The sequence below is a fragment of the Neovison vison genome, chromosome 6 (assembly GCF_020171115.1).
Source record: "Neovison vison isolate M4711 chromosome 6, ASM_NN_V1, whole genome shotgun sequence".
Taxonomy (NCBI): Eukaryota; Metazoa; Chordata; class Mammalia; order Carnivora; family Mustelidae; genus Neogale; species Neogale vison.
In genome coordinates, this window is record NC_058096.1 from 181729125 (window position 1) to 182017482 (window position 288358).

Below are 288358 nucleotides of genomic sequence, written 5' to 3' on the forward strand. Positions count from 1 at the left end.
ACTCTACCACAGCATCTCCTGCAAAGGTTATGCTTTTAGGTATTTAGTTCTGGACCTGCTTGAATGGGATGACTTTTGGGAGTTAAGAGGATAAGGGATTGCTGTGAATTCTTAATGTCTCTGCTGACTACTTACTTCTTCAATGTGTGATGAACCTGAATAACTGTTCTTTCTTTTTAGCATCCGTCGTAGCAGTAGTAAGAGTACTACATGACTTTATTGAATGTTCGACTATACACCAGCACCACTTGACATGCATTTCATAGTTGTAAGCATAAAGACAAGAGAAGGAGAGAGGGAGTTTCCTCAATTACAGGTTGATGAAAATGAGTGCTATAGGCTTTGAGAGATTAAAGAACTCTCTCAAGACCATTTAGTTATCTAGCTTGCAAGTGATGGGGCCAGGAATTAATCCAGGAATCTCTGACTCTTAAAACCTATGGTTAGTTACCACAAATCCAGGAAAGGCAAATGTCCCGTTTTCGTCCTGCCACTGTCCATTCCTCTGTCCATGGCAGACGTTGTTAATTGATCGTGGCACTCTCTGTTGGCCTACGTCAATGTACCTCCCCTTCTGGACAGCCATGACTGTGGGATTGGAGTTGGCATGGGAAATGAGTTCCATTCTTTCCTTAACTGTACTGACTTCACAAATCACACTCTAAAGTGTTAGCACATACTTTGAGGGGGAAAAAAAAGCTTATATTTTATCATTGATTATTATCACCCTGTCACTGTTAATATCATATAATGCTATTTATATACATATTTTAGTTGTTGACAAGTAGGAAATAAAGTGAATGATTATTAATTTGGTACTGCAATCATGCAGCATGAGAGCGATGATCACATACTTTGTTTGATATGGAGTATGCATTTTAATTATTTAAGCAAGTGGAGTCATTGTGAGTAGTTCCAAAGTATAAATAACATTTTAGGTACCATGTGTCTAACCATCTGCAGTATTCCAGTATAATGTGTGTCCCAATGAACTTAATTATACAGTAGGGAATTGTACAGGCAATTAGTTGTATTCTTTGTGTCCTCTGATTGCAGCAGGGCTGGCAGAGAAAGAAATAATTTTATAAGAAAAAGAATAAAGAAAAATATATACTTTTAATGGATAGGATCATAAATGCTATGATGTTATGCCCATAGTCCCAAAGAAAGTACAGGGGCCCTGAAATCCTTACAGAAGATTAAGATCTCCAGTGTTTCATTAGTTTCTGAAAATTGCCACTTAAACTATGAAGATAGAGAACTACCCACTCAAGGGAAGCCCAGAAGTGGGCTACCATTAGGAGTTCGTCCTCTACCACTTGTTTCAGTTATAATGATTCTCAGACAATTTTCTGAGAAAGGCTACAGGCAGTGATCACTTTTGACATCATGATTTCAACTGGAGTACAGCAGTCCCCCTGGGTCTTGCTTTTCCAGGTTTCAGTTATGGGCAGTCAACTGAGGTCCAGAAGATGATGATCTTCCTTTTGAGGTTACCATCGAAAGGTCAATAGGAGCCTAACGTTACATCACAATGCCTACGTTCAAACACCTCACTTCCTCTCATCAGGTAGGTGTTTTGTCACCTCACATCATCACAGGAAGAAGAAAAGTGAGTACAGTATAATAAAGTATTGTCAGAAAGAGGGAGAGGCCATATTTACCTAACTTTTATTACAGTATACTGTTATAATTCTTTTTTATTATTAGTTATTATTGTCAACCTCTTACTGTTATAATTTACAAATTAAACTTTCTCCTAAGTATGTAGAGGAAAAGACATAGTATATACAGGGTTCAGTACTATTTGCAGTTTTAGGCACCCCCTTGGCAGTGCTGGGAACATATCCCCTGTGGATGGTTGGGAGGGTGCTGTACTGGGGAAGTGGCAGGGGCTATTGGAGAAGCTTTCCTTCTAGCGGTGGAGTAGAAAGATGTGTGACTTCTGGGGGGATAAAGACTCAATAGTTCCTACTAAAAAAATGTTTTCCTGTAATTTGTGGTACAGATGGTGGTTAAGATGTTAAGATATTTTATAAATATCCATAACATAAATTATGAGGGATTTATATTTTTTCTAACCAGTTATGGAAGGCTCCATTTTAACTCTCGTAATCATTATCTTACTTGCTTTCACACATGACAATCATTATACCTTACAAGTATTTATCTCTGTTTTACAGTGTCCATCCACCATTTGGTAAGAGACTATTTTGTACATTGTTATTTTAGTTATAATTTTCTCATTCCTTCCTTCCCACAAACCTGAAATTTAGTTATTATTACAGAGGAGAAAATGCAATTTTAAGAGGCTTGCTAGTTCAGACAACTAAAAAGTTGGGGAGCCAGGCTTTGAAATCTGGAATATTGGAAGCAAGTCTACATAAAAAATCAGAGGATCCCTGCCTTTTGGCTCTCATCACTACAGATGAGCAATGCGACTTTGGCCATGTCTCTTCTACTCCTTCTATAAAATAATGTTATTAAACTAGATACCCTTTTTCTTTCTGAAAAAAGGATTTTAATTTGAACATTGACAAATATAAAAGCACAAACATCAAAATGTGTTATGGAAATTTTATATATATATTTTAATGTAGAGAGATATATAGATATATGGATACAAATAGAAGATAGGAACTTTGCTGTTCCATACACTTTACCATACATTATAACTAGAGCAGTGCCTTTGAGAAACTAATTTTCTTACAGTCCAGTTTCCTCTTGTATTAGATGTGGGATATACTAGATAACCAAGCTAAGAATGGTGAATAAACTGGGCTTCAAAGAATTTCCCACACCTCCTTTCAAATGCCAAACTGCATATGAGCAGCTTTGAGAATCAGATTAAAAAGTTATTATGCATTTTCCCCAGAAAAATATGTATGTGCACATAGATGTGCACATATATAGATAGATATCTATCTATCTATATATATATATGCCAGAGTATTGACTCCCTGATTATGAACTCCAGCGGTTTTTGTTCAGACATCGTCACTATAAAATGCTATCTTCATAACAGGTGTTATTTCAAAAGTATCATTTTTAAAATTTGCACTACATTGATATTTTTCCCATTACAGTTTAATATAAATTGTAGGAAATGCAGTATTCTTAATTATATTCCAATACCTAATTTTATTTCTAGACTATTTTGAGGTCTTCCTCTATGTTTTGATAGATATTACCAAATAGCTTTTTAATTTTTTTTTTTTTTTAACCAATCTGTGCTACCAGTAGGAGTTATAAACAGTTTACTCCTTTTCTTTGCCAACTGTAAGGTTTAGGCTCGTTTTTTATTTTTGCCAATTCTACGAGGACTAATCGTGTTTTGTTTCTTTAAATTTTAATTCTTCTATTATATTCTTGCCCTGGGCTTACGTGTGTCACATTTGAACTTGCCACAGCTACAACCTAGGTTGTACATTTTTCTAACGTCACAGAAAAACCAGAGAATGAAGAATATTACCTCTCCGGTAAGTTAGTTTCAGAAAGTGTTACGGAACCTGGACTGGATCCTCACAGAAGAACCAAGTGGCACTCGGAGACCTTGGAGGACTGAAGGTTTATTTAACGCCCGTGGGCTCAGAGGAGTGTAGTCTCCTAAAGTCTGAAACCCGAGCACAAAGCGGGTATTTTAGACACTTTTACTTCCGTATCTGGACCACTCTAGCGCCCCCAGCAGGCAGGGCAGGAGGGAAAACCCGGAATGGCTCTGAGGCCGGGACTGGGGTTCCCTGGCTGAATTGGTGGTGGGCCACCCTGGAATACAGATTTTCCTTGTCAGAAGAAGTACTAATATCGGTGCTTTCTCTCTAGAGAGCAAAGTTCTAAGTGGTCCATTTTGCACAATAGTTTGCACATTTTGTTTATCTTACCATGGGCAATAGTACCCCCACGAACACAAAAACATCCTAAATATTTGTGAAACAGAGAAGTTTGGAGAATCCAGTCCATGGGAAGTAGACTGATTTAGAAGAGGTTTAGGTTGTAGGCATGCACTTCCACAGCTGTTGGGGGTATAAAGAAATAGCAGATGGAGGGTGTAGGAACTGATTAAGGGTATTATTGAAGGATTTAAGGAAGTTCTGTGTTGCTTATCCCAGAACAGAGGGACTTTTCTGCTCATATTGGGAGAGAACCAGGACCAAATGTGAGATTGCTCTGCCACAAAACCAAAATAGATGCTGAAGCAATTTTCCAACCATTTTGTAACTTCTCAGAGTCCATCAAGATGAGCTGTTTCATTTGCTTAACTTAAAAAAAAAAAAAAAATCTAATACAACAGGGAGTTGAACAATTTTTCCTGGACCAGCATTTCTTGGGGTAAAAAATTAAACATCTGTCAGATATTGCAAAACATTGAAAATAGATACTACTGTGTTGTTGATTTTAATCCATAAATCATGAAGGGGATATGCTATTACTTTTTATTCTGAAAGTCAGTGTCCTACTTCTATGAAAAGAATACCCAGAAAGCTGACTGAACATTTCATTCTTTTTGAATTTTTCTCAGGTTCAACTGATTGTTTTTCAGATTTATGCATTGTTGTAGGTCAGTGGTTCTCCAGGTGTCATCTCCAATGCAGCAGGGGAAACAACAGATCTGGGAACTACTTAAAAATGCAAAGTCTTTGGGTCCTATCCCAAATCTACAGAACCACAGACTCTGGGGATGGAATCTAGCACTTATGCTTTAACAAGCCCTGCAGGGGATGCTGATGCTTGCTGAAGTTTGGGACTATTAATTTGAGAGCTGCCAATTATGTAAAGGTATTTAATTTTTATGTACTATAGTTCAAGTTGACTTTGATATTAATGCATCATATGGTTATATGTCAACTCAGATTTCACTAATGACCTTTCTGGACAAAACAGTTTGTTTTAAATGATACCTTATTCTTTATTGCAGAATTATCAACATGAATATAACTGTACCTTCTCCGTTAACAGGTAGTTTTGTAGAAGTATTTAATCAGTACATCATAATGTGTAATTAGCACTTTTCACAGAGCTGAGTTATTTAAATATTTTTATCTTTACAGTGGTCCTATGATATGGGTACTATTATTATCTGTATATATATTCATCAGAAATTATTTTATCACTCACCATACCTGGGTTACTCACATATTAAAGAATTGTGAGGTATCTGTTTAGAAATAGACAATAATATAAATCATTTAGAGATCATTTTTATCTGTTTCTACCAGAAAGAAAAAGGTTAAACTAAGAAACTATTTTTTTCATGTCCTAAGTATTATAATGTATCACACTTTGTTACGGTTTGAAAAATACCAATCCCTTCAAAATTAGGAAAGACCTGTATAATGCACAAAACTTGAATAATGAAGGCCAGTAATAATTATAATGAAAACACAATTTAGAAGTGAAGGATTAAGTGTAAAATCCCTAAGCAATACACACATAAGGCACATTTAAATCTTGAAAACTGCCAAGATAAAAAAAAAAAAACAAAAAAAAAAACGCTTTGGCAATAGGGTGCGTCTGTACACACAATTTATATTACTTTGAAACACTTCCATCTAGTGGTTGAGTCTTTTAATTACAGATTTGATTAGAGCAGTACAATTATTATAAGACGCTTCCAGGGTTTAATTTCATGGAAAATCATGTTGTTATTTTGTAAGTTCATTTTAAAACATAGTTAACTTTCATACTCTACATAGCAATTTACTGTTTCATAATATAAACATTTTCCCCATAGACTTACAAACATACATTATAAACATTTTAATCATCATAATTACTCTAATATATATTGTACTGGAGTTAGCTTCTTGGTATGTCACTTATTGAGGTTTATCCAAAAGGAAATTTGTAGTGATTCTTATAACTGGAATTATTAAGTTAATTACTGAGTTACATAAATGTTTTACAAAACATTAAGGACTTCCTTTCCTAAAAGCAGAAGATAGGAGGGCTTAGTATCAGCTTTGAAAAAAAAAAATTTTTTTTCTCCTATTGTCAGATCTTCTGTATACAGTTTTGTGTTTTTGCTGACATAATTGTGTGTGTGTGTATGTTTTTAAGGTTTTATTTATTTACCTGACAGAGATCACAAGTAGGCAGAGAGGCAGGCAGAGAGGGGAAGGGAAGGAGGCTTCCTGCTGAGCAGAGAGCCCATGCAGGGCTTGATCCTAGGACCCTGGGATCATGACCTAAGCTGAAGGCAGAGGCTTTAACCCATTGATCTACCCAGGCACCCCAGTTGTAGCTTGTTCGTTTTTTAGGTATAACTGACATATACCATTCTATTAATTTCAGGTGTACAGTGTAATGATTTGATATTTCTATATATTTCAAAATGATCAGTATAGTAAGTCTAGTATATTCTAAATATTTGACTATTTTTAAAATGTAAAACTCAGCTCACTATGTTTTGATAAGCAGATTAGTTTTCTTGTATTTTAATTGTTGCATTGTTCCCCATTTGGTGCTTTTGCTTATTTATCCAACACACATTTATTTGGAAGGTATTACAAGCTGGGGCCGATTCTATAGTAATGACTGATATAAAGGAATAATATAAACAGCATCTGACTGCTTTATAGCTGACAATCACAAATATCTTCCCTGAAAAAATGACATTTAATCAAAACAGAACCAGTTTATATGAGATTCCAGAGAACATTCCAGAAAGAACAGCAATTGCAAATGTTTTTAGGTAGGAGTCAGTTTTAGTGAGCTCTAGGAACAGAGATAGAATGGCCAAAGCGTACCTTTGGGAGGAACACTACATGGGATACAGTCAGTAAGGTAGCAGGGTCTCACTCAGAGATGGTCATGTGGTTAGGAATTAGGGATTTTAACTAAATTTATTGAGAAACTATTGGTATAATCTGATTGGTATATGTTATCCAATTCCCTGTTGTTTTACTTTTCTTTAAAGATTTTATTTGTCAGAGAGAAAGTCTGCTAGTGCACAAGCAGGGGGACCGTCAGGCAGATGGAGAAGTAGGCTCCCACTGAGCAGGGAGCCAGATGTGGGACTCCATCCCAGGATTCTGGGATCATGACCTGAGCTGAAGGCAGATGCTTAACTGAATGAACCACCCAGGTGTCATGTCCCCCACCCCCATAGTTACTTGATAGATTGGAGAGGAGAGCAAAAAAAGGAGAAATATAAATAAATTTAAATATTTATTTTGGAGTTTGGACTGACAAGTGATGTAGAACAAAGAGGGAAGGGACCCCTGGATGCCTCAGTCAGTTGGGTGTCCTTGGGCTCAGGCCATGATCCCAGGGTTCTGGGATTAAGTTCTACATCGGGGTCCCTGCTCAGCAGGGAGGGAGTCTGTTTTCCCCTCTGCCTGCTGCTCCCCATTTGTGTTCTCTCTCTGACCAAAAAAAAAAAGAAAGAAAGAAAGAAAGAAAGTAAGAAAAAGAACAATGGGGGAAAGCGTATCCAAGAATGATTCTAAGTGCTTTGGCTTGAGTAATCGAGTGGATAGTGGGTCCTTTGTTAAGATGGATAACACAGGATAAAGTTTGTTTAGGGGTGGGACGCCTGGGTGGCTCAGTTGGTTAAGCAGCTGCCTTCGGCTTGGGTCATGATCCCAGCGTCCTGAGATCGAGTCCCACATCGGGCTCCTTGCTTGGCAGGGAGCCTGCTTCTCCCTCTCCCTTTGCCTGCCATTCTGTCTGCCTGCGCTTGCTCTCTCCCCCTCCCCTTCTCTAATAAATAAATAAATAAAATCTTTAAAAAAAAAAAAGTTTGTTTAGGGGTACAAATGGAGACTTCTTTCAGTATCTGGACTGCATTTTTCTTAAATGCATTCATTATTTGGAATATCTTTTTGTAACTCTCATTCTTTTATTCAACAAATATTTAATAAATGTTCATCAGATGCCAGACACTATGCTAGATGGCTGGTATTTCCAGTAAAAATGAAAATGCAAAAAAAAAAAAAAAATGAAGATGCATCCCCTGTCCCTATAGAACTTCTAGACTGATGGGAGAAATAAAGACAGTAATCAAATAGCCATACAAAAAAAAAAAATACAACAGTGTTTGGCACAAAAAATAATTGGTATGTAATATTATGATACTAAAATGGAGTGAGTTCACCTAGTTATGGAAGTCTTAGGAGATTTCCCTAAAGAAACATGAAACTTGACAGCAAATCAGGGGTTCTGTGAAGAAGAAACTGATCGGGCTTATAACAGTAAGGAATGTCCCAAATATTTGGACCTGATAAAAGATAAGAGTCAGCCTGGAGTCCTTATCAGCTGTGTCTATAGCAATCAGTATATGGGCTACTAATTTATTAGGGAGTGCTGTCCTAATAAGTTGGGATTAGGCATGAGGAAAGAAGAGAGTGAGGCAGACAAAGAGGAAGAACCAGCAGAAGGTGCAGTATTGGGTTGGCCACTGATAAATGCAAATGTTTGTTCTAATCTATGGGACCATCCAGGATACGGGAGTGGAGAGGGGCCATAAGAGCAGGTTGGAATTTATCCACCAGCTCCCTTCTCTCATTGGATAAATATTTGCTCCAGAGGGTGTTAACTCCATCATATTTCCATATTGAGCATGAATAGGCACAAGGCAGGGTCTCCGGGCACCTCATGACACAGTGCTCAGGAAATAGACCTCCAGCAAGAGGTGGATCATGAGCACTACTGTTATATCCCATCTGAGTTCATCTGTTGTAGTCTACAGAGTGGAGCTGCTCCACCACCAGTGGCTGGAACCAGATGGACTAGGTCTAGAGAACCTTAAGTCTTTGATATGACCATTATGACAGCACTGGAGAGAGGGAGGGAGAATTGTAAATGATGGGACTGGGAGCTTAGTAGAGGTCTAACCATGCAGAACATTGAAGACTAATTGAAGATTTCTGACATTACCTTAAGAGCAAAGGAAAGTCATTGGCAAGACACTGGGGGGTGGTTTTCATAGGGAAACAGTATGAACAGATATGCACTTCAGATATCACCCTGCCTGTATACTGGTCAGAAGTTTGGAGAGGGAGCCAATGGACACAGAAAGACCAGTTAGCATTAAAGTGGTCCAGCCAAATGATGACAGTACAGAGCAGTGGATACATTCAGGGGATACACAGGCAATAGTATTAACAGAATTTAACTACGGATTGAGCATGGGGAAAGGGAGAAAGTTTGATAAGGAAGATACATTTATAGCTTGAGTACTTGGATAGATACTATTGCTGAAAATCACTTAACTGTAGGTACATTTGAGGGACAGGGTGGGGTGTTGAATGGATTTGGAAAGGGGAAGTTATTCATTCACTTCTGAAACACTGAGTTTGAAATATCCTTCAAACATCAGGAAAGGAGATGTCAAGTAGGAAGTCATAAATAAAAAGCATCAGATATTTGGAGAATTCTGGGCTAAAAATACCTTGAGGTCATATGTCTGCACATGACAATCAAGCCTGATGTATAAGACACATTTGAGGAACAGTAGAGTAGGACAGGAACCTAAGACTTAGTCTGCAGAGAACTCCAGAGCCCAACAAGTTCAGATGCCATATCTTCCTCTTGACTGAACCATAAGGTGGCAAATTTTCAATTTATTTCAATTACTACTTTTTAGTTTATACATATTCAGTTGTTTTATACATATATTGTTTTCCCCTTGTGTATGTTTTGATCATGTATCTTAAAACCAAGAAGTTTCTAAACATAATTAGTAAGTCAACATTAAACTCAGACTTATCTTTCTTTAGCATTTCTAAGGTAATGTGGAGGAGTGAGAGAACTAAAAAATATATACTAATATATATTCTATATATATTAGTATGTATATACATACTAATATAGATTCTGAGTCTTAAAGCCAGACAGCACTGGGCTTAATTCCCAACTCTAGCCCATGCTGGTTACACTTACCACATTATTTAACCATGTTGTGCCTTAATTCTACAAACAGAAGACTGTTTCAGAGGTTAAATGTGATAATGTATGTAAAGTGCTTAACACACATAAAACACTTTTCAAAAATCACAATGTTCAATAGATCGTCTGGGTGTCCCAATTACTTGCTAGCCTTATTTGAAACTATATTGGACATTTTCTTAAAAATTGACATTTCTGCATTGTTCTAAAAACAATCAAATGAATACACATTCATCTTAATTTTACATTTAACATTAAGCACTGAATTTATTGGTAAATTACATGTTGTAGATTTTGCTATTAAATGATCTATTTGTAAGTATAGTCATTCAAATCAAAATACTTTTATTTATGTCATTTATACTTTAATTTATGCTTCATTTATAGATATTCCAGGATCAGAGGCAACTGGAGGTAAGGCTGATTTATAAATTCTGATTCTTCTTGTCTGGATAGCAAAGAATACAAACATTTTTGGAGTACACGAAGTTGAACTTTTATTTGGAAAGTTGAATTTCTTGTATAATGAAAATATTTTTAAACCATACATATTCATAAGCATAATACAAACACCACCTACAATACAAACACATTTTAATAAAGTTCTACCAAGAGTATTAATCTAAGCCAAAAAAAAAAAAAAAGTAATCAGGTAAACCAGTTCTACATACCTTTTATCTCTTTTGATGATGTAATCAAACAGTTTAAGACACAAAACAAAGTAAGCTTTGGCTCAACCCTACTTATTTCACTATGGGAACACTAGGATATATACTACCACAGATTACAAACCCAGTCCCTTTATAATCAATTCAAAATTGCTACAAGAATCTTATCTTAATGGCATGTAAACATATTTAGCGCTTCAATTGGCAATTATGTTTTAAGTGCTTAGAAAAACACACCAACATTTCTCATTATTGTTCTCTCTTTATCTCATCTCTTCCATGAATATAAAATAGGAAAAAAATATTATTTGAGACTTCCAGCATAATTTCATTGTGCTTTACACTTTTATAAACATGGGTACATCTAAAATATCAGATGCCTTTATACCAATAGAATAATTCACCAAATTCACATCTTCTTACAAATACACATGCAAAATCAGTGAAAAACACTTTTGTATAGCAAAGACCCTGCTTAATTGTTTTCTGATTAGTAATTTTGATGGCATGTGCAAATCATACTGCTCGCTGAACAGTAGATTTTATTTCCTGTAGATTTGTTTTTCTATAAAAATATATTTATGTGCTCACAGGAAAAAAGTTGAGTTGGTGTATGTGGGGTGACTTTTTTGATACATTGTTAGATTAAAGGTTTGTTATGAAGTTAAAAGGCATCTTAGCTTTTATCGTTTTCAAATTTTTTTCTTCATAAAAAAGAACACCCTGTGACAAAGATAAGGTAACTGAGATAATCATTAGCACTTTGTCGTTGAGACAGTATGAAGCAAAGGGGTCAAGCAACGTGCCTAAGGTTTATGTACAAAATCAGTGCTGGAACCAGGAAGAGAACTTGGATTTTCCCAACCCATGGACAATTCTCTAGGAACTACCCCCTCCCCACCAACAATCCTTGAGATTATATACAATCTATTACATTAAAATAATATTGACAGTTAACAGAGAAAGTTAGTTACAAACAAATTCCTTCTGCACTGAGGATTCCCAGGAGAAGCCGAGTGGTATTTAGAAAAGGTAGGAAGAATAATACCAAAAGGCAGTCACAATGCAATGTCATTGATCATATCTGTAAGTTTCGGTCATTGAGAAAATATGAGCAGAAACATCCCTGTTGCTCAGACTGCTAAAGGGGAACACTGAAGTCTAGGAAAATGAAACAATTCAGTATTTGTGTTAACTTCTAACTTAAAGATTGTGAAATTTATAATAAATCTATACCCTAATGCTCTTCGGAGATTATTTCCAACATGCATTATTCTCATAAAACCTTTTTGGCTGAGGACAAAGAAGAGGAACTAGAGAAACAGCAGAACTAAACTCAAAAGTCCCAACCTTGGTCTCGTCAGTAGCCGAGTACCAGAAATTCCTCCCAGACAAGTCAAAACATGATGATTCTTCCTTCAGAAGAGTGCTTTAGAAATCAGATGGGGATGAGGTACAGGGTACACTGCTGGATGTGTGGGTCCTCACACACAGGGTAAGGACCAAGATACCTTCCCCTTCGGAAACTCTGACTTCTGGGAGTTTGGTCAAGTCCTGAACCCAGGACACATTGTTTTAAATCAGACATTCTTTTGCTGCCTATGTATTTTGGAGGACACACAGGTTTAAAATGACAATTAGATACTCCACGTAGATTAATACATTGACCATCATAAAACCATCCCTAATTTTGGTCCACAAGAAACACAGTGGGCTGCATAAATCAAAGTCAGGATTTAACAATATATGGCCACAGCTATAGTTCAAAAAATAAAGTAAAATCTCTGAGTCACTTTCAATTAAGAATTTCATGGTAGGGTTAAAAATGTTTCCATTAAGTGAGAAGTTGAACACTGAATTTTATTGGCATGCATGCACAGTCCTTCATACTATTTTTTAAACCATTTTCATGTACAATTTTAGAAGGACTAGTAGCTCACACACCAGGAAATGAATTCCCTGAATTTATACTGACTTGGACAGAAGAACAGAGTGATCCCACCCTGAAGATGTTTAAAATGTGAAAGGCAAACATACGTATGGAAATTTCTATTGTAAACATTTTTTGGAGGGGGGAGGGGTAAGAATATACTGAACAATAAAAACTTATTTTGAAAAATAGGAGAACATTTCCCTCAATATTTATATGATATTTTTATTTTGAGACTGTCAGAGAAAGCAATATAAGAACAAAATCCAAATGCTTTATACAAAGTCTTCAGTTTTGGAACCTCATGTTATTGGTTGTAGCTCTGGAATCAGGAAAAACGTTTTCTCACTATATACTCTAGCTGTACAGACATGCCTGTTAATGTTCTTTCTCTCACTTCAAAATAAAACACATCTATATTTTAAATTGTGTAAATATTAACATAATATGTACAATGCATTCATGAAATATATGTGAGCTTGCCATTATATAAACATAGAAAAAAAGGTAAAAGCAGTCAATTTAGAAATGGAAATATTAAATAGAAATAGCCGTTAGACTCCAGCATCACGGATACCTTGGCCTGTTCTTTTCATAAGATAACCTTCTGACCACCACCTCCTTTGCAGCTGAATTTAGTCCAAGGAAACAAACAAACAAACAAACAAACAAAAGATCGTTCTAGATGTCAGAACTGATAGACACAAAAAAAAAACCTCATGTTGAAACTGACAAAGTTAGAACCCTATTTAAACATGACCATCTCTGGGCAAACAGTTAGGCCTTCAATAAATATGAGTTGATTGTTCACCTAAGACTCCTGCTACTACAAATTTAAATAATAGATTTAGACTGTATATATTCAATGAACTGCTTTAATAAGACATTCATATCCCTCTTTACATTTTAAATAACCAGTCTGCTTACCATCTTTTTACCTGCGGTGAAGCAAAGTCACTAGACAGTTCTCAGAGACTGAATACAAATGGGTACACAGAGAAAAACCCACAAGGTAGCAACAACTAGGCAAACACTGTGAACAGTAAAACCAGGCAAAAATGGGAGTACACTGTGTGGATACTTTGGGTTCAGTTGAGGTGAATCTAAATACAGGATTTGTTTTGTGTTCTGCATTTTCAGCACCTGAAAAACAAAACAAAACAAACAATATAGGCCTGTAGTGCTTGGTATTTTATTTTTTCAAGGCAGTGCTATTTTTCTCAACATAATTGCAGGATGTTCGGATTCTGGATGAAATCTTTTGCCGATGTGTTTCTATTCCTACGTGAAAGTTCTTGCTCCCTTGAACAGATAAATATGGAAGGTTGGTGTGAACCACGGATGTTTACATGGGATACATTTACGCTCGGAGTGGAAATGTTGCTGTAGAACTTCCATTGCTTTCAACAGATCCTTTCTCCTTAGACCCCGCATAAGCGCCAATAAATGATCCATCTTCATTGAACAGACCGTGGTCGCCTTCTCCATACTGGACTAAACTGTCAGCGCTTTCTGTGGCCTGCATATCCCTGGTAAGGGATCGAAGGCTTCCTTTGAGAGGTTTTTCATCACTGTCACTACAAAACAAAGAATCGTTCAACAAAATCTGAGACAGTCACATAAAGCAAGATGCATGCATAAGTGCTAATAGGTCTTAAAATTTTCAAGACATTCACATCAGCATTGCAGACACATAAACCCTAAATGACACAAATAAGTGTTTAAAAAGTCATAACCATCAGTTTGTTTTGTGAAATGAGTCTCTTATGGTTTGTCTCCCTCCTGATCCCATCTTGTTTCATTTTTTCCTTCCCTACCCCCAAATCCCCCACGTTGCCTCTCAAATTCCTTACATCAGGGAGATCATATGATAATTGTCTTTTTCTGAGGGTTGCTGGGGGAAGAGGGTTAGGGAGAGGGTGATTGGGTTATGGATACTGGGGAGGGTATATGCTATGGTGAGTGCTGTGAAGTGTGTAAACCTGGTGATTCACAGGCCTGTACCCTTGGAGCTAATAATGCATTATATGTTAATAAAGAATAAAAAATTTTAAAAAAAAAGAAACAAATTCGTTTTCATCTCAGAGATTCACTACATTTTCAGTGAATCTAAGAAACAATTCTTAGAATATGTTTGTGTCATTAAAAATTAGACAATTTTCCTATTCTTACTGTTGATATTGTACAATGTTACAAATGATACTAAAATAGTCATTATCTTTTATATTTTAATTACCCAAGACAGGAAACAGAATTTTTTTTTTAATGGAATTTTTTTTTTTTAAGATTTTATTTTATTTATTTGAGAGAGAGAATTTTTTTTTAATAGAAATATCATTTGAAATCATTCTGAAAGGTGTCAAAACAAATACAGGAGTCTTCTAATAAACTCTGAAAAAGTAAAAAAAAAAAAAGTCATAACCAATTGGCATTATACTGAGTAAATGAGAAACTGCTTTCTATTATTCACAATACTTCTGGTTCCCTCTAAAATTGGGGGTTTTGAGACATGCAGAGATACTCAGTCTGCTGACATACAAAAGGGATAATGTTATTCCCTTTGAGTTCATTAATTTTTGGAATTCCCAGTCATCAAGGCATGATCTTTTGTCTTTACCTTTGATCCCACACATACCCCTTAATCTTTCCCTAAATTTCTCTCTCTCTCTCTCTCTTTTAAAAGATTTTATTTATTTATTTGACAGACAGAGATCACAAGTAGGCAGAGAGGCAGGCAGAGAGAGAGGAGGAAGCAGGCTCCCTGCTGAGCAGAGAGCCCGATGTGGGGCTCGATCCCAGGACCCTGAGATCATGACCTGAGCTGAAGGCAGAGGCTTAACCCACTGAGCCACCCAGGTGCCCCCAAATTTCTCTTTGATTAGGTTAATCATTCAAATTTTGTTTCTGGTAACTGAAGAACTTTCTTTAATACAGTTTATAAACTCAAGTTTGTTGAATTTTTTAAAAGATGGCTGGCATTTTTAGAACCTAAATACTACAAGGATCCTAAATTTATGGTTTGAGTTTTATTCTTCAACAAAAATAGCTCCTGAGTTAGTAAAATGTCTATCAAATGGTATGGTCTTCTAGATTTCTGGATCAAGATTTGTTTTTTGTTTTACCCCAATGTGTATTTTTATTGAAGCACAATTAGCACACAGTGTTATATTAGTTTCAGGTATACAATATGATGATTCAACAATTCTGTATACTACTCAGTGCTCAGTAAGTCTGCTCTGGATCCCTTTTATCTATTTCACCCACCCACCCCCACCCCTCCAGCAACCCCCCTGTTTGTTCTCTGTATTTAAGGGTCTGGTTTCTTGTTTTCTTTTTCTTTTTTTTTTTTTTAAAGATTTTTATTTATTTATTTGACAGACAGAGATCACAAGTAGGCAGAGAGGCAGGCAGAGAGAGGAGGAAACAGGCTCCCTGCTGAGCAGAGAGCCCAATGCGGGCCTCCATCCCAGGACCCTGAGATCATGACCTGAGCCGAAGGCAGAGGCTTTAACCCACTGAGCCACCCAGGTGCCCTGGTTTCTTGTTTTCAAGATTTGTTTTTAGGTACTAACTACTAACTACTATTACGATGTAAACTGCGTACACACTATAAATCTGTACACCAAATTAAATGATTTCATAAAATTTTAAAAAGGCTGATTTTGGCTATGTATATAATTAGAATGTGATTAGCACTGTACTATTTTTGGTAATCGGTGTTGTTTATCAAATAGGTCCATCTCTCAGCTTCCTGGGGGCAGGGCAGGGTGGCAGTTCTCTGCCTTTCTTGACTTATACATTGTCATGTGACTTGCTTTGGCCCAAGTAAAATGAGCAAAGATGGCAAGTGTCACTTGTAGAGCCCGTGCTCAATTTGCTGTTATAGTTCCCCCGCTGTGTCGCTCCTGGATGCTCATCCCCCATCCAGGACTCCAAAGTGATCAAAATGAACAGCGTCATCTGTGTTCGAAACATAACTTTAGAAAGAAAAAGATTTGGGGGGCGCCTGGGTGGCTCAGTGGGTTAAAACCTCTGCCTTTGGCTCAGGTCATGATTCCAGGTTCCTGGGATCAAGCCCTGCATCGGGCTCTCTGCTCAGTGCAGAGACTGCTTCCCCCTCTCTCTCTGCCTGCTTGTGATCTCTATCTGTCAAATAAATAAATTAAAAAAAAAAAAAGATTTGGGAGTCATTTTTGGCAGCGGCATAACCTGGCTATATTGGCTCCTGGGGCGGGGGTGGGGGATGCTTACAGTTACAGAAACACAAAACAAAAACAAAAATATGGCATTAGGTTAGGGACCAGGCAACAAATAGTGAAGAAACGATTACCAGAAGCTGGAAGGATGACAATTCACATCACGAACGAGAACAGCATCCAGTGACACTGTCTCTTGGGACAACTTGAAGATTAGAAAATTTTCTGGATGAGCATGTAGTTTTGGGAAGAGATGGTGGAAAACATGAAGAGATTAAAGGAATTTAATTAAATTATTAATAAATAATTATATTAATGGGATGCCAGGCAAAATAACGCAGGGGATGATTTTGTCTTTTTTGAAGAGGTAGGAGGGTATGGGGGAATGGGTTTTTGAACAAGGCATTATTAGAGTTTTCGTGCCTATAAAACTGAACTCTTAATATCTGTCTTTCAAATATATTTTGAAGTTTCCATAGGCCCCTAATGATTCTTGCCTCATGAAATTTGAGCCACAATTTGCAAATTTGTAAAGTCCCAAGTTTCTCTGTCTCTGTCTCCTTCCCTTCCCTTTTCCTTCTCTCCCTCCTCCTCTCCCCTTTTTCCTTCCTCCTTCTCCCTCTAATGATCCTTATTCTGGAAAGAACTTCAAGTGATTAATCAAGAAATATAAAAATATAAAGAGAACTTTGATTAAGTGGAAAAAAGAACAATTAGTATAGAGCAAAGTAGAGCCTATAATGAGGCTCAGATGTACATCAGTTAACCCAGAACAGCTCATCATAATGCGCCATGTCACTGATTATAGTAATGGATCCAGGGATGGACCAGTTGGAATCAATCAGGTCTCTATTACCAAATGAATTCTGGCCTCCTGTGTGCTAAAGGCTGTATAAGCCCAGGAGTTGCAAGCTCTCTTGGCGGCAATATACAGAGAACCTGATGGAAAACAAGGACATCTGAAACAGGAAGGGCTAAGAAACAGAGATGGTAGTGGAAGGGGGAAGATGGTGAGCAACGGGAGACTGAGAAGTTGAATCCATCTTCAAGAGCTACCTCCTTCCTCCAGATACCCTGTGGTTCTTACCAGGTACGACACGCCTCTGTACCCTGAAGTTTGGTCATGCTCTACCCATTAGCTAACAGTAACACAATCCATTTCGTTCTTTTCAGCCTATCTTATCTCTTTGGATGATCCTTTATCAGCATCCCTTCAAGGCACACAGGAGTCGCTCCCTTTTTTCTCTCTCATTCTCTTTACCTAACTACAGTCATTTGCAGAGGTAAGTTTTTTTTTTTCCTCCGAAGACTAAGTCCCTCTTGAGGACAGTTTTTTTTTCCCCTCTGAAGACTAAGTCCCTCTTGAGGACAAAGGTAATTTGTAACTTAGCTTTGCCAAGTCTACACAGAAGGTGCACAGAATATATGTTCACGGATGTAAACTGCATGAAACTTGGGCCCATAATGGCCATGCTGAAGTCTCCAAGGTGTTTTAATACTCCAAATAAATAATTCACTTTTAATAAAAATACTGAAATCATGTCCTTTCGCATAGAACACAGAGCTTTAAGAAGTCTCGCAGCATACACATCTACCTACAGTAAGGTCACACACACCCCTGCACCTGGACGTGGGTTGCTCTCTCTGAAACAGGCCCTATTTTTGCAAACTATTCTTTAAAAAGAATAGTAGTGTAACCTTTACTTTAAGAATAAATACTTGTTTGTTTTGTATTTTTAGGCTTATAACCTGATGAGTATGTGTTTTGATGCATTTTTAAATGGAACACTGTTTACCTGTATTCACCAAAGGTCTCATCTTTCACCGACTGAACTTCTGGATCTGGATGCAGATCTTCCTTTTCTTTCACTAAAAAACAAATAGTGGGGAAAGTAACACAAATCATTTTTAAAGGCATAGTAACAGTGTTTTTAAAGATGGGTAATCAGTGAGAACAGCATTGCTCCAACTTTTTGATACTATGAGTCCAGGTTTTTTGTTTTGTGTTGTATTGTTTTTGTGGTTGTATCTACAACCCATTAGTTACCTCTTTGTTTAAGAAAAAAAAAGGAAAATGATCTCCTGGATTCTCCTGATTCGTCATCAGAATTACAGCATGTTCCAGGTCTCCATGAGACTGCTCAGTATTAGGTGGGCAACAAGTCTTACTGGAAGAGTCAAACTTAGTTATGGTTTCTTAATGGAGACCAAATTACTAGATACACAGTTTATTATCCAAAACTTTTTGAAGACGGTATAGGTGAATACCAGATCTATGTCACGAAACTAAAGTGATTAAGAGTCAACCCTCTGGCTGTTCTGCTCTCTCTCTCACTCATAATTGCCCCCAAAATCAGAATATTCAGGTTAAAGTGACATTTTAAATTTGATTTATTCCAAACAGTGGGACAAGGAACCAGGGGGCTCTTATTTCACTTTACTAGACTCAAGCAAAAATCCTGATGTGGGGGATGCCTGGGTGGTTCAGACAGGTAAGCATCTGTCTACAGCTTGGGTCATGGCCCCGTGATGGGCTCCCTTCTTCAACAGGGAGTCGGCTTGTCCCTCTCTCTCTCCCTCTCCCCCTGCTTGTGCTCTCTCACTCATTCACTCTCTCTCAAATAAAATCTTTAAAAAAAAAAAAAAAGGAAGAAAAAGTTTCCTACTTGATATGGGAAACAAAGGCAAAAGAAATGTAGCTTACATTAAAATCTCTCTGGCGCTTACAGCCCACTGAGAGATAATCTGAAACATGGAGATCAGGACCTTCCTCAAGGAATTCGTGGCTGCTTTAGTCCCTTAATGTTTAAAAGTAACCTCAGCTTGGCAGCAGCTGGCCCCTTAAGGTCCTGAAAGCCTTGTTTCCAGATTCTTCGGAGACTTGTGCTGTCCCTCACCCCCATGAATTAAAAAGAATACCATCAGTCACTCCTCACAATCCCAGTACAGCTCTTTCTGCCCACAGGTCCTGTCCCATGAGCAGGGAAAGGATTAAAGTATAGACAGGGAGAGACAGGAGGCCCCTGACTCCCCTGACTCCCCTGACAAGGCTCAGAAACTATGCCTGGCTGGTGGATGCTGAGACAGAGAGGAACAAGAGATAAGTGAACAAAGCAAGATGGCAGAAGTCTCTCAAGGCCACGAGCTTCCTAGGCAGTTCTCAATAAAAGACTGCCACTGGAAGTCCTCAGTGCCAACCCATTCAGGACCCTCTCACCCTAGAGAGCTTTTTTCTTTCTTTTCTGCTCTCAGCTTCATTTAATAAGCTTTCACTTCACTTCACCCATTGTGTCTGAAAGATTCATTCTTTGACTCCGCGAGAGGAACCCAGCAACCCTGTAACAATCCTTCTTCGTGACATCTTTTACTACTACTATCAGAGACCCGAGGGATTCTTATAGTTGTCCTATAATGTAAAACGCTGACTTTTTTTTCTTTTCCATCATTAGAATTTGGAGAGGGTCACACTTCACAAGTGACTACTGGTTGGGGATCCTCAAAAAGGGATGCTATATGTCTTTAAATTTTCCAATTAACTAGGACATTCATTAATCATTGAAAATCTAATTCATAATAATTCAGTCCTCATAGGAAAAAAAATAAGATCTACAATTGCATAAATCTCCATGCACCAAATGCTTAGATGTTATAAAAATTTAAAAAATGTGCTCTTCTTTGATTGTTCAATACACATATAGGTTCCCAATAAATATTTGCTAAATTGGGCGCCTGGGTGGCTCAGTGGGTTAAAGCCTCTGCCTTCGGCTCAAGTCATGATCCCAGGGTCCTGGGATCGAGTCCTGCATCAGGCTCTCTGCTCAGCAGGGAGCCTGCTTCTCATCCCTCTCTGCCTACTTGTGATCTCTGTCTCTGTCAAATAAATAAATACATAAAATCTTTTAAAAAAAAATAAATATTTGCTAAATGAAGAATAAGCCAATAAAAGAACTTTTCACTAATCTGAACATCATCAAACTAATATTAGTGGGATCTAAATCTTTCCCCTTATATTAAAGCATCTTGAACATTAAGCAATTAAAAATAATAATAATAACAACAACAATATAATATGCATATCTAAAAGATAAATTTGGAAGTTGAGTTAAATTAAAGTCAACCATTATATTAACTCTGATGGTTTTTATTTATATTATATGTACATTAATTCAGGATGCAGCATATCTAATACGTCATGATTAAAAAAAAAAAATGCATTCCCAGCAATGGTTAACTCTAGACTAGTGCAGACAGTACCATTAAAAGTTACTAGCGCAAATTAATCACTGTAGCTTTTGCAGGAGTAGGCTTTATACACCAATGGGGAAAGGGAGAGAATCTGTCATTGTAACCATAGAGAGAGGTGGGGTGAAATAATAGAAAAACGGAAAAAGATGGCAAGATAAGTTAATGCAAAAGTTGAACTTTAAACACAAGTATTCAATTTTAGATTATCATGATGTGAATCTTGAGTCTTTATATTAAACATTTTTCCTCTGGAAAAAAAAAAAGTTACTAGCGCAAACATTCTCTGGGTCACAAATACATGACAAGGCATGTTTAAATAGGTCCTTTCTTAAGATGTTAAAATATGTGTGTGTGGTTTAGTGATCAGTGTTCTTAACTATGATATGTTACAGACTGAAAATAGAAGGTGAGAAGTATTATATGCCTTGTTAGAGACTAGTAACCACGTGAAAATAATATTCTAGACGTTACATCTTTTGGTTAGTTAATATAAGAGGTTCCCCCTCTCTCAGTACATTGACTTTAAGTGCGTAATTAAAAAAAATAAAAGATGTTTCTGGAGAATGCCTCCTAAAAAACACTATTTAATGAACTGAAAGTATATTACTATATTAAGAAACAGCTTTACCTGAGTACTTGCCACCTCTGTTCCTCTTCACAAAGCAAACAGTTAACAGGATTAGCGTGAGAAGAGCAATGGCACACATTAATCCAATAAACCAGCCTTGAGTGGAGATGTCATCATATAAACCAGCGTATTCTGTTGTACAAAGAGAAGTCACACGTTGCATGCTAGAAACCGTTTTTAAGATTATGCCCCCTTTGGGAAAATGAAACATCATTTTTAAACATACAAAACAGCATCCATTTTATTTTTCCTTTCAGAAACCCTAGAGGGAATGTGACTGAAAGGACATTTCATGGAAGGAATACTGGTAAATGGCTCATTCTGTTTTTAAAAGGGCTCTCTCGAGTTGCATCTGACTCTGAGGATGAAAACCAAAAAGGGACAGTGGAGGCAGAGCAAGGGAAACACAGAAGCAGCACAAGCAAGCGAAAGCACCAGCTGCCTTGGTTATGTGCAGATTGCCGCGGAGTTTCTGCAGGTTCTATTCTGTTTCGGTTTTCTGCTTAGTTTTTGTTGTTAACGTGTGTTAATTGGGAGGGGATATTTTTTTAGTCAGCTGCTCTGGCGAAAACGATAAGGATATGTTGGATCTTTGCGGAACATTTTTCATTTCAATAATTTTAGAATGCTATGATGAGCATGGGGTGCTATATGCAACTAATGAATCGTTGAACACTACATCAAAAACTAATGATGTACTCTAGGCTGGCTAACTGAACATAATCATAATAAAAAAATGCTATGCCAAAACACACGCAGACTGTTATCTTTGTAACTAACATACTCCATATTTTTATCTTTACTACAGGAAGTGTGTAAAATTAAACAATCTATAAAGCAGATTTATTGTCTACGAAGGCCCCAAATACAATCTCATGTCTCACCTCTCCCTCTTGTCTCAATTACATCTTCAAAAATGCTATTGTTATCAACCCAATTCTTAGTCAATAGGCGAACTATATGTTCAGCTCCCGGCTCAAATACCTCTACTGGGTGAGTCTTTTGAGTAAGATTGACTCCTTCTGATATCTTCCCGATACTTTTACCTAAGAAATGTACACAGTTAAATCATATAAATTGTAATCATTGAAAAGCAGGACATGAAAAGTAAAAACAAATGAACAAACAAACAAAAAAACACTGTGATTGGGGAGGAGTGCCATTTGCAGGATTTTTTTCTCATAGTTTTTGAATTATCAGGAGATCAAGAATATCGGCATTTCAAGATTTTCTTTCTTAATATCCTGAAATGGAGGAAATGAAGTGAATTTAATTCATGTCCTTTAAAAATGATGTACTTGTTGATGAAATTGTAATATAAATCTGCCCAGTCACATGAATGTTTCAAAACAAAACAAAGACTTCAAAAAATTACAGTGTCATTTTGTACAATTTGAATTTTCACAGACCTAATAGGAAACTGGCCATTTTGGCTTATTTTTGAAGGCAAATGACATTATAATTTTAAATATATATTACTTTTTTTGTCTTGGTCTTCTCTATAAATATTGATGGAATAGTATCATAACATGGTCATAAATACTTGAAATTTATAGAAATATAAGTAAGCTTATAGGTACATAAAGTACAGTTTATAACTACCTTTAAATGAAATGCACTGAGATGTTAATACTTTAAAAAAAAGAAACATGAATGTATCAATATATTAACTGATTTCATAGTAACAGAATCTTAAATAGCAGAATCTCAAATGAGTCAGTGTAATTAAATATACATCTAATTTCTGATGTTGCAACAAAATATATAAAATATTTTTGTATTTGATCTGTAGTTTTGCTGGGAATCAACTCAACATAATAAATGTAAATAATGTACACTAAAAATATGCAATGTTGAAAATATTAAAAGTTATTGAACCCTGTGTCAATGGGTATATGTCACACATTAAAATGTGGTTTTAACTTTTAACCACAGAATAGAAATTGATGATACAGTTACTGATAACAGAAGGGCTTCATTAAAAAAAATGTCACCATGGGAGAAATAAGGCTAATTATATTAGTTGAGCAAAGCCTTTAAGATTGAGCACCACTGAAATAGAACACAATTAATTTTGACTTTGAAAAACAGAAATATTAGTATAACATTAAATAGTGCAAGCTTTTGAAAAATAGAGCAAAGCAAGTGTTTTGTTCAAACCAGGAATGACACAAATATTTCTTATTAGCTCCATCATCTCCCCCCTCTTAGACTATGGAACATGAGCCACCTGAAAATCAGAGTGACAACCAGGAAATAATCGCGGGGCGGGGTGGGGAAGCTTGTGTATCAAATCCTATTTTCTGAATAAATGCCAGATGACCTTAAAATGTGCTATCTAGGCAGACCCAGAAAAAGAAAGATACACAGAAATAGATTCCAATTTGCACAAAAGTTATTTTTAGAGTTTTTTGTGATATCAAGATTTATCTCCTCAGTGAAAATATATATGTGTTTTTCCTTTTCCAAAGATCATGCTGAAATCCAGAGGCAAAAAGAGATTGTAGTTTCTTTCCTGTAAATACGGCAAGATAAGCCTACAGAAGGGAATACAGTGTCAACAGGGGAAGGGGCAGTAGCTGAAAATGCAGAATCCTGAAAGAAAGCACAAACATACTAGTAAGGAACATTTTCAAATTCCTGAGACATAGGGTAGGGAAGAAATAGGCTGTAAGATACTTAAGCATATTAGCGGCATCTTTAATTTGCAAACACCTGCTAAAAACAGTTTTTCCAACATGAAGGCGACCAAACCCAAATTTTCTAAATACTTCCATATATGCATATGGTAACTATAACTATTGTAAGAGAATTTTATGCATTTTTTCTTACCTGCTACAAATTAGCAATAATGGGATTAGCATATCTCATGCATATTATGGTCTTGGTTTTAACAAAATAGCAACCCTCTCCATGCCTCAAACCCTGTTTTGAAAAATAGGAAGGTTGCATATTTAGATTACTACTATTCTCACTTCTTTGTATTGAACACTTGATGCCACTTTGAACTCTTGAGAAATAAGATCCTTTTAATTACTAAAAAGTTCTCAATTATCATCTTTAAATCTCTCTTTTTCACTTAGTGTCTCATTTTGTCCTTGGGAATAATGTGTGGGTTTCTCAGAAGAAACTCTTTGAGTATACCTACTTTTTCCATAAGGGGGAGTTCTGAGGACTTAGGGTATCTGAGGAAAACATAAACCCTTCATTAGATAGACGCAGTAGGGAAAGTAAGAAGGAGAAACAGACAGTAAAGGTCAGAGCATAACCATTCACACACACACACTGACTTGCCAGTGATTCACATATACTTGAATGTATTTTATAATAATATGTATATTTTGTAAGTGGGAACTTAGTTTTTCTCATTACTATTTTCTTTTTCCATCGACTTAATCTTTTTTCAAATCTAAAATTTGGAAACCCATCCAGGGGAGTTTCTGACACATAGTACTGATAAGCAAATGATTTGCCTTCCTACCATCTCCTTTTCCTTGTTCCTTTCCTCAAATATCCTTCTAGGTTTAATCAACTTGAATCTTTTCAAGTTCAAGTTAAAAAACTTTTTTTTTTTAACTTACTTGTTTAAACCTTTTTAACTTCCTAACGTGTGCAACAGTTCCTCAGATTCATTTCATTTTTTATGGTCTGCCTTCTGAATTTCTCTCCTTTTAAGTTTAGCAAGAACACTGCTAAAATCATAACTGTGAAAATAATTTGGGAAGAGAAATAGGTCTAGGTTGAAAAAAAAAAAAAGAACAAAAAAAACCCCAAAAAACAAAACCGAAAAGTACAATTGAATTTGGAGAATTACAGAAATTAAATTAGAGGTTGATGGGCCATTTCCAGGCCAGAGGTTGATTGACATCAACCAGTAGATACCAAAATAAAATTGATACATAAATCTCTCTCTCTCTCTCTCTCTCTCTCTCTATATATATATATATATATGAACCAAGACATGGAAGTGAAATGTATTAGATCATTTTTACAAAACATCAACCAGGGAGAGCCTAATATTTTTCTGTATGAAAACACTTAAAAGAGAAAAATATCCCTCTCTAGTAACCTTATGAATAACTTCATTACCTTACATACTCCTATCTTAATTAAGTAAAATTATAGTTCCTGACCTTATATACACTGAGGCTATAGTTCCATTGCTGTTGTGTAGAAATCCATAAATTGAGTCAATGTGAATTTTACAAACAAGAGAAATAAATTCTCTATCTATATCAGTGAAACAAAAAAGGTCAGATAGATTGAGATCACAGTCATTTCTTATTTACAATGACTAGCTTGGTACAGTCCCTTCAGAGCAATTTAAAAAACAGCATGCAGAAGCCTCCTGCACTTACTCCCTTCTCCTAACGTGGAGCTTTCCTCCGTGATTGGTTTTCCGCAGCCCTTTGAAGTGCAAGCCCTCAAGTAGAATTTGTACTTGGTGGTGGCATTGAGGTTTGAGAGACGCCAGCTGGGCTTCCATGGAGTTGTAATGTTGATATCATTTAGTGCTCCAAGCTCATAGGTGTCATTTACTAAAGAAACACAAACAACAATGCCTCAGAATTCATGCCTTAACAATTCAACTTATGTTGTCCCTTATTGTTGACTCTGTGTATGCTTGTGGTATGCAAGGCACCATCTTAATTATTCACAGCCATTAACTAACTTCAAATCTGTGACAGAGACATAATTTTATTACAGTATCATCCATGGGAATGTTGAGGTCTAGATTTAGATCCAGTAACTGGCCAAACAAAATTTGAATCCAACCACAGTTTTTCCACTCCAGAGCCCATGTTCCTCTTTTTTTTTTTTTTAAGATTTATTTGTTTATTTTTTTGACAGAGAGAGAGAGAACAAGTAGGCAGACATGCAGGTAGAGAGAGAGGGAGAAAGCAGGCTCCCTGCTGAGCCGAGAGCCCGATGCGGGGCTCAATCCCAGGACCCTGAGATCATGACCTGAGCCAAAGGCAGAGGCTTAACCCACTGACCCACCCAGGTGCCCCCAGAGCCCATGTTCTTAATCACTATGCCATACTGGAGCTCCACCTTCATCATATCTATTGAAAGTGATGGATTTCCCCTTCTATTATATTTTCATTGGATCCTTCACTTTTAACCTTTTGGTTAATAATTTGGACAATAATTTGCTTCTTTTGTGATTTCTGGTTCAAGCTGAGGCACCAAATAAGTACTTATTATATGTAAAACCAATAAACTGATTAATAAATTACATATCTTAAAATGTCTACCATATACTAAGTACTATGGCAAGAGCTATTCAGAAAGAAGATGAATTAGACAGTGTCTTTCAAAGAATTTGCAACCAGCAAGACTGTGGGATTTGTGCAAGAGCACAATGTATTATAAGATTACAGTAAGAACAGTCTAAGAAATGAAACACATTCCAAAACTGGGCAGCCATTAGTAGCAAGGGAAGGGCTAGAATAAATCCTCTTGACTCTCAGTCCAAGATATCATACAGGTAAACAAACAAACAAACAAACTCTTACTCTTGACATAAAAATGCCTTCCTTGGTCTATTTAATGCAATTAGATAAAAAATGAAAAATGAACAAACTAAAGATCCAAATGTTGAAAATTAGAAAGAAATACCACTCTTCACATATTTGAGAGCATTCCTATAAAAATACCACAAAATCAGTTGAAAAACAACAATAATCAATCTATAAATTGGGAGAAGTATACAGAGAGCTCTCAGACACATAATCAACAACTGTTTAAGAACATACAAAGCAATAAAAAGAGATAAATTATCGGGGCACTTCCGTGACCCAGTCGGTTAAACATCTGCCTTTGTCGTCTCAGGTCATGGATCTCAGGATCCTGGGATCAAGCCCATCCTCAGGGCTCCCTGGTCAGCCTTCTCACCCCTACCACCCATGCTCTCTCTCTCTCAAATAAATATTTAGAAGTTTTTTTTAAAAAAGAGATAAATTATCCAAAAATATTTCCCTCATTTAATAGAAAGCAAAGTAAGTGTACAATTATGTCATTTTATTAAAAAATCCATATACTAAGCAAAACAATAATCATTGCCCTTGTTAACATTCCAGACTTTTCTCTCTATATTCTAGGAATTTGTTTTTAAAATAATCTAAATCTTGGGGCGCCTGGGTGGCTCAGTGGGTTAAGCCGCTGCCTTCGGCTCAGGTCATGATCTCAGGGTCCTGGGATCGAGTCCCGCATCGGGCTCTCTGCTCAGCGGGGAGCCTGCTTCCTCCTCTCTCTGTCTGCCTCTCTGCCTACTTGTGATCTCTCTCTGTCAAATAAATAAATAAAATCTTTAAAAAAAATAAAATAAAATAATCTAAATCTTACATACGGATCAACACAAAGGTTGGAATGCAATTAACGTTGTTTCTTTATTGTTAAGATAAAGAAAAATCATAGCTTTACCAAACAAATTAACATTTAAAAAGTCCTCAAATATTTCTTCAGAGCTTTCTACATATTTGAAAACCAGTTCATAAAATACTGAGGCTTAAGAGCCCAGCATGAGAAATAAGACTGATTAAGGTGTGAATCTCGCTTAATACTTATTTTACTGCATGGCTCTACACAAGTGAATTCTATATGCCTCAATTCTCACATCCACAAAATAGTGAAAATACATCCTTCATAGATTTTCTGTTTTGGGTTTTTTTGTTTTTGTTTTTGTTTTTTTAAGATTTTATTTATTTGACACAGACACAAGTAGGCAGAGAGGCAGGCAGAGAGAGAGGGGGAAGCAGGCTCCCTGCCAAGCGGAGAGCCTGATGCAGGACTCAATCCCAGGACCCTGAGATCATGACCTGAGCTGAAGGCAGAGGCTTAACACATTGAGCCATCCAGGCGCCCCTAGATTTTCTGTTTTAATGAAAAAATACAGCAAGAGTACTTAGTACTGACCCTTCTACATAGCAAACACTCAAAAAATGCTCAAGTGCTACCTCTATTACAATGATGCCTGTATCTGTTTAATATGACCCAACCCAGACAGGCTAACAGGAGCCAAAACTCGTGCATGACCTGGATTGTGACAAGCTTTGAACTACATGGAGGCAGAGCAGCTCATCAGCTCTATCATCAAGGTGGCTTTTGCAAGCAGCATAGTCCTAGTGTTTCCGCTGTTTGGGATGCATGTCCTCACAGTCTAAACATTTCTGTGATTTCAGTTTCCTAATTTCCATTTTGAGATGATGCTTGGATGTGAAGACTGTTAGACACTGAAGGCACTGTGATTAAAAATGACTTCGTTTCCTCTAAACATGTTGTTTTCAACCCAATGGCACAGCAAAACAAGAGCAGAGTCCATTCTGAGAAAGGGGCCAGAGAAAACTCTTTAATGCTCTCAAAACAACAGGCCTACGCCAGTGGGATGCCCACAGAGGATTCTACAAACAGAAGTACATTTAGGGTTGAGACCAGAAGCACGTGTCAGAGACAAAAGAGGCAGTGTGGAAGTTATGTGAGTTTCGAATCTCCCTGACATCATTCACTTACTCTTTTCTTTGGCATGTTCTTAATTCTCAAGGACACTCATATGTAAGTATTACATGTATGTCTTCTGGTACCTACTGACTTTTCCTCTAAAACAGGGCCTGCCAAATCTTTCTGAAAAGAGCTAGATTGTAAATATTTCAGCCTTTATGAGCCACACAATCTCTGTCACAGCTACTCAACTTGAGCCACTGTAGTGAGAAGGCAGCTATAGACAAATGTGAATGACATGTATGGCCTGTTCATGAAAACAGGCAGCAGCCTGGATTTGGTCTGCAAGCCGTTTTGCAGATCCTTTGTTGTAAGGAAGCAAGCCAACTTACAAAACGTGATCATCAGAATCTTAGCAGAGCAAACCAAATACTCAACCAAAAATGAAGGATTAACAGCTAGATCCGGGAGCACCTGGGTGGCTCAGTCAGTAGCATCCGACCCTTGGTTTTAGCTCATGTCATGATCTCACGGGTCATGAAATTCAGCCCTGCATCAGGTTCTGTGCTTGGCATAGAGTCTGCTTGGGATTCTCTCCCTTTCTCCCTTTCCCTCTGCCCCTCCTGCTCCTGCTCTCTCTCAAAAAAATAAATCTTTAAAAAAGTAGGTGGATCCAGGGGTGCCTGGGTGCCTCAGTCGTCGAGCATCTGCCTTCGGCTCAGGTCATGATCACAAAATCCTGGGATGAAGCCCTGCATCAGGATCCATGCTCAGCGGGGAACCTGCTTCTCACTCTCTTGCTCCCTCTGTGCTGACTCTCTCAAATGAATAAATAAAATCTTAAAAAAAAAAAAAAAAAAAACGAAATGAAACAGGTGGATCCAATTCAGATTTCTACTCACTTATCTGATACTGTAGTAGATAACCAGTTAAGTTTCCATTCAGTTTCTTAGGTAGTCCCCAGGTTAATGTGGCAGTGTCCTTATCAACTTTGATGACCTTGAGAAAAGCTGGTTGTTCAGGTACTAGAAAACACAAGACCAAGAAGTTATACTCATAAATTGGTAAATTTCTTTAAAAGCAAAAAAAAAAAAGCTCCATTAGATCCCAGTTCTCCGTGGCAACTGAGAAGCTAACTCATATGAAGTGTATATTGATTAACTACTACTAATTTGGTCACTGGTTAATTCCCATTGTTGGCATTATTCTTCACTGTTATTCTTACCTCCTTCTGGTGTTTGAAATATATAAGGCTCACTCTCTGGACCGGCTCCTTTGGAATTATAGGCTAAAACTGTTAAGTGAAATTCACTAAATGCATCTAGAGAAGGAACCATTCCATAGTTTCTTTGTCCTGAAAATCTCAGAATGTTTACTTCTTTGGGATGTGCTCTTCCATCCAGCAGACTTTTTGTTTTCCACCAATTTATCTGCAATGGAAATAGGATCCCTTTAACATATCAACGATGGTGGCAGATTCTCCTCTGGCTTCTTCTAAGATCAGTTCTTATTTGCATTTAAGATATTAACTCAGCAACAAGAAAATCTATGATAAAAACCTGATATCCTTTCAGATGTCCATGTACTCTGTCCTTCGGAATGGTTGACCAGGTCACTTTAACTAATGTGCTGTTTATAACGTCCACCCCATGGATCACTGGTGCCGTATCAGGATCTGTTAAGCACATAAGAATGATGAGTTTTTAAAACCCTCAAATGTGATTATTAGGATCCTTTTCAAAAGCTGATTTTTCATATTGCTTAATCTGAGCAAAGCACTCTTATGAAATCGATTCCAAATAGAACTTAAGAGAGTTTCTCATTACAGACGAGTTTCAGAGCCCAAACAGGTTTCTAGAAGAGGACAGTCTACCCCTGGATCCAGTGTCCAGTGAAATATTCTGTGGGTATCTTGCCTTTAGAAACAAATGAACTAAACAATTTAACAAATTACTTGAGAGCTTGATCGGCCTATTAATAACAACAGCTACTATTAACTGAGCATACGCTATATATGCGCACTATTCTAAGGGACTGGTTCAGTGAACTGGCTCACATAATCCTTAGAACAACCCTATAAGAAGTGGTATTATCATCCCCATTCTACAGGGGAACTAACTACAGAAGAATAAACCAAATGCAGAGCAGCCAAGACCAATAATATCTTAGCTCACAGTGATAAGCCCAGTGTAATTTTATTTGGGTAGAAGAATTTAGGTAGTAGGTGAATAAGGAATTAGTAATTTCAGATTCTCAATCTTTTTCCATTTTCAGATCAAAATATTACTTTGGATACTTGAAGAACCATAAAAATAACTCCTGTGTAGTGACATGGAATACAACATCTTTCCTTTTTTTAAATAATCTATTTGTAGCAGTTATTATGGGTCTAAGAATTTAATAGGGAGCAGATCACTAATACCTCAAAACAGTCTGTATGTGTCCGTAATTCTATAGATAAATCTCAGTCTGCATCTCATCTGCATTAGGGAGGTTCCAAAAATACAAGTGAGGCCAGAGATGGCACAGGTGGCTGTTAGAAAGTCTTTGACAAGTAAGGACAAATGTAACAGGAACCATTACGACAGTTATGCTGCTTAACTAATTGTAGTGATGAGAACTGGTCTTTGATCTTTCATATAGAAATAGCTTTACTGGGAAATTGAATAAAATTAAAACTTTTCACAGAATTCCTTACCACTCTCTAGTGATCGGCTATCCAACCTGAAAGGAGGAACCATGTGCTATATTTCTTTCTATCTCGCACAGCTAGCACATCCTCTTTGCGTGCAGTGGCTGCTCAAAAACAGTCATTAACTGAAATGCAATATACTTGAAAGAAATTGCTCTTGAAGGGCTTAGCAGTTTCAGGTGCGTCACTTACAGTCTTCCCCAGAATAGAGAATCACTGACTGGGGCTCAGGGCCGGAGCCAAGGTGATTGATGGCTTGGACTTGGACATCGTAAGGAGCATAGACAGTCGGCGTCATCACCCGCAAAGTATGGTTTGTGACTGTTTCTTCTTCCCACTCCACGGGGGCTCCCTGTGGCTTCCAGGTCACTCTGTACTCCAGCCCTGGTCCATTCTGCTCCATGGATTTCAAAGGCTAAGACAGAAGGCAAGATTCATCGAGTGTGATCGTGGATCCACTGAGTAAGACACGGTGGCAAGCCACATAGTGAAGCCATTATATCCACTCCGGTTTTTCTTTTTTAATCAAGCAATACTTTAATAATTTAAAAAAATTATCATAATTTAAATCACCTGTTACATTTCAAAAATGGGAATATGCACTTAAATGAATCAATTACATAAACTATATTAAAAAAATGTGACTTAACTCCTAGATTATAAGGCTCACTTATATAAATGGTAATTTTGTCTGTATGTATGAGTATTCAATAATGCCATATATATCAGGGTGCCTGGGTGACTTAGTCTGTCATTAGACTTTTGATTTCCACTCAGGTCATGTTCCCAGGGTCATGAGATCAAGCCCTGCACTGGGCTCCACACTGGGGGCATGGAGCCTACTTAAGATTCTCTCTCCCTCTGCCCCTCCTCCTACTGCTTGCTGTCTCTCCCCCCAAAAATAAAGTAAAATAAAATAATGTCATATACAATGTCTTCTTACAGAATTTTCAGTGTTTTTTTTTAACTCAGTCTAACTTACTAAAATTTTTTAGATGGGTTGGTTGGAACTAAGTTGAAAGTAATGCTGGTATCAGCAAAACAATTTCAAGTCTACACTAACTCCCAGTTGAATAGCTATGAGAAAAAACATCAAAACAAAACAAAACCTTCTGGGATTTCACAATCATTGTTTATACTTTGCATTCTAAGTTTTGCACCAAGGTAATTTTTACTACCATATGGATATTAATCCACCAAGGGCTTGAGCGGTAGTCAGATATATCAGGCCACGAGCTTTTATTGTCAGATTGTAATCCGTTATTACAATTTCCTTCAGTCTCTACCAAAAACAAGTGAGCACAAGTAAAATTATTCAGTTTAGGGGTGCCTGGGTGGCTCAGTGGGTTAAGCCTCTGACTTCGGCTTAGGTCATAATCTCAGGGTCCTGGGATCAAGCCCCGAATCAGGCTCTCTGCTCAGCAGGGAGCCTGCTTTCCCTCTCTCTCTCTACTGGCTCTTTGCCTACTTGTGATCTCTGTCAAATTAATAAATAAAATCTTTTTTTTAAAAATTATTCAGTTTACACATGTTTTATTCCAAGGAAAACAGCTACATTTAATAAAGATCTCCTGCAAATTTTAAAATAAACTGCCACCACATTTAGTACTTTCAAGAAAAATCTTACCTAAATTAGTAGGCTCTCTGGTGCCTAGACTCTAGAGGAGACAGCAGGATTATTTTGTATTTGGCTTTCAGACAACTGGCAACAAAACCATAGCAAATTCTTAATAGGCCCCCTACAAAGATAGCAGATCAGAGGAGGTGGGGACGGGGGTCTTCTTTTCATCACTGGCTGAGTGCATGACATCTGGGGAAGGTCATTAAAATGACAGTCCCAGCTTCTCGATGTGAAATGTAGGGCTGATACCATCTAGCTACATTCTCCCTTCTGAAGAAGTGGTGAGGATTAATGAGCTGATGTTGGTGGAACATGGTGTGCTTCTCTGAGGAACTGACCTGATAATTACATACTATTATCTTCATCTAACCAGTTATATCATCGGTCTTATGGAAATTGCTAGGGAACTTAAGAGAGAAAAAGACAGATACTCTACAAGAATAAGATATTAACATAATTTCAGATTAAAAATTAAGTAATTATGAAGACAATGTGGTAGGAAATATGTATGGCCACAAATTCAAGGAAAGAAATAATATTCTTGACTATACTTAGGTTCTGTGTATTACCACCTTTTTTAAAATTTAAAATTTGCAAGACTTAGTTTCACTGTAGTGGAATAATGGGTTAGTGTTGACATAACAATATTGAGTAAAAAAAAAAAAAAAAATCAGACTAAATTTTACACATCCTAAAATTCTTCCCAAAATCATTATCTGGAAAGAGGTTTAGAAATAAATTAGTATATTCCCACATTCAACTGTTCTACATTTATGCAGGATTCATGAATTTAATGCTGGAAGTCTATTATTCATCAGAATGTCTGAATGGGTATTCTACTTTCAAGTAGGATAAATTATCTGTTCATGAATAGGTCCACACAGAGAGGGGAGAAAGTTACCCACTACTACAGAAGGAATTAGAAATGACACTCAAACCAATTATTAAACTCCTCTGAGCAGGTGCAAAATTTTACACTAAATTCAAAGACAAAGCTCTATTTCATAAAGGGGTGAAAAGTGCAATTTGAAGTCCAAAATGTCTAGTAGGTTTGTTGATTTCTGGTGGTATTCTAGTGGGACGGTGGCGGGTAAGACTGCCTACCAGCCTGACCGCAGTTCCTATATCCAGAAAAAGACATTAATGACAACTGTTCTCAGAAAAGAGCACACAAAATGCTTAATAGGCTTAATAAGTAGTGGCTATTATTTGGCAGACATCCTTTCGATATGCATAATATTTATTAGACCATGTATAAAAATTTAGGGAAGTTTTTTAGTATTTTTTTTGAACAAGTGACGATTTAAGATATTAGTTATAAAAATACTAGGAATCTGAAACTTTTAATAATAGACCACAATTAAGTCAACCTATATATACCCTTCCTGACATTACTTACCACTGTTTAACCATATCTCATAACATTCTAATCACAATGATCTGCAAAATATACAAATGAGATATATTTATAAAACATATAAATCTTGTATCTTCATTCTTAAAAAATATTTTTCTACCATTACACTTGGCATACAGACCTAAAAGAACGCAAAAAAGAAAACAAAGTAGTGTTTTGTGTAACACATTAGAGAATACCCACCTCCCATTTTATAATCATTTCCTTGGGTTGAGAGGCTTGAACCCTTATGTTTTGTGGATTCTTGTCTGGAGCTGAAAAATTATAAGTATTAAAATTACTTTTTCCAATTTATAGTCCATAGCTTAATCAGCATATCACCCTACTCCCCCTAAATCAGATTTTTAAACAACTTTGATTATATTCATTTATTTCTATCTGGCCCAGCTTGTAAAGACTTAAGGCAGTTATCTTTTTACCAACTTTACTGAGATATAATTGACATATAACACTGTGTAAGTTTAAGGTGTACAATGTAATAATTTCGTGTGTATGTGTGTGTGTGTGTGTGTGTATATACATACATATTGATGTATGTATATATGTATCCAAACTATAGATACACATTTTATATATATGTGTATATATATATTGTAAAATGATTACCACAAGGCTAGTTAACCCATCCATGACCTAAAAGGCAGCTTTTAAATATATATATATACATACATACATATTTTAAAGGAGTAAAATCACATGCTTGAAGTGATACAATTACTACTCAGAGGAAAACAGAAGACTCACTTTAGATATCTCCATTTTAAACCTGCTCTTTAAATTTTTCAACCTTTTTTTAAAAAATCCTAAGCCTACTTTTTAAATAAACATCTTAATTTTAAATCTGCCTCCCTTTTTCTATTAGAATTATTGTTAGAAATGTGTGTTGTGACTATCTGCCTCTAAGCTAATAAAATTAAACATCATCTATAATTTCAACAGCCAACTGTTTAGGGACTACAAAGAGGTAAGAGCAGGTTATGTCTCTGAAATATACTCAAATGGAACCATTTAATAAGAAAGGGCTAATGTAGTTTTTGTACCAAATGCAACTTATGCTTCAATCACACAAGTATCTGACTCAGTTACTATCTCTTCTCACTTTTTCCTCAATTCAAAAAAAAAAAAAAAATTATACCCTAGTTTATGAAGTTTGCGCCGGGGGGGGAAAAATAATACCATGCTATGATCATACTGTTGACCAATGACAGTAAAGTAACACAAATTTTAGTATTAATCATTCTTAAGATTAAAAAAAATATCCTGGAAATTCAGATAGATATCAGATATCTGTTTAGATATTGAGAGAAAATAAATACACTATATGTATAAAATTAATGATATTAAATATTTTAAAGTGTTAACAAGGCCTATAATGAATAAAATTTCTTATCTCAAAAAGTTGAAAAGAAAAATAAAGGGAGAAAGCCACCTTTCTGTATATTGAACCTCAGTTTATAACATACTAGATATCTGATTTTAACATGATACTTAGCTATCACAAGTAACTCAGAGAAATGTTTGCCCATATACATCCCTGTAATCTCTTGCTCTCTATCAAACATTTATATACTACTTATCAATCTGATGTACTTTGAATATTTGTGTGCTATCAGTTCACAGAACTTTTCAAGCTCTCCAGTAGGAGAAATCTAAAACTCTAAACCCATACTATCAATTTTTTTTTTTTTTAAAGATGTTGAAAGATGGAGCAAAACTAAAATACGTTCTCAGAAACCTGACGTGAGAAGCCACACACCTGCTGGAGGGGTTTCATGATGGTCTGATGGCAGGCTAGGCTGGCTTCTCCCTACTTCATTCACAGCTATGACCCTGAACTGGTATCTGACATACGGGGCCAAAGATAGCATGACTGTTGTTTCTTTGCCTTGGACTCTAGCCAGTTCCTCCCATCGTCCAGGTTCTTCTTTGTTTCCTTCAAATTCAACAATATACTCTGGCAATAGAAGCACAAGGGGGAAAAAAAAAACCACGTTAGAATGGATTTAGTGTGTTTAAGTCATACTAACATTTACACACAGTATAAAAAGTTTTAAAGAATGTTTTAAGAAGGATAATCTAGCAACTGTGGTAAAAAAAAAAAAGGGAAAAAATGGCTTTAACATTAATTTTGACTCAGGAGTGTAAGTAGTTAATGCACGTCCTCCCTACCAATAATATGGCTATTGTGGTCATCCCCAGCTTCCCACGTCAGCCGAACACTCCTGTTCTGTCTTTCAGACAACTGCAGGTTTTCTGGTGGATCCGGAACATCTAATTAATAATAAAAATAAAAGTAAGGAGAATGCAGACAATGCCTTTGTCTACCCAATTTCCTCACTGAGGCACACTGCCGCCCCACTTTCTGGGCCCGGGTCTCCACACCCAATCACATCTCAGCAGCCCTTCTGGATACTTTCTTTTTTTTTCCTTCTTTTAAGATTTTATTTATTTACTAAAGAGAGTGGGAGAGAGAGCACAAGCTGGGGGAGAGGCAGAGAGAGAGAAAGAGAGAAGCAGGCTCCCCACTGAGCAAGGAGCCTGACACGAGGATTGATCCCAGGATTATGGGATCATGACCCGAGCCAATGACAGACACCCAACCCAGGCGCCCCAACCCTTCTGGTTCTATTTCAAATGCAGCTTCCTGCACATCTGTAACCTACTCTAAGTACTCTCTCCCTCTACGCTGATTCCCATTCTCAAAGGGCATCTTTGACCATGAGTGTCAAAATTCTTTTAGGAGTAGTTACTAACAATGAAGATTTGGAGCACCTGGCTGGCACAGTTGGTTGCACAAGCGACTCTTGGTTTCAGCTCAGGTAGCCATCTCAGGGTCGTGAGACTGAGCTTGGGCTCCGTGCTCAGCATAGAGTCCACTTAAGTTTCTCTCTCCCTCTTCTTCTGCCCCCCATGCCCTACTTGTTCGCTCGCTCTCGCTCTCTCTCTCTCTCTCTCTCAAAAATAAATAAATAAATCTTTAAAAATAAATGAGGATGTATTTTCTGGGCCCTATCTCTCTGGTATACGGAAGGAGCTGGGCCCAGGAACCTGCATTTCTAAACAACTGCCCTGGGTTATAATTATGTATAATTTTGAGAAACATGGTCTATCTTAAGTGGATCAGTGTCTTTCAGCTCATATGCTTATTTATATGCCTGGTTCATTTCCTCTATATGACATATCTTCAAGAGTAGGAACTCCATTTTATTAATATTTGCATCACCAACAGTGCTTGGGATATAAGTGTTTTGTGACTAAATGAATAAGTGAAAAGTACATTATCACTTCAATCATGCATGTAATTACCATATTAGAGCAATAAAATTAGGTCCTATGACTATAGGAAAATAAGATAAAGAACATGAACTCAGGCCTTCTTTTCTGCATGCTCTGGATTTTTATTGTAATTTCCAACAATGAATTCTCAGTACATTATAGCAATTTTTATACTCTCTTGGCTAGAGTTTTGAAAGAGTAGGAAGGCAGTTTACATTGGAAGGGGAAAATCTGGCACAGATAAATGTGTCGGAAACTAGAAAATTGAGTAGGTGATGACTTTTTAAAGTTTTTATTTAAATTGCAGTTAAAGAGAGTGTAATATTCATTTCAAGTGTACAAAATAGTGATTCAGCATTTGTATACATCACAACAAATACATTCCTTAATCCCCTTCCCCTAATTGACCCATCACCCCCACCCACCTCCCTTCTGGTAACCATCAGTTTGTTCTCTATAGTTAAAAGTCTGTTTCTTGGTCTCTTGGTTTGCCTTCTCTCTCTTTTTTCTCCTTTCCTCATTTGTTTTGTTTCTTAAATTCCACATATGAATGAAACCATATGGTATGTCTTTCTCTGACTTAATTTGCTCAGCATAATACTCTCTAGCCCACCCATGTTGTTGCAAATGGCAAGATTTTCATTCCTTTTTATGGCTGAGTAATATTCCATTATACACAAACACACACACACACACACACACACACACACACACACACACACACACACTATTTCCTCTTTATCCATTAATCAGTTGACGGACACTTGGGCTGTTTCCATGACTTGGCTATTGTAGATAATGCTGCTATAAACACACGTTGGGGTGCATGTATCACTTTACTTTAATTTAGTATTTTTGTATTCTGTGGGTAAATACCTACTAGTGTGATTGCCAGATTGTAGGATAGCTCTATTTTTAGCTTTTTGAGGACTCTCCATATTGTTTTCCACAGTGGCTATAGCAGTTTGGATTCCCACTAATAGATCAAGAGAGTTCCCCTTTCTCCACATCCTAGTCAACACCTGCTGGGTCTTGTGTTGTTGGTTTTAGCCATCTTGACAGGTATGAGATGATATCTCATTGTAGTTTTGATTTGTATTTCCCTGGTGATGAGCATCCTTTCATATGTTGATTGGCCATCTCTATGTCTTCTTCGGAAAAATGTATAGGTGTGTCTTCTGCCCATTTTTTAATTGGATTATTCAGTTTTGGGGTGTTGAGTTTTATAAGTTCTTTATATATTTTGGATACTATGTAGGTAATGACTTTAAGAGTGTTAAAGTCCATGGAAATTTTTATTAAAAGAAAAACAACTGGGCGCCTGGGTGGCTCAGTCGGTTAAGCATCTGCCTTCCGCTTGGGTCATGATCCCAGAGTCCTGGGATGGAGTCCCATTGTGGTCTCCTGGCTCAGCAGGGGAGCCTCTTTCTCCCCCTGTCTCTGCCCCTCCTCCCTGCTCCTGCTCTCTCTCTCTCTCCTTCTATTTCTCTGTCAAATAAATAAATCAAATCTAAAACGTTAAATAAAATAAAAGCAACTATAAACGAAACAAACAAACAAAGAAAACTTACCCCTAATGGTCTTTACTTCCCAAATTTGGTTTCAGTGCTCTTTTGTATTCAGGGACATTTATCTTTTCTCAGAGGAGACAATTAAGTAACATCTCACAGGGCCTTCCCATGGGCTCTTTATTGTCTGAAGGGGAAGCAACATCTATTGCCCATGCTGAGTACCTGCTCACTGCTGGAAATTTACAGTGGTAAAAGACACACTGTTTCCAATTCAAAAGACTCTATTTTATTTTTAAAATGTGGACACTGAGTGCACATAAACTTTAGGGCCTTAAATAAGAAATTATTTCCTCAACAGTTCTCAGATCTGTGCACTCAGAGAATTTACATTTGTCTTCAGCACTGATTAAGAGCTCACTCATCTTTAAAGTTAACTTAAGGAACCAATACAACCTTATGTAGCATCTGACATTAGAATGTGCTCCTTCCAAGAATCATATGGAACTACAGGCTGCACTTGATACTTTTCTTTTTAAGCATTTTTTTAAAAAGATTTTATTTATTTATTTGACAGACAGAGATCACAAGTAGGCAGAGAGGCAGGCAGAGGCAGAGGGAGAAGCAGACTCCCTGCTGAGCAGAGAGCCCGATGCTAGACTCGATCCCAGGACCCCGGGATCATGACCTGAGCCAAAGGCAGAGGCTTAACCCACTGAGCCACCCAGGCGCCCCTGCACTTCATATTCTCAAAGCAAGTGAAATGGGTCAAACATGTATGTGCAAAAATTGTTTTCTCAGGAAAAGAGGTTTATAAAGAAATTACATAGGGATCTATTTGTTATTGTCTGTTAATGAGCTATGCTTCCTAAGACCAGGAATTGGCCTAAAAAATTAGGAGTTAAACTCCAAGAAGTAGTTATGAAAATGAAATCTGTGTCATGGACTATTTTTTAAATTAGTTTACTTTTATTCTTAAAACATTGGTTACAAAAAACTTCATTAGTAAATATTACATATAATCATAGCAACCATTTCTTTAAAATCATCAAAATTTAATGGTTCTAGGATATGGTAGCCTAATCACAAGAATGAAATATTAAATTTTACAAGGCCATTTGACAGAATGAACCAAGCAGTAGGGCGCCCAGTCCCTTTGCTGGCTGCAGGGCTCAAAATACTGAGGGAAAAAGTCTATAGATCCTGAGACTGGCCCCTACACTGTGGGGCCTGGAATAAACTCCAGTTTACCTGGAGCTCCACTCTTTTATCTGATGACTTATTAGTGAAATAATTCCTAGAGGGTCAAACCTTTCTACTTGTAATCCCCTGAAACAGCTGAATTCCTATGGCCCAATACCTCACCTAAAGGTACAATTTACTGAACCAAGTTCATACCCTCTACTACGTGTGTGTGTGTGTGTGTGTGTGTGTGTGTGTAGAACCCAGTCTGGTGACTATCTGCTTCACTTGAAGAGCTCCAGCCCATTTACTCATTTTTCACATCCTATTGCCAAAGAAACTGAATTATTTCCTCTCAGCGTGTACCTCTGTTAGCAACCTACCTGTGGATCCCAGCAATCAGAGAGCTACAGAAACAAATGCCTGTTGATAATAACGATTAATCGACACATCTAATAAAGGAGTTTAGGCAAAATCAAACACTTCTAAGGAGTATCAGAAAACTAAAAGGAAGACTAAGTAAGGAGTGCCCATGGAAACAAAATGATTAAGATAAAACTATTAAAAAAAATGTCAAATGTCTATATTAGTCAGGGTCCCAGCAGACATTTAAAAGTTCACACAATTTGGATAGTATCAAAAGTTCTTTGTGTTGTTGTTGTTGTTGTTTTAATTCTTTCAAAAGATCACTGGCAGAATATCTGGGGTTCAGGGGGAGGGAGCAGTTCATAGAATCTTATCATAGAGGATTTTGTGAAGGGAGCCTCCCTGGGAGAAGTCAGACACAGCTTGCAGGGAGGGAATATGGAAACACACACACCCCCCCTCCCCTCTTGCCAGGCTCCCCAAACAGGCAGACCCAAATGGAAATTTGAAGGTGAGTGGTTTGCTGGTGGTGTCCGCATCGGTCAGATTTCCGTATCAGATAGCTTGTGGAGAGCGAATCTGTCAAGGAAACTAGAGCAGAGATGGTCTAGAAGATGGTTCCAAGAGCTCATGGTGGTCTAAGAGATGCTCCAGGCTGGCCTAAGAACTTTAAACGTGGGTGATTGCAGGGCTAATTGTGTCGACTACACTAGTGGAGTATGCACATTATTTTCTAATTTACATTATCATTAAAAAAAAAAAAATCAAAGTCATTCCTTTGCAGAGCTCTTGAAATTCCTCAGCTCCCTTCCTGGGATGCTGAGAACTTAGTCCATCTCTCTGGTTTAGAGCATGACCACTGAGCCACCACCACCACCACGGGACGCCCAGCCTGGTCCCCCACCAAGCCTACTTACTGCATCTCCATTCCTCAGCTCTCTTTCTTTGTAAGCTAGGAAAGGGCAGCTCAGGCACCCTGACAACTCAAGCAGGCTTCAGTTTTCTCTCTGCTGATAACATTGCCTGCCTCCCACAGCTTTTGGCAACATTACCCATGCAGCGAAAAGAAATTAAGCATTAATTAATTTCTTTAAAGCCAGAAGAGGAGAAAGCATTTGAAAGTGGAATGACTATTTAAATGAAAAATTCAAAAGAATGGTATATATGCAGGGACTCAAATAATTGTGGCTTGAATGGCCTAAGAACAACAGAATTGAATCAGTGGTGGGGAAGAAATGAAGAGATTCCTCATTAGTGCACTTACCGAGGACAGTTACTTGAGTTACATCAGTGACACTATCCAAAGCAGTGTGAGCTGAACAGGAGTAAATACCTTGGTCCTCTGAGGTGACATTAGATATCGTCAGATTAGCTCCATCGATAATTATCCTGCCAGTAAAAAAAAAAAAAAAAAAAAGAGTACATAATGAGGGTGAAAACAACAGAAACATATATTCAAAAATATATATTCCCCATGGGGAAAAATCAAGGAAGAGTTGAAAAAACAAAACAAAATACAGCTTCAAATAATGCAAATTTTATTAGAGAGTGTTAGATTGAAACTGAAGATGAAATGTTACTTGAACATACACAACTGTCTACACAGCCATGGCAGCCATCAGTTGGTTTTGTTTTGTTTTAATTACCAGCCCAACCATCTGTGATGCATGGGTTAGTGACAGAACTGTGTTGCCTGGTGTTTCTCAAGACTGAACTATGTTATAATAGATAAGATACATTTGCATCATTCTTAAGATTTGTTAAGTAAGGGAATCACCTACATAGGACCAACCGGAGTCCTTCTTACAAAGGCACATTCCTGAATCACACCCCAGATCTACAGAGCCAGACCTGGAGACTGGTAATCTGTATTTTTTGACAAGGGTCCTTTTTCTTCATCCCTCTACTTCACAGGCGGAACGCCCATCTGGGAAATCTTGTAACAACTGCACTGTGATGTATTTGAACAGTAGAGGGCAGACTAGTACCTCTTTTTTGCAAATCATCGGCCACTAGCTTTTTATCTTTTGCTCTATTTTGCCAATTTCTGATCCAGTTTAGCACAGGAAAATTTCATTACTATAAATTATATCCTTTTACCCTATACCAGTATATTGTCAACTATTTAAACACTTTTAGGAAAATTAAGTTCCACTAACTCGAAATACATTAACAAGAGTTTGCTATGTAGTTGAAATAATGTTCTTGCAGAAAGGGAAAGACGCTCTTATATAATTGACATTTCTTTCTTTCTTTCTTTTTATAATTGACATTTATGATGTAAAACTCACTTTATCTCTTCCCAGGTAAAAGCCTCTGCCCCCCCAGCCTACCTACCAATAAGAGGGTGTCTTAGCAGAAGGTGAGAGACAGGAGCTTACTAATCGTTCCCTAGAAATTCAGCAGATACCTGTGATCTCAGCTCCCTGTTATAATTCCACGCCTGCTCGGGCCCCCAGTCAACCCCAGCAGCAAGAGTTACTCCCAGCCTTCCCTATTCCAGAGACCTCTTCTAAGACATTCTAGCTAAGGTTACTGTTCCTCACCCTACCCTAGGGAAAACCGGCGGAATATCTGTGTCACTTGCTTTGTTTCCGGAGATAGCCAGAGGTTCATTTGAGTGTCAGCCCTAGTATCCTACAGAAACTATTCAACTGGGCCACACACAGGATGTTTGGAGTTTCTGGGATCAGGGCCTAAATATGCAGGTCATATCACTTACTAGGCACCAGTCTCTGACTCTCTTTTTGGCTGTAGGCCAGAGATCATATGCAAGACCCCAGGCAACTAGGCAGTTGTGACAAAAGAGGGAGAGCATGGAGAGATCCCAGCAGTTGATAGATCGACTAAGACCTAACCTAAGGGTGAAGATCACTGTTGCAATGTGTAGTCTTTTAGGTCAGTAATTAATCTCCTCTTGTCTCATTGACAACTAGTTCTTAATACCTACGCTCCTTTCCACAAACTCTTAAGTATACAGGAAGGATGAGATGGAATCAATTAAGTAGCCAGCCGAGACCAAAGCCACTGCACAGAGGTGGTGCAAGCCCATGCGCGCGCGCACGCGCACACACACACACACACACACACACACACACGATAGGGGCCAAGCAGGTACAAGACATGAGATAAGCCGTCACATGTCTGCATACATTAGTACAAATCATGAGAGCTGAACTGGACTGAGCACTTAGTGTTTTCTAAGTGCTTGGTATGTTAATACTCATAATAACCTTATGAGTATTAACCTTATGAAGGTATCTGAAGACTGTAACATTAAGGCATAAAGAAGCTATGCGGCTGGTCTAAAGTCAGAGACACAAGAAGTAACTGAGCTGAGATTTAAATCCAGGCAACTGGACTGAAGGCCATGCTCTTATTTACCATCCTGTCACAGTCTCGCCAAAGGAATGCATCTCCGATCTTCAGATTTACTTTTTCAGAATGATGAGTAACAACATAAAACCGCAGGTGAGATCTGGCTAAGGACGGTCTATTTCTTTTCTTTCTTTCTTTCTTTCTTTCTTTCTTTCTTTTTTTTTTTAAGATTTTATTTATTTGACAGACAGAGATCACAAGTAGGCACAGAGGCAGGCAGAGAGAGAGGAGGAGGAAGCGGGCTCCCCGAGGAGCAGAGAGGCCGATGCGGGGCTCCCAGGACCCTGGGATTATGACCTGAGCGGAAAGCAGAGGCTTTAACCCACTGAGCCATCCAGACGCCCCAGGATGGTCTATTTCTAACCCCTACTCAGTCATGACACAAAACACGGGAGAGCTACCCTCTGTATGCTTTCAAAAGACAACACAGGCAATCAGTAAATAGTCTTTTCTCTTTCTCTGATGTACTTAATATTGTCTAATGCTAGTCAGCATCTTTTCACACTTCCTCCTCTCTCTATATTTTTCTGTATTCTCTATATGGAGATTAGGAGGCTTAAAAGTGTGTTTGTCAGTACTTCCTAACTGGAAGGAATGGAGATATGACTCGGGTTCTGCCTATTCATGAGGTAGACTGAGTTTGGGATGGAAACAGGTGATGGGAAGGGTCCCCTCCAGATACCCCTCACACTCCCGGAGTGGGCTCTGTTTCCTGCGTTAACAGGAGGGTACACATTCCATAAAAAGTCAGCAGCAAAAGAAGCAGTTAACCATGTGGGAGAAAAGTGAAACTGTGCACTGCATTACCTTTTAAATCCTGCTGTGAAGACTGAAATGTATTCATCACTTTTGGTATTTTAATTCCGTGTGAACACTTTCACAACGATTTTTTTCAAGCGCTCAGTATTAATCCCAAGCCCAGATGACGACAGAGCATGACCCCTTCCCTACCTGCCATCCTCTGTGGCATTAATTTCAAAGGCTTCTCCATTCTTACTCCAGGACAGCTTCAAACTCTGCTTCAAATGTGGGTCACACGAGCTCTCACAATATAATTCAAGTGCATGCAATCTGGGGACACGAGGGTTCTTAGGAGCAACTTGAAGTTTTGTAGCATCTGTTTTTACCAAACAAAGAGACTAGTGAGATGCATACATCCCCGCTTCCTTTGCAGTCAAGTGCCTGCAATTTAATCAACCCCAATCATCGACAGAATAGTCATGTCTTCGAAGACACAGTGTTTGCCACGCTGTGATTTCCTGACATCATATTTCTGTTTTCTTTCCGTCAGGCCTAAACCTCTGAGAAATTAGGGTGAAAGTACTAATTAATATCTTCGCAATTCCCCTCACTTACTTCTTGGGCAAAAGGAGTAAGAAGAGTGGGAGCAAACAAATATCTCTAGAGGTTGAAAAATAATAATTTCTCTCTCTGTTCTTTCTGGTCATGGGATCACACCACCATAAGGGAAAAAAAGGAAATTAATTGATCTTCTATTAATGTGTTTCTTAATAATTCAGATACTGGAGTTTAAATAGTAAAGCCCATGCGTAGGTGATCTATCAACATGAAGGTGGGAAATTAGAACATAAGCCCGGTGAAGAAGAGGCGGTGTCTGTTTTGTTACATGAAGTATCCACACAGCCCAGAAGGGACCCTGTATGTAGCAAGTACTCAACACATATTTGTTGAAATTCTTATTGAATGAGGTATAGAGAGGGATATTTTAAAAGTAAATTGGTGGTAGCTCAAAAATCTAACTTCACATTCAAATATATTAAATAAACTAAATTCAATTTCAAATCAAATAAATTAAAAAGAATCACATTTGGCTGTCTTAAAAAACATTTCCTCATTATGACTGTTTCAAAATATAGGATCCCTACTCCTAGAGGCTGTATTAAGGGGAGATATACTTTACCCTGCTGTACCACTTGGTAACCCTCTCAGAGATCAAGTCTCTCATGAGCTGACCTCCAATTTCACAATATGTTTAATATTCTCTATCTACATGTTACTACATGCATCGACTGAAAATTGAAACTGAGAAAAAAAAAATTGATTATTCGGTATCCCAAGCATGAAGCTTGAAGAAATTATTTAACTGAATTAATTTTAAGTGACTTATTAAACATCTACTCCTATTTCTAAATTTAAAGTCAGAAATTCACTTATTAATAATAACTGATACCATTTAATAAACCACCTATCCAATTGACCAGGACCTCTACAAACACTACTATTTTCACCTTCCAGAGAACATAAGGCTAAACTGAAATTAAGCAACACTGAAGTTTCCCAACTGGTAAGGGGTTGAAGCTAGAATCTGAAACTAAGTTTGATGGTGACCAAAGTTCTTGATTTCAAACACTGTAAGATGTAGCCTCTCATTCAACTCTATTCCAGAAATTTCTTCTTTATATGCAAAAATTGTGTTTTAATCATTCACGGATAAGATTCCTATATATGCCTTACATATAAAGTGGGTGTTTAGAGCAGATGAAACATTCATGACCCTGTCCATCTCTCTGTCAATTACAGTTCTGAGGTCCACTCTGGGCCAAGCGCTGCATAGGGCGATGAGAATGTGAAGGTTCATTTGGATTCCGGGCTTCTCTCTCTTTGACTCCGAATCTGACTGAGTTGCTAAACTTTTATATAGGTTGGTTTTATAAAGTCTAAAAAAGAATCATCTTCACGGACTTCACAAGGGCATTTTGAAAACTGTCGTTGATATATAAACATGTGGGCAGACGTGAGAGTTAGGCAGACGTCTGAAGAGAGTATCTTTGTGCTTTAAAAATATAGTTCATGGGGCTAGCATGTTGGATAACTTAGGGTATAAAAAGAAACAAATACTGTAGAAGAATATAAGAAGAAAAACAAGGAATGGAGGGCATGTGTGTGGAGAGAGAGAAGAATATCAGGATACCCATGAAAACGAAAACTCAACAAATACACTTGTCATCTAGCAGCAGCAGGAGCCGGCTATGATAATGACATGTCACAGAGAATATAGATCCTCCCTACAATCACTGCGGGATCTCTCTACTATGTCTTCCTGGAAAGGATTTTTGGAGCAATTTTAAAAGCAAAAGACTAGTGAAACCCAGGACTTTGTTCTGAAGACAGAAACAAATGCAAAGCTGTTTATGATGCACGAAGAAAACAAAAAAAATCTTCCGCCGTATCATGCCCCGGTCTTTATTAAGTTGAACTTTCATGGGTTTGTGAGATTTTTAGCTCCAAGAGTTGATTGCTGATGACATTACGTTGAGTGGGTTACTGAAATAAAATATAGTCAGAGAAACATCCTCAAATAGTGCATTTTAAATTGTTGCCAGTCATCCCCCAAATACCTAAGTCCCTCTTAAAATTGTAAGAAGCCATGAACACATCATCAGCATATCCTATCATTTTTGTGACGGTCTTATCGACGAAACACTAAAAACTTTAACAGGCACTCAATAAATCATATAGTTTCATCTGGGAAAAGGAAGACAAGCTGAACCCATGTGAGAATTCATGCAAAGTAAAACCAAAATAAAAATACTTCTAATATCCAAGTTGGCCGTGACTGCAGTTTTTCCTTTAGCATTTTCAACCCAACAAGAGTATGAGCCAGCATCATCTTCTGTGGTGTTGTTGATCTGCAATGTGCCATTTTCATGGACATGGTACCGTCTACCTTCAAGAGGTTTTGCCTCCTCCACCTTCTGCCTATGAACACAGAAAGGGGCATAAATCAGTTTGAGACGTGACAGAACTGTAGACTCTTTCTGAAACGGGTTGCTGATGTCATTCAAGCTTACCCTTTCTTCAGGAGCTCTGGAGACCTTACAAAATGTTCCACTGGGGTTTATCTTTTTCCCAGAATGGGTCCTAGCCAAGGTGTGTATCTGATCTGCCCAGACAGACTGTGGCTAGAGGAAATTCAGTCCATACTCTATGCTTCTGCTGTATTTCTTGTAGCTTTAAGGACCGTTTTTGCATCTGTCCTCACAGCTTAATAAATATTTTCTGGTATATTGACGGTGAACTCTATAGTTAATGATCGCTTCAGGGTACTAAATGGGAAAGCTAGTAATTGAAAGAGATAATGAACCTTCTGAACCTCCTGCCGTCCTGGGGGGACATTGGTCATTCAGAAATATTACAGGCCAGGAAGTAGTTCCTGTCCTGTGGACATGGATTACATTTGCCCTTATCAACCCAGAGTCATTTTCTCCTACATTCATCCATTTTCTGAGCATTTGCTGCCAAATCTTGATTTACCCAGTACACTGCACAATAAGAGGCTCTGCTGGAACCAAAAAAAAAAATCAGAGGGTAAACTCTGGCTGCCATTCATGTAGGACTTTCCAGAGCTTGGGACTAGGGCCGGTGAGGCACTTGCCTCAGAGGCAAAATGTAAGGATTGCCAAAAAAATCTCAGAACTCAAGATAAATAATGTTTTATTTTATTTTACTTATTTATTTTTTGAATATTTTATTTATTTGTCATAGAGAGAGTGCACAAGCAGGGGAAGTGGCAGGCAGAGCAAGAAGCAGGCTCTCTGCTGATGTAGACTCAATCCCAGGACCCTGGGACCATGACCTGAGCCAAAGGCAACCACTTAACCAACTGAGCCACCCATGTGTCCCAAGATAAATAATATTTTGATGGAATATTTTTAAAAAATAAAAGCATTTTAAAAATCCACGATGAGCAAAATATCCAATCTTTAAACAGAGACGGGATCCGACCTGTACTTGCCTCTCCTTCCTCGCTCTAACTTCAGCCCTGCGGAGCCATGGCAGGCTTATTTAGGAACAGTGCTTTCAAGCTTCTCTGGTGAAGTAAGAAATATGGCAGATCCACAAGAGGTGTCTGGACTTACTACACCAATCGATATATTGAAATAAAATTCAAAAAACATGTTGGAAAAGTTTTAAGCATATGTGTTTGGAGTCGAATACATGCTTAGATAATTATTTGGAAAAGACCCAAAACGGCAACAAAAAAGTATGGTTAAGTCTGAACAGCACAGGTGTGAACTGTGTGGGTCCACCTGTATATGAATTATTTTCAATTAAATATATTGGAGAAATTTTTGGAAATACACAACCACCTGAAAGAACTCACAAACTGTGTAGGCCTAGAAATATAGAAAAACATTTAAGAAAAAGAGCTATTATTATAACAATATAGTATGTGATACATATAACATATGAAATGTGTGTTGATCAATTATATTCTGGGTGAGGCTTCTGGTCAAGTGTAGGCTATTAGTAGTTAAGTTTTGGGGGAGATAAAAGTTTTCAGTTGCGGGGCGCCTGGGTGGCTCAGTGGGTTAAGCTGCTGCCTTCGGCTCGGGTCATGATCTCGGGGTCCTGGGATCGAGCCCCGCATCGGGCTCCTTGCTCAGCGGGGAGCCTGCTTCTCTCTCTGCCTCTGCCTGCTTGTGATCTCTTTCTCTCTCTCTCTCTCTGTCAAATAAATAAATAAAACCTTTAAAAAAAAAAAAAAGTTTTCAGTTGCAAGGGGGATCAGCCCCAACCTCCACAATGTCCAAGGGTCAGCTGTGATAGATGACATTCGATAAACCCATAATGAAAAACCAAATCTATCTGTAAAATCGTCTTGGTAATCACTTCAATTCTTTGCTTTCCTTTGTAAGCAGAAATGGCTCTTCCTAATCTCCCCAGGAGAGAAAAATCCTACACATCTAGTCAAGAGTTTCAGGAGAAATAGGTAATTAAGTTTGCTCCCTTATTTCTCAGAGGCACTGGCCAAATGTAACAGCAGCCTGTCAAATGATGGATGAAGACACAAGGTGAAATCCACCACTGACATTCTCTCAAGAAAACCTTGTACCAGCTTACCAGGACACCGTTGCCTCAGGTGAAGCAAAGAACTCGCAGTGTAAGAAAGCGCTGTACCCAACCACCGTTGCATAGTTCTCTTCATCTTCGGTTTGTATCAGTGGACGGACATCTATTTGAAAATGACATAAATACGGTTGTCAACGTTCATGTAAAAAATAATGTGCACACCTTGGGTTTTTCTGTATCCTAGTCATATTAACAGAAAGGGAAGACAGCTGAATACTGCAGGATATATTCCTGAATTAGAAAAATATCCAAATTCAGTCCATTTTTGAAAGTATAATTTTAGAGGCGCCTGGGTGGCTCAGTCAGTTAAGAGTCTGACTCTTGATTTTGGCTCAAGTCATGATCTCAGGGTCATGAGATCGAGTCCTGCATCAGGCTCTATGCCGAGTGGGTAGTCTGCTTAAGATTCTCTCTGTCCCTCTGACCCCTCACCCCACTCGTGTGTTCACACGCGCTCACACAAACACCTACTCTCTCTCTCAAAAATATAAAGAAAAAAGAAAGTATAATTTTAGTATGGAGGCCAATGCCCAAATGTAAGGTGAAAGGTACTTTGATGATATTCCTCCCAAGTTTTATGTGTCCAGAATTCAGCCTACTGGTGTGCATGACCTTGAACATCTTCCCTTAGGAAACAGCAGGTAAACAGTCCGCTTACCTACAACGTCGATATTGGCATTGGCAAGGATAGTGCCGTGGACATTTGAGGCTTCACACTGGTACACAGCAGTGTGATTCGGTTGCAGGTTGGTAAAACTGATTTCCCTGGGGGAGACAACATCACCAGCAAATGGATTTTCTGCAAGAGATTAAAGAATGTCAGTTTGATAAAAAAATAGGACATAAAATATTTATATGCCATTTATTAAATGTGTCACACAGTATTTATATTTTAAGACCAGTTTAGGGTGAATAATAGTTCACTGAAGCCAATTTGTAGAATTTCTTTGCATCAACCATGGGCTTTTCTCTCTAGACCCTTCTCTAATTTCAATCTTCCTTCAGATTAATATTTATTGCTAAAATATTTGTTGATCTCTAGCTCATTGCCTCTCCCTACCCAAACCCATAAATAAAATTTCAGATTTTCTGTTCAGCACTCAAGTCCCACTATAACTAAACCTCACTTACTCTTATATATTTAGGTCCTGATACTGCCAACACAAATCACATGATCAGCATGGAGTGAGCCCCCCAGTCCACCAACACTGGCTCCTTTGTTCCCCATTTGACACTTCTGTTCCTCTATATGATTGTTCTTCCCCCATGTCATTTTCTGATCTATATCATGCATTTCACTTGTCTTGCTTTGCCATTTAACCACTTGGATACACAGCTCATATATTTTGTTTTCTCACAGTAAGGTTAAATACTTCTTGAGATCAGGGGCTCGATTTTCTATGTTTTGGCAATAAATCCAACCAATAAATCCTAACCCAGGTATAATTCTGGAAATATCTTTGGGAAATTAGAAAATCTAATATTTCGAGTACATTTATTAAGGGTCAAAGAACTCTGTTGGAAACAGCATATGCGCTCTCACGAACATGGCTCAGAACCTGCTAGATTAGTACTAACATGGCCATTGTAGAAGGAGGGACTGGATTTTGGAGAAATGAATGACACGTGCCAAATCCTGTGGCCTTATGTGCTCGCTTCAGCAGCACATATACCAAATCCTGTGGCCTTGTTATGACACTACAAACAAGCAGTGTAAAGGAAATATTAGCTAGGAATGATGACTGAGGGGCACGGATGTTAAAATTTTTAATTTAAGTAACATTACAAGGGGCACCTCGTTGGCCCAGTTAGTTGAGCATCCAACTCTTGATTTTGGTTAGGGTCATGATCTCAGAGTCGTGAGATCAATCACGACGCTGGGCTGAGCGTGGAGCCTGCTTAAGATTCTCTCTCCCTCCCTCTGCCCCTTCCTGCTCTCACTTTCTCTCTTTCTAAATATAAATAAAAATTTTTTAGAAACCTGAAAGAAATAAATGACAAGATTATCAAGAAACCTAATTTTTTTCCTTATTGTGTGTCTATTTTGTGTGTGTGTGTGTGTGTGTATTTTTTTTTAAAGATTTTATTTATTTATTTGAAAGAGAGAGCATGAGCAAGGGGAAAGCGCAGAGGGAGAAGGAGACTCCCCGCTGAGCAGGAAGCCCGATGTGGGGCTCTGTCCCAGCACTCCGGGACCATGACCTGAGTCGAAGGCAGAGACTTAACTGACTGAGCCACCCAGTGTCTCTATTGTGTCTCTATTATACAAAATAGTGACTATACTAAGTTTTGGTTTATAGAAAACACAGAGTATTGCTTATTAAAATAGAAGATTTTTTGTATACATTTGGTAGTCAAAAATCAACAAAATTTTACACTTGACTGTGAACTCCACATAGACAGGACCTTGTCTGTGCATTGCATACAGTTTCCCCAGTGCCTGCTTTCAAGGCACAGAGGAGACAGCCAGAAAATATTTCCTGAAATGATGGAAAACCATTTATGTTGGGTAGCATTTTATTCCTAGAAGATCTTTGTGGTAGGCAGAGTAAGAGCCCCCAACAGATACCCATGTTCTAACTTCTACCACTACAAAATATTATACCTTCCGTGGCAAAAGGGACTTTGCAGAGATGATTAAGGACCTTGTATTGGAGGTATTACCCTGGATTATCTAAGTGGGCCCAATGTAATTATATGGCTCCTTACAAGCAGAGAAGCTTCCTTGGCTGTGGCCAGATAAAGGGACACGGGGCTAGGATAGGATGGTCAGATACGCAATGATGCTGACTTTGGAGATGGAGAGTCATTTGCCAAGGATTGTGTTCTATCTCTAGGAACAAGAAGAGGCAAGGAAAGGGGTTCTCTCCTAGTCCCTTGAGAAGGGAACACAGCATGGCTGACACCCTGAGTTCAGCCCAAGGAGGTTTGGCTAAACTCCTAATCTATAGCTTGTAAAATAATACATGTCTATTGTCTCAAGCCACTAAATTAGTGATCATTTGTATAGCAAGAGTAGAAAATTGGTACAAACCTGCAGGGCAGGGTTTATTTCTTGAGAATGGCCAGGATGAGTTGTTCTTTGATGTTCTTTAAGGCTGCAAAGGACTGAACCTCTGACCTGATTCTGCATGCCCACGTGGACACCCAGATCTACAACTTTCAGAGCTCACCCCATCGTTATTTTTAAACTCCTTATGTCATCTGCCCATGGTAAACCCTCATTCAACAGCATTACAAAAAGAAGAAATGAAACTATAGCCTCAGATTTGAGATGACCCAGAGCTAATAAGCATGGCTCCACGCTGCCTTTCAGGAGAGGTATGGCAACTAGAGAGCATTGCTGCATACGGGCCAAGGATAACAAGAGCTCCTGGTATTCAAGAAAGCCAGTTCTGCATCAACATCAAGCAAAACACGCTAGTGCTGTCTGTCATCAGTTGTCTTTGGTCAGCTCAGTGGGTGAGAGTGCAATAAATATGGTGGGAGAAACTTCAGCTCTGACACTTAATCATTTCTGGGCCCCATGTCTAGCTCTAAATATACTGGGGTTGTGTCCTCAATCAAGTAGCATGACCTCCCTGAAACCTTAGTTGCCACACGTGCAAACTGGAGAATAAAAAAAAAATAATAAAAATAAAAAATCTCTTCTGCAGGGCTTCTAAGAAAGCTCACAGATACTGCATGCAAAGTATTTTAAAAAGATTAGGACGGTTACCAATACTAGTAACCTGTCTCATTGAATTTTGAAATACTACATATAAAGGATACAGAATTGCTAGACCTATAAGCTCAGAGAGATTTCAGATCCTTTAGTTAGCCCACCATCACCAAGCATCCCAACCTATAGATGGTTACAACCATTTGCAGGGGAGCAAGGAGAGCTGTGGTCAAGAGCTGTGGAAGGAACACTGACCTCAGACTGTGAAGATGTGGCTTTGGTTCTATAGCTGCTATTATTCAGCTATGCTGTCTTGTGTAAGTTTATTTTCAGCCCTGACCTCCCCATCCAGGAACAAACCTACTGGCTCTACTTTGAGAAGACATCCAGAACCTCATCATTACTACCACCAACCTAGCCCTCAGCTCTAGGGTCTTTCAGGCCACTTCTGGCTGGAGTAGTCCCGCAGTCGCTTCTCCATTCAGTGGTCGGAACAATCTTTTGTTAATAGATTAGATCACATCATTCTTGTGCTCAAGACCCTCCATGTGCTGCCCATCTTATTTACGACAAAACCACCAGTCTCCAGTCAGGCTTTCACCTTGATATGCATGATAGGGCCCCTGTACCTGCTGACTGATCTCACATCCTAGCAATGCCCACTCACTCAGCTTCAACCATCCCGGACTCCTTGCTTGAAATCAACACTCTGAACACACCCCAGGGTCTTTGCACTCACTGACCTCTTTACCCTGAAAGCTCTTCCACACATATTTCTGTGGCCGCCTCTCTCGCCTCCTTCAGGCCTTCTCCTTAAAGGTAAATCACCACAGGGGGCTTACTAGTATTATCTTAAAAGAAAGTAGCAACTCTAGGTCCTGAACTATTACACTCAGCCCTTACTCAGCTATTTTTTATTTACCACACTAAGCACACGTTTATGTTCTTATTCATCTATTGATTGACTCTCCCAGCTAGGTTCATTTTATTCACAGCTACCTCCCAAGCAATAAGGCCAGTCAGCACCTGGCACAAAGAACGCGTTCAATAAATATTACTGAATGAAAGAATCAAGTGGTTAAATATGAATAATTGTCCCTCCATTAAGAATGTTCATTTGGGGATTCAAAGCAATATGTGAATGTCCTTCATAAACAGTCAAGTGCCATTCAGATATACAATTTTATGATTTTATGGTCCAGAGAATCTGCATTCCTTATTTCAGCATCCTCAACATTCTTTATAAACAACAATTGTTTTCATTTCCCTCGGATCTACCTCAAGTCTCTTCTCTCATTTCTTAGTCTGCTCTCTTGAGGAGATGACAAAAAAAAAATCTCAAATTTGAGGATATTAATAATGAGGGCGAAGGTTTCCTGAATGCTTGCTATATGACAACAATAACAGTAAACAATAGTTTAGGAGTGTCCCTTTCCTGAACATTCTCTGCATGGTATTTTCTTTAATCCATATAACAACCCAAGAGTTGCTGCAATTTTTACGCCCATTTTACTGATAAGGAAGCAGGTTTTAAGAGAGTCAGTAATAGGCCCCATCACACAACTAGTAAATGGTGGAGCCTAGAAGCAAACAGAAGCATTCTGGACCCAGAGTTTATAAACTACCACAGTGTTCTACAGATAAGCCACTATCTGAGGTAAACCCTGATTTGCCTATGGTATACCCTGATTCCACAGCATTACAAAAAAGAAGAAAAGAAGGTGGTTGACCTCATTTAACTCATTCAATCACAACCAACTACCATTAGCTCTGTTGTGCGGTTAAAAAACTAAAGCTTTGGGAGAGTCAGTGAACAGCTGGAGATCACACACCTGGGAAGGTACACAGCCTAGATGGGACCTTAGGTCTATGGACCACCTGGATGTCTACCCTTGACCTGAGTGGGTCCAGGACAAAAGGGACTTGTGAAAGCAACAGATAACAAAGTAAACACTGAAAATTAAGATAATCAACTGACAAATTTGTTCTATCCTACTTTCACAAAGACATTCAAATTGACCAGACCTCGGGCGCCTGGGTGGCTCAGTGGGTTAAGCCGCTGCCTTCGGCTCAGGTCATGATCTCAGGGTCCTGGGATCGAGTCCTGCATCGGGCTCTCTGCTCAGCAGGGAGCCTGCTTCCTCCTCTCTCTCTGTCTGCCTCTCTGCTTACTTGTAATCTCTCTCTGTCAAATAAATAAATAAAATCTTTAAAAAAAAAAAATTGACCAGACCTCTAGGTTAAATTGAAGATTTTTGGACTTCTCAGAATTCCTTGCTGGAAATGGTATAGCAACAATCGGTCTTCAGCCTTTATGCATCCCCTGTAGGAGGGCTCAGAGTTGACTGGACAGGGCATTTTCTGGTCTTGGGCACTACTGGAGCTCCACTGAGAACATGTAGGAAGCCAGGGGTAGGGGACATGCGTCCAAGCTCTGCAGGTCTCACTGGCCCTGTGAATTCCTCAAATAATAGAGGAGGCCAGCATGACCAAAGGATGGTCAGAGTAGGTGCTTGTGAAGAGCACAACCCAGGGCAAGGTTGCTGTTGCCTTTGTCTACAGTAAGTCCTGACTTCCAACCTATGCTCTCAACCACTGGGTCACTGCACCTATTTCTCCTCAAGGAGAAAGAAAGTGATGGGCTTTCCTCCTTGGATTCTCTTTCTCATTCACCTGCTTTATTTTTTTAACCATATTTTTATACACAATTAATGTAATGACCCAATGAATACGAATATTATTTATGGCTTCTCCATAAATCGGAGCATAAATCAAAATGCTTAGAAAGACACGATTTTGGATTCCCTGGCTGGTTTTGTCCGGATAGCCCAGCCACTTCCCACCTGCATTTTTATACAAACGCAGGATGTTCGACTACCAAGTACCCCAGCGCACCATTGCCTTCAGCACTAAATCAGAAGTGTTTTCACTCACTGTCGATTGGGGAGCCATTGACTCTCCACTTGATCGTGGGCTCAGGTTCTCCTTCTGCCTCACATAACAAGATACCGCTGCTCCCAGTGCTATACACACCACTCTGAGGTTTCTTTGTCCAGCGAGGAGGCTCTGGAAGTAAAGTGCAGAGATCATGAGTGATTTTATCTGTGTCAGAAGGTCCAAACACGTTAAGGCCTGTATTTCTATAATGCACCAGCAGATGGCAGACACAATAAAGTGGTGCACGCTAGCTCTTTTGGGTACTTGGCTCTGTAAGGCAAGGTGGGCACTGTTTTTGTGTTATAGGGTGTGTGTGTATGTGTGCATGTGTGATCTAATTTGGACTTTTTGCATGTATAATAAAATCAGCATATATACAATCACTTTATTCGGCAACACATGTATCTATCCCATTAACAGAAAATGAAGGAGGGATAAGCAGATGGTTAAGTTTATTTAGTGCTGGCTACAGCTTATTTTCAAGCTGCAGCAAGGCATCTGAAAAGGCTGATATTCGATAAACGTATTTTCAGAATTTTTAAATGAAATTAAAATGTTCAGCATTTATCTTAAATATTTCTTAATGATTTTGTAGCATTTATATATCCATATTTACTTAATCTATCTTAAAAATTTGGGAAACATGATTTTCCTAGAGATTATTTTTTTGTAAGGCAGGGAGAAGGAAGCCTAAAAGCAATATTTAGCTTATTGTCCTCAAAACAATGGGGGAAAAGGTATATTTAAATTACTTGCATCTTCACATGCCCTAATGCTCCAATAGTATAATTCTAAGTGGTGTTTCAGGACAGAAGGATACATTTGTCTTTAGTGCAAATATTACCGTCCTACTTTGTCACCTTACGTTTATTTCTATGTCAGAAGTAAATAAAAGATTTAGATTAAAGTGTGGATGGTTTGGATAATTTGATTCCAGAAAAAAATTGCACAATACCTGCGGGTAGTAATTCCCATTAAGTGTTGCTTGGTTATTTCCCCCAAGACATTTTCGGATTTCCATTTTTGTCAAAAAGAAAACTCTTTTAGAGATACATATATGTGTAAAATAAAAAAAATGTCATTTAAATGGCTTTTTTTTTAAAGTAAAGAGGAAACAAAAAGATTATGTGAAATGAAAATGCCTATGAATGCACCAAGAAAAACAAAAATATACAAATAACCCTAGCAAATTCAAGTCCAAGCAAGAGACATGCCCTAGTAATTATTCCATGGGGTGTGGGCTTAGTTACAAAATCTTAAATTAAAACTGTGTATTCATAATCTACAATCTGTAAATATTTAGTCAGGTAGGTTAAAATGTAAACATTCAAATTATAAACTGCATATGACTCTCTGAGATGTGTGTGTATGCTCATTTTTGATGTTATTGTTACTTTTATATTTTCAAACAACCACAATAAAATTAAGCATTTGCGCTAGAGAGAAAAGATTCATGAACGTGAAAATTTCCTTGTGTACAACAGCAAACTAAGACTATTGTTCTAAGAGCAAAAATTAAACGTAAGAGCATAAATCGCAGGGATATAATGTACAGCATGTTGGCTATAGTCAACATACTGTATTGTGTATTTGTATTGCTACGAGAGTAGATCTTTAAAGACCTCATCACAAGAGAAAAAAACACATTTGTCACTACATGGCCATGGATGTTAACTAGACTTAATCTGGTGATCATTTTTTAATATATACAAATATTGAATCATTAGGTTGTACACCTGAAATTAATGTTATCAATGATATTTAAAATAATTAAATAAAGAAGATCATGTGGTGATGACATTTCTTTAAATATACACGCATAAGAAAATCAGGATTTTATTTGTATTGTTATCCTACAAATATCATCAATACCTAGGTGTCCATGTTAAGCTTAAGTTATCACTCTATCCAACTCTCCTTGCAGACCAAGGACTGAGCCTTGAAGATGCCATCTAACTTGCTCAGCGTCACCAAGAAAAGAAGCCCCATTCTTTTTTTTTTTTTTAAGATTTTATTTATTTATTTGACAGAGAAATACAGACAGAGAACACAAGGAGACAAAGCAGCAAGCAGAGGGAGAAAGAGAAGCAGGCTCTCCACTGAGCTGGGAGCCCAATACGGGACTCGATCGCAGGACCCCAGGATCATCACCTGAGCCAAAGGCAGCCGGTCAACCAACTGAGCCACCCAGGCGCCCCAAGAAGCCCCATTCTGTGTTCTTGCCACTCCATAGATCTGCAGACCTACAAACTGAGCAGCATTGAGATCCAGTGTAAATGTGATGTTATTCCTAGTTAATTACTATTTTATTAATTTGGACCACTGATAGAAACCAAGGCCATATCGCTTTACCGACTTCCACTTTGTGCTTCCAAATCCAAGCTGCCCCGACATCTATCCCCTGGAGGCTGATACCAAGATTTCGTATATTCACTAGAAATCATCACTAAACTTCACCTTCCCCCTTTCGGAGAAGCTTTTATATATATATATATATATATATATATATATATACACACACACACACACACACACACACACACATATATATATATATATATATGCTTGGACATTTGTTTTTATACTTCTCAGATAAATGAAGTGCCAGGGTGGCCTCTTAGTCTTCCTTGTGTCACCTCTGCTTGGCACAGTGAGAACAGACACATGTGGAGTAATTATGAGTTGAACAGAAAGGATAGGTCCCTCAAGGCTCCAGTGAGAAAGGCACAGGGAGGAAAGGAGGAGTCTTGGATAGGAGGGAACCACTCACTTCTAGTAATTCACAGTCTCATAATCTCATGTCTTGGTTGCACACATTTAGCTAGCTGCTATTTTGTTCACCAAAGAACACACAGTGAGCCTGAGGGCACTGGCTATGGGTCAGGATATTTTTGGTGAGTGAACTAATGCTAGGGACGTGCACGAATAGAGAACAAACAAATGTTTTCCCAGGCTTAGAACACGTAACTCTATTCCTGAAGGGTAAGATCTAGTTGAAACGATGAAAAAAATGCTCAAGGAAGGGTTGGGGGGAGGCTAAATTGGAAAATTCTGAGAGACAACATCATCACTGAATCCCATTCTTCTGTCTATTATCTTATGATACGTGGTAACTGACAAAAACTACTTATGTTGAAACTTAACTCATTTTGTCATAATTGTAAATAAAAAAATGATAATTTCTCTATGCTGTTAAAAACTGAGGTGCAAATGACTGAACATTCAGAATATAATAAGCAAGTTAATTAGAGACGTTTATCACTATAAGGAAAATGAAGTAACATAAAATAGGAAATTTGGTATCTATGAAACAACACGGAGGCTATTTGCTTAGTAACAGATTCCTACTAAATACCTATATTCTATTAAATCAAAATTGTTAGGTTCATCAAACTTGGACTTAATTGTAACTTTTTAGAAATAACAGCTTATTTGAAAAGGAGGTTTTCTTAAGTATATCAATGAATTGCATTTGAGTTCATGATATCTTCTTAAGATCATTATGGGTATATAACTATATACAAATATTTTCCTATTACACTAAAATTTAAAAGTCTTAAATGATTCCAAAGTCTACTACATGAATGCTGTTGGTGAGAGTCTTTTCAAATAATTAGCTAAAATGTGATCATGGTTGGGGCACCTGGGTGGCTCAGTGGTTTAAAGCCTCTGCCTTCAGCTCAGGTCATGATCCCAAGGTCCTGGGAGCCCTGAATCAGGCTCTCTGCTCAGCAGGGAGCCTGCTTCCCCCTTTCTCTCTGCCTGCCTCTCTGTCTACCTGTGATGTGTCTGTCAAATAAATAAAATATTTTTTAAAAATGTGATTATGGTCATATTCTGATTTCTGGATTTAGAATATTTTAGATGCTATTTTAATATATCTCCTTATTGGATGTGTAGTATTTTTATCATAGATACCTAGAAAGGAAAGCTGTGCCTAGTCAAGACATCCTGGCTGTTTTTATTATAAGTATTACAGAATTTGAAAATGCTCATGGTTTTCATATTTAGGATGTTGTTAACTTAAATTGCAGAATTTGGTTGTGCTTAGTAATAAAGAAAAAATATCACATGAAAGAATACAACATAATATATGCTTAAGCACAAATGGGTGTTTTCAGAATGGAATTGATTTTCAAGGTTCACAGTAGCATCATTCTGTGATCCTACAATAACCCTTGTTATTTCATTTGAGTTTCTAAACAAGAGACCAAAAAAAAAAGGGGGGGGGAAAGAAGGTGCAGGAAATCAGAAGACAACTGAATAAAATTAAGTTCATCCATGCTTATGATTAATGAGGCTTACATTTACTGCTTTCACACTTAAAAAGAAAGAAAAACTGACTTCTTGAGCCCAATTTGCTTTTCACTTGCATATGTGAAGAGAAACGCCTAAAACATACAACTGAGGGCACATTTAGTAGCTTCTCATTAAGGAGAAAAGATTAAATGTTCCTGATAAAAACATAATTTACATCTCAATAGTGCTAATAGCTGTTTTATGAATAGTGAGGACAATTCATTCAGGAGACCGAGATTCCTTTGGAGTCCTATAGCCAACATTTTAAATTGCATAATTAAGTTTACATCCTTGATTTTTTTTTTTTTTTTTTTTTTTGCAACCCTTGCAATTCTTTTGAAAGCTTCAGTCCTACAGTCAAGAAAACCGTGGCCAGATTGTTAAAATATTCAGCTACCATAGCAATGTTCCAGCCATCTGGAAGGATTTCTAATAGTCAGCAACTTGGAGTAAGTAAGAGCAGTTAACAATTAGATATGTCTGGTTTGTGGTTATGTGTTTGCGCTGGGGCAGGGGTAAAAGGTTACAGAAAAATATCCCTGTTGCATGGTGTAGCTGAATTATATAGAAGCATCAAATGATGACTAAAAATATATACACAAACTTCTCAAATCTTCCTCTCTGAATTTCTTTGTGAATAATTTAAAGTCAGAGGAATATATCAATTAGCAGCTGTTGATATTTACACGCAATACTGATAATAATGAGTAATATTTCTCCTACATAGGTTTTGCTTTTTTTCAATCAAAGAAAATGATATTCTTATGTCTGGTTTTCCGTTCTTCCTAACTTAACTAATCATATACATCGTGGGCTAGATCATGGAAATGCAGTGTTATTCCAACAGCAGCATGACGAAAAAAATTGTCTTAACATTTACTTGTAAGTGGGATTTGTGTCTGAGTCTCTATTTTTTCCCCCATTAATTAAAACAGTCAGTCCTTTACTTAGGTGTTCCCTGCACAAACTGAAGGCTTAAGAGGTAAACTTTACTAGAATATAAATGGGAACCCTAAAGCATCAGTCCACTAAATAGCATCCTGAAAGAGACGATTCCTTTTACTAGTTAAGCCTACACAGTACTAAGGAAGTACAAATGCAGTAATCAATCCATTAATTTGATCAATACAATCAACCAAACCGTAGAGAAGAGACCTTGATGTAATCAGACCCACAGAAAGCAGTCTGCGTCAATCAAGTTCATGAGATGTCTGGAGAACTTTTAGGTTCAGGGCAGGAAAAGCTCCTGCTGTTATCTACACAGTATGATATGTAGATTGTTTTTAAAGGATGACATCATGGCCTACTTGTTTCTGTGAATACAAGAGATGACAGCTATTAATCTATTGATTAAAAGGCTTGGATTTATGGAGAGGACTTGAATTTAATGTGTATTTTCCATCTTTTGATAGAAAGTTAGTATCTTTAGCACCCAATCTACTTTTTTCTAGTAAGTAATATATTGAATGTCATGTGCACCCAAGATAAGGACAAATAATAATAATAATAATGCACCTAGAAAAGAACTAAGATAATTTGTCTGACACTCTCTTTGAGGAAGAGCCTGAGGTATAGAAAGGTAAAACAGGGGCACCTGGGTGGCTCAGTGGGTTAAAGCCTCTGCCTTCGGCTCAGGTCATGATCCCAGGGTCCTGGGATCGAGCCCCTAATTGGGGGCTCTCTCTCTGCCTGCTTGTCTGCCTACTTGTGATCTCTGTCAAATAAATAAATAAAATCTTTTAAAAAATTAAAAAAGAAAAAGAAAGGTGAAACAAATTGATCAAGGACATAGCAAGTTAACCATAAGCCTGGGAAACAAGCTCAACATAATACTCATCATAATAATTCCTTCCTTTGTAATGCTACTTCTATGATTTAATAGTATGCATGTTATTTGTTTATTATAATAAAAAATATATGGAAGTCATCTGTGTTTAATCTCGAACATGACATCTTTTCTTGCCATTTGTCCCTTTTATAAAGTTCTGTGGGACAGATGACAAATCTGGTTCATTGGAGTGTAATATAATCTAGCCCCTATACCAAAATCAGAAGTTTAAATGGCTTACCTGTTCTAACATATAGGCTTTCGAAGTGTAGGTCCACTACCCATAGCAATTCACCTTTTTTTTTTTTTTAATAGAAAAATAAATGGGGAATATACCTTCTACTGTAACATGAAAATCATGAGTGGTTGATCCTAAGAAATTGTTGGCTGTGCACCGATAATTTCCTCTGTCCCGGTGGGAGACATTCTCTATCTTCAAAGTCTTGCCATAATTTTCTTTTGTTTCTCTTCCTTTTGGTAAATCACCGCCTATTTTGTTCCAATCAACCTGTGGAGTTGGTCTGCAAAACAATGAATGAGTGATAAACATTTTTTAAAGTGCAAAATTAAATTCAAAGAGCCTCGCAGGACACACCTCTTAACACATTGTTTTTATGTGTGCACTCAGAGCTCCAGTAAATAAAAATCTGCCTTCTCAGTGCACAGACCTGCACCCCACCACCAATGGTGAACATTAGATTGACTAGGTCTCCTCTACTTAAAGTCCCTTGATTAGTCTGATTCTATAGAAACCAAGCTGCTTCTATTAAGAGGGCTGACTACTTATAATAGCTGAATAGGTGTGGCTAGATTAAAGGGTGGGTAATTGGACTTAGAGAAATATCATAAGGTTTTCTTCAAATTTTCAGTATTTACAAGATATACTTCAAGTGTGAAATCTCCTTGTGAGGGATCTGAAGTGGATAATAATCACTGCCCTCTTCCCTGTATGAATTTGAAAAACAAGATAAGGTAGGACCCAACAGTAAGCAGAGGAAAGCCATGATATCCTCTTAATCCTAATGAAGCTGATGTCTCTGATGAGACAGCCAAATGTGTTCACTGGACCTCAAACAGCCTGTTTTAGGTCCAGGTGGGCTCTGCACAGACACGGCCACCCAGGTGGCCTTCTCCCTCTGCTGAGGGAGCAAAGAAGGAATGGACCACATAGCCTTTGCTTAGAAAGATGAGATCACCCAATCAAAACAAACCAAAAAAAGCAAAAACAAAACAAAACTAAAACCAAACTGAACTTGTCACACATCAAGGGTATAACTTTCTCCACTTTAGGGAGGAAAACAGAAGTGGGGAATCAAGCCAGCTGGGTTTAAGAAAAATCCCAGTTCACAAAAACTAGACAAGTGGAGAATGGGTGCTGTAAGGGCCTATTTAGCCAGAGCAGCCCCACCCTGGTTGAACTGCCATTTTGTTGTTTATGCAGTAAAACTTAAATTGACTCTGCCCCCCCACCCCCGACAGGGGAACTTACTTAAAAACAAGTCCGGAACACCAGTCCCAGGTAACAAAGTCCAAATACAAGGGTGGGTCAGGCCAGGTAGAGGTATTCAATCAGTAGGGGTACATACTGTCTCCTAGCTACCAAGGAGTATGGGCCCCGCCCTTAGGGCACCTTTTGGGCGCCAATTCTGACCAAGGTGATAGGCTGGTTTAAATGTCTACTAGGGTAAATTGTAATTCAGTTGGTCACCTAGCATCACTGTGCAGCTTTCTCTGTGTGTTACAACTTCATTGGCCACCTGAGCGTGGCCAGGCCCAACCACATGGCCTTTGCTCTATAAAAGCTAGTCTGTGAAACAGAGAAGGGTCACCCTCTCTGTAAGAGGCACAGCCCTGAACATTCGGTTTGATTCTTGATGCTTGGTGTGAAATAAAGCTTTGTTTGATCTTCGCTTTGTATCAGTCTCGCTCCTTTAATCATGGACCCATTATCGGGGGACCCAACATTGGGGACCCAACATTGGAGGCTCATCTGGGATTAAACGACGAGAACTGAGCCAGCATCGTAAATTCTAGGAAAAGCCTCCGGAGGTAAGATCTCAGGATCCTGTCTGTTTGGTTGCGGAGCTCCAGGTATGGCCCACCAGGGAGAAGCTGGACGCAGCCATGCTCCCCAGGGCTGGAGTGGATGCGGGGACACCCCATCCCTCTTCTGGTAGATCGCCTAGGGGTCTAAGTCCTCCTAGGCAGTCAGGGGGCTGAGAAAACCCCCACCAGCAGCAGGCTCTAGGTGAGGGCCGCTGGGTTTGTGGTTGTCTTTGTCTTGTCTTTCTGTAGTCTGTTGTGTTGTTGGTTGTGTTTGAAGGAATGGGGCAAGCAGAGAGTAAGGGGACTCTGACTTTCATCTCTCTGTTCCTCCTAATAGATGTGGGGCTTCTCCCTCACTCATTTCATGTGTTTAGGGCTATAACTGGAGCCAACTGGGGTTACTCTAACTCGAGACAGAGACTTTAAAAAATATTCCCAGGCAGCTGCCGAAACTATCTTTGTATCAGGGACATTCCTTGCCCTCTCTGGCCCAATGGAGACTGCCTAGCCTCTCCCCCTTGCTGGCAGGAAAGCGAGGCTTCTGCTCCTCTCTTGGAGCTGATGAGCCCTAGAACTGGGAACCCTTTCTCTGCCTTCTGGTGGCACTTTGTTCTGTTCTTCGCTGTCGGGAAACAAGAGCGCCTCCTGGACCTAACACCCCCGACTCTGGATCTTTCCACCCGGGTCTCAGGTAAACATTCGAAGTGGAGTGAGCCCAGGTGGAACGTAAATCAGTATTTGAACTAAGTTAAGTTTGTTGGGTTTATTAGGATAAACATGTCGTTTGAGTTAACAGTAGTAAATGTGAAACTTCAGAGTTTTTACTTAAGATCAAATAAGCTCGTTTTATTTGTTAAAATCTGTTGAAATCTATTAGCGAAGAGATGACTAAACTGATGGTTCATGGGCTGTCTCAAAGTTTTAATGGGTAATTGTTAAAGTAGCTTTCAAAGTCTTTGGTAACCTGAAATTTTAAACCAAATGGGCTAAAATGCTAGAGCGCTGGTCGCTGGAAGTAGGTTTGTCTTTTGAAATCTGTTGGCAAACATGTTTTGTGCTTAACTGATTCATAAATTTGCCTTCAAAGAATTCTGTTGTAACAGTTCACAACTGGTTTATATTTAGTCTTTCGTAGAGGATAAGGTATTTCTAAGAGTACAAAATTTTGCTAAGTGTAACTAAGACTGATGGAATAAGGGAAGCAACTCTATATGTAGAAAAGTAGGAGATATGTAGAAAGAGAGAAAAAGATCAGATGCCTGATCCTGTTTGAGTAAGAAAGAAAGAAAAACAGCCCCGTGGCCGTCGGAGCTAGTTTCATTTGTAAAGAAAGGAAAGGGAGACTGCTCACCTCCCATTAGCCAGGGATACCCAGAGGGGGGTGTCCAACCTGTTTGAATCTGAAGAGTGCCCGACTGTGTGAAGTGTCTGTATGGCTCCACCGCTTCGGCCATGGAGTCTGAGTGGGCTGCACCCTGAGTCTCGCGGGGCCTCATATGGCATAACGGTCATCTATTCCAAAGAGTAGCCTGGTCCAGGGCTTATACGGACAGACCTTAGCTAAGACACTCCTAAGTTCCTGCGAGGGACACGAGCAGGACAGCATCTGAAAGATCCCCCTCCCTTTGTCTGCAACAACATTCATGATGGGAGGGAAACCCTGCAAACTCACTATCTTAAAACTGCATGCTTAAGAATAAAAAAAGGAAAGACACTGGTATAAAAAAGCTGGTTTTCTCTCTGTTTAAAAGGGCAAAGTTTTCTTGGTTAATTGATCTGTTTAAAAAAAAAAAAAAAAAGTGTAATTCTCTTTGCCTGCCCAGAGTTGTAAATGAGATCTCTTTGACTCATAAGGCTTTTCCTTGATATGCCTAGTTACTCAGGAAGTACTGCTAAACCGATGATAAACCCTGGGTTACATTTGGGTAAATACTGTAACTACTCTAGAGGTTCTATACGTTTCCTAAAGTTTTAATGTTTTGATAAGGGTCATCACTTGATATTTAACCATATCTATTCTGAGTTGTTTTCATTTGTAACTGTTTCAATTCTCTTGTAAGATGGATTCTGCCCAAAAGGAAATTCATATGGGAGACTTTCAGGACAAATATAGGTCTTTGATATGTTAAAATTGATATGTTAAAATCCTGGAACTGAAATGGATGAGAATTTCCAGAAGTAAAAGCTGCATTCGGACTAAACCAGAATTGGTAACATGGGACTAGATGAACTGAAAGGTTGTAATGTTGTGTCTCTTAATGTTTTAAACATGACTGGTTCTGTAATGTTTGCCCCTCCAGACTAGGGAAACCTTTCCTTAAGTTATCTGTAACTTACAGAGATGTAAAAGTACTCATTTATAAACGTATCAAGGCATTCAACTTTTCTCTCTATCTGAACCCTCTGAAACCAAAAGGTCTTATTAAGTATTCTTTCTTCCGTGGCAATCAGTCATTTGCACAAGTTCAATAAGAATCTGTTCTCCTTGTAACAGGACACCATGGGAAACATGGGTTATTTTACCAAGGCTTTGACTGGAATGCCATATTTGAAAAGACTCAGATATGACCAGACAGCTTAAAGGAACGAAGGTTGACTTTATAAAACCTGGAGCCGTAAAGCCCTTTGGAACTGTTGGCCTGATACCTTGTTACAGAGTTCCCAGCAGCCTCACCAGGTGAGTAAAGAATGTCACTTCCTGGCAGGGTCAGGACCTCAGGAAGAGGAATTCGCCCAATCTGACAGGTACTGCAGGCATGTCTGATGGCAAGTACATGGCTTGGCTTCTGGCCCAGAGAGGCTACTAAAAGTTCAACCTAGAGATTCCTTATAAAAAGTTCCAGCAAAGCAGATTCTAAAAGATCTATATGATTACTTACTGTTCTTGCTGAGCTTATGTAAATAATTAGGCCAAGTTTGTTAAAACTGGACTTGTTTTTCAAATGAATTAGTCCTGATTGGACTATCTCTGGAAATGAGGGTTATTTTAGAGAGAAAAACTAGTTTTAATAACACACCTTTACGGATGTTAAATTCTAGATTTGGTTGTCTTTAAATGTTTGTTTACCTAAGCTAGGTAACTTGAGGTAAACTTCAGAGAAGTTGTATGATAGCTCGTTTAGATGATCTTGCCTTTGCCAATCAGTCAGCCCCAGATATAAGGAGAAAACTTCAGAAAATTGAAGGATTTGAAAGGAAGAATCTGAGTTAGTGGGAATAGTGGAAACAGCCGCTGAGGACTATGGGTCATGCTTGCGGGGGACGAGGGCTCTCTTACGGACTCTGCAGGAAAAGGGTATCAAGTATCAGCACCGAAAGCACGGCTTTGTCAGAGCCACGCCACTTATTTAGGCTTAGATCTTCAAGAGGGAGTTTCTTAGGATAGTGGGCTACTGTAGGCTGTGGATACCGCGGTTCGCGGAGATGGCCCAACCTCTCTACGAACTGGCAAAGGGAGGACTCTTACAAACAGCCTTACTGAGTGCCCCAGCACTGGCCATGCCAGATGTTACCAAGCCCTTCCACTTGTATGTGGATGAAAAGGCAGGGGTAGCCAAGCGAGTTTTGACTCAGACTCTGGGGCCCTGGCAAAGGCTATTAGCCTATCTTAGCAAAAAAACTAGATCCAGTAGCGGCTGGGTTCCCCCTTGCCTCTGCGTAATTGCTGCCACGGCCTTCCTGGTCAAGAATGCAAGCAAACTGACTTTGGTTCAAAATCTTATCTTGACCACCACCCACACTATCCAGGGCCTTCTCCGGACTCCACCAGACCGACGGATGACAAACACCCAAGTGACAGCATATCAGGCCCTCCTCCTCAACGACCAAAAGTGACCTTCCAGCCTCTGGCAGTGCTAAATCCAGCCACGTTGCTACCAGAGGTGCTGGCTGAGCACCCACATGACTGCGGGGAGGTCCTAACCCAGGTCATAGGAATAAGGCTGGATCTCAGAGACACTCCCCTCCCGGATGCAGAGATGACTCTGTTCACAGATGGGAGTAGCTACATGGTCGATGGAAAGAGGTATGTGAGGGCTGCAGTGGTTTCTCCTGAGCAGGAACTCTGGACGACAGCCCTGCCACATGGAACCTCAGCGGAGAAAGCGGAGCTGATTGCACTCACCAAGGCACTGCAGATGGCAAGGTCACTGCAGGCATTACAGTCTGTCTTAAAAGAGCCCACGCAGGGATCCGGACTGCCCACCCTGTTGGTAAGGTAAGCCACATCCTTACCAACCCGGGGACTTGGTGTTTGGATACGCCACCACCACGTGGGAAACGTGGAGCCTAACTGGAAGAGACCGTTTACTGTCATCCTTACCACCCCCACGGCAATAAAAGCAGAAGGCATCGGGGCCTAGATTCGCACAGGTTACGTCAAACGAGCCAAGGATGAGGACGCCCCCCAGGGATGGATGCCGCTGCCTATGGATCCCCCCCCCCCATCATGGACTAAAGCTAAGACTCAGAAACAATGAGTTCATTGAGTTCATTGTTGCTCCTATTGTTAAAATATAGGTGGGAAATACAGACTATTAGGGCCTGACATACTATTTCTAGAATAAGGGGGGGCTCTGCATAGCCCTAAGAGAGAAATGCTGTTTCTGGGTAAATCACACTGGAGTCATTAAAACAGTCCGGCAGCCATTAAAAAGGGACACAGAACTGGCTGAAAAGGCAAAGATTTGACTAATCTCCAAAGAAAAGGGGGGAATGTAAGGGTCTATTTAGCCAAAGCGGTCCCACCCCGGTTGAACTGCCATTTTGTTGTAAAACTTAAATTGACTCTGCCCACCCCACCCCCCCAGGGGAACTTACTTAAAAACAAGTCCTGGAAACCAGTCCCAGGAAACAAAGTCCAAATACAAGGGTGGGTCAGGCCAGGTGGAGGTATTCAATCAGTGGGGGTGCATACTGTCTCCCTAGCTACCAAGGAGTATGGGCTCTGCCCTTTGGGCACCTTTTGGGTGCCAAGTCTGACCGTAGGCTGGTTCAAATGTCTACTAGGGTAAACTGTAATTCAATTAGCCACCTAGCAACACTGTGCAGCTTTCTCTGTGTGTTACAACTGCATTGGCCACCTGAGCGTGGCCAGGCCCAACCACATGGCCTTTGCTCTATAAAAGCTAGTCTGTGAAACAGAGAAGGGTCACCTCTCTGTAAGAGGCACGGCCCTGAACGTTTGGTGTGATTCTTGATGCTTGGCGTGAAATAAAGCTTTGCTTGACCTTCGCTTTGTATCAGTCTCACTCCTTTAATCACGGACCCATTATTGGGGGACCCAACAGGTGCCATCTATGACTACTGTGATTTAAAAACTATGAGGAGGGCTGTCTGGGTGGCTCAGTGGGTTAAGCGGCCAACTCTTGGTTTCACCTCAGATCATGATCTCAGGGTTGTGGGATAGAGCCCCCTGACATGGTCCACGCTTAGCAGGGAATCTGCTTGAGATTCTTTCTCTCCCTCTATAACCCTCCTACCACTTGCTCTCTCTTTCTCTCTCAAAGAAATAAAATCTTCAAAAAAAAAATTATGTGGAAAGCACTGATGGCTGATTTTAACTGATAGTTTTTTATTTCTCCTCTCTAGTTGGGCTACATGAATAGAATAAACTTTATTTTGCTATTTTTAATGACACTGCTTTTCCTTCCTCACTGTTTTTTATTATTAATAGCCACAAGACATTGATATGTTCCAAAGATGGGCATTATTATCATCACTTTTTACCAGGGAGGATTCTGAAGCTCCAAGAGGTTAATTAATTTGCTTAAAGTCACTGGGGTAATGAATAACATGTTAGAACTTAAGTCTGTCCAATACTAAACTTGTCCTTTCTACCACTGTGTTTTATTATATTTGTGCTTTTTCCATCCCCTTTTCCTTTGTAATTGTATATTCTTGGAATATGTGCTGGTAGCCAAATTAATTAGCTATTAGTTGATAACTGAACAATTACCTCATATTGTCTGTCATTTATCTCAGAATGTATTGATCAGGCAACAGTTAAAATAATCCCCTTATCATGCAAAAACATACACTGGAGGTAAAGATGTAGGTCCTTTAGTTTACATACATTTACCCTCTTCCCCTCCTCCACGCAAGGCTCAAGTGCTTACCTGCCATTCAGATGCTGAACCACTACTTTGTATCTGCCCAGGCTGAGAGCACAGGGCACACTTCTGAGGGGAACAGCAATGATGCTCAGACGGGCAGCTGGGAGAGGATATTAGCTGCCGGCTTCCTGAGCACACCACCTAACAGGATGCAGAGCTCAAGTCTCTTAAGTGCCTGCTTTCCAGGCCATCTGTCAAAATGGCAGTTTGCCAAGTTAAAGGCTGCTCTGGACCTTGGTTCTTCCAAACCAATTTTTCCATGAGTCCTGGCTTCAGTAGTGCAAGCATCTCACTTTCTGCAGGAATTTTTTTTTGGGGGGGGGGGCAGTCCTCAAAAACTAGTCTAGTTCTCTCTATCTATCTCTTGAAAGAACAGAATAAAATGATTTTAAGTATCAGGTGAACATGAGACTTCATTTATCTAGGGACACATCTATCCCATTCCAAGGATGTCCAGTAATATTCTTGTCAAAATTTTTTTCTTTCCCCTTTTTAAAAATCTAAGGTACATTTACTAACAGTATTTAAGCCATGAATTTTGTTTTGTTTTGTTTTGTTTTTTTAAAGATTTCAGTTATTTATTTGACAGAGAGAGAGAGAGAGACCACAAGTAGGCAGAGAGATGGGGGAAGCAGGCTCCCTGCAAAATAGAGAGCCTGATCCCAGGACCCTGAGATCATGACCTGAGTCGAAGGCAGAGGCTTAACCCACTGAGCCACCCAGGCACCCCAAGCCATGAGATTTTGCGGGAAAATATAGTGCTTAATCCCTTTTAACATACAAACTTACACTATCTCATAATCTCAAATTTTTGTTTCTCAAGGTCCTTGTCCAGCCAATGTTTCCTTGTATACTTCCTTACAGTTCCTACATTTTTATAACGCAGCATCTTGCAATAGAATCACACCTAGCTTATGACCACTTTACAAAACAGAGGTGAGAGAGAGAAGAAACAGTGTGAGCCCAATGATCGCCGGAGGAAAGTGACCCTATCTCCCTCTATCCCTAAAGCAGCTTTTCCAGGGTGAGAGGGAGTGTGAACTGGCACATGAACATGTAGTTTCCACTCACTGCCTCTTCTTCCAAAGGAGATTCACAGTGTCACTTTAACTGTTCAATATTTCTGCCTTCTTCACAGATTCTGTAGAATCGAAACCCTGTTTAGTTTTTCCCGTTTTAATTAATAGCGTCAACATTTTCATTGTGCCTAACCATTTACTGAAATGTAGAGGCTACGACAGGCCTTTTCCGATTCAGAAAACAACACAACGCTTCACACCCTACCCCTTTCCCTTAACTGAATGGAACAGTTCATTTGGTTGAAATAATAGGGACACACATTACATTTCGAGGTAGTTTAAGGTCTGGGTGTTGGTTCCATGAATGGTACCAAAGAGATTAAAACGTTAGGCCAAGGGAAACTGCCTTAAGAACAGAAATTGATAAGGTCATTTATCTTTATATGGATTGATCTTTTCCGTAAATGGGAAAATTCCCTGGAATATGCCAGGTCCCAAAGATTCCATATAAAAAGTTTATTTTCCATATTCATTTTCAGCCTTTGTCACATACAGATAAGTTTTTATATAGTTGTAATCAAAGTGCATCTACCATTTGTATCCTGCTTTTACTTTTCACTGAATTTTGTAGTTTAAGCACATTCAATGTTATTATGTAAGTGTAGAACTCTGTTTCTGAAATTAAACATTTTTCTAATGTAAAAGTAATAGAAGCATGTTGTCGAAAAAATGAAAAATATAGATATATGAAAAGAAAACGTACTTATAATTTTGCCATTCAGAGATAACCACTGTTAACATTTTGGGGTACTGTTTCTCCTATAATCTTTTATTATATGTATGTGTGTTTCTCTGTGTGTATGGTTGTTTTATGTATATCCAGATTAAATTCATATATATGTGTGCATATAAACATAGAATACTTAAAAAAAAAACCTCCAAATACTCCAAAGCTGGAGTCCCAGCTCCACTTTACGCTGAGCTTGAAGACGTGAATTCCAGCCTCTGGGCTTCATTTACCTAAACTGCAAATGGGAATAATGGTAGCCCTGAAATGTGATGAGGATAAAATGAGCTAATGCAGGTAAAGCACAAAACAGACCACCTGATACATAATAAAGAGTATAATGTCCTCGTTATAACGACTTGCTACCACAGAACACTAATGGTTTAAAAACTTCCTAGAAAACAATTTTGAAGAACTGTAACAATTTTACAATGTAAAATCCGAAGGAGAACCAGGTAAAACAGATTATCCAACCCAAACCCAATGTGAGTAAGACGAAGCCAGTTCCGATGAAAACTCTTTGACAATCCCTCGGGAATCATCCTGTCCTGAGGACACAGATATCTATGTCCCTATTCTTTTTATATATTACTTCATGACACTGCATTTTCCAAAAAGCACATGAGAGCATTTCTGTTATTTTGAAAATTCGTGCAGTTCCCAGCCAACTCAAGAGGTAAATTATGGCATTTATGGGAAATAAGAAAAAAAGAAAGAATTCTGAAATGTTCACCCTGCCCAAAGCATCAACCAAGAATAGCGATGGATCCTGAAAGAACTAAGTTGCTACAGCTGTGAACATCCATGAATAACAACAACAGAGCAGGTGGTTCCCATCATGATTCACACCGAACCTGAGGCTTTCATCTTCTCCCTTAATGGAGAGACCAAATTTCTAGAACAGAGGTTGTGGTTCACAAGGCCTATCTAACTAGTTGACATCAAATATATTTCGGCAATCCCAAACACATAAGCTCACATACCACTCTCTTTTTTAAAAAATATTTATTTATTTATTACATGAGACAGAACGCACAGGTAGTGGGGAAGGGGCAGGGGGAGAGAGAGAGAAAGAGAACCCCAAGCTGACTTCTCCCTGAGCATAGAGCCCTACATGGGATTCAATCTCATGACCCTGAGATCATGACCTGAGCCAGAATCATAAGTCGGTTGCTGAACCAACTGAGCCACCCAGGTACCCTGCAACCTACAGTGCCTTTGCTGGATGGAAGAGACATTTGCAAAGCTTAGGGGTTGCAAAACCATTGACTCTTTTCCTTCAAAAACCAATTTAAAATCACCCATTCAGAATATATGGTGAGTTATGAATGACTACAATTTTTAAAAATTTCAAGTTCTACTTCACTAACCAGGTGCCCAGCCTAAAGAAGGCCTGAGCTTACAAGCTAATTATGTAAACTCAGGTGCTGGGATGGTGGGAGGTATTTTCCCGGTATTCCCAATGGTAGCCGTGGACGTGTGGTGGTAAGCATAGAAGGAAGGTGACAGGAAAAAGGCAACCTTTCGTGACTTGGAATTAAATAAGATGGCCCTTATTTGCATAGGCTTAGGATACTTATTCAACAAAGGTAACAATTTTAGGAGATGACCTAGCAAAATAGCCTTAGGTATTTTTTGGAGGTCTTGGAAGCATGCCCTGATTTTTCACATACAAAAAGTTAACTATATTATTGGGTGAAGCTCTCTAAACTACATGGTCCAGACCTCCTTGTACGCAAAGGGCAACAGGATGAAATAAAAGATAAGCCTCTGAGGAAACTGAAAAGGAATCAGAGCTCATTGCATAACAAGGAGAGGGACAAATGTGATAGCAGAGAGACGGAAACCCATCCACAATAGGAAGAGGCTGACAACTAAAAACCTCGAGCTCTAAGGATGGCATCTCCCCACCAACTTAGGTAAGGAGAATGTTGTCATTGTCACCTCCATTCACACTATCACAAACTGACAGAACAACCTAATTATAAATCAATCCCAGTCACAGCCTGAAATCTGTAGAGTGAAGTGCAAATTGCTTCCTCCAGAAGTGTAGTAACAGAATTTTTTTTTTTTTAAAGAAATCATTTAAAAATGTGTGTCTAGGATTAACAGCTTAACTGAGGCATTATTCTTCACAGAAATGGATGGACAAAGTCACGAACAGGGGTCCGGTTACTCACAGGCCTTCGGCAAAACACTCCAGCAGCAGGGTATCCCCTTTGAGGATGGTAACTGATGATTCGCTGCCAAGTTCAGGAGGAGGCAACAGCAGTCTGGGGTTCCTCTGCTTGATCGAATTGGCTATAACACAGAAAAGAAATATCACATACTTCTTCCAGACTAAAAGCGTTAAAATCCCATGGCACTAAATCTTCCTCAAAACATACTGACATACATATACCTAGCTGTACCTATGTATACATACATAGACACACTTTTAATGTATCACCATTTAAACAGACTCATTCCTACCATGAAGCATGGGTTGTCCCTCAGATGCATTAACTTAGTGGAGTCCCAAGTTTTAAGAAGGTTGTGACTGAAACCACATCTTTAAATTCCAGAAGTTCAAGATAATTAGTTCCTTGAAGAAGGCCCTTAAACATTAACTGATAGTCTATGATTTTATATTGCATACTTTAATCATACCTGGCCATGTCTGATGGCTGTGTATATATTTTTATTTAGTTTAATGTACCTAAGTCTTTGGTAAGATTCTTGTTGTAAGACTGCTCCCTAGGCCTTACTCCTAGAAATTCTGATTCCAAAAGTCTGTGGTGAAACCCACGCATCCACGAAGTCACCCAGCTCTTTAAGGTGACTCTGTTTACAGTCTTAGCCCCTCAAAGAGGACACTGTTGTAGGGAATGATTAGCAAGCACTCTAACTACATATGGAATCATTCCATTTGTCACTTCTCAAGAGTACTTTACAAACACAATGACAAATGAGGACTGCCATTTTCAAAGTAAATTTTAAAAGCATTTCCAAATGTTCACAGAAATTCCCCCCCACCCCATCCAGTGTCAGTGTGATCTGACATGATGTGGAAAGTATAAACAGCTGACATTCAGAGTAAGAGAAATGAAGGGCACTGGTAGCAGTGTTTACATGTGACAGCTTCCTTACACGTGTTTATCGAAAAATAGCTTTTGAACATTCTATGTAATTATTTTTCACTGAGTGATACAATATACACTGAGTGATACAATAAACATGACTGGGTTATCAACCTCTATGATAATAAAGACGGGGACATATACTTAATCAATCCACCGTCAAACTGAGGGTGCCCCAAAAAGAGCCCTCATTCAGACCTTCTGGTGTTGCCAGTGTACCTAGACGAAGCCCATGGTTCCGATGGTATAAAGAACATGTGTCGCATTCAAGTAAACGATTCTTCTCATTGTGGAGAACTAGTTTACTACAGAACTCAGGTTTACTCAAGCATCTTCCATAAAACACTAGTTCTAGTAGATGTTCTGTGGGGGCAGGGAGGATGGAATATTTCACAGGAGTTTGGAAAATGTTGCAGACTGTATCCTTTCTCAGAGTTACAATGGACAGTCCCATGTTAAGTATTCTGAGAAGTCTTATTCGAAAAATAACCATTTGACTTTCTTAAATCTAGTGTTTCTCTACTTCTATTGATTCTCAACCATTTCTTTTTCCTTTCCACACGTAACAGCTATCAATCAAAATGTCACTAACCATGGCAGACATTTTGGGAGAGGCAAAATAATTACCCCATTAAAAATTATGCACATACATATATGCGAGTGTATGTATATTTGTCTATATGAATTATATATATATTTGAAAAGTGATGAACTTATAAATATCACTATTTTGCACATTTTTAAGGAAGAAGGGGTTATTAGAAAGCTCTATGCTCAGGGGTTCCCTTTATAAAAATATTAGTATTTTAATATACTCATGAAGATACTAAAGGAAAAATTTATATTCTGAGATGACAGTGAGCTACAAAAGGCAAAAATGCATGCCAACACTCTTCATGTGATTGACTTACCCTTGGAACCAATTTCTGTGGATGAACTTGAGTCATTAGCATGCCTTACTGAAATAAAAAAAAAATGAAAGAAAAAACAAACATAATGGTAGATGCTGATATCAATAATGAATGAAAAGTCATAGTTTTCTCTTAGAAAGATTACAAAATGAGATATAACCATACTTCACTAGAACATCATTTTTGGGGATATATTCAGTAAAAAAATTATGATGAGCTCAAACTTGAACTACCACAGATGAATCCAGGTTGCGTGGACACAAATTACAGCTCTGTTATAGAGAATGGAGGCTGCCAACAGGGATGTTATAGTGAAGTCCTGGCATAGTGTATCTACATGTAACAATGGAAAAAAACATGAATCAAATTAGACAATGGAATGGTAATGCCAAGTTGCGACTCTACGAGAGCCAATTATTCAGTCAGTGAACTGTCAGGGATTATCTCTGCCCTTTGAATCTTACGGTTCTTTCTCCCACTAATGACTTTTTCCCAATTGGGAACCCAGACTGGCATCGGCAGGATTAAGGAGGGAAGAGAAGCAATTCATATAACTTTGCCAGTTTGGGAAGGACAACAAAGCTGGATGTGATAAAAATTATAATATTCACTCTTTTTATTTTTGACTCTTGTTTTCTTCCACCTTTGTGGCCTGCTGATTATTCAAGATCAGAATGCATCAAAGCCTGAGACTTGCTTCAGAAACCTTGGAATATTGCTGTGTATTTCACCCACTGCCAAGACCAGATCCTGCGGACGTCAAATGAAATATACTTGTACTGTGAATTGAGATTTGATTTTCTGGCTCCGAAAGACAGCTACTGTAGATGTGCAGCTGCAGATGTCTCTTTCATCTGGATGAAGTCTCTAGAGTTGAACTAAACAATGGCGGAAAATATCAACCCAGCTTTAACCGGCTTCAGCCAGAATGAAATTACAGGCATATTTGTATTCAGCATTCACGATGGAACGATAAATTATTTGGACTTACAACTGTTAACTGTTAGTTTCATTGGCATTTTCTGCACAATAGTCCTCAATCTTGGAAACGCAGCAAAGCAACAGTAATCATTCCGACTGTCTTTTTCTTCCACATTCGCAAAGTACAGATCTCCCTTTTGACTCATGTATACTCTTTCATCTTGTTCGATGTGTTCTAATTCTGGAAAGAAACATCTTGTCATTAATAGAGGCAACTATCTTTTATTGTGCCTTATCCCCCTCCTTCATTTTCCTTTCTTTCCTATTATTTAATTTTGTTTCCTTTTTCATGCTTGCTCTTTCTATTCCTCACAAGTCTAGTCTTACAATAAGAACAGTGAGAGAGAAGTAAAAACAAACAAGCAAACAAACAAACAAAAACCTGGGAGCATGTTTTCCACCATTAACCAAAGAGGCCCACTGGTGGACAACCAGTCTGTACATTCTACCTCTCTTTACCATCTAAGCCTCTACTTTTGCACTGGCTTATCTGAAACTGGCTTATCTGAAAACTGGTCCAATTGGTCCAAGCAGATCTCCCCAAAAGTTGTGTCTGAGAGCGATATTAATCTGTCTTTCCTGAATACAGTCTGGAATGTTCTAGGGTGACTGGACTCTGGAATGTTTGCCTGTGGCTAAGAATAGTTTCTTTCACTTTCTTCCAAGTACTGCAGAAATATTATCGTTTTTCTCTAGGGACCACAATGAGAAAACACTTAGGGCAAGTAGTGAAGGTATATGCCAGAAGGACTTTACAAGAAGCTGGAATTTCAACTCAAGTGTTAACACAATTTTTTTTGGCAAATTAAACACTAAGGTTGATACTAATTGTTCTGTGGTCATATGTAGTGAGTAGAACATTATTAAAATAGAAATATAAAGCTAGCAACACAAACCCAAGCCAACCCCAACTTTGACATGGATATTCCAAAAATAATTAAGTTGTTTGGAATATAAAAAGTATTTTCTTCATAGACATATGTTACCATCTCAGTAGCTTCTCCTCTTTCAGATATGATAAAATCAAGGAAATATTTAGGGGCTTTCTAGGGTTTTCACATACATCCTTAATAGAATAGTTAAAACTTAGAATACACTATATAGATGGATATAAATTTTTTTTTTAAAGATTTTATTTATTTGACAGAGAGAAATCACAAGTAGATGGAGAGGCAGGCAGAGAGAGAGAGAGGGAAGCAGGCTCCCTGCTGAGCAGAGAGCCCGATGCGGGACTCGATCCCAGGACCCTGAGATCATGACCTGAGCCGAAGGCAGCGGCTTAACCCACTGAGCCACCCAGGCGCCCCGGATATAAATTTTTTAAATCTATTTCATTCCATAATGATAATTTTCCCACTTTTTTCCCCCATTGATAATCTTAGATTATTTTGAATCTGTGTTTCCCTATGTTATTGGACATGATGCATGAGATTAAAATCCTATGGATGGAACAGAATGTTACTTACCAATATTCATCCAGTAAATGTGTAAAGGCGGGAGGCCTTTGGGGGGGCTGCACGGGAGGACAACTGGATCTCCCTCCTCTACTTCAAGAGGGTCAATTTTTTCTTTTGGGAATTTTGGAACATCTAGTATAAAAAATCATTTAAGACATTATTTTAACATTAACTTTTTTTTCCAATTTATTTATTTTCAGAAAAACAGTATTCATTATTTTTTCACCACACCCAGTGCTCCATGCAAGCCGTGCCCTCTATAATACCCACCACCTGGTACCCCAACCTCCCACCCCCCTGCCACTTCAAACCCCTCAGACTGTTTTTCAGAGTCCATAGTCTCTCATGGTTCACCTCCCCTTCCAATTTACCCAAAAGCACATACCCTCCCCAATGTCCATAACCCTACCCCCCTTCTCCCAACCCCCCTCCCCCCAGCAGCCCACAGTTTGTTTCATGAGATTAAGAGTCACTTATGGTTTGTCTCCCTCCCTATCCCATCTTGTTTCATGGATTCTTCTCCTACCCACTTAAGCCCCCATGTTGCATCACCACTTCTTCATATCAGGGAGATCATATAATAGTTGTCTTTCTCCACTTGACTTATTTCGCTAAGCATGATACGCTCTAGTTCCATCCATGTTGTTGCAAATGGCAAGATTTCGTTTCTTTTGATGGCTGCATAGTATTCCATTGTGTATATATACCACATCTTCTTTATCCATTCATCTGTTGATGGACATCTAGGTTCTTTCCATAGTTTGGCTATTGTGGACATTGCTGCTATAAACATTCCGGTGCACGTGCCCCTTTAGATCACTACTTAACATTAACTTTTAATGTTATAAGAAATATATTAAAATCTTCTTTTTAAGAAATAGAGTATTTTTTAAAAGATTTTATTTATTTATTTGACAGAGAGAGAGAGAGATCACAAGTAGGCAGAGAGGCAGGCAGAGAGAGAGAGAGAGAGAGGAGGAAGCAGGCTCCCTGCTGAGCAGAGAGCCCGAAGCGGAACTCGATCCCAGGACCCTGAGATCATGACCTGAGCCGAAGGCAGCGGCTTAATCCACTGAGCCACCCAGGTGCCCCAAAAATAGAGTATTTTTAACAAATTCAATACTCCAAATCTTGGCTCTTATCTCCCCTTCAGAACAAAATACTGTTAAGAATCTGGGGTGCAATTATATAACTTTAAAAATTCTCCTACATTTTACAAGTGTGGACAACAAGTATTTTTGCTATGTGACATGGACTGGCAACAATAGACCTGTGCATGTTTCTCTGCGCAGAGATATAAGTTCTGAGCTACAGGATTCACTGACTTTAAATTATGATAGATATCATACTTTTTTTTCTTCAAACACTATGATTTATTTTCTAGGCAGAGACATATCCTCTGTCTCTGGCTTTATTGTGAAGCCCTTGAATGTGATGGGCAAACATTCTATTCAAAGTGTAACCAAACTAAATTAAAAATTCAAAGACCACATTGGAAAAATGTTACAAATAACAATGAATAGAGAAACATGACCACTTTAAGTTGCTAGGAGAAATTTCCACACTGGAATCACTCCCAGAAAATGAAATTTCAAATGAAATGGAATTGATGTAGGAAAGTAGACTTTGCAATATTAACATATTCCTTCTTTCCCATGCTGGAGACACTTTCCTAAAAGAGCAACACAGTTACAATGGGAATAAAAGTCACAACTACGTAGAATTGGCAATCCAACACGAATGTGTGATTATTTTTACGAAATTATTTACAAGATAGTTTTAAGAATGTTCAAAATGTATTCTCCTTGAACACTATACTGATACATTTAGATTTTAATAGGGGACTTTGAATGATAAAATTACTCAGGCTCTTACGAAAGACAAGGACCTTAAGAAGGTATTTATAATATTGCTGGCTTGATGGAACATATTAGAGAGTGTTCCATCTCTGTATTGCATTCTTAAATGGTGATTCACAAAAGATTATCATTATTCTTGGAAGCCTAAATATTTACTCATTGATTATAAAGTTCTTCTTGAGAAGCTTTGTGCATTTCCTAGGTATTTGTTCTCTTGCCCGTCAACCCTGACCCCGACTCCTGAGTGGTTGAAGGAATTTGCTGACATTTCTCTTACTGATGCACCAGCTAGTCACAATGAATTGCTTTTTGTCTAAATTCAAGGACCTTTCAAGGCTTAGCACCGCAGGGGCAGTGGGTTATAAGCAGCGCCTTTGCCAATTTGGCTAGAGCCATGTGACAATCCTCGATTCCCTGTTGCTCAACTCATTGTAGCAGATTTCTCTTGGCAAGGCTGGAGACATATTTGAAATGGCAACTATCTTGGAATCAAGCTTTTGCTCTAGGTAGCATGAAATTTCAACCAAAAGACAGGAAAGCATGTTTAGGACATTTGTTATGGTAAGATCTTGTAGGTAAAATATCAATGCCACCTCTTTGGTAATGCCTTAACTTTGAGAGCAAATGCTATACAAGTCATTTTGTAGAAAGTATACCTAACGCAAGTAATGTGTAGAACCTTACAAAATAATTATATGCCCAAAGCTCCAAATTCAAATCACTTGTTTGGTGTAACTTGCTACAGTTGAAGCCCTGTGTTCTTTGGTGTTGAAGTTAACGGTGCTACTGGATAGCTATTGAATTTCTTCATACTTAGATAAAAGGGGCAACAGAGGAAGAGAAACAGAGACAATGGAAAGAGCCTGTAATCCTGTTTCATAACAAGTGAACTTGATAAGGTCTTAAAGGAATACACAGTTCCCTGGGTGATATCTATTGTAAAGTAGCTAATTAATAAGATATATAAAGCCTTAATTGGAGAGCTGCCCCCTCAGAGTATTCAGAAAAATCTAACAATTCAAACAGATAGTTCTGCCCATGAAGCACTAGCATTCATACATTAATTAAATCTAGATTATAAAATTCGAATTCCAAAGATGTAAAAATGTAATTCGACTGGCTTCTAAGGCATCAATAATAAAAATAAATAAAATAAAATTTATAAGTCTATCAAACCCTTTATGACATACCATAAATTTTCAGAATAGTTAGAGACCAAAGAAATGAAATGAAATGAAATTCAGGAAACAAGGAAATAATATTTATATATTTAATAATTTTAGGTCTGAGAATAGGTATTATAAAAGCATTAATTTATCAGTATTTTTTCTTCTTCTTTATCTTTGAAACTATTTAGCAAGTCTGATTCCATGTAGAAAGAGAACAATTTTAATGGCCACAGATAAATGTGGAATTTAATTACTGTAACTTAACAGCAGGCATGAATTTTATCTTGATTCAAATAAAGAAATGACTCCATTTAAAAATAACTCCAACCAATGACTTCAGTTAATTGTGTTTCTCTGGTGATAAACATTAACATTGTTGAGTTTGGACAGATAAAATACTTTTAAAAATAAGTTGTAGGGGCACCTGTGTGGCTCAGTGGGTTAAAGCCTCTGTCTTCGGCTCAGGTCATGATCCTAGGGTCCTGGGATCGAGCCCCGCATGGGACTCTCTGCTCAGTAGGGAACCTGCTTCCCCCCTCTCTCTGCCTGCCTCTCTGCCTGCTTGTGATCTCTGTCTGTCAAATAAATAAATAAAATATTGAAAAAAAAAGTGAATTTTAAACAATCATTTTTCTTCTGTGTAAGGCAACTAACATTGCTTTAACTTGCCAACATATTTTAAATGAGTTCTCCATCAACAGCAAAACAATGATCATTTAATTATGTTTCACTAACAATGGACTTGACCATGAATGGCCTTTTCACCAAGGAATCAGAATCTACTTGTTCATCAGCATCTACCTAAGCAGAAGTTTAAGAATCTTTGGAAATCCCATAATAACCACGTCTAGATGAAGTCAATTTCCTTTATATATAATGTCCCTCCCAGTCTATCTATCAGGAAATCAAGCAATTGATAGCGCCCATCTTTGTTTACTATTCTCCAACAGGCTTGCACAGTTCTTATTCAGTGTTGCAGACAAATTTCTAGTTACAACTCCAGTGGCATAGGTTCCTAAAACCCAGCCAGAATCTAGTATTAAAAAAAAACTCTTCTAGAAACTAGACAGATGGACAACAGTCTTCTTAGTGGAATTATCAATATAAAGCAAACCAGCAAATGCAAACTTTCTAGGACCTCTACAAGTTCAAATGGTGACAATGAATTTTAAAACTCATCCTTTCAATTCCTTCAACCTAATATACTGAAAAAGTAACATCTTGGTCCTTGAAATACGGATGACTTAAAAAAATAGATTTTTATTTATAGGATAGTATAAACTGGGTTTGGGCACTAAAACTAACTGGCCATGTAGCTTCAGACCAGTTAGACCAGTATTTTCACCCTTCTGTGCCCCCATTTACTTTTCTCTGGGATCCCAGAGTCCTTTGAAATCATTTCTCTAGGCTCCTCAGAAGTCTCACTAGATTAGGAGTTTCTTAAGGGCAATGATATTATAAAACTTAAGTTGTATGGTCTTACCACACCAACATGCTTAATAATAAAAGTAATAATGAAATAGCACCAGGATTAATTAAACTTAATACAAACTGTGCTAACTAAACCACTTAAATGACAAAGGAACAGGTGACTTCACTACTACGAAGTGATGTAACTCTACAATTTTTTTCCCTTAAACTCAAGAAATCACATCAAGGGCGCCTGGGTGGCTCAGTGGGTTAAGCCGCTGCCTTCGGCTCAGGTCATGATCTCAGGGTCCTGGGATCGAGTCCCGCATCGGGCTCTCTGCTCTGCAGGGAGCCTGCTTCCTCCTCTCTCTCTGCCTGCCTCTCTGCCTACTTGTAATCTCTGTCAAATAAATAAATAAAATCTTTAAAAAAAAAAAAAAAGAAATCACATCAAGTATTCTTACACTCCTGTCTTCCCATGAGTCTGATACTTGATGGCCAAGGTATTTCCAACAAAAAAGTACAATGTATTTCAGCTCATCTAGAGGACGTGTTACATGAATGATAAATGATGTACTGCCGGCATCCAGGTTATACACATAAACCCTGTAGTCAGCTGCTTGGGGCTGGATCCTGGCTTCCTCATTTATAGTGTGATCTGAATCTGTTACTTAATGTGCTTCTGTTTCCTCACTCGAACTGTAATTGACACCTCATTTACTGATTTGTGTCAAAGTTTAAGTAAATCGTTTTATATAAGTCAATTAAATAGCGTGGGGCACTTAAAAAAAAATCACTCAATATATGTTGGCTATTAGTCAAGTTTTTTCACTCCACATGGTACACCCAGGCACACTATATGAGAGAAGATGGGCAAACAGGCATAGAGCTTTCTTCTGCTGTGCCCTCTGATTTTCCCTGTAGCCTACATTGTAACAACTTCGTAATTTTATGCAAATATTTGCAATTAGCTTTTACAGAGGAGGTAGGGAAGGGACCAGAGGGTAGAAACGGTATGCATTTCATGTAGAACCTATGGTTTAATGATACTCCCCCACATTACTGGGCAAAACTTCCTATGCCATAGAACTTTATCTACCTTGACTTATCTCTCTATTCACAGGACTGAACTGATGAGCTTTTTGAGCTTCTTACATTTCTATTGAATGTGTTTGGCAAATTGCATACAGTCTGACATGATGATCATGAATGCATTCCACTGAGCTCACATGCTGTATCATCCCCAAGTCTAGTTTCCATCTATAAAGAAATGTAATTGATTCCCATTTCCTATAGAGTAACCCATTAATCCATCTAGGACTACTGAGAAATAACACTGCCTTTCAGTCTATGAGCCTGTAATGAGTTCATGCTAAGAAAGGACACCCAATCTAGCCCATTTCATTCTAGTCGTTCACACAATCTGATGGATGAGAGGAAAATCCTCGGTCTTAATTAAACCTGTAAAACTCAAAGTTGCACTCTCAACTTAACAAATTGATCTTCTTTAGTTGGTTTGCATAGATCAGTAAATGAAATTAGCATACACTACCAGACCCTGCTTTCGCTACCCTACCCCTCCCAAATCTGAGCAGTAAATAGTCAAAGTGTGTCTTAAGGGAATTGTCCTCAGGAATCTGAGGAAGCTATACAAATGTAGAACCCAGCAGACCAGAAATTCTAATTGGTTTCCATTAAAACAGTATATAGAGGATTGCATCTTCAAGCCTGCCATTTCCTAGATTATTTTAATAGGGTGTGGAAATTGCTTTAGTACTCTTATCCATTCTTTTATTCTTTAGTCTATGAAACAATAAATCAGTCACTGGTAATATGCATTCAAGCAGCATCTAGAAGCATGCAAAGAAGGAAGAATAGCATAGCATGACATCTTTTACCATTTCCAAGCATCCCAATTAGTACACATGACAACCAAAAGACTCCCCAAATAGTATATAAATAAATGCTTCAAAAACTCCAGAAAATTTGCATGTGGATTTCCTAACAGCACTATTTGTAACAGCCAAAAGTTGGAAACAATCCAAATGGACACCAACTGGTGAAAGGATAAACAAATAGTGATACATCCATACAATATAATGTTATTCAGCCATAAGAAGGAGCAAACTTCTAATATATGCTAAAACGAGAATAAATCATGAAAACACACTAGGTGGAAGGAGCTAGATGGAAAAAATCATGTATGGTATGACTGCATTTATATAAAATGTCTAGAAAAAAAAAATTTCCTAAGGCAGAAAGCAGACTAATGACTAACTAGGGCTAGGGGTGGGAAGAGAGACAGGCATAAGGCGTCCTTGGGGGAATGATGAAAATGTTCTAGTATTAGATGATGATGTACTAAAAATTTATTTTAAAAATCCACTCATTTTGCACTCAAAACTGATAAAATTTATGATATATATGATATATAAATGATGTCCCAAAAGTTGTTTTAAAAAATCAGAAAGGGGGGTTGATGCCTGGGTGGCTCAGTTGGGTAAGCATCTGCTTTGGGCTTGGGTCATGATCCCAACGTCTTGGGACCAGGCCCCACATTAGGCTCCTTGCTCAGCGGGAAGTTAGCTTCTCCCTCTTCCTCTGCTGCTCCCCCTGCTTGTGCTCTCTTGCTCACACACACGCTCTCTCAAATAAATACCAAAAATCTTTGAAAAAAAAAAAAAATCATTAAGAGGCCACCTGGGTGGCTCAGTTGGTTAAGCATCTACCTTTGGCTCCGGTCATGATCTCAGGGTTTGGGGATCAAGCCCATATTGGGCTCCCTGCTCAGCAGAGGGTCTGCTTCTCCCTCTCCCTCTGTCCTTCCCCTCTACTTGTGCTCTCTCTTTTTCTCAAATAAATAAATAAAATCTTTAACAAAATAAAAATAAATTTTTAAAAAATCAGAAAGAAAAATCACTAGAGGCTGAGACAGAGGAGGGATGCTAATTGGAAAAGGCTGATCTGAATGGCAGGCAGTACTGAAAAAGCCCACACAGAATCATGTATATCATCATTTTAACTCTGCTGGTTGTCAAAATCAAGGCCAGAAAGAATCTTACCTTCTCTCCTAACTCACTAACCACATTCATAGGATAGAAATTTCTTGAGGACAGTTTTTATTTTGTTCACTACTGGCTCTCAAACTACTAGAAAAGTTGCTGGCACATGAGGGGAGCTTAATAAAGATGTGTTGAATAATTCACTGACTAACTCTCCAAGCCATATTGTGGAAAATCCATTTAGTTAAATGATTTTTTCCGTGTTTGAAAACAGTGCATTGTGTTTGTTTGGTTGGTTTTCCTTTTACTCTTTCGTTCCCTAGCAAACTCAACTGCATGTTATTGAAAGCAGAAAACTGAACATGGGGTATAAAGGTTTCTGTTTGTAGAGAGTAATAATGGGATTTTCAGTTACTGCCCACATGTGAAAACTTAGGTGGCTAAAGCCTTTAAGCTTAGTCTAATGAAAACTTCAAGAAACTAGATGAAACTCTAAAATTCAAATCACAAAGTTTCCTTCGATATAGTAGAAGAATTGATTCTCTACACTCTACAGCTTAAGAAAAGAATGAATTGATATAGATTGTAGAAAACTTTAAATGGTCCCTGATTTATAAACCCCTAAGAATTGGGGTAGCGATCCTATTCAACATAGAAATGATTGCAGAAAGCTGTTAGACGATGGAGTAATTTCAGGAGAGACTGGAAATGATGCATAAGAAACCTAATTTATTTTGCTCTTTTCTATAGCAGTGGAAAAACAGGGTAATTACCCACTACATAGCTCTCATGTGACTCTCATCTCTTCATGGCAATACTAGCAGATTCAGGCCAGAATTATCCTCACATTGTTCACCCCATCACTTGGTCTGCTTAGATAATGAGAAAAAATATTTTTTAAAATCCTTTAATTGCAGAATCTTATACTAATATGTGCCATTGGCTTCTCTGCAACAGATCTAGCTACTGCCTTTGCCTTTGTGTATCCATAGCAACCATCAGAGTTCAGGTGAGGGATCACGCTGATGCCTTGCCTTCTACAACAGATTTTTAATACCTCTCTCTTGCACACGTATCTTTTTTCAGTTATTTCAGTTAATTAAATAGGCAGATTATACAATTATAGTTAGACTATAATATATAGTTTTATAATATAAACTAAAATCTGACTATAGTTATATACTTAGAGATAATATATCTGCCTAGTTTTATGATCACAACTGCAAATATCATGGTAATACTTTATGATCCAGAACTCATGAACATCTATCTTTTTTTTTAAGATTTTATTTATTTATTTGAGGGAGAATGAGTGAGAGAGAGCATGAGAGAGGAGAAGGTCAGAGGGAGAAGCAGACTCCCCAAGGAGCTGGGAGCCCGATACGGAACTCGATCCTGGGAGTCCAGGATCATGACCTGAGCCGAAGGCAGTTGCTTAACCAACTGAGCCACCCAGGCGCCCTATTTTTAAAATATTTTATTTATTTATTTGACAGAGTGATAGAGAACACAAGTAGGTAGAGTGGCAGGCAGAGGGAGCCCTACCTGGGGTTTGATCCCAGGACCCTGGAATCATGACCTGAGCTGAAGGCAGCTGCTTATTCAACTGAGCTACGCAGGCACCCCATGAACATCTCCTATTGAATGTCACTTCAAACCTAAACTCCTGAGGCCAGTTTCCAAGTTTACTGACAGTACTTTGTACATTATTATGCTATAACACTTTACTTAATAACCCAGTATATCTAATTCAGACAAATAAACATGCTACTTATTATTTATGCTCCTATAGAAAAAAAAAAAAAAGAAATACAACTAACACTCTTTTATCCACCACCCATCATACAAAAAAGACCTTTACCTTTCTATCTGCTCACCCATTCCCTTTGAGGTAACTATGATCTTGAGTTTTGTTTTCAACATTCTCTTGTTTCTCATTATAATTTTACCACATACAGCCATATCCCTAAATAATATTTTATCCTTACATGTCTTGAACTTAAACATATATATTTTTTAAAGATTTTATTTATTTGAAAGACAGAGATCACAAGTAGAGACACAGGCAGAAAGAGGAAGGGAAATGGGACCTTGCTGAATGAGAGCCATATGGGGCTCAATCCCAGGACTCTGGGATCATGACCTGAGCTGAAGGCAGAGGCTCAACCCACCGAGCCACCCAGGCACCCCTATGTTGAACTTATTTAATAAAATCATACTGTATGTATTCCAAGATTTGCTTTCATTGTTCAACATATTCCTAAGATGCATCAATTGTCACTGCTGAACAGTATTTTTGTATGACTATACCACAATAAATTTATCCAGTCTTATCATCGGTAGACTCGTGTTTTTTTCCAGTTTATTCCTAATTGAAGCAATGGTACCACAAATAGTCCCAATGGACACAGAGGAGTGGTACCCACATCTAATGAAGGAAATGGAATAGCAGGGTTATGGGTGAGAGCATCTTCAATTAAGGAGGCAGTGAGAAGTATTTTCCACAGACCAGGTGGGGATGTACACCTGCATCAGTGGTAGATACGTATTACAGTAGCTGTATGTTCCCACATAAAATTTTTACTCTCAAACTTCATAGTATTTCCCAATTTTGTGGAACAAATGCTTTCATTATTTAGGTTACAGTTAATCTATTTCTGATTACTAATGATGTTGAGCCCATTCTCATTGATTGGCCATTCCGGTCTGAGGTACAAGTTTATGTCTCTTAAATTATTTTTAAAATTTTCTTTTAAAATTATTATTTAATAATTATTAAATAGTTATTTAAAATTATTTACAAATATTTAACATTATTTTTAGTTATAGTCATTGGCAATGATTTTTCCCCCTGGGTTATGTCTTATCATTTCACTTTCTTTTTAGGTCTTTTGATAAAAGGGGGTTCTAAAAATCAAATCCTTAGTGATTTCCTCACAGAACTACAATAGGTCCTACTTAAGAAAATATCCCTATCCTAAAATCATAACTACATGGCCCCAATCATTTTCTAATTTTTTAAAATATATTTTCCCTTTCAAAGTGTAGGTTTTAATATACCTGGAATGGATTTTTATATAATGTGAGATAAGACTCCAAATAAACATGTCCCTACATGGACAATTAGTTGTTCCACCCCATTAAATTAGGAAGGAAGGGAGGGAGGGAGGGAATCCACGCTAGTTTTCATGGTGCTTTCACATGTACAAGGGTTTGTTTGTGGGTTCTCTATGCTGTTCCATCTATCTAATCCTATTCAAAGCCATACTGGCTTAATCACTAAAGTTTTACATTGAGCCTTGTTATGTGATAAAGTCAAGCTCTCTTGACTTGTTCTTATTCTTCAAGCGTTTCTACCAAATTCTGCCCTTTACCCCTCAAATATATTGTGAATCACTTGGTCACATTCCATAAACATAACAAAAACAAACCAGAGATTTGGATTTCAATTATTCTACATATCAAGTCATGAAGAGTTGACATTTTAGTTTTACTGACTCTTCAAATCCATGAAAAAGGTCTATTTTTTCTATTTATCTAGATCTTTGGAAAAACTGTTTTTAATAATTGTGCATATTTTTCAACTATAAAGGTTTCACACCTCCTTGCTGGATTTATGTTCTGCTTCTGTGTTATTTTATCCCTTCAATTATTTTTGAGTTTATTCTGTTAACTTAAATCAGCTCATGCATTTTCATCTTAAAACTACACTACCTAAAAAGCTTACATTATTCATTTTCATTATTTTCTTATTTTCTAAGATTCATTTCTAGAATGAAAAACATCACATGTTCATTAGATGGACCTTATACTTGGGTTCTTTAAAATCTTCCACAAGCTTACTGATGTCTTCTCTGCTTAAGCTACCAAAAAATGAAACACATATGTTAATATCGCACATTATTATGAGCTATTACAAGATATCCCATTCCACTTATAATCTATTTCTGTTTCATATATTTTAAATTATATATGCCTGGTGAAATAATCTTCAGGAAGCCTTTAAAAAATTAGTTCTGTTTTGACTGATAATTCAGCCATTCCTACTTTGTTCTGAATAGCATTTGTCTGGAACATCTTTTCCATCTTTCAGTTTCAACAATTCTGTATTCTTATGACTTAGATGTATTATGCAATAAAACAATTTATACCTTTCTTAAAAACAGCAACAACAAGAAAAAACTTGAAGCATTTAATCTATTTGCTTTCATCTTCAATTACAGGGATTTATTTATGTAGTTTTTTCTTTCATTTTCACACAATTCTTACCTTTTTATTTTTCTTCCTCAAAAATAGTCTGTTAATCATTCATATTTTACTCTATACTTTTAATGTAATTGCTTTATAAATCTTTTTTTTTAAGAATTTATTTATTTATTTGACAGAGAGAGATCACAAGTAGGCAGAGAGAGAGGAGGAAGCAGGCTCCCTGCTGAGCAGAGAGCCCGATGCGGGACTCGATCCCAGGACTCTGGTATCATGACCTGAGCCGAAGGCAGTGGCTTAACCCACTGAGCCACCCAGGCGCTTTATAAATCTTAAGATGCATAATTTACTTGTAAGATTCTAAATTTGATCTTCTCTCCTCTAGAATTATACAAGGACTTTAGAGTAATTTAAATCCAGTCATCTGTCTCAATTTTTAGGATAAGGTACACATATTTTTCAGTATTTGTGTTTCTGAGGTTTGTATACATTCTGACCTACCCCTACTGACCCCAGGATAAAGGGTCCATATCCTGGAAGGTCTATGACTCTGAGACCCTTCAATATCTACAAGTCTTCAATAAGATATTGCCAAAAAGAAGCTGTCCACAGTTTTCTACATAAGAATTTACTCTACAAAGATTTTGGTTAGAATCATGTGATGTTGGATACCTTAAGATTAGGGAAAACAAGATACCAAACGTGGAAGCTGGTCGCCAGTGATCTCATGCTGCACAGGCAAAATACGGTAATGAGGAAGTCATTTAACCTTCATCACAGTTATGGATAAATAACACCCTTAACAGTGAAGTAGTTTATGGTTTTCCATGATTACTATTTATGGAAAACATCATTAATATGTATCAATTGCTCATTCTCTAATGGGCATTCATTACTGAAGCTAAGCAGGATGGTAGGATCTACCTCTAAGTACAAACTATGAGTAGAAAGTGCCTGTACAGGGACGCCTGGGTGGCTCAGTTGGTTAAGCAGCTGCCTTAGGCTCAGGTCATGATCCCAGTGTCCTGGGATCGAGTCCCACATTGGGCTCCTTGCTCCACAGGGAGCCTGCTTCTCCCTCTGACTCTGTCTGCCACTCTACCTGTGCTCGCTCTCGCTCTCTGTGACAAATAAATAAATAAAATCTTTAAAAAAAAAAAAAAAAAAGAAAGTGCCTGTACAATTTCTTGTAGGAAGTAATTCTTCATGCTCTCTGCCCCAGACTTTTTGACCAAGGTGGCGTAAGTTTCACATGGTATAGCCACAGGATAATGCCATCTCCATTAGCGTGTACCTCCAGGAGATTTCATTGAGAAGGAATGCCCTGAAGAGCTCTGAGGCCCACAGCCAACTGCATAATCAGGAAATAAACACAGGGGCCTGGAGAATACCTGTTACTGCAGTATAATTAAGCCACATCCAACCAATGTATTTAACTTAATTCTCATCCCATGAGGCAAAGCAGACACTATTTTTCCCCCCAGGTTAGATATAAGAATACTGAATCACGAATTTATATTGCTTTCAAAGATCATCCACTTCTGGGACACCCAGGTGGTTCAACTGAGCATCCAACTCCTGGTTTCGGCTCCGGTCACAACCTCAGCATCCTGAGGCTGAGCCCCAAGTCAGGCTCCACACTCAGTGCGGAGTCGGCTTGAGATTTTTCTCCCTCTGCCCCCCTCTCTCTCTAAAACAAATAAATATTTTTTAAAAATCACCCACTTTTAAGTATCAAGACCTAGAGGATAGTTTCACTTATAAATAAAATATAGGTTTATTTGGGGAATGTGAGTATGGGATAACTGGGTGATGGACATTAAGGAAGGCTCAGGATGTAATGAGTACTGGGTATTATATAAGACTGATGAATCACTGAACTCTACTTCTGAAATTAATAACACACTAATAATATGTTAGTCGATTATATTTAAATTTTAAAAAGGATAAAAGAAATATAGGACATATATAAGTTGGTAATTAAATTAAGAATGTGTCATTATTTTACTCAAAAAATTTGTAAAATGAAATCTCCATTGTAACACTTACTTGGAACTATAAATTCTATTTCTTCTGACATAGCAACTCCCAGTTTATTAGAAGCAAAGCAACGGTATTTCCCTTGGAAGTGAGATACGTGCCCCTCATTTGGGATCTTAAAGGTTCCTGAGTTGTTAGATACAATTATCCGAGAGTCAGAGAGATCAAAAGGCTTGTCATCCTTAGTCCACGTAAATCTGTAAGATAAAACTAAAGTAAACAATCCTGAAAAATCAAAACATATTTCTTAAAGTAGTGAGAAACAAATACACAGCAATGATAAAACCAAAACATTTTATGGTAAAAAAAATTTTTTTTGATTGACTGTATAACAGAATACCAAAAAATTCTCAGAAGAGTCTGAGAAATTTTACAAGTTGCTATATACTGAATGTTTATGTCTCCCCCAAATTCGTATGTTGAAGCCCAATCCCTGATGTAACAGTGTCTAGAGGTAGAGGATTGGGCAAGTGATGGTCATGAAGGTGCTAATCCCATCCATGAGATGGGATTAGCACCCTCAAGAAGGAGAACCCAGAGAGCATTTTTGCTTTCTTCTGCCACGTGAGCTTAAAACATGAAAACAGCTGTCTATAACCAACAAAGTGGGTCCTCATCAGACACCAAATTGGTAAAGGCCTTGATCTTGGTCGACCCAGTCCCCAGAACCATGTGACAAATGTACATTTGTTGTTTAAACCACCCAGTCTGTGCCATTTTTATTATAGCATGCTGAACTAAGACCAACCCATAAAAAACTATAACAACTAAGAAAACAAAAACTGCAGACAGGTTTTGTTCTGTTCTTTTTAAAGTTACTATTTTTTAAATTTTTTCATTTGGAAAGGTATTTCACTAACACTTTGAAGACAACTTAATCCAAAAACATATAATACGTCATCATATGTGTTATGTGAAGAGTTCACTCAAACTTTAAAAAAAAAAAAAGTACCATTAAATGTGGCCACATTTCCTATCTAGATTTTTAGACATATTAGTAACATATTTGAGACCACAAAAATATAAAGGTTTGAAAACTGAGTTTTTCCAATAATTACAATGCTATTAAAGGCAGTTTCTATGACAATATTATTTCCTGTCATATGATTACTATTGAATTTACTTAACAATTTGCATTTTTCCCCTTTTATAAACAAACCGTGGCAAACAACCTTAACATCATTTATTTTTTGGCACTTATCCAAATATTTCATGAGACCAATCTCTTAAAAGTAAGAACAACAGACCAATAACATAAGAAAATTTTTATAGCTGTTGATAAATGTTGCAGAATTGTATTCCAGGAAAAAAAATACAGTGTTAAATTCCCACCCCAGTGTGGAACCATGTCATTTCTGTGGATGAGGTTATAAAAAGTTTTTTAAAAAGTTATTAATCTAATAATGACTTTCCAAGTTCATTTTATTCAACATTTCATATATGAATTATCCATGCAAATTTTGGAATGTTTCAGGACACCATTTTCTTACACTAAACTATCTGATTATTCTTTCACCAGAAATAACAAACCTTTGTGGGACACACTTTTTTTTTTTTTTTTTTTTAGGAGCATATCTGCCTTCTTCCCAATCCCAGTTCTTTTATGTCTTCTCTCTATGTGTGTTTTATGTTTTACCGGCTTTACTTACAAAGAACACAAAGAATCTATTTTTCAAATTCCAGTATGTTGAATGGGATCACTTCACCTATACAGAATTAAACATTTCCACTTGGAAATATGTTACATGTTTTCATTCATTGAAATCTTCTTTCCTGATCCTAGGCAAAACTTTATAGACACTGCCCCCAATTTAAATCCCACATAGTTCTTGTTACATAGTATATGATATTGTTTTTGTCGATGTTGCTACCACTAACTGTTAAGACTGATGGATTTTTCCTTTTGCTATTGTGATGGGATTTTTTCTTCTTGTTTCCCAATTATTTTCTAACTGCCTTATATGGACATCTAATTAAACTTTTTAAAAATTTATCTTTAATTTTTATTTTTATTTTTAAAGATTTTATTTATTTATTTGACAGAGAGAAATCACAAGTAGACGGAGAGGCAGGCAGAGAGAGAGACAAAGAGAGGGAAGCAGGCTCCCTGCGGAACAGAGAGCCCGATGCGGGACTCAATCCCAGGACCCTGAGATCATGACCTGAGCCGAAGGCAGCGGCTTAACCCACTGAGCCACCCAGGTGCCCTATCTTTAATTTTTAAATCAACTTACAATTGACCACTTCAGTGTAGCCCTTTGTATTTATAAAAGCTTGTTTTTATCCAGCAATAGATAGAATAACAAATTTCATGATAATAATAATATTACTTAATATTATTATTATTTTTAATAATAATATTAAATAATAATATTTTCTCATATGTATAGATTTTCTTGCATTATTATATTAGACAAGGTTCTAGGAAAATAAGTAAGAGTGTTACCGAAGACATTCTATTCTTATTTCTGAATTTATTATAAATGCTAGTGGTATTTCATAATTAAATTCATACTGGTTATAGACCTAATAAACAAATTTGATCATTAATCATTTCTGACGATTGTAGGGTATTATCTTCTGATATATAACTCAGTTCATTACTATTTATCATAATATTGACTGATCCATATTACTCAAGCCATAATGATTGACTAAATTTTTCTTCATATAATTCTATCCACATTTACATATACTAATTGAATATATTCCATTTGGTAAACTATAGATAATAATGATAATTAAAAACATCAATGATTCATTAAGAATGATTTTTAAAATATCAAATTATCAGGTAATAATAATGTTAGCCACAATACAACTTCAAATAATTAATTTTCCTTAAATATGTGTCTTAGTATATGGAAGAGAATCACACAAATCAGTAGAAGTATATAGCTTTGCTGCCCATTTTAGAATCATCTACATTAAAATATAAAATTCTCCCTACAATTTCTCCCTCTTCACTCCCAACACACACACTTTCTTTCTCCCTTCCAAAGTATGGGAGGTATTTTGAAAAAACTTCATCACTGATTATGATCACCTACACTAACAATTATTTAATTAATAAAACACTAGATAAAATATACAATGCAGTTAGCATTCAGATGACTAAATATTTCTATGGTAACTTAAAAAATATCAAGTAACAGCCTACTCACTGAATAAAATATGTGTCACATTAAAAATTAAAGTATGTGTCACATTTAAAGACATGCAACAGTAAATATGTATAGAATGTCATTTATCGATGTGTTAACTTTCAGGGGCACCTGGGTGGCTCAGTGGGTTGAGCCCCTGCCTTTGGCTCAGGTCCTGATCTCAGGGTCCTGGGATCAAGGCCCGCATTGGCCTCTCTTCCTCTCTCTCTGCTTGCCTCTCTGACTACTTGTAATTTATCTCTCTGTCAAATAAATAAATAAAATCTTTTAAAAAAATGTATTAACTTTCAGCTTAACAAATGCTACCTTTCACTAAGCAGAATAAAGGATCTTCTGGACTTTGGCTACCTTGTTCACCTGTAAGGAATTATCAACTATTTCCATGAAATACATATTCCATATCATTACATATATATTCCATATCATTACAACTAAAACCTATGTTAAATATTTAATATAAGGCAATTTATTTTATGGTAAAAATGATTTCGACTTGCAGAAGAACATACATAAACTAAACTTTATTTTCATAAACATAGCTAGTATTTCTTTTTTTTTTTTGGCAACTCTTAACTTTAATCGTGTAGTTTTAGAGTTCAACAAGCTTATGATGGTCAGAGTACAAAGAAATTTTAAAAAGAGATTATATACATATAAACAATTATTTCATTTGCAAGTATACTCACATTGGTTCTGGATTTCCTTTAGCTTCACATTCAATTTGAAAATATTCATCAAAGGGAAAGGCAACTTGCACTTTTGATTGCTTTATGATTGTTGGAACCTGTTGAACTAAATATCAAAATATGTATATGAAGATCATGGTCTTCAAATATTAGGTCAGCTGAATTTAGCTATAACAAAAATACTTGAAATCCTATATTGATAAGAGAACTATAAAAAAATGTGAAGTACAGAACAAATCTGATTTCCTCATAGAAAAATATATTTTATTAATTAATTGAGGTTTGCTCTTGGGTCATTTTTTTTTTAAATTCCAGTGTAGTCAACATAGTATAATATTAGTTTCAAGTATACAATACAGTGATTCAACAATTCTACACATTACTCAGTGTTCCTTGTGATAAGTATACTCTTAACTCCCTTCATCTATTTCACCCATCCCCGCCCACCCACTGCCCATCTGGTAACCATCCCTTTGTTCTCTACAGTTAAGAGTCTGTTTTTTGGTTTGTGTATTTTTTCTTTGTTCATTTGTTTTCCTTTTTAAATTCTGGAATTTAAGAAGGAAAACGTATGGTATTTGTTTTTCTCTGATTGATTTCACTTAGCCTATACCCTCTAGATCTATCCATGTCACTGCAAATGGCAAGGTTACATTCTTTTCTGGATGCATTTTATATATATATATATAAAATCACTCCTTCATTCACCTATCAATGGATACTTTAGGTACTTCCAGAATCTGGCTACTGTAAATGATGCCGCAATAAACACAGGGGTGCATATATCTTTGCAAATTAATGTTTGTGCTTTCTTTGGGTAGATACCCAGTAGTGGAATTGCTAGATCAAATGGTAATCCTATTTTTAACTTTTTTGAGGAATTTCCATACTGTTTTCTACAGTGGCTACACAAGGCTGCATTCCCACCAACAGTGTATAAAGATTTCTTTTTCTCCACATCCAACACTTGGTGTTTCTTGTGTTTTGGATTTTTAGCCATTCTGAGAGGTATGAGGTGATATCGCATTGTGGTTTTTAATTTGTTGATGATTAGTGATGCTGCATATCTTTTCATGTATCTGTTGGTCATCTCTAAGTCTTTGGAGAAATGTCTGTTCATGTCTTCTGCCCATTTTTAATTGGATTATGCAAAATACATTTAATTTTAAAGGACATACTTCACTGATACCGTTTCATTTCATGTTGCCAAAAGTGTTCATTTTATTTAAACCCAGATAAAGAAACAATCTGTAGAGCAGAATAAAAATTGCCATATCTTTACAATTTTAAAATCTCTATTTTTAAATTACTGACATTTACTCTATGTTGATATGTGCATATATATTTTTATTTAGTTCAGTCATTTTGACAGTTTTTTTTTAATTTAATGTCTTAGTTTCCGAAGACATTATAATTATTTTACCACTTTTCCATTATTTATTCTCATTGTTTTGTGATCATTTCTTGGATAATTTTCTTATTATTGGACATTTGATTTTTTTTAAGATTTTATTTATTTATTTGACAGAGAGAGATCACAAGTAGGCAGAGAGGCAGGCGGAGAGAGAGAGGAGGAAGCAGGCTCCCTGCTGAGCAGAGGGCCCGATGTGGGGCTCGATCCCAGGACCCTGAGATCATGACCTGAGCAGAAGGCAGTGGCTTAACCCACTGAGCCACCCAGGCGCCCTGGACATTTGATTTTTCTTTCATTTTTCTCTTTCCAGGTAACATGTACTTCTATAAGCATTTAAATTTTTCAAGCATATAAATTTTTCCTTTATTGAATTAGTGACTTATGATAAATTTCCAAATAGTATTTACACAAATAGTATTTACTCTGGATAAATGATGATATCATTTCATAAGAGGATATTAACTATAAACAACACATGAGTATACAGTTTCCAACATCCTTGCCACAAATGAACACCAACCTAAAAATGATAAAAATACTTTGCTAATTATTACAAAGGAAATTATAACATCCTCATTCTATTTTTATTTCTACTTATTGCTTTTATTAATAAATGCTTTTCCCTAAGCTTGTTTATTATTTGTCATTCCCCATTTATAAATTATCCTCTCAGTATTACTGGGGGCTTGGGGTTAGTTTCTTCCCCTTAGAATTTAACAGTAATCATCAGCAATAAAAATAAACAATGGTATTTTTAAATGGATTCTACATCTTCACATATCTCCTCATCTTGCGATAAACTTTTTTAGTGTCTCAAAGTTAAATAACCTTCCACACAAACTTAAAAAGTAGGCAGGTGACTTTGTTTCTCACTAAGTGAAGCAGCTGGATGGTATCTGAGAATTATGTTCATAAAATAAGTGTACTAATGCTGAAGATACGGACATGGTTAGGTTTTGAAGAGGGACACAGATGATAGGTAAAGATCTACCGTCTGTGAGCACTCAATAGTTTTCAAACTGATGCATTACCATTTTATTTTTTTTATTTTTTTTTAAGATTTTATTTATTTATTTGACAGACAGAAATCACAAGTAGATGGAGAGGCAGGCAGAGAGAGAGAGGGGGAAGCAGGCTCCCTGCTGAGCAGAGAGCCCGATGCGGGACTCTATCCCAGAACCCCAAGATCATGATCTGAGCCGAAGGCAGCAGCTTAACCCACTGAGCCACCCAGGCACCCGATGCATTACCATTTTAGTATCATTCTTACAACCTCTAGTAAGGAAAGGGACAGCACTGAATTCATAAGAAAGTATAAGCGATTCAGCAGTAGGAAGCTGATTTCAGCAAATATGTTTTGAGAAAAGCAATTTGCAGAAATGCACTGAGCCTGATTAGGAAAGTAATATTCCACAGTGGAGTTACAAATAGAGCCCTAAACCCAGTTACAACGATCCAAACCCTAAACTATTTTCTCACTTGTAAAGTTAGGAATTCGGGCTAAATTATTCTCAGACTTTTTGGTCTCAGGATCTCTCTACATTCTTAAAAACTAGATGAAGTCCCAAAGGGCATTTGTGCATTTGATTTATATCTAACAATATTTACCTAATTAGAAATTAAAACTGAGAAACCTTTTAAAATTTTATTATTAAACCATTTTAAATAATCTTTTTTTGTTTTTTTATTTAAATAATCTTATATGTTAAAATAATTACCTATTTTATCAAGAACATGAAATATAATGAGAACAGTGGCATTGTTTTTACATTTCGCAAATCTCTTTAATATCTTCAGAGAAGGCAGCTGGATTCTCACATCTACTTCTACATACAATCTGTCACAAAAGTTGTTCTGCTTAACTATATGAAGAAAATCCAGCTCTATACAGATAGGTACTTGAAAACTTCATCATCCTTTCTGATCATTGTGGACATACTTCTTAAATAGTACACCAAAACTCATTATGTGGTAGTTTCTCAAACATTGACTACAATATAGAATCTGAAATCATTATCAATGAACTTTTCATATTCTATTATACTAACATGTTTGACCCAGGATTTTTTTTTAAGATTTTTTTTTTCAGGACCTCTATGCCTAATGTGGGGCTCAAACTTACAACCCCAAGATCAAGAGTCACATGTTCTACCCACTGAGCAGCTAAGTGCCCCATCCATGGCATCTTTTTCACCCAGGTAGAATTTTGTAACATTATGCAATAATCACTTAGAAAAAAAAAAAATACTGTTTCATGGACCCTGAGAGGTCCATGGATCATTTTAAGCATTGATGGCCAGCCTAGAATAATAACTGAAAGCTACTTTTCCAATTCTAAAAAAAATTTTTGGTTTAATGAATCTGATCATTGGGTTTTACTAGTTTAGGTACTTGGGCCCAAGTTCAGTCCTTATCCATTGGATATTCATAAACATTTTAACAACATGCAAAAAACAATCATACCTTCATGGACATTTACCTTGTTTCTGATTGCTACTGCTTCTAAGTAGAACAAGTCTTGAGCTTCTTGCAAATTCATATTATTTAAATTTTATTACAGTTATAAAAGGTGAGGGATGACGTACAATAGTAACAATCCCTAAGATACCAGCTAATAACTTGTGAACAACTTGTTTATTAGAACATAATTCTTCCTTAAATTTGCTAAGGTTGTAAAGTCTCAGCAATAATTAATTACTCAGGGAATGGAACTAATAACCTTTGAGTGTTTATAAGAATATATATTCTACATTATAAATCCTTTCCTCCATAATTAGGCCAATTACAGAGATACCAGACTCGTTGACATTCACATTGGATACCTGTCTTAGTTGCATTTACTAGTGAGTGCTCTGGAGCACTGAAATGAATGGTTAATAATATTCAGTTCCTCTGAAAACATCATTAATATTTTATAACAATTGTTGTCCAAGGACATTACAGAATGAAAATGCATAAGTAACTGAGACAACAACCAGAATAAAAAAAATGTGTGTTACGGATTAATATAAACTTTTAAATTTTTTACCACTGATGAACTAAATGAGAAAAGAAGGAAAGGAAATGTATACTCTAAGGGAACATGATCAGGAATCTGAATCAGGAATCCCAGTGCATCTTTGTTGCTACGAGGGAAAAATTGTAAGATTATTAGCCTCCTTCTCACAAGGATCACCAAGAGCTTTGCTCTCAATTTGGCACTGCACACTCGAACCAAAAGAACATACTGAGGATGAATAATTTCCAGTTCTTGACTTGAATGTCTACAACTAGGCTAATATATATTGTGTGTAGACTAAGAGATTTCAGCTTGATTTAAAGAGAACTTTAAATCTGTACATCTACAGAACAAGTAGGAGAAATTCCTCAAGAAGAAAGAATATCCAAGAGCGACTCTGTCAGGACAATGGAGAAGGAATTCTCACTTAGGGGTGAATTCAAAGGGTATGGCTGCCCAAAGTGTATGATGTGAAACGCCTATATGAAGTAATTTAAGGTGGCCCTCAGAAAAATGGTTCAAAAACACATTATATTGTATAGTCAGAGACTAACTTTCTTTTCTATTCACTTTCAGATCAGGTACTTCAGAAGAAAAGTTTCAGTTCAGAATTAGCAAGCCTCTTCATATTTATTCAACTTGCTGAGCTCAAGTCTAATTGTCTAGAGCTTAGATGATATGCAAAGGTCATTTCCAAAGCTAAGAATCAAATACACAAGCACTGCCTCTTGTATTATAAATCTCCAAATTACATATGGAAAAGACAGGAGGAGGGTGTGTGGGTGGCATCTGTCTTAGGCTTAGGTCATATTTGAGGGTCCTGGGATGAAGCCCACATTTGGGTTTCCCGATTCTTCCTGCTCCTCCCCCTGCTCCTCCCCCTGCTGGTGCACTCTCTGTCAAATAAATAAATAAAATCCCTAAAAAAAAAAAAAAAAAAAAAAGACAGGAGGGATAATACAGGAAACATATGGATAAAGATATCTAAATAACCTCTCAAGGGTCTTTTATATTTCCTGTCCTAATAACACAAGGGGAATTCCCCATATCTCTGTTACACAGCTGATACAGTATTACATAAACTGTTTGTAAATGTATTATTTTTATTATTTTATGTATTTCAAGATATATATTTCCATAAAACCAATGACTAACCTTTGGATATGTATGTCATAGATATTTATGTATGTCAAGATATTTATTTCATTAAAACCAATGACTAACCTCTGGTTATGAATTCATAGTATATAATGTCTAGATTTTCAGAGTTGCTATCATCTTATACTTTTAGTTGTATAATAATGGCTCTTCAATATTTAATTAATTCTTTGTTTTCATTCTTAAATATACAACCATTCTGAAAAAAGATACAAAATGTATTCCCTTCCTTTTTATCATAATTGGTTGAATACCACTAATTTCTGAATCATAACACTCCCTAAAATAAATTAATGGAGTATATAAATAACAGCCATTGGTAATATTGAAGAGTATCTTATGTAGCAAAACACCTGATCTATAAGTCATGTTTCTTGTTATGTGCCAAGTTTGCACAAGAAGAGTCAAAAAGCCTGAGCTGTAAAATAATTATAGCAAGCAACCAAAGACAAGACAGTCACTTTTTAAAAAAGGGAATGATGAATTCTGATGACAGATTGCTGGAAAATAAATACAAACATAGTAGAAAAATCACATCTTCAAACTACAAGTATTCTACTTAAAAATGAAAATGCAAGTAAGAAATTCCATGAAGTAGGTATTGAATGCTGTCGTTTTACCTGACAGTGGTATATCCATGGCTGTAGAGAATTTCAACAGGAGACAAATTAGAGATACAATTAATCCTCTTCCTCCTAACAGCATCTCCATTGCTCTTCAGGATGGAGGCAACTCAGGAAGAATGAAAATCGTAATGTTTCCTTTTACTTTTGGTTTAAGGCTGAGAAGAATGTAGTTCACCTGGGAATTCAAAAAACAAACAAAATGACATATATTTTAAGTTCATATATTCTGAAATGACCCCTTAATTTTTTTTTTTTTTTTTACAGATTTTATTTATTTGAGAGAGAGCACAAGCAGAGGTGGTAGGTGGGGGAGATTCCTGGGGGGGGTGTAGGCAAGTGGCAGAAGCAGGCTCCCCACTGAGCAGGGAGCAAGATGAGGGCTCCATCCCAGGACCCTGAAATCATGACCTGAGCTGAAGGCAGATGCTTAACATACTGAGCAACCCAGGCGCCCCTGACAATAAAATTTAAACGAATGTTTCTGTTGCAATAATTTTCCTCTTGATGAAACACTTTACCAGTAACTCCACATAAATATTATTATTCTTTCTATATGCTTTATTAAAGGACAGGTGATATATGCTACAGTGTAAACGATGACCCATTCAAGTGAACGATATTTTTTGGCCAGATGAATTTTTGCATCAAGGCACTCTAGTACATTCTATCAGGGGTGGGTGTCAGTGCTATGAGAACAACTTCATTTACCCCATTTTGTTCAAAATGTAGCTCTTTTTCAAACAATTCTTTGGATCAGGCAACTAACCCCACTTGAGTCATTTATGAAGCATCACAATAACTTGATTTTTTTTTTAAGAGTTTATTTATTTGATAGACAGATCACAAGTAGGCAGAGAGGCAGGCAGAGAGAGGGTGGGGGAAACAGGCTCCCTGCTGAGCAGAGAGCCTGATGCGGGAGCTCAATCCCAGAACCCTGAGATCATGACCTGAGCCAAAGGTAGAGGCTTAACCCACTGATCCACTCAGACACCCCTGTTGATTTTTTTTTTTAAAGATTTTATTTATTTATTTGACAGACAGAAATCACAAGTAGATGGAGAGGCAGGCATAGAGAGAGAGAGGGAAGCAGGCTCCCTGCTGAGCAGAGAGCCCGATGTGGGACTCGATCCCAGGACCCTGAGATCATGACCTGAGCCGAAGGCAGCGGCTTAACCCACGAAGCCAGGCGCCCCTCCTCTGTTGATTTTTTTGACAAAATAACTTTTCATGTTCAAGGTTATGACACTAATAGAAAGTGAACAGCAAGATACAGGAGTGGAAGACATGAAAGACAAATGGATAAGAATCAGCCACTCTAACATTTATAAATTTGGGTTTTGTTGAAGCAGAAAATAATTATCCTCAGTTACTTTACACTTAAGCAGAATGTTCATTCACTCCATATTGTGTAGAAATAAAAAATAAAATGTCAATTTTCGGGGAGCCTCGGTGGCTCAGTGGGTTGAAGTCTCTGCCTTCGGCTCAGGTCATGATCCCAGGGTCCTGGGATTGAGCCCCACATTGGGCTCTCTGCTCGGCAGGGAGCCTGCTTCCTCCTCTCTCTCCGCCAGCTTCTCTGCCTACTTGTGATCTCTGTCTGTCAAATAAATAAATAAAATCTTTAAAAATAAATAAATAAAATGTCAATTTTCCTTAATGTTCTCAGATCAATTTCAATTTTATTATGAAAGACTGTGATAATAGATATCTAAACATTGTTTATAACATATATTTAAAATAAATTTGCTCAAAATGTGATAGTTTTTCAGGGGCTCAATTTTCTTTTTCCATAAAAATCAATTACAACTGGTACAAAAAATTAGTGAATATAGAGTCAGATAACCCATCAACTTTATACATTTTTTAATTTAAATTCAATTAATTAACATATAATGTATTACTGGTTTCAGAGGTAGAGGTCAGTTATTCATAAGTCTTTTTTTTTTTTTAAAGATTTTATATTTTATTTATTTATTTGACAGAGAGAGATTACAAGTAGGCAGAGAGGCAGGCAGAGAGAGAGAGGAGGAAGCAGGCTCCCTGCTGAGCAGAGAGCCCGATGTGGGACTCGATCCCAGGACCCTGAGATCATGACCTGAGCCGAAGGCAGCAGCTTAACCCACTGAGCCACCCAGGCGCCCCATTCATAAGTCTCATACAATACCCAGTGCTCATTACATCATGTGCCCTCCTTAATGTCCATCACCCAGTTACAGCATTCCCCCACCCCACACCCTCCAGTAACCCTCAGTTTGTTTCCTATGATTAAGAGTATCTTTGTCTCCCTCACCGATATCATCACGTTTTTCCTCTTCTCCCCTATGATCCTGTTTTGTTTCTTAAATTCCACATATCAGTGAGATCGTATGATTATTATCTTTCTCTGACTGACTTATTGCACTTAGCAAAACACCCTCTATTTCCAGCCCTGTTGTTGCAAATGGCTAGATTTAATTTTTTTTTAATAGTCTATCTTTTTTTTTTTTTTTAATTTGTCAGAGAGAGAGAGGGAGAGAGCAAGCACAGGCAGACAGAGTGGCAGGCAGAGGCAGAGGGAGAAGCAGGCTCCCGGCCGAGCAAGGAGCCCGATGTGGGACTCGATCCCAGGGCACTGGGATCATGACCTGAGCCGAAGGCAGCCGCTTAAGCAACTGAGCCACCCAGGCGTCCCAAGATTTAATTTTTTGATGACTGAGTAATATTCCACTGTGTATAGCTACAATATATTCTTTATCCATTCAGCATTCAATGGACATCTGGACTCTTTCCATAATTTGGCTATTGTGGACATTGCTGCTATAAACATTGGGGTACAAGTGCCCCTTCAGATAAATTCTTCAGGTGAATACTACATTTGTATCTCTAGGGCAAATACCCAGTAGTGCAGTTTCTGGGCCATAGGGTAGCTCTATTTTCCATTTTTTTAATAAACTCCATACTGTTTTCCAGAGCGGCTGCACCAGCTTGCATTCCCACCAACAGTGTAAGAGGGTCCCCCTTCATTGCATCCTCGTCAACATCTGTCGTTTCCTGTCTTGTTAATTTTAGCCATTCTGACTGGTGTGAGGTGGTATCTCATTGTGGTTTTGATTTGTATTTCCCCAATGGTGAGTGATAAGGAGCATTTTTTCATGTTTCTGTTGGCCATTTGGATTTCTTTGGAGAAATGTCTGTTCATGACTTCTGCCCATTTCTTGATTGGATTATTTGCTCTTTGGGTGTTGAGTTCGATAAGTTCTTTATAAATTTTGGATACTAGCCTTTTATCTGCTAAGACATTTACAAATACCTTCTCCCATTCTGTCAGTTGTCTTTTGGTTTTGTCAACTGTTTCTTTTGCTGTGCAAAAGCGTTTTATCTCGCTGAAATCCCAAAAGTTCCTTTTTTGCTTTTTTTTTTTCCCCTTGCCTTTGGAGATGTGTCTAGTTAGAATGCTGCGGCTGCCACAAAGGTTGCTGCCTATGTTCTCCTCAAGGATTTTAATGGATTCCTGTCTCACATTTAGGTCTGTCATCCATTTTAAGTCTGTTTTTGTGTATGATGTAAGGAAATGGTCCAGTTTCATTCTTTTGCAAGTGGCTGTCCAATTTTCCAAACATCATTTGTTGAAGAGACTTTTTCCATTGGACATTCTTTCCTGCTTTGTGAAAGATTAGTTGACCACAGAGTTGAGGGTCCATTTCTGGACTTTGTATTCTGTTCCATTGATCTATGTGTCTGTTTTTGTGCCAGTACCATGCCATCTTGATAACTCCAGCTTTGTAATAGAGCTTGAAGTCCAAAATTGTGATGCCACCAGCTTTGGCTTTTTCAGCATTCCTTTGGCTATTCAAGGTCTTTTCTCATTTCATACAAATTTTATGATTATTTGCTACCATTCTGTGAAAAAAATCAATGGTATTTTTATACAGATTTCATTGAATGTGTATATTACTCTAGGTAGCATAGGCATTTTCATAATATTTGTTCTTCCAATCCATGAGCATGGGATGTTTTTCCATTTCTCTGTGTGATCCTCAATTTCTCTCATAAATATTTTATAGTTTTCTGAGTACAGATCTTTTGCCTCTTCAGTTAATTTTATTCTTAGGTATCTTATGGTTTTGGTGCAATTACAAATGGGATTAACTCCTTAATTTCTCTTTCTTCTGTTTCTTCATTAGTGCATAGTAATGCAACTGATTTCTGTGCATTGACTTTATATCTTGCTACTTTGCTGAATTCCTATATAGGTTCTAGCAATTTTGGGGTGGAATCTTTTGCACACAGGGTATCATGTCATCTGCAAAAAGAGTGTGACTTCTTCTTTGACGATTCAGATGTCTTTTATTTATTTATTTTTGTTTTTGTTTTCAAATCACTGAGGCTAGGATTTCTAGTACTATGTTGAACAGCAGTGGTGATAGTGGACATGCCTCCTGTGTTCTGGCCTTGGAGGAGAAGCTCTCAGTTTGTACCCATTGAGAATGATATTCTCTGAGTTCTTCATATAAGGCTTTTATGATATTGAGGTATGTTCCCTCTATCCTTAAACTGGGAAGAGTTTTAATCAAGAAAGGATATTGTACTTTGTCAAATACATTTTCTGCATCAATTGAGAGGATCATAGGGTCTTATTTATCCTTTCTTTTATTTCTGTCATGTATCACATTGATAGATTTGGAGATGTTGATCCATCCTTGCAACTCAGGGACAAATCCCACTTGTTCATGGCAGATAATCCTCTTAATGTACTGTTTTGATACTACTGGCTAGTGTTGTGGTGAGAATTTTTGCATCCATGTCCATCAGGGACACTGGTCTGTAATTCACCTTTTGGGTGGGATGTTTGGTTTTGGGATCAAGGTAATGCTCGCTTCAGAGAAAGAGTTTGGAAGTTTTCCTTCCATTTATATTTTGTGAAACAGCTTCAAAAGAACAAGTATTAATTCTTCTTTAAATGTTTGGTAGAAATCCTCTGGGAACCTATCCAGCCCTAGACTCTGGTTTATTGAGGATTTTTGATTATTGCTTCAATTTCCTTGCTCTTTTTATGGGTCTCTTCAGGTTTTCTATTTCTTCCTGACTCAGTTTTGGTAGTTTATATGTCTCTAGAAGTGCATCCATTTCTTTCAGACTGTGTAATTTGTTGGCATATATTTGCTTTGCTCATTCAGAATTTTATTTATTTGGGTCCTTTCTCTTTTCTTTTTGTTAAGTCTGGCCAGGGGTTTATCAGTTTTATTAATTCTTTCAAAGAACCAGCTCCTGGTTCCATTGACCTGTTCTATTGTTTTTTGTTCTTTGGGGGTTTTGTTTGTTTGTTTGTTTCTATTTCATGGATTTCTGCTTTAATCTTTATTATTTCTCTTCTGCTGGGTTTAGCCTTTTTTTTGTTTGTTTGTTATTCTTTCTCCAGCTCCTTTAGGTGTATGGTTAGATTGTGTATTTGAGGCCTTTCTTGTTTCTTTAAGAAAGCTTGTATTACTCTATACTTTCCTCTTAGGACCACCTTTATTGCATCCCAAAAGTTTTGTTTTCATTTTCACTTGTTTCCATGAATTTTTCTTTAACTCTTTAATTTCCTGGTTGACCCGTTCATTCTTTAGTAGGATGTTCTTTAGCCTCCATGTTTTTTAGTTCTTTTCAACTTTCCTCTTGTGATTGAGTTCAAGTTTCAAAGCTCTGTGGTCTGAAAATATTCAGGGAATGATCCTAATCTTTTGGTACCAGTTGAGACCTGATTTGTGACCTAGTGTGTGATCTATTCTGGAGAATGTTCCATCTGCACTCAAGAAGAATGTGAATTCTGTTGCTTTAGGATGGAATGTTCTGAATATATCTGTGAAGTCCATCTGGTCCAGTGTGTCATTCAAAGCCCTTGTTTCTTTGTTGATCTTCTGCTCAGATGATCAGTTTATTGCAGTGAGTGGGGTATTAAAGTCACCTATTATTATTGTATTATTGATGTATTTCTTTAATTCAGTTACTAATTGGCTGCTGCCATGTTAGGGGCATAAATATTTACAATTCTTAGATCTCCTTGTTGGACAGACCCTTTAATTATGATATAGTATCTGTCCATAATCTCTTATTACAGTCTTTGGTTTAAAATCTATTTTTTCTGGTATAAGGATTGCCACCCCAGCCGTCTTTTGATATCCATTAGCATGATAAATGGTTTTCCATCCCCTCACTTTATTTTATTTTATTTTTTAAAAAGATGTTATTTATTTGGCAGCGCCTGGGTGGCTCAGTGGGTTAAAGCCTCTACCTTCAGCTCAGGTCATGATCTCTGGGTCCTGGGATCAACCCCGCATTGGGCTCTCTGCTCAGCAGGGAGCCTGCTTCCTCCTCTCTCTCTGCCTGCTTGTCTGCCTACTTGTGATCTCCATCTGTCCAATAAATAAATAAAATCTTATTTAAAAAAAAAAGAATCATGGGGGGAAACCCCCATGAATTCTATATGCTATATTCTTCTAGCTTTGGAATTTTACAGTTCTCAGAGATCAGTAAACTTGGTCTTGGCTGGATGTTCTTGCACCTTTTTGGGGAGGGGCTTGTTGCCTTGATTCTAGTGTCTTTGCTTCAGGCTGAATTGCACCACCCCTGCCAGTGGGCCAAGCTAAGATTATTCTATGTGGCTTTTGCGGCTTTAGAGAATGAGAATGAAAATGACAGTCTTCCAATCTTCAGCCACAGAGTCAAAAGCTCAGGGTCCCACTCCTCAGTGTGCCCTCAGGGAAAAGCAGTCAATCATTCCTGTCTCTCTGGTCTCCATCCGTACTCGGTGCTCACCCAGCCTGTGACTGTATCTCAGGAACGGGACCCCTTTTCAAATCTCCAAATCCTGCAGACTCCTGCAGCACACACCCATGCTCCTCATCCAGGGGGAGGAAGAAGGTGAGTCTCACTGTTTCTGCTGCTTGCTAGGCACATGCTCAGAGAGCAGTCGCCCGCCTACGCCAGGGTTGGCTGTTTATGGCAACCCCAAACTGAGAGCCCACTCCTGGGCCCACTGATTGCAGCTGGCTTCCCCACTCCAATGCCTGGAAACTCTGCCACACTCAAGCACCCCCAGTCTTCCTAGCATTCTGAGACCACACTGACCCATCTAGAGTTCTGCCCCTGCTTCACTGCCTGAGCGCCTTTCACGCAGGGACGTTCCTCACCAAAACAGACTTCTGAACGTTCTGATTTTGTGTTCTGTTGTTACATCACTGTCCAGTAGCCAATTTATGGAGGTTACCTCTCCCCCGCAGATTATCTTCCCATATATTGCCTCAGATTCACTTCTCCTCACCTCCTACCTTGCAGAAAGTGGTTGCTTTTCTATTTGCAGAGTTGCAACTATTCTTTTCTTAGATCTCCAGTGGAGTTCACAAGTGTTCCAAATGATCTGGCACCTATGCAGCTGAATTTCTGGGACCAGATGCCAAGGTCTCCTACTCCTTTGCCATCTTGGACTCTCTCAAATTTATTTTTCATTCCAAGTATTAAGGCTTTTTGTTTCCTTTGTGTCACCTCAACTTTTATCTGAAGAGATTATGCACTGGCATCTTTCATATACATATAAAATACTTTATATTTAAAATAGTAACTAAGGCTGCTATTCTACTGTTTTATTTATAACTTGGAGAATGCAGAGAAAAAAATCCCATTTACATTTTAATTTGAGTAAAGTTATATATGGATCATAAAGGAAAATACTCCCATCTCATCCACTCACCCCCTAAAAAAAAAATGTTGAATTAGAGTAATGGCTTTATTCTGCATTCTCTGATCTCAACTGACTCATCAGTAGAAACGGGAATTGGGAAAAAAATTATCATTATGTGGTTCAGAAAATTTCCTCAAATGAAAAATAACTTACAAGAGTAATTAAAAATATTTTCAAATGTATCACTGCATTGACTGACACCTACTTTCTTGATAAAATGAATTATTCTAATCAAATGTGGAAAAATTATTTATAAAAATCAGAATATTGCTTAACCTCAAAACCTGAATTCTGCACATTTATACAAAGTTGGGAGATACTGACCCATACAGAGATTTCTAAATGAAAAATTGAAAGAAAATATTAATATCTTATCCTCTAAATTTTCATTTTCCTTCCTTTTTAAAAAAAATATTTATTTGAGAGAAAGAAAACACGGTCAGGGGAGAGGGGCACAGGGTCAGATGGAGAAGCAGAGTAGGGAGGCCAACAAGGGCCTTGATCTCAGAACCCTGCTTGAGCTGAGCTCAAAGCAGATTCTTAATCAACTGGGCCACCCAGACCCTCCCTTCTCTCTTCTTGAACACTTTGATAATAGTCCTCTCAATTCATTATTTATAGTTATATGTCACTCTTTACCTGAAATCTATTACTTAATATTTCATCCCATTAATATTCAGTGCTGATTTTTTTAAGGACATTTCATGTTATTTGTTTAATGATCCTGTCTTCTTTTTTTTTTTTTTTTAAAGATTTTATTTTATTTATTTGAGAGAGAGAGACAGTGAGAGAGAGAATGAGCGAGGAGAAGGTCAGAGAGCGAAGCAGACTCCCCGTGGAGCTGGGAGCCTGATGTGGGACTCGATTCCGGGACTCCAGGATCACGCCCCGAGCCGGAGGCAGTCGTTCAACCAACTGCGCCACCCAGGCATCCCAATGATCCTGTCTTCTATTTGTTAGGAGAAGGTCTTTCAAAACCATGGTAGTTTTAGGAAACAATATTTCCAGATTCATACATCAAGCTATAGTGTCATAGAAAATAAAAACACTAGATAGCCCACTAACTGACCACAGACTCAATTTCGATTAATCTCCTGATTTAAGCTAGTGAGCCCAATGGTCTCTAATTGCCATAGTAAAACAGCTTGCAGACACTAATTGTTAAATAGCGATGATCTGACTTTGGAATTTTAATGGTTTTAACTAAATGGTCTTGATGAGAGAAATTCTCTCCCATAAAAGGATGCCACATTGAACCCCTGGCTTAAAATAAGGCTATAAATTAAAGGACGTAACACTGATGACACCAACAGTTTCCAGAATATGGAATGGTTAATTCTACATCTGACCTATTCTCTTGCAGGGATTAGCTTCAATTTACCTGAGACTTATATGTTAAGAGGCTGTTACATAAAAGTCACTGGAAGTTAAAATGTGACTCCTTGCAAGTAAGACTCCATTAGGTGATGATGATAGCCCCCAAATAGCTTTCATATTAAAAAGAGAATGTCAGTTATAATTTCATTGTCAGAATGCAAAAGGGCATACTGTTTAGTAATTATGTTTTGCAACAGTAAGATAGCAATAAAATTATATTCCCATTTATCTTTCTTCAAAGAAAATGAACCTAATGCCAAACACCAGACCTCAAAGATAAAAGCAATTATTGGAACTTAGGATGGAAACGACAGTAAAACAAGAACAAAATAACACTAAAATATTTTGAGGCTTAGTCACATAAAGCTGATATCTGATTGCTTATGTTAATGACATTATCTCAGATCCAAAAAAGAATCAATGAATTTTCATGGATTTAATCTTCCTTCTATCCCAGCTCATCCTCAGAAAGGAGAAACCCATCTCTGACATCTAACTCAAAAGAAAACAGATGTCATATACAAGTGACTCTTCCTGACTGCCTTAGCTTGTCCAGCATGATAATGTGATAAGGATTAAGAATACAATGGTTCTGAGACAGAACAGAAACATGGACATGCACAGACCTAGTTCTAATACAACAATAAAGAAATAAAGCTCTTTGTTTCTCCCAAATAATAGCCTCTAATATACATATATCACTAATATTATAAAATGACCTCACAGATCCCTCTGATGTTCTTATTTTATATTTTTTTAAAGATTTCACTTATTGGGGCACCTGGGTGGCTCAGTGGATTAAATAAAGTCTCTGCCTTCGGCTCAGGTCATGATCTCAGGGTCCTGGGATTGAACCCCACATCGGGCTCTCTGCTCAGCAGGGAGCCTGCTTCCCCAATCTCTGCCTGCCTCTCTGCCTATTTGTGACCTCTCTCTCTGTCAAATAAATAAATACAATCTTTTTTTAAAAAAAGATTTTTTTTAAAAGATTGTATTTATTTATTTATTTGACAGAGAGAGAGGGAGAAAGCACAAGCAAGGGGAGCAACAGAGGGAGCCTGATGTGGGGTTCGATCCCAGGACCCTGGTATCATGACCTGAGCTGAAGGCAGACACTTAACTGACTGAGCCACCAATGAGTACCCCCCCCATCCTGATGTTTTTTTTTTAAAAAAGCTGCACTGTGGTAAATCTAGAAACAACTTACTCCCTTAACTTAAATTCATCTTCTGCTTTTAGAAATAGAAAAGAGAGTTGGCTTATCCTCTGTCCATTCTACCTATCCATTCCAAGTACATGCAAAGACACTAGAGTCCACGGGTCAGCTAATGGGAAACAGTGATATAGAGTGCATAAGAACATGAAAAATAGAGTTAGAATAGCATAGGTTCAAAGCCATCACTTACTACCATGTGGCCTTGGGCAGTTTATCTAACCTCTCTTGCTCATCTCCACAAATGAATAGAAGAGTTTCAGCCCTTCAGCACACTTAGAAGGGTTAAGTGAGGTAATGCATGCTTAGCACAGAATAAGAAATGAAATATGCTACTAGTAGTGACAGTGATGATAATTTTGTCGTTACCGAAAAATAAGTAGGATATAGCCTCCAGTAACAATTTTCTGATCCAGAGTATGGTGAATTTATACAGCTTATATTATAGTTACAAAATCCAACAACTTAAAAAAATAAAAGCCTGTTCACTAAAGTGTTTAGTGGTGAAACTGTATTGATTTAAAATACTCTAAAAAAAATTTTTTTAAGGTGGGGTATATGGTAGACTGATGACAAAAAGTCCTCAGTTCTTCTCCCCTCTTGTCTCCAAGGGATTGCATATAACTTTACAGGTTCTACCACCAAGAAGCTATTTCCTCACTTCTTGAATCTGGCTGGCCTTCAATCAATGGAATGAGCTCTGATTGTAGGCCTCAAGAAGAATTGCACATTCTTTTTTTTTTTTTTAAAGATTTTATTTATTTATTTGACAGAGAACACAAGTAGCAGAGAGGCAGGCAGAGAGAGAGGAGGAAGCAGGCTCTGCACTGAGCAGAGAGCCCGATGCGGGGCTCGATCCCAGGGTCCTGGGATCATGACCTGGGCCGAAGGCAGAGGCTTTAACCCGCTCAGCCACCCAGGCGCCCCAGAATTGCACATTCTTGCTCTCAGTCTCTCTGTCTGTTTCTAGAACCCTACTCAGTCTGCATTCAGCAAGTCTATTGAAAGAGGAGAGACATTACTCCATTACCTTCTGTAATCCTGGCCAGCAGGCAGGCAGCCACCAAATGGGTAAGGGCACCCAACCCAGATAAGCCAGTCCCAGATGTGCTACCAGCTGAACACGGCTACAAAAGCCAGCCCGGTCAGTGTCAGTCTAGACTGGTTAAGATCAGCAGAACCATCTGACAAGTCTCAGGATATGCCATCCCCAAACACAGCACTTTGGCATATGGGATATTTTAAGCTGAAGAAATTCAGAAACGGAAAGTGCAAGAAGGTCTCTGACCTTCCCCTGCAATAGGTCTAAAACCCTCGTATGAGAGATGCGCTCCTTCCTTCTGCCCTTCTAGGTGACGTGCTCCCCTTACTTGGAGGAAAAGGAGCATTCTTATCTCTGAAGAATGCTCTGAAGCATTCTTATCTCTGAAGACACTGAAATGAGTCTGAGTGAGCAGATCTTGCTACGGTTTCCATAGCTGACTACATTTGGCCCAGATTCCTTTTGTTCTATCACATTTTCCACAACTTTCTGCTCTTCATAAAAATCTAGCATAAAATACTTCTTCAGGTCCTCATTTGCTTCTGAAGACTTCTATGTCACATAAAACTTACATTACATAAATTTATATGCTTCTCCTTGTTATTCTGTCTTTTGCTATAGAGACCCAGCCAAGAACCTAGAAGGGTAGAAGGAAAAAGGTATTTCTCCTTCTCTATGCACACGAAGACCCAGCAGACTTAGAAACAACAGTAAATGTTTCTTGTGTTAAACCAGTCTGCTTCAGCATGGTTTGCAATGCAGCCACAGCTAAGTGATAATGGGGACAAAAGGATACAAGAATCACTACCAAGCTGATAATTACAGAAGCTGCGTAATGGATATATTAGGAAGTTCTTTATACTACAGTCTCTATTTCCTGGTATGTTTTAACATTTCTATAATAAAGACATTTATAATGAAGCTATTCAGTCTGTTTTAATCAGAAAAAAGCCTGAAATATTCCAGTGCAATAAGGAAATTCCTTTAGCAAATGGTAACCAACCCTTGCTGGCATACTTTTAATATAAAAAGAGAAAATAGCCAGAAAGTCTCTCTTAAGACTACCATGCTATCAGACCGCTTCTGTTTGAACTACATTCAGAAAAGTTGAGGTCCCTCTGAATGTGTTCTGTGTTCTGTGTATGTGTTCTGCATGTCTAGCACAAGTCCATAATTAAACACAGTATTTGTTCCTTATTGTTTTATGTGTTTGGAATCTCATGGTCCAAAGGAACATATAGTAAGCCCAACTTACAGTAAGTATTTAAATCTGGGTAACTATTAGTACAACCTCTGGATGTCATGCTTTGATTCTCAATTCATTCATTTTTTACAGTGTTTCTGGTAGATTCTGCTAAATTCCATTAATAAAGTGTAGAAGGGAAAAAAGAAGAAAATATGATAAGAGTACACAGTCATTATTTATTTATGTATATATGCCGTGCCTCTAAACTGAACAGAAATGAATTATTTTAAAGTAAGTGTAAAGGTCTCTAGATATTGTTAATATATTCTGAATAATAATCATTCCTAATAACCACTTGTTTTTTATACTTGACAGTAATGGTGTCATGTTTACTCAAAACCTTTGACACTATGGTTTTCTAATGGTCCCATTGTATTATAAATCTTTCTTTTACTTTAAGCAAATAATATACCACAAATTTATACTCCTGAATTCTAAAATAAGGAGATTTCTACTTTACTGTAAAAAGAATAAAATCTGATAGTGTAGTGAATGGACCAAAAGCAGCTTAGATAAGTAGACAGTCTGGGAGAGTAAATATCTTGGAGATATTTTTCACATCCTTGGCATCTTCCATCAATACTTATTCACACACATGTTCAAGTCAAATTTCTTAAGAGAAAATATAACAAGGCAAGTCTAAAGAAAAAACAACTCCTCATAGGATCACTATTTTAAAAACTCTCATTTCTATGGCAGCAGCTTACACAAAGCAGTCCTGTCAGCGACAGTCCATCTGCCATTTCTAAAGAAGGCACAGAATGTAAACAGCCCCCCAAAAAATGCTGTGTTGACATTCCTGTTCACTAAGAAACAGCATTAAGTTGTTTCAGCCACTATGAATTCTAGAGATCAGAATTAACTTCATGCATGCTAAACCATTAAACAACATTTTTCTACTCGGGAAGCTTGAAATAGATCAGCAACTTTTATTATAGTCAGCAGGAAGGGATATATTATGACACTGACATCCAAATTGTAGTTTTAAAAATAACTCAATGGATTTGTGTAATAGTCTGGGACAGTGCTGTAACTTGGAATTGTTTAAATTTTATTTTCTCTTCACACTAAAAGGACTTAAGAATCGCTGAGCTGCAACAAGCAAGTGTCTTACATCAGGCCATTTGACATTTTCATGATGGGATAGATGTCACCTTCACTTCCCTCTGACCTCGGCTGTCCCTTTATATGACTCCTTTTCATGCAATTGTCAGGCTAGGGTAAACTATTCCCTAGATTCAGGAATTAGGTCTTAGGGGGAGGAAGTCCAGCACATTTCCATAAGCCTGAAGTGTGATCTGAATCACTCATCACCTTGAAACTGGGAAAGGATAAACACAAAGAAATTCAAAGGCTTTTGTTCAATCATCTTCTTGGCTAATACCACAAATCAATTTACAAGTGTCATAAACACAGTAATCCTGAAATAACTGTTAATGGCTTTTCCGCTCTGAAAACAAAGGGAATATTGTACATTACAGCCATATCCATTAAAACTCTGTTTCATGTCACTGAAGTGACAAGACAAAAGAATTGCTTAGAGTGTTAATTCATCTTCCCTGCAGAAGATAAAAGAAATGTAGATTTGTATTATAAGCAAATTGATTTTATTGGAAAAATGTCAGCTTTAATTAATAATTATATTGGATAAATTGATATTATTAATAATACAATTTACTTAACTAAATAGTACAATATAATGGGGTTGAGCTCTGACAGGAATATAACTGAATATAATCAATATTTTTGTTTGTTTGTTCTACCTTCTTTTACCTATGCATCCTAAATTCTTTTTTTTTTTTCTTCTTCCTTTCCAAAGATTTTATTTATTTACCTGACAGAGAGAGATCACAAGTAGGCAGAGAGGCAGGAAGAGAGAGAGGAGGAAGCAGGATCCCTGCCGAGCAGAGAGCCCGACGCGGGACTCGATCCCAGGACCCTGAGATCATGACCCGAGCCGAAGGCAGCGGCCTAACCCACTGAGCCACCCAGGCGCCCCTGCATCCTAAATTCTTACTAAGTAGCACACTGCAATGACATCTAATTTGAATTCCTTTATAATGGAGTGAAAGAAAGAAAAAATGAAAACATCAAAATTCAAGATCATTTCACTGCAGGGACGGAGAAAATGATCTCATATCCCAACATATAAGTAAAATTCTCAATCATTTCTCACAACACAGATTATATATACCAGTGATGGTCATCTAGAGATTTTTTAATTGAGTAATAACACGGATGTACTGAAATACACAAAATTTAGGTGTACAGCTCAATGAATTTTTACACATATACATAAATCTGTTTAACCACTTCTCGAACCTTTTATGGAGTTTTGCTCACAAAAACATTCCACCAGCTTTATGTCTACAGGGCTCCAAATGACTAATTCATAAGAAAGCAAAACCTGTTTGCATTCCCCCAAACTACTGGATCCAAATTAGAGTAGTATCTTTCCCCACAGCTGATGTTTGGATTATACGGAAACAGTGTGGGTTGTCTTGATGTCTGGGGCTGTTACTGGCATTTAGTATGCAAGAATGCATAGACCATAAAAGACCTACAGTGCTCAGCACAGTCCTACCCAATTGGGAAGTGCCCTCTTGAAGAATCTCCTGGTCTCCACTGTGACCTATACCGATGTTGATCAAGCTTAGAGAATAAATGGTTGTGTCATCATTAAACCAGGGATAGGCTATACACACTACTATATGCAGCTTTGAAAATTCTTCAATGCATGCTAACATATAAAGGCGGAGAAATTTACTTCACCTAATCTGGGGTTTCATGAACTTATTAGACTATGAAAATCCCTCTGTGTGTGTGTGTGTGTGTGTGTAATTTTTAACAAAACTCACACATGGAAGAAACTGCTTTATGAGTCATCATCAACAATAACTGAAATATCAATAATAGCTATCAGCCTTTAACCTTTATTGAACAATTTCTAAATGCCATAAATTGCTTTTCTATATGAATAACTTGTTTAATTCTCACATTTTCATGATGTAGATATAATAATAACATAATAATAACATCCATTTAAATACAGGGCAACTGAAACAGAAAATGCCCCAAAGTCTTACGAATAAAATGTTGAGTTGAACTTTAATGGAATAGACCTCAGTCTAGAAAGAATGGAAAATGTTCTTAATTATTATAACTACAACAATTGGGGGGAAAATAATTTTCAAGATTTAAAGATATTTACTGACTATCAAAGTAAAACTATAATATAACACATCAAAGTAATCAAATAATAAATGTATGAAGCAACTATGGAAAATTTCCTACTAACTAATTCCACCAGATCTTAAAGATTTCCTAGGAAAATTGGTTTAAATATACAAATGGAACATTATTTTCAGGGGAAAAAAAAATAGCTGTAACTGGATAATCTAAAACTTTACCTTTCAAAATTGTCTCAACCAAGAAGGTCCCATCACTTCTAATCTGAATGAAAGCATTCATGGACTGTATTCTCATCTGAAATTATCAAACAAACTTCCTAAAATTCAAGAACTGCTACATGGGAGAAAGAGACTATAAGAGATTTTTGAACTATAACCAAAGATTAACTTCAGGAAATGAGTTCTTAAGTTAAAGAAAGATTCCTCTTAGATCCCTCTTCTTTTTCCACCTCCCAGCCCGACTTCACAATGTCTATAATTACAGAAGATTGTCAACAGCTTTTAACAAATACAGCTATTGATATCCAACTGGCAATTAGATCAAAGCTCAATTTGTAGACTTCTTTTCTCATTCTCTATTTTTTTTCCTGTCATTAAATACTATTCCCTCTACTTACTTCTTCTTTATTCCTTATATCTTTCAACTTGGCTCAGTTATCAAGAAAAAAAAAATTCAAGAAGGAAATGGGAGTACTTTCAGATAAATTAAAAGCTCTTATTTTATTCCTTATTAATAAACCAATAACACAAACACACGTGAAAACAGGTTTCAAGGAGTCTGGAAATCAATGATAAAGTCAACTATAGCAAGAAATTTGGAATTTTTTAAAGAAATATAATGAATTATATATAATTCTGATTACAACTAGCAATCACATTTTAAAAAAACAGGAAACTGATTTTAAAAATGTACCTACGTTTTAGATGATTTTAATGGAGTTTTCCCCTTTCCTCTATTAATCAAATGCTTTTAATGAACACACACTAATTATAACATTAAAATAAGGGCTCAAGGATTGTGTTTGCCCCTGCCTTATACACATATTTGTAAGAGACTGTCCACTTCCTGAGGCAGGATCCAGATCCTATTTACCTTTATTGTGCCTGCCTAAAATAAAGGAGACACTTGTTAATTTTTTCTGAATAAATGAATATCATTCATATGTCCACAAAATGTTCTAATTAATGTTTAATGTTATAATTAATGTGTGTTCATTAAAAGCATTTGATTAATAGAGGAAAGGGGAAAAATCCATTAAAATTATCTAAAACTTAGATATATTTTTAAAATCAGTTTTCTGTTTTTCTTAAATGTGATTGCTAGTTGTAATCAGAATTATATAGAATTCATTATAGTGCTTTAAAAATTCCAAATATACTCCACATATTAAATGTAGAATGTCAATAAACTTGAAATACCATTTCTTCCCTCGTTCACCCAAAGACAACTCAGAAATTAAATTTTCTGCATTACTTATTAAAGGAAATGTGGGTCTGAATATGTAAAACATTGATCTGAATATCACTAGTCTTATTGCAATAATAAACAAATAAAAAAAAGAACTTTCAATAAACGCCATTAATTTTATCAGTGTCTACCTGAAGCCAACTATATTCATAGGTTTTAATGGCTCTGACAAGTGCCAAAAGGAGCAAAGCATTACATTTTCTGAAATTTACTTTAGAATACTTAAATCATAAACTGTGCGACTGAATTTTATTCCACCCTTTGGTGTGATTGGGTAATACTTCTAAGGTTTTAATCAAGACTTTGCTAAACTTTTAATCAAATGGAGCAGAAATGGCTACGTCCAGTGCTTCAGCTATCTTCATGATGCAGAATACCAGGTGGCTTCTTAATGTTAGAAGAATGCTTCACGGTAACAACAGTGGTATTCAGCGTATACGTGGATTCACTAAAAATATATCCAGCCATGGGGCACCTGGGTGGCTCGGTGGGTTAAAGCCTCCACCTTCGGCTCAGGTCATGATCTCAGGGTCGTGGGATCGAGTCCCACATCGGGCTTTCTGCTCAGCGGGGAGCCTGCTTCCCCCTCTCTGCCTACTTGTGATCTCTGTCAAATAAATAAAATCTTTAAAAAAAAAAAAATATATATATATATCCAGCCACAAACGCCCTTTCATGAATAGGGTATAAGAATCCAGCAAGCCCTACAGCTACAGACACTCTCTGATTGCATTCCAGGCTTAGGATTCCACTCATCTGTGCACTTAGAGTTTTTTTCCCCTGACTCCAGTTGGAAGGATAGCTGAACCCTGCAGCTAGCATGCGATGGCATCTACCACTAGGGAAGCTTTCTTACAGAATTCCATCACACAGTTCCTTAAAGTTTTAACATCTGGGACTCCACTGAGCGGAAAGAACAGAGGTATAACTGTATGTGTACTATCTGCACGTGTGTGCACCCACGTGCAGACATCTGACAGCTACTAAATTTTTGTTCATCTGGGGAATGTCAGCCTAACTGCCCTTGTCACGCAACACCCTGTAACCAGGTTATGAGAGAGAACTAAGATAGTCCTCTTCCTCTGAGTCTTGGAAACTACCAATGTCTACAAAAAGAACCTAATGATGGAAAAATGAACAAATGAGATTAGGTCAGGATGCAACAAACATTAAGAAATCATTATGTGCTCTACACTGCCTGTTGGAGGCATTGTCTCAAAAAAGATACTGTTACAAATCTGAAAAAGTTACACACCATTAACCTTAAACTTAAGGTCACTGGGGAGCCTGGGCAGTTTAGTCATTAAGTGTCTGACTCTTGATTTCAGCTCAGATCATGATCTCAGGGCGGGTGAGATTGAGCCCAGCGATGGGCTCCATCCACACTTAGCCCAGGGAATTCGTTCTCTCTCTCTCCCTCTGCCCACCCCAACCCCAATTCCACACAGGCACGCATACATGAGAGCTCTCTCTCTCGCTCTCTCAAAAAAACCAAAACAAAAACGTAAGGTCATTTTTCAGGCTTTAAAGAATGAACCAACAACTGGTACTTGATGTTACTTGAGTATGGTTTTATTTTTCTTTAATTGCCAAAGACAGTTAGGATCATATTGTGACTAAGAGGGCCACCGTCATTAATAACTTCTAGTGAATATTAAACACATGAACCGAAGAAGCTAATACATTCCTTCAGGGAGGAAAAGGCTGTATGATGAAGATAACTAGTTCATAGCTTGGGGTATCTTATTTTTTATTTTCTGTCCTTATACCATTCTACAACCATTTACTATTTTTTCTGTTCTTCTGTTTTATCACATTTTCTTTTCCATTCTTTGAGACAACGTCCAAAGCAATTTATCAGTTAAAAATGTTAAAAGCAGGGGCACCTGGGTGGCTCAGTGGGTTAAAGCCTCTGCCTTCAGCTCAGGTCATGATCTCAGGGTCCTGGGAATGAGCCCTGCATCAAACTCTCTGCTCAGCAGGGAACCTGCTTCCCTTCCTCTCTCTGTCTGCCTCTCTGCCTACTTGTGATCTCTGTCTGTCAACTAAATAAACAAATTCTTTTGGCTCAGTGGGTTGAGCCACTGCCTTCGGCTCGGGTCATGATCTCGGGGTCCTGGGATCGAGTCCCGCATCGGGCTCTCTGCTCGGTGGGGAGCCTGCTTCCTCCTCTCTCTCTGCCTACCTCTCTGCCTACTTGTAATCTCTCTCTGTCAAATAAATAAATAAAATCTTTAAAAAAAAATGTTAAAAGTCAAATACTAAACTTCAGACTTTTTCTCCCCTTGAAATTTGGCATTCATAAAAATCTCTCTCTTATCAATTCAAACCTTACAGGTGGAACATAATGAAGGAAATCAACTGTCATCAATGAGATATAGGGCACATTAAAGAAATACCATTTATGCATAATTGTAGTCCAGGTGTTTGTCCAGGTAGTATATCTTCATTCAAATTCATAAAAAAGGCATAAGCTGTTTTGTTAAAATTAGTGTAATAGATGCATGAACTCCTAGGTATGTTAGAAAATTTAAGCTTGCCACTATACAAATCCTAAAAAGGAATCCTATTCTTTTAAAGTCATAAAATCCAAAGTAATATTTCTAGGTAGTAAAGAGAAATTTATAAATAGCTTATAATTCCCTTTAACTCATCATCACCCTGATGATGGCATTAGAGATGACAAAGCTGATTGATCATCCTTTGAACATTTATGAGATGAATTAATGCAGAATCCTGCAATACCTCTCCCTGGATTGTAATATTAAAGCAGTTAATTTGGAACTTCCTGGTCAGCAGTAGTAGTAGGGAAAGAGGACTGACAGACCTATTCTATCCCTCATGTATAAGGTAAATCCACTTTTTCCTTGTTCCTACACTCTTCTGCCTCTAAGTCTCCCTTTTTTTTTTTTTTTAAGATTTTATTTATTTATCAGAGAGAGTGAGAGAGAGCACAAGCAGAGGGAGAAGCAGGCTCCACGCTGAGCAAGGAGCCTGACACATGAGCCCTTACTCCATCCCAGAACCCTGAGATCACAACCCTGGCTAAAGGCAACCCCTAACCAACTGAGCTACCCAGGCATCCCAATGTCCCATTTTTTTTTTTTTTTTAAGATTTTATTTATTTATTTGACAGACAGAGATCACAAGCAGGCAGAGAGACAGGCAGAGAGAGGGGGGAAGCAGGCTCCCAGCTGAGCAGAAAGCCCGATGCGGGGCTCGATCCCAGGACTCCGGGATCATGACCCGAGCCGAAGGCAGAGGCTCTAACCCGCTGAGCCACCCAGGCACCCCCCAAGTGTCCCATTTTTAATAGCATTTTGGAGCTCCTTTCTTTTCTTTTATTTCTTTCTTTTTTTTTTTTTTTTAAGATTTTTATTTATTTATTTGTCAGAGCATAAGCAGGCAGAGAGGCAGGCAGAGAGAGAGAGAAGCAGCCTCCCCGCTGGGCAAGGAGCCCCTTGTGGGACTCAATCCCAGGACCCTGGGATCATGACCTGGGCTGAGCCACCCAGGTGTCCCCTGGAGTTCCTTTCTATTTGCTCTATAGATGAGATGCTGCCCGATTCATGAATCATTACATAAAGCCAATTTGATCTTCAAATTTATTCAAGTGACTTTTTTTTGTCCCTAAGTACAAAGAACACTCTAGAACAATTTTCTTTCACATTATATTTTGCAATTCCAAAGACAATACTATATTCATTGATACATCCTGAGTCACTAACAAATGACAGAGACAGAAAAGGTGTTATGTAAGTGTTTGGATCAAGCTTCATGTGAACTCAGAGTGACTTTTTAGCCACTTAGTACTTCTACCTTGTTCTAGAGCTCTTTCCCTTGAATGAGAAAACTCAAACTATCATTCTTTGCTACTAACATATCATTAATAAATGACAGCTGTAGAAATAGTTTGTTTTCATAATATTTTGGTTTGTCATGCAGTCTGAATTCAATCAAAAAGGAAGTAAAATGTATAAAAAAAATGTATCCATGATCAGGTATAATTACAGCGTAATTTATTACAGAATAATTAGTAAATAAAAAACTGCCATCCAGTCACCCAAGGAACTTTATTTTTGGAAGAGGAGCTCCAGGCAGGAATGCACTTTCCACAAAGTAAAAACACAACAATGACAACTATTATATGGCAATGAAGCATTTCTTTAGAAGTGATTTTCTCAGCAAGATTTCTGCATTTTGCTCCTTACACTTTTAACTAGACAATGCTGAGTCTCAGCAAAGTGCTATGTAATTGCAGAAGAATCCCTTCTCTGAGCAGTCAAAAATCACCTCTGTTAAGTGCTGAGTCACCCAGTGGAGGATAATGGTACTTAGAATGTAAGCGCGGGCTCTAACAAGTCACTTCTGCTTGTTCATCAGGTTAGAATTGCCAGTAAGAGGTTGGCTATGAATTCTCTTGAGCAGGAAAAAGAGTGTTTTTTTGCATTCCTCCCGAGTTTTTTGTTTGTTTGTTTGTTTTTAATAAGGCTGGAACAATCTAGTTTCTCCAGAGATGGGTCATCTGCCATCTGAGGCACTACATGATACCAAAAAGAAAGTGGTCTGCAGACTAAGCAAGCCGTGCGTATCTGTGCTTGAAGAAAAAAACTGTCAGACAGCTTCATGAGGCTCCACCCAGCCCTAATTCAGATCCTCTGGGAAGAAGACAAATCCCACATTTGCGATCTGGTTCCTCAGCCTTCCTATTTGGGCCGTACTGTCCCGGTGCGATAATAAAGGGAAGCCCTACTGGAATGAAATCAAGAGGTTTGGCAGGGGGACCGCTCATGTCCTATCTCTTTTTGTCAGCTACAAACCCAACAGGAAGAGGAAGCTCTTGTATAGTACTTTCCTATCTCAGCAGGAAGAAGGAAGGCTTCCTCCTACCCTGGCAACAGCCCAGCCAATGAGAGGCAGTCATGACAGCCTATGAAAAACTGCTATGCTTCTAATTCTCAGTTTACTCCAATGGACTTTTTGGTCAGAACAGCCTCCCCAGCTCCCCATTTCCTGTAAAAAGGTCCTTCCTATCCTCTTTTCCTCAGACTATGGTTTTGCCAGATCTTGGTGGTCTTGGAGGGTCATTCTCTGCTGTGCCTGAATAAGCCCGTCTTTTGCTGGTAAAATAGCTGGTGGTTTTATTTTAAGGTTAACACAGGTAGAAAAGATCTAAGTTAATAATCTTTTAAAAACGAAAACCTTGAGTGGCATTGTAAGGACTAAAGGCAGGCCACCCTAAGAAGGGCCACTTTGGAATGAAGATTATTTTAAGCTAAAAAGCAATCAAAACCCAGAAGATTCAGAAAAAGCTCTTTACCTCACCCCTCAACTACCTAAAAATAATTTAAATAGAGAACCTGCTCCAAGAAGAGAGCTGTCACCATAGATAAGTACATTATGACATGAACTTGGTGTGGTAGACAGGGAAGAACCTAGTGAGGCCTATTTGATCCAAGTCCTCTATGTTCCATTGTTTCTGAGTGGCCCACAAACATTCTTTCCCCAAACATTTACTCTTTTCCATCTTCTAGAGGATTGCATTCATTCCCTTTGAGATTTCAAACCCCTACCCCTTCCCCTTAGTTCAGAATTATATATACCTCATTTTGCCCGATTTTGTTCGGAATTTCCACATTTGCATGGATTTCTAATACATGCAAAATTAAACTGGACTTTGCCCCATTAATCTGTCTCATGTCAATTTGATCCTTAGTCCAGCTAGAAGGGCCTTAAAGGGAAAGTGCAGTTTTTCATCCCTGACATCATCTCATTACTTTTAGGCTACAGATCAAAAAGCCTTCTATGTTCCACAAAGTCTAAATGGTCTCGCCCCTGCACACATTCTCTCAGTCGCTTCCCCTTGCTCATAACGACTCTCAAACTCCTTACGATTTCTTGCCACATGCTTTCCTTCAGTTGAGAGCACTCTTCACTTTTCACTTTTTGCTTAGACAACTTTTTATGTTTCAGGTTTCAACCTAGCTTACTTTCTTAAAAAGCTTTCCAGTATCACTGGGCTATGGTTATACTGTTTGTTTTTTCCAAATTTGGAACTCTTGACCAACATCTCCCCACTGCCTCCATCCCCAACCCCTGGCAAACACCATTCTATTGTATCTTTGAGTTCAAGCTTTTTTAGGTTCCACATACAAGAGAATATACACATGTAAGTTGGAACAATATTTGTCTTTCCCTGTCTGACTTATTTCACTTAACATAATGCCATAGTGTATCATTTGTTTATCCGGCTGTGTCTCCTCCAAGACCCAAAGCTCACAGGACCCAGGAATGTTTTCTTTTTATCCTCATACGGCATCTGGCACGTGAGAAACTGTGTGGTAAATGTCAGCAGAATGGGTAAACTTGAAACTTGTATCGACTAAGACTTTACCTTTTTCATAATAATAAACCATGCTAGAGCTTCACAATTGCCTAGATAATACTATTTTTTTAAAAAATATATTCCCATCTACTGAGAGACTTATTATGTGCATGTACCATGTTCAGGGTTTCAGATTCATTAACTGTGGCATTGGTTTTGTGTTTCTCTTCTTACACTATAAAAATATTTGAGGGCAAGGGGTGTTTTACTCATCTCTGTATCCCCCAAGACCAAGAAGGCATGTAGAAAAAATACGGTTACACAGCCGATCTGTCATTCATACTAACCCCTTATAGAGGGACCAACCCTCCTGGAATGTAAGGCAATTGCACTGACTAATGGAAGAGCCCTCATCTATGAAATGTTGACTGTCTAACTTTGCCTATGGCAAACAAACCTGGAATATATGACTTATGGGGCACAGTGTTTTAGAAAAAGCTACTCAATTATCTGAATATAAAATGAGATTTTTATAATTTATACTCCATTTGTGCAAATAATGAAAATGTCACACATCACTTGCAGATCTCCTCTGTAAAAGCAGGCCCAGCACATGCTCTGATGCAGCAAGAAGAACCTGGATGCTTCACTCACTGGAATTCCAGGACTTCTCCCTTAGGTAATCACAAGGCACAGGAAACAGGAAGTTCTTGACCGCCAGTGAATGCAGTTCCCAGGTTTTGCTTGCATTAAACCATGCACTGAGACCAGTTTTATACTGGGCTTCCTGTGCCTGATGATTAAAATTTTAGTAAAGCTAGATATTTGGTCAGATCCATAATTCACAGGAATCTGTAATAATTTGATCTATTGTATATCTTGGCCTCTAATAAGTATCTCCTAAAAGAACACATTTTTATGTCTATTTAACATAACGGGCTGAAATTCTGAGTGAGAGCTCATTGGATATATCTGATGAACATTCATACATTGTACCTTTCCAGAATTATGTATTGGTAATTATGTTATTGATATAGTCTCCCCTTCCAGAATTATAACCACTGAAAATGGTGAAGACTGGCTGTATACACTGAGATGGAAGTAACAAGTCCATTCAGGAGGTTTATTAACATAATCACAGATGAATTATCAAGAGGGCCACCTAATACACTCTACCTCTGGACCTTATAGAAATACCAGATCTACAGAGTCGATTTGCATTTTGAACTCTAATCCAACCCTATAATCACTAGACCACAGAGATGGCCCAGATAACATTTCCTGCATCAGAGTAAAGAATTCACAATATTAAAATCAATTTTGGTCCCTGTTGTTAACCAAGGGTCTGTTTCTTCAGTCCCGCAGAGATGAGGCAAGACTGGAGCTCTCTTTGAAGCTAACAAAAGCTTAAGGTCAGATCATCTCCATGGGATACAAAGCAAACCAGGGAGAACTGACAGCCAAATGGTATTTGAAGTGTTCTATCAGAACAAGTACTTCCATAATACAGATCATTCATGCATTATTGGAGACAGCTTTGTTCTCTCTCCACAATGTTTGAAGTATCCTATGGCTTTAAAATATACAATGTTCTACCTTCTCTTGACTGAAAATAGCACAATTTTTTTAGAATTATTATATTTGTTCATACCACATTGAAAAGTACTTTTAAATATAAAATTAATTTTACTCACAATACTCAAATTACAATATGCCTTCATATAAAGCCAAAATGTTTTACTTGGCCAAAAAGAGCAAATGCAAAGTTAACAATATTATTTTTAAAAGAAAAACATCACTTTAATTTTCTCACCACAAATTACACCTTTCCGATCCCTTTTCTTCCTCTATTCTTTTACCTACGTACTCTTTGATCCTTTTATCTCGTTATTTCTGATTCTCTACCTTCATATTTATTTCCCCATCCTCTGTGGGACTCTGTTATATTCCTTTCACTTGAAACATTTCCAATCTATGCCCTACTCACGTATTAATTTCAAGATTGCCCATATTTCTTTTAACTCTTCTTTAACGCACATTCCTCTTCTCCGCACTTCCTATCATTTCAACCTATTCCCCTGAATTCGCTATCAACCATACTATTGTAATTATATGCATATGTATTTCAAGAAACCTAAACCACCACCAAAAAAACCCCCAAAACAATAATAACAAAAAAATAATCTCATGCACATTTGGTCTAACTGCTCTGCTCTAATTTAAGCCTGTACTATCCCCCTTACAGTATTCTGTTCTTGGTAGAATAGGCAGCTTTTATACGTCTGCCTCCCACCTCTTCTCATTTTTTAAAACAGTTTCCCACAGATTTTTTTTTCCCCCAGGTGTGGGCTCACGATCTAAGGTGGGGCACTTAGAACCTCTAACCTTTCCAGGTCACTGTGACAGGTACAAGAGATAAACCTTTGACCCAGATGGGGGCAGTGAAATAGAATTTCTAAACTCTCTTTTCCTTTGTCATCATGAATCTATGAAAGCATGAATCAGAAACTGCCAGTGACCATGGTTCTAAACTCTTGGAGAAGTAAATGAGAAAAGAAGAGAGAAGAAAAGAAAAGAAAAAAGGAAAAAAAGGAAAGAAATGTATACAAATGAAAGAGGACTTCAACCACCTCCATTTTGACTTCAGTTGTATGTTTGTTTGTTTGGTTTTTAGTCTGTATATTTCTAAGTTCTCCTTTCCTGCTTATTGTTTAACTCTGGCAAAAGACCAGAGGAAAAAATCATCCCATGATGGGAACCCAAACTACCCCCTCAAGCAATAAAGACTTCATGATTGACTCCAAGAAAATGATTGACTCCAAGAAAATGATTGACCTGGGGGCGCCTGGGTGGCTCAGTGGGTTAAGCCTCTGCCTTCAGCTCAGGTCATGATCTCAGGGTCCTGGGATCAAGCCCCGCATCCAAGCTTTCTGCTCAGTGGGGAGCTGCCTCCCCCTCTCTCTGTGCCTGCCTCTCTGCCGACTTGTGATCTCTCTGTCAAATAAATAAATACAATCTTAAAAAAAAAAAAAATGATTGACCTGACCATCAGCACCCAGCTGCAGTATCCACTGACCATCTGCCCACATTTTCCTTATGTGAACCTATAAGTACTTTAAGCACTTTGAAGACAGCCTTTGAGACATTAGTCCAACTATCTTCCTAGTGTTGGCCTCACTAAAATAATCCCTTTCTTGCTTCACCATCACTTGTCTCTCTGCTTTTTGATTTTGTCAGTGCTGCACAGCTGAGCTTGTCTGTTTGGGATCTCTGGAGTCAGGTACTCTGACACACAACCTCTTTGTGTGCTTTTCACACAAAGAGAAGCAGAGATGGGTGTGAGATTTGAGTCCTAGTACCAGGTATTCCTAAGGCCGTGTCCACCCATATTTTCACATGGTTTTCATATATGATGTAATGAATTCTGTATTTGGTATTAAGTAGCTTGAGTTAAGTTTTTGTCACTTGCAGTATCTATAAAAGATACAAAAATCCATATATTTGGGTACAGATCTTAACCCAGTGATAGGCCAGGAATAATTTCCAAATTGGAGAAAAACCAAGTAAATATTTGTCAATTAAGAAATTAAGTGCATAGTGCGGTGTTAAAAATAGAAGTTTCAGCTGAGACAACAAGAAACTATTCCCAATAGTACACTTCATAAAATGCAGCATTCGCCAGGGAAAAGTGAAACTCCTTACCACATCAAAGACTTTTTAAAAAATTAAAAATGAAACACTGAATGTAAATTAGAAGAGTATTTCCTTGGGGAGAGTTGTGTTATGAAACTTATTCCCACCCCCTCCCCCAGGAAGGAGACATGTTAGGGATCTATCTTCTAAACTCATATCAAATGAGAGAGAATTACGAGTTAGTGATGATTTTATAAACCATTTACAGTCATTTCTTAAAACATAAGCCTGGGATCAGTGGAACAGAGCATACTTCTTCACCAGATAAGTGGCCTGACATTTGGTAAGCAGCAAATAGCTAATAGCAAAGAAACTACAAAAGAAAAGACAGTCATTGCTTTGCTTTATCAGCCTTTTTCATTTGCTTAGCAAATTGTCCTTCATTGACATTATAATACTTCCAATTCAAATTGCATACCCAAAGGCAGAATATTTATTTTTCATTGTTTTAAAATAGGCCTAAGATTTCCCTTTACATTTTTATTTAGAGATCCTGGTAGAAGTAGATGATTCAGAACAGAAGGAAAAAAAAAAAAAAAGAGTTACTTTTGAAGAGAAGTAGAATTTGTCAGCTAAAATAAGCCTCAGTGGCAAAAGGATTAGTATAGGCGTATTATCTTTAAGAAACAGAAGGCATATGAGAAACTTGGAGTTATTCTTTTGTAAAAGACATTTACATTTATAAGGAAATCTCCATTTGTAAGGGTGTCTTCCTGACTGTACCAGGAAGGGGTGGGGGGGAGACTCTAAATCTAGGAGTTCTTCTCAATAAGAAGGCAACAACTTAAATCTATATAAAAACCTATCCTTTGTTTACTGTGCTTTTCCTGGTAACCTTCCATATGAGGCCTCCTCTTTTCCCCAACTCTTCTTTTCCTTTAAAGGAAAGAAGGTACTTAAGATGATGACTTGGACGATTTTGGAGAGTTACTCAACTTTCCTGAGTATCTCCCATATATACAGAAGGTATACATGTTATGAAACTCCCGTTTGTTTTTTTCTCCTGTTAATCTGTTTTTATTACAAGGTTTTTCAGTCAAGAACCTAGAAGAGTAGAGGGAAATTATTTTTCCACATCCACACATTCAAAGAACAAAACAATGGGTAATTCTGCATCCATGATCTCCTTCTTATTATAACTTCAAGCAACTTTTTCATATGTTTTTTGGTGGTAGTGGTGGTGGTTGGTGGTATTACTTTTGTTTAAGTATTACCCCTGTAAGTCCCATTCAGTGCCTTTGCCCATTAGTCAAAGGGCAAATAATGTTTAAGCAGCTGCTCCTTCTGTCCTTTTGGAGCACTAGAAACTCTCACAAATTAAATGCTGTTTGCTTTTTGACTTCTACCCTAACCTTTATGGTATGGTAATTGTTTATGTAAGGAAAGTAATTCCGCATGGACCTTTAGCTCCTTCTTATTCTAACAGCCCTTCCCCAAATACATGAAGTCCAGCTTTGTCTCTACACTCTGTTAGGCATAGAATGGGGATTGGAGTGCAAATTGTGTCTTATAAACAAAAATGAACTGGTGGAATCATTTATGGCAAACACAGAAGAAATAGAAAGAAAGAAAGAAAGAAAGAAGAAAGAAGAAAGAAAGAAGAAGGAAACAAAAAGGGAGGGAGAGAGAAGGAGGGAGAAAGGAGGTAGGAAGGACAGGAAGGAAGGAGGAGGAAAAAAGCCAAAGTTCTGTCTATAAATTATCATTTTAGTAAGTATAATTACAATAACAGTAATCTAAAATATCTTAGAATGGCATGACAGTGTCTGGCACACAGCAAGCATTCCATAAATGTTTATTAGACCAATAAAGAGGAATAAATTAATGACCTGTAATTTTATGCCAATTAGGCATATATTATCATGCATTTTCACAGTGAGTAGTCTGAAAGCTGAATTCTACTTAACTTCACTTCTGAAAGTAAAAATACGTTCCATCCTGGGATGTGGTGAATCCAACTTATTAATTATGTTGACTACATTAGTTTTCACTGTGGTATACTTTGGCTAATATAATAACCACATTTTTAGAAAAAGAAGAATATTTGCACCCCATGTTCACTACGGTATTATTTACAATAGCCAAGATACAGAAACAACCGAAGCATATATCAATGAACAAAGAGATAAAGAAATTGTGATACACACATGCATGTGCACACACACACACCAGAATATTATCCAGCCATAAAGAATGAAAATTTGCCATTTTCAACAACAAATTGTCTTTTGTATGTGGTCACTGTTTTTCAAATATCACTCAAAATGTAATCCTAGTTTGTTTTTCTAAGCACATGCAATTAAATATTACATGAGTAATATGAGTTCTGATTAATTTATTCTTCTAGTTAAGACTCAGAAATAACCTGCTTGATTCTAACCTTTATTGTTAAAAATCTTTTATAGCCTTTCCACATAATAGCAGTAGGAAGTACAATGTAACACACCCAAATGTATTCAATGACGTCTTCAAGTCAGTGTCCCAGAATCATCACTTGGAATCTTTGACAGGAACACAGGGGTGAAAGTTTCAGGACATTAACCAGCATCTCAACAAACATTAGAACATATTCAGCTTGATCTTTGATTCCTGAATATATATTCTATATTTATGTATTGGCCTTGTTTTGTTTTGTTTTACATAAACACTTATTTTTTTTCTTTTAAATAAACAAGGAAGTATCCAGCTGGTTGAGAATCCAATCTACTTCTTTCCTAGCTAAGCAAGTTTTCTTTTATAACTACGACCTCAGCATTTCTAAACTTTAATAACTGCACAATAGTTCATTACTTAAAGGATATGCAATATTTACTTTCTAAACTAACCTAAAGCACTGTGCTCTATCTATATATTTATATCCAAACTCAATCAATAAACACTTGGCCATAAATAAGGTTGATAATAATCATTAAAAAGCACTGGTACTTCATTTAGGTAAGAACATCAATTTTTCCTCCTAACAAGATTTACCTCTTGGGGCATGAGGAATCAAACTTACTAATTATGTTGGCTATATTAATTTCCACTGTGGTGCTATAGACAGTGTTTCTAATATAATACTTTTATTATTAGAAAATAACTATTTTAAAAGGATATACTGAATGCCTATACAAGCTGACTCTTGATTTCGTAAATAGAATAGCAAATTAAATGAGTCTATGGTAGGGGCAAGGGAAACTTTGTGATTAAATATATACACTTACCATAGATAGCCCCTCAGTGCCTAAAAGATTAGAACCCCCTTCAAACAACAGCTGCCTCTTTGGAATAACAACACAACCTTTATGGTCCTGACTTACGCATTTTTAATGAAAATGATATGTCTGCCACTTAGATATGTTTACAGTACTTAAAATACAGAGTCAGCATATCTGGCATGTGAACTTATAAGGAATACCTTCATCATTTCCAGAGCTTTATACACAGTAGTAAATGCAACAGAGAATGAGACACTGATAACAGATAGCTTTAACATAATGAAAAGTACAAGGTGAACCACTGTCAGCTCTTCCTTCTCCTGCTTAACACTGATACCAAAATAAGCACTTGGACTCAAGGCATAAGTATAAATCCTGCCTCAGAAGAAGCATTTCCAAACATGCAAAGGTTATATTCATAAGCTAAGCTGCAAAAGACAATTTTCCTGCTGTGAGGCTCGACAGGACCAGCACAGTCAGCAGGATGTTAAAAATCCTTCTGCAGACATATGTTAGCAAAGCTACTGGATGGGTCCAAGGCTCATTATGCTTGCTGACAATCATTTTGAAAAAGCACAGACCGAACACTTCTAAGGCAGCCAGTGCAAATACAGATCAGTCAACATTTCAAAAAAGAAGGAAAAGGTCCTTTAAAAATCTCCTATTTGAAGAATAATTATATATCGGTAATTGCATTTATCAATGTACAGAATTTTTTTTTCCATGACTGCTTGTATGAACCAAATTATTTATACTGTAAGTTTATACTGATGGTCCTAAACCGCTGTTACAAGAAAACCAAGTGTGTGGCCAGCATGGTAGGGCTCCTTCCCACTGCTGGATATTTAGTTCTCTGTGAGGAACAAAGAATAAAAAACAAGACCAAAATCAACACGAGGAAAACTGTATAGGTACTTCCCCAAGTTCTTTTGCAACAGAGCACAAAAATGAAAAATGCAGGTAAATATATCTATAAAAATAAGGAAACAGAATTAGGCTAATGTGTCTCATACTGCTATAAGGTTACAGTTTATATGTCCAGGGGATCAAAATATTCAAAAGTTATTCTTTGTTAACTGCAAAGTTAAAAGTTTCATTTGTTAACAAATCTTTTGTCTTGTCCTTGCCTTAAGGGGGCCACTAGTTTATTATTAAATTTCAAACATGTATTAAACAGGCAATCTTCCTTTTACAAAAGGCTCTATATTAATGCATGAAATCATACAGTATCATTTATAAATTAAAACAAATGAGAATTACTGTGTTATTAAAAATAATTACAACCATCATCATAGTTAACATTTTTGTGTGTGCTTACAGCTGTACTCATTTTAATGGCATTTGATGTTCACAATGATTCCACAAAATTCCTTTTACAAATGAGGGAAGGGGGATGTACAATCCCTGAAAAGATTTAATTGAATGCCTATTACATTCCAGGAATAGGCCAGGGGCTAGAAGCAGAAAGTGAGGAAGACATGGTTCCTTCCCAAATTGTATTAGTCAGGAATAACTAATTAGAATTTGACACTGAAATAAGCCAGTAAGAAACCAAGAGAAGAAAAGATACACTAAACCAAGGTGTTTGATTCATTAAGTGACTAAGAGCAACTAGTCTTTTTTCTAACCTAAAATGCTTATACAGCTGGTTCTCATTTTTGCAGGCACCATATGTATAAATTTACCTAGTTGCTGAAGTTGACTTGTTCCCCCCACATCAGTACTCAACGCACTTTTAAGATCACACACAAACATGTAGATATCAAGGGAATTTCGAGTTGCCTAACACACCTGTTTCAGCTGAAGTTAAACATGGTGATCGTCCACCTTCTTCTTTCAATTCTCATACTGCATGTGAGTATTTTTTCCACAGTCTATTTTGTTTTTCTCATTTTTTATGCCTTTCACTGGCGACTTTGCTATATAAAATAGCTTGCTGTTTTAAGTGAATCACTGAAACACTGCCTTGTGTTCTAAGTGCCAGAAGGCTGTGATATGTCTTGTGGAGAGAACAATTATAGTAAGTGTTATTTTGGAAGGAGTTATACTGTTGTTGGTCCCGAGTCCAATGCTAGTGAATAAAGCAGTATTTATTAAATAAGTTGTCTTTAAACAAAAACACACTTAAGGGCGCCTGGGTGGCTCAGTGGGTTAAGCCGCTGCCTTCGGCTCAGGTCATGATCTCAGGGTCCTGGGATCGAGTCCCGCATCGGGCTCTCTGCTCAGCGGGGAGCCTGCTTCCTCCTCTCTCTCTGCCTGCCTCTCTGCCTACTTGTAATCTCTCTCTGTCAAATAAATAAATAAAAATCTTTAAAAAAAAAAAAAACACACTTAAAACAACGTTATAAACTAATCAGCTGACAGAATGTTGTGACCAGAAGCTAACAGAAACCTAACCCTGTATTTCCTTTTTGAGCCAAGCTTCAGCATTCATTCAGTATTTATGACAACATTACAGAATTTAACTACCATGAATAAGGAGATTCAGCTGTAAATGTTTTTGTTTTTAGTTAAATTTTATAACATCTCTTATATTTCTGAGTTTCAGAATAAAACCTTTTACCTTAATCAATAGAAGATTAAGCAAAGAAAAATCAAAGATTAAATAACATTATTAATCAGTACATTTACAGAATTAAATAGGATACTAAGTTTTCACTTCTCTAGGGGAAAAAAGAAATAAACTTTGCAACAAGTGCATTTTTAATCCCCAAAGTATTAGGTGTATTTGTTCTACAACTTCCTTTTAAATGAAGAATGGTGTTTTCTTAAGGAAGACAAAGAAATTAAAGCAAAAATAAATGATATCATCTATCTACCTAGCTATTGAACTATCTATGGTCTGTGTTTTTTGTTTGTTCAGTTTGGGTTTTTTGGTGGTTGTTTTTTTTTTTTTTTTGCTTGAATCCTAGGCTTCTAATTCACACATTTTCCCCTAGATCACACTTCATTGTGTCATTTGATCTGTTTTCTGATGGAAGAGATATTGATTAAAGGCTTTCAAAAGGATGGAATATAGGAAACACAATTACTAAATACTTCTCAGTTTCACAATCAAGCTTGTCCAAGATATGCTGAATAATAAGCGTTTTCTCTCTATAAAGATGATGTTCCTGGTCTTGTTGATTTAAAAAAAAAAACTTTTAATGTCCATCCCTGTGGACAAAGCCTGACATAAAGAGAATAGGAAGATAACACACCACACACGTGCCATGTGTCAGGAAAATGCTGAAAGCCTTGACCAGTAGAGGTGCGGGGCTGTCAGGGAACCACTCACACCCCTCCATGGCCTCCTCCAGTGACAGACAGCATTTATGAATCAGCAGCCCAGGGGTCAGGGTAAAAATCTGTAGAAATGGAACTGAGCCAAAAAACAGACTCTAAGGAACAGTAAATCTGTACTTGACCTCATTAGCAGCAAACTGTAACCAACTGCTAATTACCTTATGGCTGTATTGTAAACTATATATGTGTGTAAGTAAACTGATATGTGTGTGTGTGTGTGTGTGTGTGTGTGTGTATATATATATATAGAGAGAGAGAGAGAGAGACAGAGAGAGTGTATATAAATTCTATATATGTTTGGCACCAAAAATTCCCAAGAATCAAACATGATGATCAGACTTAGGGAAAGGAGATACTAGATAAACCATTACCTAGTAATGGAAAATGAAGGTTAAATCTTGAAGTAGTTACCAACTTTCTGTTGGAAAATACATAAATTGTGTTAAATGTATGTACTTGAGCATCTTTTTTAGTTTGTTTTGTTCTGTATACTAAGGAGGAGATAATTCAGTCAGAATCCAAGTTGGGGGGGAAAAAGCCAGCTAAAAGACACCAATAAAGATTCTTATTAAATCCAGTTAGTTCCATGTATTATAAATGTAATCTAAAGGGTTAATTATATCAAATCAAAGACTGGCAATTAGAATCTCTGTAGATGAAATTTTAGGATTGATTCTAAGATCACCAAGAGATGGCTCCTTCACTGTTCCCGAAGCACCTCCCCATTACAACAAATTACTACCACCACATCTGTCTTTAGTAGCTTGCACAAGTATATACAAGAGAACATGAGAACGTAATCCAAGACATGAATCTGCCAGGGAAGAATTATGATTTGAAGGAAAAAAAGGAGATCATCAACACCTACTATACACTGAGAGTCTATATGTGTCCAGGACCAGAGTGAGGAACAAGATAGACTTCGTCACTGACCTATTAAAATTTACATTTCAATGATGGGGAAAAAGGAAAGATAAGTTGAAAAAAAAAAAAAAAAGCAATTGTGTTAACTGCCAAGCAGGAGACCAACTGGGTGCTATAGCCAGCACTGGGTGTGCATGGCTATCTCAGAAAGGGGACTCAGGAAGGCCTCCCTTAGATGGAAATATCTAAGCTGGAACAAGAATTACGAAAAAGGGGGTGATGAATTCTATAAATTATTTCCACTATAAACTTTGTTGTTTATTCTAATTACATTCCCTTATAAAAGTGGGAAGAAAAAACTACCAGAAACAACCATACTGGGGAGAGCTGAACGATAGCATCACAAGACTGGAAACATGGCTCCCCTCTCATGGCAACTGGTTTTTGGTTTCGTTTTTTTAATATTCCATTTATTTATCTGACAGACAGAGATAGGGGGAACACAAGCAGGGGGAGTGGGAGAAGGACAAGCTGGCTTCCCACAGAGCAGGGAGCCTGATGCAGGGTTGGATCCCAGGACCCCGGGATCATGACCTGAACTGAAGGCAGACGCTTAACGCTTAAGGACTGAGCCACCCAGGCGCCCCACGGCAACTGTTTTTCTTTCCTACCTCAAGCACCAAGGCAGAGTCACAATTTGTTCATAATTAGCAGCAATGACAGAAGCTATGGGAAAACCCTGGGGGTTTTGGTGTTGTAATTGTTTTTAAGCTACTTTTGGAGGGAATAAACATTGCTGATAATAATCGCTAATCATTAACAATTGATGATAATTGAATCAGTTGATTCATTAAGCAATGGTTATGTACTATGTATGTTACATATAATATTGCATTTAATCCTTACAACAACCATAGAAGACAAGGGTTATTATCCCACATTTTACAGCTGAGTAAACTGAGGTAGAGTGTAGATAATCTGTCCAAGATTACATTGCTGTGGGGGAGTCAGGCTTGTATTCCAGAGTACAGTTGAACCTTTGAGATGTTCAACTATGGTAGAAAGGAATATTAAGGAAAGAATGGAAATCATTACCTAGTCTGGCTCCCTGTATTCATCTCACTGTGCTGAACTTTGTCCTTGATTACTTAACAGCAGTATAAAAACCTACTTTGGCTTCTCTGGTGATACTACTTTTTAAAGGCCAATGATATTTGTAGAGAAGATGGTGGGCTTCTTCCAAGTTCACTGGAATGCCCAACTCACACAGCTGCAATGATGTCTTCATCAAATGAGAACTACCTTCTTTTGTAATTCATCTCTTTCCTTTTATAGAACTCTGCCTTTCAACAACATGTGTGACTTATAGCTGCAGCTTTGACTTGATCCAGAATCTAGCATAAAAGTTGAAGACCTGGGGTGCCTGGGTGGCTCAGTGGGTTAAGCCACTGCCTTCGGCTCAGGTCATGATCTCAGGGTCCTGGGATCGAGTCCCGCATGGGGCTCTCTGCTCAGCAGGGAACCTGCTTCCCTCTCTCTCTCTGCCTGCCTCTCCATCTACTTGTGATTTCTCTCTGTCAAATAAATACATAAAATCTTAAAAAAAAAAAAAGTTGAAGACATGATAATGAAACCCTTGTTCTTTTTTTTTTTAAGATTTTATTTATTCATCAGAGAGAGGGAGAGAGAGCGAGCACAGACAGATAGAATGGCAGGCAGAGGCAGAGGGAGAAGCAGGCTCCCTGCCGAGCAAGGAGCCCGATGTGGGACTCGATCCCAGGATGCTGGGATCAACGACCTGAGCCGAAGGCAGCTGCTTAACCAACTGAGCCACCCAGGCATCCCATGAAACCCTTATTCTAATTAATTTTTCAATCATCCTTGTAAACAGACTTTAACTTCCGATAGGTAAATCTGCTTTTAAAATCCAAGTATATGCCAAATGGTTTACTCAGGATTTTTATGTATACAGAAAACATTCATGAGCATAAAAAGCAAACTGTATTGTGATTGGTCAAAGAATGACAGCATAGGTCCTGTAGTATTTTATATTTAATTTCATTATCTACTACCAGTGAAATTATAAATGAATCTACATACTCAGAAGTTTATAGGTTTTTTTTACCACAAATGCATATAATTATCCATATTGTTACACCCACCTTAAAATGGGTGTCTCAATCTAATTCAAATTTATAGAAAAAATAGAAAGGACTGAGTAATGTCTTTGAGTCTACTGAAGTTAGAGAGAGGAGACATTGTTTTGTTTTAATTTATTTGAGAGAGTGAGCAAGTGTCTGCACATGTGAGTGGGGGCAGGCGGAGGCACACAGGGCGAGAATCTGAATCATACTTTGAGCTGAGCATGGAGCCCAAAGTAGGGCTTGATCCCCAAACCCATGAGATCACGATCTGAGTTGAAACCGAGAGTTGCACACTTAACCAACTGAGCTGCCTAGGTGCCCTAAAAGGAGATATATTTTTTTAATATTTTATTTATTTATTTGACAGAGAGAGAAAGAGAGATCACAAGTAGGCAGAGAAGCAGGCAAAGAGAAAGGGGGAAGCAGGCTCCGTGCTGAACAGAGCCCAAAGCGGGCCTCAATCCCAGGACCCTGAGATCATGACCTGAGCCGAAGGCAGCGGCTTAACCCACTGAGCCACCCAGGCGCCCGACACATGGGATATTTAAAGGCCTGCATATCTCACATTTGTTTTTTGTTTTTTTTTTTTTAAGATTTTATTTATTTATTTGACAGAGAGAAATCACAAGTAGATGGAGAGGCAGGCAGAGAGAGAGAGAGAGGGAAGCAGGCTCCCCGCTGAGCAGAGAGCCCGATGTGGGACTCGATCCCAAGACCCTGAGATCATGACCTGAGCCGAAGGCAGTGGCTTAACCCACTGAGCCACCCAGGCGCCCTCACATTTGGTTTTTATGGTCCGCTTGTCATGGTATCCTTAAAGCAATGAAAACATTATATTGATAGAACTATATACTCTCATTAAAACATTTGCTGGACTTGGCAATTAGTTTGGAACAACTCCTAATAATTTCTACACAAACACTTCAGTCTTGTTCACATACAGATGGTAGATAAGTACAATATGCCAAAAAATGCTCATCTCTTCACATTCATAATAAAGTCTGTTTGCCATAAAAAATGTCAACATTAATAAATAATTCATTCACTTCTTTGCTTTGATGTCCTCGTACTAGTCAGTGCTCACATGAAACACCAACTCAGAGTCCTTGCTAGTCCACTAATGCAGTGTAACCCCAGTCACTCCCCTACAACTGTGTGTGTGATAATCAACCAAACACTTATTAGTGATTAGTATCTTTTGTTTAGTTATTTGAACTCCTCCCACCCTCTCTGGTTATTTCCAAAATTGGTATGCCCCACAGGGACTTATATTTCCATAATGTAACCCGTAAACCAGTAAAGCACCTGGCACATAATAGGTATATAATAAATGTTTACTGAATGATATGAGTAGATCAATCAATGAGTGAATGAGTGAAGACCTGGAAAACACAGATGTAAATACATTAATTTATGAAATAATAAGCCCCATCCTTAGTCACTGTTAAACATTAATTTTTATGAATATGTGTGTTATGATAAAAAAAAAGGGGGGGATGCTTTTCTACCAGTAATTCTCAACCAGTTGAAGGAGGGAGGGATTTTCCCTCTACGGGATATTTTACAATGTCTGGAGATGTTCTGTGGGTGTCGCAACTGGGAAGATAATACAGGCATCCATTGGGAGGTCAGGGATCCTGCTGCTAAGGCTCCAACATCGCACAGAATCATCTCCTAAAGAAGAGGAATTATCCAGTCCGACATTTATTTTTTTTTTAAAGATTTTATTTATTTATTTGACAGACAGAGATCACAAGTAGGCAGAGAGGCAGGCAGAGAGAGAGAGAGGAGGAAGCAGGCTCCCCGCCGAGCAGAGAGCCCGATGTGGGGCTCGATCCCAGGACCCTGGGATCATGACCTGAGCTGAAGGCAGAGGCTTTAACCTACTGAGACACCCAGGTGCCCCTCCAGTCCGACATTTAATAATGCCACCGCTTTCTACTATTTTTCACTCCTCATACGTATTTAACACCTATTTATTTCTTACACAACTACCACATGCTAATATTGAATTCCTGTGAGGAAAAAGACATGTTATAAATGTATTATAAAGATTGACTAATACATGATTGGCTGGCTAGACTGCTAGATTGAAGGATAGATGAATGGATACTTCACAGACAGATATGTGCATACATAAGTAGAAAGATAATCCCAACACTGTGTAAGACTAAAACCATATGATGGCTAATTGCAGGAAACTTATCCTCTTGCTATCATCTAATCATGTACCCACAGAATTGTTACTTTTTATTTTTTATTTGATTTTTTTTTCAAGATTTTATTTATTTATTTGACACAGAGGGAGAGCACACAGGCAGGGGGAGTGGAAGGCAGAGGGAGAGGGAGAAGCCAGCTCCCCAGCTGAGCACAGAGCCAGATGTGGACCTCCATCCCAGGATCCTGGGATCATGACCTGAGCCAAAGGCAAGATGCTTAACCAACTGAGCCACCCAGGCACCCTGTTCTTTTAATTTTTTAAAAAAGATTTTATTTATTTATTTGTCAGAGAGAAAGAGAGAATACAAGTAGGCAAAGAGGCAGGCAGAGGCAGAGAGAGAAGCAGGCTCCCCGCTGAGCAAGGAGCCCAACGCGGAACTCGATTCCAGGACCCCGGGATTAGGACCTGAGCCGAGGGCAGCAGCCTAACGAACTGAGTCACCCAGGCGTCCCGCCCCCATTCTTTTTAAATAATAAAATATTAAACTATGTAATAAGATACCATTAACATTGGGGAGAGAGTGGTAATTTTGGCATTAAATGCTAATGACATTTGTGCTCTTTTTATTTATTTATTTATTTTTTATTTATTTTTTTTTTTTTTAAAGATTTTATTTATTTATTTGAGAGAGAGAGAGCATGAGCGAGGAGAAGGTCAGAGAGCGAAGCAGACTCCCCATGGAGCTGGGAGCCTGATGTGGGACTCGATCCCGGGACTCCAGGATCACGCCCTGAGCCGAAGGCAGTCGTCCAGCCAACTGCGCCACCCAGGCGTCCCTGTGCTCTTTTTATTTAAATTCAATTAATTAACATATAGTGTATTATTAGTTTCAGAGGTAGAGTTCAGAGATTCATCAGTTGTATGTAACACCCAGTGCTCATTACATCACAGGCTCTCCTTAATGCTAATGACATCTGTGAACAGAATGACTATAAGTGAGAACTAGTCACCAGGGTTTAGTTAAGTGTGCTATGAAATAAATATAATAATGCCTTCCTTCAAATAAAAGGCATGTGTCTCCTTTCCATAAATGAAAATCACTTGTCAAGTGAGATCTGTATTAACTATGTGGAAGGAATGTTACTAGAGTATGGGAGGAAGAAGAAAACTGAAATCAAGAGAGTTTGAGCAGAGCCAGTTAGAAAACACTCAGAAGCCCTAAATAGTGGGACTAATCCCTTAGATCAATGGATGGGGGGAAAAAAAAATCTTGTGTTTTTAGAAGAGGTGCTATATTCCATGAATGCAGTGTGTGCAATGAAATAGGGGAAAAACGGCAAAGGCAGGAGTTATATTGAGGAGGACAGGGGTTGCTTCTTCTGAATTTTTCTCATTTCTATTGTAGTATGGAGGGATCCAAAACCCTTGCTTTACTAGCACATATACTAAAATCGGAATGATGTAGAGAAGAATACCATGGCCTTTATATAAGGATGACATGCAAATCCATAAAGTCTTTCGTATTTTTCAGTGGAATAACATATTCAAAGTGCTAGTGGTCAACCAAGATTTCTAAGTCTTGCAAAACTATCCTTTAAAATTAAGAAAAAATTAATACATTCCCAGATAAGCAAAAATCAAGGGAATTTGTTGCTAGCATATCTGCCCTACAAAAAACATTAAAGTAAAGCCTTCAACCTGAAATGAGAGAAAACTAGACATTCACCTGAAATCTATACACACACACACACACACACACACACACACACAAAGAACCCTAGTAAACAAAAAATATAAAAGACATTATATGCATTTCTTGTAACTCTCTTCTTATCCTATATGATGAAAAACAATGGCATAAAGATACAATTTGTATGACAATAGCAGCACAAAAGACAGGAGGCAATGGATATACTGGAAAAAAAGTTTCTAGTGGGCGCCTGTGTGGTTCAGCTGTTGGGCGTCTGCCTTCAGCTTGGGCCATGGTCCTGGGGTCCTGGGATCAAGCCCTGCATAAAGCCTCGCTCCTGGCTCCCTGCTCAATGAGGGCCTGCTTCTCCCTCTTCTGCTTCCCCAGCTTGTGTTCCCTCTCTCACTGTCTCTCTCTCTCTGTCAAATGAATAAATAAAATCTTTGATTTTTATTTATTTATTTGACAGACAGAGATCACAAGTAGGCAGACAAGCAGGCAGAGAGAGAGTGGGAAGCAGGCTCCCCGCCGAGCAGAGAGCCTAATGCGGGGCTCCATCCCAGGACCCTGGGAGCATGACCTGAGCCGAAGGCAGAGGCCCTAACCCACTGAGCCACCCAGGCACACCTGAATAAATAAAATCTTTCAAAAAAAAGAAAGAAAAGAAAAAAGTTTCCATATACTATTCAGTTAAGTTAGTATTTATATGGACTAGATTGTTTTAGGTGAGATGCTAATTGTAATCCTCAGCATAACAACTAAGAAAAAAAATTTAATAACAGAAAAAGAAACAAGAGCTATAAAATGATATACTAGAAAAATATTTAAAATGAAAGACAGCAACAGAAAAACAAAAATATAGACATGTAGGGAAAAAAGCAAAATAATAGATGTCAATTCTATCACATCAATAATTACATTAAAGAGATTGCCAGAATAGTTTAAATACGACCCAAATAGGTGCTGCCTTAAAGTAAAAAACTTGGGTTCAAAGATATTTACAGGATAAATGGAAAAAAATATGTATGCCTTGGAAGAAGTAACCAAAACAGATCTTGGGTGGCTACACTATCATTAGACAGAACAGACTTTAAGAAATAAAAAAAAGTTACTAGAGACAACAAGGGACATTTTATAATGGTAAAAAGTCAGTCACGAAGATACAATTATTATAAACAAATTTACCTAAAAACATAGTTCCCAAATACACAAAACAAAAACTGAAAAAAATGAAGGGAGAGAGAGGCAATTCAACAGTAACAGTTGAAGACCAATACCTTGTTTCAATAATAGACAGAACAACTATGCAGAAGATCAACAAAGAAATGAGAGCCTTAGAGAGGTCCAGAAGTTTCCATGGACTTCTGTGGGAGAGCACAGGAATTGCTCAAGATAAAAGCCACAGGGCCACTGTACCAAGATGAAACAGACCTTTATTAGTAAGAATTTTCCACAGAAAAAAAAGTATGTGTGTGTGTGTGTCTATATCTATCTGTACATAAACGTGCACACACACACACACACACACGCACTCAGGGAGACACAAAGAGGTTTCTTTCTTTCTTTTTTTTTTTTTATTTGATTTATTTGACAGAGAGCACAAGCATGGGGAGCAGCAGAGGAAGAGGGAGAAGCAGGCTCCCCGAAGAGCAGGGATCCTAACACGGGACTCGATTCCAGGACCCTGGCATCATAACCTGAACCGAAGGCAGACAACCAACCAACTGCACTATATACGCAGCCTTGAGAAAGAGGTTTCTTGTTTCTCTTAAGGAATTATCTCGCACAACTGTGGAGACTTGTTAAATCCAAAATCTGCAGGGCAGACAGGCAGGCTGGAGAATCAGGGAGGAATGACAATTTCATTCCAAAGTCAGTCCACTGGAATATTTCTTCTTCCTCGGGAAAGTTAGACTCTATTCTCTTAGGGACTTACCTGATTGGATGAGGCCCACCCATACCACAGAGGGAAATCTGCTTTACTTAAAGTCAGTAATCTAAAAGTTAATCTCATCCAAAATTATAGCTTCACAGAGGATGCCTGGGTGGCTCAGTGGGTTAAGCTTCTGCCTTCCACGTGGGTCATGAGCTCAGGGTCCTGGGATCGAGCCCTGCATCAGGCTCTCTGCTCAGCAGGGAGCTTGCTTCCCCTTCCCCTCTGTCTGCCTCTATACCTACTTGTGACTTCTCTGTCAAATAAATAAATAAAATCTTAAAAGAAAATCTTCATAAAAACATATAGAATAATATTTGGCAAAATATCTGGACACCGTGGCCCAGACAAGTTGACCCATAAGATGAACCACCACAGGACTCCAATGATGAGTTGGATAGATGATGTCGCCAAGACTGACAGAGGCCTAAGAGCATGAGCAAGACTTGAGTGGGCAGTAAAAACGGGAGGGTTTCGGGACCCTGGTAGTCCAGAAGAACCAGTATGATCACAATTTTACCAGTCCCACGATCTATAAGAGGTGGCGGTCATAACTGGGTGACTGACATTAAATGTAAATGGCCAAGGATTGTCCTGAAGGCAAGCAAGGAACTACAAGCTACCACAAGACTGAATATTCACACAGGAGTCTCCTTCCACTGCACTCCTGATTCATGGAAATTCCCAAGCTCCTTGGCAATTTCTTGGGGTATAGAAGTAGAAAAAGGAATAATTCTTAAACACTGAGAAACTAGGGAGATTAAGTTACCTAAAATGATTGCAGAGCTTCTCTCCATGAACATTATTCAAATTTTAGACTGACTAAGTTTTTGTTGTGAGAGGATCTCCTGTGCCTTGTAGGATTTTTAGGAGGAGCACTGACCTCTATCCAGGAGAGGTCAGCAGCACCCATCATCCCAAGTCATGACAATCAAAACTATCTCTATTCATTGTCAGGTGTTCGGGGGTTGGGGCACACAAGCAATCCAGCTGAGAACAGCAGGTTACAGACTGTGATATTATTACTTTTTTTTAAGATTTTATTTATTTATTTGACAGAGAGAGACCAAGCAGGCAGAGAGGCAGGCAGAGAGAGAGGAGGAAGCAGGCTCCCTGCTGAGCAGAGAGCCCGATGCGGGACTCCATCCTAGGTCCCTGAGATCATGACCTGAGCCCAAGGCAGAGGCTTAACCCACTGAGCCACCCAGGCGCCCCAGAGACTGTGATATTATTAATTGGAAAATTATCTAGCCAATTATGTGTGTATGTGTGTGTGTGTGTGTGTGTGTGTGTTGACAGGGGAACTTACTAATAGTTAACTCATAAAACCAGGGAGGAGAGGTTTCCATTCTAGTACTCATAAGACAAGAGTACTCATTAAATTCATTTACTGAACTAAACTCCAACCAACAAAGAAAAGTTCTAGTTCATTTCCTTATCCTCCTCCTATTAAAAAAGTGATTTACACTCATAAGAAAAAGAGTGATTTACTTGATTATAGTCAAGGTGATGGTTTATAGTAGTGGAATCTCCTGACTCTTCACCCTAGTGCCCATTCTTAAATGCTCACCTTTAAACTGATTCAGGCGTCTTTGTCAGATCCTGCTTACATGTAGTAAACATACCAGAAGCAGTTATAAATCAGCTTTATCAGTAATAAAGATGTTTCAGCATTTTAATGTTTACTTAAGTTATTTTGTAGGTCCTCAGTTTGCCCTTAAAAATAAAATTATTTGTCACAAATTGCTTTCTTTTTTTAAGAAGAATGCTTTTTAATTTTCTTGACATGTTTTGTTGGAAAATGGTTCAGATACAAGATGTCAACACGGCAGTCTCTTGAACATTGCTTGCAAAATTTCCCACTCCTTTAGGTACAAACTGCCATCACTGTTTCTAGCTTTAAAATAAATATCTTTAGTTTATGAATAACATTTTTAAACATGTTTTATTTTTATATTTTATCTTGATCCTCACTTAGCAAAGATATGCCTTAAGGCCAATACAGTATCAGTATAGATCTCTTTATTTTTCTTTTTTGTTTAGTAGAAACTTGATTTTATTCCAAAATAACCCTACTCACACACACACACACACACACACACACACACACACAAACCCACCGGACAATGTGGGGAAAAAAATCTATATTTTCATGCAATGGTTTTACACTCCATATTAAAAAAAAAATGCTTGCTAAGTATAGGCATTAACACATTTTCAAGGGACTTTTTAAGTGCATTTTTTTTCCCTTGGCTCAGCATTTCATTTTTACAGCGTCTATTAATCAAGTCTAAGCAGGCTTTAAATCCCCAATCCCTACTTCAGATTATTTCACAATTGCTGTCCTCTTCTCTCTTTGTCTCTAGTACCATCTTCTCTTGATTCCATTGTTTTAGTTCAGCTCTTCGCCCTGCACTTTCAATCATCCCAAGTCCACCATCCTTTGAGAACAGCAGCCATCAATTTCTAAGGCCATACAACAAGGACTAATGTTTATACTTTCAAAGGGAATTCTCTGAATAATAAAGACCATTTAAGAAATGCCAGGAAAAATTGATTACTCCAGAATACAGAGCAACCAGTCCAGACTGGAGAACAGCACCATTTAGACATAAGAATATGTAGAGAGAAAAAAAAAGAAAGAAAAAATGACTAAAATCCATCTTTGTTCTTTATTGTATTGGATATTAAAACTCACAAAATCTAAGCAGCACTTAACTTAATCAAGAAGACGAAAGACAAGAGCTATATATTTTAAGAAATTAAAGATGTATTAGATTAAAAAAATATGGTAATGCATAGAACCAGATTCTTTCTCCATGGAAAAATTATTTGATCAATAGAGTTTTACTGTTTCATTGAGGTGGAAAGGCACAGATAAGTAGCTGCCTATTTTCTTCTGTCTTATTCTTAAAAGTAACTGATAAATTGCTAAGGATCTATTTTTCTCAGGTAGCTGTCATAATTCTAAATGTTATTATTCTGGGGCACCTGGGTGACTCAGTGGGTTAAAAGTCTCTGCCTTTGGCTCAGGGAGTGATCTCAGGGTCCTGGGATCGAGCCCTGCATGGAGCTCTTTGCTCAGCAGGGAGCCTGCTTCCCTTCCTCTCACTGCCTGCCTCACTGCCTACTTGTGATCTCTATCAAATAAATAAATAAAATTTTTAAAAAAGGTTGTTATTCTATAGGTCCATCTTATGCATGCCTCTATAATAAGAGTAAGATCTGAGTATGAGATATACAGTGATAAATCAGAGGAATCTCAAATTGCTTGAAACCATGGAAAACCAAGGACAAGCCCATATCTGAAACCCAAGCTTCCCTGATTTTTCTTCCACAAGATTTGAAACAACATCATTCCTTGCTTTGTTCCAATCCTTGATGAAGTTCAAATACTGAAGCGTTTTCCTGTCTGAAATTTGCAGACTGCCATTCAGAACTTCACAGAATATTACCTTGACTGAAAAACTGTGTGTGTACCTCTGCAAGGAATGGTCCATCTACTCATGAGCTCCAATATCCCAAATCTACCATTATGTTTCTTAAAGCTACAATAAATTGCTTCCAAATACAATTTCTTCTCATCCCTTTTATGGGCCTTATAAAAAAGCAGCAAATCAGAGAGGAAAACAGGTTAATTTTATGCCAATCACAAAACCCAGTGACAGGTGTCGCCATGTGTTGCGACAAGATCTCTTGGCCATGGGTCATTGCTTTGAAAGGAACTAACGAATGGCTTGCAGTACTGTGACACACTGAAAGGCCCCCTGGGATCTCATGCAAAGATCTCATGACAGGTATGAAATTAACTCGTGGTATCATGGTATTTTCCAAACATGACAGCTTCCAGAATAGTTGCCACTTAGCACAGTGGGGATTGTGGGACGAACTGCAAGAACTAGTAAATGATTTCAGTGGGATCTCCTAAGGGCCGTAAGAAAAACCATCCCCCCCCCCCAAGAAAATGTGGAGAAAGTTAAAATTATAGAAGGTGGGGCTCAAATATGTAGCAGCTAAGCAAAAATAATTCTGCTTTGGATACTCTTATAACTTTAATTTGCTTCCTGGACTAATTTCCACAGAGAAGATGAATAAAGTATCCATTATTATAATTTTGAAGAGCTCTTTATTTCTTCCTTGAATCAAAACAAGGGTTTCAGTCATGAGCTGAGGAAGTACTGGAGCAAACATGCTTTTTCGCAGCACACGAGTGCGCAGGCGTGCGCACACACGCAATGGCTGTACCATGCAAAATAAAACACTAATGCCAACACTGTAACTAAATCTCATAATTACGTTACATGGAAAAACATAAATTCTGGAAACAGTAACTGTAAAACTCTTTGTTAGAGAAAAGATAGATGCTAAAAAAAGCAAAGCAAAACATTGGCATCATATAATAAATAAATGTGTCACAAGCTTACTTTACTGACTTCTGAGTTAATTGCCTTTTCTATATCAATTCCAAATGCCATGCCAAAGATAATAGGAGGAAATGAGCAAAGAGGGAAAAGGAAAAATAGGCAAATTTCACATTGAGAAATAAAGTCACATAAACAAAGGTATTTATTTTCTTTGAATTCCTAATATAAAAACAAAATGCAAGTTCTGACTGCAACTTTTTTGCATGATTTTCATAGTATAAGGTAAGAGAAATCACAAGTATAATGATTACAGCTTGAAAAGCAAGCAATTGTTAGTCCTGAAAAGGATAAAGGGAACATGTGACTATAAATGTGGTAGAGAATCAGAAATTACACAGGATTCAGTGCTATGTTCTCCTGCCAACAGACAAATTAAGTGTATTAATGTTATGTGTGTATACAGATAAAGACCATTAACTCTGGTTTCACAATCTGGGCACTAGAAGCTAACTCCTGGTTCTTTATTTTGCTTTTTTTCAACATAAATTTTCTCCAGAATTCCTTTATATTCTAGCATGTGGACATTAACATTTAATTGTAGGACTGTGAATACCTTAATTACCAAATAATACCCTTCAATTTCTAAGCAGATGTTCAATACATTCTTTAAGATCAGTAAGCACTTAGAATATATAGAAACCAATTTCCTAAAATGATAATATATGTAACAAATACTATATAACAAATACTATGTGCCAAGCACTGCTCTAGGAACTTTACAAGTACTTCATTTAACCTTAATAATATCAATCCTATAAGATAGGTACTATTAATATCTCCAACTTTCAAATGAGATAATGTGGGTACGAAGAAGATAGGTCATTTTTAACAAGTCTACAGCCGGTAAGTGACATACTCTGGAATTGGACCAGAGTCCATCATCTTTAACCTCCATGATGCTATGGAAGACCTTCCCACATCACTGTACAACAGACTTTCCAAGCATGAGGTTTCCCTTGGGACTCCCATTCTTCTTGCTATCACCTCTTATTTAAACCTCATGGTCAAAGAAAATGGAGTCACTGGATTCCTTTAGTTGTACTACACCACCAACTTTATAAAACCCAACTGTCTTCTAAGCAAGCTAAATTCTGCCCTTCTCCATCCCCAACCTCCCAGAAAGGCTTTAAAGAAAGGCTGTAACAATGTTAATGTTTTGATGATGTCAGCCTTCAGAACTCAAGATGTTTCATTCAACATATTTTCTTGAGTATCTATGAAGTATAAATATCATATATATGTATGTTAAAAAGAATGGTGAATTAAACATACATAATCTTTACCTTCACAACACTTTATATTGGTAGGGAAAATATATTATAAAAGTAATCATGTCAATGAATATGCGATTATTTATTTTAAGTAATTTTTAAAAGAATGGTATAAATCAGTGATTTAGATTTGGAGACTAGTAAGTCTTCAGCCCCAGCTCCTCTTATGAGTAGTTTTCAGAACATGAATTACCCTCTTATACTTTTAAATTCTCATTTTAAAAAAATCTACTAGAAAGGAATAATAGTGTTGTTTTAAGATTTTCATTTATTTATTTGACAGACAGAGATCACATGTAGGCAGAGAGGCAGAGAGAGAAGAGGAAGCAGGCTCCCTGCTGAGCAGAGAGCCCAATGCTGGGGCTCAATTCCAGGACCATGGGATCAGGACCTGAGCCGAAGGTAGAGGCTTTAACCCACCGAGCCACCCAGGCGTCCCGGAATAATAGTGTTTTAAGGATTAAAAGAGTTAACAATCAAAATACTTAGAAAATTGCCTGGTATACAATTTATACACTCAACTAATAGTATCATTATAATTTCTCACAGTGTTTATATTTTACACACCCTTCCTTTTACATAAGTTTATCTTTAAACTAGTCTGTTCTTTTCAGACTAAGAACTATCCTTTTGAATAAGAGTAATGGCCTTTTTTTCAATTACAACAAGTAAAGGTTCAAATTTCCATTCAACATTTTTACGAATACATAAAAACTATAAGACTACTAATACATAAAAAATTAGACTACTGGAAAAAGGCAAACAAGTGGTCCCTAAGTATCCACTGTTCCCTGTCACGACATCCTAGAAACCATCTGTTAGCTCTCTCTGCAGCAAAGTACTAAGTATTTCACTATGATGGGCAAAATTTTGTCATCCTACATAGCAACTAAAATAATTTATAAGACATTTTTTTTTTCACAGAGATAAAATTTTTTTTCGTAAACCACTGCTGTCATCAATACACAGCAATAGAAATAATACATATGTTAAAAGCACCTATAATATAACTGGAAAATAAGAAGGATATCTGCTTCTGTCCTATACACTATGGATTTATTTTTTTAAGCTGACAATGGATATCTGACCAATGAATATAAAGTTTGAATAACAAATCATTTTGATATAGAAAAATAAATCCATAAAATGTTAGTATGATACTAGATGATAAGTCACACAATCATTAAGAGTGTGGCCCAGCCCTACCACTCAATGGCTATGTAGACTTGGGCAGTCATTGATTCCCACATCCTCTCCAATCTAAGGGGCAATTTCATCATTAGTAAGTGGACAGAATAATTACAAGCCACAGATTGTTTTAAGAATTAAATGCCTACTATAAGCCTAGTGCCAGGAGGCACTGAAGATACAGTGGTGAACAAGACTAGATAGAGTCCATGCTAACAGAACTCACTGTCTACATTGCTTACTTAAAATGGAAGATACTGTTTCTTATTTCACAAAAATGCTGAGGATAAACAATATGCATGGCCCACCAGAATGAAAAATGAAGACACTGCGAAGATCACAATGGTTTATATATGTAAAGTGTAAGAAGTCAATATAGCATTAATAATATTTCTTGCATATTATCGAACTGGGTAAATCCTCATACAAATAAAAGAAACAAGAAAAAAAATGTGCATTGATTAAGGCAGAATATACCTTGTACTTCACAAACTGTGGGAAGCAATTTTCCAACTGCAGGTGTCTTAAATGTTCCTGAAAATGGTAAAAATTATTCTATTTAAATTTTCAAAATCATGTTAGGAGAAACCAAACAATGTGCTGCTTATAAGAAGGAAATTATTTGGTGATGTAAATGTCAACCCAACTCACACTAGAGTAAAAAAATTGCAACTAACAATATAGCAGGAAATTCCAGTGCAGCATCTGGGTTTAGAGGATTGTAGGTAGATTAACTTGAAAGTCACATCTTTTCTCATTTAACTTGTCTGAATAGTGGGCATATCTGTTCTGTTTAAAGACATCCTTAGTTGGCTTAGTAGTTTTGAATGTTCTAATTTAAGGATGGTTTATCTTAAGCAAACATATTTATATTGAAATAGTAATATGTTTGAATATTAACGTGTGTGTGTGTGTGTGTGTGTGAATGCACAATGCTTTACAGGGATTAGAAATTGCATGTGATATCATACTCTTTCTAGAATTGCCCTTTATGATATGGTATATATGTATACTAGCTACTCTACTAGATATACATACTATATATGTGTACTATGGTATATATGTATACTAGTATATATGTATATGGTATATATGTATACTAGCCACATATAGTTATTTAAATTTAAATTAGTTAAAATGAAAGATAATTTAAAATTTATTTTTTCAGTCACAGTAATCACATGGAAAGTACTCAACAGCCACATGGGGCTAGAGATGAACATAATGGACAATACAGATATAGAACATTTCCATCATTGAATGAAGTTTTATTGAGTAGACCTGGTAGAGACATTCATTCATTTTTACTCATTTATCTTTGTTTCTTTACACCACAAACATTTATTAAGGACCTACCATGTGCCAAACCCTGGGCTAAACCATGGGATAAAATGATAACCAAATATAAATATTATTCCAATTGCCATGAAACTTACATTCACATGGGATAAACAGACACTAACTAAATGTTCACGCAAATAAAGTTAAAGCTGAAAATATGATAAATGCTAAGAAGGAGAGGCAAGGGGTATAATTTTAGAGGGAGAAGACTGATCCACCTAGGAAAGACGACTCTAGTGAAGTTACCGTTGACATGAGATATAGGATGTGTAGGAGCTGGTTCAGCAAAGAGGGAAGAAAGTGTAGTGAACAGACAGATGATCACGTGCAAAGGCTCTGTGGTTGGGAGGGCCTGGAGAGTGTGAGGGAGAAAAGGTCAGTGTATGGGAACTGGTAAAGAGAGGGTGAATTTGGTCAAAGTTGATCCTGGTCCGTATTATTTACACCTTGTAAATCATGTAAAGAGCTTGTCTTTACCCAAAAAGAAATAGAAAGTAATTTTAATCAGAAAGGTGGTGTGGTCAGATTTGTGTTTCAGAAAGACTCTCTGGGTACAATCTGGAGAACTACAATATGGGCAAGAGTAGTAAGGAGTAGTTAGGAAACACATCCATGCATGTTACCATCTCTCCACCTGCCACCTCTAGTTTAAATACAGGCAGGAAGATTATAATTTAACAACAAAAAGCATCCATATTAACATGGCTAAATTTTTAAAGGAGTTATTATGATAGAAAACAAACGACCTCAAACTTGTGGACATGATAATTTCATAACATATGTGATTTTTTTTTTTTTTCTATCCACAGAAGCAATAGGAGAAGGGACAGACAGGGAAGAATGTGAATATGCTGAATTTAACACCAAGCCAATATTGATCACACTTAATGGTAAAACAATAAAGGTCTAAAGAACCCAGCTCCTGAATAACATTAAAGGAGATAATAGGGTTGCCTGGGGGGCTCAGTCCGTTAGGTGTGTGCCTCTTTGTTTCTGGGCAGGTCGTGATCTCAGGGTTGTGAGATGGAGCTCTGTGGCTCCCTGCTCAGCACAGAGTCTGCTTGGGATTCTTTGCCTCTTCCTCTCTCTACCCTCTCTCCAATAAGTAAATAATTTTTTTTTTTTTAAAAAAAGGAGGTAACAGAGGCGAAGTAATTAAGTTTGGGAATGGTAATTTCCTCTAGGGAATTAAAGAGCTTAAATACCTGTGTAGGAGACAACAAAACAAAAATTCAGGTTCCTAGACAAGAAATTCTCTGTTGGCCAGGGTGGTGCAAAGTAACCACTTTCAGAGGGTGCACTAATATGCTCAAAGGAGGGGCAAACTCTTTTTATTTATTTATTTATTGGCCATGAAAAATCCACTGAGCAAATTCTAGCTATTTTATACCCAGTCAAAAACAAAAACTAACAGAAAAACAAACAATGAACTCCTCACTGTCCCTAGAATACTTGCTAAGTTCCTGTTTTCCTACAGGCTTTGCAGCTGCTGCTCCTTTCACTTGAATGGCTCCTTCCCAGATCTTCACAGAGCTGCCCGTCATTCAAATCTCTGATCTAAGGTCACCACTTTCGCGAGGCTTTCCTTGGCTAGCCTGTCTAACAATGGCCCATGTCCTTACTTTTAATAGGAAGTTATCACCATCTGACACTTTATTACCTCTTTATTGGCTGGGCTGTTTGTTACCTCCCGATATTAGACTATAACTCCTCTAAAGACAGAAATGTGTCTTACTTACCTCTATGTCCCCAGCACCAAATGTCTGGCAAGTATTGGAGTTCAGAAAGTAATAGGTGTAAGAATGACTAAATGAATGATAGGACAGATCAGCTTGGGAGTAGAAGCCCAGCAGTCAGTTCATCTTTGGAACTTATGCCACAAAATGTGTTGACTGTTGCTTTTTTTGTTTTTTTTTTTGATGATTTTATTTATTTATTTGACAGAGAGAAATCACAAGCAGGCAAAGAGGCAGGCAGAGAGAGAGAGAGGGAAGCGGCTCCCTGCTGAGCAGAGAGCCCGATGCGGGACTCCATCCCAGGACTCCGAGATCATGACCCTAGCCGAAGGCAGCAGCTTAACCCACTGAGCCACCCAGGCGCCCCTTGACTGTTGCTTTTGAACTATTTCAATAGAAACTCTTACCAGATCTTGTAATTTGTTTCCACAATGTAAACAACTCTGCAGTATTCCTACTTATGAGACCTAAAATTCTCTTTTGCTTGGGGCTACTGGACATTGAAAGTGCCATGGCTCATGCACTAACTTACTACATAAGCTACGCGAGGGAAGAATCTACGTGCAATTCATCTTCTGTATTTCCACAGAACCAAAAAAAAATAGTGCCTTGTAACAAAAGAAGTCTGTGCTCTTGAAATGTTTCTGAGAGGAAACAGGACAAGGATAATGGAAGAAGGCTTAAAATTTATGAACTAGAAATGCACACATTACTAAACCTAGGACCTGGAAGAAGATCATAAAGTCCATTCAGAAATGACAAAGAACAGTGTGTGGTAAGAAGAAAAACAAACAAAATTATGAATTGGAAATATGTCTGTCAGTACTCCTAAGACTTGAAAAGTACAGAAGAGTCTGTGCAAATTCTGCAAAGAGCAATGTAAGAAGAGAATTACAGCAACAACTATAACAGAAATGTAGACATACTCTGAGAATTTCAAAAGTATAAGTAATTCTCGCAATATTTTTTTACATTGCATACAGGTGCTTGTATAATGAAAACATGTTTTAAATAACAGTAGCAATATTATGGTAAAGCATAAAAACAATGAAAATTAATTTTCATTAATCCATTAATAAAGTAAATAGTAGATATAAGAATTCCCTGTATTTATAGCAATTGGTAAAATTATTTACATGCACGCTATTTAGGAGTATAAAAATGTCATTTCCCCCATTCTGTTGAAATTGTGCTACAGTGCAGAAAACATCTACCATATGACTTCAGTCAGCAGATATCAAAACAGGGTTTTATCACAATGCTATTTTTAATAGCTAGAGATATGACTACCAAATAGAATTGTCACAAAAACATGATCTCCACTTAACATGAAAGATGACTTTTCATAAGAGGGCTTCAAACACAGCACGCATATTAAAAGGAAGAAGCAGGATGCGTGCTCGATGCACAATACTCTCCCCACATTCATCAATGTTCACTTTGATTTCCGTTCCCTCTCTCCGCTGCTCCTCTGAATCTATTTGTCAGATAACCGTATCGCATGTTTCCTGATGTCCACAGCTTAGCATGAATATATCAGCTTTTGCAGCTCTGCATCCCTGGCTTCAATGGATGCTGATGTCCATTCAAAATTAAAAATCTTGACAGTTTTTCTCTACCCTCACAAATTCCCTTCATTTCATCTCATGAGAATTTCCCATGTGGTAAATGTATCAAGCAGGTCTCTGCAATCTCCCTGACAACCTCTCTGCCTAGGACCGGCTAGAAATAATCAGTGGGCACAAGGGTCGACATTCAGGGAAAATAAAATAGGAGGCCTCATGGAGTTCTCCAATCCCGCTGAAATTGGTTGATCAAGGATCCTCACCTCAGGTAGAGCATTAGCCTGAAATGATTTCCCTTTTTTTGTCAAACGTGGCTTTCAACACTCTTTTGCCAAATTCACCTTTCCCATCCTTCTGGGATGTCTTGTCGTTCCATAAGCCTCATGTCACTTTTTATCACTAAAATTTAGGCTGATTCAAAATGCTCTCTCCTTCCTCATTTCTGTCCAGAATTAAGGCTGGATGGAATTTATTAAATGAGGAGAAGAATGCCGTCTCCTGTTTTATTCTTCCTCTTTCTGTAGCATCTTGGAATTATAACTGTCACTTCAAGCCTGATTGCCTGGTGGGTCGGCCCCTGCATCAGCCTCAGGCACTTTCATCTCCATCCCCTCCCACCCCATGTCTACCCCGCACTCCTGATCCCGGAAGGATCCCAAAGCGTCCGAGTGTCACAGCACTCTGAGCAACCCCCTTAGGTGAAGTACCCACAAGAAGAGCTCACAACCAGCCACTTACTCCGGGGTCTAGTTGATCTATAGACCTACGTGCACCCCTGCTGGATCCAAAGGTAAGAGTATGAGCTGCTCCACTGTCCCATCCTATGACCACTCCCCAGATCTCTCCTGCCCTGCCCACAGCCACACGGCCACAGGCCAGGAAGTCCACCAGTGATTCAGGGAACACATTACCAGGGTCCCGTCTCTCAGGCACATCAACCTGTTCAAGAATCAACAATCAAGTCAGACCCCTTCACCTGACTTCGCATAAGGAAAGGTGCTGGTGGGGGGGCTCTTCCCACAAACAATGCATAATTTGCACAATTTCAGAGAGCCACTCTCATCTTCCTGCCTCCAAATTTTTGTGTACACAAGCAGGGCAGCTGGTAATGCTGAGGAACTCTGACCTCTTTGGGTTCTTAGGAAGCTTCTGAGGAAGATTCTGGCTCTAAGGTTTTATTTCTCTCTTTACTAAGATTTTGTTCCTCTCTTACTAAAGATTAGCTGGTCTCTATGTTTTGAGCTGTGAACTCTAATTACCAACTTGGGATCCACAACAACAAAAATATGAATTCCCACTCAACATCCTTTTATAGGATTTTACATATCATGTAAAGAGAAGAGATTTTACAGATCATGCTTTTAGTTTTAATTTTCTTCTCACAAAATAATAACAAAAAATTCTCATAATTTTAAGGTAATATCAGCCACTAGAAACATCTCTGTACCAAAAATTTATTAAGGAAGGCATCCAACATTAAGGAGAAGTAAACAGGAATTAAAATATGAACACAAAATAGAGGAAAATGAATAATCCCAACCTGCCCTAAGGCTTAAATCAACTCCCAGCGGTTAATTTATAGATCTTATGCAAAGGAAGTTGCTACCATGGCAAGGAAAGAAATTCTCATTATATTCGGTGCCCAGAGATCACCAGGGAAATAATGGCAAGACAGTCCTTCTCAGCATAATTTCAAAAAGAGATCTTGCTGCCAAGTAAAACTGCCTTAACCAAAATGTTATCACTTAGCTGTTCATTTCGTCAATAGGCACTTTTTTACATCCTGCTGTATACATCGAAGGAGCAGAAAATAAATAGAGCAGAGTCCTTACTATAAATTAGAAGTAACAGATGAATGAATGCAAGGAACTAGATGCACCAATATGAAAAGGAATGAGGACAAAATGCCGGTAAATGCTACAGGGATGTCGCACGGGCTCTGCGATCAGCCAGCTCCCAGCAGACTCACTTTCTACCATTTCAAGTAGGGGAAGGCTGAGATCCTCTCCTGGATGTCTCAGTCCGTTCAGGCTGCTACAACAGAGTATCACAGAGTGGGTGGCTTATAAGCAATAGAAATGTACTTCTCACAGTTCCAGAGGCTGGGCAGCCCGAGATCCAGGCAGGAGCAGATGAAGTGCCTGGTGGGAACCGGCTTCCTGGTTCACAGCTGCCTTTTTGCTGGGTCCTCCCACAGCAGAAGGGGTGAGCGAGCTCTCGGATGTCTTTCTTATAAGGACGCTCACCTCATTCATGGGGGCTCGCCACTTAGGACTGAACCACCTCCCAAAGTGCCCACCTCCAAATACTATCAACATATGAGTTTGGGGGGGTAGTGCTCAAATAATCATTCTACATCACTGGATCCTAAGATAATCAGGGAACAACTCTGATTAGTAACTATTGTTTTAATACCTATTGTTGTTATAATGGGAGTAAGTAATTGTGTGTTATGATATGAATAAACTCTGGAGGTGTTGCCTTACAGATTTAGAACATGCCCACCTCTGACAGGTTAAAGAATCCCAACCAGCTCACATGTGTTCGAAGACTATCCTATTTGCTCTTACCTTATTGTTCTAAATGAAAATAAAACTTGATCCCATCCTAAGCCCCTGATGCCGCAAAACCACACAGTCTCTATCAGATAGGTTGCCACTGAGGGCCAGTAGCACATACCACCCCAAAATGTACCATGTTGGCCTGTGGATTAATCTGAGCTAAAAACCATGAAGACCCAGCAGCCTCAGGAAGAGTTTTTGTTTTTGTTTTGCCTCTTCCTTAACTGCCTAAGAGAATTTTTTTTTTTTTTTTAAGATTGTATTTATTCATTTGAGAAAGAGGGAGAGAGAGTGAGCACAAGGGGGCGGGGGTAGGATAGAAGAAGAGGGAGAAGCAGGGCTCAATTCCAGCACCCTGGGATCATGACCTAAGCCGAAGGCAGAGGCTTAACCCACTGAGCCACCCAGGCACCCCATGCCTCAAAGAATTTAGATAGAGGGTTTGTACCAGAGAGAGAGAGTTATTGTCAAAGAAACTTTCAATATCAGAAAGACTAACATGTATGACAGGGCAACCATCTATTTACCAAACATTTGCTCTTCTCATTTTCCCGTGAATTGTCTTCCTCCCCTTTGAAGCCCAGAACCCGACCCCCTCTCAACTCAGGACAGTATACAAAAGCCTCAATTGTCTGCCTGTTGAGTCTCATATTTGTCTATGGGGCTCCCATATGTATGAAGTTAAATTTGTTTTTCTATCTTAGCTCAACTTAATTATTAGACCAGCAAAAGAACCTAGAAGAAAAGAAAGGAAAAGCTTTCAGCTCCTACACCACAAAGCAAGCTTCCATCCTGAGGTTACTGGCGCCAAAGCCAGAGCTTAATGTTTTTATAAATAAAGAAAAAACAGTTGCGATGCCAACCTGTACCCTGAAGAAAGGGATTAGTTTCACAATCACCATCAACCACGGGGCATCCCAAAGAAATTTACAATCTAAGTGAAAATAGCATGCCTGCTAGGCAGATAAAGCTTCAAGGTCAGGCCCTACCCTTCCTCATTAGATTGCTGACACTGAACCTCCCCCAAGTAGAAATTCCAAAGCTGCCCCTGGTAAAGACCGAGCTCCATTTGTCCTTCGCTGGTGTCATTGCTAAAGGTGCCCATCAGCGCCACCTATAGGTCCAAAGGGGCAGACGCTTAAGCAGAGCCTGCTTTCCTATCGCTGACACAGCTCTTGGTACCAAGTCCTGATTCAGCTACATAATTCTTCCAGCTATAAGAAAGAAGGATCTTTCCCTAAGCATTTATATTTGACCAGGGGTACTGTACATCACAGTTGGCCATGGTTACTGAACTTAGTAGATTTTATAGACCTTTTCACAACTGCCCTTAAGAATATGATCTGCTCCTAGAAGACAAGCTGCACAGACCCAGAACCACCACCCCCACTTCAAATACCCACCAGTTTCATTTCTGTTTCTCCACACGAAGTTGTTTGTTTTTCTTAGAAGCCATATTATTTTTATCAAGTTTCAAGAGATTTCAAGGACCATGAATCCTGAAGAGAAATCTCTTCCATTCTAGAAGACCCCTAGAATGCTGATCCAAACTTACCACCTCTCACTTGGTTCCACTCCTTTCTTACAGCAACCACCAAGTTTTTAAAACCTTACAATCCCACCGCATTAACCCTTCTGCTTCACTGTGAATACTTACAAGATTCTGGCATTATATTTCCCATGCCTCCCCCCACAGGTATTGAAGGAGTCTGAGTATAATATATTATTGTACGGAATTCTAGAAACATCCAGGCACAGGCCCATGCTCTTCCCAACACATATCATCATTCTTCTGTGCTTGCATCAGATCAGTCAGATTTGCATTTAAACTCAGAAATACAGTACCTTTGATGAAAGCAGTTAGGTGAAGCCCACTTCCTTATCTAGAAAAAGAAAACAATAATAAAAAAAAAAAAGGATACTTCTTTGGTGACCAGTAAGTGATGTAAAAATATCATAACAAATATTAATCGAGTGATATTACATAAATGTTATAGCAAACTTTTATTGAAGGCTTACAGTGTGTTGCATTAATGTGTATTATCTGATTTAATCTCATAAAAAACTATTGGGGAAATATCGCCACTGTCTCAGTGTTACAGATGAGGTTAGTTAGACACAGAAATGTTAAACTATTTGGTCAAGTCCACACAACTAGCAAGTATGGGAGCCAGAACATAGACTTCAGCAGGCTACTCTATTAGCTAGTTTGCCAAACCACTGGTCAATTAAATAATGGTGTGTCATGCAAATAAGAGATCAACACAGTTCCTGACACAAGGTACATGAACCAAGGAAATGGCTGTCTTAGAGGCAGCAGTCCGCGTAGTCACAGTCAACATTAGGCATGATGCTTCCATTAAACACCATTAAGTGGCAAATTTACTAAATAACAACTACTAAATAATAACATCATTAAGTGGCAAATATTCAACTACAGAAGGTGTATTTCCCTGTAGTTCTTTCCCAAAACCCAAACTTAAGACTCTTCAAAGTGCTCAGGATTGCTGACCAGGAAGCAATAACTGCAAAGGAATGTTTACATGGAGATGTAGAAGTGTAATTCACATAGCGCTCTGCTCTTTTATGCAAATGGCCCTATATGAAAAGAGACAGAAGATCTTTGTTTTCCAGAATGACACATTTTTCCTACAACCCCAAGACTATATTATTAATTAGAATGTCCTCTGTTAAAAGACCAAGGATCATTCATTCTGAGAGTCAAATAATGAACATTGACTTTGCGTCTCCCAAAAAGCTCCCAAGTCTGAATCTCAAAGACAGGAAGTGAGAGTTTACCTTGGCAATCTTAATGTGTGGCACATAGTAGGTCCACAACATACATCTATACGATGCAGAAATGATATAGGACAGGCACATTTTGTTAGTTTAATAGTCATGCGTTATTAAAGATGTAAATTGCCAGCAAGTGTTCTCATTGTTGTTCCATTCGAGTATTATGTTCAAAACTACTTCTCCCTTTCTATTTATTTGAAAAACTATACATTCTTATTACTTCTGAGTTCTTTTTTCTCCTGCAATATAAATAGGAGCTCTACGAGTCCATTTTCAGAATGATTCCCAAGGTATAGTAAAGAGCAATAAAGGCAGGGGTTATGAACGGTATCATTAACTGTGTGGGCTTGCTTTAAAAGTGCATAAAGAAATAATTCACACGTCCTATTCATGTGGCAATGAATTTAGTGCCATTTGAATACAGTACATAAAAAGACTCATTCAACTCTTTTAACTACTAATTGGTTATCCTTATATTAAGGTCTGAATGACAGAGCTAGAGCAAAGCACCCAAGGGGAAAAAACTAAAATAAAAAACTGTGGGGCATTTTTGCAACTCTGTCCTACACAATGATAGTGCAGCCTACTGATACTATCTATCTTAGGTAAGATGATTGCTGGAAAGGAACACATAAGAAAAGCTCACTCTTTCCAAATCAATATTAGCACTTTGTGCTACCCCTATCTGGCATTGCACATGGACCCATTCAAACGGTGTGACTTACACAACTATGTTTAGTTACGAACAAAGTAAAAAATATGTGGCATCATTAAAATCACTCTTTCGACATCCACTAAGCCAACACAAATGTGGTGCACATTCTCTATGTTCCAAGAACTGCAAAAATTCAAAAGATGCAGAAAAGCAAATACATGCACAAATCAAAAATGTCATATAATTCTTATCTTTGAGAAAATGGACTCAATAAAACCAATTATGTGAGTAAATCTTAGCTAGACAGAAAAACAAATATATAGATGTGTGAGTGATCTGGAGCAGTGACAAATCCAAGCTGGAAACCAGGGACCTCTCGTGATTGTTCTGTGTAGCACATCTTTTTATTGGAGGTTTCCAGTAACAAATGAACGTTTCCTTCCTCTAACATTATTCTTCCTTAAGAGAAACAAAATAACAAACAAGAAAGATGACCCAGTGGTACAGAGAAGTAGCTGGCAAAATTCAGAACCATCGTGGTATAAATGAGAAATTTTCAGTTAACTGTTCAGCAAGTCTATTACCTACCCCCCCCCCCGCCTTTATTAACTACTTCAAGAGCCATAACCTGTTAATGCACCAATACCACCCTGGGGATGAGTCTGAATTAGCTCTTTCAGATGGCTAGAAGTTCATGTGATGAATCACTATTAGTCTCCGGGCACTAGAGTGGACAGAAGCAGGTTAATGGAGCAGCTCATTTCTGTTCTAAGGAGCGTAGGTCCCAGAGCTTCTGGATTCTGCTTGGGAGCAACTCCTTTAGCAGAGAAATCTGCAAAAAAATCTAGTCTCCAAACTTCCTTCACTTTGCATGGCATGTATACTATCTTCACGTCTCGGTCATTCTCAAGTCCACAGGGACGGCCAATCTTTAAATATCTAACTGAGATCATTACAAAGCTGTCATTAAGGGTGACAAATGACAGTAGTTCACTTGGTAGCTGAATGAGTAGAAGGCACCTCCACAGACCCTAGAACCAAAGGCGACAAACTGCACATCGGTGCCTTTTGTTCAGCTTGCACACTGGCTTTTATGGAGCCTTAAATTAGTTTCCTCTCCTTTCCTTTCCCTTTCCCTTCTTCTTCCTCTCCTCTCCTTTTCTTTCCTTCCATTTTTCCATTTTTTAAGTCTGTTTGTTTGTTTGTTTAAGAAATCTATACACCCAACATGGGACTTGAACTCATGATAGTGAGACTGAGTCACAAGCTCTTCCGACTGAGCCAGCCAAGCGTCCCATTAGCTTCCATTTCTTACTTTCTTTCCTTCCTACTTCCCTCCTTTTCTTTCTTTTCTTCCTTTCCTTCTTTCCTTCCCTTCCTTCTTCTTCCTTTCTTTCTTCCTTCCTTTCCTTTCCTAACTTCCTTTCTATCTGCCTTTTCCTTCCTTCCTCCTTTTTTTTTTTTTTTTTTTTTTTTTTTTTTAAGAGAAAGAAAGACAGAGACAGAGAGCAACAGTGCAGAGCCCAACTTGGAGGCTCAATCCCACAACCCAGAGATCATGACCTGAGCTGAAATCAAGAGTCAGATGCCTAACCAACCGAGCCTCCCAGGCTCCCCAGCTTCCATTTCTTAAACACTAGGACCATGGACAATAAAATTCAAATTTCTGTCCTTTTTATTATTAAAAACGTAGAAAGTTTGACAAGACAAGTCCTGCTTTGACACATGGCACCAATCTTCCAGAGCTGAGCAGAACATTCCAGTTTTGGAAGAGGCTGTTTTCCCCAGTACTCCAGTCTCCTCCTCTTCCTATTGTCTGTACCTCTCCTGATGCCCCACTCCTTTGCATGTGAATGTGTGATACCATCCACAGTTTAGCTATCGTGGATGTTGCTGCTATAAACATTGGGGTACATAATAAATTTTTTAAAAAGTAAATAAAATAAAATTATAAAATAAAATAAAATAAAAATAAGTAAATGTGTGATACCAGCCCCATATCTACCATAGATCTTGGCTGTGAATATACTCAAGCTGTTAAAACTCTCAAACTAAATTACTGACTTAAAGAATTTATTTATAACATATATTGCTTATTTTCTTATTAAAATACTAAAGATTAGGGGCTCCTGGGTGGCTCAGTGGGTTAAAGCCTCTGCCTTCAGCTCAGGTCATGGTCCCAGAGTCCTGGGATTGAGCCCCATATCAGAATCTCTGCTCACCAGGTAGCCTGCTTCCCCCCTCCTCTCTCTGCCTGCCTCTCTGGCTACTTGTGATCTCTGTCAAATAAATAAATAAAAGCTTTAAAAAAAAAAGACAGATGTAAAAAAGAATACTAAAGATTGAATTATAGTACAACAATAATTGTTCTTCACAATTATTATCATTTTATTCAAAATTATTTCTTCTTATAAATACTGATTTAGCTTCTTTACAGCCAACCCTTAACTTTGTGACTTATATTTTAAATGTTTTATTGATCGTGTTTCAAATTTGACAGATATATTAAAAATCAAAGGGCCACAGAGTTTTAAGGATGGAATGTTTCTTCAGTATCATTTAGCTCCAAATCATATACTTTACAAGTAAGAAATCAATAAATTTGTGATCTTTTGAAGGCACACACCTACTGAATATGAAGTCCAAGGATGGAATATGATTTTTTATCCTCAGTTCAATGCTTAATTTTAGTAGTAACTGGCTTTTCCTATCACAGGATGCATCATGAAGGAAAAATAATACCATTTTCTGAATATTGTATTCTTCCTCCTCTTTCTTTTTCCCTCCTTCTCTTTCTTATTCCCTCCCTACTTACTTTCCTCTCCTTCCTTTTTCTCCCTGCTTCTCTTCCTCCTTACTTCACTAAGACCCAATAGTTCACCTGAAGGTAAAAATTATGTAAACATCATGCTCAACAGACAGTGTTTCAGTGGACAGCTGCACTGAGTAATGGTGTAGACAATTTTCTCTTCATTATGCTTATATTATGCAATATTGGACTTTCTTTTTGTACAATGATCAAAGGTAAAAACATAGAATGTGCCCTTGTCCAGCTATCTGGGAGGCAGAACTAAGTGACCAAACCATTGTGGGATTTAACAGCTTAGCTCGTCATTCATATGATTCTCATTTACTTCTGAAAAACAAATTAAGTATAATTAATTTAGTAAGTTAAAAGTGGGGCAGACATAAAGGCTTCTCAAACTGTCTCAAACTCAAAAAAACCCAGGCTGACTTCCAATAAACTGGTGGTTGCAGAGCTGCTGCTGTCTCCTAGAAAAGTCTGAGAAGAATAACTTAATTTAAAAACCATTTTGGCTTTCTTAATCTTATTTGTTTCTTATTGCTCTTCTCCCTTATTTTATTAGTAATGAAGTTTATAGGAAAATAAGAATTTCTCCTTCCATGAAAAGGCTTGAAGCAGATTTTTTCCTTCCCACTATGCATTGGATTTCTGAGATAAGCATTTAGAACGAGTTTCATAAACGAGAACCCAGCTGTGTCTATGGGGTGACTTTTTTAAATGATCTACCTGGGACTTGTTCCGTAAGCTACAGTAGTCTGCAGTATCCATGTATATACAGATCTCTGATGTCATACTGGCAATGAAATGGGATTTAAGAAGTTAGCATGAATGATCAAGGTAGGGTGGCTTTGGAGTCAAACCAAGATTTTACTAAGTTCCTTCCATCTCCTTAAATAACAAACCTACATTATAGCAAATGTTATGGTTTGGGAGGTAGTGATCCTCAAGTGCTCAGTAACATGCAAATGCCTTAAAGTTTAAGATCTAAATGGTCATATACTAATGCTTTGATAGAGGCACTCTTCTTTTAAGAGTGTAAAGGTAGGGGGCACCTGGGTGGCTCAGTGGGGCACCTTCAGCTTAGGTGATGATCTCAGGGTCCTAGGATTGAGCCCCACATCTGGCTTTCTGCTCAGCAAGGAGCCTGCTTCCCCCACCCCTCTCTGCCTGTCTCTCTGCCTACTTGTGATCTCTGTCTGTCAAATAAATAAATAAATAAATAAATAAATAAATAAATAAAATCTTAAAAAAAAAAAAGAAAAAGAATGTAAAGGTAGATGGCCATTTTTCAATATTTCAAAAACGTGCTCTTTATACTTTGTTGTTGGGTCTGGTGTACTGAATGTTGTGTGAACTTATGCAAAAACAGCCATGCTAAAATTTTAGCATACAGATGAATCCCTACAGTCCTGGACCCAACTGTAAGAAATTCTAATTCAGGAGGTACAGTGGGGGGTCCAGGAATCTGCATATATAATTAACACCCAAATCATTCTTTTACTTACTCAGCTATTCATTTAGTATACTCATTGTGACAAATAATTAGGCTGTGTGTTAAGTCTTACAAATATAGTGGTGAAAAAAAAAGTCCTGTTTTAATCCATAAATAAAAATATATAAAATGTAGATAGTGATAAGAACTAGGAACAGAAATCTATTCTAGTAGAGCAACAGCAAGCAAAGGTGAATGAGAGAACATGTGGGGGGGTGGTACTCAGGCAGAGCCTCTCAGATAAGATGCTGCTGGTATTAAGTGACTCACAGACGAAACCTGGAGAAACACTCCCTTTACACAGGCTAAGGAAAAATACAATCTGTGCCAAGCTTGAACTTGGTGTCAAATATTTGATATTTTCAAATTTCCTACTTCTCTTGGTACTTAGCAGTTCTCTCCTACGTCCCTGAAATTCCTGTCCTCGCCCCCTCCCCTGTACCCCTCCATAACACACATAACACAAATCACACATTATTAGAAAGCTGTTGCCAAAAGTTTAAAATAAAGAAGGTTTTGGTATAACTGTAATATGAAAAAGAAAGAGTTTGTTAACAAACAATGTGATGAAATTGCCAAAAATTTGGTGAGCCTAGTTGAGAGAAGTATGGCACCTAGAATCCAGGATGTGATTGTTACACTTTATTTTATTCCGCTCAGGAAACCTCTCCTAAGTTGTATCCAGGTCTAAGTGCTTGGATTTAAAACTGATTCAGACCAAGTGAGCTTATTCAGAGGCAAGCTCTCAAGAGGGGAGGAGGGACTAGCACTAAATCACCGGGAGAAAAGTTGAAAGAGCTAGGGATGTTTCTGTCTTCCTGGAAACAGATGACGCAAGTAAGACATAAAACCTCTCTTCAAACATCTGAAGGTCATAGGGAAAGGATGAGATTTTGTTGTCTGTGGTCCCACAAGGCAAAAGGGAGAGAAAGAGATGCAAATTCCTAACCCCAGGTTTGCAATTATAGAAACGTAAACTCAAAAGCCTCTGGAGAAAGACACCTGCCCTATTCGAGAAGAGGAAGTAGAGGTTGGTGACCACACACTGGGTGGCAGTGCGAAGGTCTTCAAGACCCAAGTGCACGGTGGCACTGAAGGGCCGCGGAGGCCTGCTGTGAGAACCTGTGACGCACGATTCATGTTCCATGATTCATAATAGAAAGACTGACTGCCCCTATGAAACAATAGTCCCTCTCACTCTCCCAGGCCTCTGGAACCAGAAGTGACGTCAGTGCTGCCTGGACAGTCAGCCGCGTGGGAAGAAGTCAGCAGCAGGTGGCTTTCAAAGGGCCCTGCATGTCCTTTCTGCGCTTGATCCCTCCTGGGGATCCCCCTTCTAGCATTCCTAGTCATCTCCCAAGAGGCCTCCACCGATCTGTTCACCCACCCCTAGAACAAGCTGCTTCTCTCCGAGGCTCTTGGTGTTCTCCCAAACTATCTTTTCCAAGATGAGATAGCAGAATTAATGAAACAACTTCAATGTTTCTCAATCCCTTTGAAAGACATGCTCATGATGTGTTCCATAAACATGCATTACTTATGTGTTTTTTAGCTGACTTTCCTACTTAAATAAAAATATCTTAAGATAGTATGTTCTCTCACAACTATAAAAGGGAAATCATCACCATTTTACGTGAAAATAAATACAATGAAACGTAGCCAATTAAGTTTTAATGAGACATTGTGACCAGAGGACTCCCAGATTTTGAGGTCTGGACTCGTTCCAGGAAAAAATACAGCAAAGTGTTAAAAAATGTATAAAACCATGCAAGCACAAAACCTTTGACTTAACCTGAAGTATTAGAAAAAAATATAATGAAATAAATGTTTGCTTTACACTAGGTCTATTATTTAATGATATTCAATCGTAGAATACCTCTGATCACCTTATATCCCATCAGGGGTATCTATCCCATAATTTAGGATATACTGAACTGATCAAAGATGCTGTCCCCATGTTAAGAGGGACACAAAGCCTCAAGACACTGAAGCTACCCAGTAGGGAAAACCTCAAGGAAAAATAAACTAGAGAATGGCAGGTACCATGGAAAATCCACAGAGACATCTTTAATCACCTATATCCTAGGCTCCCCTTTAAGTAGAATTTTCATGTAGGGACAACCACAGAGATAGGCAAGACTCACTTCTAGCTCCTAATGCAGTTCCCATTCACCTAGATTCCAGGGCAGTGATACAAGGTTGTCCAGCTCAAACAATTCATTCATTCAGTCATCCAAAAAATATACTCAGCAATGACTGTGTACCATGTGCTGTTCTAGATACTGGAAACACAAAACCAAAAAAACAGACAAGATTCTTGTCCTGACCTCCATAATTACATTGGGTCATGGGGGCGAGACAGCTAGTACAAATAAGCCAGGATTTCTCAACCTCAGCAGGATGGACGTTTTGGGAAGGATCATTCCTTATTTGTAGGAGGCTGTCCTGTGCACAGAAAACAGGACTCTAATCACTAGATATCAGTAGCAACAGTCCCATTCCCCACCCCAATTCTGACAACCAAAAATGTTCTCTAGATATAACTAAATGTCCCCTCACAGACAAAATTGCCCTTGGTTGAAAACCACTGCTCTGAGGCCTTCTTCCCTACATCCAAAGCCAGAGTGCTGCACTGTGCAGCTTGAGGGAGGACCGCTCACTGTAATTCCACGTGAAGTTATCCCTCAGAGTCATGAAACAACCATACATCCGTCAGAAGGAGCAGCTCTGCCTTGCTGTGCTATGGCTGGAATTACATGCTCTGGTGGGAGACATGCTGATGTGGACGTTGAACAAAAAACGAGGGTAGAAAATACTGATCAAAGATCCACTGCATTTTTAATTGCATTCATGAATACTGCTTCTCCTTTGTGGGTTCTTCTCTCCATCATGCACACACAGACACACACAGAGGTCTGGAACCCTGTTCCTTTGTTTGACATGTCTTTACTTCTAAGCAGCAGCCCAAAGAAAGCAATGAGGCAAAAGCATTATTGATGAACGGTTGCTGTGTCATTCTAGATAATTCACTGTTCTTTTGGAAATGAGAACATGCAACTCTGGAATTTTGGAAGTTGTGAGTGTGTCAGTAGACAAAGGAAGAAATCTCCTTGATCCACAGACAACTTTTTTTTTTTTTTTTAAGATTTTATTTATTTATTTGACAGCGAGAGATCACACAGGTAGGCAGAGAGGCAGGCAGAGAGAGAGAGGAAGGGAAGCAGGCTCCCTGCTGAGCAGAGAGCCCGATGCGGGGCTCAATTCCAGGACCCTGGGATCATGACCTGAGCTGAAGGCAGAGGCTTTAACCCTCTGAGCCACCCAGGTGCTCCCACAGACACCTGTTTTTAGACATTTGAACAGACTCATGCTTCTCAACACTCACAGTACAAAAGAATCACAGGTGTACGTTGAAATGAGCAACCACCACCACCATCACCGCCGCTGCCGCCACAAAATAGCTATCTGGGCTCCAGCTACAGTTTTGTAAGATTGTCCCAGAGAACCTTAGATCTGAAAAGTGCTACAGGTAATTATTACAGGCAGTCAAAGCTGAGAACTACTATTCTAAGTTGTCGAGAAACACTGTGGAAAAATCATGCAAGAAAATATGGCCTGGGGGGTACCTGGGGGGTTCAGTCATTTAAGTGTCTGCCTTTGGCTCAGGTCATAATCCTGGGGTCCTGGGATCGAGCCCTATGTTGGCCTCCCCAGCTCAGCGGGGAGCCTGCTTCTCTCTCTGCCTGCCAATCCCCCGGCCTGTGCCCTCTCTCTGAGTCTTTCTTTGAGCCAAATACACATATAAAATCTTAAAAAAAAAAAAAAAAGAAAGAGAGAAAGAAAGAAAGAAAGAAAAGGTTTGCAGCACATGTATGGCCCCTTATCTCTGCATCTTCCAGACAGCAGATACCATGTTGCTTCCACCACACTTTGACACTTGCCCAAATAAATGAAAACCCTTAGCCTTTAGACTTCTTCCAGACAGGATACCAAGATAGTGTGTATATATACACACACACACACGCACACACACATACATACACATCCCACCGGTTACCAAACACAAAGATGGTATGGTACTCATCTGTGCTCCTCTATGACCTAGAAGTTACTGAATTTCAAGGGCCACTTGAATGACCCCATATTGTAAATCAATGTGGTATAAACCATGACCACTGAAAATGTTTTCACCACCGTATGAAACTCTAGGAAATCTTCCCTACTGCCTTTGAATCATAACAACCGGAACTATAGTCTTTTCAGTAGATAAAGAAAGAATTTTTTAAACTATACACAATTAACTAAGTCACAACAAGAGTTCAAAACATCCTTTTTCCCAGAAAACAACTGCTTTTTGAGACCATAATTATAGTAGGAAGCCAGTGAGAAGGTTAAGAATGAAAGGGCCTATGAATAGCACTCTGAAAGGAAAAAAAAAAATTCTGGTAGAATTTCAGAGGGCAGAAATGGGCCCCAAAGGGCAGACCCATTGTAGCTAGAGACAGCAGAAGGCAGATGTTGGTGCATGAGCAGAAAGAAGAGCAGAAACAATTAAAAATACAAGTCTAACTTCTTTGCATGTTCTATACAGCCCTGCATGGTGTGGTGCCCACCACCTGCTCAGGCCTCTTTCCTTCCAGCTCCCTGTGTTCCAGCTATAGTTGTCATCCTCAAGACCCTAGAGAAGGCCTAGCCCTTTCTCCACTCAGACTGCAGAGCTCAACTTCTCCCAGCTCTGACAGGTCTCACCCCAGCTGATGTCCTCAGAGACAGGACTCCTCGCGAACTGGGGCAGGGATTGTCATAAGTCACCACAGCAGGCTGGTTTCCCTGAGAAGCAGACCCTGGTCTGTTAATGAGGGATTGGAGATCAAAGACGAGGAACGGATAGGAAGGAAGGTGAACTGGACAAAAGGGAGAAGTACAGCTGTAATACAGAGTCGGGAGGGGTCTCGGCCTACCTTACAGGGAGTTCTGGGGTGGGCATGATCCTTACAGCCGTCCTGAGTTGGGACTCTATCCCTCCACACCAGACCTTAGATGTGGGCTGCCCTGGAAAGGAGACATGACCTTGAACAAGGGAGTACTCTCTTCAGTGGAGGCAACCTGATGGGTTGGGAGGTGACTTGTGAGGAATGACTGCTGGCAGCGTTCCAAGCAGGATGGGGAGCAACTGGTTCTCAAAGACTGATCGGGACAGGACATTACAGAGTCTACCACTGTGACTTTAACTCACGGTCCCTCCGTTTTCTCCTCTGTAAAATGGGGATGATACTAACAACCTTAAAATGTATACAATATCCAGCATGAAGACTGGCTCAATGTAAAGTTCTCAAAAAATGTTAAAATTGCATCGATACTTAATCTATTCAGGAAAGGATATGGATACAATTTTGATCAGAGAGCAGTTTTTTTTTTTTTTCAAGACTATTCCTTCCTTTCTCCCTTCATCCATTCACTCACCTGATAATTACTGAGCGCCTATGAGGTGGTAGGGATTTTCTAAAACCTGAAGAAAAATGTTACAAGTTTTTGTCCAAATCGAGTTTACATTTTAGTAAGGGGAAGAGAGAAAATAAGCATGTAAATAAAAAAGTAATAAGACTGTTGGGAGTATTAAATGTTAACTGAAGGATGAAGAAATGTGTTTCTTAAGATACTGTATTATTGGATTCCATTGGTGGGTCACAAAAATCCAAAACAAACTAACTTCATTAAGCAGAATTTATTGGCCTACAAACAAAAACTAGAGTTAAAGCAGAGGGAGAAATAGACCCACGGACCTCTGGATTCAGGAACCCAAACACCATCAAAGCTATCTTGCTTTACTGTTGTTTCTGTCTTGCTTGTATGCAGCATCATTTGCTGTGATCAGCTGTTACTCCAGCTTAAGTTTACTAAATCTCCAGGGAAAACTCCTCATGACCAAATTTTTTTTATTAATTTATTTATTTTCAGCATAACAGTATTCATTATTTTTTCACCACACACAGTGCTCCATGCAATCCGTGCCCTCTCTAATACCCACCACCTGGTACCCCAACCTCCCACCCCCACCCCCACACTTCAAACCCTTCAGATTGTTTTTCAGAGTCCATAGTGACCAAATTTGCATTACCTGTCCCACCTCTAGAGCTATGGGAACTAGGGGGCTATGGGAACATGCCTGCCTCATAATTTGATATACATACCCCCTTATGACCAGGGCAGTAATGGTAATGTTAGTAATAACTATGGAGCTTTTACCATGTATAAAATTTAATACAGTTAAATAATTTATCTACTAAAAAACAAACTCTAAGTATTATCATCTCGTCTTTACTGATGAAAAAACTAAGGCTTGAGGAGATTAACTTGCAAGAGCACCCATTAATAGTATATATACTGAAGGTCAAATTCAAGCCCTCATAAATCAGATCTCCAACCACACACTCATAACCACTAGATAATTAGGCCATACTAATGGTGGTTACTATATAGTTATATCATAATAACTATAATTATTTCATTACCTTAATTAATCCATGCTAATCGGTCTTCCATCCAACATGAAGGCATGATTAATTGGGCACTCACAAATGAAAAGCATATCCATACAGAGGCTAAGTGGGAATTATTGTAAAAAAAAATAGCAAGGGAAATCAACGTGAAATACTATTTAATGCTACAATCTTTGAAACCAATCAGATAATGATTAACCAATTTAACCAGACCTAATTCATGTCGGGGTTTGCATGCTTCCTTTCAGTTGAGTGGGGTCTAGAGTACATTTAAAAACCTGTCAGGCACTGTGAAGGGTGTACTAGTCCAAAAGTTGGGGGGAAGAAAATGAAATTCCAATTCAATAAATAAGCAATTGACCTTGAGTGGGTCCACATCTCCATTTTCTAACCTGCAGTGTGGGGACAGGAGCACTTAGGCTACCTAGTTAATTCATTTAATACGTATCCCTTAAGGGTAAAGATATAGATAAACACGAAAGCACTTAGACTATTAATCAAGCAAAACAAAGCAGTGAGGTTTTAAAATACCAAACAGAAAAAATACACATCTGTATTCTTTCTTCATCTGTGACACTACGAAAAAGATTAAACATTTAACAAAATATGGTCAATAGTAAACTTTGCAAAGCTGAAACGACTGTAATTTAAGTGGTGTAAAGATGTCCCAATCAAAACAAGTATTTACATATGCAAATAACTAACAAGGTATAAACTAAATCATTTTCCTCTTTCTGGATTTAGAAATTTTATAAAATTTTATTTTGATCAAAATAACTTTAGAAGAATTCTTATGTATTTAATAAGGGAAGTAGAAAACACTTTCTTAGTGGTCTTTCTAGATGTAATGGTTGAAAACTTTGGCTTGAAACCTCATTTTTTATCATTTTATTTTACAGTCCTTAGATTTCAATTCCTAACTCAGCTTGATATTTTTAGTTGGAAAACTAAATTCATTTTAAATAGGACTGTAAAATTGTGACAATTACAAAGGGAATGATTTGAGAAACCAGCCATAATGGGAAATTAAATGTCCCACCGAAACACTTTAAAGGCCTTTTAGCAGAAGAAATGTGTGCTATAATATTTAATCTAAGATAATAGAAACTTCTAAAATGTGGATTAAAGAAATGTAAGTCGAGTTGTGTTTCTCTTCCAAGCCCACTTCCCCAGTACAAATTAAAACCACAATGAGATACCACCTCATACCAGTCACAATGGCTAAAATTAACAAGTCAGAAAACGACAGATGTTGGTGAGGATGCGGAAAAAGGGGAACCCTCTCATACTGTTGGGGGGAATGCAAGCTGGTGCAGCCACTCTGGAAAACAGGGTGGAGGTTCCTCAAGAATTTGAAAACAGAGCTCTACCATATGACCCAGCAATTGCACTACTGGGTATTTTCCCCTGAAGATACGAATGGAGTGATCCGAAGGGGCACCTGGCCGCCATGTTTAGAACAGCAACGTATGCTGTACTAAGAAAGGGAGACTGTATTGCATAGGATGCTTAAGATGCTTTGATGTATTTCTTCCTTCCCCTTCCTTCTCTTGCTTTCTCTGGCCTCTTTGCAGTGAGTGTTGGGTGTATGTAGAGGCACTAATCTTTGATCTGTTGTGCATGAGGCTTCCTTCCACTGTGGAATCATTTATGATAGGCTAAATTAGCCTTTGATCAGAACTCTGATTTACTTCTTGATTCTCAGCTTCATCACTGGGCTCTGAAATGTGTCTGCTCTCGCTGCCCTCCCCAGTTCAGCTGGTGATAGCGGTGATGTATGTCATTGGTTTATTTCTTCTCTGAGGCCTCAAATATTTGCACACATGTGCAGTTCAATAAAAAAATGCTGTTTAGGGGGAGATGCCTATGATTTGTGTCAATGTTATACATGGTATTTTCCCCCAACATGAATGGCCTTAGGGCAAAAATGGCATTTTGTTGAGAAAACACAATTTTCTCTCCTCAATGGATTTCACTGTAAGTCATTTGTTTGGTTGCACTACATAATTTCATGGATATCTTATTTGTGCAGTGTGTCATGTTACTACTTGAATCCTTTTAAATAACAATATAAGATCCAAAGTGTCCATTTATTTAAAAAGACCATGCAAGTTGTCCTGGGTTTCAGTGTCTCTTTCTCTTGAATATGAGAATGGTCATTTTACTTCAGTCTTCCCTCTGCAATGAAATAGTGACTGTTTTCCTACTGATAAAGGACTCTGCCTTCTGAAATTACCGAGAGAGAAACAGTGAATTTAAAAATTAAGAAATGGCTGTAAGACTGAATCCAACCCCATCAAAATCTTAAAAACCAACAGGCTCACAGTTACAACAAAAATCTGCAAAAGGATCACAAACCTGGGCTTACAAACAGAATTTTCCACACACTGTTCATTCTGTGATCATTTGATTTTCAGATGCCATTTCCCTAGTGATTTAAAATCTTCCTAAAGCATTTTAACAGCTTATCTATATATCCTAGCTTCCCTTTGGAGCCCTCACCGACTTTTCCTCCCTTGGAGATCACATTTATTTGTGTACATGATTTGAGTGAAAGCAAATCCAATAAGACTCCAGTTGAAACAAACGTATTTTTGGCACCTCAATACTGAAATTATGTATGCATATTGGAGATGGTCCAAAGAACAGCCAAGAGAATGATGAAGGGAATGGAGTGCTTGGCTAAGGAAGAAATGTAAGGCTTCTAAATGTCCCAGAGTGGGTAAACAACAAAAAAAGGAACATAACAACTCATAAATATTTAAAAGGTGTAAACATCAAATATGGCTAGGGATGATTAATTCTGGACAAGGGCACAGAGTTAGTTCTGATTATATCATTGTAAAGAAAGGGGGGGCCAAAGGAAAAGAAAAGAAAGAGGATATGTTTAGTATCATTTTGAAACATGGAACATTATTTATGCAAAATATTCTAGCATCTAATGGGATCTTATCACTTTTGAATATCCCATTTCAAAAGATGCTGAGAAACTAACACGTAACTATGCCAAAGAAAAGAATATTTTTTTTTCTTTTTTTAAAGATTTTATTTTATTTATTTGACAGAGAGAGATCACAAGCAGGCAAAGAGAGAAAGAGGAGGAAGCAGGCTCCCTGCAGAGCAGAGAGCCCGATGCGGGACTCGATCCCAGGACCCTGAGATCATGACCTGAGCCGAAGGCAGAGGCTTAACCCACTGAGCCACCCAGGCGCCCAAAAGAACATTTTTCTTAAGAAGTTAATTTTACTGTGATCTCTCTGTGTCAAATAAATAAAAAAATCTTAAAAAAAAAAAAATGTTGATGGCATAAAAGAAAAAAAAGAAGTTAATTTTACTTATCTTCCACTTAGGCTTTCTTTTTTTAAAGATATAATTAATTAATTAATTAATTAGAGTGTGAGCAAGGGGAGGAGGAGAGGGACAGAGGATCTCAATCATACTTGGACTTCTGAATTGGGGCTTGATTTCATGACCCTGAGATCATGACCTATGCCGAAATCAAGGGTCAGATACTTAACCGACTGAGTGCCTTGTCACTTAGACTTTCTTGAGAGAGATTTCCATTTTGCAGAATACTCTTTCCATAAAACCTCATGCTTCTACTTCCTAGTGGTCCTAAAGTTGAATTAGCCATATGTCAATGATGAGACCAGGTCCCACTTAGCCAGGTAAGGAAATCAGAGAGAGGAGACTTAAGGGAACATTAAAATGTATCAGAAACCAAGTCTGAGACTAGAAACTCCTAAGAAGATTGTCTACATTATAGAACCTAGAAAAGCAAGCCTGGAATTTAGCATAGAATGTGCCCAAGGCAGCCAGATGCAGAAGAATGAAACTGGGGGCGCCTGGGTGGCTCAGGTCATGATCCCAGGGTCCTGGGATTGAGCCCCGCTTCAGGCTCTCTGCTTAGCAGGGAGCCTGCTTCCCCCCACCCCCGCCTGCCTCTCTGCCTACTTGTGATCTCCGTCTGTCAAATAAATAAATAAAATCCTAAAAAAGAAGAAGAAAAAGAAGAAGATTGTAACTGGACCATTTCCTTAAACCATACACAAAAATAAACTCAAAATGGATGAAAAGACCTAAATGTGAGACAGAAATCCATCAAAATCCTAGAAGAGAATACAAGCAGCAACCTCTTTGACCTCAACCACAGCAACTTCTGGCTAGACACATCTCCAAAGGCAATGGAAACAAAAGCAAAAATGAGCTCCTGGGACTTCATCAAGATAAAAAGCTTTTGCACAGTGAGTAAACAGTCAATAAAAATAAAAGAAAACCGACAGAATGGGAGAAGATAATTTGTAATGTGTTATCAAATAAAGGTTTAGTATCAAAAATCTATAAAGAACTTACCAAACTCAACACTCAAAACCAAATAATCCAGTCAAGAAACTGGCAGAAGACATGAACAGACATTTCTCCAAAGAAGACATACAAATGGCCAACAGACACATGAAAAACTGTTCAACATCAATCAGCATCAGGGAAATACAAATCAAAATCACAATGAAATACCACCTCGCATCGGTCAAAGTAACTAAAAGTAACAAGACAGGAGACTATGAATGTTGGTGAGGATGTGGAGAGAAAGGGAAACCCTTCCTACACTGCTGACAGGAATGCAAGCTGGTACAACTGCTCTGGAAAACAGCATAGAGGTTCCTCATAAAGTTAAAAATAGAGTTACCTTATGACCCAGCAATCGCACTACTGGGTATTTACCCAAAAGATACAAATGTAATGATCCAAAAGAGCACCACCCCCCAATGTTTATAGCAGCAATGTCCACAATAGCCAAACTACAGAAAGAGCCCAAATGTCCACCCACAGATGAATGGGTAAAGCAGTGGTATGTATACATATGTATAAGCACACACAAACACACACACAGGAACATTACTCAGCCTTCAAAAAAAATGAAATCTTACCATTTGCAACGATGTGGCTGGAACTAGAGGGTATTATGCTAATTGAAATAAGTCAGTCAGAGAAAGACAATTACATTATGTAGAATTTAAGAAACAAAACAGAGGATCATAGAGGAAGAGAGGGAAAAATAAAACAAGATGAAATCAGAGAGGGAGACAAACCAAAAGAGACTCAATCATAGGAAACAAACTGAGTGTTCCTGGAGGGGAGAAGGATGGAGGAATGGGGCAACTGGGTTGTGGGCATTAAGTAGGGCATGTGATGTAATGGGCACAGGGTATTATATACAACTGATGAATCACTGAACCCTATCTCTGAAACTAATACATATATGTTAATTAATTGAATGTAAATAAAATAAAATGTAAACAAATAAAAAATTTTTAAAGCAATTAAAAAAAAAAAGATGTCCCAGGACCAATTTATCAGGATAATGTTACCCTCCCTTCGTTCTTCCTCTCCTTTCTTTCTGCCCCCATCTTTATAAAGCATCTAGTATATTCTGGGTTCAATGTTCAGGGCTAACAATGCAAATATGTATTTGAACTGGACACTGCCCTCAAAGACATATTCATAAGACAAATATGTAAACAGTTAATTGCAACTGAGCTGAGGGCATATAAACACAATTAAAACAAGACAGAGGTAGGATCAGCCAAGTGAGTTGCATTTGTGCAGGATAATAGGGTTCTCCAGAGAAACACGACAAACAGGACATACAGACAGATAGATACAAAGAAATTTATTATATAAAGGAGTTGGCTCACATGATATTATGGAAGCTGAGAAATCCCATGATCTGTTGTTTACAAGCTAGAGAACCAGCAAAGCCAGTGGTGCAATTCAATATGATTCCAAAGGCTCAAGAACCAAGACAGGGCAGAAGACAGGCAACCCGGCTCAGAGAACAAATTCACGCTTCTTCCGCCTTTTTGTTCTACTCAGGTCCTCAATGAATTGGATGGTGACTACTCAAATTGGTGAGGGAGATCTTCTTTATTCAGCCTACCAATTCAAAAGGCTAATGTCCTGTGGAAACCAACTCACAGACACACCCAAAAATAATGTTGTACCAGCCGTCTGGGAATCCCTTAGCCCCCGTCAAGCCGACAGATAATTCACCACCATATGCACTGAGAACATTTCAAAAATGAAAGGTTGTTATATCTTGTCCTCTCCAGAGTGTAGGAGCCAAGCCCTGACATAACTAAACATGTGAGTGAGTGGTCTCTGACAGTGGATCTGGATGCCACTGGAAAATAATCAACACCTTTATGGAAATTTCACAGGCCAGCAAGGGGAGGCAGCTATAATCTTCTCTCACATAATAGCACTTTGCTAAGACAAATTAAAACACTACTCTCTCTCTTCGCATGCAGCCTAGTCTCTGATATAATAGAACCCACCGGAGCCCATAAATCAGTGGGAGGAGCAGTGTGTAGAGATAAGCACCATCAACCAGTCTCAGCAGGTGACCCAAGGTGACACACCATATTTAACAAAGCCCATATTTTTTGTGTGACCTTCTGCTACAAAAATACAGTCTCTGTCATTCAACTGCTTAAGCCTTCTGTTAAGATGTATGGATAATATTATCTTTGGATAAATTATATATAGAAACAACTGAAATGCATAGGTGAACTTAATCTGCTTTGCACAAACTCAAACTCATAAAATTTCTAACACTTAAATTGTAGATTGTGCTGTGAAAAATTCAAATAAATCTGGATGTTGAAAAACAACAAAAAGGACAAAATTCATATTCATATATTACAGTCTAATCAGAGCCCTGGAAATCATTTCACTTTTTTTTTTTTTTTTAATTTTTGAGAGGCTCTTTGGAAGGGAGGGGAAGACTCTGAATGAAAAATTTTCAGAAGAAAATTGATGCTTGAATGTGTGTGGAAGGGGAGAGGAGATGTCCAAGGACTATGACTCCATAAACGTTTCCTGGAAAACACAAAAGCTGAATTTCTCAAACACCCCAAAGAAAACTGATGGCAAGAGAACTGATTTTGTAGAACTAAGTAATAATTTGACCAGTCATCAAGAAAAACACAGGAAAACGAATGTATTTCAATAAAATAAGGAGTGAACTGTTAAGAGTAAACAGATGTTTTGCAGGTTGCCATCCATTTTCATGATGTCAAAAGACACAATTATTAATACATCATGACACAACCACAATTAAGATTTCTCATAGTAGTGGTATAACAACTTTTTAAAAAAATTTATGCCCTAGACATTATATTTCATCCTTTAATTTCTGAAAAGACTTATGTAGGTCTCTTGTGAATTAGAAATTTATTTAGGATGAGATCATGTAGTGTTTTTAACACAACAATGTACCCCTCATTACCAATCATCATCAAAAGATCTGATTAATCAGATTTCAAGAAAGGTTTTCTCCAAGAATATGAGTGTATATTGGAAATGTTTTTTAATCATCTAGTAGACCTGCAGATCAAACAGAATTGGAAACCCCGTGCAGGGTAGCCCTCTTGGAGCCAGACCCAAAGGAAGAATCTAAATATAGTGGAAAGACAAAACCACTCCAGTGCATGAGACAAAGAGACCATATTTATTCAAAGCACACACACAGAGAGCTCCCTCATAGACTTATTCTTGGAGTAGCCCTCCATTCATTTGGAAAGCTCCTCCTGGTTACCAGGCAATAAGTATGCTAACACCGACTCAGTGTCAACTTTCATCTGTTTCCACATTATTTTCACCTGTTTCTTCATTACTTCATAGTTACTAAAATCCTAGTTTACAACCAGCATGTAGAAAGATTCTGCATACACCAGATAATATCTTAATTCTTCAGGAGTATGCAGTCTATCAGTAATGATATGTGTTCTCAAGAAAATAAGAATATTATTCTTTCATTCATGTCATTTGGGAAAAAAATTACCTTTTTTTCTTTAATCACTTTGTCTTTAAAAACTCGTAATGATACTAATTATTGACATTTACCAAACAATATTATGGACTAACCACAGTGCTATTAAGTGTTACCAAAATAATCCAACTTAACCTGTATCTATAGGCAATTATAATTATTATTATTTCAGTTTTATGAACTAGAAATGGAGGTTTAAAAGGGCTGAAATAGCTTCCCTATAACCACATCACTGTTTGTCTGGCCTTGGAAAGTGGATTCTTCTCACTCTTCTAAACTCTTTGAAATTAGTTACAATTCAGCCTGGTACTGCACAAAGAATTTGGGGAAAACAAAAAACAAAAAACAAAAAAACTCCAGAGGAGGATTCAGGTCAGATTTCACATTGATCCAAATCCAAGGGACAGTTACTAAAGCTGAAAGCCCTTTGGACCATGAAGGGGTGAGCTCTGTTTGACCGATGAAAATACAGGTTTTCTAACTAAAACTTCAAGCCTCCTAAGAAGCCGACCTTCTCAGATCCCAATGGTGAAATTCATTTTCTATAAAAAATGATGTTTAGGTAAATACAGGATTTAACCTCAAATAAGCCAAGAGGTCAGCTCACGGAAAAATAACTTTTGGTTAAAAATTTTGCCCTTTCAAAAATAAGCCAGCATTTTAATGAACCTTAACAACAACCACCACCATCCTCACATGTTGTATACCTGTCCATACGCTCTGTCCCTCCCTCTGGCTACACTCTTCTATCATGCTTTGCAATACTTAAATGCATTCAAAAATGCATAAAGCAAATAATTAAGAAAAACATCCTTACCGGTAAGTTAAGTTCCCCTTAGTTGCACTAGGGTATGTCTGCAGTATTAAGACAGGGTCATTGTTTGCAGTTTTAGAACACCTAGAGATAGATTTGAAAGTTGTAATTATGGAGATAATTTCCATCAAAAAAAAAAAAAAAAAGACCACTTTTAGGGGCTCCTGGGTAGCTCAGTCAGTTAAGTGGCTGACTCTTGATTTTGACTCAGGTCATGATCTCAGGGTCCTGGGATGGAGCTCTGTATAGGGGTCCATGTTCAGCTGGGATTCCGCTTGAGGATTCTCTCTCTCCCTCTCCTCCCTGCACCCCCCACCACTTGCACACACCCACGCTCTGTCTCTTTCCAAAATAAATAAATTCCTTCAAAACAATTTTTAAAAACACTTTTAAATTCATGTTTACCTTTTCTCAGTTAAAAAAATATTGGTTTAATTTTTCTTTCTCTCCACCCCCCCCAAAATTCCCAAATGCCTGAACAATAACACTGTTCTGGTGCTATAAAAAGACATCCTACAGATTCTTATCTATAAATGAATGAATCAGAGAGAACAGAGATGCAGAAAACAGCCACATAATTACACTTCTCATTGAAAAAGTTATTGACATGTCTTCTCTCACAAATTCAAGTATTTTGCAACAGGCCACAGTATACAGGAATTTCTACTTGGCACTCCTCCATGACCTGTTCTTCATAATAGCCACTTGCTTTTGCCTGAGGCTGTAACCAATGTGTCAACATAGAACAGTAGAGCCTAAAACGACGAGTGCTCTCTCAGGAAGCTCTCTCCAAGACCAGAACTCAATGAATCACACAGTTAACATAAGCCTTCAATTCAAGAGACCAGCTCTCATCCAGGTGTGCTAATTCCAAGGCCCCCATCTCTTTAAAAAATCGACATAAGGAATAAGAGAAGTGTTTCAACCAATACACACAATCCGTTTACTGTTAATTCCTGGATGATTTGAGGATTGGCTCTCAATCCCTAAAAGATTGCTTATAAGCCTTTTTTCAGATGCCGTTCTGTTAAGCATAAGGACAGTCAAAAAAGTCAAAGAACTGGTTTTGCATACCAGTTGTCATAACTTAACGAGCATCATTCAGAAGAGCTAAATTCTATCCAGTAATTCTAACTCATTCTGGTAGAAATTGCTAATTAAAGATAATTATAAAACTACAATATTTTTGGCTCTACAAAAGAGAAGAATGGTTAAAATATCCAAGCAACTCAATTCCCTTTCTTTGCATTATTTGACAGTATCTTTGGCCTTAATCCCAAAGCTGTTGCCAAAAAGTTATAAACAGATTGTAATCCTTCACAGAGAACTTCACACCAATACACTGAAAAACAAATTCTACCCTGGCAAGTGTAAGAATAGTCCCGACTGCTGTCCAACTGACCAAGTGACACACTGCACAGACTGTGCCCTGTCTACTTTGGTTTAGTGACCTCATTGCAAAGCCTTTAGGCCTACTTTTGACACCATTATTATTTGCATTATTGTAATACAGAGATTTGTTTACGGAAGACTAACAATGCATAAAACAACATTTACTATGGCTCCTAGTCAGTGGGTCCATGGCACACATTGCTAGAGTATTACTGCGTTTATTGTGTTCTACAGGCTAACAGAAGAGTTTGACCTTACTAGAGGAGCACAGAAAATCACCATCATTTTGTTGTGCCCAGCATCTTCTATGTGTAACAGCCATCACTCAAAAGAGAAAGGAAGAAACGAATTATTTCCCCATGTTGATAACGAATGGGATCTGCTGACGTCCTGCCTCACTGAATGAGGCTGACTTAAATGATGTGATGTAGAACGTCCTCTATCTATCCCAGGGATAAGGTATGTCACACTTCGGGTATCTGTATAGCCAGGGGGCCATGTTTATAGGTCCAATATTAAATCTCTCTGAGACGTCTCTCCAAAACCCATCCATGTCATACAGCCACTGCAGGGGGGCTTTTCCCAATGGCTCCCACCTTCTTAACACTCTCAGGGACACCCATGACAACAGGGATCAGTGCCCTGCTGAATTAGGCATCCTCTCACTGAGCATTTTCAAGACTGTTGTTTGGCATTAGGCATGAAGACTGTAGCTACTGATCAGACTTATTTGTATGCTCACAGCAACAGCATATGCCTGCTGAGCTCTCATCTGCTTCATTCGACTTGGGTTGAGAAAGCATTCCCATTAATCATGGATATAAATTCTTTGTAACTAATCCCATCACTGTTTTTGTGTGTGTGTGTGTATGTGTGTGTACACGCGCGCAAGCAGGGCACTGGTGAATATAAAGGATTATCTCTTATTATTAGGTCTTGCATTATTTTATGTTACAGATATATGATCTCTAAAATGGGGCACACAGACAATCCTTTAGAATGCAACACTTTTATATATGTGTGTGTGTATATACACATATATATATTAAATTCTAACATATTAAAACCTTTATGTTGACATTAAAATAATTATATATACATCTATGAGTGTACATGCTATTTTAAAATCATTTTATCTCACTTCTAATTCTTGTTTCCTTTTCTGTTATCTTGTAGTAATAATATTTAGCATACTCTGTGTCTGGACAACTGGGATATGCATATATTGGAGGTATAGGCTCAACCAGTTTAAGTGATAAGAGTATGAACACACACACAACCATACAGTAGTCTAAGAAAAAGTCTTTCTCATTTTACTTTTATGGTATTTATCAGGATATATAATTCTTTGAATTTATTTAATCTACAAGACTTCTTCCTTTCTCCCACCATCACTGATAGATAGCAATATCTTATTTTCTATTCTTAGCAAATCGTTGTTTGTTTCTTTTTCCAAAGTCCCTAAGTTTCCTCTACTCAAGAGATTTGAATAAATATACCTACCAAATGCAAAGGGGGGAAAAAATAGAAAAACTGATGGGAAAAATCTGAAGAATTTTGAAGTGTATTAAAGCAAAATAGGTCTTTAGGCCCTTGTTTGTTGGTTGCTTTTTTACTGAGGGAAGAAAAAAGCATGAATGAAAAAAATATATAAATACACAGTGCAGGTATATCAAATTAAACTGCACTCACTTAAGGAAACAAAACTCGGAAAGAAAGAAAAAGCACACTAGAGAGAGAAATGGAACTTCCTCAACAGCAAAAGACATTCAAGGTGGGAAGGTGGGGGCGCCTGGGTGGCTCAGTTGGTTAAGCGACTGCCTTCGGCTCAGGTCATGATCCTGGACTCCCAGGATCAAGTCCCACACCGGGCTCCCCACTCAGTGGTGGTCTTCTTCTCCCTCTGACCCTTCTGCGCCTCTCTCTCACTTTCTCTCTCTCTCAAGTAAATGAATAAAATCTTTTTTAAAAAATTAAAAAAAAAAAAGTGGGAAAGTGGATGGGGTTGGTCTACTCAGTGAATAGCACACTTGTGGCAACAGCTCTGAATCAGGTAAACTCAGGTCCTCAGGCCTTCCTAATACGGACATCTTACTGCTGGGTTGTTTAGTATTTGAAAATAGTGTTTTCCACACAATGTGGCCACTGAAAGCCAAGCAATGACTTCATCAGGGGCTTAGTGAAAGAAGTGGTGATCTCTTCCAGTCCTGGAGGAAAAGTTGGCTACATAAGAATTATTTGGAGATAATATATCACTTTTCTACATGGCACCTTGCTAGCATATTTTTAAGGTGAATTCTCTTTACTTACTGAATTTATAACATGTTATATGTAAATTGCAAAGGCATTCTAGACAAAATTAACTAAGGACCAAACGGTTGTCATAATATTCTTGCTAGTTTTCACTCTGTATTTTACACAATAAATCTTGAGTTCAATGAAAGCACATTTGTACTATTACTGTAACCCCAGGGTCACTGCCTGGCCCCATAATGAAGCTTAATAAATACATTTTGGGTGAATTAATGATTGAATGTATGAAAGCTACACATACCAAAAAAAAAAAAAAAAAAGCACTAACTCACTCAATTTGACAGTCACAGATATGACTGTCACAATACCATTAGGGGAGGGGTCAGCACCCTACCGCCACTGTGCCTTTCAAAAGGGACACTGTAACATACAGAAAAAAGAGACAGAGAAGCTGAAAATAAAGTGAGCGTGTCCTTACTCCCTGTGTGACTTCAGGCTAATGACATAACCTCTTGGACTGTCAATGGTCTTATAAGTAAATAAGGGATAATGGTATCTATCTTGCAGGACAGGTTTGAAAGATAAGGACTAGCTTGTAGAAAAAGGCTTAGTTCAGGGCAGGGATCTAGAAGGGCAGTAACCAGAGAGGCATCACAGATCACTGTAACCACCCAGAAGCAGTCATGGAGGCTGGGAGGAGCACTTGATCAGACATCGCTGAAACTCAGTAGATGGGAGGAAACCACACTGCCCCAAATGGTGACACAGGAGCCTTGATAAATGCTCTATAAGCCACATGTGCGAGCAGTTACAGGTCCTATTCTCGTAAGACAGAAAAGGATTTCTTCAACAGTGTTTTTCAAGCTTGTGAGTTCTTTAAGCCCGGTTGGGGGTGGGGGGGACTCTTTAATTTTTGCCTCCCTAGTACTCAAGCACAGTGGCTGTCATAGTGTCAAATATCTGTTGCTTAATAAATGTACACTGAATGAAAATACCTATTCTGTATGTTTCTGTTGTGCGTGTACAGTGTATGTATGTATTTGGAATCAAGAGTGGCTATTTTTTTCTGTTTTTATTTTACTTTATTGTAAAAATGCACCTAATCTCAACTAATCTTCAAAACACTGGAGATGATTTAGGGATTTTAAACAGACTGAGAGCACCTCAGCTTTCAGTCAATATTTGGGTCAATATTCTTTAAAATAGAGATTGAACACACCTCTCGTTCTCTCAACAACAAGCATGTACCTGGCAGGAGTGAGCTCTTGATTCAAATAGTTGAAGTCCATATGCTCAAAATGTGTACCAAGATGCTCAATTTGATTCTTTTGAATGAATATAGTATCTTTTAGAAAGAAAATGACATACGATGCATATAATATTCCTTAGAATATAAGCTGATAGTACAGTAAAAATGAGCAGACAACAGAAATTCTTCAATATGCTTAACATAAAATGATGCACAATAAAATAAAAACTAAATCAACAGCAAAAGTTGTTTTGGACAATGATTTATAAGCAAATCCTTCTACAAGCAATATGAAAATGCTAAATTTTGTGCCATATATTAACTAACTAGAATTTAAATAAAAACTTGGGGAAAAAATACTGAGTTTGTTCCCATGAATATATTTGAAGGAATACTCTGAAAGAAAATAGACCCTGGTAGTTTTGATCACTATTTCAGCATGTGTTTACTCAAAACAATACTGATCCCCTGCTAAGGGTTATATATGATTTTTCTTCTAACACTAATTGAAAACGTACTTTGTGTTGCACGTTGTACTAAATAATTTTTCTGTTATTCACAAGTGCCCTCGAAGTTAGGTACAACTGACTCTAATTTTATAGAAGATGTACTGAATTCAAATAGATTAGGGAGCCTGTACAAGGTCATGATGAGAGCAAGTGGCACCGTCATGATGGGAACCTGTCCATGTAACTGGAAGCTCATGGCTTTACCTACACTAGCCTGACTTCCTTATTCCACCATTCATGTAATATACCTTGAGTTTGAGAAAAGGACTACATGGTAGTTATTTTTTTTTATGTTTTTAAATAAATAAAAAATATATACTTTTTGAAGTCATACATTTATCTATCATAAGGAGGCGAAAGCATCATGTAGAGAAATTTGCAAAGTATATTCCAGGGCAAGTCAGAAGACCATGTGAATTTTATTGCTAGCTCTATCATTAACACTGCTTATTAATAGCAAGTTTCTTAACCAATTAGGTCTCAGTAGCCTCATTTACAACATGAGAATGCTGACAATTATCTTTTACAGTTTCTTTTTGCCTTAAAAGTTTATGACTGCAGTGAAGGAGTGCCTGGGTGACTCAGTCGGTTAAGCAGCCAACTCTTGATTTTGGTTCAGGTGGTGATCGCAGGGTCCTGGGATGGGGCCCTGTGTTGGGCTCTATGCTCAGCGGGGAGTCTGCTTGCGATTCTCCCTCTGCCCCTCTCCTGCTCATGTGTGCTTGAGCTCTCTCTTTCTCAAATAAATAAATAAATCTTTAAAAAAAAAAAAGAGAGCTTGCAATTACAGGAAAAAAATCGCTTTGAAAATGGAGCTGAAAGGGTAGGGCAAATAAAATATTAGAGAAGGTGGGGTCATCAATGTTTTTACAAGAGAAGACTAAATGATTAGAAATCCAAACGGTGGAAAGATGAATACACAAAACAGATAGATAAAAATGAATAAAATCTTGAAAGATACAGATGAGGTGAATATGACTAAGCTTTCTATGACCCTGGACTTTCATAACTTAAAGGAGGAGAGATTCCCTCAGAAATAAATGGAGAGTAAATCATATACAATAGAATTCTATTACCATGACAGGTCATAAATGTCAAAGAAATACCTAGCTTCCAGAAAGGTTGAGACCTATTTTTGGCAAGTGAACTCAGAGTTTATTAACAGAGTGCAGGGTTGGGGCATCTGGGTGGCTCAGTGGAGTAAGCCTCTGCCTTCAACTCAGGTCATGATCTCAGGGTCCTGGGATGGAGCCTTACATCGGGCTTTCTGCTTAGCAGGGGAGCCTGCTTCCCCTTCTTTCTCTCTCTGCCTGCCTCTCTGCCTACTTGTGATCCCTGTCAAATAAATAAATAAAATCTTAAAAAAAAAAAAAACAGAGAGCAGGGTTTATACCCTACTGTAAGAGTATTTGAGACTCTGCCATTTGAGAACATCATGGAGAACGAATATACCTCTCAAGAACCCTTCCCTTCTCTATGGATGGCTGACCTCTTAGAAGGACCTGGATCTGACCAATGCTATCAATTACACGCCAGAACTTTGGAGTTTTGAGCCAGTCCCAGTGTGCAGCACATAGCCGTGATCAATAAATACTTTTTTGAATGAATGAGCTCAGCCACTTCCTAGCTGTGTCACCTTGGGAAAATTATGCAACTCCTCATTTTCTCTGCAATCAACTGTGGGCAGGATTTATTCCAAGAGGTGAGGATCAATGTGACTAATCCCCTACAGGATCCCCTCCAGGAATCCCTCTGAGAGAGGAAGGTTTCTCATAGGAGTTTATGGCAGTTTGTTATAGCAAAATACTAGTGGTAGAGCAGGTCCTGAGGCCACAGGCCACATCTAAAAGGCAGTGGCTCCTCATGGTACCATCTCTAGTCTTCCAACCATGAGTACCCTTCCAACTCTGGAGAGGCAAGATTCCACCACATTACCTAGTCTAACTACAAAGCTTGGACTAGACCCCCATGACACCAAGAGAGAAGCTGTTGTTTTCCCAAATCGTACAACTTAAAAGCCCCACCTACCAGAGGCCGGAGTCCCTCTTATGTACCTGCTCATCCCCTATTTAACACCTTGCTGTGTGATAGGGAGGAACATTCTCCATTTTCTCTGTTCTGTCAACTGTGCTACATCAAATGAAATTGTGTTTGAAATGGTTTTGAAAGTAGTAAGCAAAAAGGTCAATGTTTTATGTTAAGAATAAATTAAATAGATAATCTTTTAGATCTCAAACAGGATCTAGCTCTGATTTTATATTACTTCCTAATGCAACTGTAGGTTGTCTCTCCAGGAAGTACAAATGTCCATAACAAATCTGCAATTCTCAACACGACTGACTGAGGACCACCTTGCTTCTGTATATGATCCAAAACGTATCGGATGATAATCTCATAGATCAGAAAAGCAAAGCTCTCCTTTTGACTAAAGCCTGATCAAACCAGGTGGTAGCGGACAAGCTAATACCAAGATCAGGCTCATTTAGTAATGATAATAGGTTACATTTATGTGGGGCTTGCTGTATGCCAGGCACTGCTCTGTTTTATATTGTATGAATTCGGTTTATCCTTACAGCGCTATAAGGTAGACACTTTTTGGTTTTAAGTTCCTCATGTTAAAGATAAGAAGACAATGAGGCACAATGAAATTACGTATTGCCTACGATTACAAAACCATTTCTCCAGGATACAGTTTTATAAGTGTGATAAGTCTTAAATACTGCCAAAGGTATTGTCACAGCATCAGAACATTTTTAAACCAGTTCTTGCTCTTTAAGGCTACAAATTTAGTGACCACACATATTTTCATATTTTCTTTTTTTTTTAAGATTTTATTCATTTATTGGACAGACAGAGATCACAAGTAGGCAGAGAGGCAGGCAGAGAGAGAGGAGGAGGCAGGCTCCCTGCTGATCAGAGAGCCCGATGCAGGGCCCAATCCCAGGACCCTGAGATCATGACCTGAGCCAAAGGCAGAGACTTTAACCCACTGAGCCACCCAGGCGTCCCTATTTTCATATTTTCAATCATGATTAAACAATGCAATTCCCAGCCATTAAAATTCATACTAAAGTACATATGAAAACTGCCTGAAACTCTTTGAGGCACATTTAGGTATGAAAACGAGTTAATATCGCTATTATTAGGATTTTCTATGTGAAAGCATCGTATAAGGGCATCTTTGTTCATTCATTCAAGTATTTATTACTTGACTACTTTGTGTCCGGCACTGTGGTCAAGGCCCGCCCATGAATGGAGAGCCTTGTGTCCCTGAAATAAGAACTTGTCCAAATAAATCCTATCCCAGGATATTATTCCCAGTTTCCCACTTGAGCCATTCCACCTGCTGCTTTGGTCAGAGTATTTGCTCAAACAGCTTTCAACCCCGGACCGGCCTCCACGGTTGTTGCTGCATTGTCCCGTGGACCTTAGAATCCCCTCTTTCCTCCCATCTTCCCCAAAGCACACATAGGGCTATGCTCTCTAACTCTTCCTCAAAAGAAGGCTAAGTTTCTGTACTTCGTATACAGTCCTAGTATTTTTCAGTACTGTCTGTATTTTAGTATCGATAGCTACAGTAACAATACTGCGGTGGTCTCACACCACAGGGAACCTTAGGAGACAAACGATTTTCAAGTGTTTTTACTATTCCACTCATGAGAAACTCATTTTTTTACCTACGATGTCATATGAGAAAGGCTTTGAAGGGGATGGCAATTGGTTAAGGTGGATAACTTGTGGGTTAGGTTTTTAGCATTTTTTTGCTTTTTTAGGGGGGCTTTACTAGGAGTAAAAAAGGCCCAGCTGGGGTGCCTGGGTGGCTCAGGGGGTTAAGCCTTTGCCTTCGGCTCAGGTCATGATCCAGGGTCCTGGGATTGAGCCCCACATTGGGCTCTCTGCTCAGTGGGAGCCTGCTTGCCCCTCTTTCTCTGCCTGCCTCTCTGCCTACTTGTGATCTCTCTCTGTCAAATAGAGAAATAAAAATCATTAAAAAAAAAAAAAAAAGGCCCCACTATAGAGATCTGGTAAACTACAAAGAGCTAATGTATACACATATATATACACATATGTATCTGTGTATACTTGTCTATGTATATATAGATACATACACATATGCATATATATAACAAAAATCATCTGTCAAAGGTAAAAACTACTAAGTGAATTTCCTTCCCCAGTTAATTTATCAATATCCGACTAGTGCAAAAATATATATATATATTCGACTAGTGCTATACACACACACACACCTTTATATACATACAAATATGAAAAGTCATACACTATATATCTCTACATAAGATTACAAACATGTACCTGATCGAATAACCTAACACACCATTTTATGTTCTGCTTAAGCCAATCTTCACACAAGTAGAAAACTAGCCTGAGTTTAAACACATTGATATATGCTCATACATTAATGTAAAATCATGTTTAGTCACTCTAATTTATAACAATAAAATCTGGTAACAACCTAAATGCTCAGTAATAGAGAAATAATAAGTACCTAGAAAAGACTGTATTAGACAACTTTGTAGTTTTAAAAACTTGTGTTTGCAAAGAATATTGAAAGCTGAAATTTATGTTATAAAATTAGATGAAATAAAGTACTACAAAATTTTATAAGAAGTATGAGCTCAATTTTGCCAATTTAAAAAAAAAAAGTATGGTTCTATAGCTTCATGGGAAGTAACACTGGAAGAGACAAGGAGAAATTGAAGATGATCTAATTTAATAATTTTTAATGGTCATGATTTTTTTTAATCAAAATAAGCAAGAGAGGATATAAAAATCCTTATTTTTTCCCTCCAAACCTGCATAGTTATTTGAGCTAGGTAAGTCAACGGCTCAGCTCATAAAGCTATAAAGAAAAGAACGGCATTCGGGTGGGGGCGGTACTTGCTGTAGGATAGCCAGAGAGGAAACTAAGAAGCCTCGGAAATCAGGGCTTAGTCAACAAGACCCATGAAGTTTGAGCGGCTGAAGAGGAGGGCAAAGAGAAGATAAAAGAGACTTCGAGGCTAAAAGGTTAGATTGCGATCAAGGTTTGAAGAACTCTGAATGTCTTGCTTCGAGAACTACATCTTGGAACAGAAGACCACTGTGGCTTTTTAGAAGGAAATGACAAGTTCAAATTATGCGTCAGGATGATAACTCCGGTTCATATGTTTGTATTTTCGATAAACTCAAGGTTGCAATGATACTAGATGTCCTATTCATTAGGAAGCAAAGAAAAAGGGGAGAAAAGAAGCAACAGAATTGATTTTGTCTAAGATGTCAAGTTCAGCCCTTACCTTAGAGGAAGAATTTTAAGTGCTCCTTCGTTCTTTTCAGAGAAGGTCTTTGTGCAGAGAAGGGAGCAAAGCAGCTTAGAAAATTCTAGACATGTTATAAAGTTCTATGATGGGGAACACAGACACCCACTCTGGTACTTACTAGATGTACCCTTAAGTAGGTCACAGCCACCACGAACTTCTGCATCTTCCTTTTTTAAACTGGGGCTACCAAAACTCTGCCTCACCACCCGCACAGTGTGGCAATAAGATTTTATAAATGGTAAATCACGTAACAGAGATAATGTCAATGAAATCAGTATGCCAAAGCAATATGTGCATTCCTATGTTAATAGAGGCATTATTCACAATAACCAAGCTATAAACAACCTAGGTATCTGCTGTTGGATCAAGGGATAAAGAAACAGTCACACACACACACACACACACACACACACACAGAAATCTGATTCAGCCATAAAAATAAAAGGAATTATTGCCATGTGCAACAACATGGATGAACCCAGAGGACACTATGCTATGGAAATAAGTCAGACACTAAAGGAAAAATGCTGTATGATCTCATTTAGGCTTGTGTCATCTGAAAAAGTCACACTTAATCAGTACAGAGTAGAGTGCCGGCTGCCAGAGACTTGGGTGGTGGCACTTACAGAGATGTTGGTCAAAGGGTACAAACGTTCAGTTACAAAATGGTTAAGTTTTGGGGAGCTAAATATACAGCAGGGGGACTACAGTTAATAATACTTTCTTGTATACTTGAAATTTGCTAAGAGAGTAGATCCTTCCCCACTGACCCTCACACACAGTAGCTATGTGAGGTGTGGATATGTCAATTAGCTTGACTACGGTAATCATTTGGCTCTGTATATGTATACAGAATCATGTTGCACGCTTTAAATATACACAATTCTTATGTGTCAGTTATACCTCAGTAAAGCTAAAAAAAAAAAAAACAACAACAACAACAACAATTTTTCAATTAAAAATAGGTAATGTTGGGCGCCTGGGTGGCTCACTGGGTTAAGGCTCTGCCTTTGGCTCAGGTCAAAATCTCAGGGTCCTGGGATCGAGCCCCGCATCAGGCTCTCTGCTCAGAAGGAAGCCTGCTTCCCCCTCTCTCTCTGCTTGCCTCTCTGCCTACTGATTCTCTCTCTCTCTCTCTCTCTCTGTGTCAAATAAATAAATAAAATTTTTTATTTTTTATTTTTTTTATTAATTTTATTTATTTTATTTGACACAGAGAGAGAGATCACCAGTAAGCAGAGAGGCAAGCAGAGACAGAGGGGGAAGCAGACTCCCCGCCGAGCAGAGAGCCCGATGTGGGGTTCGATCCCAGGACACCAAGATCATGACCTGAGCCGAAGGCAGCCGCTTAATCCACTGAGCCACCCAGGCGCCCCAATAAAATTTTTTAAAAAATAGGCAGTGTCTAACATAATTATTGTTTTACATACACTCACTAGCAAATGGAAAGTTTGTTGGGTAAAAAATAATCTAAGTGCAAAATCTAACTTGTAAAACTGTGAAAATATATAGCTAATCAGCAGAGCATGAATAAGTTACTCAGTAACTAAAAGAAAATCTAAATGCGCCTGGCTGCCTCAGCTGGAAGAATATGCAATTCTTCATCTTAGGGTTGTGAGTTTGAGTCCCGTGATGGGTGTAAAGATGACTAAAATATAAATACACTTTTAAAAAGTTGAAAACTGCTATAAAGAGATGTCATAAGACATCTAAAAACTGAAGGACATTTAGACATTTAGAGGCTAATAATCTAAATAGTCTAAATAGACTATTTAACTTTTAATTTATCATAATACAATAATCCTATTAATTGTAATACAGAACAGAATATGCAAATTCAGTGACAACTCTAAAAGTATCTTTAATGTGGATCAAATCAAAATGATTTGGAAACTGTGTGCAGGAGCAATCATATACAAACATAATGGTCTTATTCATAAGACCAAATTAATAATTTGAAACAACCTGCCAGTATATGAGCCGAGATCATCACTCCCCAGTGCCTCCACAAAGAGTGCAGTAGGTGGTAGATGCCAAACTACTCTCAGTAAAGAGAGGAATATGTGAATTCTAAGCACAACTTTATGGCCAACCAGTAGGGGTTACCATGTTTTTTTACTCCAGTCAAAAAGTGATCAGCAGGGGCGCCTGGGTGGCTCAGTGGGTTAAGCCACTGCCTTCGGCTCAGGTCATGATCTCAGGGTCCTGGGATCGAGTCCCGCATCGGGCTCTCTGCTCAGCAGGGAGCCTGCTTCCCTCTCTCTCCCTCTGCCCGGCTCTCTGCCTCCTTGCGATCTCTGCCTGTCAAATAAATAAATAAATCTTTAAAAAAAAAAAAAAAAGTGATCAGCAAATCAATCAGAAATATAAGGCGATCCAAAGATTTTCGATGATGTTAAGGGTAGAATATCAATTGCGATATTTTGATCAGTATTTATTACAACAAAATTTGTATTGGGCTAGATAAGTTGAAAGTATAGTTAAGGATTACACCAACACATTTACAGTGAGATACATTTGGGGTGATAGAGAAGAAGAAAAAAGCTAAAGATATTGGGGCGCCTGGGTGGTTCAGTAGGTTAAGCCTCTCCTTTCAGCTCAGGACATGATCTCAGGGTCCTGGGATTGAGCCCCGCATCGGACTCTCTGCTCAGAAGGGAGCCTGCTTCTCCCTCCCTCTTTGCCTGCCTCTCTGCCTATTTGTGATCTCTCTCTTGTCAAATAAACAAAATCTTAAAAAAAAAAAAAAAAAGTCTAAAGATACACTGTCAGTTGAAAATTGCAATTAACATAAACGTTCTCTAGATATTAAAAGATTTAGATATTAAAAGTCAACATTTAGAAAAATACCATATTTAAAGCAGTCCTACTTTATAAGATGTAAAATTTGACCTGTGGACTAGATCTGTTTCAGTTTTCCATAAAATTGTGCGCCTGCAGTTTTCTACACATTTCAAGCAAAAGAGGAATAGATGGTGGTGGTGAGGAAAGAAAGAAAAAAGAACCTGTCTTAATTATGGGAAATAACAAAAACAATTTTTAAAGAAATACTGGGGGAAGTTAATTTAGATCTCCAATCTGCATTGATTTTTCTCCCCCCGCAGAATTTCCAGTAGACAAAAACTCTTATTAAATATAAACTCTTATAGGGCGCCTGGGTGGCTCAGTTGGTTGGACGACTGCCTTCGGCTCAGGTCATGATCCTGGAGTCCCAGGATCGAGTCCCACATCAGGCTCCCAGCTCCATGGGAAGTCTGCTTCTCCCTCTGATCTTCTCCTCGCTCATGTTCTCTCTCACCGTCTCTCTCTCAAATAAATAAATAAATAAATTCTTAAAAATATATATATATATAAACTCTTATAAATATAAACCAATACATTAAACTCACTCCTCAGGTACCCAGAACTATAGTACCAGTACTACCAATTAATGTGAAATGGAAATTGGTGATGATTTGTCTAGTTAAGGGGTTCTTAACCCCATGAGGCTCACCGATGCATTTGAAAATCTGGAGAAAGTAAGGACCCTCTCCAGAAGCATACACGCATCTTCATGTATCCACTATATTGAACACAATTACAATGTTTTCAAACATTATTCAAACTACTCAAGACAAAGTTCAATGTAAAAAGTTACTATTCGGCCTCAAAACAGAGAGCTAAAATCTGTTGTAATTGTTTAATCGAATTTTATTGCAAACTACCTATATTAAAACAACAGGAGACCTTGCATTTTATAACACTCTCACAAAGATTTTTTTTTTTCATTTACTCCTTGAAACAAGTTTGTGTTAATTTGCTAGATTCATTTAAAAATGAGGAAGGTTAAGTTACTTCTTTAATGTCACACGTAGCAAGTGACAAAGGTTAAGTGTAGAACCCGTATTTGTGATTCCAATTCCAGTCCTTTCCCAGAAATGTCATGACCTAATGCCCATGTCAGAAAAACAAGCGGTGTACATACTTTGCAAAGGCACACAGTGTAAAATGACACAAAGCAAACTCAGTCCTTCACTAGGAAAGGAAATCTTTTCTTTCTTGCTTGCTTTTCTTTTTTCTTTCCTTTTTTTTAAAAAAAAAATTTATTTACTTATTTATTTTTTTCAAATCCTCAGCCGATAGTTTGTTATGACCCAGTGAATGAGCTGTGGCCCAGAGCTTCCCTACTTGGGATTTTGTCAGTTTTAAGCTTTGCTTTCATCTATTTCTGCTTAACGTGACACAAAAGCCTGAGAGAACCACCACTTCCTTAGTCCCTCCACATAATCCGGGAGTCATACAGGAGCTTAAAAGACATGTTATTCTCTTCATTTTATCGTGAATGCTCCAAATTTATTATACAAGAGATCCTTTGATCCTTCAGAAGCAAGCCCCTCTTTGAAGCTGTGGTAAGGAAGTGTTTAACAGGGTTCTTCCAGGAGGGGCCAGTTGGTCACTCAGCACACATTTCAAGCACTCACTTTGTATAGCTCCCGTTGGCTCTTCATAACGCTGAGACACTCACGGTGGGGGAGAAGAAGGCAGGGGGAGGATCCGCCCAAAGCAAAGCAAAACAAAACAAAACAAAAGCAGCAAAAGCTAAGAGGTGTTCAGCTCCTTTTACTGGAGGAACCACAATGATATGAAGGGAGGAAAATTTTATCTAATCGAGCCTCGAATGGGGGGGGGGGGTAAGAGGGACACAGGCAAGTAATTGATTGCTAGTCCGAGACAAGACAAGTGTAAAGATTAAGGCCTAAATTGCATGCAATCAACATCATTTTCTGTTTTCTCAAAAGCGCACAGAATATAACAAAGAATATTCTAAACCCACTTATAATGATCCCACTGAAATCCTAATAGGCATTTTATACCCACAGAGAGTGGACACACTGTGTAGTTGAGAGCTGACCTAATTATCTGGAAAATTCAAGCAAAAAACCCTTTTCTGTATTCCTTCCATATGGACAAATATTTCAGGAAATATGAGACTCTAGAGATCTACATATTCTAGAAGCTAGATTCTATTCTGAATAGCCTGCTCTCCTTTGGACATTCACATTTTGGGCTTTGAGAAATGTAATATTGTCAGGTTATTTCTTGCATTAATTATTCACAGTATAGCTGGAATAGATGCAACTGAATTACCTCTGTATTCTAAGAAAAGGTTTGGGCAACTTATCGACAAAGGCATAGGGAAACTGGCCAGTCAGAGAATGTTCTGTGAAAGGCATTTTCTCCTGTCACTTTTTTACACATCACTGCTCAAAATTAATGAAGTTTCTGAAGGACAAAGCAATTAGAAAAAAAAATTAGGAAAAACTTTTATAATAAATTACAGCAGGCATAAAACATGTTGGTAGAAATTATAATTAATAAAAAGTGAAATGTTACACCACCTTAAAATAGCAGAATCTCTCTTACAAGCAACACACAGGACTAATGCAAAAATCAATGTTCACTGTGCTGGTTGCCTACAAAATTACACAATTAATCCTGTGTAAACTAACCTATCAGCCATGTGCACTGCAGGATTCCTGATAACTATTAGGCTGCACAATCTATTAAAGAAAGAGAACTTTAATGAGATCCCAGGAGGATCTAAAAATTTAAATCACTTTCTTTCCCTCTAAAAGAACATTTTTGCTCCATTTAATGGACATTACTTTCCATATCTGATACACATATGGTCAAATCCACCACTAAAACAATCATCAGGAAGCAGAAAGACAGCCTATCTTGAGTTTAAAATACGCTACTGAGGTAATTTCAAAGTAATAGAGGATTGAGGGCTCTACAGGAAAAAGATGCCACCTCATCTTCTTCTCGGCTTTGATAGCAATCTATTGCTATCCTATGTCCCTGGACCCCACAAGGGCTAATGACCCATTCTAAAATTGTATTACCATACAACACACTATGGGAAGATACAGAGTCCCACGTGCTACCAGTTTATGTAAATTATAATCTGCTTAATTCCACTACAAAAAGAAATAGAAGGCGCCTGGGTGGCTCAGTGCGTTGAGCCTCTGCCTTCGGCTCAGGTCATGATCCCAGGGTCCTGGGATGGAGTCCCCACATTGGGTTCACTACTCAGCAGGGATCCTGCTTCCCCCCCCCCGTCTGTCTCTCTGCCTACGTGTGATCTCTCTCTCTGTCAAATAAATAAATAAAATCTTTTAAAAATTTAAAAAAAAAAAGAAATAGAAATAAAGTAACTATTTAGATATGATCACTTTAAAAATACTGTCCCTGGGTGCCCAGGTGGCTCGGTGGGTTGGGCCTCTGCCTTCGGCTCGGGTTGTGATCTCGGGGTTCTAGGATCGAGTCCCGTGTCAGATTCTCTGTTCCGTGGGGAGTCTGCTTCCCCCTCTGTCTCTCTCAGCCTGCTTGAGATCTCTGTCAGATAAATAAATAAAATCTTTAAACAAATAAAAATAAAAATACTGTCCCTGTTACACATGTATGTATATTTACATAACCGAGTTTATGTAAAAGATGTCTTATTGATGTGTAGGTATCTCACTGAATATTTAACATCTAAATACACATTTCTGCACAGTTTAAGCAGTTTGGTGGGGTTCCTGCATGGCTCAGTTAGTCAAGCACCTGATTCTTGACTTCAGCTCAGGTCATGATCTCAGGGTCATGAGATTAAGCCCCGTGATGGGCTCAGCACTGAGTGTGAAACCTACTTAGGATTCTCTCCCCCTCTTTCTCTGCACCTTCCCTGCCCAGCTCACATACTAACTCTCTTTCTCTCAAAAATAATATTCATTTATTTATTTATTTAGTGATTGGTATAATCCTTTAAGGGACTCCCCACCCCCAATTCTTAGATTGTATGTAATTCCATCCAGAAGCATGCTACCTGGACAGAGACTAAACGATTCTTCAAACACTCCCCTGTGTTTTCATTACATACTTAACTGGATTGAAATTCTAACTGAAGAAAATATATCATGATTAAAACTACACCTGCCAAAAACTTCGTTAAACTTGGTCTCAACTTCTTCTAAATCCTGATTCGTTAATCTCAACAGCAGTCTTGTGACAGATCAAATCCATTCAGGTATCCGTTTGTTTCAACTGCAAAGCCGCATGCCAAAATAAACAGATGCACGAATGGATCGATCTATCCATTGGATCTACCCACGGACAGATACAGCAGGACGTTAGCTGCGATAGATGTAAGAGAGAAAATGGGAAGTCCTGCCAATCATCTTCCTTGAGCCCGTGTCAATCGCTGAAGGAACCCAGCATGAGTCCATAACCTCGCCTGATGAGCACCGGCAGCTTTCCTTTCCTTTGGCTCACAGCTGGAAGCAAACATAGCAGAATGCAGATACTGTAACAAAATCACTAACGGGAGACCCAGAGTAATGAGGGCAGGTATCTCCAGGAGTGGACAGAGAGTAAAAAGAGAAGGGAGACAAAAAAGAAAATCCCAGAGGAGAAAACATCCGTAGATGCACAAAGGAGAGTAATTTGTCTAAAAGACTGGAAAGCACCTACACACTAAAAAAAGCCAACACTTCTGCTGTGACTCGTCCACACTAAAGCTACTGTCGGGGCCCACACATGCTATTGTCTCCAGAATTCGCCCTAATTCTGAAAGCTTTTGATTTCTATTCCATGCCTTTTGAACCAAGCCTAAGGCAGAGGCTTTAACCTACTGAGCCACCCAGGCGCCCCTATCCCATGCCTTTTGTTTCCTCTCTCCAAACATATGTCACAAACTGTATTTCAAAGTGTTATGAACCTTTTTGCCCTTATTTCCATATAAAGTAATTAAGAAAGCTAGAGAAAAGACAGTTTTTTTTCTTTCTTTTTTTATCATTTTATTTTTTAATTGTCTTGTGTTAATCATCATAAAATACATCATTAGTTTTTGATGCGGTGTTCCAAGATTCATTGTTTACGTGCAACACCCAGTGCTCCATGCAATCCGTGCCCTCTTGAATACTTCAGAAGCATAATGTTCTCCCAATTGGTCCTAAGGAGCATCACTTACTGTTGCACACATACGCAGTGCTATTCTGGGCCCCAAATTCAGGTCTACCTTTGTGGGATTAATAGATCATTTCCTGTCTTCCCATGTTTCTTCTTACGTTACTTTTCTATAAAAAGTGAGGCAGGAATTTTTTTTTTTTTTTTAATGATTTACAAGACAATTTCCTGCTTAGTTTTAGACTGGAACATTCAGGGTGGTATGGCCATAGATGTCTGCTTCTTGCTTAGTTTTTAATTTTTTTTTTAACATTAAAAAAATTATTTATTTATTAGAGAGAGAGAGACAGCGAGAGATAGAACACAAGCAGGGGAGAGGGAGAGGCAGGGAGAGATGAGGAGGGAACCCTGTGCAGGGCTCCATCCCAGGACTATAGGATCATGACCTGAGCTGAGGGCAGACACCCAATGACTGAGCCACCCAGGTGCCCCCTGCTTAGTTTTAACAGACAGGAATTCATAGGTGGTGGTTATTAAAGTAAAAGTAAGAAAGGGGGGGCGCCTGGGTGGCTCAGTGGTTTGAGCCTCTGCCTTGGACTCAGGTCATGATCTCAGGGTCCTGGGATCGAGTCCCGCATCAGGCTCTCTACTCAGCGGGGAGCCTGCTTCCCTCTCACTCTTTCTACCTGCCTCTCTGCCTACTTGTGATCTCTGTCAAATAAATAAATAAAATCTTAAAAAATAATAATAAAAGTAAGAAAGTGGTGCCTGGGTGGCTCAGTGGGTTAAAGCCTCTGCCTTCAGCTCAAGTCATGATCCCAGAGTCTGAGGATCGAGCCCCGCATCGGGCTCCCTGCTCAGGGGGGAGCCTGCTTCCTCCTCTCTCTCTGCCTGTCTCTCTGCCTACTTGTGATCTCTTGTCAAATAAACAAATAAAATCTTTGGGGGGAAAAAAAGTAAAAGTAAGATGGACATGGGTGGGAGGAGGTAGAAAACATTTATACATTTTCAACCCTGGTAGCTACACCTGCTACTCTCTTACATGACATAAACACTGATTTTACCACTGAAAAACTCCTGGTGAAATTATTTACCTGAAATAATAGGCATGAATTAAACTGACATGCATTTCGGCTTTCACCAAAAATTTTCTGTTTTCAAGAAGAAAATATTTTGACAAGGACTAAGACACCCTTCTTGTTATGTTTTCAAAACTCTCCTATGTGCAGTCTATCAGAAAGGATCTACTTATAGTAGATTGTGTACTAAACACTGGGGAGAGGAGGAAGCATTATGGAAAATGAGGGGAAAGATAAAAACTATAAGCACCATAAGGCAATTTTCTTTTTCTCTAATAAGTCATGGAAATATTTTCACTTTAAGAAAAGGGATGCCTGGGTGGCTCAGTTGGTTAAGCATCTGCCTTCCACACGGGTCCTGATCCTGGGGTCCTGGAGTCAAGCTCCACATCGAGCTCCTTGCCCAGCAGGGAGCCTGCCTCTCCCTCTGCCTGCTATTCTCCCAGCTCTGGCTCATACTCTCACTCTCTCTGACAAATAAATAAAATCTTTAAGAAAAGACAGAAAAGTACTAATTAGCCCATCATTACCTATTTCACAATCACTCTCTTGATTTTACATATCTAGAGAAGCACAATCACTGTGGAGTTCCTAGACAATGGTGATGGTGAGGATGGGATTATCAGCGTGTGCACGTGAATAAGAAACGGAATTGTTTCATGCTTGACCCAGCTTTCACTTTGGCTTTATAAGCTGTCTTATAAAGGGGGGGGGGATATATACATATATTTAAGAATTGATTTAGACTCCATTCTACTGGATGAATCTCTAATTTATATTCATTTTCTGACTTCAAAGATGTTAAATTTGGCTTAACCCTAAGGATCAGATAAAATACAATCTGATACCCTGTACCATTTCCATTCCAATGCTTATTGTTCCTCTAATAACAGTCTTCCTGAGTTAGACTGGAAGGGTAGATAGCACTCCAGTTGCTCACCATTATTTCTGAACTTAATAGACAACTTGGTATCCTAAGTGCTCACAACTGCTTATTGAATGAATAAAGAAAGGATTTAAGAACTTAACCCTCTAGTCAATCAGTACCTGACACAGTCCTTTTGAGTTATTTTATTTTCTTCCTTAAAATTTTTTACTTTTGAGTTATTTTAATCAATTTTTTACACCAGTCCTTTTGAGTTATTTTTTTTCCTTAAAAGAATATTTTTTTCCTTTTGAGTTATTTTGATCAATTTTTGCACTTTTCTCTCCCACTAAATTGTTACTTAATGTTGCCAATATGGCTTTTGATAGTTCAGTGAATCTAGTAGTATTAAAAACTGCAACAAAGATGTATTTAGCAAAAGCTACACACCAGTCCTGTTTTAACAGTTTTAAAAATAACTCACTTTGTAATTGTAACAATACTCTGAGATATGTCCTATTCTTTATCCATGATACAATGTAGTTACAGTACAAAAATACCACATTCTGAACAGATTACACCTTTAAAAACAAAAGATGGTATACTGCCCACACACAAGTTATTTTAACTCTATGCATCAAACTTAGAGAACCTTTACTTTCTAATATTAACTTTGCAATGCAGATTTGTGTTCCCATACCACTCCACTTAAGGATCACTATTTTATATCATATAGGATAGTAATGGACCACAATGTTTTCATCAAAACTTCACTTAATTTCATTGTTATGTCAAGCAGGAAATAGTGTGAAGCGTGGTGTGGTTGTTGGAATAAAGGCATCACAAGATCCTAACCTGCATCTTAATCCCTGGAACCTGTGAGAATGTTGCCTTACATGGTAAATGGGACTTAGCCGATGTTATTATATTAAGAATCTCAAGATAGAGAGATTATCCTAGATTACGTGAATGAGTCTAATATAATCACAGGTTCCTTATAGGAAGAAGGCAGAGAGTGAGAGTCAGAACAGATGATGTAAAGGCAGAGGAGAGAAAGACAAACTGGAAAATGCTACACTGTTGGCTTTGAAGATGAAGGATGGGGCCATAAGGCAAGGAAAGCAGGTGGATTCTAGAAGCTAAAAAAAAAAAAAGCAGAGAAACAGATTCTTCTCTAGAGGGTCTAAAGGGAAGTAGTTCTACTGACACTTTGTTTTGGGGCTTCTAACCTCCAGAACTTCAAGAGAACAAATCTATGTTCTTTTAAGCCACTAATTTGGTGGTAATCGTTTATAGCAACAAGAAGAATTGAATATAGGTCAAGTAATATAGGTATGTGTGAATAAGAACCTAGATTTTCATTTCAGGGGTCAATTTTTGGTACTTCTTTAGATTGATATACACAAAATATATGCAGTTTTCTAATTATTTTGCAAGGAAATGAAATAGTATTATAAGCCTAAGTTAAAATGAACCTAAATTTTTAAATAAGATTTGACACATATGTAGTCATATCATTTTTGAGCACATAATATATTTTCATAAATTAAGTCAATAAATATTAAGGTATAATAGAGTAATATCTTGTATAAGTATAGTATCTACAGTCTCATTAACTTAATATTAAACAGATAATTTAAACCCCCTCTTCAGTGGGTGCTCATCTATATTCCAACAGCAAGAACACTTACAGAACAAACATAAACATCAGGAAGTTTACCTAAGTACTACTCATGTATAAATAAGTCTTGTATGGATCTTGTGACAAGGAGACTGAGTTGACTTTTTGTCTAGTCTCTGACAACTACCATGAAATTAAAAGTGGAATGGCATGAGATTTCTCTTAGATCTAAACAAGTTAATCTCTGAGAAAGTTGAGGGTCCGTTATCTCCAAACACTCTGATAGACCTACATTGCAATAAAGAGCTGAAACAAAGTTATTTATCAGTCTTTGGTGATCACGTTTTCAGTTGATCAAAAATCACAAAATCTACATTGGCAATTTTGCAGTATAGCTTAGGTGTTTTTATTTTATGAAGAAATTTAGATATAGAATATATAATTTAAAAATTCCTATGTAATTGCCATCTAGAATTTTTAAATATTAACATTTTGTCATATTTGCCTCAGAACTCCCTTTTTATTTTTATTTATTTTTTTAAGTAGGCTCCAAACCCAACATGGGGCTCAAACTCCCAACACAGAGACTAAGAGTCACAGGCTTTTCCAACTGAGCCAACCAGGAACCCCCAGCAATCACTGTTTAAATAAATAAATACAAGAAATTAAGTTGAAAGTCGTTCAAATTTCTCTTTGAAATTCCACCTCCCTTTACTCCTAGGAAGAACCAACATATTTAATTTAATGTGTAAGCAACACATCTTTTATACTATTCTATAAAAAGAATATAATGTTGCACTAGTATTTTTAATTCACATAATTGGAATTGTTAACAATGAGATAAGAAGCCCCAAATGGAGTTGCTTTTTGCTGAGCTTAACCAAACCAAGACTTAACTTGGTTACAGTTACAGCCTGTCCTGGAAATTGAATCTTAACCAGTCAATCAAGAATCATCTGATCAGCACTAGGGAGCTAACCTACCCAATAGACCCCCTACAGTCTTCTAAAGGAAAGTGACCTTGTCTGAAACAATTCACTTTTTTGCTACTAATCCTTGTATGTGCTGCCTTCTGCTCCTAGTAGTTTTTGATTTTTGTACAGCTTCTGAGAGCTCTTTTCTATCTGCTATATGGGATACTGCCTGATTCACGAATCACTAAATAAAGCCCACAGATTTAAAAAATTTACCCAGTTGAGTTTTATTTTTTTAACAATATCCTACACAAGGTGTCATTCTGACACTTTCTTTTTTCCACATACATTGTTTTCAAAATCTACATTTATATTTAGTTCACTCATTTGAACTGTTCTATAAAGTCAACATGTATATTTAAATATTTCAAGCTATTTAACCCCCCCTTTTTTCAAGATTTTATTTATTTATTCGACAGAGAGAGGCACACAGAAAGGGAGGACAAGCAGAAGGAGTGGGAGAGGGAGAGGGAGAAGCAGGCTTCCTGCAGAGCAGGAAGCCCAATGTGGGGCTCGATTCCAGGACCCTGGGATCATGGCCTGAGCTGAAGGCAGATGCTTAACTACCTAGCCACCCAGGCGCCCCTATTTAACCCCTTTTGATGGACATGTAGGTTGTTTCCATTTTTTACTCTTACAAAAGGTAAGGGGCACCTGAAGGGGCACCTGGCTGGCTCAGTGAGGAGAGTGTGCAACTCTTGATTGTGGAGTCATGAGTTCAAGCCCCATGCTGGGTGTAGAGCCTACTAAAAAAACAAAACAAAACAAAACAAAACAGAACAAATGGTTGCGGGGAACTTATTTGTATTGTAGGGGATAAAGGCAGGCTGTCCCAAGATGGGCCACTTTAATATGAAGATTATTTTGAGTTAAAAGCAAACAAAACCCAGCACATTCAAGAAAAGTTCTTTACTTCCCTCCTCAACTACCTAATAATTCAGATAGAGGACCTGTTCCAAGAAGAGAGCCACACCATAGACAACTACATTATGATATGAATTACTACAGTAGATACGGGGAAAACTAGCAAGGTCTGTTTGATCAAAGTCCTCTACATCCATTGTTTCTGAGTGGCCCAGAAGCATCTCTTTATCAAGCATTTAATCTTTCCATCTTCCTGTGGATTGCATTCATTCCCTTTGAAGTCGCAGACCCCTAGCCCCTTCTCCTTGGTCAGAAGGACTTCTATACCTCACTTTGCCTATCTTTGGAATTTCCATGTTTGGGTGGATTTCTCGTGTGTATGAAATTAAATTTGATTTTCTCCCATTACTCTCTCTCATGACAATTTTGATTCTTAGTCCAACTAGGAGAACCTTGAATGGCAGAGGATATTCTTCCACCCTGACTGCATAGTCCCCCTGAGTCCATGTGCAAGACTTCTCTTAGGTAATCATGCAGCTGGAGAATGGCTGGGGCATCCCAGGGCATAAATATTTTCAACCTTCCTAGCTATTGTGAATTCCTCCTCCCAAAGGGGGTTCTTTTGTCACTTTTCACTCACACCAGCAGAGCATGAATGCTTCCATTTCCTGATATCTTCACAATATTCAGTTTTAGATATTCTCACTCTTACAGCCCAATAAATGTTACACAGATCCTCACTGCTTTTTTTTTTAAATCAGCTTTACTAAGGTATAATTTATCTAGAGTAAAATTAACAAGTTTCAGATCACTTCAACTCCCAACCCCACCCACCAGTCCCTGAAATCACTGATTTTATTTCTAGCCTTCCAGTTTTACCTTTTCTAGACTATCCTACAAATGGAAACACAGTATTTAACCTCTTGTGTCTGGCTTCTTTCACTCAGCATGAGGCTTTTGAGAGTTGTTCATGTCATTGCATTTGGTCCACTCTTTGTGATTGCTGAGTAGTATTCCATAGTATGGAGGAACTAGTTTGTTTTCAAGGATATTTTAATTGCACTGCCCTGATTATTGCGAGGTTGAGTATTTTTACATGTATTTTTAGCTGACTGAGTTTTTCTCTAAAATGTGTTCTTTCGCTTTGTCCATTTTCCCATTGTGTTTGTTGCCTTTTTTCTTATAAATTTAAAACTTATTCTTTGTTCTTTGTCATTATCTATGTAACAAATAAATTGTATCTTTTTCATATAAATATGAAAATAAACTTCCAAAGCCTAAACTTTAATCTTCCTAGAACACATTGAGAAGCATTTCACATTACTAATAAGGTATATGCCCCAAGCTAGGGTGGGCATTTGGGTTAAAACCAACATAATTTACTTGCTATTCAGTAACCCCTTTAACAATATTTCTTTCCTTAGAAAGGGGGAGGCAGGTACTGTGTTCTCTACTTACTTGGGGAAACTTAAATATGATTTATTGAAATATAGCCAAGGAAAAAAAGATAACCAAATTCTATTTGATACAAATTATCTTGCCATTTTAATCAACACATATCATGCTTATGATCAATAATTGAATGGAAAATGTCTTTCATCTTCTACAGCCAACACAAAAGTGCTGTAAGAATTAATGAGCAGGTTCCCCCAGTGCACTGCAGTGCCTTCTTTCAGCAGTGCATGCCCTCTTTCATACTGGAAGCTCACTAAATGTCACTCACCCCAGTCCTGAGCCCTCCTGGGGCTCATCCAAATCCCTCTGCTGCGAGGCAGCATGGCAACACATATCTTAAACCTCCTTGTCTCACAACTCCATATTCTGTGGTTGTTTCTCTTGTAGGTTCCTGCCTGCAGGGGCTGTGTGCTATTTCTCAGAACAATCCCCAAACCACCCATATCATCTTATTAAAAGTACAATAAACAGTCTCACAAATCCCCTTTATCGCACACCAGTTCAAGTCCAAGTTGTTCTCACTCCCCATGTGGAATTCCAACGGATCCTGCTCCCTGTTGCAATTCCCTCTTCATGCAACAGCTAAAGTGATTTTTTTTTTTTTTTTTTTTTTTTTTTTACAAACATAAATCAGATCCACTTGCTTTAACTGCTTGGATTCCTTTGAAGTTCTACACTGTGCTTTAAACTCATTTTCTCTTTATCCATAACCTGGGAGGCCTCACAAGATCTGCCCTAACCTTTCCTGTGCCAATCACGTCCCAGCTCTCTACGCTCCAGGTTCTGGCCTTCTGTCAGCTCAAGACCGTGCCAAATTCCTGTCTTCCACAGTGCTTTCCGCTTGCTGCCCCTCTACCTGGAACCCTGCTCTTCTGGCTCTTTTCCTGTGAGCCTTCCTTCCTTTCTGGCTTGGCTTGAAAGTCACCTTCTCAGAAAACCCTCTCTAAAAGTAAGTTCCTCCTTTCATTCTTCTCTACGGTCGCCCTTTGTTTCTTTCCTGTAATGATTTTATTTGTTTACTTATTTATTGGCTGACATTCTCAGTAATGGTAAACTCCGGAAGGCAGGGAATTTGTCTTCATCTTAATGCTTAGCACAGTGCCTGGGATTTATAAACAGCTCAATAAATATTTGATGAATGAAGGAAGGACTCCTTGGAATCAGAGCTATACACGTACATACACAGACACACACACAGACACACACTTGACTTGGAATCACTGGTTCTTCTCATCTTTTGTAGCTGGGAGTATAGCTACAGACACATAGGTAAATTTTTTCTGATACCGTTGCTTTCCACCATGTATCTGTTCAACCAGGTTATTCAGGAGTTGCAAAGAGGGTAATTCCTACCCCAGTGCACACAGAAACTGAAGAGGGGAAAAAAAAAAAAAGATGAAGAAGAAAGAAAGAAAGAAAGCAAGCAAGCAAGCTACTGAAAATTTCCTTCATCTGCAGACTTTTAAACTGCTAAACAGCACAAACAGCTTGTAGCAGACTGAGCACAAAAGGTTGCTGAAGTGGCACATAACTAATTCCAGGTGATTTAATATCTTACATTGCCCTAGTGAAAATATTGACAAAAAGGAGAATATGATTTGGAGTCTTTCTGCACTGCTGAATCTGGTGTTAGCTTTTGAGCCTCTATCAAAACATTTCCATAAATCAACACTGCTAAAGAAAGAAGGTCTGGGTGTGGTATCCAAGAACCACTGGATTAAATTAGGAAATGGCTAGCAAATGTGAAAATGCTAGGTCTTTGGATAAGAATGGTCCTATTTAGCTGCCCTTTCCCAAATGTATGTTCCACTTTGTCAATTGCAAAGACACCCCCAGCAATACTCTTTGAGTGTCCAATGGCTTCCTACGCTTGAGGAGGAAATAAACTTCCTAAATATATTACCAACACCAATGGTCAGTTAGCAGTCATAGGGAAATAGGAAATTCAAATGCTTCTGGTAAATCCGCATCTTACACAAGGCATCTATAAGCACAAACTATGTTAATCATTTTTATAGACAGGTCTGGTATATGTTGACTATCTTAGGGCTCTGAGGCTATTCTTTCACTCTAAAAACATGGTCTGATATATTCAGAATCAACTCTCAATTGCTTTATGAAAGGGAGTATTCACTTTAATTTTTCTTCTGGCCACATTAAAAAGAATACACAAAAAGTAAGAAGATTCTTTTCAACTGTCATAGAGGAGAGTCAGCTCTGGATTCACAGGAAATCAAAAAGAAAAACAAACAAACAACTGTAGCATTTAAAATTATTCTGCCAAACACCCTCAAAAAGTGAAAACTTCAAACTCCAGTAATGATATTTTCCCCATAATACCTCAACGCAAAATTGTACCACCAGTCATGAGTTTTTATTTATTTTAAAAAAAGGTTTTTATTTTTAATCTCTACACCAAACATGGGTCTCGAACTTACAACCCCAAGATCAAAATTCACAAAATTCCACTGATATGATAGTATTTTTTTAAACATCATTTTTTTGTTTATATTTTCTGCCATATCTGGGCAGGTAGGTCTCAGATCTGTCCCACAATCTCGGGTCTAAAATACCTCTAAAGACATTTATTATCACTTAGAACTTTCATCATACCAATTTCCAAAGCTTTAGGCTGGCAGTTGACAAATTTGATGAAACTGAACCAATAAATAAAAAATGAGTAGAAATGCTGAAAGTAAAAAAAAAAATTCTGAATTCACAGAATGGTCACCTCAAGTAAATTTCACTACTGCATCCTTCAATAGATGGCAATGGCAGCTTTGGCAAAAGTCAAACTGTAAAGCTTTTGAGAGATGTACTCCAATGTGCAAAACAGTTTTATAGTCACCTAGTATGAGGCCGAGAAATAATGTTACTTTTTGCACTTAACATATGGTAGTACAGGCAAATCCATGACAATTCTAAGAGGTTTTCATTGTGCTGATAAATGCTTGATGAGAGAGCAGGTCCTGAGAGTGAATTCAGCAGAAGTGAGGTTATGTAGATTAACCAAAGAGCAGTTATGTATATGTGTATGCCCGTTCATGCTATGTGTTTAAAGGCTCCATTTTATAGTCTCTAAATCATGCCTCATCACTGTTACTTATTAGGTGCACGTGATTCATATTTGCAAAGAGTAACTTCAGAAGATAAAGCTAGAATATTTCACATCACTGCAACTATCGCTTTATCAACTCTACTAACGCACAAATGCTTCTTCTTTTTGAACTTCAGAAAGTTATATTTTCTGTATTTCTAGGTATTAATGAAATTGCCACAGCAATCAAAAGGAGGGATGAATTATTCAAGGTGCTATCAAAAGCAAGAATATCCATCACTAAGCAATACTGTGGATATTTATTCACCTTCTTTTTTTTTTTTTTTTTTTTTTAAAGTGAAATTACTGGAGATGTCTGGATGGCTCAGCCAGTTAAATGTCTGCCTTCGGCTCACGTTATGACCTCAGGGTTCTGGGATTGAGTCCCATGTCAGGCTCCCTGCTTAGCAGGGAGTCTGCTTCTCTCTCTACCTGCTGCTCCCCCTGCTTATGCTCTCCCTCTCTCTCCAATAAATAAATAAAATCTTTTTTAAAAAAAATTTAAAAAGTGAAACTACTGATATAATTAAAATGCAACTTATAGAAGATTCAGTAAGTCAATTATGTAAGCTTTAGTATGGCCAATAAGCAAGTGATATTTTTTAAAAATTAAAAAAAAAAAAGGGGGGTGCCTAGATGGCTCAGTTGGAAGAGTATATGACTCCTGATCTTGGGGCAGGAGTTCAAGCCCAGGTTAGGTGTAGAGATTATCTAAATAAATAAAACTTTAATTTTTTAAATAAATAAAAAAGAAAATTAAAAAGAAGTGACATTGATAACATAGCAGGTGATCTCAATGTCTCTAAGGGAAAAAAAGCACAAAACATTTTCACTTGAAAAATATATGAATATTATACAAATATAAACAACAATTAAGAAAATCCTGGTATTTCACAGTCAGCTCTTAGTATTTGATGACCTTATCATTACTTTCCTTTTTTTTTTCCTCTTCTCTTTTCAGGAGCCTATTAAATATAGAGAACTAAATATACAATAGCCTGATCTGCATTATCTGAGCTTCTGGGACTGAGAACCAGGTCCTAGAAGGGACTACAGAACATAGAGTCAGCAGTATTCTGAGACATACAGGAGGAAAAAAAAAAAAAACCTCCTGAAAAACATGGAAGGCACTGTGTTTTTCTGCTGGGAACATCTGATTTCCGGTCATTTCAGAATTGGAAAGCACCTTCCAAGGTCATAGAACTCAAACATCCTACGATGGCTCCAGATGTCCACACCCCCTGACTTCTCAGTCAAGTAGGCATTAGGTTCGTTCTACCTAGGTTTGGCTTTCTCTAAGCCTATCCCAAATTGCAGAGGACTCCTGTTTTATATAAAACATGGAAAAGCCTTTTGGAAATTCAGACAGGTAATCAAATCACATTTTTTTTATTTATTTATTTTTTTTTTAAAGATTTTATTTATTTATTTGACAGAGAGAGAGATCACAAGTAGGCAGAGAGGCAGGCAGAGAGAGAGGAGGAAGCAGGCTCCCTGCTGAGCAGAGAGCCCGATGTGGGGCTCGATCCCAGGACCCTGGGATCATGACCTGAGCCGAAAGCAGAGGCTTTAACCCACTGAGCCACCCAGGCACCCCTCAAATCACATTTTATCACAAAAAGTTTTTCTCCAATGGCACTAGACTCTGGTGTGATAAACGCTGCTAAAAATTAATTACTCATTTAGTAGGGCTTGCAAATTTATTTTGCTTCAGAGAAATGGTAATTGCAAAGGAATTTTTTCTTTGCCTTTTAAATTCTATGTCTTTCCTGACCCTTTCACCGTATTTTTTTAAGACGTTATTTATTTGAGAGCGAGAGCGCACACAGCAGTGGGGAGGGGAAGAAGGAGAGGGAGAAGCAGATCCCCCATTGAGCAGGGAGCCCAGCGCAGGCAGATGCTTAACTAACTGAGCAATCCAGGTACCCCCTGACACCTTTAATAGTGCACAAACTGGAAATAATCTTTCCTATTCTGAGCATATATTATCCATACATTCCTATGGCATTTTTGGTCCTCTATTTTAGTATTCTTATTTGAGTACATGTCCTTAATTAGACTGGAGGTTTACAACATTTCAGGAGTGCCAGACCCCCAAAACACATATATGTTTATACTGATACTATTTTGTAAGCATATATTCGGTGGTAACTGTAAGCATCTTCAGGCCAGCTACTGTGTCTAATTCATCTTGCTGTTGATCTACCCGGCATAGTGATTTGCACACAGCAAGAACTTCGCAAATTTTCACTTAATGATTAAATGCAGGAATACAGTAGGGTAAAGGCAGGGAAATGTGATGAATTTCTCTAAGGGATGTCTTCATCCCGAGGTGGGCTGCATATTCTAGAGCAATAAGCGAACATCCTCTTTGAATTGTCTTACAATCCTTCTGAATGTAAAAAAAAAAAAAAAGTACAAGTCTCAGGTAGGTCCTAAAGCATCACTAACAACACTTTAAGTTTACTAATCTTGCTATTTTATAACAGGAAAGAGGTTACAGGACTTCAAACCAGAGCCTTTGGCAGGTAGGCGGGTAATTTGTATCCAGTTAGCTTTAATGACCTTGGACTATTTTCATTGTATTAACATTTTTAATTACCTTTCATTGTTTCGCACTGACACTGGTCTTTCACTTACAGTAATGAAATAAAATCCCCTTTTAAGGCAAACTTTTTTTCTTTTAATTTGCTATTAAAAATGTTAAGTACATTCTGACAGAAATAATGAAGATGGTGTATTTGGGGGGGGTCTTAGAGAGTAGGATATGATGGAGTGACCAGAAGAAAGAACAGCAGGAAATGCGTCTGAGAAGACAGGAGCTTTAAGAAGGCTAGAACAGCAAGCTGTTGCGTAAAAGGAGAGGGTCTCTAAGGATACAGGAAAGTAGAAGGGAATAATGAAGGCTGAGTCCGGCTGAATGTGGAAACCAAGTGTGACAGTTACTTGGCCAGCAAAGCAGTGGGGAGCCAGGGGAAATTTTCGGGAAGTAAGTGACATCATGGTCACAGTGACAAGCGAGAAAGGGGATTTTAACGGGGACATTTAGACCTTCATGGAGAAGTGCAGTGACAAAAAGCAGAAATCCAATGAGAGGAAGGTTGCAGCGGTCTACTGATTAAAAGACTAAACGAGGAATTATCCATAATGGCTCATGAGAAATAAATCTCAATGTGTCCAAGAGAAAGTTGAAGCAGGCTTTGTGGTCATTTAAAAATAAAGAAAGGATGCAGAGGACAGAAGATGGACAACTGCTAAAGCAACAGTGGCCAGAAGGAGCTCTCTGCTCTAGTAAAGATGTATTTTGTTACAACAAAAGAAACCACAGGAAAAAATCCAAGGATTGCTTCCGTTTCAACAGTCCCAACAGTTCTTAATACAGCTTTAGAGGTTGTATCATCTAAAAATGAAAACTGTCCAGAAAATGTAAGATTTAACAAGGGAATATTTTATCAACAGCTAAATGGTTTGTCATGAAAATGACTTATGATAAAATCAGACAACCGGATTTCCAGTTCCACTCTACAGCAATGGAGCCTCAACCTCTCTGAATAGAATTAATACCTACCTTGCTTAAACACCTAGTCTTTATTTTTATTTATGTATTTATTTAACACCTAGTTTTTATAAACATCATAGTAAATGATATATGCATGTATGTTTCTCAAAAGCAATTTTCAGTATTACCATTATAGAATTCACCAGAGCAGAGTGTGTTAGGGTTACATATATTGCATTTTTACCTGCTGAATTAGTTTCTGAGATATGAAAAATGTAGTGCAATACTCTGTACATGCTTTTGGCAAGACTGCAGGAGAAAAACATCTGTGTTTATCAGAAGGATGGGATAATGTAACAGAGGTACGAGAATGATGGTGCGTGGGGATCCCAGGCGTGGAGAGAAAGATGGCATGCCACAGAAGGAAGAAGATGCGAAGGTGTGAGGAAGTAGAGGAGGTGAGGGCACAAACGGAACCCACAGCATACATGGCAGTGGTTGTTCTTCATCCATGATCAGGGAGCACCTGAAGAGAAAAGAAACAGCCCAAGACAGCTACCTTGCTGTATATTCTTGACCTGCTTCTTGCTCTGCGCTCGCACAGTGCCGCAGGAAGATTCGAGAATGATGTTGGTACTCGCCACCCAGGAGTCCGCTTCGCATTCCAAGCCTGTTTCTGAACGTTACAGTAAAGAAAGATGGAAGCCAAATGCACAGTTATTATTTCGGGCAGGAAGTCTGCTTCCTTTTTCATTTGTGGTTGTAACAGAAATATAAAGGACACAGGAGAGGCTCTTTTCTGATCCCTCCTCAAGCCCGGTGCCTGTGGGATCTGAGTAGTCACCTCCCGGTTTCCAGGCATTTGAGTTTCACCAAGCATCCTTCAGACTCTGCTGGGAGAACCCTAGTTCTCCCAAGGCCAAGCCACTTCCACGTTAAATAGAAGAGTAAAGATAAATGCAAATGAATTTGCAGAGCATCAGCAAAGCCCATTCTGCTAAGGCATCTCGGCTTGAGGTGTCCTCAGCTGTCCATCCCCTCACTTCTAGCCTCCCTCTCCAGACACGGGTGCCGCCAGCTTTCCAAAGTTCACTCTCCTGTCACACTCGCTTCTCTAAGTCGTATGTGCTCCTGGGCCTAAGAAATCTAGGAAGAGGGGCACCTGGGTGGCTCAGTGGGTTAGGCCGCTGCCTTCGGCTCAGGTCATGATCTCAGGGTCCTGGGATCGAGTCCCGCATCGGGCTCTCTGCTCAGCAGGAAGACTGCTTCCCTCTCTCTCTCTGCCTGCCTCTCCATCTACTTGTGATTTCTCTCTGTCAAATAAATACATAAAATCTTTAAAAAAAAAAAAATCTAGGAAGAAATCTAGGAAGTGTCCCTTTGGAGCACAGCATTCTACTTGTTCCGGGTTTTCTCGCACTTGGTACTCCGTCACGTGGTGAGGACACGGTGTCACGGCGGGCATAACAATCCTCTTTATGAGCATGTCTTTCAAGTTCTTCCTACCCTGTCTAGTTGAATCCTCCAGCACAGCAGGGTAGCCGGAGGAGTGCTCGCTTTATATCTGGACTGGTGTGTTATGGTCTGGACTACAGCGGAAGGGAAGGGATGCTGAACCTGCTCCAGGCCCAGTCTTTGCAAAAACTGACCATCTTCTAATTGGACTCCTGGACCCCTGAGCTGTCATGTAATAAGTCCAATGACCTACTTGAGTGACTAGCCCAGCGGAGTTCAGCCCTCCTTGTATGTGCACAGCATGAGACATGCAAGTGAGGCTACCCGGAGGACACTAGCCCAGCCCGGCCACCATCTGAACCTACTATGTCACCCTGGTTGCCACCAGGTGAGATTGAAGAAATCACCCATTTTAGTCCTGCCTGAGTTCCTGACACACAAAAGCATGAGATTTCATAAAATGGCTGTTGCTTCAGTTATGGGTTAGTAATGTGGCAATAGGTAACCCAACAGTGCCCCTTCACATTTTACATAAATTGCTACATAATCACAATTCAAACTCATTTTTCATCATTTCCCCTCTTAGCTACACAGAAGTCTCCAGGTACTTTTCTTCCAAGTGATAAGCAACTTGTGCATTTCCCCCAAGAATCTGATATGCAAAGCACATTTCTACTGAGGTCTTAAACAGTTTAAAGCCATATGGTGAATTCCCCATGCACGATTCAACAGAATAAATGATGAAAATAGCATGAGTTCAATTTCAGAAGTCAACGGAATGGTGATAGTATTTACAAAGCATGGCCTCCCTAAGTGCTGGTAATAAAAAAAAAGAAAAAAATACACTGGGATACACTTGCAGTGCAAAATCTCATCTGCAAACAATAGTACCTTGGATAGTTATTAGTGTGTTGCTATTAGAAGGACATCTTGTAAAAGGTTTGGGGAATTTTAATATTACTGTTTTGTATTTGCATCTAACATTCTTAGACAGGTAGGTCACTAGGAAAGATGATTTCACTTGATTTTCAGATTAATGATCTATACTAGGTAATATACCAGAATCTATTTTAGTTTAATCTAATTCATAATTTCTTAATAACTCAGGGCCACCCATAAGGCCATCATGATTTCTGAGTCGCCTCTCTCTAGCCTTTCCATTCTCCTCCCTTGCTGAAGAGATGTGAGCTGTAATTTCTTTTGTCTGTGAACAAAACTGCAAAATTTCCATCATCTGTTCTAACTTGCAGTTTATACTCTGTCATCTACTAAAATAAAACAGTTATGCTTATTAGAAAGGTTCTAAATTAAGAGTGAGTAGTCACTGGGCGCCTGGGTGGCTCAGTCATTAAGCATCTGCCTTCAGCTCAGGTCATGGTCTCAGGGTCCTGGGATTGAGGCCCACAAGGGCTCCCTGCTCAGCAGGAAGCCTACTTCTCTTCTCCCTCTGCCCCTCCCCCTGCTTCTATTCCCTCCTTCTGTGTCTCTCTCTGTCAAATAAATAAATAAATTCTTAAAAAAAAAAAAAAAAAAGAGTGAGTAGTAACTGAGTGAGGAAGGTCTTTCCACACCAAAAAGCTTGCAGTGAATTCAGTGAATTTACATTGCTATGAGGTCTCTTTTGTTCAACCTTTAGATATTGGTTTAGGATTTAGAAACTGGAGGTAGTAGTGAATAGTGATTATGGTGAAATGTAAAATGTGGTTATGGTCATTGATTTATTTTATATCTTTTATTCTTATTTGCAGCAGTAAAACAGCATAGGGAAAAAAAGCATTGTTTTGGCAATAGGTGAGAAATACACTACCTGTATCATGCAGTATTTAAGAACAAGGACACAGATCAAAATAAATTAGTACCGAAGGGATTTAATACAACACATCAATTACAGATTAATAAACTACATAATTCAAGACCTCCACTTTAATTTTTTTTAATATTTGTGGACTAGAAGCAGCTGAAATAATCACTTCAGTTTTCCACTTCATGTTTAGCATGAGTTCTAAACAGCGCACATCTGCCCCCTGCTCACCATGCACCCACATACACCACACAACCACCCACAAAAACTTGTGTCATTCGTGGAACCAGTCTGAACCCTCAAGACACTGGAATACAATCTTCAAAGGCAGTAAATGTGAAGTAAATCCAACTGAATAAAAACTTAGAACTGGGCATTCCAGTCCCTTCATAGAGCACAGAAGCAAATGTAGCCCAAATTAGCCTCCCCTTAAGGACACCAGTCTGGTTTTTAGCAGAAACAAACTACCTCCACTACAAGCATCCAGTCTGTTACACCCATTATTTAAATGAACTTGGGAAATGATAACACACCTTTCTGTCCCTCCTCATCAGCTCTGAATTTCGAGGGGCAAAGGAAGTGGAATGCATGCTTAATTGAGGCAGTAAATACAAGGCTGTAGCAGATTGTTTTACTGTTAAATACAGTAATGAGTTTTTAATGGCTGCTGTCCAAAATTACACTGGAGAAAAATGGTTTATTAGTAATAATAATAGCTGGCACTTTTATCTTCAAAGCACTTTACAAATATTAGCTCATTAATCCTCCAACTGCCACTGGGAGGCAGTGGTAAATGTTTCTTCCCTCAGTTTACAGCTGGGAAAACAGGAAAATAGAGGTAGTAACCAAGTTTTCCAAAAGCAGTTTCAGGTATAGAGGTCAATTTCCAATCAAACGACTCATATAATTTTTTTTGTAGTTTTTTTATTTTATTAACACAACCAAAATCTGCACATAAACTATCCATCTATTCATTTTCTTTGCTGCACAACCTGGCATTGGGATTGGTGACTCCAATGGCCAGCTGGGTGCTCTTTCCACAATGCCTCTGTGGTTCTTGGAGTCATCTCTGCACGGTCAGAACTGTTGCACACCAGAGGTCCTTCAAGCTCCTTGGCCTTGAGGACAAGGAAGTTCTGGAAACCGCTGGGCAGCATGTGCTTTGTTTTCTTGTTGCTTCTGTAACCAATGCTGGGCATCAAGATCTGGCCCTTGAATCCTCTGTGCACCCTACTGTCAATGCCTTTGGGCTTCTGCCAGTTGAGGTTATTTTGTTTTGTTTTGTTTTTAGATTTTTATTTTTTTGACAGAGAGAGACAGCAAGAGAGGGAACACAAGCAGGGGTGGGAGAGGGAGAAGCAGGCTTCCCACTGAGCAGGGAGCCCTATGCGGGCCTCGATCCCAGGACTCTGGGATCATGACCAGAGCCAAAGACAGATGCTTAATGACAGAGCCACCCAGGCGCCCCTAATTTTGACATATAGGTCTGATGGATGCTGGATGAATTTCTTGGGCCTTTTTTATTTTTTTTAAGATTTTATGATTTAATTGAGAGGGAGAGAGAAAAAGAGAGAGAGAGAGAACAAGCAGAGGTGGGGTAGAGGGAGAGAAAAAGAAAAGCAGACTCCCCGCTGAGCAGGGAGCCCAATTTGGGGCTCAATCCCAGGACCCAGAGATCATGACCTGGTCCACCCAGGTGCCCCTTTTGGTCCTTTTTTAATGATCTTGGGCTTCACCAGAAGTCTGAGGGTGGCCATGATGCCAGGTAGGTGATGGCTGCTATCTCCACAGAGAGGACACATATCAATTTTTATACATAATTGGATGGCATTCATTGTGATGACTGCCAGCCCCGTTTTGAAGGATTAGTGGCTAAGGTCAAATCCAGTTTATTTGAACCTGATTCACAAAAGCACACATGAGTTGTATCCAAATTGCTCAATGGTGGTCCTTTAGTATTATTTCAAGCAAGTCAACTTTGTTAAAAAAAATTCAGCCCAAATCAATTACATGCAGAAGCTTCTATGCATGGAAAAAGTGGTCTGTTGAGACACTTTGAGATGTAGTCCCACTGAGAATTAATTGCTAGAAGTTACAAAGCAAAATGGAATCAAGGTCAAACGTAAACATCTTTATTTGGGCTTTCTATTTTTATTCATTTACTCAGATCTCCTGTATGGAATATAGTATATATCTCAGATTAGTGAACAATAATAAATAATCCAAAGAGTCTACTATTCATTCTGTTGTACTTGACAGATGTTAAAATTGTTATTATTTTTGTTTGTTTGCTTACCACTGTGGGCAATGGTTTCAATTTCTCGCCATTGTACAATGTCTTAAACATTTTAATCTAATAAATGAATTCTCCACTATGTCACCAGATGCATTTTACAGAACAAGTTTAGAAAGTCTCTGGATTTATAACACAAAAACAAACATATTTCTTGAGAAGCGAAGTACTGCACTCTAGAGAAGCAGACATGGGTCAGACAAAAGTCCTGCAGCAAATCCATTCCATCAAGTCCAAGGAAACGAGACTGGCTGTCTACCCAAAACAGAAAGCAAACATTTTTGCCTTTACATAAAAAGGAGCTGGAATTGCTCAGCGTCTGAAAATGCCACTTATATTTTGCACACTAAAAGATAATAATAGCATTTACTTCTAAATACCCCAAACCAAAACACCAAATACCTCTCAAAATCCCAAATACATTGACCATGCCTAGAACAGCATTGATTTTTTTTTTCCTTCAAAGCCGTATCATAATTGACAGCTGTTAATAAAGATAGTGCCATCATGATGAGAGGTGTCATTTTCAAGAACAGTCAGGCTGGTATATGACATCTGCCATTGCCAACTATTTCTGTCTTAATCTGGAGTGGCAGATACTCGCACCTTTGTGGAAATGCCAACCGTGTAATGCAATTGGTTATATATAACACCCAGACGTGAGGGAAATCCATGCATATTGATATGACAGAGCATCAGAAACATTTCTGCCAAGAAATAAGAAATGGTAATGAGGGCAAGCAAAAGCTTTGGGGAGGGTAAAAGTTGAATTTTACATATACTGGTGCCCAGGGACAACTTTAGGAAGAATCAGGCACCAAATGTTTTCATGACAAGATTTTGGAGTAAACACAAATGTCCTCCTCTCCCAATGTATCTCCCATATGAAGCCCCTCACTATTAATCTTTCATATTAAAGCTTTTAAGTAGTCTTTTTAAATGCTGCCATTCCTGAGGTAAGTATGCATCTTCATCTGATATCTTAAGAAGAATCCTTCGTATCTATTTTACCACATATCTGACTGAGAGAGTGAGACAGAGAACAGGTAAATCTGGGTAAAAAACAGAGACAGGTGCTAGCTCTGATGAGGACTATACAAGAGAATTGTGCTCTTCGAGGGGGCACTGATGAACGCTGCACACCTGGAAAATGGAGTCCAAGAGAAAAGAGAAAAGACATGCAAAGGACTAAATGTTTGAGTCACCCCCAAAATTCATACATTGAGACCCAAATCCCAATGTGATGATATTTGGAGCTACGGCCTCTGGTAGGTCATTAGTTCATGAGGTGAAGCTCTCATGAGGGGGATTAGTTCCCTGATAAAGGAGACCCCAGAGAGCTTTCTTGTGCTCTTTCTGCCATTCTTTTTTTTTAAGATTTTATTTATTTATTTGGCAGAGATCACAAGTAGGCAGAGAGGCAGGCAGAGTGAGTGAGAGGGAAGCAGGCTCCCCACCAAGCAGAGAGCCCGATGGCAGGGCTCCATCCCAGGACCCTGGCTGGGATCATGAACTGAGCTGAAGGCAGAGGCTGTAACCCACTGAGCCACTCAGGCGCCCCTCCTTCTGCCATTCTTGTTGGGAAGATACAAAAGAAGTCAGCCCAGACGAAGGCCCTCACAAGAAAACTATGCTGGCACCTTGATCTCAGATTATCAGGCTCCAGAACCACAGGAAATAAATTTCTTGTTGATAAGCCACTCTGCTGTGGTACTTTGTTACAGCACCCTGACCTCACACAGGGTGCAGAAGTGCATGAGAGACTCAAAGGGAGCACAGGGTAGCAGTTAGGGGCTTGGGGTGGGACTCAGATGCTTTGAGTTTGAGTACAGGTGAGTCCTGGCTCTGACACTTCTAAGCCATAGAGTGTGACCCTGGACAAAAAGAAAGCCCTCTACGTCTATGTCATCCAGCCTAAAAGGGGCATTATAAGAATTGTATTTCACACAATTTACTGATGCAGAGAATGCAAAATATATCATAAACATTTTGTAAGTGGTAGCTACTTAAGCATCAACCTGGTACAGCCTTAGTCCTGTCTCTAGTAGCCTGTCTCTACTGTCTAGTCCATACCTCATAGGATCTTCAATCAATCAATTAATCAATCAGTCAATCAATGTATCATAGAATTAAATAAGTTAAGGAAAATCAGAGTTCCTTATCTTTGGGCAGGGCTGCATTCAGCCTTGGAAATATAACTGGTAATGTTTTCAGTATTTCCCCTAGACTTACATCCTTCAGTTTATACATTAACTCTGATTTTTTTTAATTTTTAAATTATTATTATTTTGTGTTTGTTTCAAATAAGAAAATCTAGGGACGCCTGGTAGTGCAGTCGGTTAGGCGACTGACTCTTGGTTTTGGCTCAGGTCATGATCTCAGGGTCATGAGTCGACCCCACTCTGGGCTCCATGCTCAGCATGGAGTCAGCTTGGGACTCTCTCTCCCTCTCTCTCTACCCTTCCCCCATCCACTCTCTCTCAAATAAATAAGTAAATCTCAAAAAAGTAAGTAAGTAAATGAGAAAATCTAAAAGCAGTAGTGTGGGCTAAAAGCTGGATTGCAAATCAGGGTATCTGAGTCTTAATTCTGGTTTCACCCATGCCTACCCAGCTCTTAGACCCTGCTTGTCATTTCATCTATGAAATGGGCTAACAACTTGTTCCTCTTTGTCCATCTTGTCACTGTAAAAGCCAAGCAAGATGATATGAAAAAAAAAAAAATCTCTAAAATGCTGAAAACATCCAAATATTGCAAGACATGACAGTTTTTTAAAAGAAGTCTGCAAAAATAACCTTTTGAATGGACAGAATGTCATCAGAAAAGGTCTTCCCTTTGAAATTTTGCATAAGATGTGTTGTTTCCTTTGAACAAATCGGTATACAAAACATCCCATAATAAGCTGATATTCTGTCACTTTACATTCTTTAGCAAAGGTCTTCGATGCAACAACGAACTGAATTCACAATCAACTCTAACTGTATCAAATGATCAAAAATCACTACATTTTTCTTACCCACTTGCCTTCCATTACACTGTGAATTGCATCCCTTAGCCCCAGGGAACAAGAATGCCTCATTATCAGTGTGCTACCAATGCATGCCTGATTATTGCCTTATCCTCTCCACCCTGATACCACTATGCCAAAGGAGAGGGATATCCCTCCGGAGACTCAAATGTCCAGGTCACAATGACTTTAAGCTGTCAGACTGTTATTTGAGGGTATCTTCACTTCACAGGCATTAACATCTGCAATCTTTAGCATCAGATTTACCACTTACAGCAAAAGCTTTAGTTAGGGAAGAACCTCTGCTAAAGATGCAAACCTGTTACCACAGAAGCTATAATATGCCTTTTGCACCCGTCTCTCTGCTGTCTCAGCTCTCTTCTTGGAAAGAGATTATACAGGAGAATGGATAGAACTGTCTAGCAGTTTGGAGACTGCCGCTGAAACCCACCTCTGAATGGGAGCATGCCCAGCTAGGGCAATGAAAGGACAGAGAATGATAAAGGTGAGTAGAAGATGGTTCAGAACACATATTAATGATTTCCCATATTGCCCTACTTTTGGCAATTCAGACTTTCTCTTTCCCCATTACCTGCGTTCCATAAATTTTACGGCTCAAGGTGTGTGCTGGGTAGTCTTCATTAACCTGCCAGATTCCAGTCCATTCTCCACCTTCTTCCATCCTACTCTGTGCAGAAGGAACCCTCTCCACAGACCACCTCTACCAGGCTCCCCTGCCATCGGACTCCTGGTCAGTTCAGCCACTCCAAGGAAGGAAGAGAAGATCTGCATCTGCCACTTAACTGTGGCTGTTTCTCTACAGGTCCTGGCTGGCAGCCTTTCCCAGGCTACTGCTCTCACCTCCTTAGTAACTACTCTTGTCCTCCGTCCCACTGGATGACAGGCAATAACGGCTCTTCAGCAGCCCTTGTCAGTTTCCCTCAAGTCTGTCCAAAGAGTTGTGGTTCCTTCTTGAAACTCCCTTCAATTGCCTCTTTGAGTATGCTTATACATAGGAAAAAAAATAAAAGTGAAAGCAAGAGGAGACCACTTCTTACCAGAGAAGACACAGAGCTCTAAGTCCTTTAAAACAGTCAAGGGTACACACTACCCACTTCCAGCCAATGGTTCTCTCTGGACACTCTGGTTCAATACTGTGAGAACATCAAGTTTTGAAAGATAAGGCAGGAGTATGAATTTTTATGTGAAAGCCTTGGGTTTTAAATATTGGCTGAAATACTTCTTAAACACTCCTTGGGCCAAATAAAACACACACGTAGGCTAGGTTCAGTCCAAAGGACATTAGTTTGGATCCTAAATAGACTATGGTTCCTCTTCTTTGGGGGAGGGGAGGGGAAGGGGAGTTAGGCTTTTTGTTGCAATGCATAATTATAAGAAAGGTGGAAATTCACATCTATACAACTTTTTTCTTACACAACTACTTAGTCCTAAAAAAATAATTCTCTATCTCACTTGAAATCTCAAGGCAAAAGCAAGAAACACTCAGACTCGAAAGTCACAGGAATCTCAGTGTCTGGGTCTGTTCTAAATGTATGAATCTAATCAAATCATTTAATTTCAGTATGGCTCACTCCATTCATCTGCAAAATCAGGATAATGACTTCTTTCCTGCCATCTTCACAGAGACATTTGGCTGAGAAATGAAATAATACACAGTAAATGAAAAGTGCATATGAGCTCTTCAGAGAATAAAATGGTGTTTAAACCGAAGGGATTAGTAAGAAAAACCTCAGAGGTTTGCCAAAGCTTTCTTTTTTTATCTTTTCCAACCATGTTCCATGACACCAAGGTAACTCCAAGTCAATGCCTCAGGCCAACATGATCTTCAAGAACATCTACCCCAATCTAAGTTGGTGGTCCTCACCCCCCCAGGTACGGTACTCTCACCAGAAGCTTTCAAAATATCCACAAGTCTTAGTCACGATCCCCAGGGATTCTGGTGGAATTCATTTGGGTTGGTAGTTTGTTTGTTTGTTTGTTTAAGATTTTAATTATTTATTTGACAGATAGAAAACACAAGTAGGCAGAGAGGCAGGCAGGGAGGGAGAAGGGGAAGCAGGCTCCCCGCTGAGCAGAGAGGGTGATTTGGGGCTCCATCTCAGGACCTGAGCCGAAGGCAGAGGCTTTAACCCACTGAGCCACCCAGGTACCCCTGGGTTGGTAGTTTTAAAAGGATCTACAGGTGATTCTCCTTGCTGTGCAACCTGAGAACCAGTAAGTACTCTTGGGATCTTTCAAATCACTACTACTATATGTGTGCATCAAGAATTTTCCATTTGACTGTGCCATGATGATGGCACACACTTATTCACATGCATAGGGATACACACACACACACACCCCTATCTTTATCCATTCATACACTGAATATGGAATAGATGGATAATTATTATAATTAAAAGCCAGAATTCTTTTTAAAGGTTTTATCTATTTATTTGACAGAGATCACAAGTTGGCAGAGAGGCAGGCAGAGAAAGAGGGGGAAGGGGCTCACTGCCAAGCAGAGAGCCTGATGTAGGGCTTGATCCCAGGACCCCAGGATCCTGACCCAAGCCAAAGGCAGAGGCCCAACCCACTGAGCCACCCAGGCGCCCAAAAGCCAGAATTTTTTGAGTGCTTAGTAAGTTCTACTAAGCTGTCTATAAAACTTGCCCCATATAGCATTCACAATAATGCACACAAGCTGGGCATGGATATTAACCTCCACTCCATAGAAGAAATCAGTGTTCAATTAAAATGACGTAGTCAAGCTCATACACTAAGGAGTTAGCAGACTCTGATTTGGTACCCAGGCAGCCTGATTACTATAGCCAGTATACCAGTTTGCTTCCCACTGTGCCAGACAATATAAGGTTTATGAGATGCATAAAATAGAATGTGTGCCCTCAAGAATGTTAATATATGAGCAGGGAATTTTCACGCACACTAAAATTCCAGGTTAGATGGGAAAGTGGTACACTGTAGTCCCTGGAGTTAGGAAGAGTTGGATTAGAAGATGGGCAGCTGATGGTTTTGCTTAGCTCTTACTTTGCAACTATGGGGAAAACAAGATGCACCTAAACATCAAAAAGGAGAATTATTAAGAACACCAGGAAAATAAACCCTGCTTAAAGAGAGTACATTTATATAGTTGCCCTATTCAATACATTTATTATCACCATCATCTGCCAGCATCATTTGGATTGGATATGTACACCTTTTTAAAAATTTACCTACGTTATCAGTTCAACCAGCAAACCACAATTTCTGAAGAATTCATCTCAGTTCAAACTCTCTGATTCTTATAGAAAAATTATGTATAAAGATACATATAAATTTTGTATAAATGAAAAATTATATATAAATATGCACATAAACACAAACATATTCCTAATAATTTGATTTCCAAGGAGATAAACAAGTTGTAATCTCTTGGTAGGTACAAGCTAATATAAAAATGAAAAGAACATTTTTTCACAGAAAATTTCAAAAACTGAAAACAGAATATGCATTCTCTTTGTGTTTTTATTATCTAAACACAATAGGAAGGTAAGTAGGATCGTTTTTTATCCACAATACATAAAATCTCAATTAGTTATGGTCTATTTGTGCACTGACTAAAAACATTCGTTAACAAAACAGAATTTTCTAGTTTACTGGATAAATATACCAGAAGAAATTGCAGAATAATGTTAGGTTGCCAAGCAACCACAGCTCTACTCCCTCTTGTTTGTGATCAATCCAACTCATTCATCAAGCTTCCTATCCTAGTGCTAGAGAATTCCAACCAATTTGTTTCTTGGGAAAATTATAGTGACTTTCGGTAACACAATAACACTTTTATTCTCAGAAGATAAACTTAGATGTTCTTTCGATCAAAGCAATGTGTTAATTCATTATTCTCTACATGGTGCTAATGAGAAAGCTATAATTAACTAACTACACTATTGCGACACACATACAATAAACTGCAGTAATTAGTAATGTTTAAGGTGTTAACCAGCCTCCAAAATTAGAAAATACAGAATCTTTCCTCCAATAAAGATGTAGAGAAAGAAGAAAGCACCATATCTAATTAAACTGGGAACTGTTTCCATTCTCCTTCGCACCCCAAGAGGGGGAGAGGCATGGTCGCCAAAATGTGAGAGATTTCACTTCAGTAGCAGAGAAAATGGCTCAATGCCAATTCTACTTGTAGGTAGACATAAAATGCTGGCGAATAATGTAATCTTTTCTTTGAAAGAATGCTTAGCACAATATTTTTCCAGGAATGAATAGAAAGAATATTATGCTTTCACTCATTAGTTGTGTTAACTTAGCATATTGTATGTAAATCACCATAATAATTGCATTCTCTTCAGACTGAATTAGTTAGTTACAATGAAGCTGTAATCAAAATGTTCATAATTGAAAATATAGTATTCTCGGTCTCGGTTTGAAAAAATAACAAGCAACACTGATTGAATCAGATAATACAGCACATCACTGAAAACAGCCTTAGTATAGAGACAACTTCCTCCTGTAGCTTATACCTTTGCATGTCAATTAGATCCCCAAATTCAGGAGGCAGTTCCTCCAGATCTGTCACGGTTTTCTATGTCACCCTTTGTCTTTGGCCTAACTGAAGCTTTCCATGTGCGTTATTGCTTAGATTTTCTGGGGAAAATACAAAAGAGTGAAAAGCTAAATTTTTGTTTCTAAAATGTGTTAGACTCCATGGCACTGTTGGCTGTGATAAATCAAAGGGCAAAATAATTTCCAACAAATGAAACATTTAATGCCAATGCTCCTGGGAAACAATATGTAAATGATCACATGAATTTCAGGCAAGCTGTCACACTAATTCCTCAAGGTACCTTTTAAAGATGACATACTCACTGTGAAGAAGGGTATGTTGTCATGCAAAAGTCAAACTTAAAGCAATACTCTACTATCTGAATTGATATTCACAGGGCTTCCTGACACTCATTCCTTCAAATCTGAAGCTATCCAGCCCCCTCTATTACTTAATTTTCCTTTATGAAATTAAAAACAGCAACAACAAAACCTAGCAGAATCATAAATCAGTCTTGATCATTACTCTTATTTAATTCTCCATTTAAAAAATGAACCAGACGAATTATTTCAACAAAGCAATTTTGGGTCAAACAACCTATCTTCAAAATTTTCAAAAGTAAGCTATATCTTACCCAGCAAATATTTTCTGAAGTCAGGTCTATTTTGTGAAAGTCTTAAGGAACTTTGTGATGGGAACATATGTCCAGTTTTACTTGCTTCAGATCCACCAAGACATGACTACATTTTAATAAGCAAATGATATTTTTAAACTGTACTTAAAACCAATCCAGCAAGTGGGATTATTTAAAGGTAATAAATACATTATGGGCAATATCAAATCCTGTCATTATTACAATTAGGTCCATGAATGTTTTGCTCATCACCAGTTAAGCTGGAGCACATAATAAAACCATGAGGTAGCAATAAACACCTGCAGTCTTTTCTCTAAAGGACCCATAAGCATAGATGCAATATAAGAGAACAATATAAAAAACATGTATTAATTATCACAGTCCTACTCTTCTGCAGTGATGTGGGTAAAAACATGCCCAGAAAGAGATGTTTAATGAACTGCCATAGCCAGTACTCACACCTGCCAAGAAATAACTATTTGTCTCCATTTATTCCCTCACAATATTCAGGAGCTCGGGAGGAATGATGATACACTATCCTCTGCCTTCACTAGAGGTAAATACACCACAGCACTTAAGGCCATAAAATGGAAACCTGGGTTATACACTAGACTCTAGAACCAAGTTCAATTATGAAAGCCATAGGGTGTTTCCTCACAAGAGACTGAAATTAAAACAAACCTAACTGGAACATCAGCCTGTGAAAGGGAAATAGAGTCTCACGCACAAAGCTGCAGAATAAACTCTTTTTTTCCCCACCTTATCACTAAGTTTTCCCAAATATCTTTCTAAGCTTCTCTCTCCATCCATGTACTGACAAGCCAACATGACCAGCAGTTGGTCAGTTTATATCTTCCAATCTGCTGCAATCCAGAGCTATGTAGGAGTTGTACGGGGCAGTAATATTTAATATCCACTGATATTCTTCAAAATTCGAAAACATAGTATTTTGCCTTATAAAAAGATGCGAAGAAATGAGAATGCACCGTATCTAATTAAATTGAGGATTAGTTAATAATAACAGTAACGCCATCAGCAACCATAAGTAAATTAGGGTGTTTATTAAGCATAAACACGAAACTAAACTGCCTTCTTGGATTATCTCATTCCAGTCCCGAAAAAACCTAATAAGCAAGGTATGATATTACCGCTATTATTAAAAAGGGGAAACCGAGGCACGGAGTAGTTAAACGGCCTGCCCAAAATCACACATCACGGAGACGCCGGAGCTGCAAATGAAACCCACCTGGGAGCCTCGAGAGACTCTGCCTCGAGCGAGTCCAGGTGGCTCACCAGTTGCCCACCTCCGCGCGCACGCGCACATGCCCCCCACAGCCACCACGGGCGTTCCAGAGAGCGCGCCGTCGCGCACGCGCGTGCCCAGGGGGCCACTTGCCGGGTCCGGGGACTCCTTGGAGGCTTGCAAGGGCGGGGCCGAACCCCAGCGCCCCGAGCATAGGGCTGAGCCGCGGGGCTCCCTCCCCGTCGCGCCGCCCTGCTGTGCCACTAGTCACCTGCCCTCCGCCGCTCGCCGTCCACCCCCTCCCCTGCCCGCCTTCCTGGCTGACAGACGGACCACCCACCCCGCGCTCCCCCCAAGGCGCGGTTCCGGGCGTGGGTACCTGGGCCCGCGCGACCGCGGCTTCTTCGGCCCTTCGGTTTTCGCAGGAATTCCTCAGCCCAGCCCTGACTGAGAAAGTGCTGCTCACCCGGCGTGCAAGAGGAGTGGGAATCAAGGGGCCGGCGTTCCCCAGCGTCCCAGCCTCCAGGCTCCAATCCCTGCTCTCCAAATTAATCACTTTCTCCCTCCCCACGCACACTCTCACTCAAAAAAAAAAAAAAAAAAAAGGGAGAGAGAGGCACAAAGAAGAAGGGACCATCCGTGACTGGCATCTCTAGCTCCCCCAGCTCAGCTACCAAGGAGCCATGGCAACCACGCCCCCGGCCTGGCCTCTAGCCCCCACGGTGCAACTCCTAAACCTCCCCGTTTTCTTGCCGTCCCCCCGCCCCCCACAACCTGCTGTCTACAGATTTCCGTGTTCAAGGCGGCAGCGTATACCGAACCCCAACCAGTACCTGGAATCCTCCCCTGAGAATGGGAGCAAGATAGGGGCGGGGTGGGGTGCGGGAAAGAATATAGCCCTACGACCCAAAAGATGGTCAGGGGCAGGGAGGAGAGCCACCAGGACTAACCCCAAACCCAGGTAGACCTCAGACCCCCTACTGGAGAGAGGGCTGCCATCTCCAGGAGGGTTTGGAATGCTCGCCAGAGGGTCGGGGGGCGCGGGGCGAGGGGGTGGTTGCTGGAGAAAAGACATAGGTTAACCTACCCGTAACCACGCGGAGAAAGTGGGAGCTGGAGGATTCGTGTAGTGGGTTCAGCCTACCCGGCCGATACGGAGCTGTACGAATCCAGACTCAGCCACCAGGGGGCGGGGCTGGGAAAGGGGGCGTCTCTTCCCGGGTTAGGGCTGAGGGACCCGGGACCACCCCACTTTAGGCAAGGATGGAGCCCCGAATGCGCACCATTTCCTATCCACAGTGAGCTGACCCCTCCCAGCAACAAACCCTTAATCCGCTCTTCCATCACGCCCAAAGAGTTGGCTGCCCCTAGAACTGGGGGAAGCCGTAGGGCTAGCAAAACAGATGCGAATTAACCCCCACCCAGACACACCTGAGCCGTCTTTGGCTTTGGATCTGTTCCGTACCTTCCTCCAGGGAAACTTCTCCCTCTAGCTGACTTGCTGCGGGAGAGGGACGTGCGATGTCCAGAAGCTCCGAGCGGAACCAAGGGAGTTTACTGCCGGCCGCTTGCAGCTGATCCACACGCGGGTCTGCCGGCTGAGATCCCGCCCTACCCCTCCCGCCGCTGGCGGTGGCCGCGAGAACGCCCGACCTGTTCCGGCTTGCGCTGGGATCCACGCCCTCCGGGCAGAGGCTGGCTAGCGCCTCCCCGCTTCTGCTGGGTTCTGCTCCGCCACCCCTCACCCACGCCGCTTATTTTCCCTCCCTTTGCACACTCCTTTAGGACCGGGAGAGCTACAGGCTTTTAAGACTCTTATCTCATGGAGAAAGGAAGGGACGAAGCCAAAACTTCCCTCGTCATATTCAACATCTATGGTCAAAAGAGGTAGGATCGCTGTCCCTTTCAGCTGCAGAAACAAACAAACAAAACAAAACAAAACCCAAAACCGTCCTCCTCCCGATGATTACACTCAGTACATATTCCACACACGGGTCGCCGGTCTGGTTTTCCTTCATTGCTGCACGTTAGAAGGGTGTGGTGCCATGTACCTATTAAAAATATTCTCTTTGCTTTCCTTCCTTATTTATGGGTGTGATGAGGCTTGTTATTTAATTTACAAAAGATGCTACTACAATAAGCTAACAAATGATTACATACATAATAAATATGGACACCTTTCGCTGTTAGCCGTTTTTAAATTTTTTGTCTTAATACTTACAGTCTAATTTTAACACATTGTTCCGTGAAGTTTTTCTCATTAATTCTACATTAATTCACTATTATAAGATAGAAGAAAGCCCTGTGTGCTTATTTCCGTTGCAAAATGCCATTTCTGATACCTTGTCAATTCCACCAAAACATGTAAATTTCATTTTAGGATTCCAAAATAATATGGGAAAGTTACAGGCTTTTGCAGAATAAGTTATTTATATACCCCTTTCTTTTTTTTTTTTTTTCACTTAATGATATTTTCCAAATTTTTCACACAATACCACTTTAAAAATTCTGTTGAATTTAAGTTCTCTTTGATGGTAAGAGAATCATTGACTTCTAATTTTTACTCCACTAAGGCAGGAAGATTGACTTTACAGTCTGGTTTTGTTCTCATCTTGTACATTGAACAATGAGGACATTTAGAGCTATGAGCTCCCCTCAGAGTTGGAGACTACTACAGTAGCAACTAGAGGGAAGACAGTTCAGAATTCTGCCTCAGAAACAACTAAATAAAATATTTTGAAAATGAATTAATGGACTTTTAAACTTTAATAATTGCTAACCTTGGAGTCCCAATTCTGTCAGTTCATGTGTGGGCGCAATTCTTACTGACTGCATTGCAAATGGCAAATGCAAGTGAGGGCAGGATTTGCCCTGAGTTTAAATTGTACTACTAGAGTAATTTCTTTGCCCGAGGCATCATTATTCACATGGCATATTTTCTAAAGTAGAAACAAAGATAGAATGCTGAATGAAATTCCAACAGGAAAAATACAAGAAAACATTTCCATGGTCAAGGAGACACAAAGCTGAGTTGAACTCAGAAGGTGACCACATTTCTGGATAAACATTCTCTGACCAAAAGAGTCAAACCTCAGTCCTGGCCAGACCAACAGAATACTCTTCAATATACAGCTCTTCTTTTCTCTATGATTTGTTTATTTGACATTAGGATCATTATGAAAAGATATATATATAGAAAGAGAGAGGGAGAGAGATCCTAATATTTATCAGTCATTGTTCAAGATACTAGGGTACAGTGGAAAGCACAATAGACAAGGCTAGCTGCTTCTTTCTTAAGTCAAATATCCAAAAACACATTAAAGAATACCAAGGCATAATAGCTGAAACAAAGAGATGAGGGTCAGTTCTTAAATATGAGTTTTCTTGAAAGGGAAATAACTTCTGCATCTCTGACACTGAATATAAATGAGGAACTAACAGCCCAATAGTAAGCCCAGAGCTAACTAGGGGCAGCCATTAAGTTTGTATATATACAATATGCTCTACCCCAAGCAAATAAATTTGAAATGAGGGAGAAAGGGAAAAGCGCATAAGGAAAAAAAGAAGAAAGGGAAGAGGGAAGACAAATGATTCATCAAGAAAGGAAAAAAGTATTTGAAAGAAAGACTGTTAGCCAGCTAAATAAGTCTTTTTAAAGAAATGCAAAATAGAAGCAGACAACTTAAATTTCCACATCCAAAAAATACCTCCTAGATGTTATCTCCAGGGATAGGTTTTTGTTTTTGTTTTTGTTTTAATACATTTCCAAAGACAGGCCACAAATGTAGGCTTTCCTGACCCAAAGAATTTAAAACAGCTCACCGCTTCAGATTCCAGAAAGGCTGGAACCGAGACCAGAAGGCAGCCTTCCACCGGAGTGGAAATTCGGTGAAGCTACCTTCTGCTGCTGCTTTGAAACCCTCTCTTGGCTCCCATCCTCCTGTCTGACACTTTGTTCAACAAACAATCCTAATATATCAGGCATCACACAATTGCACGTGAGTGCTGAAGAAAGACTACATTTCTTTCAAGTCACATGGAAATTTGGTTGCATTAGCTTTGAAAGGTGTGAATTTATCTCTCACCATTGAGAAAGGCCATGCAAAAATAAAAATACGACTATCAAGGGGAGAAAGGAGGTCTTTCGTGAATAGAAGCAGAAGGTGAGAGAGATAGGCCAGTCATCTGGAAAAAAGAGAAAAGGTATTAAGAGCCGGGGTATTTTTCGGCTTTTACTGCTGATTTACTGCCTATCCCCAGCTTGAACCATCATTTGGTATCATTCCCAGAGCCAGGACCATTGGAGGAGTATTGACTTTTGGCAAAGCCGAGTAGCTAGTGATATGGCAATGTTCCTAGAAAAACTGTTTAGCGGAAGAGCTGTAGTTTTCAAAATGGCATTTCAGTCTAGCAGTTCTGAATAGTCACAGATCCACAGGGATTTCCTGGCCAACTACTGTCCTAAAGGAAGGCAGGATGTTCCACTGAAGAGTAGGTCCTCAAAGGCAACCTTGGAAGTACAAAGCAGCTATGTTCAGCTTAGTTATTAAGAAAGCTAAAGATCATATTAATTCTGCAGAGTTAAACTGACAGTATTGATACTCCTTTAACACAAGAACAAAAGGTCATGTATGAAAAATCAAAGGGCAATCATTCTGGAGCAAATAAAAAGGTAACATCTTGTACTTTATGTCATGAATCTTTAATACAAATGATTCAGCCTTAGGAGGTCATGGAACCAGGTATTTTCACTGGATTTTTAAGGGCTAGGTAATTTTACGGCCATTAACAACATTATACTTATGTAGCTATAATCGTGCTAAGTGTTATCTAATCTCATGCTTTAAGGCATTTGTTGATTACTTGTAAAAGTCAGAAAGATTTCTTGTCCTCCAATCAGAAATGCTCAAATGCCCGTTATAACTATCTTTCTCTCCTACTGGTCAGTTTGCTCCAAAGTCTTCTGCGGTGAAGTCTTATCTCAAATGCCTGAGAATAGGTTAATAGTACGAATTCATTTATTGGGAAAAGTCTTCATAGTTTTGGAGGATGGAAATTTCATTTAAATCTCTCTATATCCAACATAATACAAAATCTTTTCAATCTGGAATTTACCTCTTACATATTCTCCTATAGCTTCCTTTTATACTTGAGGAGGGCAAGGTTCAGAAATTTCCTCAAGATTGTACAAGCTAGTGGTCTAGAATTACACACACACACACACACATTCTAAATTCTAAATATACATATATTCTGAATTCTAAATATATTCTTAATCTTGTCAATAATTATTCTTGTATGATTTTAGAATATAAAAGACTACTGTCAGCTTGAAAGATAATTCTATGTATTCCAGTTTTGCTACAGCAAACAAGATAAATGCTGAATAGTGAAATGGTGAATGATACCAGGAGAAAAAGGGCTGATCTTTACAGAAACAAATAGTCAAAATAAAGGTCTCAGTTGATATTTTCTTTTGTCTATTTTGTCCAATTGATTTTGGAAATTGGTTTTCCCATTCTCAGAATAAAGGAAACTTGTTACAGAACAGGAAGAGACCCAGTAGGTCTTCTTAATATAAGTCCCTGCGGCAGGCTGCTGGTTGCTTCTCTCCCTGCGCTGATCCCTCACTCCACAATCTTTCTTTTTTCCTCCTTCCTGGCCACATAGCCGCCTACCTAAAGGCTACACTTCACATACACCCTTATGACCAAGTTTGTCCCCATGGCTAGGTTCTTGCCAAAAGGACACAAGAAGAAACACTATTGGCAACTAACAGCTCATCTTCTTAAAGGTAATCTAGATTCACTCTTCTTTTTCCTTCTAGCTAGCCTACAACAGTGAAATATTCATAGGAGGATGACAAAAGAACCCCTCTTGAGTCCCGCATGACTCTAGGAATTAGAGCCCACATACTATCATGAAAAACTGAACTTGCCTATTCTTTGAGACAGTGTCTTTTGAGGTCTCTTTATTGTAACTATTTAGCCTTTCCCCTAATTAATACAGTTATAATCTCTGTCATTTCAGAATAGTCAAGAAAAATAAGAATGCATGGTACAGTAGGTATCCATTGTTTTTTGCTTGCCAGTAACCAATCCTAGAAAATGATGTGACTGAGTTGAGGCTGATGCCAATACTTTCGATCTACCACTGGTCTGGAAATGTGACACAGGTATAGAATCCATATTTCCCATCCCTCTATCTATTAGAACAATGAAAAGCAACAGACTAAAAAGGAGCTAATGAAGGGATGTGTGCTTGAACTATGAGGAAAAAAACACAAGATTGCTTGGGAGGCATGATGTAAGGTAGGGGAAGGTGGCTGCTTATCCCCACTCAGACAAAACATGCCTGAGAATAAAACCACCGCAGGGAAAAGAAAAGACAGATACTTGACATTTACTTGAAGACTTAGGTCTCCAAATAGATGAAAGCTTCTTGTTTATTAAAAGCTGAAACTGAAATACATCTTGACCATGTGGCTAGGTGAGTGAAAAAATATTATAGTAAAATAGTTTTAAGTTAGTTTCATGTCTCCTGACATCAAAATAATTTTTAAAGATTTATTTATTTCAGAGAGAGAGAGAACAAGCTTATAAGTCAGGGGAAGGACAGAGGGAGAGTGAGAATATGGAAACAGACTCCTCACTGAGCACAGAGCCCAACCCCAGACTCAATCCTGGGACCCTAAGATCATGACCTGAGCTGAAATCAAGAGTTGGCAGCTTAGCTGAATGAGTCAGGGATGTGCCCCCAATATCATCCCCCTTCACAATAGATTCCTAAGTAAGATTATTCCCTTTGGATAGGCTCCTTCGTAAAAGAGATGTGCATGACAAAAAGTCTTTCTTTCATGAGATAACCCATCTGATTGGTAGTGACTCTTTGAAATACTATGTCCAAAGGATTCCAACCCTCTATCTGAGTTCAGCTGGAAAAGACAAAGTGATTATTAATGATGTCTATCAGTGATATTACACAAGAAATGATCCTCACATGCTGGATATTTGCCATCCTTGCTTTCTTAAAGTGCGGTGTAAGTCTAGACAATGCATAGGGACTTTTTTTTTTTTTAAATTACAATATGATGGTGCATTCTTTGGGGACATATTTTTAGCAGTTTTAAAAAGAGCCATGGATGGACGCCTGGGTGGCTCAGTTGGTTGGACGACTGCCTCCGGCTCAGGGCATGATCCTGGAGTCCCGGGATCGAGTCCTGCATCAGGCTCCCAGCTCCATGGGGAGTCTGCTTCGCTCTCTGACCTTCTCCTCGTTCATTCTCTCTCTCACTGTCTCTCTCTCTCAAATAAATAAATAAAATCTTTAAAAAAAATAAAAATAAAAAGAGCCATGGAACACAATGCTTAGGGGTCATAATTCATGCTTTCAGTTGACATTTCCCTATAAAGTAAATTAATTAGCAGACATGCATTTAAATCACAAATCACTAATATGTAATATGCTATATTAACATCAAACCCAGATGTAACTGGGGCCCAAGGGGGCAAGAGCACCTGGTTCTGGGCATCCCAAACCAGGTTCGTTCACTCACCACTGACAAAATCCAAAGGCAGAGAAATGAGTGGTGGTGAAACAAGGAAGGGATTATTTTAGCAAGGCCAACACCAGGAAGACAGTGGAGCAATTTTCCCAAGACTGCCTCCAAAGTGCTGAAAATACTTCTACGTTTCTATAAGAAAACTATAGGACGAAGATCAGTGGGTACTTGCAGGTGAGCAGTAAAGGTCAGGTCAATCATCGTCTCAGGGTCAATCATGTGGGGTCTTGCTCAAGGCAGACCTTGAGGGGTGCTTGAGGGGTGGTTTTGGTTCCCATCATGGGATACTTTCCCCACCAGGCCCTTTGCCTGAGTTTAAAAGATGAGCTGCAAAGAACTTAATCTGTTAGAAAGTAGACTAAGGTCAACATGGAGGTAAAACCCTCTTTCACAAAATCAATTGTTTACAGGCACTGCATTCAATTTATTGTCTTTCGGGGGTTAAATGAGACTTACCAATCTATTTTTTTATTATTAGTACTTTTTACAATCATTTTTTATGTTGTCTTTCAGAATATGATAAACACGACAAATCTAATCAGACATTTAAACTCCATACCACAGTATAATAAACCCATAGCAAGGGGTGTGAACCTCCTGTTTGTATTGACAAGAACTATTTGCCTTATCTTATAGGCATTAGTTCCTCTATCTTCTGCCAGTTCCTCACTCAGGTAGTTATTTGGTGGTTTTGGTTTCTTTTTGTTTATTATTTCCCATGGACCAATCTAATTTATTTAAGCCATCCATCTCCTGCCATACCAAAGGAATAGAAGATCAGTATACTGGTCATCATTTGATTTAAATAAGGAAGGAGAGCTTAAGGTGCCACGTACTTTTCTGGTCTGTGTGCAGCATCACGGTCCAAACTCCTGCTGTGGTCCCCACTGAGGAGTTAGGTCCAGGTTCTTTTTCTTCATCTTCATAGCCAGTGGAAGTGGATTCACGTTGAGAGTTACAGAAGAGAGTATGATTACCATCTCCCAGGGAAAGGGCTTGAACCTGATGCAGAGATGGGGTAGGCAATGAACTTGGGTTTCTCTTACTCTCTGTAGTGTGACTTCTAGAAGATGTTCAACATATTCACTCCCGCACCAGGTAGCACTAGGAAGTAGGTTAGGGCCTTCCACATGCCAAGGGAGCACCCCTTGCGTGGAGGCCACTTGACGCGGGGCACCCCAGCTGTGTCCCAGACGGACCTAAGTAGCCCAGAAACCCAGGACCCAGCTGCTGCCACCTTTTTCAACCTGGATCGCACTCAAATAGTTTTTTTGGCAGCTCATAATAAAACATTTAAGGGATGTCACCAGGCATGAGTTTTACATAACACTTACATGCCCATATATAGTTTCCTTTAGGCAGGCCAAATTTATCAGCTCATCTTCTGTTTCCTATAGCTCAGTACATCCACGCAAATATAAATACGAAACATATTTGCAAAATTTCTTATGTTGCATATAGAAGCCATCTTAAAAGTTTCTTAAAATTAAGCTGATTTTAATGTCTCAAATATGACTAAAAGAGGGAATTTAATGATGAAAATCTGAAATATTCCAGGGTCCCTAAAATATTCTGAAACAGTTATCTGAAGAAGACTTAAAGAAGTTAATAAGTGCTATGGTGAGTGCTATGAAGTGTATAACCCTGGCGATTCACAGACCTGCACCCCTGGGGCTAATAATACATTATATGTTAATAAAAAAATTTTAAAAATGTTTAAAAAAAAGAGAAGTTAACAAGCATAAGGATTTGTAATTTTTTTTTTTCCCAGTGTAAAGTTATAGACTTCTAGTAATGGTTACATTCAGAATTAACCCTGCTGCAGGTCAAAACTATAAAGTATACATAAAATATAAAATATAATACCTGAAAGCACTGTGTAGTGACCCCAAACAGTCAGATAGTGGAGAGGGTAGATACTTAAAGAGGGAAACAACATTGGATGAATTTCCTGATTTACAACTTGAAGTTGAAGGACAGAACCCAGTCTATCCATGCTGCGTGGGTAAAAGAGGGAAAGAAAAGTTGCAGACTTAACAGTCTTGAAGAAACAGAGAACAGATTTTGTACAACCAGACCAACTGAAAAATAAGAGGGGAAATCCCATGGAGGAGAGAGCCAGAGAGAGGGAGCGCCCCTCATTCTCTGTTTTAATGATGCTCAATCTTCAGCTATCCTCTGAAATATGTATTAATAGGACAGTTTCCAAACAACGATGCTGAGGTTCCAAAAGAACTGAATTGAGATGTCAACCTTCCACTACAAAGGAGACTATAGTTTGACCTTAGCTACATTTACTGCCTGCTAAGAAAAATAAAAATTGATATTATTTGGAGAACATAACAGAATCCAGAATCTCTACAATACCAAGAAAACAATCTGAGATGGCTCAACATATGATAAAACATATGTGATCTGAGGTGACCCATGCATTGGACATAATAGATAAGGAATTTAAAGCACAATTATAATTATGCTCATGGAAATAAAATATTATCATGATGAATACAAAATTAGGAAACCAAAGCAGAGAAATAGAATCTCTGAAAAAAAAAAAAAAGAACCTGGGACGCCTGGGTGGCTCAGTTGGTTAAGCAGCTGCCTTCGGCTCAGGTCATGATCCCAGCGTCCTGGGATCGAGTCCCACATCGGGCTCCTTGCTCGGCAGGGAGCCTGCTTCTCCCTCTGCCTCTGCCTGCCTCTCTGTCTGCCTGTGCTCGTTCTCTCTCCCTCTCTCTCTGACAAATAAATAAATAAAATCTTTAAAAAAAAAAAAAAAAAAAAAGAACCAAATGGAAATTCTAGATTTGAAAAAAATACAAAATCAAAAAAAAATTTTTTTTTAATTTCAATTTGCTTAATAGCAGTTTAGAGATGGTGGAGAAAAGAGTCAGTGGATTTGAAGCTAGATCAATATACAGTTTCCAGTATGAGAAAAAGAGAGGCAGAAAAATGAAAACAGACTCAAAATATTTAATATCTGTGTAATTGGTGTCTCAGTAGAAGAGAAAGATGAAACATAAAAATATGTATTTGAAGACATAGTGCCAGAAAATTTACCAAATGTGGGGAAAGCCGGAAACTTACAGATTCGAGGATCTCAGCAAACATTCAGCAGGATAAATATAAAGTGAGCTCCACCCAGGTGAACAACAGCCAAGCTGTTAAAAAGTCAAAGATAAAAGGAAAACCTGAAAAGAAGACAGAGGTTACATAAAAGCAGCACATTACATACAGGCGAATAGCATGTTTAAAGTGCTGAAAGAAGAAAAGAAATCAACCTAGAATTCCGGGTACAGTGAAAATACTCCTCAAGTACGAAGGCAAAATAAGCATAATTCCAGATGAAAGAAACTAAAGAGGGTTATTGCTGTCAGAGCTGCACTACAAGAAATGCTAAAAGTAGTTCTTAAAGCCGAGGGGAAATGATACCAGATGAAACTCAGATCTTTAGAAAGAAATAAAGAGCACTAGAAATGGGAAATAAGTGGGTAAATATAAAAAATTATTTTTTCTTTCCATTTACTCAGAGTATGTAAGACTGTTTAAACCCAAAAGGCCTAGCACTTGCATCCAGTAAAACTGACAATTCCTGTAATTCAATAGAAGATGAACATTACCACATGCACAAAAAATGTCATCTCACATATGAAGATATGCTTTAATGATCTATATTTCCTGAATAAAATATAGCATCTTTCATTATGTCAGTTTCATCCAGTGTTTTATTATTAGCACAACTACAGAAGCCTGCAGAGATTTTGCAAAAGGATCAGCCCAATTAGATAAAAATGAGAATCCTCTTTTCAGATCTAAATTTTGCATCATTATCTCTCTAGGAAGAGATCATTAAATTATGATTTAGTCACCGGGCTCTTTACTGATTAGAATACAGAATAGTTAACCATTTGCATCTGAAAACAAAGTGGAATAAATATAGCTAGTCCACTTAATAATAAAAGAATTTAAAATTTATCTAAATTTGAATGAATTGCTTAAGAGGAAGTACAAAACAACTCTCTGCCCAACGTAATACGGTTTTTCTATTATGCACGCCCAGAGGAAAAGTGTTTTTGGTGAAAACAGCTAGGACTGATTAACTGATAAATATCTCACATACAAGGTAATTAACAATAACTCTCGTACATCAAACATGTTTTTCTTTGCTTTATTCAATGAAAAATACATTTGAGGACAGCTCATTTTTGATTCTCAAAATGAGACTAATGATTACATGAGCCCCAGAAACAATTACTATGAAGCAAGAAATGGTTTTTCTTATAGTATTTCATCCAATATCATATCTGTTCTTTTATGCAGCAGCTGAACATCATGAACAGGAAAAAGTTGATATTTTTAATTTTTCATAACCATCTAATAACCAGAAATTGCAAAAACAGAATGCACAATGCATTTTAGTGAGTTTTCAAGGTGTTGACAAGTGTCAACAGTACAGTTAAAAGAGAGAATAAGACCGAATAAATAAAAGTGAGTTTGTTTTGTAGTCCTAAACTTTTTTCTTTATGAAGTAAACATTTGGAAGATGGTATGCTTTTCAACATACGCAAAAATACCACAAATTTAATGTACATACAAAAAACAATTTTCCATTAAATATTACACAAATAAAATGCAATTAAAGTTTTTATAAACTGCTATTATCTGGCAGCCTTGTTTGGTCTTTAATTCACACACCCACTCCAAAATTTAGACACAGTGAAAGTCTAAAGCTTCACCAAGATATTTAATGGAGCAAAATAATAAGCAGTGAAAAATTTAAAATGCTCTTGAAATAAATTTCATTTTGATAATAAATTAATGTATTTACTAGGAATAAAATGCAAAGGCTTCCTGACTAATTTTTCCTCAACTGATTTAAATATCAGAATCTGGTGCCAGCTTTTGAAGGTGATAGCTGGCAATTAACTTCTCTAAAAGTTTGTGAATAAAGCAAGGCATATGTTCCACACTTGACGAATTGCACACATCCATTATAAGATCTAGAAAAGAAAGGCATTCCCATGCCAACCTTCAAACCCTCAAGAAGAATTTATTCAAGCTATAACTCTACACAGATGACAGAGCAAACCAACATAAAATGGGGACTTTACCAAAGGGATTGTTTATAGAAGGGTCAGAAGAGGTTTTCCTGTAAAAGGCTGTAGAAGCCCAACTGTTTGTTCTATTTTATACTTACCGTAATAAACTCCTATCCTTTAAGTTATAGAGTTTTCTCACCATCATGTGATCTAAGATGTAAGGTGAAACAGTCTTTTGTTAGAATTATCTCAAAGAAGGAAAAAGCAATATGTTCTCTGAAATAGTGACTGTGGTTTTGTTCATACCATTGGCTTCCTTGGGAATTGGTAGTTAAATGGAATTCTACTCGTGGAGAGCATCACCAATTTTATACTTAGTACTGTTGGTAGGTGTAATCTTGTGTATTTGTTGAAGATGGATGGCTTTGTTTTTCCTCTTGATTCCCAAGAGATTGAACTTCAAGAAAAGGATACAGAAAGTGTTGTTAAACTATGGTGCATACTAAAGTAAGAAAAATGCATAATAAGGTCAGAAAAATAACAAGACTAAAACATGAGCTAGCATTGCTTCCCTAAATATACAGATGTAATGTAGAGAGAGAGAAAAGGAAAAAAAAATGCATAATGCATACTAAAGAAGGCTACATCCAGAAAACAAATTTTTATACCTTTATTTCTTATTCCCTGAGAAATAAATAGCCCTCTCAATAAAAATCCATGGTATTCTGGGTTCAAAGTGGTAAACTGAAAAAAATCATTCAGAGTTTGAAAGGGAACTGGATAATATACACACACATGCAATTGACAACCAGATGACTTTTGTGAACCTCAGAGTTTACAAGCATTTCCTGGGCCCTGCAAGTGAAGAATTAGATGAAACTGCATTACTGTTATCACTGTTCACATAAATTACCCTAGGAGAAAGGGCTAGCCTGTAATGCCACGTGAATCATCATTCCACACACACATACATATGTATATACAAACAGAATCTGCATGTGATAAACATGAAACATGGCACCTGTCCTAGAACCAGTATAATTAATTTTCCACTATTTGGAATAAATGGAACTTTAGTGTGCTTTAAAATGTCCTCAGTGATGAAAGCAGTAAGGTTAAGAATAGCAAAGACCATCTTGAATACCATAAGGAAGCAAAACTCCCTTTCTTTTTTTTTTTAAAGATTTTATTTATTTATTTGACAGAGAGATATCACAAGTAGGCAGAGAGGCAGGCAGAGAGAGAGGGGGAAGCAGGCTCCCCGCTGAGCAGAGAGCCCGATGCGGGGCTTGATCCCAGGACTCTGGGATCACGACCCGAGCCAAAAGCAGAGGCTTTAACCCATTGAGCCACCCAGGTGCCCCCAAAACTTCCTTTCTATAGCTTAAGTTGGAATGATTCAATGCCTTCATAACAGTCTAATTTTACCAGAGTGGAATCCAGAGGAGATTTTCAGTATGGGCCGTAATAGGGATCACTTCCATCTCAAGTGTAGTTCTGATAACGGTACTGCTTGCAGGATACTCAGAAAATGAAAGTGCAATGTCCTGCTCTGAGGAAAGCACAGGCGGGATCCTCACCACTCTGCCAGGCCAATGCCAAGCTTTCAAAGACAAAGGGATCTTTCCTATTACTGGCACATACAACTCATACCCGTAAAATGCAACAACCCCCAAGGCTGATTTGTTGTTTCTCAGGCATCAATGCAGTTATAGTCCAATTCTTGCAAATAGCCATTTCATTAAGGGCTAGTGCAAATGTGGACTTGGCTTAGTAGCTAGCCAAGTTGTGAAACAAATATTTATTCTGAGAAGTAAACAATTTTAAATACCTCCATGGCCTTTATAAACATATTTGATCAAAACAGCAAAACCACCTGAGTAGAGCCAAATAAGATATTTTCATTTAAATTAAATGATTTATTCTCACAATGGAAAGCAGAGTTGTGATATTCCTATATAAGCAGAATTCAGGAGAATAATCAAGGTCTTAATCATCACGAAGACTGTATCTCAGAATGTTAATCAGTTGATTTTGTACTTTAATTTTACAGTAGTAGAGATGACTTGGCTGATATCTATAGTCTTGTTGTCTTGTGACAAAACAGCACATGCATTTTAAATTAGCCTTGATTTAATGGTACAGAATGTTTGCTGTAGAATACAGTGACAGCATGAATATATCTTCATAAAATGATCTAGAAATTTCTAAGTTATTTGCTTTGATCAGGAAAGTTGTATTTCAATGAAATGATCAAGTATTTGCTGAATACTTATTATATACCAAAAATAAGAACCCTGAAATAAGACATAGTTCATTCTTACTCCACTTGGGACAATGCAATATATAAATGGGAAAAATTATATAATTGGCCTTCATAGAGGTCAGGTTAGACATGGATACAGGAATAAAATAAGAATATCATTATAATACTTCAAGTTGTTTTAAAACACTGATTCAAAAAAATAAATAAAATAAAACATTGAGGGACGCCTGGGTGGCTCAGTGGGTTAAAGCCTCTGCCTTCAGCTCAGTCATGATCCCAGGGTCTTGGGATGGAGCCCTGCATCAGGCTCTCTGCTCAGCAGGGGGCCTGCCTCCTCCTCCCTCTCTGACTGCCTCTCTGCCCACTTGTGATCTCTGACTGTCAAATAAATAAATAAAATCTTTAAAAAAAAATAAATAGAACACTGAGTACTTCATATTACTTTTTTTTTTTTTCCCCAGAAAGCTAAAACGTCTCCACATTGTGAACAGGAGGAACTGCACATGTTTTAGCTTATTATTAGAGGTCATTACCTGCCATATTCAGTCTTACCAGCAACACTCAAAAACATGAAGTTTTGTTTGCATTGGGGTATTCAATAGCCTGGCTCTGGAAAAGCCCAGTTTCCCTGAATCATTCTAACTCTAGATGACTCAGTCCAATTTCCCTGAATCACCATAACCCTCGATGACTCATCTTGGCTCTAAACATGTGAAGCCTTGTTGCAGCAATTTTCCTTTCAGTTTTTGTTAATAACAATAGTGACAATAATAAAGGCTAACATTTATTAAAGGTTTATTATATGTTTTGCACAATTTTAAGGCTTGCATGTACCACTACTTTATTTATACTCACAAAGCATCTATCAGGTAGGTACGAGTATTATTCACATTTTACACATGAGAAAACGAGTCATAGATTGAGTAAATTGTCTAAAGTTACAGGAAGTGATGGATTCAAGATTTTAGCATAAGACAGTTTGATTCCATTGTATATACACATGATTATTGTCCTAGTGTCCCCCAAGAGAGCATACATTCTAAAAAGCTGGGAGGGGACTGGCATTTTGTGTATGCCTCAGAGCAAAGACCAAAAACTACTTGGTGCCATAGTAGGGCCTCCATGATTGTTGAATAAATGCATGGATAGACAGATGGAAGAAGAAATGGAGAGACACTGAGGGCAAATGAATTCAAGGATAAGAGCTGAGATTTTTCTAAAGGAGACAGGGAAGAGAGCATGCTTTGAAAGAAGGGCAGGATTTGAGAACTGAGTAAATATGAGAGAAGAAGCAGCAAGAGAGTAGAAAATGACTTAAAATGTGAAGCAATGGCAACAAGTGAAATCACGAGTCAAGTTCTAGACCCTGTCATGGGTTTGGACATGCTGTGATACGGCTGAGATATGCTCATGAAAATATCAGATATTCACAAAGTTGCAAATGTGGGATTTTATTTTTTTTATTTTTATTTTTATTTTTTTTAAAGATTTTATTTATTTATTTGAGAGAGAGACAGTGAGAGAGAGCATAAACGAGGAGAAGGTCAGAGAGAGAAGCAGCCTCCCTGTGGAGCTGGGAGCCCGATGCGGGACTCGATCCCGGGACTCCAGGATCATGACCTGAGCCGAAGGCAGTCGTCCAACCAACTGAGCCACCCAGGCGTCCCACAAATGTGGGATTTTAAAATACTGAAATGAAGGACTTTTTTTTAGATTGTTCTGGGGGTTATGGAGAGTTGCTGCTATGAAAGGATCCTTAAGATTATGAATGTCGGGAAACAAGGGACAGGAATAAGAGACAACTACCATCACATTTTAGGAGTCAGAGGAGGAAAACTTTCAAATGATATGAAAAGTAAAGTATCAAAAAGTAAGAGATAAACAGAAAAGTACAAGTCATGAACTTTACAGCAGAAAAGTATGTGAGGGAAATGATGTTTAACAATATCAAATAAATAAAAGGCTTTAGGAACACCCCCTCCAAAAAAAGGTAATTATTGACTTTGGTGAAATTTTGAGAGAACTATGGTTTTAGAAATCATATTGCATTATGGATGGAGTTATTGATGGAGATTAAAATGTTATTCAACAATTTTTAAGCTCTTACCAGGTACCAAACAGTGAATTAAGTAGTCTATATAGTTTAAATCATTGAATCTACACAGAAAGCAAAACAAAAACAAAAAACCTGTGTTAGATATGTGATTATTCCCAATTTAAGAATGAAAAAACCAGGCCTCTAGGAGGCAAAGTGACATGCTGAGGCATATGGCTGGAGAGTGAAAGATTAGGGACTGGAACCTGCATCTGATTCACACATGCTTCAGTATACGATCTGGCAGATCTGAAAAATGTACTGGAAGAAACAGCAATACCCCCAGATGGCATTTGCAGTATGAAGGAGATAGGCCAATAGAGGTGGACAAACTGGAGATGATAGCTGAAAACAAGGGTGAATATGAGAGTCTTTGAGATTGAAGAAATAGCGAAATCAAAAAAGAATAGCCCTGGGATGCCCGGGTGCCTCAGTCAGTTAAGCGTATGCCTTCAGCTCAGATCATGATTCCAGGGTCCTGCTTCTCCCTCTGTCTGCTGCCCCCCCTGCTTATGTGTTTGCTCACCTTCTCCCTCTCTGACAAATAAATAAACAAAATCTAAAAAATAAAAATAAAAAATAAATAGCCTTCCTCTAAGACAAACCAAAGAAACAGAAATCAAATATAGCATCTTCTAGCTATATTCCATCCTGCCTTGGGCCTGTCACATTCTCTTTACTTTCATAACCAATTCAAGTCTTTATCTTTTCTATGGAGGCCACTTTTCAAACAGTATCTTTGTTCTTATTACTGTACAGGTCGTACTCCATGAGCTTTGCCCAGGTAAATTAAAGCACAGCAAAACCCATTTTGATGCTACTGCTGGGCAGTCAGGTAGACTCACTGCCTATATACCGTTTGCTGAGTATAAGACTGAAATTCGTGCAAATGACAGATGACCTAATCTGCTCTATAAGGAGTTCACAAACAACAGCCCACGTGCCAAATCTGATCTGTTACTTATTTTATAAATAAAGTTTTTATGGAACAGAGTCATGTACATTCATTTACATGTTTTCTATGCCTGGTTTAATGCTGCAGTGACAGATTTGAGTAGTTTCAACAGAAATTATATGGTACTCAGGGCCTGACATATTTGCTATCTGACTTCATATGGAAAAAAGTTTCTTTTTTTAAAAGATTTTATTTTATTTATTTGTCATAGAGAGAGAAGCGAGAGCAAGCACAGGCAGGCAGAGTGGCAGGCAGAGGCAGAGGGAGAAGCAGGCTCCCTGCCAAGCAAGGAGCCCGATGCGGGACTCAATCCCAGGACACTGGGATCATGACCTGAGCCGAAGGCAGCCGCTCAACCAACTGAGCCACCCAGGCGTCCCAGAAAAAAGTTTCTTAACTCCTGCCTTGGAGTTTTGAGTTTGCTAGCAAATATTTATACCGTTAAGAGTAAATCCCCAAGTCCAGATGGCTTTCTGAATTACTCTGACAGAAATGTATCCTATATCAAATTAGCTACTCTTGGGACGCCTGGGTGGCTCAGTGGGTTAAGCTGCTGCCTTCGGCTCAGGTCATGATCTCAGAGTCCTGGATCAAGTCCCACATCGGGCTCTTTTCTCCGCAGGGAGCCTGCTTCTCCCTCTGCCACTCTGTCTGCCTGTGAGCTCTCTCTCTCTCTCACAAATAAATAAAATCTTTTTTTTTTATTTTTTATTATTTATTTGACAGAGAGAGATCACAAGTAGGCAGAGAGGCAGGCAGAGAGAGAGAGGAGGAAGCAGGCTCCCTGCTGAGCAGAGAGCCCGACGCGGGACTCGATCCCAGGACCCTGAGATCATGACCTGAGCCGAAGGCAGTGGCTTAACCCACTGAGCCACCCAGGCGCCCAAATAAAATCTTTTAAAAAGAAATTAGCTACTCTTTCCTTCTCCCCATTATACATAACTCTGCAAACTAAAAGTTTGGTAGGCGATAAGACAGAGACTACTGGAAGGAAGGAAGAAAACAGTCTTATAAGAAGGAAGGGGCTACAATCTCTGGGTTTACCCTTAGAGAAAAGAAATCCAACCTGGAACATTTATAGTGATTTTATTTAAACAAGGAATAGATTTTTTATTCTGTGAAGCTATTGGGAGAAGAAAGTTTTGTTATATTAGTTAGCATAATTACTCTAATTCTGCCTATAAGATAAGCATTCTTCCCAAAATAAAATGACAGCATTATATTTTTAATATAATGTACATGTAATATCTTAACATGTAAAGCATGAGTCATGTTGAGATGCTGACAGTATTTATCTACATCTATCTGAATATACACTCCATCTATTTTCTCTATTTCTGTGACATTGTATGACTTTGCTAAGGCTGCTGTATCAAAACACTACAGACTGGGTGACTTAAACAACAGAAGTTTGTTGGCTCACTGTACTGGAGGCTGGACGGCCTAAATCAATGTGTTGAGAGCTTGGTTTCTTCTGCGGCCTCTCTTCTTGGCTTGAAGACAGCCGCCTTCCTGATGGATTCATATATGATCTTTCTTTTGTGTGTGTGCATTCCTGGTATCTCTATGTGGCCAAATTTCCTTTTCTTTTAGGGACACTAGTCATAGTGGATGGGGGCCGACTATAGTGGCCTCATTTTAACCTAATGACCTCTTTAAAGGCCCTACCTCCAGATACAGTCACATTCTGTGGTATTGGGGGTAAAGCTTCAAAATATGAATCCAGCCCATAACTGGCACCAGGAACCACCCAGTCTTTAACCTTTGCTACCTTCCTTTGCATTGCCTCCCATATTTGCCAAGTCTGATTATCTTTATTCCAGAATTATCTTTCATTTCTGTCCATCATCCCCACTTCTACCGCCGTCTAGTCCGTGGCCCCGTTCTTTGAGGGTAGACTTTAGTAAATGTCTTCTAAATTGTCCTCCTGTATCTACTTCTCTTTATGTCTAATCCAGCCCACCAACATTTTGAATATCAACAGTCTTTCAACTGTCCTATAAAATAAAGATCATAGCTTTCTGCCTGTCATTCAAAAGCCTAGAAGATTGTGTTTTAAACTCATGTTTCTGGTCTTCTGTCCTAATACTTGCTTTCATTCAAATTTAACCACGTTTAGTCCCCTAAATCACATCTGGTTTCCCTAACACTCACTCAGCATTTGATTTCTCCACTCACTGCTTCTGGAACACCTGTGCTGTCATATTGATTAATCTTCAGTCAGTGTACCTTTTAACTCTCCACTAGAATGCTTTTGATCTCCCAAGGTGTTCCACAGAAACTCCCCTCTGAACTTCCACAGCAATTTGGGTTTCATTTATACTAGTTGTATTCTGCTTTGTATTGTCATGACCATAATAATTATGATGTTAGGTACTGTGCTAAATGCGTGACATATGTTACCTCATTTATTCTTCAAATTCATCCTTAATACCTACAAGTACTTACCTCAATTTACAGAAGCAAAACAAAACAAAACAAAAGAAAAACAAAAACACACAGAAACTTAGAGTTGCATATCTTCCTCAAAGTCAACAGCTAAAAAGTAGAAAGCACACAGGAATCTGAGTCTGTCTGCTGATTCTAGAGATTTTATACATACAGTACATAACCTCTGCATACTTGCATGGAAATTTGTCTTTCCGTGAACATCTAACTTATAGACTTCATGGATATAGTCAAAGCCATTGCACAGAACAGAAGCACATCAGTTTGGCCGGCTCCCAGCAGATGCATGCAAGGCAGTTTCACCTTTGTCTCTGTGTGTTTCCAGCGTTCCGCTCACCTTCAACTGATGACAGAATCATGTGTCAGTTCCCTCTGTAACACACATAGTGTCGACTACCTAGTGTGTGGTACATATGTGCATACTACACAAAATGATGCACAAATCAAATGGAGAAATGGTGACTATTATCAACTTTATCTAAGAAGACTATCATGCTCATATATTTTAAAATATTTTTTTAGAGATTTTGTTTATTTATTTGAGAGAGAGAGATCAGTAGGCAGAGGGGGGCGGTGGGGGGAAGCAGACTCCCTGCTGAGCAAGAAAGCCCGATGTGGGGTTTGATCCCAGGACCCTGGGACCATGACCCAAGCTGAAGGCAGAGGCTTTAACCACTGAGCCACCCAGGCGCCCCTCATGCTCACATATTAAGATGAATAGTCATTTACTGAGAAAAGAAAGGAAAAATTATCCAAAATTAAAGTTTGTGTTCTATTTTCACTATATATATATATGTATACATATATATATACACATATTTCACTCTCAATCATTTTTCTCCTCTTGCATAGGATGTCAGACATATGACTATCAAAATATGCTTTGCTTCTTTTTTACAGAGTGAACAGATTATATAAAGTATTATAGTCGCCAATTATACAAATTACCTATTCATGTTTGTTGGACTATGTATGTACATATATATAGTATATACATATATACACATATATATGTATACACATATAACTGCATATATATAACATTAGAAACTATAGTCATAAAATTAGGAATTTGAAGTCATCTAAACTAAGTATCTGAAACATTACATTTCTTTACTCATTAAAAAAAAAATCCTGGCCATTCATTTTAATGCCATGATTTAAACTGTATCTATACCAAGTAAATAACAGAGGTAGTCACCTAAGTAATTCATACCAAATTTTAGCACACCAAATTCAAACAGTTTTCCTTTCTAAATGATCCTGTTAATTGTACTCTGAACTTCACTTTACTTGTGTAGAAATAGCATTATTTCTAAATCAATATTACTATTAAGTCTGGATCATTAATTAGTAATATATTTTCTGAGTTCAGTAGAAAATTAAACAGTGAGGTGGTGACCATGTGCTTAAGGGGTTGGCCCTGTTGAAAGACTAATTTTATGATCAATGCGGTAACCAAAAAAATCCAAATGGTTATCCAAATTGGTTTGGTTTAAGTAACAAAATTTGATCTGCATAAATACAGTTGAATCTTACTCTTTCCCATGGAGATCTTAGCAAGTTAACAAGAGTTAAAGACTCCATCCATAAAACTTCTCCTCCTCGGGTGTATTCTGGGCAGTCTATAGAAGGAAAATTAGTGTCTGCGCCCAAAGAGAAAATCCTTCCTTACATTTCCAATGAACTGTCTCAGTTTGACAAAAATGCATGTGGGCAAAGATGTATGATGCTGTTGTGGTAAGTTCTTCAAAATGAAGAAATGCTTACAATGCATTTAGAAAACATGTTGGTGAGAGGCAAATGAGACCTAAATGTAGCTTGCATGGTGGTGAAGTGGATAAAGAGTGATTATGGCTGTTTGTTTTGATGAGGTTAGTAGCCTGGATCATGACCTCTCCAGAAAAATAAGATAGGATGTTCTAATGGATTTTTCTTAATCTAATGTAGAAATGACATTGAATGATGGTTCTTAATTAGCATCCTCCTCTTCACCTGCATTTGGCGTGACACCCCCACATTTGCCTTTATAGTCTGAGTAATGCAAAAGGCAAGCTCCTTTTTGCAAGCTTCTGCACTGAGGACACTAGAATGACAAATTTAAATTGGCTCTGTGCAAATGAAGAAAGAGATGTTGCTTCCAATTTTCCATGTGTAACTCAAATTTGTATTAAAAGGTTATAAGAATGCTAGGCAATGGACACAACATAACACATCTTATTCCTTTACAAAATTAAATTATTTACTCTTGAATCTATTAGCCATCAGAAATATAACATTAAGAAACACAGAGCAGAAAAATCATGGTGTGGAATGTTGATCATTTTCAAAGGCAGTAACAGGACCCAAGAGTCTATGCATATTAGCTCATCTTACACTTAATGATGTAAGGAAAGGTGCAGATTTATTTTCTCCTTATTGCTTAAAGAAACAGCCTGTTTTTCAACACTCCCCTTATGAAACAAGAAAAACAATAAAAGATACTCCCTTATGAAACAAGAAAAACAATTAAAGATACAAGATAGAAAAAAAAATAACACTTTGCAAATCCTTTCTCAATTAACCTAGTATCTCCTTTTTGACCTTTGGTTAACATTGTCTCTTACTCTGAAGGGTTTAAGTTACTTCTGAGATTTTTCTAGGGGAAATCTACTAAAAACCTTAGAAAGATACAGAATGTTTGGTGGTGATAGTTGAGGTGGTGGTGGTGGGGAGGTAAGGTGAGGGGGCTTGTTGCTCTGACCCATGTTTTAAGATAACCTCATATCAGGAATTGAATTCGACATTCAGAATCCATTCCAATTCCTTATCTTTAAAACCACCTAGAGCTGGTAATTTGGAAAAGCTGGATGGATAAATGGAAAACCAGATTCTGATTTCCTCAGGAGAATCAGTTTATAAATCCCTGCTGTATCATGGAAATTAAGCATTTTTCCAAACCTACCTTTTCTTTTGCCCTAGGATAACCTGATCAAATTTCTTGGCTTCATTTTCTCTATTGGGCTCGCAGTAATGTGAAACTGCAGAAGCCTTGTCAGATCTAAAGCCAATTTCAAAGGAAAGCCAATTCCTTGGGGGAAAGGTGGCCACGCAAAGGCAAGATTGTGCTAATAGTTAAATCCTGTCTTCAAATGCCACCAACTGTCTTAAGAGAAAATGATATAGTGCGGGAGAAAAAGAAAGAGAACCAACCCAAGGAAAAAAGTAGAAACGAGTAAGAACAGCATTAAAAGGAGACAGAGGGGAATCCATGGAAGAAAGCAATGAAAAACAAAAGCTCCTGCATGTTTTGAGAAATATGCTAGCCTGGCATCTCCAAGCTAAATGCAGACTAGTTTTTCACAAATAATTGGAAACATCTTTTATGCTGATTTGTGAATATGTGAAAGGACTAATTCAAGGTGATATTTCAAACCACCTCTCAACTGATTCTAGTCACATGCACACACACATACACACACAAACACATATACATGTAAAATAAGACTCACTAGGAAAAAGTAGCTCTTTATTTACCTCTTATGTCAATTTATAAATCTTTTTAAAAAGATTTTATTTATTTATCAGAGAGAGAGAGAGAGAGAGTGAGTGCACAGGCAGGGAGAGTGGCAGGCAGAGGAAAAGGCAGGCTCCTTGCTTAGCAGGAGCCAGATGTGGGACTTGATCCCAGGACCCTGGGATCATGACCTGAGCCAAAGGCAAATGCTTAACTGACTGAGCCACCCAGGCATCCCTATAATACTAATTTTTAAATCGTTTGTAATTTGGGGGAAAAACTAGCTGATATGTTCTGAGAAATATTAGCTTTTTACAGTATTGGCTATTACAGATTATAATGTAGCAGATTATTATTGTAGCAGATTACAGACAATGTCCAAGTGTTATATAGAGAAATGTGTGGCAAAGAAATTTTTGGCATTACATGAATATGTATGAATAAAATTTTATTGAGAAAAGGTACAGAATAGAAATATTCCTATTTAAAGATCTTTATCTGGTAAAATTAACTTTGAATTAAAGATCTGTAAGGTATATGAACGCTAATCAAAAATACTGGCATTGTTAACAATGGAAATTACCTAATGGTAAATAATCTATTTTTACCTTGAGTGGCCATAAATCCAAATAAATACAAATTAAAATATAGCAGCATTCATGTAGAAGTTATTAAGAAAATTATTGATTTAGGAAACTTCTGAACATAGCTTACCTGAGTTTAATTAATTAAGAGATTTCCAAGTAACCAATGGAAAAATGATGGTTTATTTTTAGTTGTTTAATGACCCAAGTTATGCGATATGCACAAGACACAAATCACCATTTTATGCCCCAGACCACTTACTTCCTCAGCTTATACTAGGAGTAGGGATATTAAAACTTGTAATTTTTTTTTTAAAGTATACTCCATGCCCACTGTGGGTCTTGAACTCACAAGTCCATGACCCTGAGATCAAGTCATATGCTCTACAGACTGAACCAGTCAGGCACCCCAAGATTTGTAATTCTTTATAAGCCCCATATGTTTTGTTTTTTTAAAGGAGCTTGTTTTCTTTGTTTACACTGAATGAGAACAACCAGAATATCAAGTCACGATGATAGTTAAGTGCAGATCTTCACTGGTCATTCTGGATCTCCTAATTACATGGAACAATGATAATGATCCTAAATTTTCATCTATTTCAGCATCATTTCCATTCTTAATTCACTATGGCTATGCAGATAGAGTCAAATCTTTAACTGAAGAGATTATCTGGATAATGTAGGCAGAAGATATCTTGCATATGTGCTTGTGTGTGTGTGTGTGTGTATGTGTGTGAAAGAGAGAGAGAGAGAGAGAGAGAGATCCAGTCTTGAATATCAAGTTTGTCTTTCAAATTAATCAAATTTGCCAGAAAATTGCTCATTTGATGGCTATGTGGTTTAGTGGAAAGATCATTTATACTCTTTTGGTGACAATGAGAAAACACAAAGCTCACATTATTTTTTTTAAAGGAAAAGTATTGGCTCATTTATTTCAGAATTCCAATAGAATATCCTGGCATTCAGGCATGGTTGGATCTATGGACTCAGGCAGTAAGCTTTGGCCACTATCTCTTTCTTCATCCATAAGAATTTATTTTCCTTGGCTTTCCTTTTTTGTTCAGACATTCCTTATGTGATGAGCAAGATGGTCTCTGAAGCTACGTATGCATAAGCTGCCATCTTTGCAATCCTGGATAAAGGTGATACCAATGGTAGTAACAGTAATAGTAGCTGGTATTCAACTATATTTACTGAAAATTTACTTTATTCCAAGACATTTTAAAGTCATTTAACATCCATTCATATTCAAAGAATGTTATGAAGAGGTGTATTATTTTTCATATTTTACATATGAGGGAAGAAAAACTAATTTTTGCTAAGTCTAAGTTCCTGACACAAATTTATACCTAAGGCAGATTTCATATAGCATGTCCAGCCCAGTTTAAATTCTACCCTTGTGACCAGGGAAAATGTGCAATACTCTTGAAAGAGGAAAATGTGCTAAAACTACCAATCCTTTACAGGTTAACAACTGAAACGCATCATGATCCACATCCAAATTTCAATGGCTAACCTTGAATTCAACAAATCATTGACTGTCATAACTAAGACATTGCAAGGAAGGCAGAAAAAAATTAGGAATGTAATTTGTATTCTAGATTTAAGAAGTTAAAGAGGAGAAGCAATAAGTAAAAAATGCAGAATTATAAGAAAATGAGTAGAAACAAAGGGCGAATGAAGAGTAACAAGGTTGAGATTGCATGCAATAGAAAAAAAATCGAAATAAAACAATTACAGTAGCCAATTTTATTGAGAACCTATTATGTGCAGCACACAATTAACCAACCTGGCAGATACTTATATTTCATATACTATCCAGAAGATGTAACTGAGGTTGAGTTGAAATATGTAACTCCCATAAAGTAACATAGCTACAAAATTATTGAGCCTGGTTTCAATCCAGGACATCAGACTCTATGATGTTCTCTCACTGAGGGCTCTAATTCCTGAATAACATAGGACATGGGTAGAATTTACTTAATTTATTTCAGGGAAAAAAAATACACCTTGAACTACCAAAATGCTTTATATCTTATATATTTAAATAATTCTTTAATATTATCCTGGAAATTTGTAATTTGTAATTCTAATTCAGAAAATGTAGAAACATATTCTACCTTACATTGAAAATAAGCCCAGAACAGCATTTTTTTTTTTTAAAGATTTTATTTATTTATTTGAGAGAGAGACAGTGAGAGAGAGCATGAGCGAGGAGAAGGTCAGAGAGCGAAGCAGACTCCCCATGGAGCTGGGAGCCCGATGTGGGACTCGATCCCGGGACTCCAGGATCATGCCCTGAGCCGAAGGCAGTCGTCCAACCAACTGAGCCACCCAGGCGTCCCGCCCAGAACAGCATTTTATAAATAAAATTAATGAACACATAATGAAATCCTGGTGATATTGCTGCAGTCCACTGTGAAATACAATCCCAGAAAGTACCATTATATATCAAAATAAAAATACATTTTGCTAAGTTGGTAGGAATGATACACTTATATCATTTCAAATATTTATATTATTTCAAAGTTTAAGGACCAAAAGGTCTACTTTTACTTTGTGGTATGCTTCTTCCAGTGTCAGATAAAATGTTAAAAACCATCCTTTGAATTAAAAAAAAAAAAAAACTATCTTATAGTTTATCACCGCAGAGCTCATTTGGTATCAGTTAGTCCTTTTTCTTTGTGAGGTTGGAGCTGGGAACAACTCAAGGTCAAGTCACTCGGCAAGTAAGAACTTGGTAACAGAGCACCGCAGGCAGTGAACTTCAGTCCAAATTCAAACACTGAATGGTCTGCTATGTTAGCACACTATCCTAGAGTAGACTTTATAACACATGAGGATTTTATAAGTTTAACAAATCATACCTTTAAATTTTGTTTTCAGGTGAGGTGAAACTATCTCTGTCTTTGCATAGGAAGAAGTCAATAGTAACTATTTTTTTATTATTTATTTTTATTTAAAAAAAATTTTTTTAAGTAGGCTTCATGCCCAGTGTGGAACCCAACGTGGAGCTTGAACTCATGACCCTGAGATCGAGACCCGAACGGAGATCAAGAATCAGACGCTTAACCAACTGGGCTACCCAGGCACCCCAATTATGACTTTAATATTAACAATATTTTATTTTATTATTTTACTTTTTAGATTTAGGCATTTTTTTAAAAACCAGGTTTGTTTTTTTCCCCCAAATTCCTGGTTTAATAAGGACTTGTTTATTTTGAAAAAGAAGGGTCCCAAACATCAGGCTGTTCACAAAAAAATCCCACAGTATCAACTTTAGAAAACAAATCTTAAGATTATTACACTAATTATTTTTCTAGAGGACACATTTGACATGCCAACTCTCATTCACAAAAGTACACTGGTACACTTGTGTTCACCAGCCCCACATAGCAGCCTTATGCAGGGTATAACACACATACCTCTAACTTGAAGCTGCTCTCAGGTGCTACTCAACTAATGCAACTGCCTCTGCAGTTAGGGAAGCAACTACTGAGCTCATGTATGAATGGAAAGAACTGTACTCTCTGAATAATGAGAGATTATTTTGGAGACAGCTGATAAAAATCACACATCCTTTTTGCTTGTAAGTCATAAAGAGGTATCAAATAAGACTTAATATAACTACTAGGAGTGTCAAAGGAACCAAAAATGGGACTAGGCCAGGGCGATATGAATTAATGAACATGGGAAGGACAAGGATGGGGAAAACAGTGAGCAGAGAGAAGACACCAGGGGAGAGGATCTGGCGAATATTTTGATCTTAGACAAGCACCGAGGTAAAGAAATAACGGGGCACGTAATGGCAACCACTATGCACTTAGGAGTCATCCTTGCCATTGGTGTTGTCTCTGTCATCCTCTCCCTCCTCAGCCTCTTTTTCATCGTCCTTGATCAACCCCAGCTGGCCATCCCCCTAATCTTCATTATCATTTTCATCATTATCATGAGTAGGTCCCCCTCCTCAGCAGAGTCATCTGTACCCGCCCCCACACTCCACCTTCACATCGGTCTCCTCTTTCTTCAGGGAGCTGCTGCTCTGCTCCTCTTCTGACTTACCATTCTTCACCTCTCCTTGTTTGCTCTGTTTTTTCTCCAAATTTTTCCAGGATTTCCAGTAGAGAATCCACTTTTTGTTTTATCTGGGTCAACTCCTTCTTAATGGCCTGAAGGTCATCGTCTTTCAACTTTCCAGACTTGGAAGAAGATCCTCACTGTTCACTCTTAGAATTGAAGCCACTTTTGCCCCTTCGTGAGGTGTTTCCTAATACACGCTGGCATCTTGAAGGAACTACAGCCCAAGCAGGAGGAGGAGGAGGAGGAATATGTGCTGGGTAACTATACATCTTGTCATAATAACTTCATTGAAAGTCACCGTCCAAGTCATAAGAGTTGCTGAGTAGATGGGACGGAGAAGGGTGTTCTGGAACTGACCCATGCATCTCTGCTGCAGATCATTTCACACCTGCGTTTCCTCAGTTCACCTTTGGCTCTGAAGCCAGATTAATATCTAAAACCTGGCCAGCAATCATTCTGCCATCCTCTCCTGCCACAGCAGCCCGGGCATTTCTCTCATTAACATACTAAACAAAGGCAAGCCCTTATGAACCCACAATTTTGCCGTATTTCCAGAAGATGGCCTCCACATCAGATTTCTTAACCACAAGAGCATTGAGATTCCCAACAAATACACGGGAGTTCATGGAGCGAGCATCTGTCTTGTTGGTAACATTGCTGGCCATCTTCTTTGATGTTAAGGTTCCTCACAAAGCCGAAAGATGTAGCTGAAGACCAAAAAAAATCTCACAGGGCAGGGAAGGGAGAAGAGATTGGATTCTGAATCTCTTGCTCCCAGGTTCTACGTGGAGAAGTCAACTGCTGCTTGAGGTCGATGATGTGGCCACACTGCTCAGTCTTCGTCTCTTCACAAAATGGCCTAGAGTTTGGCATTTTACTTTCTTTTGAATATGTCACGTTTCGCAAGCTAGGAAGACAGAATCAAACCAAGGCAGTCTAGTCCTCTAGGGATCCAGGACAACTCTTGCGATCTCTGGCAGAATGGCATCATGATACAAGGTGCTAATGATGGGCTTATAATCTCTAAATAATAACAATTTATCTACATTTTTTCCCCTTAGGAAACATCTGAAAGTCCAGTCCTTAAAGGCATGATACATGAGCATCTCTATCTACAAAGAAAAAAATGACCCAAATCATATGCTGGCCAGTTTACTGGTAGACCAAATCAAAGCTGACCAATGACTAGTGAACAGAGGAAGTATTTACCTTTTGGAAACTCACTCTGAGGTTTAAAAAAAAGTCCTGGCTGCTCTTAGTAAGAAAGCAAGTAAAAAATGTTGCAGATGCACACACACTGGTACTTGATTTTGTCAAGGTTTTCCACTAGAATACAAAGCTAGAGATGAGTGTAGGAATAAGATACTTAGATGTTTTCTAAGTATAAATTTCAAATAAATTACCAGGTTTCAAAATAAATTACCAGCAATATGAAATTGGCATACTGAATTCTTCCATTTGCCACCAGAACAAAATGACAATGAGGAGTATTTCAAAGAAATGCTCAACTACAGGAAAGGTGGTAGTAATAACACCTTCCACTACAGAATAACCTCTGGCTTTCCCATACCATTAACACTGCTACTCTTGCAAGATACATGTGCATGCAGAAAAACTTGTCAGCTGTTGCCAGGGCCAGGAGATGTAAAAATAGAGCATGTCCTGATTAGTTAATTTGTGACGATAAGCTCAGGTGATAACTTGGGGATGGACCCATAAAATCTGGCCATTCTTTTGTTTAACAAATGAAAACTGCAGAGTTCCTCAGTCCTTTGCCACAGTTTCTGCTCGATATCCTAAACCTGGCTTCAGTCCCATCTGTGACACATCTGCTCAGTGTTGGGGGTGGCATTAGTTGTCAAAATCTGGAAGGTCATCGGTAGGAGTAACCCCAGTAGCCTTTGGATACATAATAGGAGATGCTCGGGTGGTAAAATTCTGGTAGGAACACCAGGACGCCAATGATCAGGACCGAATGGTCCAGCCTCCAGCCTGCCCTTTGTTGATACAGCCAGCAGGAGGGAGCCTATGATGAAAAAGGCACCCATCAAAACAGCACTGTAGTAAATAGAATGGTTTCGTATGGGATCTTAAGAGTGTTTTCTCTTAAACTCACGGCCAATGTGTAGGCACCATCTGTACTGGAAAGCCGTAAGTATTTCACTTTACTACCGGAGATTCCAGTAACCAGGCTGGTAGGAGACAGCATCATAACAAGTGGACGCAGCTACAATCAGAACATCGCACCAGGTCACCCCCACACCAATGGCTTGCTCATGGGGCAGCAGAGGCGCTGGAGGCTCAAGGCATGCCTCACTTAACTGCCATCCCAAACGCCAATATTATCAATATTTTAAAGATCATTTTAAATTTGGTACATGTGTTAGGTACATTGATATCTAAAGCATCCTCCATGAATATATCCATCACTGTGATATTTTACATAATACCTGAAAACCAGAAACATAGTCATAAAGACACTAGGAAGCACTTATACGCCAAAGGTTCCCAGAAGGGGAGATCTCTGGTGATCTGTTGCTGGTTCTGGCTCTGTACGGGTATGACCACCAACTCAAGGGCTGTATCTTTTACTCCACATCCTGCCATCCGCAGCATTGTGTAGCACTGTCAACTCCAATTTACACAAGTGAAAAGGGTAATGTTACCAGAAAGATTCAAAGAGATTTTGCACCAGTTCATTAAAAAATCAATTTGCAAGCACAGAGAGGATATCAGATAGTAACTCTTATTTATCAAGCTAAATAAATCCATTCTTTAAAATATCAAAGAATGAATCCTGCAAGTAGGGAAACTTCAGAGATAAGAATTCCTTTGATTTTTGTTTTGTTTTGAACCTACCCTCATATGAATTTTTACTTACAAAATGGTTAAGGATATTACTTTTGGGAGTGCCTGGGTGGCTCAATGGGTTAAGCCTCTGCTTTAAGCTCACGTCATGATTTCAGAGTCCTGGGATTGAGCCCCACATTGGGCTCTCTGCTCAGCAGGGAGCCTGCTTCCCCCCTCTCTCTGCCTGCCTCTTTGCCTACTTGTGATCTCTCTCTCTGTCAAATAAATAGTTTTTTTTAAAAAGGGTATTACTTTTGGCATAATAATTCAGAGGAAAAAAAAGCTAGCATGCTTGTTCATAAGCATATATATGCTTATATAGAGAGACATATAACAACTTTCTGGGATTTTCTGGAACTTTCACTCAGTTTCCCAATTCTATATTACCTGGATTAAAGATGAATGAACAAGAAAGATAAGAAAGAAATATAATAGTAATACATATACATAATGTGTAAACTATACCGAACCATACTATACTATAATAAATATAACATAGCCCAGCAGTGGGAACACTTAAGCACATTCACATCAATGGGCACAATTGTTGCTCATTATACACTAAGAACAGTGGGCCAGCTGGCACTGAGGAATGTGTTGGAGGAGAGTGTGGTAGGAAGAGAGGCAGTCAGTGATGACGAGTATTCAGAACGAGGCAAAGGAATTTGTGTTCATATGAATGTCAGAGTGGGAACTCATGAAGGACTGGAGTAACAGCAGAGGTGGCATGGCTCCAAAAGTGTGACCTTCCATGGTGAGTAAGATTCAAAAAAAGAGAAGGGCCAAGAAATGAGCTAGGAAGATATTGCAATGATCCAAGCATGGCGTTGCTATGGCAGCAGGATGGGGTTTGAGGGCATGACAGCATGATGGATAGGAAAAACACTTCCAAGACAGAAGTCGGAGAACCTGGTGTCTTTATCCCCATATACAAAACCTAAACTAAAGATTCAGGTTGGCGTTATAGAAAATGGGAGAGAAGTTCTCATAGAAGCACCAGCTCTGAGATTTGGGGCTCATTACGTTTTCCCTTGAGACTCGGTTTTTATATCTGTAAATCATATTATCAGCAGAGGCTTTCAGCTCTGAAATTTTGTTTCTGTACTCCAAGACAGTGGAAGAATGGCCAGAGTAAAATGGACTGAAATGAGATAAAGAAAAGGTAAGAATTAGTGGTTGTTTAAAGAACAATGCATATAATCGAGCATTGAGTATGTACCAGGAATTGTGTTAATGTTTAAAATACTTATTATCTTCTTTAGTTCTCATAACAAACAAATAAGAGGCAAATAAAACAAAGAAGAAAGAAAGAAAACCAAACAGAGAGAACTACCTATCAAGGGAGGCAGTAAATTATCCTCTGGAGAAAGACTGGATAAACTGGAAAGGGTAGAAATCTGAGGGTTTGGAGGAATGGAAGTCTCTGTTGAGTCTGGCTCAAGTGGCTTGGGGTTCAGTTTAATATGAACTCGATGATATCTCTTGTTTATTTAACTCCCAGTGGCCCATCTGCAGAGAAAGGGCAGCGACACCCATCTTAGTTTGCAGTTACCAGCAGGACTGTGAATCTTCCTCCCCGCCCCCCCCACACCGCCCCACTTGCCAACCTCAGACCACTAAATTCAGGTAGCTGCCTTTTTACTACACCGTTTCAACAACAAATGCATTGTTTTGCTCCTCTCTTGACCAGGAGCAAAGTAGAGAACAATTCTTTAGGTGACGTTAGCACTTGAGTTTAGATTAACGATGCAAAATCTAATTTATATTGTTTCTCCCAGCCATATGATCTAGCCTTCTCCCTGCCCTTTCAACGCAGCTGTACATTAAGCTGCATGCTTTAGAGGTTTTCTCCAACAACTCCCAGACCACTTTCCTAATCAGTATTCAGCAGTATCTTTCCTTTCAGCAGATGCACATTATTTTCTTCTCCCTTTGTTCTTATATTTATTCTTCTAAGGTTTATCCACATCAACTGCCTTTGCTGTTTGTTAGCCTAATTTTAAAATGACCCCAAGACCTATAAAAATATACATTTAAGGTGCTTGATCGCAAAACACACCAACCTGTTTATAGAAAAATTAAGAGATAAAATTTATGAGGAATGCCTAAAAAAAGACATTGTTCTTCAAGCGGGTGATCCAATATTGACAGAATTTATAAAGTTTCAAGATTTATGGTAGAATTTTATTTTAACCCCCGGTTAGCGAACATTGTATTTGAGTGCATATAAAATCATTTTTGTCAAAATAGGGACACTGGCTTCAATTTATTTTTGGAAGAGAAAGAACTAATATATTCTTGTTTTATGAAGTTAATACAAGACTACTTTTCTAGAAAGGTCTGTATATTATTTTTTTAAAGGCAACATTGTAAAAATGTCAGCGAGTTATTCTTAGATATATAAAAATCATTTTCAGCTTTCTTGATTTGAAAATGTGAAAAGCTTGATGAAAATTGAAGAATATGAGATGTTGGTTAAAGATAATAATCTTTTCATTCTAGGCTCGCAGACTGTGCCAGGGAAAAAACAGGCAAACAAAAGCATTAAGTCCCCAGGCTTCCAAATGAGGAATAGTCATGATTATGAACCATCAGTTCACTCAAGTGGTGTTCGCTGTGACTCACCAGTTGAATTCTGGCGCTAATTGCCATTACTCAAACTATGCCTATTTATCACCAGACAGGACAAAATGGCTGTCTTTGTAGCCCAGCTTTACAGCAGCACATTTGCAACAATCAGCACTTGTGATTGTTCTCTATTCACGCCTCCAAGAATACAAATTGCACTGAATGGTGAGAAATAGCAAGATGAGTAATGCTTACATTCTAAGTCAATCGGATTATGCATCCATTCACCCATCCATCCGTCTATCCATCTATCCATCCATGTATCCAATCAATGTATGTGTGCTAGACGTTGTGCTAAATGTTGGGGGGAATAAACGGTAATTAGAAAATTTCATTTCTCATTTTGGTTGTGCTGAAATTAGAAAGATCCCAGAGAAGATATACTTGGACGGAGCTGGTAGGTCATGCTGTGACTCAATTACTCTACAAGGAGAATGGTCTTATGTGAATAACCTAAGGAGCTTGGAAACTAAGTTAAAATCAGTCTCTTTACCTCTGTGACTACAGCACTGGTTCAAGTTTTCATCTTCTTTGCCTGCATTACCTCAATGTCTAAGTGGCCATCCTTTTCCTCTCTTGTTCCCATTCAGTCCAATCTCAATAGAACCACCAGAAGGATCCCACTAAAATATGTCAGACCATGTCACTCTCCTGTTCTTCCAATGGCTTCCATTTATTTTGGAGTAAAAGTTAAAATTATCACAAAATGCTTTTAATGTCCTAAGAGAGCTTCACTCCTATCATGCTGTTAATGTATCTAGTATGGCTTCCTCTCTATCTCCTTCACTCTCTTCTCTTCCTCCCACCCCCACCCCAGCCACCTCGCCATTCTTTGAATAGGTTTTCTTTTGCCTCAGGATTTGAACTTGATATTCCATCTGCTGGATCACTCCTCCCCCAGATACCCACTCGCATGGCTTTCTTATTTCTTCCAGAATGTTCCCTTTCTCACAGAGACCGATTATGAGTAGCCTATTTAAATCTGTGCACAGTCCCATTCATCAGGTTCTCACATCCATATCCCTCCATTCTGGTTTAATTCCCCACCCCCACCCCCGCCAAAACACATGATAACAACTGAAAACGTGACTTGCTTTATTTTTTATTTTATTTCTTACCTGTCCCTTTCCACTAAGATTTTTTTTTTTTTCCTGTGTTGCCGTTTTCTGAATTCCCAGTGAAGAAGAAGAGTGCTTGATGAATCATGGGTTTTCAACACATACATGTGAAATGCATGAATCTTGGGCCACTATCCAAAACTTCTGTCTAAGGAGTCCAAACAGGAAATTTCCTCTTCTGGTATTTTGTGGCTACATCAGAGCCTATTTGTTCTCTAACTAGATCATATCCTTTCCACATCAATTGCATTTCTTTATTAGATTCATTTATTCATTCAAGTCACATTACTGCACCAGCATTTACAAGGTGTCAACTAGGAGAGCGTGTGCTATGCTGGGAATTCAATCAAAATATGCAGATCCGGCCCTTAAATACTACAGTTCCAGTAAAGACTTACATATAAATTTTTTTATTTTATTTATTTATTTTTTTTTTTTTAAAGATTTTTCTTTATTTGACAGATCAGAAGTAGTCAGAGAGGCAGGCAGAGAGAGGGAGGAGGAAGCAGGCTCCCTGCTGAGCAGACAGCCTGATACGGGGCTCGATCCCAGGACCCTGAGATCATGCCCTGAGCCGAAGGCAGCGGCTTAACCCACTGAGCCACCCAGGCGCCCCAAGACTTACATATAGACCACAGGCGTAGTAGAATAGTATACAAAGTGTTATTTTGGAGGTCAGCCTGCCACTGCTGGAGGAGGGGAAGAAACTTGTTTGGGCATCTAGGAGAGACTGCAGAAGGGAAGTTATTTTGACATAGGCTTGCAAACTAGCAGTTAGCAGACTGACTCCAGACTGCAGATATATTTTATGTGCTGTGTAGAATATTCTCTTTCTCCACTGAAATAATTACATGAGTAAATATGTATATTCATTTCAAAATGAGATGCTTCACACTAAACTATGGATTTCTCATCACTCCTGATAAAAATTTAAAAAGGAAAGAGAAAACATGGTAGTACTGTAGCCATATCCCACATGTCAGCAATGAACCTAGGCTGATCATTATGTTTCTATCAAAATTCTTTAGTCTAAAGGAATAACCAAGAATAGAGAAAATATTAAAAAGGCAGGTGAAGCACATCTCTTGTTGGAAGTGTTATTTCCATGTGTTTAATATGCATCCACCAGCATACTCTTCTCATTTCCATTGTTTCCCTGTCCCTGTAGGCATCTGAGATTCTTTGATGTGATGTAGACCTTGAAAGATGAGTCAGGAAGGACACTGCAGGCAGAGAGGGAGCAGGAAGGGCGAGAAGAAGATGTTATGCTCAGAACACATGTGTTGCTGGAGAGAAGAGAGTATAGGAGGAACAGAAAGGAGTAAGGCCACAAACAAATGTTGTGACCAGATTAGGAAGGCGCTTTTATAAAATGCTAGAATATTGAGATTACCCTTGGGGGAAAAACTGAGATGAATGTATTTTTCAAGCTGTGGAATAAGTTAATCATTAAATCTGTTAGGATTATGAATTAAAAAGTCATAAATAAAACTTAAAGTGAGAGTCTGAGGGATTTTCTACGAATTTAGGGAAACGAGCTTGATTAGAGCTCTTTCAACTGCTCAAAGGTGTTTGCTACTTTCTGGTTTAAGAGTTTGTTTTGATACATTTGAAGCTATGGGAAATAATGAACTCCAGATTAGTTTGTATATTACATTTATGGTACTAGCATTCATTCATACTTCAATTTACAAACTTAAATCAAGATACAGTGAAGAGTAACATATAAAGATACGTATGCACTGCGTGTACACACTATTGGCAGGTACTCAAAAGCTATTCACATCCCCAGGCTCCCTTGCTGCTCTTACACCAATGTTGACAATAAATATCCATCACCCATTTGCATTTCTACTTGGGGGAGCCCAGGTGGTGCAAACAAATGTCTTCTAGGAAGACATGAGAAGATACCTGCTTCCCTAATAAAAAGGAGAGGCAAAACTGGCACAGACCTCCTTCGTCCTCTGTCCCCTTGTCCCTATTAAATGCCAACAGATGAGTGGCATTCAGCTTTCTTGGCAGCCCTGAAAATTTTCAGCTACTGAACCTGTCTGGCTTCTTTTTATGTGAAAAAGAAAAACTCTCTTTATTTAAGCTAATTCTCATTTCTGGCCGTGGTAGGCCATCTCTAAGGTGTCCCTCAATGATCTCCACTTCTTGGTACTCAAATCCTTCTGTAATCTTCTCTTCTTGAGAGTGAGTTTGCTTCTCAAGAACAAAATATGTTAAAAGTGATGGGATGTCACTTCTAAGATTAGGTTACATATGACTGTGGCTTTCATATGAGGTACTCTTTCTTGCTCTTGTGATCGCCTACTCTAAGGGAAACCAGCTGTCATGTGGTGAGCTGCTCTTTGGAGAGGCTCACGTGGCAAAAACCAGAGGTGTCTCTGGCCAAAAACCCACAGGGACCGAGGCGACCCAACAATCATGTGAGTGGGCCCAGAAATAGACCTTCCCCCAGCTGAAGCTGGAGGTCACTGCAGCCCAAACTGACACCCTGATTAGAGTCTGGAGACAGAGCCTAAGCCAGAAGTACCCAGCTCAGCTGTACCTAAATTCATGACTGAAACATGCAAAATAATAATATTTATTGTTTTAGGTTGCTAAGTTTTAGGGTAATTCGTTATGCAGCAATAGATAACAGATACATAGGCTGATATTAGCACACCTGAAGGAACTTCTAAAAACTACCTATACGGTAGTCCTGAAAGAGACCAATTTCATCAGAAACAGAAGGAACTGGAGCCCAACACTGTCGTTCTAAATGCTGTCTGGGTAACTCCAAAATCAGCCATGCTTTAGAACAACTGCTTCAAGCTCTATGTGGTTGGTTTTCTGCTTCTTGCAGCTGAATGGATTCCTAACCATTACAACTCAAATAAACTCAATAATATCTTAGTATGACATCTAATGTTAAGTATATAATTAAACATTTTGTTAGCCATCATTTCTTAATTTACTTCTCATTTTTCTTTTTCATTTAGCAAAATGCTTAATTTATGCTTGGTTGTTACCTTATCTCATTATAAGAAAGAATTCTGCTTTTCTTCACTTGTTATTCATCTTAATAATGAATTTTTAAGAGGGGCGAACCTGTTCTCTTCTCATAACAGCTCTATTGGTCCATGTTCCTTCCTTCCTTCCTTCCTCCCTCCCTCCCTCCCTTCCTTCTTTCCTTCCTTCCTTTTCTTATCCTTCTAAAGTTAAGAATAGGAATAGAATGAAATGTCAACTTCTAAGACTACATTAGGCACTACATCACTACATCATGACAGTTAAAACCCCTGTCTTTGTCCTCTTCCATTCTGTAAATGATACCACAGAAGCCATATCTGGATGGTTAGTCCCAATCCTGGGCTCAGATGGAGTTTCCCCTTTCTCAGTAAACATCAAGTCACTATGTTTTTCTGAGTTGTGAAGATTTACAAAGCACTCAGGCAAAGTTTGTTTTCTAACTTTAAATAAAGATTATACACTTGAGGCTGCCCTTAGTGCAAGTACATGAACTGTGGACCCAGAAAGGACTGGTTTTGAGTTCTACTTTGTTCATTTATCAACTAACTCCTATTTAGTGAATTCTCCTTGTATGCAGCTCAATTTCTTCATGTATAAATGTTTAAATAGTAACAATAATATGTATATAACAGAATTATTGTGAGATTTGAACATAAAAAAAATATAAAACTCTGGGGTGCCTGGTTGGCAGAGTCCATTGAGCATCTAGCTCATGGTTTCAGCTCAGGTCCTGATCTCAGAGTCCTGACATTGAGCCCACATTCGATCAGCACAGAGTCAGCTCTGTGGGATTCTCCCTCTCTCCCTCTGCCCTCCTGCTCTTGATCTCTCTCTTTCTCTCTCTCAAATAAATAAACAAATAAATCTTTTAAAAATATATATAAAACTTAAAGAAAGCCTTGACATTCAATCAGTGCTCAGGAAATGATAGTTGCAGCTGTGATCATTGATGTTTTATTTTTAATAAAAAAGAATAATTTCATAAAATATAATCCTACGGATAACTCACCAGGGACAACAACAATAATAATCCTCTTATTTCTAATTTTCTGGAAAGCTCTTAAGAGAGGTGGTAACGTTTTTAAAAATCATGTCTTTGTAGAAATTATTGCCTTGTGAAAAGGATCTATTTAAAACTGGGGCCTAAACCATGAAGAATTTTAAAGATGGTACACAGTTTAAGATAAGAGTCCACGGATACCTTTCAAACTGTGAAAGAACCTAGTAGGAATTAACAGATACTAGATATTTAAGTGAGGCAAGGGAGCTGGACTAATGAGTCCCATGAACATATTTCATTAGGATTTATGTTCATTCTGTTTGGATTCTGCCAAAGCAAATTTCCCATAATGGAGAGTAAGATGTTTAACAGAGATTATAGAGTAATAGCAAAACCACTGGAGCTTTTACAGGTAACTACCCCTCTGTAAGGGTTACCTGAATTCAGTTCATATTTCTTCAAAAATTAACCACAATTTGGACTGTCTTACATAATTAATCTAGAGATAAGTGTTATGAACATTAAGAAGTAATAAAAATCACAAGAAAAAATAATTGGAAGAATATTGAAAATGCTGACATTTTATAAAAATTAAGGTAAGCATTAGTTCCTGGCAAATATGAGCAAAGGTATAGTTGTCTCAGCACAGAGAAGATCAATAAAACCAGCAAATTTGGTATCTTTCTTAAAGCTTAGACTCTAATGGAGAAGACAGAGTAGAATAAATAATACAAATACGTCCAATGTAACCATGAAGGGACACAGAGTATTAGCTATAGGGAGTATAATAACCAAACCTAACCGAGTTAGGAGCAGAGTTAGCATATGCTTTCTAGAGGATATGGCTTTTAAATTCAGATCCAAAGACAAAAATGTTATTAACACAGATACAGAAGTCACAGGTGTTGTGACAGCAATTTGCTATGCAAAGAATTACTAAAATTCAAGGAATTTTAATTGGAGGAAAGGTTGGAGATCATCCATAATAGATGAGAATCGCGAACATTATGCCTGGGTCCAGTAGATAATGTTTGGCACTGAACAAAGTGAAATGAGTGGCAAAGCACAAGAACACGTGGGATAACTAGAAGAAGAACAGATATGAAAACACCGTGAGCTTGGTAACAAGGTCGTCCCTCCAAAGCCCTTTCTGTGACAGTGATCTGGCTTTAAGGGGGAATCTGGCCTTCACCACTTAGAACCTTTTGGTCTCAAGGACTTTTTTTACTGGCTAAGAGCTTTTTTTCTACTCAGTGCAATTTTGCTAGGTGGAATGAACAGCTATATAAACTTGGGCATCTGAAGAGAGTGTAAGTAGGCATGCACTGGAATTGGTGAATATGGTGAATTACAGCTGGGCATCAGCTACGACGTGCTATCTAGTTCACCAAATCATTGAGCCTCCAGTAGCAAATACTTACATAATGCTTACAGGACTTATATAATACTTATATAATGCTCCGGGAGTTATTTGAAGATCTTCACATTTATGAACTAGTCTAAGTCTAGCTTGGGAAATGGGTTAAACCACTTGTCCACTGCCACACCGTTAATAAGTGTGAGAGCTACACGGCAACCCAGCTCACTCCAGTACCTTATGCTTTTACACACCTCAAGGCTGGGTTTTCTTTTTCTTTGTGTAATGTTGTTTTTTGTCTTTTTTTCTTTTCTTTTTAATTGGTAGATGAGTTATAGTCTGGAGAAGCAGGGCAGTCATTATCCATGCCGATATGAGAGGCTCTAGAGGCCTTTGGTGGTAAACAGGTGAATTGTTTTGGGATCATGTTGACATTCTTGGGCTCCATCAGATACCTGTGTGGAGACGATGTCTGCCTGCAAGTCAGCTCTGGCCGGCCCCAGTTAGGGGCCAAATTCCATAGCTTTGCAAGTGGAACTGCCGAAGGCAGGAGGCGATTGTGCAGATCAAGGAGTCATGCAGGACCAATTCCCTAGAGCAGGTGAGAGCTATTAAAATAGATGGGCCACATCTGCCTTTGATAAGTTCAATTACAAGTTTCAACATTTAAGAGGCACAATTTCATAGCATCCCTTGAGAAAACAAATGATGGGATTTACGGTATTGTTATTTCTCACTATTATTTATACTGTTATGTCAGTCAATAGAATTATCATTCTTTGTTTTTATCATCACTGTCTCACAGATTTTACCCCATCATGAGAAGGAATGCAATGCATCTGCTTTGCTCACCATTGTAGACATGGCGTCTCGCAGAGCCGAAGTTAAAAAATGTTTATAAAGTAAATGTGTCTTAGGAGAGAGAAATATTTACTTAAAAATCAGCCCTAATTTTGGCGCACTATTTAAGAACATAAAATATGAATTAAAAAATAATATGAGTTAAAATATATGCTTAAAACAGAGTGGGGGGGAGAATTGTTTGCTGGGCATAGAGTTTCAGTTTTGTAAGATAAAATGATCCTGGAAATTGATTGTAGAACAATGTTAATATACCTAACATTATTGAACATACAGTTAAAATGATTAAAATGGTTAATTTTTTTTTAAAGATTTTATTTATTTATTTGACAGAGAGAGATCACAGTAGGCAGAGAGGCAGGCAGAGAGAGAGAGAGAGAGGGAAGCAGGCTCCCTGCTGAGCAGAGAGCCCGATGTGGGACTCGATCCCAGGATCCTGAGATCATGACCTGAGCCGAAGGCAGCGGCTTAACCCACTGAGCCACCCAGGTGCCCCCAAATGGTTAATTTTATATCATGTGTTTTCTACCACAAAAAAAATTTTTTTTAAAAGAGCATTGTCATAAGAAACATTTGCAGAGAAAAACTAAAATAAAGACCCTGGCAAATCAAACCAAAAATAAAAACATATGGGTTGTTTCAGAAAATTATAGGCAAGCCTATCAGAGATAGGACTCCTTAATAGGCTGATATTAATTTTTACTGTGCATTTCCTGCTTAATGTTTGCTACTAGGATTTCCCTTGTCTGCTCTCAGATTCCTCACCTATGAAATGAGATTCATAATTGCAACAAATTTATCCTACATTCTTAGGAGATGGGTCTCTAGCATGACAAGAATTGCTGGTGCTTTTGGGGGAAAAAATGTCTTATCTGCTTTGAATATAGAGACTTTACAAGACACCGTTTCTGTACCTATAGCACTACCTTACTTTGATCCCAGGCTAGGGTCAGGTTCATACTTAGTTTGAGTATGTATAAGCCTATTCTCTACATACGGTGTTATCAGTGATGGTCCACCTTGGGAAGAGAATCTGTCGTGTGAATGTTATTATACATTTAACTGTGCTGAGTACTTTCACACAGAAGAGATTAAAAACAAAATAAACTAAAAAAAAAAAAAAAAACTAAAAAATAAATAAATAAATAAATAAACTACTATACACTGAATATTTGTGTCTCCCTAAAATTCATATGTTGAAAACCTAATCCCCAAGGTGATGGTATTAGGAAGTGGGGCCTTTGGGAAGTGATGAGGTCATAAAGCAGCAACCTCAGGAATCGGATCAGTGCCCTTACAAAAGAGACACCAGAGAGCTCGCCCCTTCCAGTACACGAGGCTACCACAGAATGTCTGTGACCCAGAGGGGACCCTCACCTCACCATGCTGGTACTCTAATCTCAGGTATCCAGCCTCTAGGACTGTGAGAAATAAATTTTCTTTCCCCAGTCTGCGGACTTTTGTTGTAACAGCCTGGATAGGCGAAGACACCAGCAAATAACTAAGCACATCAATGCTGAGTAGGCAAGACCACTGAACTTGGAAGCAGACCATCTGATTAACATTCAGTTGGGTTGATGATCTAGTTCACATTCTTGCTAAATCTCACTTTTTCTCCCCACCCCAAACAGAACTGCTCTCCAAACCAGATCCTATTGTTTCTCTGACAAATGTATTCTGACATGGGAAGCAGCTGCCAGGAGATTTTCAGAGTTTCATTTCTCATTTTGCCAGAAGAGCTACTTATTTATTTACACACTGCACATACTTTGTGCATACACAGATATATGTATGTAACTGTGTGTGTAGGTACTAGGTGAGAACTGTGCATTTAATTTCAGGAACTCTAGTAAGGACCCTGACTTCCTGATATCACAACCTGCAACGCCTTTCTGCTCTTGATACTGACCCTGAAACCAAACCTTCAAGTAAGTGGTATCCACTCCAATTCTATCACCTGTCAAGGTCTAGTCTAGGGCTTTGGTGGGGTGGCTTCAGCTTTTGAAACCTAGAAAGGAGAAATCTACAGGCAGCATTCTCTGGGAATCCCAGTGGGAAACAGAAGCCAATCGGATGATCTTAGGAAGGAACTATTTATCAGTGCGCAGATGAGATTACGGGAAAGGACACTGGATGCTCAGATCTAAAACTTAGCAACAGCAACAAGCCATTAGCACAGGCAGGCTTGAGGTAGGAGGAGAAGGAAATGACATTGTTGGAGAACAGAGTGGGATCAAGCACGCAGCAACACCAGGCAAGATGAGCACTGTAATTACGGAGGCATGCAGCCTTTGTCGAAAAATGCAGCTCAGGGAAAGGAGTAAAAGTAGAAAGAACAAAGTCTACCACTCTGTCCATACATAGGTTTCCTGACAGTACTGGCCACTGGTCAAACCCTATGGCAGAGATTCTCAAACATTAACATGCATCAGTATCATCTGAAAGGCTTGTTGAAATACAGATGGCTAGAGCTCTGATATACCTGCCTTTGAGGGGAGCCCTAAAACCTTCAGTGCTCACCAAAAAGTTCCCAGGCAGTGGTGCTGCTGCTGCGGTAGGGACCCTACTCTGAGAACAGAGGCTAGATGAAGCCAGCCAGCAAGAGAGCCCAGGTGCTGCACTGCATAAGCAATCATCCAACTCAGACAGGCACAGAGCAGAGAGATGAGTATGAGTCTGCAGGGAGCCAATGGAAAATAACCAGCATGCAGAGAGAGACCATCAACAAGCATGAGAAAAATCCAAAGTACAAATACAATATGAAGTTTGTACAATATGAAGTTTGCACATACGAATATAGGTAGCAGAAAGCAGGAAGAATTCCAGAAGTAACTGTGAAGGCTTAGTTCTTTGAATGAACTTAGGGAACATGCAAGATCCTAACTGCCAGGTTAGGGACAGAGGTAAGGCTTGGGTGTACGGAGAATAAGAAATCCTCAGAGCAAGATCCAAAATGGTGAGATAAAGGGGAGAGGGCTTGGACAGTGAGTTACAAGCAACAGACAAGAGGTTGCAGTAGGAATGGTTATCAAGGATTACAGGATGTTCAACTTTGAGCTACTGACTTTGGACTTTTTATTCTTCCCCTTACCATTGGGCGAGATTGGTCCCACTGTATGGTGTGGGAAGTTCAGCTGTTCCAACTTATAGCAGAATTGACAAACTGGGAACATGGATCCAACCAAATGAGTAAAAACCACTTTATAAACACACACAGAGACATATGTATATAAATATGTTAATGTATATACACACAAGCATACAGTTAATTTTCACCATTATTTAAATTAATGCTACCCCAACTGCAGACACAGGAATTGCGCCATCAGCATTATGTGGGAGCTTATTAAAACCACAGTGTCAGCCCCCACTGCAGAGGAGCTTAATCAGTCTCTTTGGGAATGTGGTTCACGGATTTGTAGTTAACAAATATTCCAGGTGATTCTGATGCACACTGACGTCTGAGAAGCACTCGACAAAACTGATTCTCAGCTTTGTTGCAAACTGAAGTTGCCTAAAATGGTTCTTGAAATATTACTGTCCATGCTCCACACCAAGAAATTCTAATTCAGTTGGAATAAAAGGGATAGTAGATTGTTCTCAAAGATGCTGCAATATTCTCCCATCCCCCCAGGGCAAGATCATTTGCCACTCTACACAGGAAGAGGTTATGCTTTCACCCTTAAAATGCCAGCCTTATCACGTGACTTGTTTTGTCCAATAGGTTATTAGGAAACATACTACAAGCAGCGACTTGGAAAAACTTGAACCTTGGTTTTGCTCTTTTTGGCTCCTTTCAGAAACCTGAGATCATACTGTGAACAAATCCAAACTAGGCTATGAAAGAGGTCACATGCAGGGGGAATGAGATGTGCTTGTCTGATGATTTGCCAACTACTGAACGTGTGAATGAGGCCGTATAGTCATTCTGCCAGATGACTACCTGAGTGACCTCAGATGACAGAAGCAGAAGAACCAGCTGGGTGAACCCAGTTGAAACAGCAAATGAATATGGTTTTCATTTTAAGACACTAAGTTATAGAATGGGTTGTTATGCAGCAATAAATACTGACACAGGGTGTGACCTGAGCATTTGGGATTTTAAAAGCTCTCCAGGCTATTTTAATGCCCAGCATAGTTTGAGTACCTCTGGTCTAAATTATCTGTTCTTCCACTTGGTTGTATCCTGGAATCATCTTCAGGTTTTCAAAACTGATGGCCAGGCTTCACCCCCAAAGTTTCTTATATGATTGAGAAGGGTTATATCCTAGACATTAGAATTTTTTAAAAACTTCCTAGGTGATTCTAGTATGCAGCATAAATTGATGACCACTGCTCTTAAATGATAAGACATTTTTGTTGATATGGAAATACACAATCATTCATACAATCACTTAGTTGTAGAGGTAAATCTCCACTGGCCAAGAGCTAGCCTTACACAATTATAGCCCCTCCCCCATTTCTCCTCCCATTTTAGGTAGGCTCTGTGCTCTGTGTGGAACCCAATGTGGGGCTTGAACTCATAACCATGAAATCAAGAGCTGAGCCAAGATTAAGAGTCAGACACTTAACTGACTGAACCACCCAGGCACCCCGTGTAGCCCTTTTTAACAAACGTCCATACATCCTGCCCCTTCCCCTCCTGCCACGTCCCTCACTTCCACTGCTTCTGATTTGTTGTTTAGGTTACTTGCCGGGGCCTCTTTGGGCAGAGGATATTTTGCATTCTCTGATAATTCTTTTTTTTGACTTTCCAATAGGTTACATTTTGCTATTTAATTACTTTATTTCTTAAATGGTTATCTTCAGGATTACAAGGGCATATCTTCCCTCTCCAGTTAGACTGCAAACTCATTGAAGCCAGAAGCACTGTATAAACTTCTTTGACATCTGTGAAAGAAACCAGCATTGTCAGACAAACAAAAGAATTCTCAGTAAATATTCATGGGAATATGGCTGAAAAACTTAGAAGAAAGTGGTCAATAGTAACTTGAGTCAATTACACATCCCCTTAATTAAAATTACTATTCAAAATTGAACTGATGGTTCTGGATCTTCACAAAATTACCATGTTAGAGCAGCTTGAATTGGGGAAATAAAAATCTTTTCTAAAGGAGGGAAAATGATTCACTAGCAAGTGCTTCCTGAAGGTTGTTTGCATGACATATGCAGTGTGTTAAATTCTGGTAAGCTATTTCCAGATACTAACTTAATTAATCTGCCTCTGCATCCTCTATCACTGTTTTCAAGTCATATGTCTTAATATATCTTTTTCCTGCACTTCAGGTCAAATAATAAAGAAAATTCATTAAACAGCAGCTTGGTGTGCTCCTAAGTGTACCTCTGCAAGAGAATTTTAATAATCAAAGAAGTTGCTGATGTAGGGATATGATAAATTACTTTGCTACAGGGTAATATAAACCTTAACTAGTATGATGAATATTCTTGCTTCACAAGGAAAACTGAAATACTGCAAACTATTTAAATATGTGCTTCCTGATAAATGAAGACAATCATCTGCAAATATTCTAGATGAGACACAATATGACTTTCATGTTATAGTAAAATGTCTTTTTAGGAACAAAAAGGCTCAAAGGAAGACATTCTGAGAAAGAAAATAGAACCATGAAAGTATTTAATATCACCGGTGTATTTTGTGGAAACATCTTCAGAACAATGATTTTTAAAAATTCATTTTCCAATTTGTAATTATCAAAGTTAAGAATAATTGGTTTTCAAAATTCCTTCTGAATGCTAATTTTCATGGCTGATAATGAAGAAAGGTCTTTAGCAACTGAAATCCCTAGGGTTTAAAAGTCATTAACACAAAGAACACTTGTTTTCTAAGCTTTCCTCATATACTGATATTAAAATATGGCAAGAAATAGTAGGTGAGTGGTCACTGTGCTTGCTTCTGTGTATGAGATATAGGCTAGCAACATCCTGACATCCCACAGAAATATGAACAATAGTGCCAGCAAATTCAGTAGGTAGTTAGAGATATTTGTACCTGTCAATGTGCAGTTGGCGTCTCTCTCATATTTTTATATATATATATATATATATATATACCTAATCCTCTCTTTTTAAGCCTTATTCAGATGTATGCTTGTTATAATCTTTCAAGGCATGATATTTGGGTATTCTTTACTTCTTAATTTTTCACTTTTATTACTCTTGATTCCGTTGCCTAGACTACATAATTTCTGCTTTGGAGACTATGCTGAGATTTTTACTTTTGACCTAATATAAGAAAATTTCTTAGCTAATGTGTTAAAAAAATATGTGTTATGTCTCTTTTTTAGAGTTAAAAAAATCTAGATATGCCTATTAACTTTATGAAGCTTGTCAATCATATTTTTCATATTCACTTTGTTTACTTACTTATATTGTCACCTTGATATGTCAATTTTTTAATAAGGAAAATGTCTTTCATTTTGTGTGGTCAAGTCCTTTTATTTCTATTAGCCTGGCAATCAGTATTCCATTTTATGTGTTCATTAAGATTCTGCATTACAAATGGGATATAAAAAACAAAAACTTGAAAATACTGAGAAGGCAGAGGAAAACAAAAACTCGTTGTATGTAAAGTGGTAGAAGTGGGTGAAGACTTAATGAATACTTAGTCTATAGGTGATAAGACTAGGTGAAGGGATGGGAAAGGTGAAAAAGAAACCATCCAGATCCAAATGTATTGTCTCCTGACTGTGATATGGCAGTAGCCATCTGGGTCCCAGAACCATGTCTGCCATAAAGAAAAATGTTAACAAACAGGAAATAACTGTTTGTTATTGTCGTACCAAATGAAATCGGAAGAAGGATGCCACAGTGAACAAGTCAATGCACATTAGCTTTGACTGCAGCTCTCTTACATACTAACTTTGTGATCTTGGGCAAGTCCCTATGTCTTCTGAGCTTCGGAGTCTTTCGATTTTTTTTTTAAGATTTTATTTATTTATTTGAGAGAGAGAAAGAGAGATCCCAAGCAGAGGGAGGGGCACACTGAGAAGGAGAAGCAGACTCTCCACTGAGCAGGGAGCCCGTACAGGGCTCAATCTCAGGACCCTGCGATCATAACCCAAGCTGACAGAAGCCACTTAACCAACTGAGTCAAGTAGGCGCCCCTCAGCCTCAGAGTCGTAAACTAAAAATAATAACGCCTTTCTTGTAATGTTGTTATGAAGATGAACGAGATAATTTATGTAGCAAACCTCATTAAGTAAATATGTTTGGCACATAGTAGGTAATCAATAAAGGGCAGTCTCTGTAGTTATTGTAGTAAAACTAAAAATGCTAATATACTTTTATTACTTTTCATGAAGCCTCTTAAGGATTATCATTCAAACCAAAATGTGTAGTTCATTAGTTATTTATTGCTGCAAAACAATATTACTACACATTTAGTGGCTAAAAACAACACACATTTCTTGTCTCACACATTCTTTGAGAATCAGGGTACAGCTTAACAGGACCCTCTGCTTCGGGGTCTCTTACAACCTATGATGAGGTTGCTGGCCAGGATTAGGATCCGGCTTCAAGCTCTAAAGGGAAGGATCTGCTTCCAGGCTCATGCGTTTGTTGGCAAAATTGGATTCCATCAGCCTTCTCTTTCTTTTGAGCTACTGGTAAAGGCCACCATGTGGCCCATTCCATAGGGCAGCCCACAACATGGCAGCTTGCTTCTCAAAGTCAGTACGGAAGAAAGTATACTAGCAAGACAGAAGTTACAATCCTAAATAACATAACCACAGAAGGGTCATCCCATAAGCTTTGCTGGATTCTTTTGGTTAGAAGTTATAGGTGTCACCCACACTGGAGGGGAGGATTTACACAAGGATATGAATATGAATACGGGATCAGGGACACTATCTTAGAGGTTTTTTTTCCATTACAGATAGAAACTAGAGGTGTGTTTGGTTTCATTTAAGGGATATTTTTAATACAATTACAACTATTCAAAGAAGGAATGGCTATCCTATGGGGAAGTGCCCCCATTGACTAGATGAGTTCGTCAAAGATGTTAGAGATTAAATGCAGCATGAGAAGATGCCAGACACCTCATTTCTAAGGTATCTCCCCAATATGATAAGGTTTCTTTATAATATTGCTGATAGTGCTTCACTATGATTTTCCTTGAATCCATATTTTAATTGTTTGCTTAAAGTAGACCAATGTCTTCTCAAGAAATTGGTGTTCAGGGAGAAAAAAGAAAGATGGGCTAGCCCAATATCTATTCTCCACTATTCTGAAACATCTGTGAAACTTTCATTGAATAAGAAATAACCAATAAAATATAGTTATATGGTTTTAAAAAGCAAATTATTCTGTTGACAGAAGAAATCTAAACAAAGTCCTAAATAATGACTGACATTTTTGATTCCATGTTCAGAAAATAGTAACCGAGCTCATGAAATATTTGCAGAATGCCTAAAACATTTTGCTTGAAGTCAAGAGTGAAAGCATAGAATCCCAAATAGCCAAAACAATCCTAAGAATGAAAAAACAAAGCTCGAAGCTATCACTATTCTAGACTTCAAGATATACTACAAAGCTGAAGTAATTAAAACAGTACGGTACTGGCACAAAAACAAACACATAGATCAATGGAACAGAATAAAGACCCAAGAAATAAACCCACAGCTATATGGTCAGTTAATCTAAGACAAAGGAGGCAAGACTATACAGTGGGGAAAAGATAGTTTCCCCAGCTAATGGTACTGGGAAAACTGGACAACTACATGTAAAAGAATGAAACTGGATCATTTTCCAACATCATATACAAAAATAAATTTAAAACAGATCAAAGACCTAAATGTGAGACCCAAAACAATACAAATACTAGAACAGAGCACAGGCAGTAATTTCTGTGATTGCAGTGGTAGCAGTCTCTTTCTACATATGTCTACTAAGGCAAGGAAAACAGAAGCACACATAAACTATTGGAATTACATCAAAATAAAAAGCTTTTGCACAGTGAAAGGATCTGTCAACAAAACAAAAAAGCAACCCACTGAATGGGAGAAGATATTTGCAAATGATACATCTGACAAGGGGTCAAAATCCAAAATATTTAAAGAACTTACACACAAAAAAGGAAACAATCTGATCAAAAAATAGGCAGAAGATCTGAATAGACATTTTCCCAAAGAAGATGTGCAGATAGCCAACAGAGACATGAAAAGATGTTCAACATCACTAATATCACTAATCATGAGGGAGGGAAATGTAAATCAAAACCATGACGAGATATCTCCTCATGCCTGTCAGAATGACTAAAATAAAAAAGATATTAAGTAATAATTATTGGTAAGGATGTGGAGAAAAAGAAACCCTCCTGCTTGTTGGTAAAAATGTAAATTGGTGCAGCCATTGGGGAAAACAGTATGGAGTTTCCTCAAAGAATTAAAATAGAAATACCATATATACCATACCATATAAATACCATATAATCCAATAGTAGTGGAATTCCACTACTGGGCATTTATCCAAAGAAACCCAAAATACTAATCACAGCATTACTTACAATAGCCAAGCTATGGAAGCAACCTAAGTATTCATCAATAGATGAACGGATAAGGAAGATATGTTTTTTATATGTACATACACACACACACACATACACACACACACACACACACATAATGCAGCCTCAAAAAAAAGGATGAGATGGTGCTATTTGTGACTACACGGATAGACCGAGAGGGTATTATGCTAAGTGAAATAAGTCAGACTGAGAAAGACAAATACCACATGATTTCACTCATATGTGGACTCTAAAACAAACAAAGACAAAAACAAAAACCACGAAACAAATGAATATACAAAAGCAGAACCAGACCTATAAATACAAAGAACAAACTGATGGTTGCCAGAGAGAAGGGGAGGGGCAAAATACATGAAGGGGAAGATGAGATTGAGGCTTCTAGTTATGGAATTTACAGGAATGAAAGGCACAGTATAGAGATTACAGTCAGTGATATTGTAATAGCATTGTATGGTGACGGCGTGGCTACCCTAGTGGCATATATACATAGCATATATGTACGTATAGCATAATACACAGAAAAGTTGAATCCCGTGGCACCTGGGTGGCTGCGGGTTGGGCCTCTGCCTTTCGCTCTGGTCATGATCTGGGGGTCCTGGGATCGAGCCCCGCATCGGGCTCTCTGCTCAGCGGGGAGCCTGATTGCCTCTCTCTCTGCCTGCCTCTCTGCCTACTTGTGATCTCTTGTCTGTCAAATAAAATAAAATCTTTTAAAAAAAAGTTGAATCCCTATAATGTACACCTGAAACTAGTATAATATTGTGTGTCAACTATATCCAAATTAAAACAAACAAGCTAAATATACTTAGGAAAAAAAAGGGTGAGGCTTAGAGTAAGACTGGTTCTAAGTCCTTTTCTGATAATTATTTCCAGGTGACCTGGACCAAGTTATTTAATTATCATGTACCTCAGTGTCATCATCAGTAAAAATGGGGTAATAGTATTACTACTCAAACACAATTGTTTGAGGAGTAAATGAATTTATTCCTGTCAGTCTTCTACATGGCATGACCTTTGTGCTTATGAATAAGTATTGGCTGTTCTCATAATACTATCTAGTCAATGGATTAAAAATAGAGACAAATGATGGCTTTTGAAAATAAAATAGTTTTTTTAACTAATGAGTTCTTGCCTATAAGTATGTAAATAGCATCATGAATTAAACCTTCACACTTCTATTATATCAAGAATTTGATAATTTATAGGGCATATACAGAACCAGCCAATTCCCTTTTGTCATAGCCTGATTACAATGCTTTTGTTATTCTGTCTCTTTTTTTTTTTTGCTGTTAAAACTGTACAGTTTTTTTTTATGCTTTTGTTATTCTCCTTGGAGGAGATTAAAATGCAAGAAAACAGGTGGTTTCTCACATTTTAATAATAACAGGGTAATGAAGCCTTTGTCTTCCAATTTAATTAATAAATTGTCCCCTTTTGATCCAAAAGCAGTAATAGCTTTTGGTAAATAATCAGCCTGCCAGTATTTGTCAAACATTTCACACCAAATTGCTATCATTTGGAATAGAGATGTATGTGGTTCACAAACCCTCCTCCTGGTTTTTTCCCAGGAGCAATGCGCAACTAAATCTGCTCAGAAAGAACATGAGGATTTGGAAGAACTCACTTGAATATATTAAAAGACATTTCACAGAAGGGATAGTTTACATTCTTGCACAGACTTGAGCAATGCTAAGAAATTACTCTAAGGAGACTGTTTCCTTCCCTTTCCCCTTTCTTTGTATGTGGGGATTTACAGGAGAAAAAAATTTACCCTGATGGTGAGAGGGTTTCAGAATTAACCATAGGTTGAATTGGTATACCTTGCCAGTATGCCTTCACCATCAATTAGCTTTTCTGTCAAACAGAAGGTTTTTATTTCTAATCTGTTGCAGTCATACCAACTGCTATGAGGCAGTAGGCAGATATTGGACACCACAAATATTTCTGTTCAGAACTAATCGGACGCTAATTGGTTCTAAGAGAGGCTATTCTATCCCCCATCTCTACCTTGCTATTCTTTTTCTCAGATAAGGACATCTTTTTGCAAAATTACAGTTGTACATCAGGTAAGATACAGAATGGAAAACAATCTGGAGGTTTCTGACCAAACTTAACATAGTCTTATCATATCCTCCAACAAGCACACTCCTTAGAACATACTGAAAGGACTTGAAAACCTATGTTCACCCACAAACCTGCACACAGATGTTTATAGCAGCATTATTCATGATTACCCAAACTTGGAAGCAGCCAAGATATCCTTCGGTAGGTGAATAGATAAATAACTGTGGTACATCTAGACAATGGAGTATTATCCAACACTAAAATGAAATGAATTACCAAGGCGTGAAAAGATCTGGAGGAACTTTTAAGTACCTATTACCAAGTAAAAGAGAAGCCATTTTGGAGACTACATAATACATGATTTCAACCATATGGCATTCTGGAAAAGGCAAAACTATGGAGACAGTAAAAAGATCAGCAGCTGCCAGGAGTTGGGGGAGGGAGAGGAGAGGTGAGTTGACAGAGCACAGATTTTTAGGGCAATGAAAATACTCTGTATGATAGTATAATAATGGATATATGTCATAAATTTGTCCAAACCCATAGAATATAAACACCAAGAGCGAACTCTCAGGTAAACTGTAGACTTTGATTGATTATGATGTGTCGATGTAGGTTCATCCTTGGTTTTAAAACAAAGGACCATTCTGGTGGGGGATGTTGGTAATGAGGAGGCAATGCATGTGAGAAGATGGGGGCATACGGAGTATCTCTGTACCTTCCTCATGGTTTTGATGTAAACCTAAAAACTCTTAAAATTAAGTATTTAAAAAGGAAGAAAGATACAAAAGCAATCTTTCATAAAGCAAAGAGAAGAGGAGCCTTATTCCACTAATTCGTGGCTCCAGACAAGAGACCTCTGCTAAGGGTGAAAGTATTCAATTTATAGTGTCCCCACCTTTCTTCCCCTCTTCCCTGTGCCTGCTAACTTAAACACCCATTAAATCTGTGCCACTATTTATTTGTAATGTGAGCACCTGTGTCTTGGTAGACCAAGACAACCAGCTGATTTCACATACCACTGAACAGCAAATAGACATTATTGTCATAAGCTATAAAATTTTTACATACATACACATGCACATAACCCTTGAAAGAACAGTGTGTTTGTTGAGCTAGAAAAAAATAAGAGAAGAAAATCAAGGACGGTAGAAGATTTCATTACTCAGCATGTCCCAACTTGAATATAGGGAAGTAATACAGCATAAGAATACTCTGGATCAGGGGCTCCTGGGTGGCTCAGTCACTGGGCGTCTACTTTCGGCTCAGGTCATGTCCCGGCATCCTGGGATCAAGCCCTACATCGAGTTCAACATCAGGGCTACCTGCTCCAAGGGAAGACTGCTGCTCCCTCTCCCGCTTCCCCTGCTTGTGGGAGTCACTGTCTCTCTTTGTCAAATAAATAAATAAAATAAAATAAAATAAAAAAGAATACTCTGGATCCACAGACTGTCTGATTTTGTTTTATGGGGGCCCTTGGGCAAGGCATTCAATGCTTGGATTTTGATTTCTTAGTTTCCTCATCTGTAAAATGGGAATAATATTGGATTCTATGTCACGAGTTGATATGATAATTAAAGGAGTTAATATGAGTGAAGTGCCTAACACAATATCTAGTTCATTATAAATGACTGATGAATAGTAGGTAGAAGAAATCTGAATGGATGTAATAGAGTAACAGCAGCAATAGGACTTTATCTTTTACTTTCCTGAGTCCAAAAGGATAGTGTATATATCAATACAAGATTCTTAAAATTGCAGGACCCTGCCTTTCTCTATCCTACCACTCAAATAAGCTTAAAATAAAAAACAAAATTTTGCTTTGTGTCAATGGCAAATATTTCACTGAAAGTCCTAATTTTTTTGGTGATAATTTACTCTCAGGAAACAGAAATATCCTTTGGCCCAACGACTGTGAAAAGCATTGCTTTCAAACAAGGTATGAGAACTGTTAAAAGGTATGCTGAGGCACATTTAAATTTTTTAGAGTTTCCTTAAGCATGTTTCAGCTAGAACTGGGACAGTGCCAAACCCAAGGTGATCTAGAGTGCTCCACCAACAGAAGCAAGGGGCAAGGTTTTTACAGAGAAGATATTAAAGGGAAGCAAAGCAATTATTTGATTGTTGTTGGCAAATAATCTGCCATGTTTGCATTGATATTTTCTGACTTGCTGCTCTTAAGTTCTATTTTCTTGGATTTGACTGCATGATTCTGGCTTAGATTTTGGTTAGCTTGTATAGGTTAGCAAGGCATTAGAGCCACCTCACTGTATGACCTCCTTATTTAAATACTTTAATCAAATTTAAAGCTATTATTTTGGTTATTACAATGGTCATACAAACTCATTCTGGCAGAGAATCTATAGTGCTTTGCATGTGGTCTTTTTTGATTAAAGCCACATTTACCACCTGTGAACACAACACATGTAGAAAAACGACTTATAATTGGCCCTTTCAGAATCAATTCTGAAATTAATGCATTTGGATTTCACATGTATTTTTCTTCATCAACATTGCTCTTGTAAAGAACTTGTACATTTAAAAAAACTTATTTGCTTGATTTATTTTTGCTTTGAAAAAAAAAAAAACACCCAAAGCATCAGCTAAAAGACAATGTAACGCATTAGATAGACAATATTTATTACCATTTCTCTCTTATATCTGCTTGGGTACATTAATTAGTGAAGTATACTATTATTATTTGATTTTGGTGTTTCCATTGTTACAGTTAATGTTCCTTGAGCTCCCACTATGGGGCAGGTGATGCCAAATGTTTTCTTTTCCTAGGGAGGGAGAGAGAAAGCACATGTGCATGGCCCTGAGATCATGGTCTGAGCCAAAATCAAGAGTCAATGCTTAACTGACTGAGCAGCCCATGTGCCCCGACGTCAAGTATTTTTATATATACCTCCATAATCTCCTAGTAAACCCGTGAAGGTGGTGATATAATAATTCCAGTTTTACAGATGAAGAAACTAAAGTGCTACAGACGTTAAGTAGTTTTACCAACACTGTACTTATTGCAGTGGATGGACAAGAATTTAAATCCAGGCAGTCTTTTCCAGCATCCCCTCTACCATCTTCCTTATTTGTTGAAAGCATTGTTCTGCCACTAAAAACAATAGTTTCTGACCTTCTCCTCATACAACTTGTCTGGTGATTCTGCATCTTGGGGGTGTGGACATTGAGGCTCAAAAGGGATGAGTTCAGTCACTAAGCTAGCAAAAGTGGGGAGCCAGGACTTGAACCCCGGAAGTCTGTCTCTACTGCCCCAGTCGGACACAAGATTATCTGTTCTGCTCAACAAGAAAACTGAGTTTTCGAGTTTTAGCTTTGGAGGATGAAAAGAGTTTTGGAGGTGAATGGTGGTGTTCGCACAACAGTATGAATGTACTTAGTACCCCTGAATTGTACACTGGCTAAAATCATAAGTTCTATGTGTGTGTATTTCACCACAACTAAAAAAAAAAAAACCATAAAGATGGTTAGTTTTTGGGTAAAGAAGTATTTTCTCCTTGGACTGGCTTTCACTGCTAGCAGAATAATTGAGGCTATCAGAAGTATCTTGTTTTCTAAGTGCTGGCCTTCTAAGTCTACCTGGCCTGAAATGCCCACTCTTTGTGTCACTTCTTACATTTAAGGCAAGGTCACTTTGCACCTAACCCCATGAATAGAGTATCATCCATTCATCCATTAGCATCCATTAACACATCCTCAGGGAATACCTGTCCACAGATTTAGAAAACAGTGTCCAAAGAAAATGGATCACAGTACTCATGAATTTCAACAAGTGGTTGCTGGAAGAGATAAGAAACATAGCAAATAAGGCTTGATTCCTCCCTGATGCTGAGAGAGCACTGAAATGGGAAGAGGGGGACATTGCTAGGATAATCAGGACCTGGGATATCCCAGCAGCAAGTGACCATAATTTACATCCACCAAGTACAGAACACCCAATCTTCCTTACCTCAAATCCTCTCCACTGCTGCAGATTAATAAAACCCTAGTGTTTTACAAAGCACTTACTTTCTCTATTCATATTTCATCTCTTAAACACCAATAATACCAAGAATACAAATACTAAATGAAGGCTGCAGTGTGGCTAAATTTTTTGCATGAGTTTAGAAGATTTGGGGGAGAGCACAGAAAAGGAAACAAAACACTTAAGTTTTTAGTTTTAAAATGACAATGTTTCAGTATTCTATACCTTCAATGCCATCCCAATCAAAATACTAGCAGCATTTTTCAAAGTGCTTGGATAAACAATCCTAAAGTTTTATGGAACCAAAAAAGACCCTGAATCACTAAGGAAATGTTGAAAAAGAGAAACAAAACTGGGGGCATCAGGTTGCCTGATTTCAAGCTTTACTACAAAGCTGTGATCACCAGGACAGCATGGTGCTGGCACAAAAAAAGACACACAGACCCATGGAACAGAGTAGAAAGCCCAGATATGGACCCTCAACTCTATGGTCAACTAATCTTCGACAAAGCAGGAAAAAATACCCAGTGGAAAAAAGACAGTCTCTTCAATAAATGGTGCTGGGAAAATAGGACACCTATGTATAGAAGAATGAAACTCGGCCATTCTCTTACACCATAGACAAGGATAAACTCTAAATGGATGAAAGACCTCAACATGAGGCAGGAATCTATCAAAATCCTAGAGAAGAACGTAGGCAGTAGCCTCTTCCACATCGGCCACAGCATCTTCTTTCAAGACATGTCTCCAAAGGCAAAGGAAACAAAAGCAAAAATGGACTTTTGGGACTTCATCAAGATCAAAAGCTCCTGAATAGTAAAGGAAACCGTCGACAAAACAAAGAGGCAACCCACGGAATGGGAGAAGATATTTGCAAATGACACTACAGACAAAGGGCTGACATCCAAGATCTATAAAGAACTTCTCCAACTCAACACCCAAAACACAGGTCATCACGTCAAAAAATGGACAGAAGACATGAACAGACACTTCTCTAATGAAGACATACAGATGACTAGCAGACACATGAAAAAATGTTCCTCATCATTAGTCATCAGGGAAATTCAAATCAAAACCACAGTGACCTTACACCGGTTAGAATGGCAAAGATTAACAAGGCAGGAAACAACAAATGGTGGGTAGGATGTAGAGAAAGGGAACCATCTCTACACTGTTGGTGGGAATGGAAGTTGGTGCAGCCACTTTGTAAAACAGTGTGGAGATTCCTCAAAAAATTAAAAATAGAGCTACCCTATGACCCTGCAATTGCATTACTGGGTATTTATCCCAAAGACACAGATGTAGTGAAGAGAAGGGACAACTGTACCCCAATGTTCTTAGCAGCAATGGCCACAAGAGCCAAACTGTCGAAAGAACCAAGATGCCCTTCAACAGATGAATGGATAAAGAAGATGTGGTCTATATATACAATGGAATATTACTCAGCCATCAGAAAGGATGAATACCCAACTTTTGCATCAACATGGATGGGACTGGAGGAGATTATGCTGAGTGAAATAAGTCAAGCAGAGAGAGTCAATTGTCATATAGTTTTACTTACTTGTAGAGCGTAAGAAATAACATGGAGGGCATTAGGAGAAGGAAAGGAA

General features: G+C 38.3%; 1 protein-coding gene, 1 non-coding gene and 2 pseudogenes across 7 annotated transcripts; 1 reads left to right on the forward strand and 3 right to left on the reverse strand.

The window, feature by feature from the left end:
- Nucleotides 1–10359: 10359 nt before the first annotated feature.
- Nucleotides 10360–230947, reverse strand: CHL1 (cell adhesion molecule L1 like). 6 transcript variants are annotated; one of them, XM_044253141.1, is made up of 27 exons: nucleotides 230890–230947; nucleotides 103194–103374; nucleotides 97004–97109; nucleotides 93163–93350; nucleotides 79477–79599; nucleotides 78021–78191; nucleotides 77030–77077; nucleotides 75180–75300; nucleotides 63371–63555; nucleotides 56905–57036; nucleotides 50968–51108; nucleotides 50301–50412; nucleotides 47989–48155; nucleotides 45387–45552; nucleotides 42322–42446; nucleotides 36895–36996; nucleotides 36482–36679; nucleotides 34909–34979; nucleotides 31880–32102; nucleotides 30555–30670; nucleotides 30221–30425; nucleotides 29898–30020; nucleotides 25914–26093; nucleotides 22440–22601; nucleotides 21556–21687; nucleotides 18479–18551; nucleotides 10360–14063 (listed from the first exon to the last, which is right to left on the reverse strand). In XM_044253141.1, exons 2-27 carry the CDS (start codon nucleotides 103282–103284, stop codon nucleotides 13847–13849), a joined length of 3678 nt encoding a protein of 1225 aa, XP_044109076.1. In that variant the 5' UTR covers nucleotides 103285–103374; nucleotides 230890–230947; the 3' UTR covers nucleotides 10360–13846. The 6 variants fall into 6 exon arrangements, with proteins under 6 accessions (XP_044109076.1, XP_044109077.1, XP_044109075.1 ...); XM_044253142.1 differs by lacking the exon at nucleotides 230890–230947 and adding an exon at nucleotides 230182–230628; XM_044253140.1 differs by lacking the exon at nucleotides 230890–230947 and adding an exon at nucleotides 172524–172604.
- On the forward strand, nucleotides 143530–143632 carry LOC122911013. Its single transcript, XR_006385356.1, has one exon. It is a non-coding gene; the product is annotated as a U6 spliceosomal RNA (small nuclear RNA).
- Nucleotides 230948–258069: 27122 nt separating the features above from the next.
- Nucleotides 258070–258991, reverse strand: LOC122910632 (annotated as a pseudogene).
- Nucleotides 258992–260177: 1186 nt separating this feature from the next.
- Nucleotides 260178–260538, reverse strand: LOC122910633 (annotated as a pseudogene).
- Between the last annotated feature and the right edge of the window lie 27820 nt (nucleotides 260539–288358).

Bases quoted from the DNA above. Each gene is read 5' to 3' on its own strand.
- CHL1 (XM_044253141.1), bottom strand. From the start codon at position 103,284: ATGGAGATGCTGTTAGGAGGAAGAGGATTAATTGTATCTCTAATTTGT. The intron at 34,980-36,481 runs GTGTGTGGCTTC...ATAATTTTTCAG, and splicing joins TCATGAAACCCCTCCAGCAG to CTCCAGACAAGAATCCACAA. The intron at 30,671-31,879 runs GTAAGTGACGCA...TGTGCTTAACAG, and splicing joins TCTCTATTCTGGGGAAGACT to ATCCTGATACGGCACCAGTG.